We start from the raw sequence: 288358 nt of genomic DNA on the forward strand, positions 1-288358 counted from the left end.
CTATTGTGCCATGTTCTTTCCATTTGGTTATGATAGATTTGACGATGCTCCTAGGGATCATCAAAGATTTGTTTTGTTTTTTAACTTAACCCTGACTTGTACTTCTCAACAACATTGTCCCTTACTTGTTTGGAGAGTTCCTTGGTCTTCATGGCAGTGTTTGGTTAGTAGTGCCTCTTGCTTAGGTGTTGCAGCCTCTGGGGCCTTTCAAAAAGGTGTGCATATGTAATGATAGATCATGTGACACTTAGATTGCACACAGGTGGACATCATTTCACTAATTATATGACTTCTGAAGATAATTGGTTGCACCAGAGGTTTTTATGGGCTTCATAAGAAAGGGGGTGAATACATACACACATGACAATTATCAGTTTTTTATTTCAGAAAAATAGTTTTATGTATATATTTTTCCTAATTTTACTTCACCAACTTAGACTATTGTGTTCTGATCCATCACATATAATTCAGATTAACAAAACATTGAACTAAAGGCTGTAATGTAACACAATAGGTAAAAAGCCAAGGGGGGTGAGTACTTTTGCAAGGCATTGTATATAGTCATGTGTGAACAATGTAATCAGGGTCAGACTCAATACGCATCCCTGATGTACCCCTGTATGCAGAATAACAGTATTAGACACCTGAACTCCTATTCTCATGATTTTTGGTCTGTTTGTTAGCAAATCCTTAATCCATGACCACAGTAGTGGATATACAACCAAAGTATTTAACTCTTTCACTAATTTGTTAGGAACTACCGTGTTAAATGCTGAGATAAAATCAATGCATAACATAGACATTGCATCAACTGTGGATCTGTTTGCACAATAGGCCAATGGATATGTATCCTGGACAACAAGAATGCTTCTAAAAAAAAACAGAAAAGGAACACTAAGAGCTTATCCAATTTAATCTAGATCGGATGGAAATAGTCAGCAGCTTAGAGAAAAAGTTTGCATATGCTTATCCTTTATAACGATCTGTTTTCACCGTCCTCCAGGGGGTTAAATACAGTTATAGCAGCTCCCCTGGGATAGCGTTCCTCTGAATACACAGCCATATAAGAAAAAAACAGGAAAAGGATTCCCAAAAGGCATTCTTCAAAAAGGAACAACCGGATCAAATTAACTTTCTTTATTGAATATCCACATATAACCAATGAAAAAATTATTGAGTAAACACCCACCTCCAACACATTTAATTCAAATTAAGATACCGGTCTTGATGGGACACAGGTAGCCACCACAACCAATTATACCACACACTCATCCATCCTACAAAAATACATATAAAGCCGCGTACACACGGGCGGACTGTCTGTCCAACTTAGTCAGTCGAAACACATTTCAGCGGACAGTCCGCTCGTGTGTGGGCTTCAGCGGACTTTTTCAGCGTGCAGTCTGGCGGACTAAGTATTTCGGAATTTCCGTAATATTGTCCGTCCAACTTTGGTTTCAGCGGACAGTCCGCTCGTGAGTAGGCTAGTTGGACGGACTAAGTATGGCGCATGCTCAGAAAGGATTTACACGGCGAAAGGTTGCATTGCTGTGTATTGGACGTCCTATTTCTAGTCCCGTCGTACGTGCTGTACACGTCATCGCGCAAGCTTTCGACGGACTGTTTGTTCATCGTGTGTGGTCAAGTCCGTTCATTCGAAAGTAGGACGGACTGTCCGTCGGATTGTCTGACGGACTAAGTTGGTCATACAGTCCGCCCGTGTGTACGCGGCTTTACTCAAAAATATATTTCAAAACCACCCATGGCCAGTATACGTTAGAAAGATATATAAATAATAAAATATTTCATGAGAGTTCGTATTTTGTCTCTGCTTCAATTAAGGTGCACTTGCATGGAACTAAAAGCTTCCCACCTGAAGTTCAATATAGTATGCCACAGTTCATTGTTAACATTATTTGCATGGAAGTAAATAAAGTGGAATACGTCTGTGATCACAGGCGATTATAGTGGTGACAGTATTAAGGAAACAAAACTTATTTCTGAATAAGCATCCCCTTCAAATATATGGGTTGATACAGCTCACCGTTTGTCAGTGCTCTTTCATTGAAGTCCATGTGTATATATAACGCCCAATTATATCCACAGTAAGGCATAGACACAGGTCATATGTATCAAATGCTCGTGATCCACACCAAAATTATTCTGGTCTGCTCCACTTATCTCATGAAGGTGTATAACACAGTCTACAGACCATGCAGGCTGGGCAGCGTAATTTGCCTTAGTTCACTAGTGTACGCTTATAGCGGAGATCTTTGGATGCATTAAAGCAGTCCGTTGTGTGGGTGGAACATCTGTGCCCCCACCACGAAAGATGGGATGAGGTATAGCTTACGCGTTTCACTCATCACCAAGCATGCTCTGAGGAAGCAGCCCTGTACTGTCGGTGGCAGCGTGTCACGGAGACATCGCTTGTCACCGAGGGGGTGTGAACAGCCATTGGACATGGCTGTTTACCACGTCACATTATAAAGAACAGCCTACATACACAGGAGCCATCCACCTGACCTCCGTTAAATCCCAATAACTATTAATTTTTTTATTATTATGATCCCTTTGATTAATAAAAGACCGGTGCAATAACAGGTACTAAAACAATCGGTCATGAACCAAATCTAAAGGGGCTAATCCAGGAACATCCAGCCATGAGGCCCATAACTTGTCAAACTTGCCTCTTTTACCTCTGTGCTGGTATATACATTTTTCTAATCGAAGGGGGGACTCACCACAGCTTGTCTTGGCATGTCTTCCAATGGGAGTGCATTAAGTATACCTAATATACAGTGTTTAGGATCAACCGGGATCTTAGTCTGGAAGACTCTGTTAATAGTAGTCAGGACCTGAGCCCAATATAAATGGAGCTTCGGACATCTCCAGAGGAGATGTATCAAATCTCCATGATCTCTACTACATCTAGTGCATTCAGCACCCGATCTCACCCCCATACAAGCTAATCTAGCTGGTGTATAGTGAACCCTTAAAAGGATATATAGTTGTGACACATGCTGAGCTACAATCAGTGAACACTGGGGGACAGCCTGTAGGACTTCTTCCCACTGCTCCTCCTCAACACCGCCTTAAGGGGGGCGCCACCATGCAAGAGGCCGATGAGCATGGCATAGCTACAGGATATAAATCCTTTGTATGTGGTAGCCTCAAACAGGTAATTAAAGATAGAAGTGGCATCCAAAGACCATTGCGTCTCATCTCCTGAGCCCTAATCGCATGTTGAAGCTGTATGTAATAAAAGTGCATTGTATCAGAAAGTCTAAATACCTCTCTGAGCTCCAGGAATGATCTCAACGTTCCCTCCCGAAAGATATGGGTCAAATGAGATATTCCACATTTTAACCACTTTACGCCATAGGGTATTTTCGCTATTTCCGGAAAATAATTGTTATTCCATATAGGGCTGTATTTAGTGAAACCCTGTACCCCTTGCATAGTTCTTACCTTATTCCAGATTTTCTACATGAGTGCATATGTAGAATAGAGTTTATTAGATTTACTGAATTTTAGGGCCTCAAGACCATCTGCCACCCTCGATCCCATCGTAAAGCTGAGTATTTTAGGAGAGGAATCTAGCAGATTCCTGGTGGAGGCTTACTGCCCTCGCTATGTGTTGTAGCTGTGAACCTAAATAGTATAGCCAAGGATTAGGCAACGCCAATCCTCCTGCTTCTTTTGGGTGGTGTAATTGTTCTAGTTTTATCCTGGCAGGTTTGGACTGCCAGAGCAATGACCTAAAAATGTAGTTTATTATTCTAAATTTGATCAAGGGAATGACCATTGGGGTGTTATGTAGCACATAGAGCAGCTGTGGCATCATAATCATTTTGATAAGATTTACGAGTCCCGCTAGGGATACCATAAGCCTGCTCCATACTTTGACTTTATCTCGACAATGATTGAGTAGGGGGGTTAGATTAAGTCCAATGTAGTCCATGGGTTGGGGGTTACTTGTATGCCCAGGTATCTAAAAGAATCCGAGATTGGAATGTCCTGTATGGTTGACACAGATGGGTTGGGCGTCTTGTCTAGTAACATAAGAGAGGACTTAGTCCAATTTACGACCAGGCCAGAGTATTCCCCAAACTCTCTTATCTCCACCATGACCTCTCTTATGGTTTCAGACATATCACCAAGGACCAGCATCGTGTCATCCGCGTACATTATTATTTTTTCCTGAAGTTCCCTGTACCTAAATCCCTGTATGGAAGTATTGGATCACACCAAAGTGCACTCCAGGACCTTGAGATGCCTCTTATGGAGCCACTCCTTAGTTTCGTTGGCTGTCTGTTTTCGGGTCATTGTCATGCTGGAAGACCAAGCCACGACCCATCTTCAATGCTCTTACTGAGGGAAGGAGGTTGTTGGCCAAGATCTCGCAATACATGGCCCCATCCATCCTCCCCTCAATATGGTGCAGTCACCCTGTCCCCTTTGCAGAAAAGCATCCTCAAAGGATGATGTTTCTACCTTCATGCTTCACGGTTGGGATGGTGTTCTTAGGGTTGTACTCATCCTTCTTCTTCCTCCAAACACAGAGAGTAGCGTTTAGACCAAAAAGCTCTATTTTTGTCTCATCAGACCACATGACCTTCTCCCATTCTTCCTCTGGATCATCCAGATGGTCATTGGCAAACTTCAGATGGGCCTGGACATGCGCTGGCTTGAGCAGGGGGACCTTGCGCATGCTGCAGAATTTTAATCCATGACAGCGTAGTTTGTTACTAATGGTTTTCTTTGAGACTGTGGTCCCAGCTCTCTTCAGGTCATTGACCAGGTCCTGCCATGTAGTTCTGGGCTGATCCCTCACCTTCCTCATGATCATTGATGCCCCACAAGGTGAGATCTTGCATAGAGCCAAAGACCGAGGGAGATTGAACGTCATCTTGAACTTCTTCCATTTTCTAATAATTGCGCCAACAATTGTTGTCTTCTTACCAAGCTGCTTGCCTATTGTCCTGTAGCCCATCCCAGCCTTGTGCAGGTCTACAATTTTATCCCTGATGTCCTGAATATCGCAGCTGAAATCAAGACTCATCAGACCAGGCAATGTTTTTTCAATCTTCTATTGTCCTTCTAGTGTATTCTCTCAGTCCTCCCTTCTCAGTGCTCAGCTGTCAGTTAATTGCCAGCACTCATTGTTCAACAGCGGCTAGTAATCATTTCCTGCTCGTCAGTCCAGCCTACAGCCAGCCCCTTCTAGCTATTTAAACTGCCTGGTTCATTTCTTTCATGCCTTTGCCTTGGTCAAACATATCTGGAAACTCTCTGCTGTTTTCCTGTTGAAGACTTGCCTGTTTGACATCCCTTCTGATTCCTGATCCTGTCTGCTGCCTCCGACTACACTGATCTTTCGCTTCCTGATTTACTGGCTTGTTCTGACTACCTGCTTTGGCTACTGTATTTATTTACTAGTAATGGCGGCGATCAATGACTTATAGCAGGACTTTGTACTATTTTTACTATTTTATTTTTAAAAGGTGTGATTTTTACTGCATTTTCTGTCTCCGTTTGATTCATGGTTCTTGACACCATGCCACATTCAAAGTCACTTAAATTCCCTTTTTTCCCCATTCTGGTGCTCGGTTTGAACTTCAGCAAGCCGTCTTCACCACGTGGCTGATTAGCAATTTGTGTTACCAAGCATTTGAACAGTAAATTGGACAATAAAGTGGCTGATGAGTGTAAATAAATTAACCATTACTATTTACTTACTGAATTCAACCACTTGCCGACCGCCGCACGACGATATACGTCGACAGAATGGCACGGGCAGGCATATGGGCGTATATATACGTCCCTGCCTTCCCGCGGGTGGGGGGCCAGATCGGGCCCCCCCCCCCCCGGTGCCAGCGGCGGTCAGTATCCGTTCAGGAGCGATCCGGGATGAGGGGGCGGCCATTCGTTCATGGCCACCCCCTCACGATCGCTCCTGACGAATGGAAGTGAGGCGTGACATCACTTCCTCTCCTGTAACGTAAACACAGGCAGAGGAAGTGATGTAATCTCTCCTCCGTGTCGGTATTTTTCGTTCCGGCACCGAGGAGAGAGGATCGGTGAGTTGCACCAACACGACACTACACAGTAGAACATGCCAGGCACACTCTCACCCCCCGATTACCCCCCCAATCACCCCTGCCCCCCCAGTCACAGTGACACCAATTGCATTTTTTTTTTTTTTTTGCATTGGTGTCATTTGTGACTGTAATAACTGTTAGGGCAGTTAGGGTTAGCCCCCTTTAGTTCTAAGGTACCCCCCTAACCCCCCCAATAAAGGTTTAACCCCGTGATCACCCCCCGTCGCCAGTGTCACTAAGGCTGGGTTCACATTGCAGCGGTTTATGAGAACAGATGTGATTCGCACCGCACTGCAGTACAAATCACATCCGATCTCTGTGCGATTCGAGTTCAGCCATACAGATAGTATGGCTGAATTCGCGTTGCACCCGCCGCAAACTCGCACGGGACCCTTTTCTTGGTCCGCAGCAGAATCGGATCGCATGGGTGTTCACACCATGCGATCCGAGTTTGCAGATCGCACTGCGATATGCAAACTGATCTGGGGGTGTCATTAACATTTCACTGACACTCCCAGCAGTTCGCATAGGGCAGTGTGAACTGCCGCTGGGAGGCATGCGATGCGGGAACCCGCCGCGGATTCGCTCCAGTGTGAACCCAGCCTAATAAGCGATCGTTTTTCTGATCGCTGTATTAGTGTCACAGGTGACGCTAGTTAGGCAGGTAGGTATTTAGGTTCGCCGCAGCTTTTTATAGCGCCAGGGACCCCCATATACTACCGCATAAAGCCCCCTGATTGCCCCCTAGTTAACCCTTTCACCAGTGATCACCATATAACTGTTACAGGTGACGCTGGTTGGTTAGTTATTTTTTTATAGTTTCAGGGCACCCGCCATTTATTACCTAATAAAGGTTTAACCCCCTGATCACCCGGCGGGTGATATAAGTTTGAGGGTCAGATAAGGTCTGCGTCGCCCCAGGCAGCGTCAGGTTAGTGCCAGTACCGCTAACACCCACGCACAAAGCATACACCTCCCTTAGTAATATAGTATCTGATCAGATCTATATTAGCGCCCAGACCAGCCCACCCAAGTGCAGTATCGATCGATCACTGTCACTTACATTCGCAGAGTCAGGCCTGATCCCTGCGATCGCTAACAGTTTTTCTTGTAGCGTTTTGATACAGTCGCTGACAGCCTAGGTGCTTTTTTACCTGTGAGTCTCACTAGTGTACCCCTAAATTTAGGGGTGTCTACTTTCCAAAATAGGGTCATTTGGGGGGGGGGGGGTTTGTGCCATCTTGGCATTTTATGGCCTTCAAAACTGTAATAGGTAGTGAGGAGTGAAGTCAAGTGTGAGCAATATATCATTTAGTGACAACTTTGTGAAAAAAAAATTAAAAAAAATTAAAGTTTGTAATATTCCCGCAACTTGTGGCAAAATATAAAATATTCCATGGACTCAACATGCCTCTCAGCAAATAGCTTGGGGTGTCTACTTTCTAAAATGGGGTCATTTGTGGGGGTTTTGTGCCATCTTGGCATTTTATGGCCTTCAAAACTGTAATAGGTAGTGAGAAGTGAAATCAAAAATTTACGCCCTTAGAAAGCCTGAAGGCGGTGCTTAGTTTTCGGGGCCCCGTACGCGGCTAGGCTCCCAAAAAGTCCCACATATGTGGTATCCCCGTACTCAGGAGAAGCAGCAGAATTTATTTTGGGGTGTCATTTCACATATGCCCATAGCATGTGTGAGCAATATATAATTTAGTGACAACTTTGTGAAAAAATAAAAATAAAAGTAAAAGTTTGTAATTTTCCCGCAACTTGTGGCAAAATATAAAATATTCCATGGACTCAACATGCCTCTCAGCAAATAGCTTGGGGTGTCTACTTTCTAAAATGGGGTCATTTGTGGGGGTTTTGTGCCATCTTGGCATTTTATGGCCTTCAAAACTGTAATAGGTAGTGAGAAGTGAAATCAAAAATTTACGCCCTTAGAAAGCCTGAAGGCGGTGCTTGGTTTTCGGGGCCCCGTACACGGCTAGGCTCCCAAAAAGTCCCACATATGTGGTATCCCCGTACTCAGGAGAAGCAGCAGAATTTATTTTGGGGTGTCATTTCACATATGCCCATAGCATGTGTGAGCAATATATCATTTAGTGACAACTTTGTGTAAAAAAAAAAAAAAAATTTAGTTTTTTTGTCATTATTCAATCGCTTGAGGCAAAAAAATAAAATATTCAATGGGCTCAACATGCCTCTTATCAATTTCCTTAGGGGGTCTACTTTCCAAAATGGGGTCATTTGGGGGGGTTTTGTACTGCCCTGCCATTTTAGCACCTCAAGAAATGAGATAGGCAGTCGTAAACTAAAAGCTGCGTAAATTCCAGAAAACGTACCTTAGTTTGTAGATGTGACAACTTTTGCGCAAACCAATAAATATACAGTTATTGACTTTTTTTTTACCAAAGACATGTGGCTGAATACATTTTGGCCTAAATGTATGACTAAAATTGAGTTTATTGGATTTTTCTAATAACAAAAAGTAGAAAATATCATTTTTTTCCAAAATTTTCGGTCTTTTTACGTTTATATCGCAAAAAATAAAAATCGCAGAGGCAATCAAATACCATCAAAAGAAAGCTCTATTTGTGGGAAGAAAAGGACGCAAATTTTGTTTGGGTACAACATTGCATGACCGCGCAATTACCAGTTAAAGCAGCGCAGTGCCAAATTGTAAAAAGACCTCTGGTCATTGACCAGCAAAATGGTCCGGTCTGAAAGTGGTTAAGGAATTTGAAAATAAAAGAATAATGTAGCTGGTGCAAAAGTGTAGTTAGCATGTGAGTTTTTACATTCCCTCCAAATCTTCCTTGTAGCCAGCTTTGGCCAAGGTTTCTAAAAGTATCTGAATGACCCTGCAGCAGTTTTTCATGTTGTTCTACCCAAATGCTGGTCCATTCTAGGGAAAGCTTCATCACTTCTCAGTAGTGCCAAAGCTCGCTCCCTCCAAATATTTCTATTGGCCAATTCCTATGAGGCTGCCTCACTGGCCAAGCGGAATGTGCGGGAGGAGGCAAGATAGCTTTGACCAGAAACTGTAGCTTTGGGTAGAGTAGGACCGACAAAACCTGCTGAAGCTATTAAAGCTTTTGAAGCTATTAAAGAACTCTATGGAAGCTCTCTTGCTGCTCAAGCTTTGCCTGGTGAGGACAGGTCTGCTGTTCTTCATGACCTCCCAGGCCTGCTGCCTGGACAGGACATGTGCTTTGAGAAAAAACTGGGCCTGGGTTTAGGCACCTATGAGCTTGCACTGCCTTACGGGTCTGTCCAGCTGGGGTCTGAATTGGAGCACTAGGAAGGAACTTTGCCAGAAAGTGTTTTGAAGAAAAGGTAAATGCTTGAACACTGCAGGAAGGTTGATATATAGTTACAGCACTAAGGAATTATCTCAATAACCAATAATTGGCCTAAATGATTGTGTGGGAGGCAGCAGGCAAGTTTTGACCAAGAATTGTGATGTTTGGGCAGTGTGGCCGCTAAGATATTAAAACGCCAACAGGATTCTAGCATATTACAGAAAATTGTAAGGCCGCGTACACACGCGGGGACTGTTCGGCCAACTTTGTCCGCTGAACAGTGTTTCGGCGGACAGTCCGCCCGTGTGTGGGCTTTCAGCGGACAGTTTCAGCGAACAGTCCGCTGAACAAGGTTTTTTCGGAAATTCCGAAAAACTGTCCGCTGAAACTTTGTTTCAGCGAACAGTCCCCTCGTGTGTAGGCTTGTTCGTCAAACTAAGTTCCGCGCATGCTCACAAAGGATTTACACGCCGAACGTTATAATGCAGTGTATAGGACGTCGTATTTTTCGTCCCGTCGTACGTGCCGTTCACGTCATCGCGCACGGTTTCAGCAAACTGTTCGTTCGTCGTGTGTGGCCATGTCCGTCCATGCTAATTTTGAGCGGACTGTTTGCTGAAACTGTTTGACGGACAAAGTTGGGCGAACAGTCCCCGCGTGTGTACGCGGCCTAAGGAAACCAAAGCTTTGGGACATGCCGTATTTTCTGTTAAATATAGCAGAAATGTGTCATGTCTTGATGGCTTGATGGCTTTTGGCCGGGGGTTACCAGGCAATCTGGATGATTCCTAGATCTCCAGCTGCCAGGCTCCAATCTCCAGCTGCCTGCTGACTGACAGGATTGATGCCAGTATCACTGCTGTGAGGCAGAGTAGGGGCCAAGATATATTTGCTAAAGGAAGGGTTGTTTGTCTTCTCTCCCTTTTAAGTGCAGTTTATTGCGCCAGAAGACAGCAAGGAAAGGATCTACGTTATCAGAACAGACCTCCTTTTGGCACATACTAACATGACCAGAGATGCAAAAAAGGGTGCATCGATACTGAAAAAGACCTCTGCTGCAATGTAAGTGCATATAGAGTGGGGTAGCACCTCAGCCACAGAGCCCCCTCTCTCCCTCTAGCCCTCTTTCCTCCTTTAGAACCCCTGCACCCCTGAACCCTTTAGCTCCCTGTCCCCTTCAGGGCACTCCAAAGCCTTTCAGCGCTCTGCTCCTTTTAGAGTTAACCCCAGAGTCTCTCAGCTTCCTGACCCATTGAGAGTCCTTCTAAGAGCTCTTTCCCCCTAAGAGCTCCAGTCAGAACCTCCATACCTCACCCATAGTTGCCAACTGTCCCGAATTTCGCTGGACATTCCCGCGATTAGGACATTTGTCCCGAATTAATTTTGTCCCGGGAAATGTCCCGCGAAATTCGGTTTGTCCCGGGAAATTGAATTTCCCACTCTTTTGCCGCCGGCGACAATGTCTTTGCCGGCCACCATTTTTAAGAAGACCAGAAGTTGGTCTACACCTGTGGAGCCGCCCACCCCCGCTGCTAGTGTGTGTTTGTGTCAGTGTAAAGGGCAGCGCCACAGTTAAATGTCTGCGCGCGGCAACGGCGGCCAGTCTGTCAATGTGGATGTCAGGGCGGGGGCCAGTCGGATGTCGGGGGCCAGTGACAGTCATGGTATGTGGATGACGGGGGCCAGTCTGTGAATGTGGGGGCCAGTGGTATGTCGGGGGCCAGTCTGTGGATGTGGGGGGCCAGTCTGTGGATGTGGGGGTCAGTCTGTGAATGTGGGGGGCCAGTCTGTGAATTTGGGGGCCAGTCTGTGCATGTGGGGGCCAGTCTGTGGATGTGGGGGCCAGTCTGTGGATGTGGGGGACCAGTCTGTGGATGTGGGGGCCAGTCAGCAGATGTGGGGGCCAGTCTGCGGATGTGGGGGGCCAGTCTGCGGATGTGGGGGGCCAGTCTGCGGATGTAGGGGCCAGTCTGCGGATGTGGGGGGCCAGTCTGCGGATGTCGGGGGCCAGTCTGCGGATGTCGGGGGCCAGTCTGTGGATGTGGGGGGCCAGTTGTATGTCGGGGGCCAGTCTGTGGATGTTGGGGGCCAGTGGTATGTCGGGGGCCAGTCTGAAGATGTGGGGGCCGGTCTGTGGAGTATGTGGGGGCAGGTCTGTGCAGGATGTGGGGGGGCGGTCTGTGGATGTCAGAGGGGCACCAGATGTAAGGAGGGGCTCCGCTGATGGACACATATGTGAGGAAGGTACCTCTGATGGGGCACCTGATGTAAGGACAGACTCCGCTTGGGACACCTGATGGCAGGCAACGTGGCTAGTGACGCACGCATGGCTACCACTGATTCTGCATTATGGTGAGTTGAATGATTTCATTTCATATTACAATGTAATAATAGAAATAATGCGCTTCAATCATCCTGACACCATAACAATCATGGCGCCGGGATGATTGAAGCGCTAACACCAGGTATTTGGAGTATCTTTATCTGCTGATTGTCAAACTCTGGAAAACACATATTGCTATTGTGTTGTAGGATCGGGCAGCTGCTGTCCCTCCTTCCCCTCTCCCCCCTCCCTCCCTCTCTCCATCCCCCTCCCTCCCTCTCTCCATCCCCCTCCCTCCCTCTCTCCATCCCCTTCCCTCCCTCTCTCCATCCCCCTCCCTCCCTCTCTCTATCCCCCTCCTTTCCCTCTCCATCCCCCTCCTTTCCCTCTCCACCCCCCTCCTTTCCCTCTCCATCCCCCTCCTTTCCCTCTCCATCCCGCATTCATCTCAGACTCTAACCACACCCATTTGAGCCACGCCCCATGCAAGCCACACCCACTATTTTCCGTAAACCACGCCCGTTTTTCACGCCACATTTTTTTTTCTTTTTCTTTGCCACTCCTACAAATGCATGCCCCGCCCCCTAATTATACCACGACTCCGCCCACTGCCAAAAAAGTGTCCCGAATTTTGTTTTTACAATGTTGGGAACTATGCCTTACCCACCCATGCTGGGGCAGTCTTTCTCCCTCTGCCACCAGAGATGCTACACATTTTGTCTTCTTGTTGATTTTGGGGCATTTTTCCTCTGCCAATGTTAGCCCCATGCTTCATTGCAGCTTACTGCTTTTGAACCCTTCAATTTGAAGGCACTAAGCATGCTGCAACCATGGCCTCCATTTTATCATATTAGCCTGTTCCTTTCCTTGACCCCAGTTTATTTCCTGAAATGATTTGTATTAACACACGTTTGCAATAAAACATGATACAAAGTTGGATTTTATTGTGGAAGTGACTAACAGGAATTCCAGTGTCGCAGCTGAAGAGTTGTACAGTCAGTTAAGCGTTCACATTGTAAGTGAGAGTAGTGAGTGATGCAAGCAAAACCAATGAGTGCGTCCTCTAAAAAAAAGGCATTGTTGTGGTTTCTAAAAACCCAGCATTGCTCCATCTCCAACTTCCAGGTCCTGAAAAGGTTTGTGTGTCCAGGATAAGGGAGGAAGTTTACGTAAGGTATATGTTATGCAGATGATTTTCACTCACCTGTAGCTGATGTAACTGAGAATCCTCAAGTAATACAAGATTGCCCAGTAATGCACAGGTAGCCTACCCGTAATATTTTATAGATCACCTCAGATGTGAAAAATTGTGATAATCAATAGCAATTAACAGAGTGATTTTGGTGAAATTTACCTGAACCGCAAACAAATTTCACTCAATTAACTGCTCAGTCGAAAAAGATCAACTTTTTATGGCTTTTCTTTATGTAGAGTATGTGTTTTTATTTCATTTCATTTTTCATTTTCATTTAGTATTTTTTTTCCATTCAGTGTACTATTGCTTTAAATAATTAATGTTAGTTTTTTTTCTTTCTGTGCAAAAACTAAACTAAATTAATAAGGGGTAATGTCTTGTCGGGTCCAGGATAGGTGAACGGAGATTGTAACCTTCAGGAGACATTTAAAGCCCATTGCCCTGTTACAAACCACCTTCATTTCCAACTTTCTCATTGAATCCAATACAATTTTGCACGCATAGCAACGCTTTTCCCCAATATACAAATTTTTATCAAAATTATGGAGAAATGTCACCTTTCAATTAGTCATGCAGCTCACATGGCTTAACATCACTTGCAGAGTTTAGGCCTAATATACAGTGCATCCGGAAAGTATTCACAGCGCTTAACTTTTTCCACATTTTGTTATCTTACAGCCTTATTCCAAAACTGATTAAATTCGTTATTTTCCTCAAAATTCTACAAACAATACCCCATAATGACAACGTGAAAGAAGTTTGTTTGAAATCTTTGCAAATTTATTAAAAAATAAATAACAAAATGAATGACATGTACATAAGTATTTACAGGCTTTGCTCAATACTTTGTTGAAGCACCTTTGGCACCAATTACAGCCTCGGGTCTTTTTAAATATGATGCTAGAATCTTGGCACACCTATTTTTGGGCAGTTTCTTCTTTTTGGCTATCTTTGTTGCAGGACCTCTCAAGCTCCATCATGTTTGATGAGGAGTGATAGCACACAGCCATTTTAGATCTCTCCAGAGATGTTCAATCAGGTTCAAGTCTGGGCTCAAGGACACTCACAGAGTTGTCCCGTAGCCACTCCTTTGTTATCTTGGCTGTGTGCTTGGGGTCGTTGTCCTTTTGGAATATGAACTTCCACCCCAGAGGTCCAGAGCGCCCCCCGGAGCAGGTTTTCATCAAGGATGTGTGTACATCGCTGCATTCATCTTTCCTTCGATCCTGACTAGTCTTCGAGTTCCTGCCGCTGAAAAACATCCCCACAGTATGATGCTGCCACCACCATGCTTCACTGTAGGTATGGTATTGGCAAGGGGATGAGCGGTGCCTGGTTTCCTTCAGACATGATGTTTGCCATTCAGGCCAAAGCATTACATCTTTGTTACATCAGACCAGATAATTTAATTTCTCATGGTCTGAGAGTCCTTCAGGTGCCTTTTGGCAAACAGGCAGGCTGTCATGTGCATTTTACTGAGCAGTGACTTCCGTCTGGTCACTCTACCATACAGGCCTGATTGGTGGAGTGCTGCAGATATGGTTGTTCTTCTGGTAGGTTCTTCTCTCTCCACAGAGAAATACTGGAGCTCTGTCAGAGTGACCATTGCGTACTTGGTCGCCTCCTTGACTAAGGCTTTTTTCCCCCGATTGCTTAGTTTGGCTGGGTGGCCTGCTCTAGGAAGAGTCCTGGTGGTTCCAAACATCTTCCATTTACAGATGACGGAGGCTGCTGTGCTCATTGGGACCTTTATTGCTGAAATTTTCTGTACCCTTCCCCAGGTCTGTGCCTGTCTCGGAAGTCTACAGACAATTCTTCAGACTTCATGGCTTGTTTGTGCTCTGACATGCACTGTTAACTATGGGACCTTATATCGACCAGTGTGTGCCTTTCCAAATCCTGTCCTAGCAACTTAATTTGCCACAGGTGGACTCCAATCAACTTGTAGAAAATCTCAAGGATGATAAGTGGGAACAGGATGCACCTGAGCTCAATTTTGAGTGTCATGGCAAAGGCTGTGAATACTTATGTACATGTGATTTTTTTTGTTTTTTATTTTTAATAAATTTGCAAAGAATTCAAAGAAACTTTTTTCACATTGTCATTATGGGGTATTTTTTGTTGAATTTTGAGGAAAATAATGAATTGAATCCATTTTGCACTAAGGTTGTCACATAACAAAATGTGGAAAAAGTGAAGTGCTATGAATACTTTCCAGATGCACTGTAAATCCTCCAGCGGTATATGCATCTATATGGAGCCTGTCCCTATTCTAAATTTAGTACTGCTTGGCTGTAGTCCACCTCAGCTTCTGCTTTCTACAGTTTTTCTAACTTGTTAACGTCATTGTTTGCTTCTGCCTGTTGTTGGGAAATCCCTGGCAATAGTGGGTGAGGATGCAATAGCCTGAAGCCTAGTACACAATGGTATTATCGGACGAATGATAGTCCATTTTTTTTTTCATGCTAATCTCCATATCGAAAATGAATAGGTTACTAAAATACAAAAATTCTGAAGTGATGCAATGTGTTTGTATTGTATTTTCAGATGAAAACTGTACTAATAAACAAAAATCGTACGATCTGGAATCGTATGAGAAATATTATTGTGTTTGGCCCTTTCGATTAGATTATCGTACGTTCGCTTCAAAAGTTTTATTTTTTGTACGAAATTCTGATTGGGTGTACGGGGCTTGAGTGAGGCCCTATTTACACCTCAGTGTTTTGTAGCTTGAAACAACTCCACTACAAGTCGCAGACTAGTGTGATCTCAGACATCGCATGTGATTCACACCCGCAAAGCAGGTGCCGATCACATGCGATGTCTGAGCAATGCGAGTTCAGCCATACAGTTGTATGGCTGAACTTGCATTGGTTTCGCACAGAAAAAGATGCAGGGACTGTACGAATCCACAGTTCACACTGCGATCTGTGAACCGTTCTGTGGGTGTCATTAACAATGCATTGACACCCGCAACGGTTTGCAGAGGGCAGTGTGAACTGCCTGCAGGAGAGAAGCAATGCAGGAACCGCATCGCACTAGTCTGAACCTAGGCTCAAGCTCAAAAAAGTTTTGAAACTTTTTTGTAGCTTGAATTGGGCAGATTGGTGTGTTTTCAAAGAGTTTTTTGTTCCATAGAAATGCATAGAAATGCTTGATTTACACGTTTGTGAGGATTTTAGTGCATTTTGTTGCACGTTTCCGAGCATTTTTCTGCTCAAATACAATGATTAAATAAAACTAAATAATAATTAATAAATAAAATACATAAATAAATAATAATAATCAAAATTAATATAAAAATAATGAAATAATGATAAAAATAAAATTACCCTAACCCTAAATTAACCCTTAGTAATAACCCCTAACTTTAATATTAACCCCTAATCCTAACTCCTAACCTTAATATTAACTCCTAATATAACAAAATAAAAAAATAAAAAATTTTATTAACCCCTAACCAAAACCTTTAAACTCTAACCCCTTACAAAAAAAGTAAAAACATTTATAAATAAATAATAATAATAATAAATAAAATAAAAGTGGATGAAAAGCATCTGAATAGCAAAGTAAATGCTTGAACACTGTGGGATGTCTACATATAGCTATGGTGCTAAGCAAATACATCAATAACAATATAAATAGGTAATACTATCTAAAAAAAATATATTAAATTGTGAATAGTTAATACAATCTGAATTAATACAGTAAAATAATTAAAGCCATCCACAATAAAAACATCCCACATGTGCTACATGTGAAGAACTTCCAAGTCCAGTGTAATAAAGGGATAATAAATCGGCAAAATCCAGGATATGCTTCAATGCCAACCACACTGAATTCCGATTACCTTTTTTGAAATATGAAAATCAAACTGGTATAATTTTCTCCTTACTTGCTCAAAAATGTCCCCATTATGGAAAGCACACAGAACAGGAGAGACTCATAGCGTAAAATTGAGGTGACAACCCAGATGTCTTCGGGCAGCATGCAACCTAAACACCTTTGACAGGTCCATAGTGCATTTTGATCCTGTGCTACTGACAAAAGTGTACATAGCACAGGGCCAGGTACTTGATATCTAATTCGAACTACAAATTTCCTGCAAGGAACTGGCCACTGAGGTCAAATGCTGGCTACTGGACCATTTCCTGCTTGTTTGGAATTTCCTATATTGCACAATGTGACTCCCATCCATCATTGCCCCCTGGGAGTTAAACATGTAGTGTATGGCTCTCCTGGACAAAGCAAGCTGATTAGGAGAATCATAAATCTATTTACTTTCCTGAATTGCTTTACTTTGTTGTTGAATTTTTCTTGTAATTGTTGGTAGGGCAGAGATATGGCAAAGATTTATGTTTCCTGTGTACCAAACATAAACAAGAATTGATTTATTAGACATTGATGTTAGAAGGATTACATTTATTTCTGACTTCCAATTTACTTTCAGTTTTTTTTTTTTTTGTGCTTACACAGTACATTGAACCACTGCGCCTGCTTCCACCCTAATAGTGGCCACACAGGCTTCGATCCATATATCCAATCCATGTGTGATTTAAACAAAACAATATAATCCACAAACAATCGAACAGCCGTAACTTAGTCACGACCGCCTTAGCTCCTACCTAACTGAAAACAACCTTCTTGACCACTTACAGTCTGGCTTTTGCTCACAGTACTCCACAGAAACTTTCTTACGTAAACTCACTTTACTAACTGCTAAAACCCATGACCACTACTCCATACTCTTACTACTAGGCCTCTATGCAGCCCTTGATACTGTTGACCACCTGCTCTTTCTCAATAAACTCCACTCACTTTGCCTCCAAGATTCTGCTCTATTGTGGTTCTCCTCCTGCCTATAACAGTGTTCCTTTGGTGTTAAATACAACTCTGCCTCCTCCTCTCCACTTCTTCTTTCTGTAAGGGTCCCCTAAGGCTCTGTTCTTGGACCGCTTCTCTTCTCTATTTACACGTCCTCCCTTGGACACTTGATAACCTCCCATGGCTTCCAATACTATCTCTACGCCGATGACACCCAAATCTATCTCTCAACTCCTCAACTCACGCCTTCAGCCTCCTCTCGCATTATTGATGCATTCAGCATGGATATCACACCACTTTCTTAAACTAAATCTCTCTAAAACCAAGCTGATGATAATTCCCCCCCACACATGACTTTTCCATCAAAATCAATAATGCAACCATCAATCCCTCCCCTCACGACCACTGTACTAGGTGTAATCCTAGATTCTGACCAGTTGAGAATGAGGATCATACTTTATTGCTCACCTCATTGGGATATGCTTTGGAAAAGCAGATCCTGACTTGGTGGCATATTTGTACTTTTGAACACTACTTAAAGGGCGAAATTATCATAAGGAGCCTCAGGTGGGAGGTTACCCCACTGGATGGACTACCGTATATACTCGAGTATAAGCCGAGATTTTCAGCCTCTTTTTTGAGGCTGAAAGTGCCCCCCTCGGCTTATACTCGAGTCATCGCTGTCTGCCTGCTCGATCAGCGTGTCGAGCAGACAGACAGCGGCCATTCTATAATTCAAAAGCCGCGCCTCCGGCTCCGCCTTCGCCTGTGATAGGCGGAACACTGAATTTCCCAGCAGCCTGTGTTCCGCCTATCACGGACATCGTCTCATCCTCGTACTACGGACACAGGCTGCTGGGAAATTCAGTGTTCCGCCTATCACAGGCGAAGGCGGAGGCGCGGCTTTTGAATTTTACAATGGCCGCCGAGGCGCCGACGAAGAGCGGCGATCCTGGCAAGGCACGGGACGGAGGCAAGGCAAGGCACGGCACGGCACGGGACGGGACGGAGGCAAGGCACGACACGGGACGGAGGCAAGGCACGGCACGGGACGGAGGCAAGGAGGCAAGGCACGGGACGGAGGCTCGGGACGGAGGCTCGGGACACAGGTAGGCTGGACACACACACACACACACACACACACACACACACACACACACACACACACATGGACACACACACACAGGGATGGATGGATGGAGACACACACACACAGGGATGGATGGATACACACACACACAGGGATGGATGGATGGATGGAGACACACACACACAGGGATGGATGGATGGATGGAGACACACACACACAGGGATGGATGGATGGATGGAGACACACACACACACAGGGATGGATGGATGGATGGACACACACACACACAGGGATGGATGGATGGATGGACACACACACACACAGGGATGGATGGATGGATGGACACACACACACACAGGGATGGATGGACGGACACACAGGGATGGACGGACACACAGGGATGGACGGACACACAGGGATGGACGGACACACACACAGGGATGGACAGGCATGTCTCACCCTCGGCTTATACACGAGTCAATAAGTTTGCCAGTTTTTTTGGGGGTAAATTGGGGGCCTCGGCTTATATTCGGGTCGGCCTATACTCGAGTATATACGGTAAATGATGAGGCTTCTATGACTGAGTGGTGTGATTTTTTTAATGCTGTTGGTTTAAACTTCAGGAACTGGTATTTATAAGGAAAAAACAAAAAGCAAAGTTAAGATTATAGAATTACAAATCAAATTCGATCCCATTAAAGATACATAGCAGGCAATTCATTTGAAATAAAAAAAATAGCTGGAAAAAGTTGAGACACGCAGAAAAAGAACGTTTCACAGAGATATGGGAGATTTTAAAAATAAGTCAATTTATCTTTGGCAAAACACTAACGCAGTATTATTAGATGCAGGTGTAAAGCTAGAATTAGCTCCCCCACCATCTAGAAATATATCCAATAAGGTTACGGAAACAATGAAAACACAGGAGAAGGCGCCAGGATGGGGCAATATACCCCAACCTCTAGCACAAAGAGGCAGAGGAGGTCAGAGGGGGAGGAGAGGCAGAAAAAAATGAAAATTACAATGCATATCCTAACCAATGGCAACAGCAGAATACAGCCTAGGAAACCACCTAGAAATCAGTATTAAAGATGTGATGATGACAACCAATATAGCTCATAACCCATTAACCCTTTGGAAGAATGTTATTTTAAACCACCAGTCAATCAATACCCTTTGAAAAAGTCACAAGAGCTGTGACGCAACGTGTCAGAGAGGAGCCAGGTGTCACGATCGTTACCTCCGGTCGTGGCCTAGACCGGAAGAACTGTTGTTTACGAACGCACTGAATACTGCCTAACTAAGTGTTTTTATACAATACTATTAAAGTTTATTATACATACTACACATCTGAGCCCCCTTTCTTCTCTCCCCCAGGTATTATATGAATATGGATATGGATGATCTATATTGGTGTATGACGGGCTGAACTCGGAGTGGTGGATAAGAAATTAATAGCCAGCATCCTACCTAGCGATATTGGAGGAGTGGATCTTACCCAATTTTGATTATACAGTGGTGTATGGCCCCTAGTGGCCTTCCCTGGAGGTGAGAGGCTGGGGGAAACAAGGGACGCACCCCGGATCACCTGTGAACACAAACATCGGGTGTTTTTTTGCACTGGTTTGAAGTGGATTGCACTTTTAATAGAACTTTGGGACTGTATACTATTATTAATTATTTTTACTCACATTATGAATTCGTAAATGATTAATTTGTGAATTATAGGTTGAATAATTAGTGGACACACAAACTTTTTGCATATCATTGAATATATTTCTAGTATATTTGCACTTTACTGCTTACTGTGTGTGTGTACATCTATTTGAGCTGCTTTTGCACGTATTTGCACTTTATTTCACCATTTGCACTTTATTATAGAAGTTAAGGATTATTGAATAATTTTATTGTTTTTTTATTGTATTTTTTATTATTACAAGTAAGGTAGCACCACATAACATTATCTAATACTAGTCATATAACTGTGTTGAGATCACATAGTTATGTTGGCAGCTTCCTGACAACTTGCGATATTGATTGCTTGGGGAATTAGGATTTTGGTTGTGCGTGTTAGTACTCATATTTTTTATTTTCACATACCCTATCCCTACCTCTAATCGTTAGGAAACATTATATGATTATAATGCTGATAACACTCCAAAACAAGCAGGGTCTTTTTTAGGAAAAAGGGAGAGGTGGTCAGAGAGTCTGAGGAGAAAATCCTTGGAGAGGAAGTCCTCCAAAAACTGTCTAACATTCCAGGGATCAGTAATGGTGGAATCCACCTCAATGGGGAAGGCCTTGCAGCCCTTTAGAAACAACAAGCATAAAGGACACAGAGGCTGCAGAAGTGGACGGAGAATCCAACAAAAAAAGGAGACAGATTAGCGGAGATATACAGTATAACCTAGCTAAAGTAGAACTTACCTATAAGGAAATAAATATCTTAAATGCGGGATTAAAGTGTGCAGTTAACAAACCGATCAATATGTTTAATGTCTATATTGATGTGTAGAAATATATAAGGAAAATTAATATGAAAATATATTTTTTAGGAATCAAACCAGGCCCTACTAATAGAATTAACACCACATCAATCGGAATTGCTGGGGTTTAAAAATAGATCCTTATTTAATCTCCCACAACCTTCCAATATTCATGTGGAAGTGTTTAAACACATGGTTTTGAAAGGTCTAAATAAATGAACACCTTAAATCTTTAGAGAATAGGAAGGTGATAATTAGACCAGCTGATAAGGGGGGAGGGGTGGTGATTTTAGAGAAAGGCTTTTATCACTCTCAACTAGTCGGTATGTTGGCAAATGTTGACACCTATGCAGAATTATATTGTGATCCCACTATGAGTTAAATGAGTGATCTGAATAATCTGGTAGATTATGGTTATGGCATGAGGATGCTAAATAAAAAAGAATAGAGATATTTTGCTCCCAGTTTCAGTAGAGTACCAACGATATATACATTACCTAAAGTCCACGAGGACCCCTAAAATCCTCCGGCTAGACCTATAGTCAATAGTATTAGCTCAGTAACCTCTAGATTGGGGCAATATCTGGATAATTTCCTTCAAATGAGTGATGTACAGGTAAGGTAAGGTAAGGGTAGGTAATGAATTATCCCTGAATGAATTCATTGTGGGACTCAATTTAAATAATAATAACATCAAATTAGAATGTAATTGGAGTAGGGAACATTGATGTCACAGTTATGATAGTCAACAAAGAATGAATTACCAAAGTTTATTTTAAACCAACGTATCAAAATATCTATTTGCCTATTCACAGTAGCCACCATCCGATATGGCTGAGGAATATACCAAAGGGTCAGTTTACGAGGATTAGAAGGAACTGTTCTTGTGATGAGGATTTTTTGTCACAGGCCCAATTAATTAAGAAACGCGTTGCAGAGAAAGGCTATAAACCTATATATTTGGATAATGCCATACAAGAGGCAAGTCAAAATACACAGGAGATGTGCCTAGTTAATAAGGAAAGACAGAAGACTAGTAAGCATGAATAGGGCTTCATCAGCAATTACCATACCCACTATAGAGCGGTCAAAAAGTTTTTTAGGAAGTATTGGCAAAACCTGGGTATGGATAAAATGCTGAGGAGGGCAATTTCAAATGACCCGTTCTTTGTTTACAGAAAAGGACTTTCGTTGGGTGATAAGGTGGTGAAAAAAATTCTAGATCCACCTACAAAGCCCTTTTTGGAGATGTTTATCATGCCAACAGGTGCACACACATATCAGAGGACTAACAAAGTTTGAATCTACAGCCAATAGGAAATCCTTTGAGGTAAAGGATTTTATCTCATGCAATTCAACCCATGTGATGTATGCACAATGTCCGTGCAACTTCATGTATAATGGCCGCACTAAACAAACTGTGGGGAAGAGGGTATCAGAACATATTAACAACATAAAGTGGATTTATTAAACTGACACTTTATATCCCAAAGGGATAAATGTAGAATTGAATCTTAACTGCTATATTTTTTTTATATATTCTTTATTTTTCTTTTTAATACATTATTCAAACATGTTTATACAAATCTTGAGAGTGGAGTCATACAGTATATCACAGAGACAAAGACTCCTTACACCTCTCATCTTACAAAATGCATTTAAAAACCCCAGTCCTCCCTCCCCCCCTTGGGCAAAAAAAAAAAAAAAAAGGCGGAGATATGCCCCCCATTCTCCACCCGTGTCCTTCGTCCTCCTCCCTGCTACCTTCCCCAACTGATCAGACATGACAGTTCCCACTCTCTAAGAATGTCAGCCATTTTTGCCATTTCCCTTGGACTTCACTTTCTATCTCCTGGGTTTTATTGATCGAATCTTCAATCAGCCTACTCTGCTCCACCCTCTTCACCCACTCAAGAATTGTCGGCCCCTGAGGGTCTCCCCAATGGTTTGGTATTAAGGCTTTGGCTGCATTCAAAAGATAAGGGATGAGGGTGGCTTTGTACTGCCTTACTCCCATGTCTGTATCGTGGAACAGGCAGGCCCATGGGCATTTCCTAATCCTCTTTCCGGTTATCAAGGATATATTTTCAATTATCTTATCCCAAAAAGGTCTTATTTTTGGGCAATCCCACCATATATGTTTAAACGAGCCTTGTTCCTTGCATTCCCTCCAACACATCAATTCCTCTCCCCCTCTTAGCTTCTGCATTCTTGTGGGTGTCATGTACCACCTCGCTATTAATTTGTATGCCATTTCATATGTTCGTGAATCTTTCGCTAGTGCATATGTCATTATTAATAGTTTCCTTCTGTGTTCGTCATTTCTAAGTGTCCCCAATTCCCCTTCCCATTTCCCTAGATATACGGGTAATTCTCCCTCTCCCTCACCTCTTAATATTTTATATAATTTAGAGACCCTTTTCACTATACTATGTGCATCCTTAAATAATTTTTCTAGTGGCCTTAACTCATTCATTCCTCGTAGGGGATGTGGAAGCCCTTGTGTAAAGTGTAATAATTGATTATATCTCCATTTGTCTAAAGGTCTGTGTCCCCATTCTTGAGTGATTTCCCTATACGTTAAGATCTTATCCCCTTTCATCACCTCTCCTAGTGTTACTTCTGCTTTCTGTGCCCATCTGCTATAATACATCCGCTCTTCCATTCCTGGCAAAAAATATTTAGTGTCTAGTAGTGACATTAGGGGGGAATTACATGTCCAATTGTGTAGCTTATTTATTTTATCCCATGTTCTCAGTGTGTGTCTTGTGATTATACTAGTGCCTGTTCCTAGGTTCCGTACTTGGGCCGGTATCCATATCATTTTTGCTAAGTCCGTCCCACTTAATCTAGTTTCCAGCTCCGCCCAACTCTTCCCCTCTAAGTTGTGTATCCAATCTGCTATCCTGGATAATATTATGGCTTCATAGTATTTTTTGAAGTCTGGGAGACCCACTCCTCCTTTTTCCTTTTCCTTTACAAGGACCTTATGCGCAATGCGCGTTTTTTTTGGGTGCCATATAAATGCAAGGACTAGAGATTTTAATTTTCTGAAGAAACTTCCCGGGAGGGAGATGGGGACCATTTGGAAAGTATATAATACCATCGGCAGTATGAACATTTTTATTACGTTCACTCTGCCCATCCAAGATATTCCTTTGTGTTTCATATTTTCCATTTGTGATTTTATTTTATTAAGCAGAGGTATATAATTGGCTTCATACAAATTCACCCTTTTTGCCGTTAGTTTTATCCCCAGGTAGCTCAATTCCCCTCCACTCCATCTAAAAGGTAGGCTGGCGGTTAAGTCTCTCTGATCTTCTTCAGACAGATTCAGATTTAATATTTCTGTTTTGGATAGATTAATTTTAAAGTTTGATAATCGACCATACTGTTCCATTTCCTTCACTGCCGCCGGGATTGATATTCTGGGGTGTGTAATATATAGTAGCAGATCATCCGCAAATGCAGAGACCTTGTACTCTCTACCTCCCACTACGATTCCTCGCAGGTCCTGGTTACCCCGGATCGCTGCCAATAACGGCCCCAAGGCAATCACGAAGAGGATCGGCGACAAGGGGCATCCCTGTCTCATCCCGTTGCACAATTCAAGGAGGTGAGACAGGGAGCCGTTCACCCTGATCCTAGCTGTCGGCTTATTATATAGCGCTTTTACCCACTTCATCATTCTCCCGCCCAAGCCCATATATTCTAAAGTCTCATTTATAAACTCCCAGTCTGCTCTGTCAAATGCCTTCTCGGCATCCACCGACAAGAGCAGCGTGGGAGTCTCTCTTCTAGATGCTTCCTGTATCAGCATAATTGACTTCAAAGAGTTATCTCTCCCCTCTCGTCCCCGAACGAATCCCACCTGATCGGTATGGATCCACTCGGGGAGGAGTGTTTTCAATCGCTCGGCCAGGATTTTCGCATAGATCTTCACGTCCGTATTCAACAATGAAATCGGCCTATAACTCTCCATTGCTGCCGGGTCCTTACCTTCCTTTAAGATCAATGTGATGTGAGCGAGCAGGGCCTCTTCACGAAAGGCCCCCCCGTCCCCCACCTCATTGAAATATTCACAGAGCTTGGGTGCCAGAAAATGTTGAAATTTTTTATAATATAAAATAGAATAGCCATCCGGGCCAGGGCTTCCCCCAAGAGCTGTTTCTTTAATTGCCCTTTCCACTTCCATAACTGAGATAGGGGTCTCTAATTCCTGCATCTCGTCACGTATCGCTTTTAAACAGTCGGGCTTCTCTAAATATTCCCTGATAGCTTCTTTCCTTTTCCCCCCTTCCTCCCTTCTCGTGCCTATGTTATATAGAGCGCTGTAATATAGCTGGAAGTTCTCTGCAATATCCGGTGTTGCAAACTTCATCTCCCCCTCTTTATCTCTGATCTTCGGTATGTAGGTCCTGTTTTTCTGTTCTTTTACTCTTCTAGCTAACCACTTACTTGACTTGTTACCCCACAGGTGTCTCTCCCTATTTATTTTATGGAAAGCTGTCCTCCTCTCCTGTTCTAAAAATTCTTCTAACTCTCTTTTTTTTTTGTAATTCCTGGGTTTCCTGGAGCCCTCTGGGTCTGGTCATTTGTTCTAATTCCTCAATCTCCTTGTATAGCTGTACCTTCGCCTTCTCCCTGTCTTTCTTTTTCCCTGCGCCAATTCCAATCAAGATCCCTCTAATAACCACCTATGTGTCTCCCAGATAATAGCCTTTGAACATTCTCCTGTATCATTCGCCTCATAGAAATCGCTTAATTCCTGCAGGATTTTTGTGCTTACATCTTGTTCTTGAATAAGTGAGTCATTCAGTTTCCAGGCACTTCCTGTCCCCATATGGCCCTGTATTTCTAGTTGAATTTTTACCGGGGCATGGTCGGACAAGGTGATTGGTTTAATTTCTGATTTTTTTAAATTGGCCACTAATTGTTGTCCTACAAATATATAGTCTAGTCTTGTAAAGGTTTTATGTACTGAGGAGAAATGGGTATAGTCCCGTTCTTTCTGGTGGTTAATCCTCCAACCGTCATGTAGCTGGGCGTTGGTAAATGCTTTATTTATTTTTCTGTACCGATGTTCTGCCCCCCGTATACCACCCCCTGAGGAGTCCAACTTAGGGTCTAAACACCAATTTAAATCACCTGCTAAAATTACCATGCCCATTCTAAATTCCTCCAATTTACTTAATACTCTCAATAAGAATTTCTCTTGGTTACTATTTGGTGCGTACACATTAACAATGGTGCATTGCATAATTCCCAATTTACCCTTTAAAAATAAATATCTCCCCTCTGGGTCAGTCAATCGTTCCTCGATTTCAAATCTTACTGATTTATCAAAGCCAATTGCTACTCCTCTGGAGTGCGCGGAGGGGGAGTCTCCATAAAACCACATTGGGAATTGAGGTGATGACAGTTTTATCCCTGAACTACTGGTAATGTATGTTTCTTGGAGACATATAACTTTTCCCCCCATAAATTGGAGTTCTTTATTAATTTTATACCTTTTTTCCTTTGTGTTTAGTCCCCTCACATTGTATGTTATCACATTAATAAGAACCATTGACCTCTATTGTATTATTCTATCGTTTCCCGAGTGCTGACCCAGAGGGGGCTTTCCTATTCCGGGGGACCGGGGGGACGCGAAGGACACCATACCCAAAAAAGAAAAAAACAACAACACCCCCCCACCTCCCTCCCTCCCCCCCAACTCTGCAACTGCAGCCGTTGGTCGGGGTCTCTCCCCCCTTTTGTGTGTATATGAACCCGACCCTATCTCTCTGATAACATCTGTACTTCATATTTACCCGGGGGTTCGTACCTGGTAGCGCCTACCCAGCGACGACAACTCCCTCCCCCCCACTACCCTCCCCCTCCTCCTTCCCCGGACCTGCCTGACCCTCAACATTGCTGCCCCCTATTTCTATTGTCCCCCTCCCCATCACTCATCTCTCTATTTCTCCTTCTCTGCCATCTTAGCTTTCTTTGGGGGGGTGCGTATCTAATTCTTCCTGCCAACCTGGTAGCGCAGGGGGGGTGATCTCTAAGCTCTCACAGAACCCTCTTAAATCCTCCGGGAAGCGGAGCACCGCGGAGCGGCCATCTCTTCGCCCCCTCAAACATGCTGGGAAGCCCCACTGATATGGGACTCCCGCAGCGTTCATGGCTTCCGTTAAAGGTTTTAGCAATCTTCTTCTCCTCAGCGTTTCTGGGGCTAAGTCTGAGAACACTTGCAGCTCTGCACCCTCAAAGGAAATCTCTGACACTGCCCTTAGTTTCTCCATTATTTGCCCCTTCTCCTCTACGTAGTGAAACCTGACTATCACGTCCCGTATGGCTTCCCTACTTACTACCCCCCTAGCTGCGATCCTGTGAACCCTATCTAACTTTATACTTTCGGTTGGCTCCCTTTGTAATAGCGGATTAAAGACCTGCTGCACTATTTTACCCAGCTCTGCGGCACCATATTTTTCAGGGATACCTTTGATACGTACATTCTTCCTCCTACTCCTATTCTCCTGATCTTCTAATTTATAAAGGAGGGACCTATTTGTTCTCTGGAGGTTCTGTACCTGTTCTGCTATCTCCTCTATCCTAAGCTCCTGGTTGTCCATTCTATCTTCGATCTCCTCTACCCTCTCCAGTACCCTACCTATATCTGCACGCACTCCAGCTATTTCTGTCTTTAGGGCCACCTCCATTTTTGCGAACATTTCCCCCAGCATCTCTTTTATCAGAGTAGATTCCACTTGGGGACCTGATCGCAAGGTCCCTTCCTCGGGGATAGGTTCTCCCATTGCTCTCTCCTCCTCTTTATCCCTTTGGCCTCTGGCAAAGCTTTGAATTGTGGGGCTTGCCTCTTTCGTCCCCCCCACTTCTAGCCCCATTTACTTTCGCTCCTTTACCTTCCTCTCCTAACTCCTGTCTACTCGGACCTGACCTCCTTCCCACTCCTTGTTTTGGACTTTCCTGCCCCTCCTCCAGCGTACTGGTATTTGTAGTGTTACATGCCATGTATCTCTGGATCCCTCCAGGGCTGGATACCGGAGGGGCGATTTTACCTGATTTGGCCTTCCCCCTCATTTTTTCTCCCTACTTTTCTTTCCTGAGCTGTTACTACGGCTGTCCCACCTTTCTATAGCCTAGACGTCCCCTCCGAGGGATACGTATAGACCCCTGAGGGATTAATCCTTTCTGGGATCTGCCTGTACCCCCCTTACATACACAGAAATATACAGAAATGCCAATATAAACCTTCAGTGTACCCAGAGGAAGAATACAGAAATGGGAGGATGGTGCCCTCCTAAGCAAACTGGACTGAAGAAAATGTCTCCTGGAGGGGTCAGAGGGCTAAGGCAAATAGTCTATTCTAAGGTATATTGGGACAACATGATCTTCCAAAATTTCTCCAGTTGCCAATCATACACTCTCCTATCCCTTTCACGATTCCCTCCTCCTAGGCTGGGAGTTGATCAATGTCTCTGTCTTCTGTGCCTCTATCTTCGGCTCGATGGATGAGGTCGAGCTTTAGGTCCTGCTACTTCCTGGAACAGGCATTAATCCTCGCATACTCTTCTGAAGCGGGATTAGGGAGGCAGCCACAAAAAAGAAAAAAAGAGGTGAGAATATCTAAGTCGAGGCCTGTCCATTTGCTGGGAGAGAGGCCCTCTAATCCACAAAGAGCCTTTCGGACGAGGGGGGTACCTTTACTCTTGGGGATAGGTCTGGTCAGGATATAACTTGGAGCCTTCTAGGTGTATACACAAAGGTCGGTGTACGCCCATGTACTCCCGGGACAGCCTATATATTTTCTAAGCTAGCCACAGTCTTTGTCTTTATTGCTTCTTGCGTAATATACCTGGGCCGCATAGGCATATAGGGGATAGCCATATACTGAATGTAATATTGCCCTTTAAGCAATCTGTAGGGGAAATGGCACCTTTTCCCTTCTTGTTGGCATACCGTACTCAGCCAATTTGACTCTTGACTATTGACATCCCCAAAGGCCATCCCTGTGACAGTCCTCCATTTATTGAGCCCTTTTCAAACAGTCTATTCACATCCTGTTCCTGGTCATTCTCCCCCTCCCCGTCCAGTACCTTTCCTCTGCAGTGCCGTCCTCTGCCGCTTCCATCCACAGGCTCTTTGCTCAGCGCTTCCGCCGGTTGTGGGCTGCCGTTCAGGTGCCGTGGTCACTCCATTCTCCGGGCGGCTGGCTCCTATGCCTCTTACTCCTTCCCCCGTCTGCCGGGCTGTTCCGCACTCTCCACCCCTCTCCACCAGCCAGTGGATCGGGGGACGCTGTTGCTGGATCGGGCTCTGTTGAACTTTTTTTTTCGCCGCAGAGTGCGCAGCTGCTGGGTCCTTCCGAGCGTCTCAGCCTCGTTCTCGGACTCAGCGTCGGCTACGCTCACCTCACTCGCCGGCGCTCGTCATAGGCTACGACATGACGCGGGGATCCTGGAGGTCAGACGGAGAAGGGAGGAGGGAGTCGTCCTCACCACGCGTCTACGTCATGGTGCTCCACCCCCCCCCCCAGCTCTTAACTGCTATTTTAATGATTATTAAATAATGTGGAGTTTTATGATGTTTTCATGTTGTATTAATTGAGTTTATGTTGGACTAATTAATTTATGCATTTAGCATGATCGATCTTTTAAACATGTTTTAAACATGTTGTATGTATTGTAATGATTAAGGTTTTTTTTATTGCAATATATTTGAAGTATGAACATGGTAGGATGAAATATGCTTACAAATCATGTTAATTCTGTTATACTCAATGATATGTGGCCATATATGATGCGATTTGATAACATAGTTCGAGATTCAAATAATCAATTAGAGCTGCTTAAGCTGATCTTGGCTTTGTAGCGATATTGAGATAATAAGCTCATGTGTTATGATGACCTAAGAATACCTGACTGATGTTTTTTGCAATTTAATAGAGAGGTGGTGTGAAAATATGGGCCCCTGCAGGATTGTGGCCAAATAGATTGAGTTAGTAAGAGTCAGTGAGCCTTAGCGTGGTAATACCCGGTGCTCGCAGTGTATATATCGAAAGTAGCTGGACTGTATGGCCACGCCCTCTGACAAAGTGATGACAAAACATGCAGCTACCATGCACACTGTCTGTTAGCGGTCGTCTCAACATGGGAACAACGCTCTACGAGTGATCCGCAGAGTGGTGAGAGACAGGCATGCAAGTGAGACAGGGATACAGGATTTGAATTGCTACATGCTTTTTTGTATTGGAATTTTGTAAGTGTACATCTATAAGGGGGGATTTTAACCATTAAATCTTTAAGGAATTACGCTATGTGTACACATTTTTGTTCTTGTGAGTGTTATATAGATGGAAGGACGCATCTTCTGTTATAATGAAATGATTAAAACAGGCGCAGATTCTTGGTTCATCTGGTGAGTTGATTACCATAGGGGATTTTTCAAACGCGGTGTGGTGACGGGATCTAAAGATTGGATCTATACCCTATATGAGCCTCATGAATGGATGTTTAATTTGATGATTCTTGGGACATTTATCACGCACTATTGTAACAAATGCAAATGTTTTAAGCGCTGCTATACAGGGGGTTCGCCCTGGGACTTTGAATGAGGTGAAATTTGGTTGGTCAAAAAACATGTCATGTAAGTAAAAAAATGCAGATTTATTACAATTGTTGCGCATCTGAAACACAACAGCAATAAATACAGGCCAATAAAATATGCATACAATGTGAACATGAGACAATCCACATACATGGTAAAACAGTGTATACCAATATACAAACATCAGAGAAATGTGCAAGCATGAGTAGTAGCCGACGACGTTTCGCGAGACTGTGCTTGCTCTTTAGGGGTAAATGCTTTGCCAAATCTGTACTACAAGTAAATCAAATGAATGAGTATATGTTGCATCAAATAGGCAGGAAGATGAGTAATCATCGGGGTCAGGCTGTGGGACCCCATACTCACCAATAGGCTGGGCCAGGCCATCATTCGCTGATTCCACCAGCGGCGGCAGGTACAAACATACAGCATGGGAGCTGAGGAGGCGGAGCAAAAGGTAACCCCAACAGGGGAACAACCGGAGCACCGACATGGCTTTGGTAGATACAAGTGCAAGTGTCCCTAGAGGTCTCCCCTTGTCCATGATCATGAACTGTAAAGATGCTAAAAAAAAGTATATGTACAGTATATATCAGAAAGACCCTGCGGATATAGGTGAACTTCCTGTAGTGTTGGGTATGCATATTGCAAAAATAGTAAAAGAGTATATATGTAAGTATCAGAAGGACCCTGCAAATACAGGTGAGCTTCCTGCAATGTTTCATATACGGTACATATAAATGTATAGGGACCAGCATGTAGTAAGTGCTGGTATATGTTGGGAGACTAAAAGGGCATGGATAAAGGACTTTACAGAGTAAGAAAATGTTGGGCCAGTAGGTGCGCAAATGCACATTGGATGGAATAGATAGGGGGTTGAAGGAAAAAGCAAACAAATGTGCTAAAATGTCAACTAAGCTAAAAGTCCAGCTGGTGTGTGTACTGTGATGATGTGAGTGAGGAAAGCTGCCATGTCAGGCTCCAATTATACCCCAGAAGGGGGGAGGGACCAAATGCTCCACCCCCAACATCATGTGCGAACACGGCAGCGTACAAGCGCTGAAGACACTCGTCGTCGCTGGGGCTGCAGATGCGCAGTGTCCCCCATTGTTCGAGATTGTTAAAAATAGCCCAAGGGTGATGATGCCAGGATTGGCGCCCTCAGATGGACGTGGAAAACATGACGTTGATATGTGGGTGGCCCCCCAAAAGCCACAAGTGCGGGAGGGGACAGCGGGAGGTCTAGGAAGACCCTCTTTGACACATATCGCATCTCCCGAACTGGACAAAGTAAACCGCCACAAAAGCTCACCTTTACACCCCGTGCCCCTTTTTCACCAATGTTCACCTCTGAACCCTCCCCTGTTCCCCTCTTTCACCAATGCTCACCTCTACACCCCCATGCCTTTTTTTTTTTACCAATGCTTCCCTTTACACCCAATGCCCCTTTTTCATCAATGCTCACTTCTGCACCCCTTTCACCAGTGCTTACTAAACTGCACCCCACCTGCTCTGCTTACTTCTTGTTGCAAGTGTTAGGGCAGGTTCCTGCCAGTGGGAGTACATGTGATTGTTGTGCTGGAGTCAAGTGATGCAGCTAGCATCTAAACATTCCTAGAGGTGGAAAGCTCTTAACAACCTCCATGTTGCCCTGCACCCCAAGAGGGCTGGTGAAGTGCAGGAATCCACAGAATGGATCACCTTTGAAATGCAATGAAGACGCAGCTGCAGCTCAAAGCAGGACATCACCACTGCAAACAAGTACAGTAAGCCCCTTCCCCATTGGAGCCACATTAAGTATATGCCACGCATGCTGGATTCACATTTGCCAAACGGGAGCAGAGAGATTACCTCAAGAGACTGTTGCTGCTCCTTCAGTGTCCAATCACCAGGTTGGAGCAGCAAGGTTGCTTAACTGCAGCAGAGGAAAAGTGGCAGTGCAATCAGATCTGTGTTAATTTCAGGACTGGAAGAGAAATCATTTGGCAGGTAAGATAACTAAAAGTATTTCAAGCATGCGTTTTGTGGTTTGCCTGAAGTTCAGCCTTAAATGACTGAACCCAGGAAACCAGTGTTTCCAGGCAAGGGTGCTAAGCACATACTCATGCTGCTGTTATTAATTTATGATAGCATAAAGTATGCACTAAATCAGACACAGAATGTTTAGAGGTTTCCATTATCCTAAAGAGTTTTCCATTGTCAACGATTACTAGGAGAATCCCTTTCAGAACCATGCCAGTCAGCAGAGCACTCAATCAATCACTCCCCAAAAGCTTTTCAGCTGTCTTTGGTTGCAACAGTCCTCTATTCTGAAAGCCATTATTTTCCAATTTGGGCTGCAGGCACATTCTTGCCTTGGACTCCAAATGAAGAGCAATTGGCTGTCAGATTGCTATGGACAACAAAAAAATTCCTTCAGATATTTGTAGTTGAGGTCTAGTGTTGGTGCAAGAACCTTGAGAAATAAATCTCTCATTCCTGAAGGTGAAGCTGAAGGAAGAAATGTTTTTCGTGGCCAAGGCAGATTCTTCCATGCTAACCTAGTTAGAGATACTAGAGTGGATGTGGGGGAAAAAAAATTGCAAGTAGCCTATGGATGCTAATCAGAGAGAGGTGGAATTTACCTGCTTACATTATACCTAGTTTAAGCTCGGTTAAGGCAATATGGTCAACCCTTTCTTGAGATATTTGAAAACTCATAACAACCAGGTTATAGTTTAGCTGTAGTGAAATGAGGAAAAAGCAGACATTTAATTGGTATGGAGTACAGAATTACGCAATTCCTTTTGAAGTAAGCTCATAACAAAGTCTCTCTGTGAAAAGCACGTGAGGCTTGGCATTACGATTGTTTGAGCTGGTAATTAATTCTCCGATACACAGATTTAACAACATAGGGAAAGTACCAGATATTAAACTACATTAGCGCCCTTCTTGGGTTGCAAAATATAATAGAGGAAACAATCCTCAATGTCCTTTTTCCTGATGATGTGGTTTTTGCGGTTTCAAGAAACAAAGAATTCAATGAAACAGATATTCCCTTGTACATAGTGCCTTATTTTAAAACCAAATTTATTTTAAGCCATGACATCTGCTACAAGTCCAAAGAATAGAGAGTTTAGTACTTAAAACAATGGGTGGGGCCACGCAAATGTTTCCTTAGTGGCCAGGTCTGTTGGTTGGTAGTACAGATGAAGCTGGTTAGCAATAAATTAGAGTTGCCCCCTCATCCCTTTAAACCCGACCAACTTTGAATTACACAGGTTCTGAGGCTAATTAAATGTAGATAAGGCACCAAGTGAGTTTAATTACCACCTTAATCAGCCACAGAACCTGTGTAATTAATATCTGTTTGGGTTTAGAGGGATGAGGTGGCAACCTTACAATAGATGGGTACATCTTCCTGGGATTAGTAGGCAGAGCCTATGGTTGCCACCTTTGAGCCTGCTTGCACAATGCACAGAAGTTCTGGAGAGACTCTGGAGTTGACTCAGGTGGTAGTAACTGGCAGCTTCAATTAAAGTCTCCTACTGATGCTGCAAATGCTGAGGCTGACAGTGGGAGCCGCTTGTAGATACCTTGTGCAATGAAAGTTGCACATTGAAAAACTAGAAGCTCAGAAGGGAGGCTGTCAGGGTCACCAAATTAAAAAACTTTATTAATGAAAATTATCTGCAAGTAGCTTCTGCCGTCACCCTCAGCACATGTTGAGGATCTGCTAGGATAGATAGTAAGGACTGTCCAGAAAATAGATACTATTTGTTCCTGCTTCCTGTGGAACCCCCCAGGATCTCAATAGACATGTGTTCCCACAACAGATAGCATGCCTGGCATTTCCCAGTTTTCAATACTTTTAGCAGCTCAGCTTGTTAAAATACATGACTGGTTATTCCCAACACCAGATAATGCGTGTTCTGCCATAAAGTCCGCTATTGTCTCCTGTTTTAAATTCCAACACAATGTCATAGCCCTTGTACACACGATTTGTCGGAGTTATTCCGACGGATTAATTCCGGACGAGGCTCCGCTTCTCCTCCTCTGACACTTTGATGAACAAAATCTCGAATGCATAGGGACACTATGGGCTCTCTCTTACTCTACCCCCCTTACCCATATCCCTTCCCCTTCCCCCCTTTCCCTCTTCTCTCCTCTCTTCTTGCAATTCAGCTCTCCCCTCTACCACTTTGTTCCTCTTTATTTTGCTCTTCTCTTTCCTCTTCTATCTCTCTGTCTTCTTTATGCTAGTGATTAAACATTGCCTCATATAGTAACCCATGAGTATTTCTCACTAATATGGCCTCGTGGACCAGAGAATAGGCCATCTTCCCTATTCTCCAAGCTTCCCGACAGGGACTGGCTGTGGCCGATAGTCATTAGCCGCCCCCCCGTAAATGTACTCCTAATACTGTTCTTTGCTTGCATTTACCTCGTGATGGTTACTGTTTTATTGTTTTCTTTTGAAATGTACCAATAAAAATATTTTCAACACTAATTCCGGACGAGGTCCGGAAGTGATGTTGCATACACACGGTCGGACCAAGTTGTCGGAATTTCCGGTTGCCAAGAACGCGGTGACGTAAGCCGCGTACGGTGGGACTAGAAAAGGGAAGTTCAGCACCACGTCCGGCACCCTTTGGGCTCCTTCTGCTGATCTCGTGTGCATCACATGTTAGTAGAAGTTTGGTGAGAGACGATTCGGGCTTTTCAGATTAGTGATTCAGATCGCTACTGCTCTTCAGTTTCTGCTTGTCTTTGCGTATCTGATAATCAGTGCGTGCAGTCAGTAAGTATTTGTTTCTCATTGTGGACTATATCTTGGTATAGTACACTTTGATTTGCATTTCTTATTGTCTGCTTGCTTCTGCTATTCAGTTCGTTCTTTCAGGCATTGCTGTTTATCGGTGCTTTCTGTTGTCTGTTCTGACCAGCCGACCGTTTTGAAACCATGTTTCGTCTACGTACTCGTCGTAGAGTTTGTGCTGTGCAGGGGCTTCGTTTTGGGGTTCTTACTTTGACACAAGCCCGGTCCATGAACTGGGAGGGGAGGCGTTTGTGGACCAAGAATTGGTTGCGCCAGCGTGATCAGTTCTCGCACTTGCCTTTGCTCCGTGAGATCCGGGAGAATAATCCTGATGATTTCAGGAATTATCTCCGGATGATGGACCCCGTTTTTCACCATCTGCTGGCTTTGCTGACCCCTTATATCACCAGGCAGGATACCTGCATGCGGCAAGCCATCACTCCGGAGCAGAGGCTCATCGCCACAATGCGCTACTTGGCGACAGGGAGAAGCCTTCAGGACCTCAAGTTTTCTACAGGAATCTCCCCCCAGGCTCTGGGGATCATTATTCCAGAGACCTGTTCTGCCATCATTCAGGTCCTGCAGAAGGACTATATGAAGGTAAGTTTTATCCTTTAACATCACATTCTATGTATTTCATGATTGCTAATGTCTTGCATTTCTTTCCTCATTCCCTAATTACCATCATTGCAATATGCTCTAATTCATATGCTCTGCCCCTTTGTCCTCAGGCATATTTGCCTCACTAACTTCCCCACCATGCTCTTCTTGGCCCATAAAACTATAGTCTAGTCACTTACCAATGTCTTTTGTCAGCTCCATAGTATTGCTTTCCCCTAAACACCCCCTAAAATGTCTACAAATGTGATGTGTGTGCTTCAATTCATGCAGAGTGACATTTTTTTTTTTTTTGGTTGTGCCAAACTCATTAGGAACCCCCCTCCCCCCAACTGCTAGCTCAGCTGATAGCAATCCTCTATCTGCTGACTTTACCAAACCCAATGCACACTATACCTACCTTTTTGATGGTCACATTTATGGATGAATTCACCAAAGCATGTAGTGCAAGGGCCTGCCTCAATACTTTCAAATGCTATATTTTTTCCCCCCCTATTATTATCTTGATATGTAATAGCAGAATGTCAAAATGTGCTTCCATTTTGTTTTCCTTTTGGTATTATGACACTTATTACCTGTCCGGTGGGCTGCCAATAGTGTAAGTAAGGAGGGGCTTCCCAAAGTATCACACATTATTAAGGCATTCAGCTCTCAAGCAAGTGGAGAGGGTTACCTGTCCAAAACACCCCCCCCCCCCCTCATTTTTTAGCAAGGGTCCATCAGATGGGGGGGATGGGGGGAGTGATGACTCTCATAAGGGGACCTTATACTTTAGGCTTTAAATACTCAGTTCCCAAAATGTTATACAAATCTTGGCCAAAAATGTTTGTATCTAATCTGCTTGCAATGTTGATTTTTAAAATTACAAATTTTTGGTCTTGTTTCACTCCACAGTGTCCTTCAACGCCAAAGCAATGGCAGACTGTAGCCTCCCACTTTGCCAGCCGTTGGGACTTTCCCAATTGTGGAGGAGCAATTGATGGGAAGCACATCCACATCGTCCCACCACCCAACTTGGGGTCGTACTATTATAATTATAAGGGGTTTCATAGTATCATGATGTTGGCGGTGGTGTCTGCAACCTATGAGTTTTTGTATGTGGACGTGGGGCAAAATGGACAGATGTCGGATGGTGGAGTGTTCTCCCGGACGGAGTTCTACTGGCGTCTCCAGAGTGGCAGTCTGGGCTTGCCACCCCCAGAGGAGAATCAGGAAGGACTCCCGTTCGTCTTCGTTGCGGATGAGGCGTTTGTCCTGGCGGCCTTTCCCGATGAGGACTCTCACCCCAGACCAGAGGATTTTTAATTTCCGCCTGTCCAGAGCCTGAAGAGTGGTGGAGAACACCTTTGGAATACTGGCCAGCCAGTTCCGCCTTTTTTTAACGCCTATCCACATGGCGGAATACAAACAAAATCACATAGTGTTGGCCTGCTGTGTTCTTCACAATTTTCTAAAAAGACATTCTGCGAACTATGCAGTCTCAGTTGTCCAACAAGAAGCAGATTTGCTGGAAAATGATAACCTCACAGGCCTTGAACCTGCTCATCCTGGCTTGCCCCCCCAAAGCGCCCGTGAGGTTAGAACCCAATACATGGACTACTTTGTGGGTAGGGGGCCATTGATATGCCAGACAATGTCTGAGCGGCATTTTCAGAATACATTTTTCTTTGGAACTCCTTCATTTACTACTTGGCTTGCTTTTAGGTGTCTCCTATGTAAATGTATGTTTTTTCTTGTTGTGCCTTTTTCACCAACAGTGCAAACCCAAGTTCTGAGCGAGATGAGGGGACAGTCTCTTCTTCAGATAAGCTTATTATGTTGTGTGTCTGCTACACACACACTTTGCTTTTGGTAACTAATGTATGTAGTGCATTACTGACCAAAATCATGCTCATTTTCAGCACCATGGCAGGAAAATGGCATGATTGTCAAAATTAACACATCACTGTGGGTGTTTTTTTACTAAAGGCACTTCCACTATGCACTACAAGTGCACTGCAAATGTACACCTGAAACTGCACTTGGAGTGCAAAGTGGAGTTACCTTTAGTAAATAACACCCATTCTCACCGCAAACAAAAATTTTACTCCAAATACATCTTTTGCGCAATGAAAAAGGAAGCCACACATTGTTGATAATGTAACTTTTTAATACAAGCACATTCACATGTGCGTTTAGAAAAGGGTTTTACAACAAACCAACAAATTGTGTGTATCAAAAACAGTCTTTCAGGTAATTTTTTTTACACTTTGTGTTTTTGTGTAAACAGGCATGTATCAAAGCGTAACATACAGAACACAGGAACTTACAAAGTTCAACTTTGAAAAGTGAAGACAATATCAGACATAAGTATGTACAAACTGGGCTGATATTGCCTTCATCACATGGGGTGTCACCCCTGGAAAATCCAAATTTGGAAGATGCACACAGTGTGTCAACATGTGCTATCTCCCATCATGGGGGATCAATGTACATGTTTTGGGGCTGCAACCCCTTCATCTCCGCCACTTTCCACAAAACACGTACATTGATCCCCCATGATGGGAGATAGCGCATGTTTACACACTCTGTGCATCTTCCAAATTTGGATTTTCAAAAAATACAAAAGTGGTTTAAAATCCAAAAAATAAAACCTTAGCTAGTTTGGGGTGTTTCACACTCTCCCCAAAACATCAATGATGTTCTTCATTTCATTGTTAACATCATTGATGTTTTGCTGTATATTTTCTAAATCCCGATTGCACCTCATTATATCCCCAATCAGGATCTGGGCACTTTCACTGGTAAAATGGGATTCTTCTTCCACATTACCTACAAAACAAAGCAAAAAAACACACCATGTATTAAAAATATGGTGATATACATTGATGAGCTTACTGGAAGCTGTGTTCTCCGAAACTCACCTGTTGTGGTGACAATTTGTCCAACTTCAACGATCTCTCCTTCCTCCTCCTCCTGCTCCTCTGCTTCTGGTTTTTGAATTTCGCCTTCTTTTGGAGGGGTGTGGTCCCTGGTGTCCTCATACTTTCCGAGTCTTCTCTCCCCTATCAGAATGTAAAAAATGAATAATTAGCACACAGAGGGCAGAATTAGGAATATGAAACATTGCTTGGAAGTGTTGTACAATTGTTTTTTTTGGCCGAGCTCCAAGGTGAGAACATTATTGTGGACACTTTGTTAAGCTGGAATACTTACCTGCAGAACGATGTTTCTTACGAACGAACGAAACCATGAACTTGAAAGTGGCCATTTTAAAATGCACAACATGAAATCAAAGCACATGGAGCAGTATGCAAGCAAGAATAATCATATGAACACACGACAACTACTTACTTTTTTGAAGAACACGCTTGATCCTTCTGTACTGATCGTGCTCCCTCAGTTTCAGGTCTGACCAGCGTTTTCTCAGTTGATCCTTGGATCGGCGTACCCCAAAATTCTTATGAAGACTCTTCACATCTTTAGTCATGATCTTGACCTTTCTGATATTTGGGTTTGGGTAAGGTCCATACTTCCCATCATAGTCGGTCCTGTCCACCATCTCCAACATCTCTCCAAAAGACATATTTGAGGCCTTAAATCTTCTCTTACTGGATCGGGACGTTTCAGGCTCCGGGCTTTCCTCACCCTCCTCCTCGTTAGTGGAACTGTGATTTTGCACCTGCGTTCTCTCCGCCATGTGCTCTCCCCACTGCGCCGAAAGCGAAGGGGCGGGGAATAGTCTAGAAAGAACGTCAGGGGCGGGCGGAGTTTCACGCATGCGCACTGTATATAAAACGCAACGCGCGTGTATCGTCCGTACGATCTGGGAACAGAGTGAGGAGCTGATGCGACGATCGTGCAAACGAAGGTAAAATTTTGAACTTGGTACATCACTAGACTAGACTGCTTCTATCTAGGCCGATGTTGGGACAAGATTAGGAGGGTTTTTCATGGCATTATTAGTATTTTAGGGTTTGTCTTGTGTTGTGTCTTGCAGAGAAGATGGAACCATTTAAAAACCCCAATTTTATGGGTCTATTCCTGGAACTGTACAGGGAGATGCCCTGCCTGTGGCAGATCAGCAACCAGTTTTATTACGACAGAAGAAAGAGGAACGCAGTGCTGGAGAAACTTCTTTCTTTGGTGCGGATCATGGTCCCCATAGCAGACATGGCCTATGTGACTGTGAAAATTGGTGTAATGAAGAGTACATATCTCGGGGAGAGAAAGAAGCACCTGGAGTCCTTGAGATCAGGAGATCCAGATGCCGTTTATTACCCCAGGATGCTTTACTTCCTGAGGCTGCATTTTCTTGTAGACCAGGGGGTACCCAGGCCACCACTCTCCAGTCTTCCTTCAAGGCTTCCTTCACCCCCAGCTGAGGCTTCCAACGCCCAACCTGGGCCTTCCAGGCAGCAACATGTGGTGGGGCCCAGCTTGAGACAGGTATTGCATTGTTGAACATATTTCTTGTGTTACATTTAATGATGTCAACTAGATGTTGATCAGTAAGTTGTGATTTAACAAAGTGGTTTACATATCAATAGACAGTAGTGACCAAAAATGATTGGGACGAGAATGAAAAATGCTGGTCTCAGAATGATAGTCTGTCCTATTTGGTAACATTCAATTTGCAACAGTCATGAGCTAAAAATGGTGTGATTGATGAGCAAAAAACTAAAACTATGTCCCATTTTTCATACACAGGAAGACCTCAGTCGGGGGGAGGCTGTGGCAAGTGGCAGCCAGGAGGTTAACCAACGCCCTCCTTCTCCTCCTCCTGCCACAACTACAGGAGCCCAGCCACAGCCTCAAAGGATGCCTGGTGGGAAGTGCCTAAGGAAGACGAGAGAGTGATGGCCTGGGTTCAGTCTGTCAAAAAAGGAGATGTTTTGGAAAAAAAAAATGCAGCCAAAAAAGAATAAACAAAATATAAAATTGTGTAGATGTGACAAATTCAAAAATTGTATTGCCGAAATGAGAAAAAGAGTCAGAAAATACGTTCGGGAGAAGTGTGTGTGACTATGAGCATCTAAAGAAGTTCCTTCTTGCAGCATTGTAAAGAACAAGAGAATGCGCTTCATGAAAGAATTTTTAACATTGCAGCGTGGCGAATGTGCTATATCGATTACGAGCAGTAGTTTTACCTGAGCGAGCGCTTCCGTGTCGGAATTTGATTGTGAGCATGCGTGGCACCTTGTCTGTCGGAGTAGGCTACACATGATCGGAGTATGTCCGGCAAGTTGGAAAAGTTGGTCAGATGGATATTCCGACGGAAACGGTCCGATGCAGACCACACACAGTCGGAATATCCGACAAAACGCTCCGATCGGACACATTCCGACGGAATCTCCGACCATGTGTACAAGGGCATAGAGATGCTCCATCCTCACCATCCAGGATGCTGCTCTCACTCGCAATCTTTATGTAGCACTGGAAGGAGCTGCTGGTTTTATTTGGGCTTACCGTTACCTCACCTGCTTGCTTCTCCGTCACAAGTGTCCCGTTGGAAAGTAGCCCAAATGATGTTGAATCCGACACTTAGTCCTTTTTTTAACATTTATTCAGGATAAGCAGAAAGTCCTTCAATAGAGGGTCAAAGAATAAAGGGGGAGTTCAGGCACTTGGTAATTGTGGGTTAAAGGTATTGTTCAGATCCAGAGGACAAAAAGCGCCACAGACTGGATCTAGCAACTAGGGATGAGCCGAACACCCCCCCCAGAACTTTCTAACGGACCCCGTTTGAACTTTAGAACCCCATTGAAGTCTATAGGACTCGAACGTTCGAAATTAAAAGTGCTAATTTTAAAGGCTAATATGCAAGATACTGTCCTGAAAAGGGTTTGGGGACCTGGCTCCTGCCCCAGGGGACATGGGTCAATGCCTAAAATGTTTTTAAAAATGGCCGTTTTGGCGGGAGCACTGATTTTAATGACGATTAAAGTGAAAAAAAAAAGTGAAATATTCCTTTAAATATGGTGCCTGGGGGGTGTCTGTAGTATGCCTGTGAAGTGCCACGTGTTTCCTGTGTTTAGAACATTCCCTGCACAAAATGACATTAAATGGAAATAACATCATTTAAAACTGCTTGCGGTTTTAATGTTATATCTGGTTCCTGCAATATGGTTGAAAATCATTGAGAAAAATGGCATGGGTAGCCCTCCCTGCCCATTACCAGCCCCTTTGGGTCTTGTACGCATATTAAGGGGAACCCCGTACCCATATTAAAAAAAAAGGAAATGCGTGTGGCCCCCAGGCCCTATATACTCAGAACAGCAGTATACAGGCGGTGCAAACAAGACAGGGACTGTGTAGGTTTGTTGTGTTAAGTTGAATCTGTTTGTAATTTTCAACTGGTACATTTTTAAAGTGTAGCTCCATTAAAAAAAACTATTTTTAAGCTTTTTGGAAAACATAGGGAAGGGTTATCACCCCTGTATAATTTGTTTTCTTCTCACTTGCTGTTGTCTCCTTCCGTTTGCAAGTAGGAGATGTTTGTAAGTTGGATGTTTGAAAGTAGGGGCCTGCCCTATATGCTCTGCAGAAATGGCGGAACAAGGTGTTGGTTTTGTCACAACATTGTAAGCCCTCAAAGTGACTCTTGGTGGGCGCTGGAGCGCCCTGCTGTGAACAATTATATCAAGAATTGTAATTACATGCCATTGTTGAACAGTGGTAGAAAAATTGACCTTTGGTGGTTGTGGTGCTGGTGCCACAACACTATAAGTCCTCACCGTTACTCTGGGTGGGCACAGGAAGGGGCCCTCCTGTGAAATATTATATCAAGAATTGTAATTACATGTCCCTGTTAAACAGGGGCAGAAAAATTTGGCCTTAGGCACTGGTGCTGGTGCCACCACACTGCAACCTCTGCCATATACTCTTGTTTTATTGCAGGAATTAGCCCTGCTGCAAAGCATTGCATCAAAAATTGAACTTAAACGCCCCTGTTAAACAGGGGCAGAAAAATTGGGCCTTAGGCACTGGTGCTGGTGCCACGACACTGCAACCTCTCCCATATTCTCTAGTTTGATTGCAGGAATTAGCCCTGCTGCAAAGCATTGCATCAAAAATTGTACTTAAACACCCCTGTTAAACAGGGGCAGAAAAATTGGGCTGATGGCATCACCCAGAACCAGAAATGTTCTTCCAACATACCATCGGAGGAGGAAGAGGATAGACAATCAACATAACAGGACAGTCACTCAGCATCAGCAAAGGCAGTCTTGAAGGGATGTGATATTTAAAAAAAAATTATTCTGTTACATCAGCTTCAGGTGCTTGGTAGCTGTGGGTGATCCAAGACTGATTCATCTTGATGAAGGTCAGTCGATCAACTGATTCGGTGGACAGGCGCAAGCAGCACTGAAGGTGCGTTCCGAAAGAACGCTGGATGCAGGACAGGCCAGTAGCTCAATTGCATACTGTGCAAGCTCTGGCCAGTGATCCATCCTCAAGACCCAGTAAGCCAGAGGATTTTCGGTGGGAAAGGTGTCCAAGTCTGACCTTGCCCCTAGGTCAGGGGTGTCCAAACTTTTTTCAAAGTGGGCCGGATTTGATGAAGTGAACATGCCTGAGGGCCGACCATTTTGCCTGACATTCTTTGAACCATTGAAAATTCGGTCTAAGTGTGTCCATCCGAGCACTAATACACAGCCCAACAAGAATTCTCTTGCCTTTGTCGCACTCGTTCCCAACACACAGACGAATGCTCTGCACTTTAGGGGGCACCGTTAATTCTTAATGGTACCCCACACTTTGGAAAATGTAGGGTGCTTTTGGTGCAGTGCAATAAAAAAAAAACACACACAGACACATGTGCGCACACGCGCACACACACATACAGACACATGTGCACACACACACACATACAGACACATGTGCACACACACACATGTGCACACACACACATGTGCACACACACACACACACACACACACACATACAGACACATGTGCACACACACACACACACACATACAGACACATGTGCACACACACACATACAGACACATGTGCACACACACATACAGACACATGTGCACACACACACATACAGACACATGTGCACACACACACACACACACATACAGACACATGTGCACACACACACATACAGACACATGTGCACACACACACATACAGACACATGTGCACACACACATACAGACACATGTGCACACACACATACAGACACGTGCACACACACAGACACATGTGCACACACACACATACAGACACATGTGCACACACACACATACAGATACATGTGCACACACACACATACAGACACATGTGCGCACACACATACAGACACATGTGCGCACACACACACATACAGACACGTGCACACATACAGACACATGTGCACATACAGACACATGTGCACACACACATACAGACACATGTGCACACACACAGACACATGTGCACACACACACACATACAGACACATGTGCACACACACACATACAGACACATTTGCACACACACACATACAGACACATGTGCGCACACACATACAGACACATGTGCACACACACACACATACAGACACATGTGCACACACACATACAGACACATGTGCACACACACATGTGCGCACACACACACAGACACATGTGTGCACACACACACACAGACACATGTGCGCACACACACACACACACAGACACATGTGCGCACACACATACAGACACATGTGCACACACACATACAGACACATGTGCACACACACAGACACATGTGCACTCACACAGACACATGTGCACTCACACAGACACATGTGCACTCACACACATACAGACACATGTGCACATACACACACACATACACACACAAATACAGACACATGCACACAAATACAGACACATGCATACACATACATACATACACACACATGAATAAAAGCCTTTTTAACACGAATCTAGCTTGTAGTACAGTACCTTTGCAGCTTCCTCTTTTAGCCGGGTACTGCACTGTAGGGGGAAGCAGAGAGCACAGCACAATCCTCTGCACTTTACTTTCACTTTTGAAGCTCACGGAGCTTCTCACAGTGCCGGAGATCGGCTGATCTGACAGCCCTGCTCCCATGGCACAATAAATTGAGAAAGAGCAGGCGGGCCGTTCAAAACCGGACCGCGGGCCGCAACTGGCCCGCGGGCCGGACTTTGGACATGCCTGCCCTAGGTATTCCTGCACCATGTAAATCAGATGCTGACGATGGGTGCTGGAACCGATCATACCTTGGGGCTGCGGAATTAAACAATTGTCTGAAAGCATCAGTCAGACGGCCACCTTCTCCACCGCTCCTTCTGACCGATGCCTCAGCAACACGTTGTCCAGGACCAGGAGTTTGTAACCTCCCAGTCTCTGGGAACGCGTTGCACAGACCTTTCTGCAAGGCCTCCCGGAGATGTCTCATCCTCTGCTCCCTCTGCGATGGCAAGATAAGGTCGGCAACCTTACCCTTGTACCGTGGATCAAGGAGAGTGGCCAGCCAGTAATGGTCCCACTCCTTGATCCGAAGAATACGAGGATCCTTCCGCAGGCTTTGCAGGATCAGGGAGGCCATGCAGCGTAGGTTAGCTGAGGCATTCGGTCCGGAGTCCTCTGGGTCACTAAGGAAAACATGATCCGCAGCTACCTCCTCCCAGCCACGTACAAGTCCACGTGTTTCTTGGGACTGTAAATCATCCCTACAAGACTGCTGCTGCTGCTGAGTGCCAGCCTCCACCTCCATACTGACACAATCATCCTCCTCCTCCTCATCCTCTTCCTGTGTGATGGGTGGCACAGCAGGAACACTGTCTGGATAAAGGGGGCCTTGAGAGGCAAGGAAGTCCTCCTCTTCCTGCCTCTGTTCTGCCTCAAGTGCCCTGTCCATTATTCCACGCAGCGTATGCTCCAAGAGGTGGACAAGAGGTACAGTGTCACTGATGCATGCACTGTCACTGCTCACCATCCTTGTGGCCTCCTCAAACGGTGACAGGACAGTGCATGCATCCCTGATCATGCCCCACTGGCGTGGTGAGAAAAAACCGAGCTCCCCTGACCCTGTCCTGGTGCCATAGTCGCACAGATACTCATTGATGGCCCTCTGCGGTTCTTGGGCAGGTTCAACTCCTTTTGGAGCTCAGCCAGCCGAGCACAGGCATTAAATGATCGGCGGAAATGCACACAGACTTTCCTGGCCTGCTTCAGGGCATCCTGTAAGCCGGGGTACCTGCCCAAGAACCGCTGCACCACCAGGTTAAGGACGTGAGCTACACATGGCACATGGGTCAGTTGTCCCTGTCGGAGGGCGGAGAGGAGGTTGGTGCCATTGTCGCAAACCACCATTCCTGGCTTAAGCTGGTGTGGCGTCAACCACCTCTCGACCTGCCCCTGCAGAGCTGACAAAACATCCGCCCCAGTGTGGCTCCTGTCCCCCAAACCAGCGCAAGCACGGCATGGCATCGTTTTGCCTGCGTACTTGCGTAGCCCCTGGAACGCCTACGGAGCACTGCTGGTTCTGAGGACAGAGCACTGGAAGAGGCCATGGAGGAAGAAGAAGAGGAGGGGGGTGGAGGAGAGAGGTGTGTCACAACCAATAGTAGCATTTTGGAGGCGTGGTGGCAGAACAACCTCCAACACTACTGCACCTTGTCCTGCATCCTTCCCAGCTGCCAGAAGAGTGACCCAATGGGCCGTGAAAGACAGGTAACATCCCTGTCCATGCCTGCTGGACCATGAGTCAGCGGTAATATGCACCTTACCGCTGACCGCCCTGTCCAGCGAGGCAAGGACATTGCCTTCCACATGCCGGTAGAGAGCCGGAATCGCCTTCCATGAGAAAAAGTGGCGTTTGGGGGCCTGCCACTGAGGAACCGCACATTGTACAAACTCACGGAAGGGGGCCGAGTCTACCAACTGAAAAGGCAGCAGTTGAAGTGCTAGCAATTTAGCCAAGCTAGCATTCAACCGCTGGGCATGTGGATGGCTGGGAGTGAACTTCTTTCGCCGGTCCAGCAGCTGGGGCGGGGACATTTGCCTGCTATAATCGGACGTGGGTGTACTGCTAGCAGAGTTCCCGGAAGCACTTGGCTGTGACACACCTAATTCTACACCTTCATTCCTCTCAGAGCAGGTTTCAGAGAGGACTGAAGGTCTAGTGGGGTTGGAGATGCCAGCTGATGAGGAGGAAGGAGAGGTCCGCTTTGTTCTTTGGTGTGGGTCTTTGAGGTACGCTTGCCAACGAGCTGCATGGCAGGTCAACATATGTCTGGTCAAGCATGTGGTGCCCAAGCGGCTGATGTTTTGGCCACGCGAGATACGCTTGAGACATATGTTGCAAATAGCAGCGGTGCGATCTGATGCACTCGTCTCAAAAAAGGCCCACACCAAAGAACTTTTAGAATAACGCACAGAGGCAGCGCCCTGCACAGGCGGAGCTCTGTGGTGCGATTCAGTCGGTGTGCTGCCCCTAAGCTGGCACCCTGAGTGCATCCTGCCTCGTTGGACATGTGCCTCCTCCTCCTCTCTCCTATCAGGCACCCACGTGGAGTCAGTGCCCTCATCATCCCCTCCCTCTTCATCGCTGTAGCAAACCTGGCAATATGCTGCAGCTTGTGGAACATGACTGCCAGATTGCTGTCCTTCTTGAGCATTCCCTCTCTCTGCATTCATGCTAATGCCTTTCTCTAGCTGAGTGTCATCATCAGAGGCTACAAAACACTGGGCATCCTCCTGGAGCATGTACCCAACACTGTGCTCAAAGAGTTCAGGAGACTCCTCAGGAGGACGTGGTGGGTCTAGGGAAGGAGTCACTGATGATGACATTGAGACGAGGGAAGACGATGCGTTGGCAGCTGCTTTGCTAGTACCCTGAGACTGGGTGAGAGAGGATGAGGAGGATGAAGAGGGCTTGGTCATCCACTCTACCAAGTCATTGGCATGTTGCGGTTCAACATGTCCAGCTGCCGAAAAGAAGGACAAGCGTGTCCCATGACCACGTGCTGATGACAATGCACCGCGTCCACGACCAGCACTGTTGTCTCTAGACACAGAGCCTGTTTGCCCTCTTTTATCGGCTTGTGCCTGTCTTGCTGGCCTTCCAGACATGGTAATGGCCTGAAGGGAGTTGGGTAAAACAGCAGTTTGGTAGTGTATATTGTGCTGGAGGCACACAACACCCACTAACTCCTGCATATGCCTTTATTATAGAACACCAGAGATAAAGGGGTATACTGTAATGGAGTCACACAACACCCACTAAGCCCTGCAGATGGCTCTATTAGAGAACAGCAATAAAGGGTAAATACAGGTGTATATTGTGCTGGAGGCACAAAACACCCACTAACTCCTGCAGATGCTTTTTTTATAGAACACCAGAGATAAAGGGGTATATACAGATGCATACTGTGCTGTGCTGGAGGCACACACAACTTCCAATAACTCCTGCAGATGGCAAGTGGGCTCAAATAGAGAAGAGCTATGTAGGTGGATATAGCGGTGTGTACTGGGTACAGAGCACGCAGACAGCACGCACAAGCTCCTAACACTACTGACTGCAAGCTCTATTATAAAAGATAGATCACTAGCTATATAGGTGAGCTGAATATAGCGGTATATACTGCGGTCAGGGCAAGCAGATAACAACCACTACAGAAGAGCAAGATCGAAAATCGTCCGATAACGATCGGTGTGTATTGTGTTGAAGGTACACAAAACACCCACTAATTGCTTCAGACGCCAACACACTACACAAGGCCGCCGCGCTGGCGGCCTTATATAGTGTGGGGCGTGTACTACACAGCCTGAGCTATGATTGGCCACAGGCATCCTGCCTGTGGCCAATCATGGCTCTCCTCGCTGCTGGCGCTGTGATTGGCCAAGCATGCGGGGTCACAGTGCATGCTTGGCCAATCATGAGCCAGCAATGCACTGCGATGACGCAGTGCATTGTGGGCCGAGAGCGCCACACGAATTTGGCGCAAACTGCCCATAATGTTCGGAATTCGCCAAACGGGCGAACAGCCGATGTTCGAGTCAAACGTATGTTCGACTCGAACACGAAGCTCATCCCTACTAGCAACCATCGGATAGACCCCTCTCACTTGACCTAGCAGCCGATGAGATGCTCAACAAAGTCTCTGCCACAGGCTTGTCAATTAAACTAAAGCATTCTTGAGAAATCTTGAGAGTTTTAAAGAACTACCAGTTTCTTTCAGCAGACTCGCCGATACTGTATGGGTGTTGATCCGGGTTGCATCCTCTAACTGAGTTTCCAGGCTCCTACAGAGATACCAGCATTGCGCTCGGTCCTCTACTAAAAAAGTCCTCCCGTGGATCCTCCAGTTTTCTTGGCCTCGCCCCGCAGGCGAGACAGCACAGGACCACCCCTGGATCAGTAGGCCCCAAGACTTTTGTGGACCTACCCTCTCAGTTGCAGAGCCTCGTACCAGCCGGCCTCGAGGTGCAGGACCATGCGACACAGACCCCAGGCCAGGAAGGCCATGAGGTCAGGATAGCGAACCCTGGAAAAAGACCACCAAAAATGACATCAGTACCTTAAATACCCTCTCCCAGAATGCACAGCAGGGAAACCACTCCCACTGAGCCACTTCCGAGCAAGAGGTGGTATTCAATACATCCAGCCTGCTGCATTTCCACACATACCGGTGATGACAGCGACACCTACGGTCAAGTGGGAACCAGTGCAACCCAGCTGGACTGGCACAGAAACCAGAACTTTTAGGAAAAATTAGCCTGAGCCCAACTGCAGCTTCAGACAACTAAATTTGAAAAATAATAGCGTCTGCCCATTAGGAGCAGGGCGCTACATTTATATACATAGTGAAAAAAATATAAAAATATTGGACTAGATCCAAAAATTTGGTCTAATCACGCACTCCTGAAATTCCTTACTATTACAAGTACACAATCTTGGTTTACTCGGGGTACAAAATATATTACTAAAGTTTACTCTGCAGGTGAGCGCAAGTCATTTCAACATATCCAAAAGAATTTGGGATTCCATCCAAACTTGTATTTACTCATAGAAAAAAGAGAAAAACTGCGCAATCCCTAATATTTCATATTAGGATATAAATATCCCACCCAAATAAAGTGAAAACTAAAAGTGCTCAGTATTACATGAAAATACCATAGGCACCAAACCTAATGCATGAAAAATACTTAACTGCATATAGTGATGTGTGTATGAATAGTGTCACTAATTTACATAAACATATCACTAATTACATAGACAATGAATATCAGTGATACTAGTGCCCAAAAAGTGAGCGTACAAAAATGTGCAAAAAATAAATAAATCACATAAATAATTAATAAATCATCATTAAACAGTCCTTGTGAATAGATATGAATGGAAAACACCACGTGTCCAAAATGGCTGCCAAGTCTCTGAATCATATATCGACGTGAAGCAAATTGGAGTACACCACCACCAAACGAATAAAAATGGCTCCTTACCAGATGCCCCAGTAAGGTGCGCTTTTTAAAAGATCAGGTCAGAGTATGCATCAATCTTGAATCGTCCAAAGCAGGATCCACTTAGAGCAAGACTCAGATGTATTCCAACAAAGAGGCAAATGGTCCACCATAGGAAGAAAAAACACTCCAGATAGTGTAAAACCATTTATTAAAAATAAAAGTAAAAGGAGAAAATGCACTTACAGAATTATTGTGAAAAAAGGCATATCATCAATGGAAAGCGTCGGCCGATCGCAACTCCAAATAATATCCTGGTTCTGCTGTTGTTCTATTGAGGCAATAACGTAGAGTGTCACACCGCCCTACGCGTTTCGTGAAAAATTCACGTCGTCCTGGGGTACGGGTGACACGCCATAATGCCTCGATTTTATAATGAATTGTGGTCCAAGTCACCTCCTCCATTGGACAACCCAGCCCCACTTCCGGGTGCATACCGGAAGTGACGCGTATACGTCATTAGTTTTTATTGGTAAAATATATCTTAAAACATCCCAAAACGGGGAACAAAAAAAGGGACCCATATTAAATAGATGAACTATTAAACAGAGACCCAAAAGATCTAGAATTACACTGTGAAATTGGACCGTTCGGCTCCATATCTAAAAACGGAACCAAGCCTCCATATCAGCGCCAATAGGATGTGAGATCAGTGGTCAGAGCGACGGAAGTGACACGCATCAACGTGATCACCCGTCCCTCTGTGATAAACCACGCCGTGCCACGCCCCGTCCTCTCGCGCAAGTGCAGGTCACGTACGTAAGGCAGGCCCGCTACGTCACCGCCCACCACGGAAGTACGTGCGCTCCACCTAAACCAGGCCTCGTTTCTAATGTGTAAATAAAACAGCGGTGGGCGTGCGAAACTCCTCCCCTAGATGTACGGAGAAATCGGCAACCGACCTCCGACCTCTCCCCACATCATGGAGAGATGGAGCCACAGACGCCGATCACCGCGCCATATGTCCATAAACCCTAGATGAAACCAAAGGAGGAGGGGACCTGTCCCAGCGCTGGGTACAATCTACAAATAAACTGAGTACAAATACAATCTCCAAAATTAAATAGACTGTAAGTGTAAAATCGTATAATAAGTTAGTGTACAAATCACACTTACTCTACAATTTCATATTAAATGATTGAATACAGATCAGAAAAAATCTCCCATGGCCACATAGTGGATGGGACACTATTAAATACAAAAATTATTTCATTAATACACAGCAAACTCCAACATGAATATTGTGCTATTAAGACCTAATGGAGCTGCCCAATCCTAAATATACATATTTTTTGTGTAAAAACAAATAAGCCAGAACAGAAGATAAATGTTCATTACAAAACATTAAAAAAAATTTAAAAACTTAAAAACTTAAGGCAGACCTATCACTTCAATTCTAGGTTAAGTGTTATTTATAAAGGCATTCACATCAGTATCTGTGTTCATACCAAAGGGGGCATAAGTTTTCAACTTGTAGATCCATGACATTTCTAAACGTGAGATCTCTCTCACTAATGCCCCACCCCTCCAGTGCGGTTTGTACTTATCTATCCCCATGTACAGTGTGTTGGACGGGTCTCTACCATGTTTCTCATCGTAATGTCTTGATAGGGGATGCTTGTCGAAACCCCGTTTGATATTAGCGATATGCTCATTCAATCTAACTTTTAGGGCCCTCTTAGTCCTCCCTACGTACTGGAGTCCGCAAGGACATTGTATAAGATATACAACTGCTTCCGAAGAGCAAGTAATAAACGGCTCAACCGTATATCTTCTTTGGGTACTTGTAGAGACAAAATCGACGATCTTAGAGTTTTTGTTCACATTACAAGAGCAAACTTGACAGTTCTTACATCTAAAAAACCCTTTAAGATTTTGAAAAAAACACCTATTTTTTTCGGGGGGATTTTGCACACTGGGAGCAACCTTACTACCTAACGTGGAGGCCCCTTTAAAAATGACCCTGGGGACTTCAGGTAAAATAGTTCCTAAAATCTGATCGCTGCTCAGGACATGCCAATGTCTACGAATCAATTGCTTGACCTTCTAATGTTGCATTGAGAAGGTAGTGACAAAGGGCAATGTCATCTGATCCTCATTTCTATTAGTCCCCCTTTCTGTCAGCAAACTTGACCTATCTCTATTCCGTGCATTGTGAAACGCCTCGGTTAGCAGATCGACTGCATATCCCTTTTCCCAAAACCGCTGGGACAAAATCTTGGCTTGTTCATCGAACATGGTGATATCTGTACAGTTCCTCGTTAGGCGCAAATATTGCCCCAGGGGAACTGACTTTGCTCTTTGGAAGCAGTTGTATATCTTATACAATGTCCTTGCGGACTCCAGTACGTAGGGAGGACTAAGAGGGCCCTAAAAGTTAGATTGAATGAGCATATAGCTAATATCAAACGGGGTTTCGACAAGCATCCCCTATCAAGACATTACGATGAGAAACATGGTAGAGACCCGTCCAACACACTGTACATGGGGATAGATAAGTACAAACCGCACTGGAGGGGTGGGGCATTAGTGAGAGAGATCTCACGTTTAGAAATGTCATGGATCTACAAGTTGAAAACTTATGCCCCCTTTGGTATGAACACAGCTACTGATGTGAATGCCTTTATAAATAACGCTTAACCTAGAATTGAAGTGATAGGTCTGCCTTAAGTTTTTAAGTTTTTTAATGTTTTGTAATGAACATTTATCTTCTGTTCTGGCTTATTTGTTTTTACATAAAAAATATGTATATTTAGGATTGGGCAGCTCCATTAGGTCTTAATAGCACAATATTCATGTTGGAGTTTGCTGTGTACTAATGAAATAATTTTTGTATTTAATAGTGTCCCATCCACTATGTGGCCGTGGGAGATTTTTTCTGATCTGTATTCAATCATTTAATATGAAATTGTAGAGTAAGTGTGATTTGTACACTAACTTATTATACGATGTTACACTTACAGTCTATTTAATTTTGGAGATTGTATTTGTACTCAGTTTATTTGTAGATTGTACCCAGCGCTGGGACAGGTCCCCTCCTCCTTTGGTTTCATCTAGGGTTTATGGACATATGGCGCGGTGATCGGCGTCTGTGGCTCCATCTCTCCATGATGTGGGGAGAGGTCGGAGGTCGGTTGCCGATTTCTCCGTACATCTAGGGGAGGAGTTTCACACGCCCACCGCTGTTTTATTTACACATTAGAAACGAGGCCTGGTTTAGGTGGAGCGCACGTACTTCCGTGGTGGGCGGTGACGTAGCGGGCCTGCCTTACGTACGTGACCCGCACTTGCGCGAGAGGACGGGGCGTGGCCACGGCATTGTTTATCACAGAGGGACGGGTGATCACGTTGATGCGTGTCACTTCCGTCGCTCTGACCACTGACCTCACATCCTATTGTCGCTGATATGGAGGCTTGGTTCCGTTTTATAGATATGGAGCCGAACGGTCCAATTTCACAGTGTAATTCTAGATCTTTTGGGTCTCTGTTTAATAGTTCATCTATTTAATATGGGTCCCTTTTTTTGTTCCCCGTTTTGGGATGTTTTAAGATATATTTTACCAATAAAAACTAATGACGTATACGCGTCACTTCCGGTATGCACCCGGAAGTGGGGCTGGGTTGTCCAATGGAGGAGGTGACTTGGACCACAATTCATTATAAAATCGAGGCATTATGGCGTGTCACCCGTACCCCAGGACGACGTGAATTTTTCACGAAACGCGTAGGGCGGTGTGACACGCTACGTTATTGCCTCAATAGAACAACAGCAGAACCAGGATATTATTTGGAGTTGCGATCGGCCGACGCTTTCCATTGATGATATGCCTTTTTTCACAATAATTCTGTAAGTGCATTTTCTCCTTTTACTTTTATTTTTAATAAATGGTTTTACACTATCTGGAGTGTTTTTTCTTCCTATGGTGGACCATTTGCCTCTTTGTTGGAATACATCTGAGTCTTGCTCTAAGTGGATCCTGCTTTGGACGATTCAAGATTGATGCATACTCTGACCTGATCTTTTAAAAAGCGCACCTTACTGGGGCATCTGGTAAGGAGCCATTTTTATTCGTTTGGTGGTGGTGTACTCCAATTTGCTTCACGTCGATATATGATTCAGAGACTTGGCAGCCATTTTGGACACGTGGTGTTTTCCATTCATATCTATTCACAAGGACTGTTTAATGATGATTTATTAATTATTTATGTGATTTATTTATTTTTTGCACATTTTTGTACGCTCACTTTTTGGGCACTAGTATCACTGATATTCATTGTCTATGTAATTAGTGATATGTTTATGTAAATTAGTGACACTATTCATACACACATCACTATATGCAGTTAAGTATTTTTCATGCATTAGGTTTGGTGCCTATGGTATTTTCATGTAATACTGAGCACTTTTAGTTTTCACTTTATTTGGGTGAGATATTTATATCCTAATATGAAATATTAGGGATTGCGCAGTTTTTCTCTTTTTTCTATTTACATACATATATAATATTTTGGTATATATTTGAACTGCAGCATCATATAAAATTTTTTTGGTGGTTTTGTTTATACTGTAGCGCAGATTTTCCTTCCTTTTTTTCCCGTTGTTTTTCCAAAAATAATTTTTGCTGCTTCAGAAGTCAGGTTCAGTCTTGCATTATGGATATTTTTGAATTTAGAACCAATAGGGTGATAGATACTGTTGGAGTTTTTGACTCCTCACCCGGTCCTGTAGGTACAGACATTAAAGGTCTATTTACCAGATTAAAAAATCTTACTACCTCTGAGATCCACGCCCAGTGGGACATTGCTTTTTTCGAGACTTATCTCAGAGAAAGCATGGTTCCTAGGAGCCTTAGGTGGGAGTTGAGCCCACACAGGGAGGAACCTAATTTGGAGGGCTGGTTCACATTTTTCAATGATTCAGGGCTCTGTTTATTGCGATTTTTGGCCCAGAGAAAGAGTGAGAAAGTAGCCCGCCTTGATGAAGAAATCAAGTTGATCAAGGAATCATTGTTACCTCTGAGCACAAGTGAAGAATATAAGGAGTGTTCCAAGAACCTCCTTAAGACTCTTGAGAAAGAGGAGAAAGATCAAAAACTAAAAAAAGAAGAAGAAGTTTATTAGGGATAAGGAAGACTATCAGTCTGGCATGGTCTTTTTGTGGCAGAAGAAATTGGCCATGGAGAAAGAGCAGATGGATACTCTTCCTTATAATGTCCCTAATAACTAGTGATGGCCGAACGGTTCGCCCGGCGGTCGTTTCGCGGCGAATTTCCGACTTTCGCCGTCCGCGGGTTCGAACGCCTTTTTCCGTCGTTCGCCCCGGCGGACTTACGTGTTTAATGTATACAAGAACTTTAACCTTTCGTGACACGTTTATCATGTGTTACAGGACAACCAATTGAGACATGACAGCTCATGGACACTTGGACATTCCCCCTAACCTATAAATACACCCGATCCGGTGGCCATTTTACATTCTTTCTTCTGTCACTGTAGGGAAAGGATCCTGTGTGGAGTAGGGACAGAGAAAACGCTAGCTATTTGGTACACAAAAGTTCTTTTCAGGACTGGTATAGGTGTTAGGTCAGCAGCCTGAGTTTCTTTTGTCAGTTTAGATAAAGGGACAGAGCGCTGTATGCTGCTATTTTAGGGACAGCTCAGCCAGATTAGTCTTTCTTCATCATCATCATCATCATCATCATTAGCTGTTACTATCAGGTCCACAAAAGAGCTGTTCCAGCTAATCGTTCCAGCCTACTCTTTTTTGCCAATTTGTATAGGGACAGGCAGGAAGCAGTGTGTCAGGCAGTGAGGATAATTTTAAAGACTTGCTGTTACTATTAGTTCCACAAAGGTTCTTTTCAGGACTGGTATCAGTGGTACGGTAATAGGCTTGTACACGTATAATATTCTTTCTTCCAAATATAGAAAGAATATTATACTTGACTGCTGCCCTTCTGCTGCAGTCTGCTAATCATTCACAACTCACTTGTTCCACAAAGCTCTTTATCAGGACTGGTAACTTGGTCTGTCTAGGGTGCTACGGTACATAGGCTTGGGTGCGGTACAGTCTGCTGTTCTGTAAGGACCGCTATCGGTCCACAATACATAGGGTTGCCGTGCACTACTGCTGACCGCTGCCCTATACTGCAGCAGTCCTTCATTGGTATAGGGACTGACGTACAGTCTGCTAATCACTAACACACAACCTGCTTGGTCCACAAAAGTTCTTATAAGGACTGGTAACTTGGTATAGGGTGCTACGGTACATAGGCCTGAGTGCGTTACAGTCTGCTGTTCTGTAAGGACCGCTATCGGTCCACAATACATAGGGTTGCCGTGCACTACTGCTGACCGCTGCCCTATACTGCAGCAGTCCTTCAGCGGTATAGGGACTGACGCACAGTCTGCTAAACACTAACACACAACCTGCTTGGTCCACAAAAGTTTTTATAAGGACTGGTAACTTGGTATAGGGTGCTACGGTACATAGGCCTGAGTGCAGTACAGTCTGCTGTTCTGTAAGGACCGCTATCGGTCCACAATACATAGGGTTGCCGTGCACTACTGCTGACCGCTGCCCTATACTGCAGCAGTCCTTCATTGGTATAGGGACTGACGTACAGTCTGCTAATCACTAACACACAACCTGCTTGGTCCACAAAAGTTCTTATAAGGACTGGTAACTTGGTATAGGGTGCTACGGTACATAGGCCTGAGTGCGTTACAGTCTGCTGTTCTGTAAGGACCGCTATCGGTCCACAATACATAGGGTTGACGTGCACCACTGCTGACCGCTGCCCTATACTGCAGCAGTCCTTCAGCGGTATAGGGACTGACGTACAGTCTGCTAAACACTAATACACAACCTGCTTGGTCCACAAAAGTTCTTATAAGGACTGGTAACTTGGTATAGGGTGCTACGGTACATAGGCTTGAGTGCGGTACAGTCTGCTGTTCTGTAAGGACCGCTATCGGTCCACAATAGATAGGGTTGACGTGCACCACTGCTGACCGCTGCCCTATACTGCAGCAGTCCTTCAGCGGTATAGGGACTGACGCACAGTCTGCTAAACACTAACACACAACCTGCTTGGTCCACAAAAGTTTTTATAAGGACTGGTAACTTGGTATAGGGTGCTACGGTACATAGGCCTGAGTGCGTTACAGTCTGCTGTTCTGTAAGGACCGCTATCGGTCCACAATACATAGGGTTGCCGTGCACTACTGCTGACCGCTGCCCTATACTGCAGCAGTCCTTCATTGGTATAGGGACTGACGTACAGTCTGCTAATCACTAACACACAACCTGCTTGGTCCACAAAAGTTCTTATAAGGACTGGTAACTTGGTATAGGGTGCTACGGTACATAGGCCTGAGTGCGTTACAGTCTGCTGTTCTGTAAGGACCGCTATCGGTCCACAATACATAGGGTTGACGTGCACCACTGCTGACCGCTGCCCTATACTGCAGCAGTCCTTCAGCGGTATAGGGACTGACGTACAGTCTGCTAAACACTAATACACAACCTGCTTGGTCCACAAAAGTTCTTATAAGGACTGGTAACTTGGTATAGGGTGCTACGGTACATAGGCTTGAGTGCGGTACAGTCTGCTGTTCTGTAAGGACCGCTATCGGTCCACAATACATAGGGTTGCCGTGCACTACTGCTGACCGCTGCCCTATACTGCAGCAGTCCTTCATTGGTATAGGGACTGACGTACAGTCTGCTAATCACTAACACACAACCTGCTTGTTCCACAAAAGTTCTTATAAGGACTGGTAACTTGGTATAGGGTGCTACGGTACATAGGCTTGAGTGCGGTACAGTCTGCTGTTCTGTAAGGACCGCTATCGGTCCACAATAGATAGGGTTGACGTGCACCACTGCTGACCGCTGCCCTATACTGCAGCAGTCCTTCAGCGGTATAGGGACTGACGTACAGTCTGCTAAACACTAATACACAACCTGCTTGGTCCACAAAAGTTCTTATAAGGACTGGTAACTTGGTATAGGGTGCTACGGTACATAGGCTTGAGTGCGGTACAGTCTGCTGTTCTGTAAGGACCGCTATCGGTCCACAATAGATAGGGTTGACGTGCACCACTGCTGACCGCTGCCCTATACTGCAGCAGTCCTTCAGCGGTATAGGGACTGACGTACAGTCTGCTAAACACTAATACACAACCTGCTTGGTCCACAAAAGTTCTTATAAGGACTGGTAACTTGGTATAGGGTGCTACGGTACATAGGCTTGAGTGCGGTACAGTCTGCTGTTCTGTAAGGACCGCTATAGGTCCACAATAGATAGGGTTGACGTGCACCACTGCTGACCGCTCACCTATACTGCAGCAGTCCTTCAGCGGTATAGGGACTAAGAGTTTTGTCACAGGGTCATTTAAAAAATGACATGCAGAGGAAGAGGCAGGCCCTTCCGCAGGGGTGGTAGGGGTAGGGCAGGAGCAACAGGCTTGAGCCAAAGTGGGAAGTTGCAGAAGGTGCGTTCAATTACTTTAAAGGATGCACCAGACTTGGTTGAGTGGCTCGCTCAGCCTTACTCTTCTGCACCCTCCTCATCCTCTCGATCTGCACCCTCTTCTTCACTCTCTGCTATGTGCACCCCCAAAGACACTACCACCAACAACACGACCACCACCACCACCACCACATACCTTCCGCTTGAGTCACTGGAATTATTTTCCGATCCATATCAAGAGGACATTTCTGATGCGCAGCCACTCTTGGTATTGGATCAGGAAGAGGAGGTAGCAACAAGCGCTACTCAGCAGTCTGACGCCAGTACCCAGATCAGCCCAAGGAGGAGGTTGGTCCCCGGTGTTGCTGCCTACTCTACTTATAGCGGTGGGGAAGGTGACGTTGATGATGACGTGTCTAGTGATGTCACGTGGGTGCCCACAAGAGAGGAAGAGGAGGGGAGTTCAGAGGGAGATATGGACCAGCAGATAGGGAGGAGAAGCAGCAATGACTTACATTGCACAGCAGGGACAAAGCAGACTGCAAATGTATCAGGAGCGAGTCATCGACCATGTACGGTCACATCTGGCGCTCCCAGGACACCGGCACATGGCTCCGCAGTGTGGGCTTTTTTTAACGTGTCCGCTGCTGACAATAGCGTTGCCATCTGCAATCTTTGCAGTCAACGCGTTAGTCGCGGTAAGCCCAATACTCACCTAGGGACGACCGCCTTAAGAAGGCACATGAGCAGCCATCACCGAGCCCAGTGGGAGCAACGGAACACACAAAGCCACACTGCAGGCTCTCACCGTCCAGCCTCGTCTTCTACTTCTCCTTCTCCTCTCTCCTCACAATTGTCCTCCACTCCACCTTCCATCACGCCAAGCTCACATTTTTCTGCAAAAAGGCAGGCTTCCGTGGGCCTAATGTTTGAGCGTAAAAAAATGATGACGCCGGATAACCCTCTTGCCCAACGGTTGGCGGCTGGCTTGTCAGAACTCATAGCCCGCCAACTACTGCCATATAAACTGGTGGACTCGGAGGCCTTTCGCAAATTTGTGGCCATTGGAACACCACAATGGAAGGTCCCAGGAAGGAAGTATTTCTCAGAGAAGGGCATCCCAGAGCTATATGGCCATGTTCAGCGGCAAGTGAATGTATCTCTGGCACACAGTGTCGGTGCCAAGATACATCTGACCACAGACACGTGGTCTAGCAAACACGGGCAGGGAAGGTATATCAGTTTTACTGCCCACTGGGTGAACCTTCTGACGGCCGTCAAGCATGTAACCCGTGGCACCCGTGTAGATTTGGTTTTACCGCCACGGATTGCATGCAGGCCTGACTCTTCTTCTCCTCCTCCTACTCCATCCTCCTCCCTCTCCTCCTCAGCTGCCTCCTCCTTTTCCGCTGCTAGCGTCTCTTCCACTGCACCGCCCAAGCTCCCCAGAACCTATTCCACATGCCAGGTGAGACGTTGCCATGCCGTGCTGCGTCTGTTGTGCCTGGAAGCAAAGAGCCACACTGGCCCGGCACTCCTTTCAGCTTTGCGTTCACAGGCAGATGAGTGGCTAACACCGCTCAATTTGACAGTTGGTAAAGTGGTGTGTGACAACGGTGCCAATCTGCTTAGCGCATTGAAACAGGGCAAAATCACGCACGTGCCGTGCATGGCACACGTCTTAAACTTGGTCGTGCAGCGATTCCTTGTCAAATACCCTGGGGTCCAGGACATCTTGCGGCAGGCAAGGAAAATCTCGGCCCATTTCAGAAGATCTTACACGGCCATGGCTCGCCTTGCTGACATTCAGCGGCGACACCATCTGCCGGTCAGACGTCTTATTTGCGATTGCCCGACGCGATGGAACTCAACCTTCTATATGCTTGATAGGCTGCTCCAGCAGAAACGTGCAGTTAACGTCTACCTGTATGAACTCTGCGAAAGAAACGGTTCTGGGGAGCTGGGTTTTTTTTCACCGCGCCAGTGGCTGCTCATGCGCGACACATGCAGACTTCTGCGGCCATTTGAGGAGATCACCAAACTGGTCAGTCGCAGCCATGGCGCCATCAGTGACATGGTACCTTATGCCTTCTTTCTGGAGCGTGCATTGCGTCGTGTCATTGATCAGGCTGTGGAGGAGCAGGAGCGGGAAGATGAGGAAGTCGCAATGCTGGATGAATTCCCAGGGGGGGCTACTCTATCTGAGACAAGTCAACAACAGGAGTCTGATGAGGAGTCAGAGGAGGATGGTGCCGGGGCGGATGAGCAGGAGCAAGAAGAGCATGCTTTAAACCTTTCTGGGATCCCTGTTGTGCGAGGATGGGGAGAGGAGAATGAAGAGGACGACATTATCCTGGATGATGAGCAGGAGCCAGGCCACCACACCGCTTCCACTTTAGTGCAAATGGGGGCCTTCATGCTCCAGTGTTTTAATAGGGACCCCCGTATAAAAAGCATGAGGGTCAAGGACCAGTACTGGGTGGCAACGTACTTAGACCCCCGGTACAAACACAAAATGGCGGAAATGTTACCGCCGTCGCAGAGGGCTGTCAGAATGCAGCACTTCCAGGCCTTGCTTCGAGAAATGCTGCATTCTGCTTTTGCGTGCGCTGGCAGAGGAGCAATTCCCACTCCCAGAGAAGGATTTGCGGGTACCAATCCAACAGCGCCTGCAAGAAGAGGCCGGTTTGAAGATGTGTTGGTGACTTCGGATATGAGGTCATTCTTTCAGCCGACCCATCGACAGGTGTCATCCGGATCCAGCATCAGGGAACGCCTAGACCGTCAGGTGTCCGACTACATTGGGTTAACGGCCGATGTGGACGCTCTGAGGAGTGATGAACCCCTAGACTACTGGGTGGGCAGGCTTGACCTCTGGCCAGAGCTTGCCCAATTTGCAATCGAACTGTTGGCTTGCCCCTCATCCAGTGTCCTGTCCGAAAGGACGTTCAGCGCAGCAGGGGGGATTGTGACCGATAAGCGTACTCGCCTAGCTCACCACAGTGTTAACTACCTCACATTTCTAAAAATGAATGAGGCATGGATCTCGGAGGAATTCAACACATGTGATCAGTAGACCATGTATATGTCTATAAACAATTTTTGGAATCAAGCACACAGACCTTCTTAATTCATTTGGCTCACTTCCCTGACCCAAAAAAGCACACCGTACTATATGCCCCTACCCTCCTCTTTGAAGAGGTTGAGCGGTGTCATATTTCTACTGGGGCTGCTTATTATGAGGGGTTCCCACCATCCCTGTGCTGTGCTGACTTCCTCCTGGGTGTTCTTATTATGAGGGGCTCCCACCATCCCTGTGCTGTGCTGACTTCCTCCTGGGGGTTCTTATTATGAGGGGATCACACCATCCCTGTGCTGTGCTGACTTCCTCCTGGGGCTGCTTACGGTGCTGCTGTCAGCGCTGTATGTCACGGAGCTGCTGTCAGCGCTGTATGTCACGGAGCTGCTGTCAGCGCTGTATGTCACGGAGCTGCTGTCAGCGCTGTATGTCACGGAGCTGCTGTCAGCGCTGTATGTCACGGAGCTGCTGTCAGCGCTGTATGTCACGGAGCTGCTGTCAGCGCTGTATGTCACGGAGCTGCTGTCAGCGCTGTATGTCACGGAGCTGCTGTCAGCGCTGTATGTCACGGAGCTGCTGTCAGCGCTGTATGTCACGGAGCTGCTGTCAGCGCTGTATGTCACGGAGCTGCTGTCAGCGCTGTATGTCACGGAGCTGCTGTCAGCGCTGTATGTCACGGAGCTGCTGTCAGCGCTGTATGTCACGGAGGTGCTGTCAGCGCTGTATGTCACGGAGCTGCTGTCAGCGCTGTATGTCACGGTGCTGCTGTCAGCGCTGTATGTCACGGAGCTGCTGTCAGCGCTGTATGTCACGGAGCTGCTGTCAGTGCTGTATGTCACGGAGCTGCTGTCAGCGCTGTATGTCACGGAGCTGCTGTCAGCGCTGTATGTCACGGAGCTGCTGTCAGCGCTGTATGTCACGGTGCTGCTGTCAGCGCTGTATGTCACGGAGCTGCTGTCAGCGCTGTATGTCACGGAGCTGCTGTCAGCGCTGTATGTCACGGAGCTGCTGTCAGCGCTGTATGTCACGGAGCTGCTGTCAGCGCTGTATGTCACGGAGCTGCTGTCAGCGCTGTATGTCACGGTGCTGATGTCAGCGCTGTATGTCACGGAGCTGCTGTCAGCGCTGTATGTCACGGAGCTGCTGTCAGCGCTGTATGTCACGGAGCTGCTGTCAGCGCTGTATGTCACGGAGCTGCTGTCAGCGCTGTATGTCACGGAGCTGCTGTCAGCGCTGTATGTCACGGAGCTGCTGTCAGCGCTGTATGTCACGGAGCTGCTGTCAGCGCTGTATGTCACGGAGCTGCTGTCAGCGCTGTATGTCACGGAGCTGCTGTCAGCGCTGTATGTCACGGAGCTGCTGTCAGCGCTGTATGTCACGGAGCTGCTGTCAGCGCTGTATGTCACGGAGCTGCTGTCAGCGCTGTATGTCACGGTGCTGCTGTCAGCGCTGTATGTCACGGAGCTGCTGTCAGCGCTGTATGTCACGGAGCTGCTGTCAGTGCTGTATGTCACGGAGCTGCTGTCAGCGCTGTATGTCACGGAGCTGCTGTCAGCGCTGTATGTCACGGAGCTGCTGTCAGCGCTGTATGTCACGGTGCTGCTGTCAGCGCTGTATGTCACGGAGCTGCTGTCAGCGCTGTATGTCACGGAGCTGCTGTCAGCGCTGTATGTCACGGAGCTGCTGTCAGCGCTGTATGTCACGGAGCTGCTGTCAGCGCTGTATGTCACGGAGCTGCTGTCAGCGCTGTATGTCACGGTGCTGATGTCAGCGCTGTATGTCACGGAGCTGCTGTCAGCGCTGTATGTCACGGAGCTGCTGTCAGCGCTGTATGTCACGGAGCTGCTGTCAGCGCTGTATGTCACGGAGCTGCTGTCAGCGCTGTATGTCACGGAGCTGCTGTCAGCGCTGTATGTCACGGAGCTGCTGTCAGCGCTGTATGTCACGGAGCTGCTGTCAGCGCTGTATGTCACGGTGCTGCTGTCAGCGCTGTATGTCACGGAGCTGCTGTCAGCGCTGTATGTCACGGAGCTGCTGTCAGCGCTGTATGTCACGGAGCTGCTGTCAGCGCTGTATGTCACGGAGCTGCTGTCAGCGCTGTATGTCACGGAGCTGCTGTCAGCGCTGTATGTCACGGAGCTGCTGTCAGCGCTGTATGTCACGGAGCTGCTGTCAGCGCTGTATGTCACGGTGCTGCTGTCAGCGCTGTATGTCACGGAGCTGCTGTCAGCGCTGTATGTCACGGAGCTGCTGTCAGTGCTGTATGTCACGGAGCTGCTGTCAGCGCTGTATGTCACGGAGCTGCTGTCAGCGCTGTATGTCACGGAGCTGCTGTCAGCGCTGTATGTCACGGTGCTGCTGTCAGCGCTGTATGTCACGGAGCTGCTGTCAGCGCTGTATGTCACGGAGCTGCTGTCAGCGCTGTATGTCACGGAGCTGCTGTCAGCGCTGTATGTCACGGAGCTGCTGTCAGCGCTGTATGTCACGGAGCTGCTGTCAGCGCTGTATGTCACGGTGCTGCTGTCAGCGCTGTATGTCACGGAGCTGCTGTCAGCGCTGTATGTCACGGAGCTGCTGTCAGTGCTGTATGTCACGGAGCTGCTGTCAGCGCTGTATGTCACGGAGCTGCTGTCAGCGCTGTATGTCACGGAGCTGCTGTCAGCGCTGTATGTCACGGTGCTGCTGTCAGCGCTGTATGTCACGGAGCTGCTGTCAGCGCTGTATGTCACGGAGCTGCTGTCAGCGCTGTATGTCACGGAGCTGCTGTCAGCGCTGTATGTCACGGAGCTGCTGTCAGCGCTGTATGTCACGGAGCTGCTGTCAGCGCTGTATGTCACGGTGCTGATGTCAGTGCTCTGTATTACGGTGCTGCTGTCAGTGCTCTGTATCTCCTGCACCCTCTTGTTTGCCTACCCTGGTCCCTGACCTTCCCTCTCCTCCATTGCCTTCATTAGCTCCATAGTCCTGAATTGTCAGAACAATTTCCCAAATAAAAAAAAAATGCTTGTAGTTATCGATCCCAAATTCACCTCATACATGTATTATGCTATTGTCCAGGTGGTGGGACTACGTGCTACCCCCTAATAATTACCCCGTGGCCGCAAATTCGACCTAAAGGTTTGCGAAATTCGCCTCCCATTGAAGTCAATGGAGCCCGCGGCGAACGGTCGTTTTCGCGAACGTTTGTGTCCGTTCGCGTTTCGCGTTCGCGAAACGTCCCGTCGGAAGTTCGTCCATCACTACTAATAACGTCTCGAGAGGCCCTTCCGAGGATGTCTCAAGGGAGAATATAGCCCATTACCCCATGAGAGGGGCGCAGGGAGTAAGGGATATGTCTGACAATCGAGTTAATCCTGGCAGGTTCCCACGGCAACCATCAGGGGGAACTCCTTTTTGGCCATCCCAACGACCCGTAGGAGGAACCTCGGGGAGGGGACCTAATAACAGCAAAAACAAAAATAGAAATAAGAACAATAAGAGTTTCTATCAGAACAACAATCAGAGACCAGCTTCCAGTCAAGGACCAGGGAATTATGGACCATGGGGTTCCATCCAGGGCTTTGACCAAGAGAGATCGGTCTATTTTAATAGAAGGAACCAGGTCTATGACATTCCGACTCAGAATCGGTTCTTTCCATTGTCCGATTTTGAAGCTCCCAATTTTGGGAGACAGAATGAGGACAATTTCCAGCGAGTACCCTATTCAAATAGACCCCATGAGGTGGGCTATGGCTCAGGACCTACACCCTCCCAGCCAAATTATGACCCCAGGGACAACCGTAGGTGGGATTTTCCCATGGACAACAGAGGCCTAAAAAGGCCTATAGAACCAAGAGAGGAGTCAGAGGGGGGAGGCGCGTACAATCAGTTAAAACAAAAAAGGCCCTAGGCAAGGGAATTTTTAATCTTAGCACACAGGAACTCACCGATTCCGAAAAACGACTTTTGGATAAGGGTCTGAAATTTGCTCCACCTAGGAGTTTGAGCAAGTTCCAGACCTACATGGATGTGCATAAGTTTGTACGCAGGCTTAGCATCAAGAGGTACATGTTAGGTAACCCCATTCGAGAGAGCAACGGATTGAGATCAGGATTTCAACACTCTGGCCTCGCCAATGCATCACTTTTCAATCCCCCAGGGACATTGGCACCCAATATTAAAGTCTTTAGGGACATGGTGTTAAAAGATCTAGAAAAGATGGAGGTTAAAAAAGCAAAATTACAGGGCGATTTACAAAAGGGTTTGGATACCCTCTGTAATAACAAGTCCCTTGTTATTAGACCTGCTGACAAAAGGGGGGGGGATCGCTGTCCTTGATAGGAGTGATTACCTGAAAGAGTTACATCGAATCAGTGATGACAGGGAGACCTATACTGTACTTAACAGGGACCCAGTTGTCAAATACAAAAAGGAGCTAATTGGGATAGTAGAAGAGGGCCTTCATAAAGGGATCCTTACAGAGAAAGAAAAGCTTTTTCTAGTACCTATTGCCCCGCGAACACCAGTTATTTATTACCTCCCTAAATTGCATAAGAGTGTCACCTGCCCCCCTGGACGTCCAATAGTCAGCGGTATTGACTCGGTAACGTCCAGGGTTGGCAAATATATAGATTATTTCCTCCAACCGCTGGTGCAGAAAATTCCATCATATGTGAAAGACACCAAGCAAATTCTGAATATGTTGGGTAATATCAAACCAAAACAGGGCCTGTGGCTCGTGACGGCTGATGTCACATCATTATACACTATCATCCCCCACAGTTTGGGTTTTGAAGCTGTCAGATTCTATTTGGAGCGAGACTCTAATCTGACTCTGATTCAGATAGATTTTATTTTAGAGCTTTTGGAATTTGCCGCAGGGCACAATTATTTTTGGTTCGATAACCAATTTTTCCATCAGGATAAAGGGGTAGCCATGGGGGCTAAATATGCCCCCAGCCTGGCCAACTTGTTTATGGCCAAATGGGAGGAGGACGTGGTCGACTCTCCTAGAAGATCTGAGATAGTGCTTTGGGCACGCTATATCGACGACGTCCTCCTCCTTTGGGATGGCGAAGAACATGAGCTCCGTGGATATATGGAAAGGCTAAATAACAACAATAGAGGCATCAAATTTAGTTATGAAGCCAGTAAGGAAGGGGTAAATTTCTTGGATTTAAATATTAGAGTGAGTGGAGAGAGCTTCATTACCTCCACCTTTTTCAAGTCCACGGACAGGAATTCCTACATCCCCCTGGGAAGTTGTCACCAAGATTCTTGGCTGAAGTCAGTTCCCCTGGGGCAATATTTGCGCCTAAGGAGGAACTGTACAGATATCACCATGTTCGATGAACAAGCCAAGATTTTGTCCCAGCGGTTTCGGGAAAAGGGATATGCAGTCGATCTGCTAACCAAGGCGTTTCACAATGCACGGAATAGAGATAGGTCAAGTTTGCTGACAGAAAGGGGGACTAATAGAAATGAGGATCAGATGACATTGCCCTTTGTCACTACCTTCTCAATGCAACATCAGAAGGTCAAGCAATTGATTCGTAGACATTGGCATGTCCTGACCAGCGATCAGATTTTAGGAACTATTTTACCTGAAGTCCCCAGGGTCATTTTTAAAGGGGCCTCCACGTTAGGTAGTAAGGTTGCTCCCAGTGTGCAAAATCCCCCTGAAAAAAATAGGTGTTTTTTTCAAAATCTTAAAGGGTTTTTTAGATGTAAGAACTGTCAAGTTTGCTCTTGTAATGTGAACAAAAACTCTAAGATCGTCGATTTTGTCTCTACAAGTACCCAAAGAATATATACGGTTGAGCCGTTTATTACTTGCTCTTCGGAAGCAGTTGTATATCTTATACAATGTCCTTGCGGACTCCAGTACGTAGGGAGGACTAAGAGGGCCCTAAAAGTTAGATTGAATGAGCATATCGCTAATATCAAACGGGGTTTCGACAAGCATCCCCTATCAAGACATTACGATGAGAAACATGGTAGAGACCCGTCCAACACACTGTACATGGGGATAGATAAGTACAAACCGCACTGGAGGGGTGGGGCATTAGTGAGAGAGATCTCACGTTTAGAAATGTCATGGATCTACAAGTTGAAAACTTATGCCCCCTTTGGTATGAACACAGATACTGATGTGAATGCCTTTATAAATAACGCTTAACCTAGAATTTAAGTGATAGGTCTGCCTTAAGTTTTTAAATTTTTTTTAATGTTTTGTAATGAACATTTATCTTCTGTTCTGGCTTATTTGTTTTTACACAAAAAATATGTATATTTAGGATTGGGCAGCTCCATTAGGTCTTAATAGCACAATATTCATGTTGGAGTTTGCTGTGTACTAATGAAATAATTTTTGTATTTAATAGTGTCCCATCCACTATGTGGCCATGGGAGATTTTTTCTGATCTGTATTCAATCATTTAATATGAAATTGTAGAGTAAGTGTGATTTGTACACTAACTTATTATACGATGTTACACTTACAGTCTATTTAATTTTGGAGATTGTATTTGTACTCAGTTTATTTGTAGATTGTACCCAGCGCTGGGACAGGTCCCCTCCTCCTTTGGTTTCATCTAGGGTTTATGGACATATGGCGCGGTGATCGGCGTCTGTGGCTCCATCTCTCCATGATGTGGGGAGAGGTCGGAGGTCGGTTGCTGATTTCTCCGTACATCTAGGGGAGGAGTTTCACACGCCCACCGCTGTTTTATTTACACATTAGAAACGAGGCCTGGTTTAGGTGGAGCGCACGTACTTCCGTGCTGGGCCGTGATGTAGCGGGCCTGCCTTACATACGTGACCCGCACTTGCGCGAGAGGACGGGGCGTGGCCACGGCGTTGTTTATCACAGAGGGACGGGTGATCACGTTGATGCGTGTCACTTCCGTCGCTCTGACCACTGACCTCACATCCTATTGGCGCTGATATGGAGGCTTAGTTCCGTTTTTAGATATGGAGCCGAACGGTCCAATTTCACAGTGTAATTCTAGATCTTTTGGGTCTCTGTTTAATAGTTCATCTATTTAATATGGGTCCCTTTTTTTGTTCCCCGTTTTGGGATGTTTTAAGATATATTTTACCAATAAAAACGAATGACGTATACGCGTCACTTCCGCTATGTACCCGGAAGCGGGGCTGGGTTGTCCAATGGAGGAGGTGACTTGGACCACAATTCGTTATAAAATCGAGGCATTATGGCGTGTCACCCGTACCTCAGGACGACGTGAATTTTTCACGAAACGCGTAGGGCGGTGTGACACGCTACGTTATTGCCTCAATAGAACAACAGCAGAACCAGGATATTATTTGGAGTTGCGATCGGCCGACGCTTTCCATTGATGATATGCCTTTTTTCACAATAATTCTGTAAGTGCATTTTCTTCTTTTACTTTTATTTTTAATAAATGGTTTTACACTATCTGGAGTGTTTTTTCTTCCTATGGTGGACCATTTGCCTCTTTGTTGGAATACATCTGAGTCTTGCTCTAAGTGGATCCTGCTTTGGACGATTCAAGATTGATGCATACTCTGACCTGATCTTTTAAAAAGCGCACTTTACTGGGGCATCTGGTAAGGAGCCATTTTTATTCGTTTGGTGGTGGTGTACTCCAATTTGCTTCACGTCGATATATGATTCAGAGACTTGGCAGCCATTTTGGACACGTGGTGTTTTCCATTCATATCTATTCACAAGGACTGTTTAATGATGATTTATTAATTATTTATGTGATTTATTTATTTTTTGCACATTTTTGTACGCTCACTTTTTGGGCACTAGTATCACTGATATTCATTGTCTATGTAATTAGTGATATGTTTATGTAAATTAGTGACACTATTCATACACACATCACTATATGCAGTTAAGTATTTTTCATGCATTAGGTTTGGTGCCTATGGTATTTTCATGTAATACTGAGCACTTTTAGTTTTCACTTTATTTGGGTGAGAAATTTATATCCTAATATGAAATATTAGGGATTGCGCAGTTTTTCTCTTTTTTCTATTTACATACATATATAATATTTTGGTATATATTTGAACTGCAGCATCATATCAAAAAATTTTGGTGGTTTTGTTTATACTGTAGCGCAGATTTGCCTTCTTTTTTTTCCCGTTGTATTTACTCATGACTACATCATGCTGCTCAAACCTACTTTGGTACACATTAGGGATGAGCCGAACACCCCCCGGTTTGGTTCTCACCAGAACTTCCGAACGGATTGAAAATTCGTATGAAATTTAGAACCCCATTGAAGTCTATGGGACTCAAACGTTCGAAATTAAAAGTCCTAATTTTAATGGATAATATGCAAGATATTGACCTAAAAAGGGGTTGGGGACCCGGCTCCTCCCCCAGGGGACATGGATCAATGACAATTTTTTTGAAAGTGAAGAAAAAAGTGAAATATTCCTTTAAATATCGTGCCTGAGGAGTGTCTATAGTATGCCTGTGAAGTGGCACGTGTATCCTATGTTTAGAACAGTCCCTGCACAAAATTACATTTAACGGAAAAAAAGTAATTTAAAACTGGTTCCGGCAATACGGATGAAAATCATTGAGAAAAAAATGGCATGGGTAGCCCCCCCTGCCCATTACCAGCCCCTTTGGGTCTTGTATGGATATTAAGGGGAACCCCGTACCCAAATTAAAAAAAGGAAAGCCGTGGGGCCCCCAGGTACTATTTACTCAGAACAGCAGTATATAGGCGGTGCAAACAAGACAGGGACTGTGTAGGTTTGTTGTGTAAGTAGAATTTTGAACTGGTACATTTTTAAAGTGTAGCTCCAGTCAAAAAATCTATTTTTAAGCTTTTTGGAAAACATAGGGAAGGGTTATCACCCCTGTATAATTTTTTGGGCCATCAGTCTTTTTTCATCTCACTTCCTGTTGTCTCCTTCCGTTTGCAAGTAGGAGACACTTGTAAGCTGGATGTTTGAAAGAAGGGGCCTGCCCTATATGCTCTGCAGAAATGTGGGCCTAAGGTGTTGGTGTTGCCACAACACTGTAAGCCCTCAAAGTTACTCTTGGTGGGCGCTGGAGCGCCCTGCTGTGAACGATTATATAAAGAATTGTAATTACATGGCATTGTTGAACAGTGGTAGAAAAACTGGGCCTTTGGTGGTTGTGGTGGTGGTGCTGGTGCCACAACACTATAAGTCCTCATAGTTACTCTCGGTGGGTGCAGGACCGTTCCTGCACCCACCGAGAGTAACTATGAGGACTTATAGTGTTGTGGCACCAGCACCACCACCACAACCACCAAAGGCCCAGTTTTTCTACCACTGTTCAACAATGCCATGTAATTACAATTCTTTATATAATCGTTCACAGCAGGGCGCTCCAGCGCCCACCAAGAGTAACTTTGAGGGCTTACAGTGTTGTGGCAACACCAACACCTTAGGCCCACATTTCTGCAGAGCATATAGGGCAGGCCCGTGCCCTGCTGTGAAATATTATATCAAGAATTGTAATTACACGCCCCTGTTAAATAGGGGCTGAAAAATTGGGCCTTAGCCACTGGTGGCGTCACCCAGAACCAAAAATGTTCTTCAAAGCTATCAGCAGGATCATTGAGGAGGAAGAGGATAGTCAGTCAACATAACAGGATAGTCACTCAGCATCAGCATAGGCAGTCTTGAAGGGATGTGACATTTAAAAAAAAACTATTCGGTTACATCAGCTTCAGGTGCTTGGTAGCTGGTGGTGATCCAAGACTGATTCATCTTTATGAAGGTCAGTCGATCAACCGAGTTGGTGGACAGGCGCACCCTGTGATCGGTTACAAAGCCTCCAGCAGCACTGAAGGTGCGCTCCAACACTGGATGCAGGGCAGGCCAGTAGCTCAATTGCATACTGTGCAAGCTCTGGACAGTGATACATCCTCGAGACCCAGTAAGCCAGAGGATTTTCGGTGGGAAAGGTGTCCAAGTCTGACCTTGCGCTTAGGTATTCCTGCACCATGTAAATCAGACGCTGGCAATGGTTGCTGGAACCGATCATACCTTGGGGCTGCGGACTAAAAAATTGTCTGAACGCATCGGTCAGACGGCCACCTTCTCCACCGTTCCTACTGTGACTGACCGAAGCCTCAGCAACACGTTGTCCAGGACCAGGAATTTGTAACCTCCCAGTCTCTGGGAACGCGTTGCACAGACCTTTCTGTGAGGCCTCCTGTCTCATCCTCTGCTCCCTCTGAGACGGCAAGATAAGGTCCGCAACCTTACCCTTGTACCGTGGATCAAGGAGAGTGGCCAGCCAGTAATGGTCCCTCTCCTTGATCAAAAGAATATGAGGATCCTTCTGCAGGCTTTGCAGGATCAGGGAGGCCATGCAGCATAGGTTAGCTAAAGCATTCAGTCCGGAGTCCTCTGGGTCACTAAGGACAACATGATCCGCAGCCACCTCCTCCCAGCCACGTACAAGTCCACGGGTTTCTTGGGACTGTAAATCATCCCTAAAAGACTGCTGCTGATGATGCTGAGTGCCAGGCTCCACCTCCATGCTGACACAAGCCTCCTCCTCCTCGTCCTCCTCTTGTGTGATGGGTGGGACAGCAGGAACACTGTCTGGATAAAGGGGGCCTTGAGAGGCAAGGAAGTCCTCCTCTTCCTGCCACTGTTCTGCCTCAAGTGCCCTGTCCATTATTTCACGTAGCGTATGCTCCAACAGGTGGACAAGAGGTGCAGTGTCACTGATGCATGCACTGTCACTGCTCACCATCCTCGTGGCCTCCTCAAATGGTGACAGGACAGTGCATGCATCCCTGATCATGCCCCACTGGCCTGGTGAAAAAAAAAAAACTCCCTTGACACTGTCCTGGTGCCGTAGTCGCACAGGTACTCATTGATGGCCCTCTGTAGCTTCTGCAGCATGGCCAACGTTGAGTTCCATCTGGTGGGCATGTCACATATAAGGCGGTTCTTGGGCAGGTTCAACTTCTTTTGGAGCTCAGGCAGCTGAGCACTGGCATTAAATGATCGGCGGAAATGCACACAGGCTTTCCTGGCCTGCCTCAGGACATCCTGTAAGCCCGGGTACCTGCCCAAGAACCGCTGCACCACCGGGTTAAGGACGTGAGCCACACACGGCACATGGGTCAGTTGTCCCTGTCAGAGGGCAGAGAGGAGGTTGGTGCCATTGTCGCAAATCACCATTCCTGGCTTAAGCTGGCATGGCGTGTGTACAGTATATGGACATGTGAGATAATGATCCACAGGTGGAACTTTGGTGTACAATCAACAGGGTCCCCCCACTCACAGTCTGGGTTTCTCTCCTTTGGATACTCCCTGTTTGAGGCGTACGTCCTGGCCTTCTACTGCTACTTCCACTCATTATGAGTGGATTCAGTAAGCCCCTCCAGTGTCTGGGTCCTTCTCTCTTGCCCTTGCGTGTTTCCCGCAGCCTCCCTTTTTTAAATGTCTTCTTGCTCATTTTTCCTTTTCTTTTCTTATTCTTCCTAACTTGTCTTTCTATTTCCATTGTCTGGGCAGGTCCCATTTTGGCGCCTATAGGCTTGGGTTTAGAATTATGCCCCTCTCCCGTTGCTAGTGGCGCTTTGGTGCCTGCAACCAATGTGGCTTTAGGCTGTGCACCATACACTGGCTCCCTGGGGTAATTTACTTCCATATTTCACTCCATTGATCTATTGGATGTTCATCTACAGGTAGCTTTTTCTGTCCTTGTATATTAAATATTGTGGAACCTGCCTTACTCTTCCTTTAGGGATCTCCCCATAGTGGGTCGTTTCTCTTGATCAATGTTTTGACATCATTTTGTATGTCTCTGCTCAATATTTTCAAAAAAATGTTTATGGAAGAAAAAAATGTGTAAACCGCCATAAGCTTTGCTGCATTTGTTGCAAATTTGGCAGCCCGTTGTAGTCAATGGACTGTCCTATGCGTGTCACGGGAAGAAAAACACAAAAAAAAAAAAAATTTACACAACACAGTGTAAATGAGACCTGAAAGTGAAATTGGATGTGTTGACATCATCCCTCTCCCTGAGCTGGACCTAGATTACAAGAACATTGACAGTTGAATGGTGAATAGTGTCTGAATACACTATGCAATCTGATTGTACAATTTCCTTAAAATTTACCAAAACTATGAATCTGAGGACCCACCTGAACAATCCATGTATCAAATCAGGCAAGCTCTTGCATGACAGTTTATTGTACAGTGGATGGCCACCTTAAAGGAAAAGTAAGGAAAGTAGGTGGTATAGTAATGAGAGAGGTGCGGTCCACAGAAGTAATACATGCCCTATTATATGATGCAGTAAGGGTGGGTTCACACCTATGCGAATCACACCGCATCAAATTCACATGACATTTAAAATATGTTCATTTGAATGATGCTGGTTCATATATGTGCGTTGCATTCGCACTACGCATTGCCCAAAAAACGTGTACATTTTCTGGGCATTACGGTGAAAACTGCAAGCACATTATCTTCTATGGGAACGCATCTGATGCGCAGATGCATTCCGTTGTGAACAGGATAAAATCCTGACCTGATACTGATGAAATCAGGAAGGCCAAATTAGAGTTTGCCAAACAACATCTAAAAAAGCCTTCACAGTTCTGGAACAACATCCTATGAACAGATGAGACCAAGATCAACTTGTACCAGAGTGATGAGAAGAGTATGGAGAAGGAAAGGAACTGCTCATGATCCAAAGCATACCACCTCATCAGTGAAGCATGGTGGTGGTAGTGTCATGGCATGGGCATGTATGGCTGCCAATGGAACTGGTTCTCTTGTATTTATTGATGATGTGACTGCTGACAAAAGCAGCAGGATGAATTCTGAAGTGTTTCGGGCAATATTATCTGATCATATTCAGCAAAATGCTTAAGAACTCATTGGACGGCTCTTCGCAGTGCAGTTGGACAATGACCCGAAGCATACTGCGAAAGCAACCAAAGAGTTTTTTTAAGAGAAAGAAGTGGAATGTTATGCAAAAGCCAAGTCAATCACCAGGGCCGGACTGGCCTACCGGGATACCGGGACATTTCCCGGTAGGCCGCCTGCCCTGGGGCCATTTTCGGCTGCACTGCTCCTCTCTCCTTCTGTGTATCACAGAGCTGGCTGGCTGTGTTCGGCGGCCGTGCTATAACACTGCCCCGCCCCCCTAGACCTGCTTGTGTAATAGGCGGAGTATTGATTCTATCTACTATCACACAAGCAGGTCTAGGGGGGCGGGGCCGTGTTATAGCACGGCCACCGAACACAGCCAGCCAGCTCTATGATACACAGTAAGAGATGCCGCCCTGTGTGCCTGGATAGGAGAAGCAGGACATATAGAGGAGATGAGCTCTCTATATTCCTCCATGCAGCCACTGCTTCTCCTGCTATCCAATCCAACTTCTTTTACTGCCCCCTCCAGTTATCCTTGTGCTCCCTGCCCCCCCCTCCCCCACCACACTCTAGCCCTCCCCCCACAGTGCTCTCCACCCCCCACAGTGCTCTCTAGCCCATCCCACAGCGCTGTCCACCCCCCCCCCACAGTGCTCTCTAGCCCTCCCCCCACAGTGCTCTCTAGCCCTCCCCCCACAGTGCTGTCCACCCCCCACAGTGCTCTCCAGCCACCCCCCACAGTGCTGTCCATCCCCCACAGTACTTTCCAGCCCTCCACAGTGCTCTCCAGCCACCCCCCACAGTACTCTCCAGCCCCCCACAGTGCTCTCCAGCCACCCCCCACAGTGCTGTCCACCCCCCACAGTACTCTCCAGCCCCCCCCCCCCCCAAAGTGCTGTCCACCCCCCACAGTACTCTCCAGCCATCCCCCACAGTGCTGTCCATCCCCCACAGTACTTTCCAGCCCCGCACAGTGCTCTCCAGCCACCCCCCACAGTACTCTCCAGCCCCCCACAGTGCTCTCCAGCCACCCCCCACAGTGCTGTCCACCCCCCACAGTACTCTCCAGCCACCCCCCCCACAGTGCTCTCCAGCCCCCCCCACAGTACTCTCCAGCCCCCCACAGTGCTCTAAAGCCACCCCCCACAGTGCTCTAAAGCCACCCCCCACAGTGCTCTCCAACCCCCCCCCCACAGTGCTGTCCACCCCCACAGTACTCTCCAGCCCCCCACAGTACTCTCCATCCCCCCCCACAGTGCTGTCCACCCCCCACAGTACTCTCCAGCCACCCCCCACAGTGCTGTCCACCCCCCACAGTGCTCTCCAGCCCCCCCCCACAGTATTCTCCACCCCCCACAGTGCTCTCCAGCCACCCCCCACAGTGCTGTCCATCCCCCACAGTACTTTCCAGCCCTCCACAGTGCTCTCCAGCCACCCCCCACAGTACTCTCCAGCCCCCCACAGTGCTCTCCAGCCACCCCCCACAGTACTCTCCAGCCACCCCCCACAGTACTCTCCAGCCCCCCCCCCCCAAAGTGCTGTCCACCCCCCACAGTACTCTCCAGCCATCCCCCACAGTGCTGTCCATCCCCCACAGTACTTTCCAGCCCCGCACAGTGCTCTCCAGCCACCCCCCACAGTACTCTCCAGCCACCCCCCACAGTACTCTCCAGCCCCCCCCCCCCCAAAGTGCTGTCCACCCCCCACAGTACTCTCCAGCCATCCCCCACAGTGCTGTCCATCCCCCACAGTACTTTCCAGCCCCGCACAGTGCTCTCCAGCCACCCCCCACAGTACTCTCCAGCCCCCCACAGTGCTCTCCAGCCACCCCCCACAGTGCTGTCCACCCCCCACAGTACTCTCCAGCCACCCCCCCCACAGTGCTCTCCAGCCACCCCCCCCCCTCAGTGCTCTCCAGCCCCCCCCACAGTACTCTAAAGCCACCCCCCACAGTGCTCTAAAGCCACCCCCCACAGTGCTCTCCAACCCCCCCCACAGTGCTGTCCACCCCCACAGTACTCTCCAGCCCCGCACAGTACTCTCCATCCCCCCCCCACAGTGCTGTCCACCCCCCACAGTACTCTCCAGCCACCCCCCACAGTGCTGTCCACCCCCATAGTACTCTCCAGCTACCCCCCCCACAGTGCTCTCCAGCCCCCCCCCACAGTACTCTCCAGCCCCCCACAGTGCTCTAAAGCCACCCCCCACAGTGCTCTACAGCCCCCCCCCCCACAGTACTCTCCAGCCCCCCCCCCACAGTGCTGTCCACCCCCCACAGTACTCTCCAGCCCCCCACAGTACTCTCCAGCCACCCCCCACAGTGCTGTCCACCCCCCACAGTACTCTACAGCCCCCCACAGTGCTCTCCAGCTCCACCACAGTGCTCTCCAGCCCCCCCCCCCCCCACAGTGCTCTCCAACCCTCACACTTCTGTCCAGCCTCCCACAGTGCTCTCTACCCCCCTCAGTGCTCTCAACCCCCCCACAGTGCTCTCTAGCCCCCACAGTGGTCTCAATCCTCCCCCCCACAGTGGTCTCCACCCCCCACAGTGCTCTCTAGCCCCCACAGTGGTCTCCACCTCCCCCCACAGTGCTCTCTAGCCCCCACAGTGGACTCCACCTCCCCCCCACAGTGGTCTCCAGCCCCCACAGTGCTCTCCACCCCCCCCACAGTGGTCTCCAGCCCCCACAGTGCTCTCCAGCCCCCCCACAGTGGTCTCCAGCTCCAACAGTGCTCTCCAGCCCCCCATGCTCCCCACCCCTGTTCTTTCTGCCCCCAGCACGCTCTGCCCCCGTGCTCTCCAACCCTGTTCTTTTTGGCTCCCCCTCCAGTGCTCTCTCAAGCTCCCCCCCTGTGCTCTCCACTCCCCCCTGCATTTTGCCCCCACCCATGTGCTCTCCAACTCTGCTAGTCCTCTCCGCCCCCCATAGCGCTCTCAAGTCCCCTGTGCTTTCCACTCCTGTTCTTTCTGGCCCCCACTGGTGCTCTCAAGCTCCCCCAATTGCTTTTCACTCCACCCTGCTCTTTGTACCCCCCCAGTGCTCTCCAGCCCTGTTTTTTGGCCCCCCAGTACTCTCAAGCTCCCCCCCAGTGCTCTTCGCTACCCCACACTCTTAGCCCCCCAGTACTCTCAGCCTTCCGTGCTCTCTACCCCTGTTCTTTTTGGCCCCTACCATTGCTCTCAAGTCCCCCCCAGCACTCCCCACCCCGTGATCTCCACTCGCCCCTGCTCTTTGCCCCCACCCATGTGCTCTCCAACCCCACCAGTACTCTCTGCTCCCCCTTCTCTCCAGCTCCCACCCAGTGCTCTCCACTTCCCCAGGACCAGGGGACAGGCTGACTGGGGCCGAAAAAATAGGACGGCTGAAGGTGCAGGTGGCCAAGGACCACTCCATCTCACAGCAAACAGATCCTCTGGAAGGAGCACCGTCCCCATCCAAAACGAGAACAGGCTCTGGCTGCTGCTGGCCGTCATGGATATTCTGCTGACATGCAAGGTACTGTACGAGCATCAACAGCACACCTTCCCACAGACAGGGACTGCAGACTGAGACATGCGGCACAGGAGAGGCTGACATGATGGGCACAGCGAGACTGCAATGATGGGCACAGTGAGGCTGCATTTGATGGGCACAGTGAGGCTGCATTTGATGGGCACAGTGAGACTGCATTTGATGAGCACAGTGAGGCTGCATTTGGGCACAGTGAGGCTGCAATGGTGGGCACAGTGAGGCCCGCCTTCATGGGCACAGTGAGACTGCATTTGAAAAGCACAGTGAGGCTGCATTTGATGAGAACAGTGAGGCAGCATTGATGGGCACAGTGGGGCTGCATTGAGCTCTTGTATCATGTCTGCAGTCTCTGACCATCTCCTGTATCATGACTGTAGTCTCTGAGGGAGTCTGGAGAGGAGTCAGGATGGGGGTCATGGGAGAAGTCAGACTTGTGTGGACTGTGAAGAGGAGACTATAGGATAAAACCAGAGCCAACCAAGCTGGAGCTGACTGACTGAGCCTTGCATGGTGCACCTGAGAGGTCGTCAGTGACAGCACCACCAGGCCAGTCTAAAGAGGGATCACTGATGTAAGGGGGGAGTGAATATACGATAATGGCACTGATATAAAGGGTTTCCCCCTTATATCAGTAACCCACGCCCCCTTACCTTAGTGTATTCTTTCTGCAGAAGGTGGTCTCCCCCCCCCCCCCCATGTTCTGAGTTTGATGATTGACCACTTTTAACTGGAATTTGCTTTTATATATATATATATATATATATACACACACATATAAATCCCTATGTGATTTCATATCTGTCTTATCTAAATATAATACACTCTTCAAATGTGCTTTAAAATGTGTGGTTTTCCCTTTTATGAACATAAAATAATGACGTTATGCTGTTGCGCTGGTATAATAATGCTGTGGGGCTGGTATGAAATTTTTTCCAGGGCTGGATTTTATTCCCAGTCCGGCCCTGTCAATCACCTGACCTGAATCTGATTGAGCATGCATTTCACTTGCTGAAGACAAAACTGAAGGGAAAATGCCCCAAGAACAAGCAGGAACTGAAGACAGCAGTAGAGGCCTGGCAGAGCATCACCAGGGATGAAACCCAGTGTCTGGTGATGTCTATGCGTTCCAGACTTCAGGCTGTAATTGACTGCAAAGAATTTGCAACAAGTATTAAAAAGTGAAAGTTTGAAGGATGATTGTTAATCTGTCCCATTACTTTTGGTCCCTTAAAGAGTGGGAGGCACATATACAAACTGTTGTAAATACTACACGGTTCACCTGATTTGGATGTAAATACCCTCAAATTAAAGCTGAAAGTCTGCAGTTAAAGCACATCGTGTTTGTTTCATTTCAAATCCATTGTGGTGGCGTATAGAGCCAAAAAGATTAGAATTGTGTCAATGTCCCAATATTTATGGACCTGCCTGTAAAAGATTCTATTTATTGTGAAAAGGGAAATTTTGCCTGAAAAGGTGAACTTAGCCTTTAAAAAGTGTTTGATTCCAATCAACTTTAGCCGCTTCAGCCCCTGAAGATTTTACCCCCTTCATGACCAGAGTACTTTTTACAATTCAGCACTGTGTCGCTTTAACTGACAATTGCACGGTCATGCGATACACACACCCCCCCCCCCCCCCCCAAAAAGAGCTTTCTTTTGGTAGTATTTGATCACCTCTGTGATCTTTATTTTTTGCAGTATAAACAAAAAAGAGGCAACAGTTTAAAAAAAACTATTTTTTGTTTTACATTTTGCTATAATAAACATCCCCAAAAATGTTTTTAAAAAACACATTTCTTCATCAGTTTAGGCCAATATATATTGTACATATTTTTGGTAAAAAAAAAATAATAAAAAAAAAAAAATCGCAATAAACGTATATTGATTGGTGTGAGCAAAAGTTAAGGCATATACAAACTATGGGAAAGATTTATGGCATTTTTATTATTTATTTTTTACTAGCAACGGTGGCAATCTGCGATTTTTGGCAGGACTGCAACATTGCGGCGGACAGATCGGACACTTTTGACACATTTTTGGGGCCACTGACATTTATATAGCGATCAGAGCTATAAAAAAAAATGCACTGATTACTGTGTAAATGTCACTGGTAGGGAAGGGGTTAACACTAGGAGCGATCAAGGGGTTAAATGTGTTCCCTAGATAGTGTTTCTACTTGTATGGGGATAGGACTGACTGGGGGAGGAGACATATCGTTGTTCCTACTTAGTAGGAAAAAACAATGTCTCTCCTCTCCTCTGTCTCTCCTCTCCCCTGACAGAACAGGGATTTGTGTGTTTACACACACACACACACACACACACACACACACACAAATTCCCCATGCTGGCTCTCACACACGCAATCGTGGGTGACCGGCAGCCACTAGCAGCGGGTCCCCTGCCGTGCCACGGGCACGCACCTGTGGTGGCTCTTAAATGGAATATACCCATACATTTTGCGCAGCCATGGAATTCTGCCGACGTATATCAGCGTTAGCCGGTCGGCAAGTGGTTAGAGGCTGATAAGTAATAAATAAAAAAGAGGGGATGCAAGTATGTTATTTGTTTTCCATTAACCACTAGCCGACATTATACTGCGGCAGGTTGGCTCTCCTGGGAAAACCGCTGCAGCTGTACATCAGCCCTTTAAATAGACTTAGTCTGCACCACTCCATCTTCGTGCATGCCCGCCGCATGACGAAGGAGCTGATGCACGCGTCCAGAGGCTGCGATGTCTGCTGGGCACCCGCTATCTCCCCTGTGAGAGAACGGAGGATCTGTCAATGTAAACAGACAGACCGTTCTGTCAAGGAGAAGAGAGACATCTGCTGTTTCTAGTGATTAGAAACAGTGCTCTCTCTCTCTACTCCCAGTCAATACACTGCCCCCACAGTTAGAAACACCTTCCTAGGAAACACTTAACCCCCTCATAGCCCCCTAGTGTTAACCCCTTCTCTGCCAATGACATTTATACAGTAATCAGTGGCTATTTTTAGCTCTGTAATCACTGTATAAATGTCACTGGTCCCAAAAAAGTGTCAAAAGTGTCCGATCTGTCCAATGTCTCAGTCCCGCTAAAAATTGTAGATTGCCACCATTAGTAAAAAAAAAATTTTTTTTATAAAAATGCCATAAACCTATCCCCTATTTGTAGACACTAACTTTTGCGCAAATATACAATATACAATTAGAATTGTTTTTTTTTACCAAAAATATGTAGAATACATATTGGCCTAAACTGATGAAAACATTTTTTTAGTTTTTTTAATTTGGGATATTATAGCAAAAAGTATATTTTTTTTCAAAGTTGTCGCTCTTTTTGTTTATAGCGCAACATCCGTGACCGCCGGGCATCACAGTAAAAGGGCGCTATCCGCTATCAAATGATGGAACGATCACTAGCAAACAAACCAGCTTCACATTCGGTTCCTCTCTCCTCTCCCTGTACCTATTGGTACAATGAGAGGGGAAAGATCGGTGGCAGCAACGCTGGATGTGTACTGCCCACAGCGCTGATCTGTGCCCATTGCAGTCTCATCCAGCCAGCAATCCATGCTCAGTATACCCATCCATTCTCACCATACTCATCCATCCCATCTATACCCAGCCATACTCATTCATGTTCAGCCATCCCCATCTCATCCATGCCACTACAGTGCCTCACAAAAGTGTAATAGGTAGTCAAATTATATTTGAAACTTATGCCCCTAGAACACCTGACGGTGCTCCCTGCATGTTGGTCCTCTCTATGTGGCCACACTGTGGAAAAGTCTTGGTATTGCCGTACTCAGGAGTAGGAGAATCTATTTTGGGGGTGTATTTTTGGTATGTACATGTTATGTGTTAGAAACATTGTGTAAATGGACAACGTAACAGTGTAAAAAAAAAAAAAAGCGTTTTTATTTTCTTTACACATTTTTCAAAAACTTGTAGAAAAAAAAAATGTTTTTTTTCAAAAGACTCATTATGGCTCAGATTATATATTGGGTTGTTTTCTTTCCAACATGGGGTAATTTGTGGGTGTTTCCATTGTTCTGGTACTCCAGGGCCTTCAAAAGTGTAAGAGGTAGTCAAGAAATGATATGTGTAAAACACCTGATGGTGCTCCCTGCATGTTGGGCCTCTGTATGTGGCCAGGCTGTGTAAAAGTCTCACACATGTGGTATCGCCATACTCAGAAGGAGTAGCAGAATGTGTTTTGGGGTGTAATTTGTGTTATGCATATGCTGTGTGTGAGAAATAACCTGATAATATGACAATTTTGTGAAAAAAAGAAAAAAAATCTTGATTTTGCAAAGAATTGTGGGAAAAATTACAACTTCAAAAAACTCGCCATGCCTCCAAGTACCTTGGAAGGTCTACTACTAAAAAGGGGTCATTTGGGGGATATTTGTACTTTCCTGGCTTGTTAGGGTCTCAAGAAATGAGACAGTCAGTACTTCAGGTGTGATCAATTTTCAGAGATTGGCACCATAGCTTGTGGACTCTATAACTTTCACAAAGACCAAATAATATACACCGATTTGGGTTATTTTTTACCAAAGATATGTAGCGGTATAAATTTTGGCCAAAATATATGAAGAAAAATTACTAATTTGCAAAAGTTTATAACAAACAAGGAAAAATGCATTATTTTTTTTTTTTTTTTTACAGAATTTTCTGTCTTTTTTCTTTTATAGCACAAAAAATAAAAAACCCAGCGGTGATTAAATACCACCAAAAGAAAGCTCTATTTGTGTGAAAAAAAAGGACAAAAATTTCATATAGGTACAGTGTTGCATGACTGAGTAATTGTCATTCAAAATGTGAGAGCGCCAAAAGCTGAAAATTGGCCTGGTTAGGAAGGGGGTTTAAGTGCCCAGTGGTCAAGTGGAAAAGGGGGCAAATCCTTCTAGGGCTCAAGTGGTTAAAAAGAGTCACCTGGTCACAGGTTCTCTTTACCAGTTAATTAGAACATTTAGTAATGCAAATAACTATACCAGAGCTAATAAAGGGACATTTGATGAATAAGAAGAGGTATTTAGTACAGTAAAAGGAAATATCCCTCCTAACGATAAACAGTTGTGGCTACATAGGAATTAATGGGATTTCCACTTGAAAGGCATTTCCAGGCAGTAAAATGTAAGTGTTTTATTGCAGGAAAACAAAGTATATGGGTTGTAACAGTACTATACAAACAAAAAAAAATCCCCCATCACATTACTAAAAGACAAATAAACTACGTATCTGCAGTAAGTAAATCCTACAGCAGATGATGGACATTTGAGGTTATTTGGAAGCTTTCCCAGGAACATGTAACCAAAGTGGAATAAACATGGAAATTATTTATCTATACAGCATACATACCGTACACTGCCAGTACTGCCATACTTTTCTATAGATTTAGGGTAAAATCTTGTGGATTCCTGTTAATGTAATGACATCCAGACAGGTCGTCTTTTTTTGGGGGGATAAAGAAAGGATGTTTAGAATTGTACTGTTGGTGCATTGTCTCCTTTTACATTGTAAATTGCTGCGCAAACTGTTGCCGCTAAATAAATGTTGCAGTATAATAATAATCTAAAAAAATAAAAAAAATTGCCAATGCAAAAAAATATACAGAAACGATAAAAAAAAAAAAAAAAAAAAAAAAGACGATGAGATCAGAAAGTGCTTATTCTGTCTACACTTCTGATGTTCCTGGGGTTTATCATAATGCTGAACATACATTACAATCTCTGTCATCTGCTCTTTATTTTCACCCGGTGATCCTGCCAGTAAAACACTTTCTGTCCTATTACGACAACCATCACTTCCTGTACTGTATCTATTGGGGAGCAGCACGGTCTCTCCCTAGGTCATTGTCAAAGCGGAGTTCCATCCTAATTTACACGTACGGCCAAATTTGTTGATCCCTTCGTCATGTTTGTTTCCTAAATTTTTTTATTTTTTTTGGTAATGTAGTACCTTTTGTTTGTGAAAATCTTTCCACTTCCGTCCATCCTCAATGCGGCAAGGTATGTCATTTCCTGTTTCCCATGGATTCTGGGATTACCACTGTAATCAATCCCAGGAGTCAATGGGCAGCCTCCGCTTCTAGCATTGTGTCATTTCCAAACCGAAAATGATGCAATGCTAGGCAGAGATGAGCCCCATTTTTGAAAAGGGGAAAGATAGGAAATGTTTTCTGCACAGTAAACGCCTCAGCTCCGGAAGATTTACCCCCCCCCCCCCCCCCCGACCAGGCAATTTTTTGCAATACAGCACTGCATTGCTTTAACTGACAATTGCGCGGTCATGTCTACTGTCCCCAAATAAAACGTATGTCGTTTTTTTCCCACAAATAGAATTTTCTTTTGGTACCATTTGATCACCTCTGCGATTGTTTTTTTTTTTTTTTGCGCTATAAACAAAAAAAGACCGACAATTTTGATTTTTTTTTTAACTTTCTGCTATAAGAAAATACCCAGTAAAAAAATAAAAACATCTAATTTCTTCGTCAATTTAGGGCAATATGTATTCTGCTAAATATTTCAGGTAAAAAAAAAATCCCAATAAGCGTATTGATTGGTCTGCGCAAAATGAATAGCGTCTACAAACGATGGCATATCTATTGGAATTTTTACTTATTTTGTACTAGTAATGTCGGCGATCAGTCACTTATAGCAAAGACTGCGATATTGCGGCAGATAAATCGGACATCTGATGCTTTTAACACTTTTTGGGGACCAGTGACACTAATACATTGATCAGTGCTAAAATAAAAAGCACTGTCATTACTGCAGTAATGACAGTGGCGGGGAAGGGGTTAACAGGGGCGATCAAAGGGTTGAATGTGTTCCTAGGGAGTGCTTGGTTACTGTGTGGGGGGCGCATTTACTGTGGGAAGACAGAGAGACACACAAGATCACTGCCTTCCCTTGTCACAGAACGGCAGTCTGCCTCAAATGATCAGCAGGTCCAATCAGAGGGAGCATGTCGCCGGTGGCCATTGGAATACAAGTAGTTTAAAAAAAAAAAAAAAAAAGAGAGTAAAAAATAAATAAATGGATTTAAATCGTCATACAAAATTATATATCTGAAATCAAATCTTTATTATTTTGCGGAAAGAACACGGTGTGGGCAGATTTAAGGCAATCTCAGGCTGTGTCACGCCCCTCCAGCCTGTGTCTTAAAAAAAAAGGGAGGTGAAGCCTTCATCGATCTAAATGTGATAACCCACCCCATTGTGTTTAGATGGTTAGTGGCTGTCATTTACCACTGTGTATATTCCGACATGTGTGACTCTATAGCCACATGAGCTGCTCAGATGTGATCGGAAGGAAACGTTCAACGTAGAAACTCACTGAAAATTGAGCATGTGCAGAGCTGCCACTACAGCTCCAAAAACCCTAGCTGAATTGGGGGACATGAACAGAAGGTGGAGATGGAGAGCAACAGGATCAACCAAGTTTTTTGCAGAATACAGAAAACTAATCTCATAGTGACTATAGAGTGAGTATGAACAGCATATACCGTATTTTCCGGCGTATAAGACGACCTTTTACACTTAAAAAAACTGAGCAAAAAGGAGGGGTCGTGACACGCTTACTTGCCTCATGTGAACCGGTACTAGAAGGGATATCGATTGGTGTTCGCGATCGGCCGACGCTTGCCCAGTTTGATGATATGCCCGATGTTCTTTCATGTTTGTAAGTGCATCTCTTGTTTTTTATATTCGTTTTAATAAATGATTTTACACTATTTGGAGCGCTCTTTTTCCTCCCTATGGTGAACCCTCCTTGACTCTACAATGCCATACATCTGAGTCCCGCTTCAAACAGCGTCTTCCCATGCTTGACGGTTTATGACTGGTGTATCTCCTAAACCTGCCTTACGGGAGTGTTCCATTTGGAGGGCTCAAGTTTGATCCATCTGCAGACCCATTTTGTGAATACGCGCTCCCTACCGGGACATCTGGTAAGGGGCTATTATTACTTGTCTGGTTGAGGTGCACCTGGTTTTGCTTCACGCTGATCGATAAGCTTTACGATTGAATAGATCCTTTCCACACAGGGTGGCTCTCCAGTTGGACTGTTTATGGACTTTATGTTATCACATATAGTTTGAGAACCGTTTGAGTTTACTTCATATGCCTTTTTTTGAATTACACATGTCTTTTTCCTTTTTGGTTCATAGCCTATGAGGGAACATATATATATTCACTGTATATAATTATAAGTAATGTTTTTGGTTTATTTAGCCATAAGTTTGGTGTGTTAGAGTTATAGATCACAAGATACACCTGTTTAAGGTAGTTTGGTTTAAATCCTAATAGAAATATTGGGGATTGCGCAGTTCTCTTCCTTTTTTTCTTTGTCTCTATATGTATATTACACTTTGGGTATATATAAGAACTGCTGCATCACACTTTTTTTCGTTAAGTACACACTGTAGCGCAGATTTCCTCTCCTTTTTTTCTTAAAAAGGAGGGGTCGTCTTATACGCCGGGTCAGCTGCTGGGATGCCTTCTAGATGTCCGGTAATACTGTATGTAGCTTCGGCTACATACAGTATATACCACTGAACCAATCCCAGTGAGCGATGTATTCAAATGAATACAGAGCCTGCTCGGATTGGAGTAGCAATCTCTGCCAATCCGAGCAGGCTACACACAGTAGCCTGCTCCGATTGGCTTTGAGAGTGAGGCGCGGGCTGATGATGTAACAGCCTCCGCCAATCCCAGCAGGCTTTGTATTCATTAATAGAATACATTGCTCGCCGTGATTAGCTCCAGCACCAGGAAGAAGGAAATGGCTCCAGCAAGAACGAAGAAGAGGGATATGAAGCGTCGGAAGCCTCGGAATGGGGGGTCGTCTTAAACGGTGAGTACGGGCAAAACATTTTAACTGTGCAGGTTTTTAGGGGGTCGTCTTATATGCCGGGTCGTCTTATACGCCGGCAAATACGGTAATACACCATTTATTAATATTTTTTTTTATGATGTGTGTTTAGTGACACTTACAATTTTGGAATTTTCGGAACATGCAAGTATTTAACCACTTTCAGACCGGACCATTTTGCTGGTCAATGACCAGAGGTCTTTTTACAATTTGGCACTGCGCTGCTTTAACTGGTAATTGCGCGGTCATGCAATGTTGTACCCAAACAAAATTTGCGTCCTTTTCTTCCCACAAATAGAGCTTTCTTTTGATGGTATTTGATTGCCTCTGCGATTTTTATTTTTTGCGATATAAACGTAAAAAGACCGCAAATTTTGAAAAAAAATGATATTTTCTACTTTTTGTTATTAGAAAAATCCAATAAACTCAATTTTAGTCATACATTTAGGCCAAAATGTATTCAGCCACATGTCTTTGGTAAAAAAAAAAAGTCAATAATTGTATATTTATTGGTTTGCGCAAAAGTTGTCACATCTACTAACTAAGGTACGTTTTCTGGAATTTACGCAGCTTTTAGTTTACGACTGCCTATCTCATTTCTTGAGGTGCTAAAATGGCAGGACAGTACAAAACCCCCCCAAATGACCCCATTTTGGAAAGTAGACCCCCTAAGGAAATTGATAAGTGGCATGTTGAGCCCATTGAATATTTAATTTTTTTGCCTCAAGCGATTGAATAATGACAAAAAAATTTATTTATTTTTTTTACACAAAGTTGTCACTAAATGATATATTGCTCACACATGCCATGGGCATATGTGAAATGACACCCCAAAATAAATTCTACTGCTTCTCCTGAGTACGGGGATACATGTGTGGGATTTTTTGGGAGTCTAGCCGCGTACGGGGCCCCGAAAGCCAAGAACCGCCTTCAGGTTTTCTAAGGGCATAAATATTTGACTTCACTCCTCACTACCTATTACAGTTTTGAAGGCCATAAAATGCCAAGATGGCACAAAACCCCCACAAATGACCCCATTTTAGAAAGTAGACACCCCAAGCTATTTGCTGAGAGGCATGTTGAGTCCATGGAATATTTTATATTTTGCCACAAGTTGCGGGAAAATTACAAACTTTTTTTTTTTTTCACAAAGTTGTCACTAAATGATATATTGCTCACGCATGCCATGGGCATATGTGAAATGACACCCCAAAATAAATTCTGCTGCTTCTCCTGAGTACGGGGATACCACATATGTGGGACTTTTTGGGAGCCTAGCCGTGTACGGGGCCCCGAAAACCAAGCACCGCCTTCAGGCTTTCTAAGGGCGTTACATTTTGAAGGCCATAAAATGCCAAGATGGCACAAACCCCCCCCAAATGACCCCATTTTGGAAAGTAGACACCCCTAAATTTAGGGGTACACTAGAGAGACTAGGTAATAAATGGCGGGTGCCCTGAAACTATAAAAAAATAACTAACCAACCAGCGTCACCTGTAACAGTTATATGGTGATCACTGGTGAAAGGGTTAACTAGGGGGCAATCAGGGGGCTTTATGCGGTAGTATATGGGGGTCCCTGGCGCTATAAAAAGCTGCGGCGAACCTAAATACCTACCTGCCTAACTAGCGTCACCTGTGACACCAATACAGCGATCAGAAAAACGATCGCTTATTAGGCTGGGTTCACACTGGAGCGATGCAGGAACGCCACAAATCCGCGGCGGGTTCCCGCATCGCATGCCTCCCGGCGGCAGTTCACACTGCCCTATGCGAACTGCTGGGAGTGTCAGTGAAATGTTAATGACACCCCCAGATCAGTTCGCATATCGCAGTGCGATCTGCAAACTCGGATCGCATGGTGTGAACACCCATGCGATCCGATTCTGCTGCGGACCAAAAAAAGGGTTCCGTGCGAATTTGCGGCGGGTGCGGAGCGAATTCAGCCATACTATCTGTATGGCTGAACTCGAATCGCACAGAGATCGGATGTGATTTGCACTGCAGTGCGGTGCGAATCACATTCGTTCTCATAAACCGCTGCAATGTGAACCCAGCCTTAGTGATACTGGCGATGGGGGGTGATCACGGGGTTAAACCTTTATTGGGGGGGTTAGGGGGGTACATTAGAACTAAAGGGGGCTAACCCTAACTGCCCTAACAGTTATTACAGTCACAAATGACACCAATGCAAAAAAAAAAAAATGCAATTGGTGTCACTGTGACTGGGGGGGGGGCAGGGGTAATTGGGGGGGTGATCGGGGGGGTGAAGGGGGGGTGTGAGTGTGCCTGGCATGTTCTACTCTGTAGTGTCGTGTTGGTGCAACTCACCGATCCTCTTTTCTCGGTGCCGGAACGAAAAATACCGACATGGAGGAGAGATTACATCACTTACTCTCCTGTGTTTACATTACAGGAGAGGAAGTGATGTCACGGAGCATTTCCATTCGTCGGGAGCGATCGCGAGGGGGTGGCCATGAATGAATGGCCGCCCCCTCATCCTGGATCGCTCCCGAACGAATACCGACCGCCGCAGGCACCGGGGGGGGGGGGGGGGGGCCCGATCGGGCCCCCCACCCGCGGGAAGGCAGGGACGTATATATACGCCCATATGCCTGCCCGTGCCATTCTGTCGACGTATATCGTCGTGCGGCGGTCAGCAAGTGGTTAAGCACCGACTTTTAAATATTTTTTCTTTCATTTTGGCCATCTGTGTCCCATTGGGGAGATTTTATGAATCTATATATATCTTTATAGATAGGTGTTTGTGTATATATGTATGTATTATATATATATATATATATATATATATATATATACATATACACACACACTCTTTCTTCAATAATGTTGTTGGATTTGCTGTTTAATAGTGTGTGGTCATCCACCTCATCTTGTCTACATTTCAAGGATGTGAACTGGACCAACACCTGTTTATGGGAAAGTGGGGCTAGAATTTGGTGGACCAACCTGGAGCGGTGTCTACATCGCTCTGATTTGGATCTTTTAAAAAACAATAAGTTGTCGGTGAAGAACATACAAAAAAAAGACAGCCACATCAAACAAGTGTTTTCCGTTTATCCAAAACAATAAAAAATCCCAGGAATCCTGGATAGATTACATACTGTACCCTTCTATTTTTTTTACAATTACCATCAATGAACATTGGGGCATAGTTTTTACAATCAGAAACCCATAGCAACATTAAATAAACATATAAAAAATGTCTGACAAGTCTGGTGGTTGAGCCTGGATTAGGCAATCCTCAGAACAGAGAAAATGTCCATTAGACAGAAGTGTCATAGAGCGGTGAGAGCTTTGGCAGCAATTCTTCTTCCAAGAGGGAGTGTCAGATCTGTGATCGCCAACACAATTTTAGGGCTTGATAAGGTGGAGACTTTAACCAACTCCGATACCTTTAAAGACAGAAGATAAACCAAACATGAAATCAAATAACCTTGTCATTTAATAATACATTTGTTTTCTAGTTTTGTACAGAGGGGGAGGGTTAGATTCTCCGTTAGGTGTGTGTGTATATATACACACATATACACATACATATACACACACACACACTGCCTTTAAAAAGTATTCATACCCCTTGAAATTTTCCACATTTTGTCATGTTACAACCAAAAATGTAAATATATTTTATCAGGATTTTATGTGATAGACCAACACAAAGTGCCACATAATTCTGAAGTGGAAAGAAAATGAAGGAAAATGATAAATGGTTTTCAAATTTTTTTCACAAGAAAATATCTGAAAAGTGTGGTGTGCATTTATATTCAGCCCCCTTTACTCTGATACTCCTAACTAAAATCTAGTCTGACCAATTGCCTTCAGAAGTCACCTAATTCTTAAATATAGTCCACCTGTGTGTAACTTAATCTCAGTATAAATATAACTGTTCTGTGAAGCCCTCAGAGGTTTGTTAAAGAACCTCAGTGAACAAACAGCATCATAAAGGCCAAGGAACACGCCAGACAGGTCAGGGGTAAAGTTGTAAAGTTTAAAGCAGGGTTAGGTTATAAAAAAAAATATCCCAAGCTTTAAACATCTCACGGAGCACTGTTCAATCCATCATTGGAAAATGGAAAGAGTATGACACAACTGCAAACCTGCCAAGACATGGCCGTGCACCTAAACTGACAGGCCGGGCAAGGAGAGCATTAATCAGAGAAGCATCCAAGAGGCCCATTGTAACTCTGGAGGAGCTGCAGAGATCCACAGCTCAGGTGGGAGAATCCGTCCACAGGACAACGATTAGTCGTGCCCTCCACAAATCTGGCCTTTATAGAAGACTGGCATGAAGAAAGCAATTGTTGAAAGAAAGGCATAAGTCCATTTTGCCGTTTGTGAGAAGCCATGTGGGGGACACAGCAAACATGCGGAAGAAGGTGCTCTGGTCAGATGAGACCAAAATTTAACTTTTTGGCCTAGAAGCAAAATGTTATTGTGTGGCAGGAAAACGAACACTGCACATCACCCTGAACACACCATCCACACTGTGAAACATGGTAGGGGCTGCATTGTGTTGTGGGGATGCTTTTCTTTAGCGGGGACAGAGAAGCTGATCAGATTTGATGGGAAGATGGATGGAGCCAAATACAGGGCAATCTTAGAAGAAAACCTGTTAGAGTCTGCAAAAAACTTGACTGGGGCAGAGGTTCATCTTCCAGCAGGACAACAACCCTAAAAATACAGCCAGAGCTATAATGGAATGGTTTAGATCAAAGCATATTCGTGTATAGAATGGCCCAGTCAAAGTCCAGACCTAAATCCAATTGAAAATCTCTCCATCCAATCTGACAGAGTTTGAGCTATTTTGCAAAGAATGGGCAAAAGTCACTCTCTAGATGTGCAAAGCTGGTAGAGACATCCCCAAAAAGACTTGCAGCGAAAGGTGGTTCTACCAAGTATTGACTCAGGGGACTGAATACAAATGCACGCAATACTTTTCATATACTTATTTGGAAAAAAATGTGAAAACCATTATATCGTTTTTCTTCCACTTGAAAATTATGTGCCACTTTGTGTTGGTCTATCACATAAAATACATTTATGTTTTTGGTTGCAAGATGACAAAATGTGGAAAATTTCAAGGGATATGATAACTTCTTCAAGGCAGAGAGTGTGTGTGTAAATAAAAGCTTATTGGGTCACAACACAACAATATATACAAATATGAAAAATTATATTCATATACGTATCAAAATTCTATTTCTGCCACTGTTTTGCCTTCAACATAGAATTTGTCTTTAAATCTTTTTTTAATTGGTTCTATGTTTTAGTTTATACTTAGATTTTATCAGTAAACAACGCATCTCACACTGGTTGTGGAAAGTAGAGGAGGTGAGGAAAATGGAGGATTTATTCCTCACGGCACAAAATAGGCAAGAGACCTATAAGAAGACCTGGGACAAATGGCTTGTCTTTCTCTATTCTGCTGAGGGACGATGACTTCTACAGACACAGAACACCTTGCCAACTGTACCAAACCCATAACCTGGAGTCTCCCTCATGCTCCCCCCATCCCTACTTTAGCACTCCTCTTATATCGTTATGGGGAAAAAATGGAGGAACTAGGGGTAGGGGGCCCTGACCCCTGCTATCTATAAGGGAATGTAAGATGGAGGGCATAGTTCCAAATAAGAACTGATACCTGGTTTGCTATCTCATGTGAATATGTATAGCGCAGTATGATTTAGCGGTAATTGCCATAAATGTTATATTTGGATTTTATAACCATGATATTGGACCCTCCCTTAACTGTATTGTGGGGACCCTCCCCCTTGGAATTGAATAAAGTTTATATTTGAAAAAAAAAAAAATTAAATTGAATTCTTTCCAATGGATTTAGGATTAAACAAATGTGTATTTTCTCTACCAATGTTGGATGCGCAGTGTATTTAACCCAGACTATAAGAAGCCTGGAAGCTAGCAGTACACCTTAGGGGAAAGACATTTTTAAAAGAATGGTTACCCTGGTGCTTAACAAGCAGAGGCAGAATGTGGAAAGGACAGCAGGATCTGGGAATAGGTGCCCATTTTTATCATCCACCCCTACTCTGTGTTCCTCCTTCCACTCCTACTATTTCCCAAGCACTCATTAGGCAGCCCATAGACTAGTTCATTTTTTTGTTCACCCAGTTGGGTAGAAAAAAATAAAAAATAAATGACTCCTCCATTTTCTCATCCACACATTCAATGTGGATGGGGGAATCCTCCCCACGGAGCTACTGTATTCCAGCCATCATGCTGATCAGCGCTGTTGGATAAACCCAGCAGTGCTGAACGAGCAGGGAAAATGCTGACAGAGGGGTTGCACAAAAGTCAATCGGTAGGTCGACTTTTGTACAACCTCCCTGTCCATACATGGATCAAAATTCAGCTGGTCCCTGCTGAACCAGACTAATTTTGATTCCTCTATGGCCGGTTTAATACACAAAGTCACATCATCAGACTTGCAACATGGTTCAACACTGAGAATTGCAGGCCAGTTAGGACAGCACATTGCACTTACAGCTTTTATCTTTTTACCAGTAAATAATTGTAGAAGGGTCCCAATCACTCACCATGCTGAAAGGCATAAACTGTAGGATCCCGCCTTTCCCTCCTGGCTCAAGGCTCTCCACACACTCCTCCATAAACCACTGAACAAACTGGGTGTGGGAGCCAGCTGTCCGCGCTCCCAGAATGGACGAGATCAATAGGAAAAGGTTGGCTGCAGGCAAGAAGAAGTATTTTCAGAAAGGAGTGGTTGACCATGAGTTATTTAGTAATGGAACAGAGAACATTTAACACGTAAAACTAATGAAATATAAGCAGGTACTGTTTAAACAAAAAAGCAGGATCCTGTTTTAAAAAGATAATTTCCAGATTTATTATACTTTTTTTTTTTTTTTTTTTTTTAGGAAAGACTAGTTAAAAAGTAAATAGGCAGCTCTTCCGTAGCCAACCTATTCAAAACTTCTGTGCCTGTGCCTATCCCTTCCGCTACATAATTGCCAGCACAACCCATGTGAGCACAGGGTAGAGAATATTCCCTTTGAATCCTAGCAACTGTGCTTTTTCTCCTGATTCACGTGTGCTCAGCTATGAAATACTAATGTGAGAACATAAATAATAGGCAAAATTTCAATGTCTGCATATATATTAGGTTGTAGTTGTCAAAATACTATCATGTTTATAATCTGCAGAAAGGGTTGTAGTTTTATCTACAAATTACAAAATGCCAATAATTTAAATGAAAAAATAAATAAAACAATGTTTAGTAGAAATCTTTAATCACTTGCCTACTTGGCACCTTCACCCCCTTCCTGCCCAGGCCAATTTTCAGTGCAGTTGCACTTTGACAATTGCGCAGTTATGCGACACTGGAGGGCACAGACAAGCGACACTGGAGGGCACAGACAAGCGACACTGGAGGGCACAGACAAGCGACACTGGAGGGCACAGGCAAGCGACACTGGAGGGCACAGGCAAGCGACACTGGAGGGCACAGGCAAGCGACACTGGAGGGCACAGGCAAGCGACACTGGAGGGCACAGGCAAGCGACACTGGAGGGGCTGCACTGGTGGGGCACTGATAAACAGGACACTGATGATCAGAGCCCTGATTGTCATTGCAGATGTCCCAGCTGAAGAATGCTGGTTACCGGTTCTCCTTTCCTCACGCGCTGTCAGCGTGAGGTGAGGAATACCGATAACCGGCATTTCCGGTCTACACTGTGACTGGACACAGCTGATCACATGGTAAAGAGCCTACATTATCTTTACTGTGGTAGATGATGCGCTGTGTCCCAGTGACACCATGCACCATCAATTGCCAGGCGTACGTTGCGAGAATGGGGGGGGGGGCATCACATGATGTCCTCCTAGAACAAGAGTGCTCCCATCATTTTACTATACCATATGCAGGAAGCAGTTAAAGTAATACTGCCTCAATGGCAAGCAAACCGTGGGCAGTCTGGCAAAGAAAGCAGATTATTACTAACTTTCCTAAAGTGACCCTGTCGCCTCAAGGCTGCCTTTGGCCAAGAGGTCACCTGTAAAAGGAAGCATTTGACTTAATTTTCTTAAGATTAAAACGCCAAAAGCAAACTCACAGAAATCTAAAATCGAAGAGCTTATCTGCAGCCATGCCACGCCACATTGGATGGAAGGCGCTCCTTGGAAAACAGCATGTGAGTGAGGAAACAAAGTTCAATGTTCCAGAAAGAGCCACTATGGGACACAGGGCATCATGTGATGTCACACAAACCATGACTGGTTTCAGAAAAGAGACAATTGGAGTTCAGAAATGTGTTACCATAGCAACCATCCTCCCCTAGGTGTGACGTCACATCCTGCCCTGTGTCTCACAGTGGCTCTCCTCACTTCCTGGAACATTGGATTTGGTTTTTCACATGCTGTATTCTGTCACAAACAGCTTTTCCAGGAGATGGCTTCCATCCAATGATGCATGGGTGCAGAGAAGCTCTTTGAGTGAGTTTGAATTTGGCTTTTTATTCATAATAAACCCATAGATGCTGCACTTAGCTGGCGTCTCCTTGTATTTCTTTGTATTGTAATTTCATAGATTTATTCCTGTCTCAGGTAGTGCTGCATACTGAAGTACAACACCTTTCCTATGGGATTTTTTATGAACTCCTTGTTAACATTTTATGAACTACCTATGCTACACAAGTACATCTTCACATTTATCTAGGAATTTATGTGGATGATGCAGCCTTTGTTTGCACCACAATTTCATTTGTTGTTTGTGCAAAGGTCTGACACATACATACTAACATTGGTCCAAGCTATTTGTGCTGCATATGAAACAAGATCAGTATAAGCTTTGGGTGAACCCGTTTCACTGGCCTGCATCTTGATTTGATAGTAAATTATAAAAATCACGGTGTAACCAACTATAGCACTACAGCCATGGCTAAAAGTTTTGAGAATGACATATTAATTTTCAAAAAGTCTGCTGTGTTTTAAGATCTTTTTGTCAGATGTTACTGTGGTATACATATAAGTGTTAAAGGCTTTCATTGACAATTACATTAAGTTTATGCAAAAAAATCATTATTTCTAGCGTTGACCCTTCTTTTCAAGACCTTTCTTTTCAATTCGCCCTGACATGCTGTCAATCAACTTCTGGGCCACATCCTGACTGATGGCAGCCCATTCTTGCAAAATCAATGTTTGGAGTGTGTCAGAATGTGTAAGGTTTTTTTTTTAACCGCCTCTTGAGGTTTGAACACAAGTTCTCAATGGGATCAAGGTCTGGGGAGTTTCCTGGCCATGGACCCAAAATGTCAACGTTTTGTTCCCCAAACCACTTAGTTATCACTTTTGCCTTATAGCATTGTGCCCCATCATGCTGGAAAAGGCATTGTTCCTCACTAAACTGTTCTTGGAGGGTTGGGAAAAATTGCTCTTGAAGGATGTATTTTTGCACCATTCTTTTGTTCATGGCTGTGTTCTTAGGCAAAATTGTGAGTGAGCTCACTCCCTTGGTCTCAGGATACTTTACTTCTGGAATCATGACACAGGACTGATGGTAGAGCGCTCCAGACAAGGTTTTTTGGCAGATGCCTCAAACAATCGGAAAGAGGATTCATCAAAGAAAATTACTTTACCCCAGTCCTCAGCAGTCCAATTCCTGTACCTTTTTCAGAATATCAGTCTGTCCCTAATGTCTTTCCTGGAGAGAAGTGGCTTTTTTGTTCGACACCAGGCCATCCTCCAAAAGTCTTCTACTCACTGTGTGTGCAGATGCACTCAAACTTGCCTGCTGCCATTCCTGAGCAAGCTCTGCACTGTTGGTGCCTTGATCCCACAGCTAAATCAACTGTAGGAGATGGTCCTGGCACTTGCTGGACTTTCTTGGGTGCCCTGAAGCCTTCTTCACAACAATCGAACCGCTCTCCTTGAAATTCTTTATGATTCGATAAATGTTTTATTTAGGTGCAACCTTAGTAGCAGCAATATCCTTGCCTGTGAACCCCCTTTTGTGCAATGTAATGATGACTGCACGTTTCCTCGGAGAACAATGATTTCAAGCACCACCTTCCTTTGAAAGCTTCTAGTCTGTTATTCTAACTCAATCAGCATTAGAGTGATTTCCAGCCTTGTCAACATTGACACCTGTGTTAATGAAAGAATCACTGACATGATGTCAGCTGGTCCTTATGTTCCAGTGCTGAAATGCAATTGAAATGTTTGTTTTTTGGGGATTAAATACATTTTCATGGCAAATAGGGACTTTTTGCAATTCATCTGATCACTCTTCATAACATTCTGGAATATATTCAAATTGCCAACATAAAAACTGAGGCAGCAGACTTTGTGAAAATTAATATTTGTGTCATTCTCAAAACTTTTGGCCACGGCTGTACAATGGTCTATAGAAAGGAGATGTCCAAAGGTGTGATCTTACCAAGCACTCTGTTCAATGGTTCTTTAGAACTGATGTTGTGGATCTGCGAGGCGGAGAGAGAGTTGTTCATAGGACGCTCAGCTGTGAATGAAAAACAGACATTTTATGTGACTTTACAAAAATAACACATTTAGTAAATGCAGTCATGGGCCAATGGAGCAGGTTTACAAGCAAAATAAAACCAAAAAATGTACTAGCTATGACTTCTTGCTTCTTTAGATTATATTATACAGTGCCTTGCAAAAGTATTAACCCCCCTTGGCTTTTTACCTATTTTGCTACATTACAGCCTCTAGTTCAATGTTTTTTTTAATCCGAATTATATGTGATGGATCAGAACACAATAGTTTAAGTTGGTGAAGTTAGAAAAATATATACATAAAACTATTTTAAAAAACTGATAATCGGCACGTGCGTATGTATTCACCCCTTTGTTATGAAGCCCATAAAAAGGCTGGTGCAACCAATTACCTTGAGAAGTCACATAATTAGTGAAATGATAAAAAAGGCCCCAGAGGCTGCAACACCTAAACAAGAGGCACCACTAACCAAACACTGCCATGAAGACCAAGGAACTCTCGGAAACAAGTAAGGGACAATGTTGTTGAGAAGTACAAGTCAGGGTTAGGTTATAAAAAAATATCCAAATCTTTGATGATCCCTAGGAGCACCATAAAATCTATTATAACCAAATGGAAAGAACATGGCACAACAGCAAACCTGCCAAGAGACGTCCTCACACCAAAGTTCATAGACCGGGCAAGGAGGGCATTAATCAGAGAGGCAACACAGAGACCTAAGGTAACCCTGGAGGAGCTGCAGAGTTCCACAGCAGAGACTGGAGTATCTGTACATAGGACGACAATAAACCGTACGCTCCATAGAGTTAGGGTTTATGGCAGAGTGGCCAGAAGAAAGACATTACTTTCAGCAAAAAACAAAATGGAACGTTTTGAGTTTGTGGAAAGCTCTGGTCTGATGAGCAGAAATTGACACATCACATCACCCAAAGAACACCATCCCCACAGTGAAACATGGTGGTGGCAGCATCATGCTGTGGGGATGTTTTCAGCAGTTGGGACTGGGAAACTGGTCAGAGTTGAGGGAAAGATGGATGGTGCTAAATACAGGGATATTCTTGAGCAAAACCTGTACCACTCTGTGTGTGATTTGAAGCTAGGACGGAGTTTCACCTGCCAGCAGGACAATGACCGCAAACACACTGCTAAAGCAACACTTGAGTAGTTTAAGGGGAAACATGTAAATGTGTTGGAATGGCCTAGTCAAAGTCTCAATCCAATAGAAAATCTGTGGTCAGACAAACATTGCTGTTCACAAGCGCAAACCATCTAACTTGAAGGAGCTGGAGAAGTTTTGCAAGGAGGAATGGGCAAAAATCCCAGTGGTAAGATGTGGCAAGCTCAGACTTATCCAAAGCGACTTGTAGCTGTGATAGGTGCAAAAGATGGCTCTACAAAGTATTGACTTTGGGGGGTGAATAGTTAGGCACATTGACTTTTTCTGTTATTTTGTCCTATTTGTTGTTTGCTTCACAATAAAAAAAAACAAAAAAAAAAAAACACATCTTCAAAGTTGTGGGCATGTTCTGTAAATTAAATGATGCAAATCCTCAAACAATCCATGTTAATTCCAGGTTGTGAGGCAACAAAACATGAAAAATGCCAAGGGGGGTGAATACATTTGCAAGGCACTGTCATGCATATCTAGAAATCATTTATCATCATTATGACTGTTTTTTCCTTATTCTTGTAGCCCTGATGAACCTAAAACACTTTGGTTTTATGACTTTTTTTTTTTTAATAGCAACAAATTAAATTATTTTGTACTCTTTTATCCCGGTTTAGTCTTGTGCTACTGTCTATATTTCTACAGGAACACTATAAGTACCGTATTTATTGGTGTATAACACGCACCTTATGCCGATCCCTTGCCGATTGTCAGCTCCTCTGCCTTTTCAGCTGTTCTCTGCACCTTTTGGAAGCTGCCAAAAGCCGCAGAGAACGGCCGAAAATAGCCAAAAACAGCTGAGAGCTACCAAGCGACGCTGAGATACACAGGACATTCACTCTGTATCTCGGCGGTACCATTTTTAAACGGAAGGCCTGCAAAAGAAACTGGCAAGGCTGCAAATGACATGCAAGGCTGCAATGGAAGGCTGCAAATGACATGCAAGGCTGCAATGGAAGGCTGCAAATGACATGCAAGGCTGCAATGGAAGGCTGCAAATGACATGCAAGGCTAAATGCAAGGCTGCAAATGACATGCAAGGCTGCAAATGACATGCAAGGCTAAATGCAAGGCTGCAAATGACATGCAAGGCTAAATGCAAGGCTGCAAATGACTGACAAGGCTAAATGCAAGGCTGCAAATGACTGACAAGGCTAAATGCAAGGCTGCAAATGACTGACAAGGCTAAATGCAAGGCTGCAAATGACTGACAAGGCTAAATGCAAGGCTGAAAATGACTGACAAGGCTAAATGCAAGGCTAAAAATGACATGCAAGGCTGCAATGGAAGGCTGCAAATGACACTGACAAGGCTGCATTGATGGGCATTTAAACATACGTTTTTTTCCTTAAACTTCCCTCCTAAAAGTTTTTTTCTTTAAAATTCCTTCTTAAACTGGTGGTGCATGTTATACGCCGATAAATACGGTCATTTTAAAATACAATATAACAGCACAAAATAGTTTGGATGTGCAAAGCGCAGTAACCTTTAGCAGCTACCAGTAAAAAAAGCCTCTTGAAGCAGAACTCTCAGACGAATAGAAATTCAGATTTTTACCAATTTGCCCTGAATTTCAGTTTATATGCTCACAACGTTTAATGAATCATGCTGAGTGACAACATAGCTTACACAGGGCAAACAGAGGCAGCTATGATTTTATCCCTAAAATCAAGCTTTTTTTTAAGTTCATATTTGCTCAGAGCAGAAATAAGAAAATGTAGAATTAAAAAAACAGTAGCTGCTCAATCATTTTTAAAACTAGAAAAGGAGGCACAAGATGGAAGGGGTAAATTCGTCAACTCCATACCATATCAATCTTTCAATACAATATTCGTTGACCTGCTGGTCAGCAAAAAAGGACTTGTAGGCTGCTGGACTGTAGCTCCTACATATAAAGTGGTGTGGAATTCACACAAGCTCTGTAGAGACAAACTAAAGCCCCATACACACTATCAGATTGTCTGCTGAGTTTTTCCTTCAGATTTACCAAAACCATATAATATGAGGTAAAACCTTAGGAGTTTCAATGTGTATGTAATCAGACAGGCCCTTCTACTACATGGTTTTGGTAAATCTGAAGGAAAAACTCAGCAAACAATCTGATAGTGTGTATGGGGCTTAAGTGTTACTAAAACCAGAACCTGCATTTACTAAATCTGGTCTCCCATAGTACACAGAACATGGAAATTCAATAACAATTTATATAAACTGCTAAATACCTTTTTTCATCAGCAGTTTTGTGACTTCAATCAGTGTCTGGTTAAAGCTTGTAGGAGGCATTTTCATTCTATGACTGTACAATGAGGCTGCAGGACCCCGACCCTCTGTCTGGACTGTGCTGATCACAATCTCCCAAAAAAAAAAAACACTCTCTAGCAATACACAACAAACTGAGAATTTGAAGTTTGGCCCTTAGACTCTGTTCTATCGGGAGATGAATTGAGGACAGTGGAAGAAGGTGAGGAACAAGACCGGATCAAACAGCCTTCCACAGTGAGTATAATAAGCATGCTTTACTGCATATACAGATTGATTTTACTTTGTGGGTTTAGTGATACTTTAAGCGGCCATTTTATAACGGACGGTGAACATCTATTTTCAATTATATTCTGCAGTATTACTCCATAATATGGCTTGCATTTTACAGACCATTCATAAAATGCAGTCCATGGCGTTGATATCTTACAGAGTTCTCTCTGCCTAATGAATAGAGACTAGGGGAGAGCTGGTCAAATTGCCAAATCACATGGCCAACTGTCCTTTACTCCTCCATCACTTACCCCTCATTGCCTCCTCCCTTCCTCCACTGGCATCCACTGCCTCCTCCCCCTTCTTACTGATCTATCATTGATTCCCATTGTCACCTCCCATTACTTTCTATCCCTTGTCATTGATTCCCATTGTCACCTCCCATCACTTTCCATCCCTCACCACTGATCTATCACTGACTCCCACGGTCAACTACCAACCCTTATTCCACCATTACTGATCACATTACCTCCTCTCCTCCTCCACTGACATCCACTGCCTCCTCTCCTTCCCAACCATCTGTCACCGATTCCCACTGCTACCTCTTTACTCTTACTCCTCCATCACTGACCCCCATTACCTTCTCTCCCTTACCACTGAACCATTATCTTGTCTCCTCCTCCACTGACATCCACAACCAGATCTATCACGGATTCCCACTGCCGCCTTTCCACACTTACTCATCCATTACTGCCAGGGTTGTCAACTTTCAATACATTTCCAAACAGTTTGTAAAAATTCATCATTTTTGCAACTGTCCGTAAACAGAAACCGGCCAACATTCGGCCCTTGTGTATGGCAGCTGGTCTGACAAACGACCAGCTTCTGTCGAAGGCTCATGACCGAAAAAGGTCTGCCGACTGGTTCCCACTCAGTCGGATTGATCTGGCGGGGGGGCCGTCCCCTTGTCAGAACACAATATCTCAGCAGGGGGGTACAGCGGCTCTGATCTGAGCTGTCAGGTTTTTTTCATTCAACCCACTGGGTTGGATGAAAATAAAACTAGTGGTGTGTACGAGGCTGTAAAGTATGCCTGTCACACAAAAGGCAAGATCATGGTGTTGTAGAAACTGTTCAGGAGTTCCTTTCCTATTTCTTTTGGTCTATGTCATGTCAGCACATGTTAGTACAGCACATATTTTTTAAAGCTGAAATTTTAAGGTTAGGTATGGAAAGGTTTACACAGTTACACTGGTTCAGCCTTGCCCAATGTAAGTATGTACAGTAAAAAAGTCTACACACCCCTGTTAAAAAGTCAGGTTTCTGTGATGTAAAAAATGAGACAAAGATAAATCAATTCAGAACTTTTTCTACCTCTAATGTGACCTATAAACTGTAGAACTCAATTGAACAACAAACTGAAATCTTTTAGGTGGAGGGTAGTTTTACCCCCCTGCTGGCAGCTGAGAAAGTTAAAGAGAGAGAGAGTTAGAGGAGTGCCGCTCTAAGAGTAGTATACTACTCTTAGAGCGGCGCTGTTCTACCTCTCTCTCTCTCCTACACTACAGAGTCCCTTCTGCTCTGAGGAGCCGGTTGCCGTTTGCAACATATACCAGAACTTATAAGTCTGGACTGACAAACCTGTCTTCAGCTTTATCATTGCCCCATCATTTTTCACTAACAGCTCTCACCAGCGCTCCATTCCCCCCTTTCTTTGAGAAAGAGTTAAAGCCACCTCAAAGCGCTGCTGCAGCGGCACTTTGCCGCGCTGCCCCATTCATGTCAATAAGCAGGAGCGGTATACACACCGCTCCTTCACCGCTCCAAAGATACTGCTAGAAGGACTTTTTTTTACCATCCTACCACCGCACCGCTCCAGTGTGAAAGCCCTCTGGCTTTCACACTGGGGTGTGAGGAGCAGCTCTTTCAGGGCGGTTTGCAGGCGCTATTTTTAACACTGTAGCGCCTGCAAAGCACCCCAGTGTGATAGGGGTCTCAGTCTTTTTGGGTATGAGTCTATCAGCATGGCACACCTTGACTTGGCAATACTGGCCCACTCTTCTTTGAAATCTGTCAGATTGCGAGGGCATCTCCTGTGCAAAGCCCTCTTCAGATTGGGTCCTTGTCATGCTGAAAGATGAAGTTCCTCTTCATGTTCAGCTCTCTAGCAGAAGCCTGAAGGTTTTGTATCAATACTGACTGGTATTTGGACCTGTTTATAATTCCCTCTACCTTGACTAAGGCCCCCTGTTCCAGCTGAAGAAAAACAGTCCGAAAGCATGATTCTGCCACCACCATGCTTCACTGTGGGTATGGTGTTCTTTTGGTGAGGTGCAGTGTTGTCTTTGCGCCAAAACTTATCTTTTGGAATAATGGCCAAAAAGTTCAACCTTGATTTCATAAGACTATAACTCATTTTCCCACATGCTTTTGGGAGACTTCAGATGTGTTTTTCCTAAATTTAATCGGGCTTGGATGTTTTTCTCCGTAAGAAAAGGCTTCCATCTTGTCACCCTACCCCATAGCCCAGACATACAAAGAATACGGGAGATTGTGGTCACATGTACCACGCAGCCAGATATTCCTGCAGCTCCTTTAATGTTGCTGTAGGCCTCTTGGCAGCCTCCCTGACCAGTTTTCTTCTTGTCTTTTCATCAATTTTGGAGGGACATCCAGTTCTTGGTAATGTCACTGTAGTGCAATATTTTCTCCACTTGATGACTGTCTTCCCTGTGTTCCATGGTACATCTAATGCCTTGGAAATTCTTTTGTACCCTCCTCCTGACTAATACCTGTTAACAATGAGATGCCTCTGATGCTTTGGTAGCTCTCTGCGGACCATGGCTTTTGCTGTAGGATGCGACTAAGAAAATGTCAAGAAAAACCTACTAGAACAGCTGAACTTTATTTGGAGTAAAGCACTTTAAATGATGGCAGGTGTCCTGTGTACTGACTCCTATTTCACATGAATGAGATTGCTTAATTCTGAACACAGCTATATCACCAGTTAAAAGGGGGTGTGTACACCTCTACAATCACATTATTTTAGTTTATTTTTACCCCCCCCCCCCCCCCTAAAGATTTCAGTTTGTTGTTCAACTGAGTTGTACAGTTTATAGGTCACATAACAAAGGTGAAAAAAGTTCTGAAATTATTTGTGTCTCATTTTAACAGGGGTGCGTAGACTTTTTATATCCACTGTATGCGTCATACCTTTTCACAAACAGCAAATGAAATTGTGGGGCAAACAAATGCTAATGCATCAGCCACATGAGCTAGCCTCTACCCACCTACATAAATGTGAAGATACACTTGCGTAGCATAGGTAGTTCATAAAATGTTCAAAGAGAGTTTAAAAAAAATCCCATAGGATGGGTTTTGTACTTTAGTAGGCAGCTCCACCTGACCTCCACTAACTCCTCTCCCTTCCCACTGATCAATCACTCATCGCCCACTGCCAACTCTCCATTGGCGACCCCCATTACCTACTCTCCCTTCCCACTGATCCATCACTCATCCCCCACTGCCAACTCTCCACTTATACTCCTCCATCGGCGACCCCCATTACCTACACTCCCTTCCCACTGATCACTCATCCTCCACTGCCAACTCTCCATTCATACTCCTCCATCGGCGACCCCCATTACCTACTCTCCCTTCCCCCTGATCCATCACTCACCCCCCACTGCCAACTCTCCATTTATACTCCTCCATCGGCGACCCCCATTACCTACTCTCCCTTCCCACTGATCCATCACTCATCCCCCATTGCCAACTCTCCATTCATACTCCTCCATCGGCGACCCCCATTACCTACTCTCCCTTCCCACTGATCCATCACTCATCCCCCATTGCCAACTCTCCATTCATACTCCTCCATCGGCGACCCCCATTACCTACTCTCCCTTCCCACTGATCCGTCACTCATCCCCCACTGCCAACTCTCCACTTATACTGCTTCATCGGCAACCCCCATTACCTACTCTCCCTTCCCACTGATCCATCACTCACCCCCCACTGCCAACTCTCCATTCATACTCCTCCATCTGCGACCCCCATTACCTACACTCCCTTCCCACTGATCCATCACTCATCCCCCACTGCCAACTCTCCACTTATACTGCTTCATCGGCGACCCCCATTACCTACTCTCCCTTCCCACTGATCCATCACTCATCCCCCACTGCCAACTCTCCATTCATACTCCTCCATCTGCGACCCCCATTACTTACTCTCCCTTCCCACTGATCCATCACTCATCCCCCACTGCCAACTCTCCCCTTATACTCTTCCATCGGCGACCCCCATTACCTACTCCCCCTTCCTAAGGATCCATCACTGACCCCCGCAATTCTACTGCTCCATTGCCTCTCCCCCCCCCCCCCCTCCACTGACTCCATTTCCTCCTCTTTTAAACACTTCCTTACTGACTCCCAATACAGTTTAAAAGATTCCCACTTCGTCAACCCTTGAACCGCTTGACAGGCACACTTCTGCTATTATTAAAATCAGCAAATAGTCACTGCATATTGAAACGTATCTTTGTTTAAATGGGTTTCCCGAAAAAGCCGTGCACACTTAACTCTCTCAAAAAGAAAAACGGTATTTGATCAGAAATGTTCAAATGTTTGCATAAGACTGGCGTTTCAAAAGCATACATCTGTGATCTTGAGTTTTTTAAATTAGGAACAGATTTTTTTTCTTCTTCTACTTGGTAATGTTGAGTGCTAGGGAATTGTATAATTTAAAGTGATGACTCACTGAACATGTCTTAGGTTTTGTTTTACACGTGTGTGTGGCTAATTGCTGTACTTCCTGGCCTACTATAATACCTTAACATGAAGACCCCAAGCCACACAGGAAATCTGCATCACTATAAATTTCCAGGATTGCAGTGCTATTCAATGACAGCTACAATGAATAGCAGTGCTGAAATCATATGTTTTAGTGCCTTTGAACTAGCTAGCTGTATTGAAGGTAGCAACAGAATGACGAATAAATGTAATCCATGAACATTGTCAGATTATGAAACAAAATGGTCAGTCACAAAAAAAAAAAGGAGAACTGGAACATCATAGTCTCCTTCTAAGAAAGAATGCTCAAAAGGAAGTTGACAAATAGTTTTTAGAACTCTATTAGCAGTTTTCCTTTTTTTTTTTTTTTTAAAGGCATATAAGTTTCTCAAGCTTTAGGGCCGGTTCACACAGCGAGCCGCGGCGAGGCGTCTCCGACTTACCTCGCCGCGACTTGCGGGGAGCTCAGCGGCGACTTGCAGAGGACTTCTGCATAGAAGTCAATGCAAGTCGCCCCCGAAGTCGCCCTGAAGTAGTACAGGAACCTTTTTTCTGAGTCGGAGCGACTCGAGTCGCTCCTCTCAGAACGGTTCCATAGTACTGAATGGGGGCGACTTGCGGGAGCGAGGCGAGGCGAGCCGTGTCGCCTCGCGTCGCAGTGTGAACCGGCCCTTAGGTATAAATGAGCCAGCATTTTCAGAAAGATTACAAAATTACCCAGCGTAAATCATTCCATTCACCGTTAAAGGAAATGGAATTTTGAAGTACTTTCAAACTACATTTGGCAAGTCTCTGATGGCACTATCGAAACTACTAAGATTTTTCACACACCACCAGTGAGCACTCACTACAAAAAGCAGCCTGCTACTCTAATCCTGACAATACTAACATACTTCTACTCTTGGACCTTTCTTGCTGCCTTCGACACAGTTGACCACCTGCTCCTCTTGAGCAAACTCCACTCCCCTGGCTTCCGTGATTCTGCTCTTTCAAGGTTCTCCTCCTACATATCTCACCATACTTTCAGTGTCATATACAACATTTCCTCCACTCTGCTGCCTCTTTCTATTGGGGTACCCCAAGGCTCCGCCCTTAGGCACCTCCTTTTTTCTCTCTACACCTCTTCCCTGTGTCAGTTGATGACCTCCCATGGCTTCCAATACCATCTCTATGCTGACAATACCAGATATTTCTCTCCACTCCTCAACTTATCGCCCGTATCACAAACGTACTGAGCAACATATCAGTATGGATGTCACACCACTTCCTCTAACTCAAACTTTCTAAAACAGCTTGTAATATTTTCTTCTCCCCAATCTCCACCCCATGACTTTACCATCAAGATCAACAGCACAACCATTGGTCCCGTAACACATGCCGGGGTGCTGTGTGTAATCCTAGACTCTGACCTCTCCTTCAGCCCCCACAGGCAATCACTGGCTACATCTTACCTCCTTAACCTCCGCTACATTTCCAGAATTCACCCATTAAAGTGATAGTAAGGTTTAACCCCTTGACGCCGACTTAACACAAATATGCCGCCCTGCTGGACTGAGCTTTGTTCCGTGGGGCCGCATATCTCTCTTTGTGCTGTGAATGTGCCGCACGAGGGTCTCAGAGCTCCGTTCTAACGATCGGGAACATCTGATTCCAGGTCACCCAATCTCTGTGATAGCCTGATTGGTTATCAAAGTGATCAGTCACTGTGAAGCCCTCCTCCGGTGTTTTCTGATCTGTGAATGGACGAAAGAAATACATTGCATCTTTCTCTATCTTTGCAGAAATCGAAAAAAAGCGTGTTTAGAAAAAAATAAAAATAAGAACTAAAAAAATTAAATAATATGTTTTTAAACCTAGATCAGGGCTTGTCTAGGCCAGTACCCGAGTTAGTGTTTGGGACAGGATTTTTTTATTTTTTTTAATTAGTATCGGTGTATTTTAGGTAGGATATATATAAAAAAATAAATAAAAAAAATAAAGGAAAATGCGCATTATAGTTTCTGGTCTATACTATGGGTATGACAATAATGACAACTAACATATGTTGTATCGCTGCAATCATCAGGAGCATGAGAATTGGTTTTGGGTTGTTCTTTGGTGGTAGGTTATGGTAGTAGCAAGAAATATAAGGCTAAATTAAAAAATAAAATCAGGAGATATCCATTACCATGTACCACAAAAAGAAACACCAATTTGTCCTTAAAAAAAAATGTGGAATAATATACCTGGATGCACAAATTAGTTGTGATGATATGTATGGTTTTTTTAACACAAGTCAAAGTTGCAAAATTGTGCTTAGGCATTGAGATTTGTTTTGCCCTTTGGGAGCGATGTATACAATGCTCCTGCACCGCCCCAAAGATGCTGCTTACATTACTTTTTTTTTCCAGTCCCGCATGCGCACCGCCCCAGTGTGTAAGCACTTAGGCTTTCACACAGGGGTGGCTTAAGAGGTGCTTTACAGACGCTATACTTGGCGCTAAAACACCTGAAAAGCACCCCTGTACAGAATACAATGGTAGCTGCCTACCTGACCAGGCCATTTTTATTCAAGTGTTGCTCTGGTCTACCAGCCCGCCTCAGGTTTAAAATTTACCATAGGCATGACATTATGCTTTTACAACCTTTAGATTCACTAAAATTGCGTAGTGTAAGGGTATACCTGAACAATCTCCTCAATTTATATCCAGTCTGACTGGTCCTCACACTGCACAGCTTTTGAAATATTACATAATCAGAGTGTGATGGTAAAAGAAAAATTCTGATCACTTTCCCAGAGTAGTACAATGTTACTATGGTAGCATTATATAGCTCTGGACAAAGTGTGTTAATAATAAAAATAAATAATAATTTTTTTTTTTTCGCATTGTCACCAATCAGTGTTTCTGATCACTGCCACACCAGTTATATAATGATGCTGTACTACACTGGTCACAGTACGTACAAATGAAAAAAAAAAAATTGTGAAAAAAATTACACCTTCAAAAAAATCTCCATGCCGCTAAATACCTCAGACTGTCTACTTTCCAAAGACGGGTCATTTGGGGGGATATTTGTACTGTCCTGATATTTTTTGGGCCTCAAGAAATGAGATAGGCCATCAGTACAGCAGGACTGATCAATTTTCAGATATAAACCATAGTTAGTGGACTGTATAACTTTCCTACAAACTAAATAATATACACTGATTTGGGTTATTTTCACCAAAGAAATGTAGCATTTGGCCTACATTTATGAAGAAAGGCTATTCCGTTTGCAAAATTATTATAGCAGAAACAAAGAAAGTTTTTTTTTTGTTTTGCTTTTTCCCTGAAATTATTCAGCCTTTTTTCATTTAATTTAGCAAAAAAATTAAAAACCCAGTGGTGATTAAATACAACCAAAAGAAAGCTCTGGTTGTGTGAACAAAAGTATAAAAATTTAGTTTGGGTGCAGTGTTGCATGACCGCGCAATTGTCACTTGTCAATTGTCACAAGTGTGAAAGCATGGAAAACTGAAAATTGGCCTGGGCAGGAAGGGGGTGAAAGTGCCCAGTATTGAAGTGGTTAAAGGAAAACTGTTTTGGATAGATTTTAGAGAAGACTTTGAAATTATAATCAGTCAGGTTTTCAATGATTAAGACCATACTGAACCACACAATTATAATAAATGATCTCACTTCAGCTTTCATGATAGTTTACACTGTACAATTTTTTACATTTTACCAATGGACCTATAGATTCAGGAATCATTTTATCATTACCTATCATATAGCAAAGTGATACAAAAAGGGCTTTCTTTCGGTGGTATTGTCTTCTAAAACTCATTTTAATTTCTATGTATTTAAATGGCAAAAAAGAAAAAAAGACCAGCGATCGTTTTAAAAAAACTATCATTACTCATAATAATTTCATGTATTTTTATTAATTTGTTTATTTAATTATTTGTTTTATTTTTTTAAGTCATTTTTTTTTTTTATTCCCCCCACTTCCAGCCCTAGTTTCTGTGGCGATGTATGTCATATCTTGACTCCCATTGACTCCTGGGATATCTGTGTCATCAATCCCAGGAGTCAACAGGCATCCTCTGCCATCACGTATTTCTGCAATTAACGCAATGCACTGTGTCTTGACTGCGCAGGCGAGAGATCGGGAGGTGCATGCTGGGTAGCCAGCTGTACCAAATCCCAGAAACAAGTGCAAGCGGCTTCAGATGCCCACAGTAACAATGGCCGCTGTCTGCATACTGGGGACACTAAGCTAGTGAAAATTCACATCAATGATCACACTAATAACTTTTGATTGTACTAGCAAAGAAAAGCATGGGCGTGCTCTTCTTTAAGAAATTGACAAGGAAAAAATTGGTATGCATGTTAAAAAAATAAATAAATAAAAAGTCAAGCAGAAACATGGCAATTAGTGCTAGTGAGGTTATCAAGGGTTTAAAAAGAGAGTTGTATAGGAAAGACCTTCATTTAAAAAACAAAAAAAAATTTACTTTCAGGTTTGCTGACACAAATTACAATGTAAACCTTTTTTTTTAAACTATTAGTGATTACAGTGATATTACTAAACAGTGATCAGTGGAGAAGTTGGTGACTGGGATCTCAGCTGTTAACTTACAGTGGGACCTGGCAGGTACACTGACAGGCATGCAACCCAGTGGCACAGAAACTGGAACACTAGGTTGCCCCCCATAGATTAAAGGATAAGTTCACTTTTGGAACACATTACAGGCATTACCAGCTACCCCCCCCCCTCCCCAGTGGTCTGGGGATCTTCTTCTTACATCCGCTGTCATTATTTGAAAAGTCTCCTTGTGAATGAATGCCTACAATTACCGTCTGCCATTGCGGCAGATGGCTTGTAGTTTTGTCAATGAGCTGCGAGGGTGCTGCTAAGCTGCTTCATTCATTGATTCTTCCTGCTCTCAGGTAACTGTCTGCCCCATATGAGGTATGGGCAAACAGCTATGTTGAGAGTCTACAGGATCTGCCCAATTGTGGGTGCAATGCTCTGCAGTTTTCTTTAACCTCCTGGCATCCGCGCTATGGCCGAATGACGGCCACAGCGTGGATGTGAATTTCCAGGAGCGCACTGTGATCACCAAGTCACTGAGACTTGCATGATCACCGATCCGAGTAAGGGGCCGGTTCCGGCCCCTTACCATGTGATCAGCTGTCAGCCAATGACAGCTGATCACATGATGTAAACAAAAGCTTGGTGGTCGTTTTTTTTTTTCTCCTCACGCTGACAGCGGAGGAGAAAAAAAAAGCTGATTACCGACTTATCTTAAAGGGACATCGGCCCCGAAAAGTAAGAGGCAATTATGCCTCATTTATAGAGTAACAGTGCCCACAAGTGCCACCCATCAATGCCCACTAGTGGAGTCAATCAGTGCCCCCTAGAAGTGCTGCCTATCAGTGTAACCGATCAGTGCCCATCACAAAATAAACTATTTAAAAAAATTTGGTCTTTTTACATAAAAAAAAAAAAAAAAAAACGAACAGGTGATCAAAAAAAATTTATAAAAATTTCATTTGGGTACAGTGTTGTATGACCGCGCAATTATCATTCAAAATGCGACAGCGCTGAAAGCTGAAAACTGGTCTGGATAGGAGGGGAGTTTAAGTGCCCAGTAAGCAAGTGGTTAAATAAAAATAATAAAAGCACTTTTTTACCAGCAAAAAAGGTGCATTTAATATTTTTTTTTAAAGGTGAACCTGTCCTGTGGTAGTAAAGCCACTATGTTTATTTTTACCTATAGGAAAGCCTATAATAAGGCCTACCTAAATATCTCCTAAAACATGCACCGTTCAGAGGTTTACTTTAGCAGCAGCCGGTGACGTCACCGGCACATGCGCTCTGAAGGAGCAGCATACCCGTGCTGTCCTTTCAGAGCTCAGTACCGTGGGAATGACATCATCACGGCATGGCCACTCACGCGGCCGAAGCCCACGAACCCAGAAGAAAAATCAACTGAAGCTGGAAGTGCCGAGACCCACTACAGTGCGCTGCTGGCTTTGTTTCCAGACAAGTCTGTCAAAATCTGCTATTATGCTGTGCACACTACCAGAATTATGGCTAAAACCACCCGGGGGCCCGTTTTTTTTCCCCTTTTTTTGGTGCAGCTTCACTTTACCTGAAGACCAGCAGCTCTTATGTAGTATGCCCAGGGCTTCAAATGTTTAAACATGAAATTTCACATTCTTGCATAAGTCTATTTGTCATCAGTTCTTTCTAACCATACAGATGATCACACGTGAATTTAATTCAAGCTTTTTTCCCTTTCTTCGCAAGGACGTAGAGAGGAAAATGAGTAAGCAGCAGTCAAAAGTACAAAACTATATACAAACTACCGTGCCTGGATAATAACAGCATCACGATTTGATGTCTCATGCTTGGCGGTCTTTCCTGGTTTTGATGCCAAAGTATAGCATTTCCCAAGGGGAATTCTCCGCATGCTGAAGCTGGGTGTGCCAAACTATCAACAGGATATTGTGCAAAATTTCACAAAATCACAGGTAAAAGGATTAAAATAAAACATACCACTCCCTATGCCAGCAGAACAGATTGTGAACTGTGTTTACATAATTCCTTCCTAATAACGAAGACATTATTACTGAAACTAAATCTACAGCCAAAAACGTTTATGGATACAATGAGGAAGCCATGCCAGGATTTTATTGCCGTTTATATCCCGCTGGGCACATTCACCTTCTAGTTCCCAATGACTGGGGCAGAAAGTGATATCCAATTCAAAATTTGACAGCTGTCCCCAGAACAGGTGAGGTTAAACCTTCTAATGGGGACACCGGTTCCAGTGACTCCTGTCTAAGGCTTCATGTATACATAGTAGGGGTGCACCGAATGGGTTTTTTGGTGCCGAAACCGATACCGAAAATGAAAAATACACTAGGCCAAAAACCAAAACAGCACCGATACCGAAACATATTTAAAAAAAATATTTTTATACAGGAGATGGTCAGAGACTGGAGACATGGTACAGGAGATGGTCAGAGACTGGGGACATGGTACAGGAGATGGTCAGAGACTGGGGACATGGTACAGGAGATGGTCAGAGACTGGGGACATGGTACAGGAGATGGTCAGAGACTGGGGACATGGTACAGGAGGTGGTCAGAGACTGGAGACATGGTACAGGAGATGGTCAGAGACTGGGGACATGGTACAGGAGATGGTCAGAGACTGGGGACATGGTACAGGAGATGGTCAGAGACAGGGGACACGGTACAGGAGATGGTCAGAGACAGGGGACACGGTACAGGAGATGGTCAGAGACAGGGGACACGGTACAGGAGATGGTCAGAGACAGGAGAAACGGTACTGGAGATGGTCAGAGACAGAGGACACGGTACAGGAGATGGTCAGAGACAGGGGACACCGTACAGGAGATGGTCAGAGACAGGGGACACGGTACAGGAGATGGTCAGAGACAGAGGACACGGTACAGGAGATGGTCAGAGACAGAGGACACGGTACAGGAGATGGTCAGAGACAGAGGACACGGTACAGGAGATGGTCAGAGACAGAGGACACGGTACAGGAGATGATCAGAGACTGGGGATATGGTACAGAAGATGGTCAGACTGGGGACATGGTACAGGAGATGGTCAGAGACAGAGGACGTAGTACAGGTGGTGTCCCCCATTGCAGCCAGCATCCCCCATTGCAGCCAGCATCCCCCATTGCAGCCAGTGTCCCCCATTTTGCAGCCAGTGTCCCCGATTTCAGCCAGTGTCTCCGATTTCAGCCAGTGTGCCTGTGTCCCATTTTGCAGCCAGAGTGTCCCATTGCAACCAGCCTGTGCAGGTAAGAGAGGAGAGCCGCCTCCGCCGCCTGTTTGATCACAGCGCCGGAAACATAACAGCTTTAATTTCAATAGCTGTGTGTTCCCGGCCGCGCCATCACACACAGCCCCTCCCCCTTGTCCGGGCACTTTGATAGACAGATCATCCGTCCAATCCTGCGGATGATCTGTCTATCTAAGTGCCCGGACAAGGGGGAGGGGCTGTGTGTGACGGCGCTATACATCCCCAATGATGGGTGGCACCAGGGGCGGGGGCGGAGCCATGCCCCCACCCAGGCCACACCCCATTTTCGGCTCCATTATCGGACGTTTTTCTCTTTCGGCAAATTGCCGAAAAGGGCATTTTCGGCCGATATGTTTCAGCGGCCGAAATTTCGGTGCATCCCTAATACATAGCCTACTATGCCTGCGGGGAAAACGCATATTTCGGCTAAATCGCGCTGCAATTTTACAGTGTTTTGCAGCAATTGTTCCGCGTTCAGGAGAGGGAGGTTGAGGAAATTTGAACCTCCCCTAACTGCAGCAGTTTCTAAATGATCCTAAAAGCCAATGTGTACATTGACAGACTTTAGTTTAGGAGCCGATAACCGTTTTTAAACTTTCCAATAAAAAGTTCCACTGTTTTGTGCGTTTATTAAAAGTCAGCAGCTACAAAAAGTGTAGCTGCTGACTTTTAATAAACAGACACTCACCTGCCCCATAGTCCAGCGAGGCGGCTGCCGGAAGCCTTGCTCATCTCCCCCTTCTCTACGCGGCGACGTCATTATTACTGTGGGCACCCAGCTGTGAAAGCTTTGCTGCTTCACAGCCGGGCACGCACTGCACGAGTCGCGCTGTGCTCTCGTAGCGACCAGGCTCACTTCTGGGACCTGTGACATGCCCCAGAAGATTGCAGAGAGGGATGGGCCACCTAGGGGGAGAGGAGGATTTGCCTGGACAGACAAGCGCCAGGAGGAGGAAATGAGACAGGAAGTACCTTATAAAAAAAAATACATGGCAAATATGGCATGTAAGGGGGCAAAGAGTGCTTAACCACTTGCTGACCAGCCGCCGCAGAATGGGCGAAAGACGTTATGTTATGTCACTTCGCCCTGTGGCCACTAGGAGCACGATCCGAGTGCCCGGTGGGCGCGACGACTGCTGGGCTCCTGCGATTGCTCGTGACACAGCAATCGTGAGAACCAGAAACTGTGTGTGTGTAAAAACACAGTTTCTGGTTCTCTGAGGGAAGAGGAGACAGATTGTGTGTTCATACAATGATAGACAGCGATCTGTCATCTCCCCTATACAGTCTCATCCTCCCTTCAGTTAGAACACACACTAGGGAACACATTTAATCCCTTGATCACCCCCTAGTGTTAACTCCTTCCCTGCCAGTGACACTTTTACAGTAATCAGTGCATTTTTATAGCACTGATCACTGCATAAACGTCACTGGTCCCAAAAATGTGTCAAAAGTGTCCGATATGTCTGCCATGTCGCAGTCCCAACAAAAAATGCATATCGCCGCCATTACTAGTAAAATAAAAATAATAAAAATACCATAAAACTATCCCCTATTTTGTAGACGCTATAACTTTTGCGCAAACCAATCAATATACACTTATTGTAATTTTTTTTAACCAAAAATACGTAGAAGAATACATATCGGCCTAAACTGAGAGGATATTATAGCAAAAATGACAAAATACTTTTTTTTTTTCAAAATTGTCACTATATTTTTTTTTATAGAGCAAAAAATAAAAACCACAGAGATGATCAAATATCACCAAAAGAAGGCTTTGTGGGGAAAAAAGGACGTAAATTTTGTTTGGGTACAGCGTCGCACAGCTGCGCAATTGTCAGTTAAATCGGCGAAGTGCCGAATCGCAAAAAAACGGCCTGGTCATTCAGCAGCCAAATCTTCCGGTCCTGAAGTGGTTAAAGCAGAAGTGTCACTTTTGGGTGGAACTCCGCTTTAATGTGACACTTCATTTCTGTACACCATTGCATAGAAATGCATAACGAAAAAAGCAGATGTTGCAGATCTCTGCACTACAGCTCACGTGAAGGCTGCGTTTAAGGCCTCATTCACACAGGCGTACTATTCCATGGCTGGTCTGCAAAAATCAACATCACAGCAGTTGAAATGCAACTTGCTCACCCACAAACCTAGGTACAGCCAAGACAAGCATATTTTAGCTGGCCTTTTTCCTATCACAGGCCACAAAATCAGAGTATTATACGGTTACACAATCAGATTTTTTCAAGTTTCAGTATACATCGCCTTGAAAAAGTATTTATACCCCATGACATTTTCCACATTTTGTTACATTACAAGCAAAAACGTAAAGGTATTTTATTGGGATTTTATGTTAAAGACCAACATAATTGTGAAGTGGAAGGAAAACGATAAATGCTTTTCAAACTTTTTTTACAAATAAATATCTGCAAAAGTGTGGCGGGCATTTGTATTCATCCCCCTTTTACTCTGATACCCCTAACTAAAATCTAGCGGAACCAAATGCCTTCAGAAGTCACCCAATTAGTAAACAAAGTCCATCTGTGTCTAATTCAATATCAGGATAATTACAGCTGTTCTGTGAAGCCCTGAGAGGTTTGTTAGAGAACCTTAGTGAGCAAACAGCATCATGAAGGCCAAAGAACACACCAGACAGGTCACGAATAAAGTTGTGAAGAAGTTGAAAGCAGGGTTAGGTGATAAAATGTTGTATGTGTATGTCAATGTTGTAAGTGTGTCGGGACTCTACAGGTTAAAGGACCGCATAAATAGCTGCAGATGGACACCGGTGGCAAGAAAAAAAAGTGCCCTGAGGCGATTCAGTTCGTATAGGTAGCGCTATACAAGTCATTCATTCATTCATTCATTCATAAAAAAATATCCCAAGCTTTGAACATCTCACAGAGCACTGTTCAATCCATCATCCAAAAATGGAAAGAGTATGGCACAACTGCAAACCTACCAAGACATGACCGCCCACCTAAACCAGGGATATGCAATTAGCGGCCCTCCAGCTGCTGCAGAACTACAAGTCCCATGAGGCACTGCAAGACTGACAGCCACAAGCATGACACCCAGAGGCAAAGGCATGATGGGACTTGTAGTTTTGCAACAGCTGGAGGTCCACTAATTGCATATCCCTGCCCTAAACCGACAGGCCAGGCAAGGGGAGCATTAATCAGTGGTAACCATGGTAACTCTTGAGGCACTGTAAATTAAACCAAAAGCATTTACATGGTACTTACCAGGGTTGGCTGGTACCACTGGTTCCTCATCAGTGGAGCTCAGTAGTCGCATCAGTTTGGATTGCTGGGTGTCATCCAGAGGAAACAGACTACTGTAGTCCTACAAACAAATAAATGCATATAAGAGAAGCACAGCTCTTTGGGGCAGGCACTTTAGCCGTACAGCTCAGAAGTACAGAAATTTGATTACCATGAAGGATACTATATTTTCTCCCATTATTTGGGGTGAATTCTCTAATCTTCTCCCACCATTCCAAGCACCCCTGTAGGCTTACATGCTTTTGCTGCACACAGGCCTTTGTGTGTTGGTGGAAGAGCCTGGAGTTCCACAAGTGTTAAAAATGTATGTAAACCTTAAATCTTTTGTTCATGTGGTTTGGCTAACACTCCAGGCAAAGCAAATTGTGTGAACCTCTACCCTAGTTTGTAACCTGGAGATTCTTCCAGTAACAACAGTTCCTGTTGCAGGTAGACAACATTAAGTTACCACCTTACAATTAGCAGCAATTTTGTCAGCCTCCCTTGTGTGCTTTCCGTTGGCAAACAGCTGCTCAGCCGAAATCTCAAACCTCATAGGTAGACTAAAAGTGAGTTGAAGTAGCACACATGGAAGGCTGACAGCGCTGCTGCTATTTTCATGAGGGGCTTAAAGAAGCTGTAAGGCTGGGTTCACACCGCTGCGGGTGGGAGACCCGGATGTGATTCGCACCGCACTGCAGTGCAAATCACATCCGATCTGTCTGTGCGATGCGAGTTCAGCCATACAGATAGTATGGCTGAATTCGCATCGCACCCGCCGCAATCTCGCACAGGACCCTTTTTTTGGTCCGCAGCAGAATCGGATCGCATGGGTGTTCACACCATGCGATCCAATTCCTGTCCGAGTTTGCAGATCGCACTGCGATATGCCGACTGGTCTGGGGGTGTCATTAAGATTTCATTGACACTCCCAGCAGTCCGCATAGGGCAGTGTGAACTGCCAGCGGGAGGCATGCGATGCGGGAAAACTCCGCGGATTCGCTGCGTTCCCGCATCGCTATGGTGTGAACCTAGCCTAGAGGCAGAAGTTTTTTTTATCTTAATTCATTCTATGCATTAACCACCTCAATACACCCCCTTCCTGCCCAAGCCAATTCCAAATTGGCCAAATTTCAATCCATCTATGCCCCCAACTATATCACCTGCAGATATCGCCCAAATTGTCCCCTCCGCTCCTTCCAGGACCTCCTGCTCTCTAGCTCCCTTGTTAGCTCCTCCCATGCTTGCCTTCAAGACTTCTCCAGAGCCTCTCCCATCCTCTGGATCTCCCTGCCCCAGTCTGTCCGATCAGCCCCTACCCTGTCCACCCTTAGGAGTTCCCTGAAAACTCATTTATTCAGGGAAGCCTATCCCACATCCAACTAACTGTCCTTGAGCCACCCCCATCAAATCATTCTCTACAGCTATTACCTTTTGTACCACCACACCCTCCCTTTAGAATGTAAGTTCTACGAGCAGGGCCCTCCTGTACCTTTTGTATTGTACTGTAATTATGTTGCGCCCCCCCCCCCCCCCCATACATTGTAAGGCGCTGCATAAACTGTTGGCGCTATATACATAGTGTATAATAATAATAATCTATGGGCAGGCTGGTTGCACTGAAGTTCATCCATCGATAGACTTCAGTACAACCAGCCTATCGGGTTTTTTTTTTCACCCAGCTATAGACATTGTATTCTGCTGGTGGGGAAAGTTCACTCTGCTCCCCACTAGCAGAACACATAAGCGTTGCAGGAGGGATTCCCCTATCAACACTGACTGTGTTGATAGGGGAATCAAGCACATTTCTTCCTTTTAAGAAAAATTGCATAATGCATGGCCTGTCTCAGCTTGCAGCAGGGAGTCTTGTTACTAGTAGAATCTTTAGGTAAGAAATAAAAAAAAAAAAAGAAGAAATCTGCCTAAGAAAATAAAATATACAGCAAGGCCTGACACTAAAAATACAGATTTTATTTTTTTCCCCATAAAATATATTATATATATATATACTTTTTTTTTTTAACGGTTGTTCAATTGAGTTGTACATTTTATAGGTCACATTAACCATTTCACGCAAATCGCCGTACCTATACGTCAGTACTTTGACGGTAAATACCGAGGTTATGGCAGCAGCTAGCTGCCATAACCCCAGTATTTTCAGAAACGGCGTCCATATTTCTTTATCAATAAAGTGGTCTCTGCAGCGGATTCACTTTTATCGGGGGCGGGACCCCCCTTTCCCGGCATGCTCCGGTCGTCTTCGCTGCTTCCTGGAGACGTTGGTAGCGGCGGAGATGAAAGCGTCCTTTCCCCTCTGAGTTTGGATGCTGAGTGAGGGAAAGATGGCCCCCACTCGGCTCAATAACATTTGATCATTAGATGGTGGAAGCAACGTCAAACGTCACTTCTGCCCAATGGTCTTAGAAGGGGACTTTTTTTTTTTTTGCAAAAAAAAAATAAAAGAAAGAAGACATTACTTTTTTTTTTATTGCATTTAAGTCTAAATGTTAGATCTGAGATCTTTTTGACCCCAGATCTCACATTTAAGAGGTCCTGTCATGCTTTTTTTTTCTATTACAATGTTTACATTGTTTACATTCCTTGTAATAGGAATAAACGTGACACAATTTTTTTTTTTTAAAAGGACAGTGTAAAAATAAAGAATAAAAAGTAAAAAAAAAAAAAAAAAAAAAAAAGTAAAGCGCCCCGTCCCACCAAGCTCGCACTCAGAAGCGAACGCATACGCAAGTCGCGCCCACATAAAACGGTGTTAAAACCACACATGAGATGGCCGCGATCGTTAGAGCGAAAGCAATAATCCTAGTCCAAGACCTCCTCTGTAACTCAAAACTGGTAACCTGAAGACATTTTTAAACCTCGCCACTGGAGATTTTTGAGGGCCAAAGTCTGTCGCTATTTCACGAGCGGGCACAATTTTGAAGTATGACATGTTGTGTATCAATTTACTCGGCGTAACATTATAATTCACAATATAGAAAACAACTTTACTGTTGTCTTATTTTTTTAATTAAAAAAAGTTTATTTTTTCAAGGGGTGTGTAGACTTTTTATAATATATATTAAAATATGGGAAATTGATCAAAACTGGAGCAGCTGTACAGGGTACAGGGTTCAAAAAAGCGGAGGTTCACACAAAAATGTAACCTCCGCTTTTCGGATAACACATAACTACTTGTGCTTTTGACTTTCCTAAAATGTGCTTTAGTGAGTATTTTATCCAAATGCTGGTGATGGATATATTTATCGTTCACTTCAAGAGTATCTAAGCTTTGGGGAATGATGTTTATGTACAGTATATCAGAAGCTATAAAACTGTTGATTGTAACCCAAATTCTACATTCAATCACCTCCCAACTGCATGGAAGTACATAGTGTGGGGGTCAGACTAGCTTGCCAAGCACTTTTCTTAAGCAGAAACTTCAGTCCGCCTCTCTGGCGCCACCATTCTATGCATAGATGTGCCGAAACGTTGGCAACAAGGTGAAGCTAAAAATAAGGTATTTTTCTGGACTGAAACATTAGCGTGGGTCGTGCTATGGAACATTTTACTCCTTGGTATTAATCACTTAGCAGCTTTAAGGAGTATAGGTGGCACATGCGCACCTGCCGCATGATGTAGGAGCCAATGCGCATGGCCGGCAGCCGCGATGGCCGCCGGCTACATGTGATTGCTTCCGAGAAGGACAGAACAAAGATCTGTCAGTGTAAACAGACAGATCTCCGTTCTGTCTGGGGTGAGGAGACTGATCTGTTGTTCCTACTGCTTAGGAACAACGATCAGTCCCCTCCCCTAGGCATCCCCATCCCAGTATAGGGGACGCACATGCAACCGCCGCATGATGTAGGAGCCAATGCGCGTGGCCGGCAGCCGCGATGGCTGCCGGCTACGTGATTGCTTCCGAGGAGGACAGAACAAAGATCTGTCAGTGTAAACAAGACAGATCTCCGTTCTGTCTGGGGTGAGGAGACTGATCTGTTGTTCATACTGCTTAGGAACAACTATCAGTCTCCTCCCCCAGGTATTCCCCCCCCCCCCCAGTTAGAAACACTCCTTAGGACAAATATTTAACCCCTTGATCACCCGCCTAGTGTTAACTCCTACCCTGCCAGTGACATTTATACAGTAATTAGTGGCTATTTTTAGCTCTGATTGCTGTATAAATGTCAATGGTCCCAAAATAGTGTCAAATGTGTCCGATCTGTCCGCTGCAATGTCGCAGTCTCAATAAAAATCACAGATCACCGTCATTACTAGTGAAAAAAAAAAAAAATTATAATAAAAATAACAAATCTATCCCCTATTTTGTAGACAATATAACTTTTGTGCAAAGCAATATATGCTTATTGCAATTTTTTTTAACCAAAAATATGCAGAAGAATACATATTGGCCTAAACCGAGGAAGAAATTTTAATTTTTTTTATATATTTTTTGGGGATATTTATTATAGCAAAAAGTAAAATAAATATTGCTTTTTTTTCAAAATTGTCCTTTTTTTTGCTTTTGTTTATAGCGCAAAAAATAAATACCGCAGAGGTGATCAAATACCACCAACAGAAAGCTCTATTTGTGGGGAAAAAAGGACGTCAATTTTGTTTGGGCATAGCATCACATGACTGTGCAATTGTCAGTTAAAGTGACGCAGTGCCGTATCGCAAAAAATGGCCTGGTCAGGAAGTAGGTAAATCCTTCTGGGGCTGAAGTGGTAAAGATTTGATTTTTTTTAACCTTCACCTTGTTGCCGATGCTTTGTGAAATAGGTGTCTACTTGAAAGCAGATGGAAACTGCTAGTCTGGCACGTTGATGCACAAAGTCTTAGCCTGATGGTGGTATATGCAGGTTGCAGCACCTTATCTTCGTGGAACGGTGACTTTGGGCCCTGGCAAGGGCTGTCAGCACATCTGCACAGGTGCAGGTTGATTGTCTGACAAAGAGGTTTGGGACTTCCCTGAAAACCCATGCGTGTGCAGATGGTCAGGAAATCCAGCGCATGCTCAGATTTGTCACAGGGCTCTCCTAGGACCTTAAGCCCTGTGGCACATCTGCAAGCCCTCAAGGTATAGGGTGTAAAGGACATATTCTCACTTGGCAAAAAAAAAAATAATTCAGTTAAAATAAATAATGTCCATTTGTAAAAGAGGGAGTTGGGAGGAGGAAGGGAAGCATAATATGATCTTTAGGGTAAAGGTCCATTTGAAAACACTCTTGTGAATGCAGCCTTGGTTCGCCCAAGCATATCTTCGTTTTAGTAACCATTGGTCTTATATCCTCCTTTATCCATAAAGGAGATCTAGAACTCTGCTCTATCCACTGTAACTATTACAATCCCAATGGGTGAGTGTTTTACTTGTTATGCCTTTGGATATTTAATTCAGCAGTGAGACTGTTTTCTAAAGCAAAGCTAATGAGCTCAACTACAGGAATAGAATCCTAAATATTAGGAATAATCTTGTGAGTGACTTAGCTCACACACATCCTCCAAAAAAATAAAAAATAAAATTAGGATTTTTGTATAGACTTAGCCTTTAATACCCTAGTCTCTGCACGTTACACCACTTGTATATAAAATATAATTGAACTGAGCACACCTCAATGTCTTCTCGATGTCTTTTCCTTTGCCTTGGGGACGGCTGACCTTTGTTTTGGGTGGAGTAAGAAGTCATGGCGCACCAAACAGATAACCTGGAAGAAAGTCCATATGTTATATAGTACTCATAGCCATCATTCGTATTGTATACATTGCAAAGAAAAAAGAAAAGGTCGGACTGTACAGGCCAGAAGGAAAGGAAGATGGCCATACAACATGACAAGCATAAAAACAGCATGGAGCCTGTGAATTAAATGTCAATTAAGTTTGCTAAAAGTATACTCACTTAGCCAAAGCCCGGCCTGGCGGATCCATTAATGTGTGCCATTTGGCAGAGTCGGTGAGAAGGGAGGGCAGCACATGTCCTAAGAGGGTGAGCGTTAGCTGATGCATGTCCAGAGAGAAGATAGCATAGAGTAGTTCTACAGCTCGAAGCACAAATTCAAGGCGGGTTTCTTTCAGAAGTTCCTAGACAGAAGAATATCAATTGAACAACCCACTATACTAGATTTTTATATTATAAATAAAGCCATAGAAGATATACAATGTCAAGACTTCTGTATTATAGTCAAGGCAACTAAATAAAGATTAAAGGGGTTGTAAAGGTAATTTTTTTATTTTCTACATAGGTTCCTTTGAGCTAGTGCATTGTTGGTTCACTTACCTTTTCCTTTGATTTCCCTTCTAAATGTTTTTTTGCTTTGTCTGAATATCTCACTTCCTGTTTCTCCTCAGTAAACTTCTCACCATCATTCGAGCTGGTGGTTAGTCAGCCAGAAGAGCTTACTGAACAGCTTACTGAGGAGGAACAGGAAGTGAGAAATTCAGACAAAGAAAACAAAGAAAAAAAAACATTTAGAAGGGAAATCGAAGGAAAAGATAAGTGAACCAACAATGCACTAGCTTAAAGGAAGCTATGTAGAAAATAAAAAATTTACCTTTACAACCCCTTTAACCACTTTTTTCTTTTGTCAGGGAAAACTGAATGTTTTGTATTTAATATGCTGCCGGTAAAGCTCAAGCATCCTTTGTGTGTTTTCTCATGTCTTTATCTGCTGTAAAAAAGCTTGGTTACGTAGCTCAATAGCACAAAATCAAAGTTGCAGACACAAGTGAATGAATCAGAGCAATGACTCACCCACCTCGCTCTCCCAGTATCTGTTCTACACTCACCCGCCACTTTATTTAGGTACACCTGTTCAATTGCTTGGTAACACAAATTGCTAATCAACCAATCATGCCAGCAACTCAATGTATTTAGACATCTAAACGTGGTGAATATGACTGGCTGAGGTTCAAATCAAGCATCAGAATGTGGAATTAAGTGACTTTGAATGTGACATGGTTGTCTGGTCTAAGTATTTCAGAAACTGCTGATCTACTGTGATTTTCAAGCACAATCTCCAAGGTTTACAGAGAATGGTCCAAAAAAGAGAAAATATCCAGTGAGCGGCAGTTGTGTGGATGAAAATGCCTTGGTGATGTCAGATGAGAATGGGCAGACTGGTTCCAGATGACAGACAGGCCACTTGTTACAACCAAAGTATGCAGAATACCATCTCTGAATGCACAACACATCCAAACCTGAAGCAGGTGGTCTACAGCAGAAGAAGACCACACCATGTGCTACCCCTCTCAGCTAAGAACAGGAAACTGTGGCTACAATTCGCACACGCTCACCAAAATTGGACAATAGAAGATTGGAAAAACGTTGCCTGGTCTGATGAGTCTTGATTTCAGCTGAGGCATTCAAATGATAGGGTCAGAATTTGGCGTAAACAACATGAAAGCATGGATCCATCCTGCCTTGTATTAACGGTTTAGGATGCTGGTGGTGGTGTAATGGTGTGGGGGATATTTTCTTGGCACACTTTGGGCCCCTTAGTACCAGTTGAGCATCATTTAAACGCCACAGCCTACCTGAGTATTGTTGCTGACCATATCCACCCCTTTATGACTACAGTGTACCCATCTTCTGATGGCTCCTTCCAGCAGGATAATGCACCATGTCACAAAGATCAAATCATCTCACCACACTGATTTCTTGACCATGACAATGAGATCACTGTACTCCAATGACCTCCACCGTCACCGGACCTCAATCCAATAGAGCACCTTTGTGATGTGGTGGAATGGGAGATTTGCATCATGGATGTGCAGCCGAAAAAATCTGCAACAACTGCGTGACGCTATCATGTCAACATGGACCAAAATCTCTGAGGAATGTTTCCAACACTTTGTTGAATCTATGCCACAAAGAATTAAGGCAGTTCTCAAGGCAAAAGGGGGTCCAACCCGGTTCTAGCAAGGTGTACCTAATAAAGTGGCCAACGAGCGTAGATTTCAGTAAAAGAAAGGTGCCTGTTTTACTACAACTTCTGATGTTCTCTTCCTTTAAAAAAAAAAAAAAAACAAGTCCTCTGGGAATCCTTTGTCATGTCAACACAGGAAGTCTTTCACCTTTGGGTTTTATTGCCATAGTTTGTGGTTTAATCTGGAAACTAGGAGATCCACATCTGCTGTCCCCCACCTGCGCCACAGGTCTTGGAACACCGTCAGGCACAGGGACCACTCCCCTAGGTCCTGTAACTGCCAGCTGAAGAAGTCTGCCTGCCAAATGCAGAAACGTAAAGTTCTACGCAGGATAGGATCTGATATACAAGAACAACTGCAGGGTTGTCTGACTGAATCCAGAGTAAATGACCCTTCAAGCAGGAAGGTCCAGCTTTTTAGTGACAGACAAAATATCCAGGGTACCTCCCTAGCTTGACAGGCTAGCATCTATCAAGAAGATCTTCCACAAGATGCTAAGGGCATCCTTGATCTCAGAGCCAGATTCCCAAGCCACCAGCACAGGGACAACCTGCTCCTTGGTGCCAAACAAACTAGTCTGTCCACTGTCCAGACTTGACATGTCCCATGGTGACAGAATGTTGCATTGTAAAGGTCTGGAGTGAAATTCGGGAAAAGGGACTGCCTCAAAGGAGGCTACCATCAGGCCCAAGCCTCTCATGCAAAAGTGAAGCGTTGGACAAATCCTGGACTACAGAGCTTGAATCTGAGAGCTTGAAGTTTCTCCTGTGGAAGAACACTCTGGTCTGGGCTGTGTGCAAAAAATGGGGACATGTAGGTGCATGCCCTAATGTCTACAGAAGCTCTGTTGAAGGGAGACAAGATAACACCTGGTAGATTCCATGTAGAATTTCACAGCTCAATTGGAAACAAATCCCCCCCCCACCCCAATTCTAGCAAGTGGGGGTGGATTCAAATGCAGAGGAAGGCTTGTCCGAAAATTTGGCACACTTTGAAGTCCATATCTTGCAGGCCGATTGGGAGCCAAGGTTGGGGAATGTCGACATGGCGTAAGCTGGAGGAGGAGGAATGAAAGGGACATTTCCTAACATATTAAAAAGTGAACAAAATCTGTGATCAGATTTCTTCCACTGAGAAAGATGAGTGCCCTTGCCTCCAGTAGTGTCCTTCAGAATGGTATCAAGGGCAGATCCAAAGAGACATTTCCCACGCAGATCAGATACATCTTAGACATGAATACCACAGTTAAGCATGCAAAAGATAAGCCAGGAAGACTACAGCAAACCATGGCAATTGAAGTTTAAAGCTACGGCCATTTGCTCCATGTATCCTATGAGCAAGGGTTCAACCACAGCAGTGGTAGGATCTCATTTAGAGAATTTTGCCTTTTCAACCATGGATTGGCACTGCCAGGATGGGATGAAGAGCAGGGCCAGCAAGCAAGAACATAGCTCTAGTCAGTAAATAACTGGGTTATTTGGGCCATAAAGTTTTGCCTGACCGTAGTAAAAAACCAAATCAAAAAAGCAGGGGAAATAGCCACACCCAATGGAGGCAAAGAGGACTCTGATGTTATGAAGGAATTGCAATAACCCAAGCGCAAACTTAGTACTTGTGGCTGTGGCTCTGAGGTATTGGGCAACAGAAGAGAAAGAAAACAGAAACCAGAAGATGGTGAAAAGAACAGTGTAGTTGGTAGTCCTATGAGAACTACAACTCTGGTCAGAGAAGAACCTCCTGCATTGAGGTGGAAGAGGCTGCCAAATTTAAATAGGTACAGGCTATAATAACCTGACCTATAAGGCTGAATAAAGAGACAATAATGGCTAGGTAAAAAAAAAAAAAACACACTTAAAAGTGTAGATTACCCCCATAACTGTGCCTTCAAAATCGCTGCGGTGTATGATGTAGGATAAAATGATACAACGTAGTGTGTAATACAGATCCAAGTAGTGATCCAACAAGAAATGTATAGCTAGAAGCTGGTATGTAAAAGGTACAGGGAAACTCTGTTTTACCCTGTCCTTGTTGATGGTCAAATCGAGGATTCAGGCTTCAACCATCAGTGTGGGAATACCATACCTCCAAAAGGGGTCTTCAGGGCCTGGATATCATGGGAATCGACAATATCCATGAATCTGTATAGCATCCTGTGGCTAACTCATTCTTTGCACCACATGCCAAGGTGAGTGCCGAATGCAGGATCCAGTGCCCGCAGCAAACATTACAGTCTGGGTACAGTTCTCACAGTATACACCAAAGGTAATTAATCTGGAAACTGCTAGTGAGCCATAAGGCAATAAGTAGTCCGATATTGATAAAAGTGTCAGTCAAAGAAGAGAAAGAAAACTGGTGGAAAAAAAGAAAAAATGTACTTTAACAGAAGGGGGTCCAGCAAACCTTTTGCCAGTGTTCAATCACCTGGAGGTAGCGGCATACAACCCACGGTCTAAGATTCAATTCCTTTGTCCTGTACCATCCAATTAGGATATATACTAACCATTATACTCTCCGATCACCAATCCAGAGTTCTCTGAAAGACTTTTCAGATTAGTGACCCAGGAAGTTCCAAAACCGGAGACAACTAGGGAACTTTTTTTTTTTTTTTAAGAAAGAAGGTAAAAATAGCAACCTCATGTTTGAGTACAGGTTCTGTTGAGCTGAGTGCTCACATGAGAAATTGGTGGTAATATCTGTAAGCCTTAAGTGACTTGAGCATCCAATGCACAGGCTAATTATTATGAAATTAGATCTGGACCTAACCTTCCAGCTTTTTGAAATGTGCTGCGCAGAACTTTTTAAAGTGCAAAGGGAAAGCACCAAAAGGACACAATAAGTTGTGTTGCAGTGTTGGCAAGGGGCGTGTTAATAGAAGAGAGAAGAGAGAAGAGTGACAGCGAGATGACCTCATCAGCCTGCTGCTTCTCTTTTCACTGTTCAACCACAAGCTGGGGGACAGACAAGACCGCTATATGTTACCCAACTGCTGCAGAGAATAATCAGGTCTTCTGCACTGTGCAGAGGTGTGTAGTAAATGTGAGGGCTGGATGGGCAGAAATACAAATCCTTTGACAAACAGCTCCCTGACAGTATATGCATTTTATGGAGTTCAGCTTTTATTTTAAGCACGTCTATATACACATAGATGAAGAACCTGCAGTTATTCTTCATCTAAACTGCACTGTCCTTCTTAGATATTGTAATAGCAGGTGTTTACAATAAGTACACTGGTGCCACAATGCAATCCTCCACACACAAAAAAAATAAAATAAATCAAGGACAGGCATTAAAAGGCTGTTAAGTAAATGCAAACTTTTCTGCTATAAAAAAAAAAACACAGTAATAAGTACATACTTACATTTATTCCTACACATATTTATTTTTGTACCATGTTTGTGGTGCACCCGAGTACTCTCCATTCTATAATGGTTGTATCAAACCTTGAAAGGTTCATGGTTTTGTGCGTGAATAAATCAAATCTTAGCAGAAACTCCCCAATACAATACAAAATGAATGGGCGCAAATCACACTGCAAATAATTGCATACGATTTGAACAGGAATGTGGCAATTCCTGACTGAATCACGTGATTTCCCCCACCGTGTGTGTGTCCCAAGGGAAGCACCATCTAGTGGATAGTTTACTAGATGTTAGAACTTGCCGTACATACCTGATCACATGTAAAATAATCTACATATGTGTCCCGGTCTGCCGATGATTGCAAATCAGGGCCGCTAAAGGTGCTCACAGGGCTGGAAGATATGTAGAGGCTAACATCTCTTCTGCCATATGCCCTTAGAGTTCCAGGACTTCTCCTCCAGCCCTTTGAGCACCTCCAGTGGCCCTGATTTGCTGTCATCAGCGGACTGGGACACCTATGTAGATAGTTTGAACATTTTTTAATCTGTCCACTAAATGCCGCTTTCCCATTTCTATACACACACATAGGAGCAGTGGGGGAAATTGCATGAGATTTAGACAGACATCACACTGAATTCCTGTTCAAATCGCATGCAATACTTTGCAGTGCGATTTGCACCAATTGTTTTTGTATTGACGCAAATTGCACAGCAAAGTATCGGTACTTGGTATTGGCGAGTACTTGACCAATAGTACCGGTACTCATACTCGCCGATAAAAAAAAAAACGGTATAGATGCAAGCCTACTTTAAAATCCTGATATATACAAATTGGATATTTCATTCCAATTTAGTTTTGGTTGCATTATAGATGCATTTTTTTTTTATTTTGCTCATGCTTCCACTTTAGGAATTAGAACTCATCACTTTGTAAAACCAACAGTTACTCAAACTCAAAGAGTAAAGCTAAATTAGGTGGCACATTCACATTTTTAAAGTAAGCCCACATGGTTAAATGCATTGTTGAATATTCAGATTCTTGCATATGCACTATGTTTTGCATTAATACAGACACCAATATATGACATAAAATGAGTGCCTGTCAACCAACAAACTCTCCATACCTTAACTAAGTTGTTGCAGAACCAGTATACGCCTCCCATTTGAAGCAGGGTGTCAAAGATGTGCAAAGATCGGATGTCCACCCAGCCCTTTTCTAAAGTGTTGTTGAAGGCTCCATGTAATACTTCTTTAATTGGCTTCTTTGGAGGCAGCCGGTGAACATATGGCACAGGCTCACTACCTGTTACTGCAAATTTGATCTGTGTGGCTGTCTGCTGTAGGACTTCGGAGCACATGTTCTCCAAGATGGAACTCATTATGATCACTCTAAGCAACAGAGAAGATGATCAGTACATTGCAAATATGCTAAGAATAAAGCAAATTATATAATAAAATAACATACCTCTCGTTATAAAACTGTAGAATGTTGTCTCCATACATGGGTGTTCCCAGCTGCCGGATCATCTGCAGAGATTTGTCTCGCTCATCTAGGCCCAACATCCGGACATGAGCCACCAGCCAGGCTACAGCACACACTGCCAGGCTGCATACCTTCCCTTTTATATTATCTGTGATTTTCTGCCATGAAAATACACAATTAGAGAAGACATAAGAAGAGGATAAAGTTATGTGCCCCAATCTCTGTCTACTAGGAGGAGGTAAGAAGTATGTATCCTTATATATTTGGAGGAAGTGAGTGGTATATATTCTAATCTCTGGGTATTAAGATGTGAGAGTTAAGTGTCTTGATCCCCGTGTTGTAGAAGTGATAAAAATGTGTCCTGGGATCTTTGTATTACCAGGCGGGAAGAGGTACATGTCTTGATATCTGTGTATCAGCAGACGCTAGAAGCAGAAGTATGCATTCTAAGATCTTTGTATTAGTAAGAGAGAGGTTCATTTCCTGAAATCTCAGTATTAGCTGCAGGGTATAGGTGCATGTCCCAAGGTTTTTGTATTCGCAAAAGGAGAGAAATCAATTTTCTAAGATTGTTATATTCGCAGGAAGGGAGAGGTATGTGTCCTAAGCTCTTTGTATTAGCAGGAGGGTAGAAATATATATCCTGAGATTATGGTATTAGCAGTAGTAAAAAGGTACATGTTTGGAGATCTGTGTATTAGCAGGGAGGTAGAGGTACGTGCTTTGAGATCTTTGTATTAGGAGGGGAGAAGTATGTGCCCAGAGCTATGTGTATTAGCAGCAGGGGAGAAGTATATGCCCCGAGATCTTTGTATTAACTGGAGGTGAAAGATACGTGTCCAAAAATCTGTGTATTAGCATGTGTTCCCAGATCTTTGTATTAGCAGGAGGTGAGAGGTACATGTCCTGAGACAGGTACTCAGAAATTTGTATTATCAGGAGGGGGCAGGTACGTGTCCAGAGATCTTTGAAATCACAAGAGGAGAGCTATACATGTCCAGAAATCTTTGAAGTCACAAGAGGGGACAGATATATGTCCATGGACCTTTGTATTGACAAGAAGGGAGAGCTACATGTCCATGGTTCTATGTATTGACCAGAAGGGAGGGGTAAAAGTCCAGAGATTTTTGTATTAGTGGGGGAAGAGGTTTAAGCCCTGAGATCTGTATTAACAGGAGGGGAAAGTACATGTTCTATTAGAAGAAAGGGAGTGGTGTAAGTCTTGTGGTCAGGGCATTATGAAAGGTACTTTAAGAGCACCTTAAGACAGGCCATAAATTAGGAAGAAAAGTTGAAGAAAAGAAAAGTGGTCAATTCCCTCATCGACACAGTCAGTGTTGGTGGAGAAATCCCTCCTGCCATGCTATTGTGTTCAGAATACAATAATCGCGGCAGGTGAAAAAACCCCAAGAAGTTGGTTGTATTGAATTCAATTGATAGATCAACTTCAGTACAACCAACCTGCCCACAGATGAAGCGCAATTTGTCTGGTTCCTGCTTAACCAGCTGAATTTCGACCAGTCTGTTTCCAGCTTAAAGTGGTAGTAAACCTTAATTTTAATACTTATACCTACAGATAAACTTACGAAGGCTTACCTGTAGGTACTGTGAATATCTTCTAAACTTGCACTGTTATGGAGATATTCAGACTGCATGCAGCCGGTGATGTCACCGGCGTATGCGTTCTGAAGATCCAGCATACAGTGTTGCAACTTCAGAGCCCGCGCTGTAAACGGCCGCTCCCACGCACAGTGACATCATCGTGCGGGAGTGACATCATCGTGCCCCTGGCCACTCATGAAGCCGAAGACCACGAATACAGAAGAAAGACTGGAGGAAAATGGAAGCCCTCTCAGTGGTGACAGAGCGACACTGTAGGACTTAGTTTTAAGGGAAGCCTCTTATAATGTGCTAATATGCGATACATAGTAGCACATTGGCATTGCCTTGCAGGGGAATTTTTTTCCATCAACTGTGGTTTACTGACACTTTAAGTCTTTTATCCAAACCTTTTTCCACATGTGGTACCCCCTGCTGCTCCAACCTGACATACTCTTATCAAATACTCGCCAACTACAATTTAGGAGGCAAGGGTAGCTTGGAATATGTTAAAAATGTGTGGGTAAAGACTCTTGGTCTATGTTATAGGCATGCACAAGATCAAGGAAATTCTAAAGACACATTTATACCTGAATGGCTTCAAACGACAGGACGCCATTCTCCCAGGCATTATGCACCTCCAGGATTGCAGCAGGAATGCTGAGACAAACCTCGTGCCACTTTGTCTGACTGTGAATAGTAATAGACAGAAAAAGACTAAGCAAAAGCTCACCATCTACCTTGATTGCAAAACACTTATATACAACATAGCTTAAAGAGGAAGTAAACCCATCATCTCTTTGATTCCCTGCAAAGGTAAAGCATAATGGACTACTATGCATCGCATAGTAGTCCATTATGTGTCACTTACCTGACACAGGAGCCAGCAAAGTCACCGCTGTCCCCTGTAGTTCTGAGCGTCCATCTTCTTGTGGGGCGAATCACAGCGCCGGAGCAGCGATGACGTCACTCCCGCGCATGCGCACGGGAGCCGACACTCGTGGCATATCGCCGCGATCTGCGGCTTACCCAGTGCGCCGATGTCTACAGCGCATGTGGATGTCTTCAGGTAAATATCTCCTAAACCGTATAGGTTTAGGAGATATTTCTTGGACCTACAGGTAAGCCTTAATCTAGGCTTACCTGTAGGTCAAAGTGGTTTGTAAGGGTTTACAACCACTTTAAAGCAAAGACTAACAACTGTGAAGTACATGAAAACCTCTGCTGCAGTTTAGAAATATGTTTAATAAATCCAGTATGTGGAAAGTCATACAATCAATATATACTTACATTAGCTTCATCTCTGTGGATGTGTTAAGAAGTGCCACTAAGGCTTCTACTTTGGGGATATCAGGATGGCGGAAGCAGGGGTGCTCTGGATTCAAGACTTTGCCCTCTCCCGGCATACAAGTCTGCATCCAACTTTCAAAGAAAGGAGTCTCTGAACCAGTACTTCCATCCGACAGGATCATCTAACATATAAAAAGACATATGTCAATATGCTGGATGTTTAAATGTCTGTGGATTGCTTAAAAATGTCACTAGATTGCACTTGGCTTAAAAAATAAATAACTAAAACCCTGGCATTTTACTCATGTGACTTCAAATTTGAAATCACAGGCCCTATAAGTGCTTACATCTAGGAATTCATATAGAGGCATATACACTTTAATGTGCTTGAGGAAAGGAACTAAACAACTTCAAGAAGTAAAGCATTCTGCTATACACTGATAGAGTAAAAATATCTTGAAGGGATGACCAAACACCTTGTGCCCTCCACCACAGGTAACAATGGCATCTTACCAGATAAAATTGATCCCCATACTGGAGATCAGTAACACAATTGGGTATAAAGAGAGCACCTTAGAGAGTTAGAGTGTCTCAGAAGTAAAGATGGGCAGAGGTTTACCAATCAGTGAAAAGCTGTCTCGAAAAAATTGACAAATATCAGAAAAAGGTCCCTCAATGTAAAATTGCAAAGACTTTAAAGTGGTTGTAAACCCATTACAACCACTTTGACCTACAGGTAAGCCTAGATTAAGGCTTACCTGTAGGTGCAAGAAATATCTCCTAAACATAAAAGGTTTAGGAGATATTTGCAGAAATAGCGGCACCGATATCTACGCCACATGCGCCGTAGACATCAGTTGCACTGAGAATGCAATTTCTAATGGCGATCATGCCGGAGTGACGTCATCTCAGCTCTGGCCAGTCACAGCACCAGAGCCGCGATACCAGGAAGTCACTCCGAGATAGATGATGGCGTCGGAGGAGGCGGACGAGGGCCGATGCGGGGGCTTCGATCTCAGGTAATTCATAATGAGCTAGTATGCTATGCATAAAATTTTTTTTTTTGTAGAAGCTATATTTTTTGTGCAAACCAATCAGTATACGCTTATTGGGCTTTTGTTTTTTACCATACATATGTAGCTGAATACATACTGGCCTAAATTTATGAAGAAATTCGATTTTTGACATTTTTTTTATTGGGAAGGTTTTATAGCAGAAAGTAAATCTTTTTTCCCCCCCAAAATTCTCATGCTTTTTCTGTTTATAGCGTGAAAAATAAAAACCACAGAGGTGATTAAATATCACCAAAATAAAGCTCTATTTGTGGGGGAAAAAAAACAACAAAAATGTTATTTAGGTACAGCGTCGCATGACAGTGCAAATTGTCAGTTAAAGCAATGCAGTGCCGTATAGCAAAAAAAATGGCTTGGTCAGGAAGTGGGCAAATCCTTCCGGGGCTAAAGTGGATAATTCCTTGTTCATTTTAAGGAAGAGATAAGCACTCTGCAGTGCATACTAGCTCATTATGAAATACTTACCTTAGAACGAAGTGCCCGCACCAACTCCTATTCAGTGCTGAGGGAGCTGACATGTTCCCTCTGGTGCTTCTTCCAGGTTTGCTGCCTGGTGCTGTGAGTGGCCAGAGCCGCGATGACATCACTCACGGGCATGCATGGGGGAGTCCACATTCAGGCATGGTCCGGCAACATCCGCCGGACCTTCGGAGCTAATGCTCCACTGACGTCAGCGGCTGAATGCAAGGTGAATATCTCCTAAAGCGAGTAGGTTTAGGAGATATTCATTTTACCTACAGGTAAGCCTTATTATAGGCTTACCTGTAGGTAAAAAAAATGTGCAAGTGGGGTATTCAAACGCTTTAAGCAATAAAAGCTTGGGCACCTCAGTGACTATAATTGAACAATGAAGGAACAGCAGAACTTCACCTATTTTGCTCATACTGCACCGATACTATTGCCTGGTACACACAGTGATGTGTTTTTTTTTTAATTCAACCCAGTGGGCAGAATTAAAAAACTGAGGCGCTCGGGGAGGAAATCCTGTACTAACTATGCTATATTAGTACAGCAATCTCCTCATTGAGCTATCATGTTCTGACAGGGGGGCAGCCCCCCTGCCCACCAGAACAAACTGGTCAGTGTTTGCAGCCATTGGTTGCGAGCGCCGATTGGATGCCTGTCGGCTGCTGGCTTTCCAGAATGCCGGTTCAACAGAAGCCAGACGTTAGGCCAGCCTCTGTTGGACAAGCTGCTGAAGGTTTCTGTTCGACCAACCTATTTTCGGCCAGTGTGTACCAGCCTTCAGTCAAACTCAGATACTTATACTCGCGCCATTCAAAATAATTATTATATGCCTTAATTTGTTTTTCCTTTTAAATGCCTGGAGTTCCACTTTAAGTTAAATAGCCATGGCACATGTTTTCCCATTAACAATACGCTTAAGACAGCGGTCATAAAGCACAAATAAAGTAATTTCTTCTAAAGAAAATGGAGAGAATTCATTATGATCAATGACACTTCAAGAGCACAAACAAACCCATATAATGATGGCATCAAATCTTTCAGTATCCCTGGACAAGGAAACACATTCTAATAAATTTTTATTATTTAAGAGCAATTTTAACTAAATGAATCAGCCTTAGTGTGCATTAGCGTACACTCTAGAAAGAATTGTTCATTTAACTTTACCCAAATAAAGGCCATTTAATACGACTCACAAGTAAAGAGCTCCCTCTTGTGTATATGAATGACCTTTACTATAGTAATCATGTCTTAAATTGGTTGTAAAGGCTAAAAAAACTTTTTTAGTATAAGAAACATTTTTGCCTGCTGTGTGCAATGATAATGCACAAAGTGGCCCAAAACCTCCTATTCTGGGTCCCCCGCTGGCGCTCTTGGCTCCTCCTACTCCTCTGTGTGCACCATTTCAAGCAGCTTGCTAGGGGGGCACACCTGCGGGCTCGCTTCCAAGCTGGTCTGTGTGCGTCCCTAGATGCACACAGAGAGGCTCAGCTCTACCCCCCGCTCACTCCTGACAAGATTTCATTTGCAGCAGCGGGAATCAATGGCTGCTGCTGCTGCCTGTGTGTCCTAGAAAGGAGAGGAACACAGATGAGAGCGGTTACAGATGCACACAGTGCTGGATCAAGATAGGACTCAGGTAAGTATCTAGTGGGATGAGGGAGCAATAGCACTACAGGGACATTTTTTTATCTTAATGCAGGGAATGCATTAAGGTAAAAATGTCTTGCCTTAACAAACACTTTAAAGCAAACCTATGCTTTGACCATGCAGAAATTTCGGAGTATGGAGTAGTGTGTGGGTAAATTTTAATGAAAGAATCTCTGAGATTACAGGTCCTTTCCTAACTCCCAGCAGCTGAACAGAGTGATCAGGAAGCAAAGGAGAATCTGCGCCACTGGGGACTGAGGCTTTATAGCAGAACTCCAGGCAAACATCTAAATACAAAAATGCAGTGCATATAAGGGAATGGCTATATCTGACAATTTGTATTTCTATCGAATCATTCCTGAGATGTACCCAGCTCTGTAACTTAGCACAGCAAGAATGACACCACTTTCTATATTTTAGTAATGAATACACTGTTAGCACCATCCTGCCGACTGGACAAGGAAGAGAGAAGCAGATGACTGATTAAGTCATCCATCTGCTCACTCTGCTCTCCTCTCATCTTGCATTTTTTAGCATATTTTCGTAAGCAGTTCACCTGACTGGTGCTTAGTAATACCCCTCCCTCTCCCAGACTTGAATAAAAATATGACCATGAATAAAAGATCTACCTCTGAGCCATAGGTCTGTGCTACATGACACAGCATCAAGAAAGAGATGTCAAATAATAAGGCACGGGTGGATGCAGCTTTTGCTGTAGAAAAAAAAAATGTAATATTAGTTTCAATCTGATTTTCAATAAAATCTACTAAGCTTGGTTACTAATTACATGACATATTGAATAGTACTGTGAATATGATCCACCAAAGACACATTATAAGACAGGCTGGTAGGACACAACTTGCTTCTCACAAGTAGAAACAATGTATGACACATTTAAATATACAAAAATAAATGGAACTTACAGCTTTCGGTACCAATGTGTCGCGTAAACTCATTTAGTCTGAAAAAGAAAAAATTATTTTATTAAAATGCAATATGTGCCATTACATTTGTCAGCTTCTCCCTATAAGCATATAATTTCTTTGCGCTTAAAAGTACAAAAACAGCTCTCTCATATAATGCCGGGAAATCACGCTTTGTATTTCTCCAAGTAATACAGACAGATGCTGGTATCACCTTGAGCTTAGCAGAATCCTGCCTTGAATGCTTTACGCCTTTTATTTATACTGTCAACATGAACAAAGGAATTTAATGGATTCAGAATCAGCCAATTAGACACTTGTATTCTTTCAAAAGAACCAATCACACACACGTATATATATTCAAATAGAAATACAGTAGAGACTTGTGCAGACGCTCATGTTCAGGGCCATGCGGCAAGTCCTTTGTGAAATACAAAGGACTCACAATTTGAACATTACTTACGTGGCTCTGAACACAATCGTGTGCACATTCCCACTGGTGCCAATGACGCAAGCCATACACCATCATGGCTCAGTGGGCCATGATTTTGTATGGTTATGCTATGGTTCCCATGTACGCAGATCGGCTTGCTTAGGAGTTTAGATGCGGTCGCCATGGAGGGGCCAGTCCCTTGGTGAAGCATAAGCAAACATCCTCAAAAGAGCAAACAGATCTGTCGTGTCCACGGGAAGGTTTCCGCAGTCAATGGTCTTCCCCCAACGTCTGTATGTGCGAATACCCTCACATGATGGTATTAAGGCAAAACTGACACTGCGGGACATCTGACAACGTACATTAATAACATTTTCCACAACACATCTATCTTATGAAATATTTCATATAATTACTTCTCCCTTTAACATTTTCCAAGCTGATTTTTGATTTTTTTCAGGTATTTACCAAAACATATTCAAGCTATAGTTATATAATGGATATGAACTGAAACACTGCACACTCTAAGGTTTAATTTTAGGGTATGTACATCCAAATAGGAGGAAGGCTTTAGGAATTACAGCTCTTAATAGCTAACCCCCCTTTTTTCAAGGGACCAAAAGTAATTGGACAATTAAATCAAAAGCTGTTTCATGGCCAGGTGTGAGCTACTCCTTTGTTTTTTCTTCATGAATTAGGCAGGTAAAAATGTCTGGAGTTGATCCTAAGTGTGGTATTTGCATTTGGAATCTATTGATGTGAACCAACATCATGTGTTCAAAGGAGCTGCCCATGCAAGTGAAACAGGCCATTGTAAGACTTCAAAAACAAAAAAAATCCATCAGAGAGATAGCAGCAACATTAGTTGTGGCCAAATCAACAGTTTGGTACATTGAATAGAACAATTGTTGAAAGTAATGGACTTTATAGGCATAAGACACACATTTCTTTAAAATAATTTTTAACAAAATTTATTTACAAAGGTAAAAATAAAAATTACACACATTTGCATGAAACACTAATTGCCTCAGGGCATAACGATTACACTGTCAATGTGGTCTATTTAAATCACAATTGGATAGAAGACTCATACATTTCCATTTTGCTATGACAAATATTAATATAACATAGGCAGAGCAAATAAAAAAACAGTAATATGGACAGTGCATCATAGATGACTCAGCTCGAAATTGCCTTACATGTTACGCGTTATACAAACACTTCATCAGGAGCTTTTGGCATTTTTTATTCCTTAATATAGGTGAAAGAATCGTGTATACGTGAGCGGGGAGTGGTAGTATAGACCTGGGCATACAAGGACAAAGAATACTTCTTAAAAAAAGAGGGGTAATTTTAACTTTAAGATTTACCCGGGAATCCTCCAGCTGCAGTCAGTCCCAGGATACCCGAGAAAATAGTAAATCATATAGAATTAAATGGTTATTAAAAACCACCATAATCTTATAACCAAGTGATTGGAAGTCTTTCCCCGTTCTATGACAGCACCACATACCCACAGGGGCTGCTGTGGGTATTTGGTGTTGTCATAGAGCGGGGAAAGACTTCCAATCACTTGGTTATAAGATTATGATGTTTTTTTTTATAACCATTCAATTCTATACGATTTCCCATTTTCTGGGGTATCCTGGGACTGACTGCAGCTGGAGGATTTTACCCCTGGAGGATTCCCGGGTAAATCTTACAGTTGAAATGACCCCTTTTCTTTACGAAGTATTCTTTGTCCTTGGCTGTATGCACAGGTCTATACTACCACTCACCGCTCACGTATACATGCTTCTTTCACCTATATTAGGGAATAAATATGCCAAAAGCTCCTGATGAAGCGTTTGTATAACACGTAACATGTCGCTTGACATAACAAAATGGAAATGTATGAGTCTTCTATCCAATTGTGATTTAAATAGACCACATTGACAGTGTAATCGTTATGCTCTGAGGCAATTAGTGTTTCATGCAAATGTATGTATGTTTTGCACTAATTTTTATTTTTACTTTTGTAAATAAATTTTGTTAAAAATTCTTTTAAAGAAATCTGTGTCTTATGCCTATAAAGTCCATTACTTTCAACAATTGTTCTATTCAATAATTCCAAATATCGGGACGTGTCACGATTTACTATGTCTTGTTATCCACAGTACCACCCTGTGTTTGATACGCTATTAATTTAAAGTAACAGTTTGGTACATTCACTCTATGGTAAAGAAAAACCCATTCACATCATCCAGACAAGTGGAGGACACTCTCCAGGAGGTGGGCGCATTATTGTCAAAGTCTACACTCAAGAGAAGATCTCACAAGAGCAAATACAGGAGGATTGACCACAAGGTGCAAACCATTCATAAGCCTGAAGAATAGAAAAGCCAGATTAGTCTTTGCCAAAAAAACATCTAAAAATGCCAGACAAGTTCTGGAAAAGCATTCTTTTGACGGATGAAACTAAGATAAATCTGTACCAGAATGATGGGAATAAAAAGTGTGGCGAAGGCTTGGAACAGCTCATGATCCAAAGCACACAACGTCATCTGTAAAACATGGTGGAGGCAGTGTGATGGCATGGGCATGCAGTGGCACTGGGTCATTGATGTTTATTGATGTGACAAAAGCAGCCAGATGAATTCTGCAGTGTTTAGAGATATACCGTCAGCCCAATGCAGCAAAGTTGATTGGATGCCGTTTCACAGTACAGATGGACAATGATCCAAAACACAATGCAAAAGCAACACAGGAGCTTTTGAAGGAAAAGAAGTGGAATTATCTACAATCGTCGAGTCAATCACCTGATCTCAACCCAATTGAGCATGCATTTCACTTGCTGAAGGCAAAACTAAAGGCAGAAAGACCCACAAATAAAGAACAACTGAAGACAGCCTGGCAAAGCATTAGAAAGGAGGAAACCCAGTCTTTGGTAATGTCCATGGGTTACAGACTTCAGGCAGTCATTGCCAGGAAAGAATTCTCAACAAAATATTAAAAAATAATAATTATATAATAATATAATTAATTTTATTTATTTGTCCAATTACATTTGAGCCCAAAATGGATACTGTGTAAAAAAAAAAAATGGTTGCAGTTCCTAAAATGTTTTACTTGATATTTATGTTCAACCCCTTGAATTAAAGCTGAAAGTCTGCACTTCAAATTCATTTGGATTGTTTCGTTTTCATTTTATTCTGTTTGGCATACAGAGCCAAAAGTATTAAAATTGTGCCTGGGTCCAAATATATATGGATCTAACTGTATATTTGGACACAGGCACAATTTTCATACATTTGGCTCTGTATGTCACAATAAAATTAAAATGAAACAATCCAAATGAATGTGAAATGCAGACTTTCAGCTTTATTTCAAGGGGTTGAACGTAAATATCAAGTACAAATTTTAGGAACTGCAACCATTTTGTTACACAGCCCCCCCCCCCCCCCCCCCCATTTTCAGGGGCTCAAATGTAATTGGACAAATGAATAAAATCATAAATAAAATTAATTATATTATATAATTATTATTTTTTAATATTTTGTTGAGAATCATTTACTGGCAATGACTGCTTTAAGTCTTGAACCCATGGACATTTCCAAAGACTGGGTTTCCTCCTTTCTGATGCTTTGCCAGGCTCTAACTGCAGCTGTCTTCAGTTCTTTGTGTGTTTTTCTGCCTTTAGTTTTGCCTTCAGTAAGTGAAATGCATGCACAATTGGGTTGAGATCAGGTGACTGACTCGGTCATTGCAGAATATTCCACTTCTTTTTCTTTAAAATATCCTGGGTTACATTTGCAGTATGTTTGGATCATTGTCCATCTGTACTGTGAAGCACCGTCCAATCAACTGCTGCATTTGGCTGAATCTGGGCTCACAGTATATCGCTAAACAATGTTCATCTGGCTGCTTCTGTCACATGATCAATATACACCAATGACCCAGTGCCACTGAAAGCCATGCATGCCCATGCCATTGCACTGCAAGCTCCACCATGTTTTACAGATGTTGTGTGCTTTGGATTATGAGCTGTCCCCAGCCTTCGCCACACGTTTTTCTTCCCGTCATTCTGGCACAGATTAAACTTGGTACCACACCACTGCTAAGAGGTCCAGATACAGCTTTATTCCATTAGCAGTCCGGGGTGAAAACGAAAAAAGTATCCAATGCGTTTAAGGGGTCCAAGCACCCCCTTCATCAGGGCTTGACTGGCAACAATGTCAACAAGCCAGAAGTGAACTGGACCTAAAATTCAATTTTTTCCAGTGTGAAATACAAGCACAGGCCTCATCGGCAAATTGTTTGACAGCTCAAATCTAAAACCAGGACACCATCTACACAGATTTTGCATGTTCTCCGTGTGATTGTATGGGTTTCCTCTGGGTTTTCCGATTTCCTTCAACACTTCAAAGTTAAGGAGGTGAATTGGCTCCTATCTACATTGACCCCAATATGTGTACACATAAAATAGGGACCTTGGACTGTAAGCTCCCTGAGAGCAGGGACTGGAGTGAAAGTGCAATATTTAAAGCAATGTATAAAATTGTTGGCACTATATAAATACCTGTATTAAATAAGATTTAGAGGAGAGACTCATCCCTACTCCCTGCCTTTTGAGACAGTCCTACTTTCAACTTGAAAGGAAATAAACGACTTTTGTTGTGCTCTCTAGTTTTAGAAAGCCCATAATGGTCTGTCGCACCATTGTCATGGGCACACACTGTATGACATGTTTATTAGTACAATTAAGATTTTATATACTTTATTTAAAAAAATATAAAACATTAAATGAGGATGTATAATTTTAAAAAACAATTGAACAAAAATCATTACAGCATTCCCTTTAAAGTAGAGACGTATGTCCTTTCTCGGATCACTTACTGAATGAATTTACAGGCAAAAGACTTCAATTTTCCAGTAGCAGCTGCAGCGGCTAGCAGGAGGTCCAGACTCTTTCCAGTTAACATATGGCCTAGAACCCCCAGAAGACCCTCTGGAGACTTGGAATGATCTGCATCCATTGTCTGCAAGAAATAGAAAGCTTATTGCCACGCTTAAAACATTCATAAATTATATATAATTGCTACACACCCAATATGCCTTACTTTAGGGTCAATAATAAAAAAATAAAAAAATCACAATTCTAGTTCAAGCAGCAGTCCACTATGATTTACCAAAACCACAAAGAATGTAAACTCTTTTGTATAGAGGTATGGAGATACCAGAACAATTCTGATTGGGCAGCGCCATCACCTTAATGACGCTGACCAATCAGAATGATCTGATTGTGCTTAATAAAGAACAGATCTGTGCATACAGGTCTGAAACAGACACCAACAAAAGCCAGAGTGAAAGGAACCTTGTGACCATAGATATTCAAGTACTACTAGCAAGAAGTAAATAAGCTTTATTAAAGCTTGCACTGCCCTCTGTAGCAGCAGGCACTGTAGAGCATTTCATATTGTAAATTTTTGTGGCAGGAGTGCTGAAGTCATTCAAGTTATTTTCCCAGTGGTTTAGCTTCACTCTGTTATCAACTATACAGTGACTGCCTTCTAATATCCAATGTAAGCACAATGTAGAACCTCTGGGAGGGAAGCACTGAGCTGCTTAGAGATAACAATTTGAATGACTTCAATGATTCGGCAGTGAACTTTAAGGACAAATTGCTCCAAAGTACTTGCAGATAAAAAGGTTAGTTAAGGCTTGTTTTGAAATTTACTGCTAAAAAATATGTATAATGTTGAATGGCCATAGCCTGTTAACAGGTTCACTTTATAGCGAAGCGCCACCCAAAAGCCGAAGTTCCACTTTAAAGTGGTTATAACCCTAAAAAAACAAAAACATGTCCCTGTCCCTTTAAGGCACAAGATATTGTGCAGTGCTTTTGCCATGCCTATTGTCCCTTTCTAGGTTCTACAATACCTGGTTGATCCTGCCTGTTCCCGTTTTCCCCTGTGTGTACTGACTACGCTTATCATGGCGGCTGATATTGTAGTCAGATTACATGCCTCAGTCATCCTGCTCTCTCCTCAGCATCTCCCCCTCTCCCTGTCATTTCCGTAGTCTGTGTATGAACTGTGAAGCCGATCTCCTCCCTGTGCATCCCCTCTCCTCCTGCCTTGATTGGGTATTCTGCTGCAGCTGCTCCTCTCCGTTGGTAAAGTGGTTGTAAAGTAACATCTATTACATACTTTTACCCTCTCTGTCTCAGGAACATATTAAGTACAGTATGTGTATTTTTTTTTTAATTATAAAGCTTAATACCTTCTTTTCTCAGCTCTGCTGTGTGGTCATATGCCCTCCCTCTGCTAGCTTGCATACGTCAGAGGAGAATCTCAGCCCTCCCACTGCACTCCTTAGATTAAGGAGAGTAAAGGGAGGACATGTGACCACACAGCAGAGCTGGGCAAAGAAGGTATTTAGCTATATATTAATAAAAAATGCACAGCTCGGCACCCCACGTGTGCAGTGGGCACCCGGCTGTGAAGCCACAAGCTGTCACAGCTGGGTGCCCACAGTTGAGCTGCCAGTACTGGGGACAGAAGAAGGAAAGGAACAGCTACAGTGAGCACATGGCTGGATCCTAGGGCAGGCGAGTGTGTGTTAATTAAAAGTCAGCAGCTAAAATTTTTTAGCCGCTGGCTTTTAATAACCGCAAAAATGACTGGAGCTCTTCTTTAAGGACAGTGTGTTTGCCTTTCCTCTTCTGCATTTTCCCAGGAGACCCATTCATGCATAGAGTGCTACTGTTTTTCTGTGCCTGTCCCAACTTACAGGTTGCCTTTCACCCATACAAATCATAGTCGTTAAAAGGAGTGTTCCTTGCAGGTTCTTCCATCAGTTTTATACTATATATCTTATAGCCTATGTTGACGCTCACTCACTCACCTTTAGGATGTTGGTGACAGTGGGCTCTGCTCTGAGGATTAATCCGGGATTGGGCTGGATGGTATTGCTCTCTGTAGGGCGTGGGGCATGCTCTCGGTCTGCCGCTCTAACAATAGTGACAGAAGGAATAAGATCAAATATCTTTGCTGAAAACATGTTTTGTAAAGTCCTTATTACCTAACAAAATAAAAGCTAGGATCCCGCAAAACCAGTAGAGACCTTTATAAATGTGCTATTTTATTTCTCTGGGTTACATACAATGGTGAATGTACTGATTTCTTGTGTTTTTTTCTGAAAGCTGTAGTGCTGGACTCTACTACTAAATTTCAAAAGAGTGGCTTTGTGCTTGAATGATCAGACTGTTAGTCTAAGTTACTGATTTGATCTTTAACCACTTAAGCCGCGGACCATTTTGCAGGCCAAAGACCAGAGCACTTTTTGCGATTCGGCACTGAGTCGCTTTAACTCACAAATTTGCGGTCGTGTGACGTGGCTCCCAAACAAAACTGGCATCCTTTTTTCCCCACAAATAGAGCTTTTGGTGGTATTTGATCACCCCTGTGGTTTTTATTTTTTGCGCTATAAACAAAAAAAAGAGCTAAAATTTTGAAAAAAAAAAGGCATTATTTTTTACATTTTGCTATAATGAATATCCCCCAAAAATATATAAAAAAAACTATTTTTTTCCTCAGTTTAGGCCAATACATATTCTTCTACATATTTGGTAAAAAAAAAAAAAAAAAAGAAAAATTGCAATAAGCGTGTATTGATTGGTTTGCACAAAAGTTATAGCAAAATAGGGGATCGTTTTTTGTCATTTTAATTAATACATTTTTTTTTTTACTAGTAATGGCGATCTGCGATTTTTATCATGACTGCGATATTATTGTGGACACATTGGACATTTTTGACACATTTTTGGGACCATTGTCATTTATATAGCAATCAGTGCTACACAAATGCGCGGATTCCTGTGTAAATGACACTGGCAGTGAAGGGGTTAACACTAGGTGGCAGTGTAGGGGTTAAGTGAGCCCTGGGGAGTGTTTCTAACTGAGGGGAGGAGTGGCTGTGTGTGACATGTCACTGATCTCTGCTCCGATCACAGGGAGCAGAGATCAGCGACACTGTCACTAGGCAGAATGGGGAGATGCTTGTTTACATTGGCATCTCCTCGTTCTTCCTCCACGTGAGGCAATCGCGGGTATCCTCGTGGTGATCGAGCCCGCAGGACCCGCAATCGGTCTCACGAAGGTCCCAACCGTCGTGCAAATTTAAAGGGAAGTACCTGTACAGCCATTTGCCTGTCCATGCCATTCTGCCGACGTTGCACCGGTCGGCAAGTGGTTAAGTGCATTGCATAAAAAATAGGATATGAGAAGGAAAGAAAGCTTATAAAATATTACCTTTTAGTGACAAGGTTTTCCAAATGATGATTAGACAGTAAAGTCAACTTGTGACATTCCTGAAGCAGCAGGCTAACACAATCACAGCTGAGGAACAAAATAAAACAAGTTTTTGCATTAGAACATTAAAGTAATGCTTTAAAATAACAAATGTGTCATGCGTACCTGCTTTGTGCAATAGTTTTACACAGAGCAGCCCCAATCCTCCTTTTCTCAGGTCCCCCACTGGTGCTTCTTGCTCCACCCTCCGCTGCGTTCCCCCCATAGCAAGCCGCTTGCTATGGGGGCACCTGTGCGTGGTCTCTCCCAAACCCTGCTCTGTGTGCCTCCATAAGAACCCCCCTCACTGACTCTGGTTGACAGCAGCGGGAGTGTCTGAGCCAATGAGAAGCTAGAGACCCAAGAGAGCCTAGGCTCTTGTGAACATCGCTGGATGGATATCAGACACAGGTATGTATTTATTTGGGGGGGGGGGGGGGTAGAATGCAATAAGGTAGAGAAAAAAAAAAAAACTTCTCCCTTTAGAGCTACTTTAAGTTTCAATGCTTCAGTATAAATCATATTTTTTTAGACTGGATGATATAAAACATAGTTGATGTAGGAAAAACGTTGGCAAAGTAAAAGACTATCTTCTCTTGTTTAGCACAGATAACCATTCTAATGTCCAATAAAACTGACAAACAAAACCAAAGAAAATTCCCAGCTCAACTCACCAGCCAGCCTCCTACCAAATTAATTCCCAGTTCAACTCACCAGGCAGCCTGCTACTAACTGAATTCTCCTAACAGTTTGTGTTAAAAACAGGGGTTTAGTTAGCACACATTTGCAAAAATACATGCGTAAGCTGCAGAGCCACTCCGTGGCGTTCCAGTATTATCTGCAGTCCTAATTCTACAAATGTACGAGAGCCTCTATAGTAGAAGCACATGCATAATAATGGATAGATAGAAGGCAGGTGAGCCTGGAGGAAGACCACTCCTCAAAGGCACAGGGACAAAGAGCACATAGAACAATGGCAGGAAAGGTGCACCCTGTGGTCCCCCCACCAATATTACATCAGTATAAACAACTGACCACTGCCACCACCTGTAACTGGCCTTCGCAGCAAGGAGCACATGGAAAGGCGACGCATGTCAAACAAAACAAAGTTTACTAAAGCTGGCCATAGACAAAGCATTTTTCTTCCCTGCAACCACGTGTTGCAGAAAAAAAATCGATCGATTTCCCCATCAACACAGTCAGTGTTGATGAGGGAATCCCTCTTGCAGAGATAATGGATTCTCACAGTGATTATAGATACAATAGCCGCTAGTAATAATTGCATGTAAAATTCGACATGCTGTTGGTACCCAAGTTGATCAATCGGTCAACTTGGGTACATTCAGCCTGCCCGTACATAGTTCGAATCTCGGCCCGTCCTCGCTGAAATGGATGAGTTTAGAGCCGCCTATGGCTAGCTTAAATCTAGCAAATGCATTCATATGTAGCCACAGACTATAGCAGCAGATGACTTACTTGCATCTCTGATCAGCTTTATCCAAGAGTGGGGTCAGCTTGAGTAAATACTCAAATGCCGTGTTCAAATCCTCATTGAAGTCCTACAGGACACAAAAAAGTGACAGTGGTGTGACAAGGGTAACAACCTGAAATTCTATGCAATGTGTGCAATACATAGTACATGATGTGATTACGTACCTGATCTGCCAGCCAGAATTTCTTCAGCTTAGACAACACTTGTGGGATCTGAAGAAGATTTTAAAAAAAGTTATAAAAAAAAAACACCACAACATTAGCCTAACACAAAGAAACTGTGAATTTGTACCACCTGCTGTCACAATAAAGTACTGCAAGCTAGCTAGAAAATACACATTTTCAGCAAGAATCATTGTATCAGACTGACCAGATTTTATTGTTGGTGGCACCTCATAGAGCAGCCTCTCTCAACCTTTTCAACACAGAGGAACCCTTGAAATAGGTCTCCAGTCTCTGGGGAACCCCTGCTAAAAATGAAAAATCTACAACTAATAGTGTGATGGTCAGTGGGAAGAATGGTCCTTACACCTATGGTCATTGGGAAGAATTACCTCCTTACAGATAGCTAAAAAGATCAATGGTATCAGTGGGAACTTATCTGAGAGGCAGAAATTGCCCAATCCTGAAGGAACCCCTAACAACCTTTGGAGGAACCCTGGTTGAGAATCACTGTCATAGACCTTTGGTATGCGGTTCCCACTGATTATGAGGCTATGGGGCAGTGGGACAAGGATTATTTTTTGCCATGAATTTTCACGAAGCACAGTTCTGTACACAAAGCCTTTGGCGAATTGAGCTAGGCAAGTACACGGGTGATGCAACTTTAGGCATCAAAGTCGCATGACAAGCCATTACCCGTATTTTCTAATGAAAACCATTCATATATGGTCATGCACTACTTTGGGCCGCCTTTCATGCAACTTTAGGGCCACAGACTTCAATGTTAACTCTCAAATGTGGCATGAAAGTCGTACCTGAACGTTACCCAATGCAACAGTTGTCCGTTATCACTGGTCAAAGCCAAACTCGTATCTAAGTCGCACCCATCCAAAGTTTCACTCTAAAATCGGCGCAACTTTGGAGTCCTACAAGTGGGAATGGAGCCTTAAAGCTGAGCATCACAAACCAAAAACACAATTTAATACATTTTTTTTTTTAATTTTTAATATTCAAAGCAATCATCCCCATCCATCCATGACTCCATGCTTTATTTTGTTGAGAAATCACTTTGAAAAACACCCTCTAGCATTTCTGGCTGTGGCCATCTTGGTTAAGGGCATATGATTCATGTAGTATTTGCTTCCTGGAATCCACCTGCCTTTAGCTCAGGCATGAGAATGTGCTTAGCTGAGAAAACCCCTCCTCCCCTCCTGAAGACTCCTGGGATGTATGACATCATTTGCCTAGGCAAGAAACCAGGAAGTAACGGAATGTACAAAAAAAAGTTTAACACATATAAATATGATCTATTTGCTAATATGCTAGCAGCACGAGGATTAAAAATAATGTTGACCGGAAGAGTAAAGTTCCACTTTAAGTGGTTAGAACTAGTTTTAGGGCTTTGACTCGCACCTTTCAGTGGGGAAAAACATTTTTTATGTCTGGTAAACCAGATTTCCAAGTTTTTATGGTTTATAATTCTTGTTCTAGCCAGGAGGTTCTCTGAGCAAGAAATACTGACTCTGATAGTTCCAAAACATTAAATGGTAGTTTAAGTGATAGTTCCGAGACTAGCATGCCACTAATTGCAGCACTGTAGGGACAGCTTTTAAGGCTCATTCACACCAGGAGGTGCTTCCAATCGCTCAGCGTTTTTTGCCTGTTCCTGCGCATCACATTTTAAAGCTGCCTATTCAATATCAGATTGGTGCAGCTGAATGAATAAATAAAATAAACCAAAAAAAAAAAAAACTGCTACAAATGTAGGTGTGCCATCATATGCTGTAAATATCATACGTCAATATAAAGTGCTATACAAACATCATCCAACAGTGCTATATGTGCAAATATGTAGAAACAATTCCACTGGACTTTAAATAAAAGTGAGATGCTCAGAACTTCACATTCTTCTATAATCAGCTTGTGCAATTCACCCAGTGCTCCCTCTTTTTCCACCACACTCACCAGAAGTATAGTGACCATAGGAGCAGTCTGCTCCTGATGACGTTAGTGTGACGAAACGCATTGGGGCGGGTCTTGTGTCACATCTGCCTTTGTATTTCCGGTTGGTGGAACGTAGGTGGTTAAAGTAAGTAACACATGCGATGCTGCTTGTACTCATAAGGTTTTTAACATTGTAAGTGTATTTTAATTGGTTTCATATTCTAAATAAAATGGAATTACACTATTGGAGGCTGCCTCTGGGTTCTTTTCTTCCTTACATGCATGCATGACCGAGAGAAACAGCGAGACATCCTTCCTATAGAGTGGGGACAAAGGATCCAGTGGAGAGGAGAGAGTACCCATTAAAAAAGCACCATACTTCTAGTGAGTGTGGTGGCAAAGGAGGGTGGCATGTAGTGAATTGCACAAATTAGCAAATTCTAGCAGACATACAATAAGGGAATTTAAACTTGAAAGCTTGTTGAGAGGATACAACGAGCCACTGGGGAAATGCATGAAACTGGCATGTGATTTATGAGCAACTGGATGCTCTAGAACGTGGTACATGAGCCATCATGTACCAAGTTCCATCATCCGGTGGCAAACATCATTTTTTGGAGGGTCCAGGTAAACTGTAGTATCTCCTAAGCAAAACACTAAACAACCTGAAGGATTATAGCCCTAAGGAGTTATGGGCTTTTTTTTCTGTTGTAAATGCCCTGTCTTCTAGATGCGGTACTTGTGTGCAAAGGTCTTTGAAATCTCTTCCATGCTGAAAAGGAAATAACACTTTCCAATATGTTTCCCCAGGACATACTTTGAGAAAAGTAAATGCAGTCCATTTCAGCTCATCGGTTCCTGCAGGTGATTCGATTAACCCTACAATGCATGCCTTCCAGACCTCCAGGAGGAAGAGATGAGATGGAATTTTCTGTGGGAACAGGAATATGGACATCATTAGTCACAATAATACAAAAGCAGCAATTAAACAAAAAGTAAAATTGATTCATTACCAGCCAAGCACAATATAACTGAGGTTTGTGTTTAACAAGGTAAAAAAACACAAAGGTTTACAACCTCTTTAACCACTTAAAAGGGGTTGTAAAGCTTTGTTTTTATTTTTCTAAATAGGTTCCTTTAAGCTAGTGCATTGTTTGTTCACTTACCTTTTCCTTCGATTTCCCTTCTAACTGTTTTTTTCCTTTGTCTGAATGTCTCGCTTCCCGTTTCTCCTCAGTAAACTTCACACCGTCATCTGAGCGGTGTTTAGTCAGCCTGAACAGCTTACTGAGGAGGAACAGGAAGTGAGAAATTCAGACAAAGAAAAAAAAACATTTAGAAGGGAAATCGAAGGAAACGGTAAGTGAACCAACAATGCACTAGCTTAAAGGAACCTATTTAGAAAATAAAAGACAAACCTTTACAACCCCTTTAAGCCCCGGACCAATTTGCAGCCAAAGGACCAAGCCCCTTTTTGCGATTCGGCACTGCGTCGCTTTAACTGACAATTGCGCAGTCGTGCGACGTGGCTCCCAAACAAAATTGGCGTCCTTTTTTCCCACAAATAGAGCTTTCTTTTGGTGGTAATTGATCACCTCTGCGGTTTTTATTTTTTGCGCTATAAACAAAAGAATAGCGACAATTTTGAAAAAAAAACACAATAGCTTACTTTTTGTAATTTTTTTTACTTTTTGCTATAATAAATATCCCCAAAAAAATATATAAAAAAAGTTTTTTTCCTCAGTTTAGGCCGATACGTATTCTGCTACATATTTTTAGTAAAAAAAACAAAATGCAATTAGACATTATTGATTGGTTTGCGCAAAAGTTATAGCGTTTACAAAATAGGGGATAGCTTTATAGCATTTTTATAAAAAAAATTTTTTACTAGTAATGGCGGCGATCAGCGATCTTTATTGTGACTGCGACATTATGACGGACACATCGGACATTTTTGGGACCATTGTCATTTATACAGCAATCAGTGCTATTTAACCACTTTCAGACCGGACCAATTTGCTGGTCAAAGACCAGACCACTTTTTGCGATTCGGCACTGCGTCGCTTTAACTGACAATTGCGCGGTCGTGCGACGTGGCTCCCAAACAAAATTGACGTCCTTTTTTTCCCACAAATAGAGCTTTCTTTTGGTGGTATTTGATCACCCCTGCGGTTTTTATTTTTTGCGCTATAAACAAAAATAGAGCGACAATTTTGAAAAAAACGCATTATTTTTTACTTTTTGTTATAATAAATATCCCCCAAAAATATATAAAAAAACTTTTTTCCCCTCAGTTTAGGCTGATACGTATTCTTCTACATATTTTTGGTATAAAAAAAAAATCGCAATAAGCGATTATTGATTGGTTTGCGCAAAAGTTATAGCGTTTACAAAATAGGGATAGTTTTATAGCATTTTTATTTTTATTTTTTATAATTTTTTTTTTACTAGTAATGGCAGCGATCAGTTTACAACGGCATTTCTTCATTTGGCTGCTCCGTGAGACGATCGCGGGTATGCCCTCGGCGATCGAGTCGGACTCACGGGGGTCCCGACCAGCGCGGGAGCGTGCCGCCGCCGGCGCGCTCCCGATGGCAGGGCGGCAAATTTAAAGGGACGTAAATGTACGCCCATTTGCCTGCCCGTGCCATTCTGTCGACGTACATCGTCGTGCGCTGGTCGGCAAGTGGTTAAATGCACAGATACCTTTGTAAATGACACTGGCAGTGGAGGAGTTAACCACTAGGGGGCAGTGTAGGTGTTATGTATAACGTTATGTTTTTTTTTTATTGTAGGGGGGGAGTGGCCTGGCATGTGACGTCATTGATCGTCTTTCCCTATATCAGGGAACAGACGATTGGTGACAGCCACAGTAGGAAGCACGGGGAGAGGTTTGTTTACACAGACCTCTCCTCGTTCTTCAGCTCTGTGACCTGATCGTGGGACACCAGCGGCAATCGGGTCCGCTGGTCCCGCGGTCACAGAGCTCAGGACCCGGTCAGGAGCGCGCCCCGCCGGCGGCGCGCTCCTAACCCACGGCTGGGCACTTAAAAAGCAACATACAGGTACGTGCTTGTGCCCAGCCATATCATTCTAAGAACAGGTCTTTTCTGGCACTTTGTTTACATGTAACAATCAGTATTTTTTTACTAGAAAAATACTTAGAACCCCCAAACATTATATATTTTTTAAAGCAGAGACCCTCGAGAATAGATTGGTGGGTTTTGTAATTTTTTTTTATGTCACACGGTATTTGTGCAACAGTTTTTCAAATGCAATTTTTCTGGAAAAAAGACACTTTTTAAAAAAAAAATTTGATGCAGAAAAAAAATACAATACATAACAAATTTTTTTGGTATAAAATGAAATATGTTAGCCGAGCAAATAGCAAACATGTCACGCCTACTGTATACATTATCCTTCCATTACACTGTTTTAATCTACTTGTCATATATGATCCTTTGACTGTAAGACATAATATGGAAAGTCTTTTACATCTATGCAGTTATATATGTACAAATACCCTGGTAAAAAAAAAAAAAAAAAAAAAAAAATTATTTAAACATGCCACTCTTACAAAATGTGTACGCCCGTGCAACAGCGACAAACGACATACATTTTACTATCCATAGGCGATGCTTTAAAAGCCTTTAAAGGTTACCACTTTAGATTTATACAGAAGGTCTGGTGCTAGAATTGTATTAATAATTCAATAAAGATCTAACGAGTAACGACTGGTGTTAGAATTACTGCCCATGATCTGACGTTCGCGGTGATTCCTCACATGTATGGGACGATCGCTGTTTGCATGCGTTCGCCTGTGAGTGCGAGCATGGGGACACTGTTTTTTTTATTTTCTAAACTGTCGCTTTCATTCTTTTTTTTTTATCACTTTTATTGCTGTCACAAGGAATGTAAACACCCTTTGTTACAGCAATGGGCTTGTGACAGGTACTCTTTATGGAGAGATATACACCAAGATCGGTGTGATCAAATTCACCGTTTACATTTGGGAAAACCGGAAGCGAGGTAAGGTTATCGCTTTCAGTTCCCTATATCATGGAGACGAACAGAGCACTTTTGTTTGTCTCTACCATCAGCCGCTGGGCGTGTCAGCTGGTTGATCAGGTGTCCCGGTGGGACTGGACAGCCTGATGAAACCGCAAAGAGCAACTGGAGGGGACATCCCCTCCCGGTGATTGTAAAAGCAATCCAGCGGCTACTTAGCTGCTAGGATTGCTTCTGCAAGAGAGTTGACCGTCACCTCAAAAAAAAACTAAAAAAAAAAAACGGTACCGGGATGATGCCTACAGCGGTAGGCTTCATCTGGATATAACCACTTGTAGTCCAGTGATGTACTGGTTCATCCCTGGTCGTCAAGTGGTTAAACAGGAGCTCCAAACAAGAGGAGCTCCGCTTGTTCGCACCCTCCCCTGCCATATTTGGCACTTTTTGTGGGGGGAACCGGTTACCCACTTTCACTTCAGGGTAAAATCGCTGTGGCGATCTCTGAGCATTTCTGGTCCCTTCCTCCGTCTCACTCACCCCCCGCCCCCCACTGCTGCCATCTGGGACACACACAAGTGGGATGGCGGGACCATTTAGAAAGCGCAGCAGAGTAGGAAACTGGCAGTGCTGGTTTTCCTTACAATGCCGACGACTGCACCTCGAGCCGATTGACGAATCGGCTTGGGGTGCCAACATCGCAGGATGCCTGGACAGGTAAGAGTCCTTATATTAAAAGTCAGTATTTTTTGTTCCCAGACTCGAGCTCCTCTTTAAAAGTGGATGTAAACCCTCATATATACACAGTGAAGTGAACAGCCCCAGATGATACACAGGGATGAAACAAATCCTCCTATATAAGTTTCACTTGTATATCTGCTGTCTTCAGCTGTATATAGTCTTTAGAAAGTTCAGATCTTGTTGGATTTTCTCTTCCTGGTTAGCACTGCAGTGAAGCCTGGGCATACAGCCCAAACAGTTGATTGGAGGAAAGGCACACACCCCCTCACCTCATAGGTAGAGACTTTCAGATCTGTTCGTTGAATCTTTCTATGCTCTGTGCTAATATATTTATAGCATCCTCTCCAATACAAAACTCAGGTTGGTTTTATCTCATGTGTTGGAGAACTTGTTAGACATTCTCGGGCTGATAACACAAGACCAGGGCAGCTATGGGGGAGGGAGAGAGAGAGAGAGAGAGAGAGAGAGAGAGAGAGAGAGAGAGAGAGAGGGAGAGAGGGAGAGAGGGAGAGAGGGAGAGAGGGAGAGAGAGAGAGAGAGAGAGAGAATATAAAAAAAAACACTGCAGGTGCCTAGCTCAAATTTCATGAATCGGGTTTACATCCACTTTAATCACTTCCCCACCGTATGCCATCACAGACTGAGTGGAGATATCTGAATGATGCCTGCAGTTACAGGCATCATTCAGATATCTTCTTTTACAGCCGGTGATTCTCTGCACCATGAGAACAATCGTAGATATTGATCGTTCTTACAGGCGGTGGAAGGGACTGCCCCCCCGCCCTCTGGCTCACCCGTGCAATCGGCGAGCCGGAGAGAAAAAAAAATGCCCGGGAGCCGGAAGTTGACAACATAGAATCCGGCGGGCCCGATGGTCTCCAGAAGTCTCTATGAGCTTTTGTAGGCCATGCGCAATGTCATGTCATCATGCCCCAGTGTCTGCCTTTGAAAAAATACAGCAGAGCAGAAATTTTTTTTCATTAAATTTTTTTTTATTTCAGGCTTCCCAGCCTAGAGGAGAGATGTGGGGACTTATAAACCCCAGATCTCGCTGTAAAGAGAACCTTTCAGCACTGTCACATTTTGAATGACAGTTGAATGGTCATGCAACACCGTACCCAAACTAAATTTTTATAATTTTCTTCCCACAAATAGAGCTTTCTTTTGGTGGTATTTGATCACCTCTGTGGTTTTACATTTTTGCGCTATAAATAAAAAAATACAGACAATTAAAAAAAAACTAAACTAATGGGCACTGATAGGCGACACTGGCTAGGTAGCACCGATGAGGAGCTACTGACAGGCATTACTGAGTGGCACTTCGATGGGGCACTGACAGGCATTACTGAGTGGCACTTCGATGGGGCACTGACAGGCATTACTGAGTGGCACTTTGATGGGGCACTGACAGGCATTACTGAGTGGCACTTCGATGGGGCACTGACAGGCATTACTGCTGGGGCACTGATTGGCAGCTGATGGGCACCTTTTGATGGGGGCTGTGCTGATAATCAATGTGCTTATTATCAGCACAGACCCCCCCCCCCCCTGACATGGAGAGCCGCCGATCAGCTCTGCCTGTCAGCGTGAGCTGAGAAAAGCCGTTTACCGGCACTTCCTGGTTCACGCGATGATCAGCTGTGTTTGGTCACAGCTGATCATGTGGTAAGAAGCCTCTGTCAGAGGCTTCATACCGTGATCGCAGGTGTGACAGACTGACACACTGCACCTCCGATCGTCGCGCTGGGTGTGCGTCGGCCGTTATCCTGGGCACGTCATGGCGGCCGGTCAAAGCGTGACAGGTTACGTATCCATGTGTAACAGCTATTGGTAACATTGTTCACATTATTAAACAAAACTGGGATAACTTTTCTTTTTTTTTTGCATGAAACCCCCCCCCCCCCCAAAAAAAAAAGACACATTTCAAAATTGCTGCGCAAATACCGTGCAAAATAAAAAATTGCAACGACCACCATTTTATTCCCTATGGTCTCTGCTAAAAAAATATATATATATATAAAATATGTTTGGGGGTTCTGAGTAATTTGCTAGCAAAAAGATTATCATGTAGGAGTGAAGTCTCAGAATTGGTCTGGTAGGCAAGTAGTTAAGGAATTATTCCCACTCCACACCAGCAATAGTCGATCCTCTCCTCACTAGGTAAAGGCATGGTCTCACCTGCATTCTCTTCACCGTGTTCAGTTGTTCCACAAATGGCCGTGCCTCCCCTGTAAGGTTCATTGTGCCTTCTAACATCACAATAGCATGAACGGTGGGGAAACCTGTGCAGTGTAGCTGCTCAGAGTGTGAAGAGAGCATGGATGGAATGCTATATTGGGATAAGAAAAAAAAAAAACAGTCATTTCTAGTAACCATACCATCATTTTGTTTTCTTTAAGTGCGCAATTCAGTTTTCAGAGTAACTAAATATAAAAAAGGTGGTTTATACAAAACAGTAAAGACATAACACAGGTAGACATGTTACAGGTATATCAAAAATCTATATATTCAATATAAAAGTGGTATACCATAGGGCAATGTTTTCACAGGATTTTTGTACCCATTGTAAAATACTTTTCTTTGAGTCTATTGAGGGACCAGGTAAAGCATTTACGTGGAAGAGCAACAAATTATGGTACTTAAATATCTCCATAGGTCAATGGTTAGAAATCTTTTACAGGTTACCTGTGTAGTGTTACAGAGGAGGCACTAGAATTATTGCTCTCACTCTAATGATCGCGACGATACCTCACATGTGTGGTTTGAACACCGTTTACATAGGCGAGCGCGACATGCATATGCGTTTGTTTCTGCACGCAAACTCAGAGGGACAGGGCGCTTTACTTTTTTTTTTTTCCTTATTTATTTTAATGTATCATTTTTTATTACAAGGAAAGTAAACATTCAGGACAAATGCAACTGCAAGACCACTTTTGTCCGACGAAGATGTGTCAACAATAAACAGTAATGAGGTATTTTTACTATGTGCCAGACATGTAGTATAATACATTTTTGTTCAAATTTTATGAAGAAATTATATTTTTCTATTGGACATATTTTATAGCAGAAAGTAGAAAATATTGGGGTTTCCCCCACCCACTTTATTCTCTAGGGTTTCAGCTAAAAAAAAAAAAAAAAAAATTATATAATATATGACAGCTGCAAGCTTTAGTGTTAGTTTTTCTATGTCTCGCTCAGGGCTACCCGCTCTATTATTATTTCTTGACATGTACTTTGCATCTTATTGGCTCAGATTTCGTGAAGATTTTGTATTTCTATGATGTTTGTGCATTGCAACACATACGTGATGGTTTCATTGCCCCCCCAGAGGAAGTATTTGAGAGAGTTGAGCGCGGTTTTATTTTTTAGTGCTCAGGTTTTCATGTGATTTATGAATGTGTTCCCAAGCTGGTGATTCTGAATCAGACTATCATTTTAATGCTCTAAGCTATAACAATCGTTTTTTTATTACAATGTTTTTTTTTTTGTTTTTTTTTTGTGGTAAAAGTTGAAAATATAGCTGGAAATAATGAATCTTATGGGAAATAAAATACGTAGAACAGCTTAGCAAATGGAGACTCTAATCACTTGGTCTAATCAGTTATCCAGAACCTAGTTAAAGCCCACTGCGGTACTTTAACCACTTTCAGACCGGACCAATTTGCTGGTCAAAGACCAGACCACTTTTTGCGATTCGGCACTGCGTCGCTTTAACTGACAATTGCGCGGTCGTGCGACGTGGCTCCCAAACAAAATTAACGTCCTTTTTTTCCCACAAATAGAGCTTTCTTTTGGTGGTATTTGATCACCCCTGCGGTTTTTATTTTTTGCGCTATAAACAAAAATAGAGCGATAATTTTGAAAAAAACGCATTATTTTTTACTTTTTGTAATAATAAATATCCCCCAAAAATATATAAAAAAACATTTTTTTCCCTCAGTTTAGGCCGATACGTATTCTTCTACATATTTTTGGTAAAAAAAAAAATCGCAATAAGCGATTATTGATTGGTTTGCGCAAAAGTTATAGCGTTTACAAAATAGGGATAGTTTTATAGCATTTTTATTAATAATTTTTTATTATTTATTTTTTTAGTAGTAATGGCGGCGATCTGCGATTTTTATTGTGACTGCGACATTGTGGGGGACCCATCGGACATTTGTGACACATTTTTGCGACCATTGTCATTTATACAGTAATCACTGCTATATAAATGCAGTGATTCCTGTGTAAATGACACTGGCAGTGAAAGGGTTAACCAGTGGGTGGCAGTGTAGGGGTTAAGTGTTCCTAGGGGTGTGTTACTAACTGTGGGGGGGTTGGGCTTTCATTTAGTGTACACTGATCTCTGCTCCAATCACATGGAGCAGAGATCAGCGTCACTAGTTGCTAGGCAGAATGGAAAAATGTTGTTTATACAGCATTTCCTCCATTCGGCCGCTCCGTGAGACGATCGCGGGGATGCCCGCGGCGAACGAGTCCGCGGGTCCCGCGACCGGACTCACGGGGGTCCCGACCAGCGCGGGAGCGCACCGCCGGCGGCGCGCTCCCGATGGCACGGCGGCAACGAATATTGGACGTACATGTACGCCAATATGCCTGCCCGTGCCATTCTGTCGACGTACATCGTCGTGCGCTGGTCTGGAAGTGGTTAACTGACAATTGTGCGGTCGTAGGTCACTACTTGAACAAAATGTATATATATATATTTTTTTTTTTACCATAAATAGAGCTTTCTTTTGATGGTATTTGATCACCACTGCGTTTTTTTATTTTTGCGCTATAAACAAAAAGAAAAAGACCGCCACTTTAAAAAACAAAACAAAAAAAAAACCAATAATATTTTTTACTTTCTGCTTTAAAACACATCCAATAAAAAAATAAATAAATGTAAAAAAAAATCTAATTTCATCAATTTAGGCCAATATGTATTCTGCTACATATTTTTGGTCAAAAAATTCCCAATAAGCGTATATTCATTGGTTTACGCAAAAGTTATAGTGTCTACAAACTATGGGATATTTTTCTTTTTTTTACTAGTAAAGGCAGTGATGAGAGACTTGTAGTGAGATTGCGATATTGTGGTTGACAGTCAGGACACTAATTGACAATGACACTGGCTGGAAGGGGTTAAACATCAGGTGCGATCAAAAGGTTACTGTGTGCCTAACCAGTATATACTTAGTGTGGGGGATGTGCTTTTACTAGGGGAAGACATTGATCTATGTTCCTGCTTTGCATCATTGCCTTCCCTACTGACAGAACGGCAATCTGCCTTGTTTACCGAATGATCAGCGAGTGCAGGCGGATAACCGGGCCGCGAAACCCGCTGATCAGCTCCGGCTGTGTAGAACCACAGCAGGAGCGAGCTACCAGCCAGGCTGCTCCCCATGCCTGGATCACATACATACATATATTACAGAGATTATATATATATATATATATATATACATATATATATATATATATACATATATATATATATATATATATATACACACATACACATACACATACATACACACACACACACACAGCCCTGGTCACAAAGATGCCCCATGAAAAGGCACTGCTACTAGTGCCCCAGGGGAATCTTGCTCTAAACAGCAAGATCTCGTAGTGCTGTTCTATTGCACATGCACTAGATCAGGGGTCTTCAAACTTTCTAAACCAAGGGCCAGTTTACCGTCCTTCAAACTTTAGGGGGGCCCCAACTGTGGCCAGTGTGAATAGAAAATGTCCTGGCATCAGTGGGAGTAAACTGTGTCCCCTCTTTTGTATTATGAGGAATAGTGCTCCCATCATTGGTGTCAGTGGAAGGAATAGTGCCCCATTGTTGATGTCAATGGGAGAAAGAGTGACCCATTGTTGGTATCAGTGGGAGGAATAGTGCCCCATCATTGGTGTCAGTGGAAGGAATAGTGCCCCCTCATTGGTGTCAGTGGGAGTAAACAGCGCCCCCTCTTTGGTATTAGGAGGAATAATGCCACATCATTGGTATCGTTGGGAGGAATCGTGCCCCATCATTGGTATCAGTGGGAGGAATAGTGCCCTATCATTGGTATCAGTGGGAGGAATAGTGCCCTATCATTGGTATCAGTGGGAGGAATAGTGCCCCATCATTGGTATCAGTGGGAGGAATAGTGCCCCATCATTGGTATCAGTGGGAGGAATAGTGCCCCATCATTGGTATCAGTGGGAGGAATAGTGCCCCATCATTGGTATCAGTGGGAGGAATCGTGCCCCATCATTGGTACCAGTGGGAGGAATAGTGCCCCATCATTGGTATCAGTGGGAGGAATAGTGCCTCATCATTGGTATCAGTGGGAGGAATAGTGCCCCATCATTGGTATCAGTGGGAGGAATAGTGCCCCATCATTGGTATCAGTGGGAGGAATAGTGCCCCATCATTGGTATCAGTGGGAGGAATCGTGCCCCATCATTGGTACCAGTGGGAGGAATAGTGCCCCATCATTGGTATCAGTGGGAGGAATAGTGCCTCATCATTGGTATCAGTGGGAGGAATAGTGCCCCATTATTGGTATCAGTGGGTGGAATAGTGTCCATTGTCGGTGTCAGTGGCAGGAACTATACCCCTATTGAAGTCAACAGTGGAGGGAATAATGCCCCAAGGTCCAGATAAAGGCAAGCAAAGGGCCACATCTGGCCCCCGGGCCACAGTTTGGAGACCACTGTACTAGATGAACGCGCCATACATTATGCTCATTTGTCAGTTTTCAAATAGATTAATGTAATGTCGTAGGATGCATGCGCAGCATTTTTCTTACTTCATCTAGCTCATATGCAGCAGACCTGAGGCAAACAAGTCATTGGTGGGCTGGCATAGGGGGCAAGAAAGGACACCAGATTCCCAACATTTCACTGTGAAAGCATGATCTGTTATTAGAATATACTGTATGTATGGGCTTATTTGCCCAATTTACTACAAATCTGGAAAAAAAATTGATCAATAGGTATATAAGATATACAGAGGCTTCTGGTTATTTTTTTTTTTTTTTTTTTTTTTTTAGGATGACTGGATTCTTGGTTGAAAGTTAGGAAAAATTGAAAAGGCACTTTACAGACAATTAGTAAAGTGTCAGCACTAAGACGATGCTTGAATGAAACTCCACCTACTAACATGGCATACAAATATTAAAGGGAAATTGGAAGTAGTGTCACTGTGGAGAAGCTGGTCCTTTCAGGTCTTCGTGCCCTGCCCTCCATAGGTGGGGCACCAGAACAACTCCGTGTCCTCAGTTTATGTAAATGCACGTTAACTTCGACGCTAAATGAGTCAAAGCGATGGGTCTTCTTTTATTAGGTTTGTGTCAAACAGACTCCAGCTATAAAAATATGAAACGCTTTTGGACTAACAGTCACAACAATATATAGAAAGACCCTCAAATAAAAGCACACATGCTGCGGGTAAGTAAAGCAGACAGGACCGTACCTCCTGATTAGCGACACACAATCTTCTGCCTGGCTTTGTAGCTGAATGCTGGGAAGGAGACTTATACAATCGGCCAGTTGCAGCAATGACTGCTCCACGGATGCCCAGGAGACTACAAGGAGAAAAGACAAAAATAACAAGGTCTGACATAACTGCCAGCTAGAGAGTATCACCCAATGCAAGTGCCACAATCAGGACGACATGGCTCATCCGATACAGAAACAAGGGATCCATTAGGCCCGATTCCTACAGGCTACTTAACTTGAGCGGGAGAAGCTATCAAAGAAATGAATGCTGCAGACCTCATATAACCACAGGGGACCTGAAGGAAGCCAGGCTGAAAATAACCTTTAACCGTGAGTAGGCTCTTATTCTATAGCCTGGGCTGGCACATTTACAAAGATAAAAGCCTATTTACAAACCTATCAATTCTAAAGGCCTAAGTCTCGGTTCACACTGGGGCGACTTGTCAGGCGACTTAGCCGCCTGAAAAGTCATGTCCCACTCTGTGCAATGGAACCGTTCTAATAGGAGTGACTCAAGTCGCTCCGACTTAGAAAAAGGTTCCTGTACTACTTTGGGGGCGACTTGCATTGACTTCAATACAGAAGTTGTTTTGCAAGTCACCGCTGAAGTCGTGTCCAGGTCGCCCGAGTCAGTCGCGCTGCAAGTCATGCTGCCTCAGTGTGAACCGGCTCTCAGAGTCCATTCACACAGGGGCAACTTTGGATCCGACTTGAAGTGGTCCCAAGTTGCCTCAAGTCGCACAACATGATAAAATCAATGTAAGTGAATGAGAGCTGCCTTAACCACTTTCAGACCGGACCAATTTGCTGGTCAAAGACCAGACCCCTTTTTGCGATTCGGCACTGCGTCGCTTTAACTGACAATTGCGCGGTCATGCGACGTGGCTCCCAAACAAAATTGACGTCCTTTTTTTTCCCACAAATAGAGCTTTCTTTTGGTGGTATTTGATCACCCCTACGGTTTTTATTTTTTGCAATTTTGAAAAAAATGCATTATTTTTTACTTTTTGTTATAATAAATATCCCCCAAAAATATATAAAAAAACTTTTTTTTCCCTCAGTTTAGGCCGATACGTATTCTTCTACATATTTTTGGTAAAAAAAAAATCGCAATAAGCGATTATTGATTGGTTTGCACAAAAGTTATAGCGTTTACAAAATAGGGATAGTTTTATAGCATTTTTATTAATAATTTTTTATTATTATTTTTTTTACTAGTAATGGCGGCGATCAGCGATTTTTATTGTGACTGTGACATTGTGGGGAACCCATCGGACATTTTTGACACATTTTTGGGACCATTGTCATTTATACAGTAATCACTGCTATATAAATGCAGTGATTCCTGTGTAAATGACACTGGCAGTGAAGGGGTTAAGTGTTCCTAGGGGTGTGTTACTAACTGTGGGGGGGTTGGGCTTTCATTTAGTGAACACTGATCTCTGCTCCAATCACATGGAGCAGAGATAAGCGTCACTAGTTGCTAGGCAGAATGGAGAAATGCTGTTTACAACGGCATTTCTTCACTCCGCGAGACGATCGCGGGTATGCCCACGGCAATCGAGTCCGCGGGTCCCGCGACCGGACTCATGGGGGTCCCGACCAGCGCGGGAGGCAGGGCGGCAAATTTAAAGGGACGTACATGTACTCCCATTTGCCTGCCCGTGCCATTCTGTCGACGTACATCGTCGTGCGCTGGTCGGCAAGTGGTTAAAGAGGAAGTAAACCCTAATGGGTTTACTTCCTCTTTGATTCCCTGCAAAGGTAAAGCATAATGGACTACTATGCATCGCATAGTAGTCCATTATGTGTCACTTACCTGACACAGCAGCCAGCGATGTCACCGCTGTCCCTTGTAGTCCGGAGCCTCCATCTTCTTGGTGGGTCTCACTGCTCCGGCGCTGTCGTCACTCCCGCGCATGCGGCACATCGCCGTTAAGTGCTGTGCGCTCAGTGCGCCTGCGTGCCGCTTTCGACGGCGCATACGCCATCGACAGCGGTGCCTGTCTTTCGGCAAATATATCCTAAACCGTGTAGGTTTGGGAGATATTTCTTGGACCTACAGGTAAGCCTTAATCTAGGCTTACCTGTAGGTCAAAGTGGTTTGTAAGGGTTTACAACCACTTTAATGTACACTACTGAAGTCGCTCTGACTTCAGAAAAGGTTCCTGTACGACTTCAATCCGACTTCTAAGTAACTTGTACACATTGATTTCAATGTAAGTTGCCTCCAAGTCGGATTCCCTGTCTTAACTGAAGCAACTTTCCAGGAAGTAAACATAGTTTTCTAGGCAAACCCCTCCCTCCCACAGAGCTCATTATTATGTGATTGGCCACTGGCAAAGTTCCCTGTCCTGGAGGCAACTTTAAGTTGCCTTGTAAGTTGCCTCAAGTCGCGCTGTGATTCATACTCAAGTCGTGTCCAAGTTGCCTCCCAAAGTCTCGCTGGAAGTCGTGTTGCCCCTGTGTGAATGAACTCTAAGGCTACATGTACACTGGCCACCCCAAACGCAACTCTCCTGGAAGCAAAAACACGGTACAGCTTTTTTGCCTAAACGACCTGCTCCTTAATGCGATTCTTCTGCATTCAGGAGAGGGACGTTTAACTGCCCCTAAACTCTGATAAAAGCCTACCTGTGCATGGATATAGACTTATATTGAGGTAAGTTCAGGGACTTTGACAAAAAAAAAAAAAAAAGTCAAAAGCTCCTAAACGCATGTTTAAGCTAAGGAAAGAAAAAACATGGAGGTTTGGCAGTTGCAAACAATTCTACTGCAGCTGTTTTTTCTACTTCAGGTAAGCAAGAGAACACAACTTAGATTACAAGACGGTTTTAAGGTAGGCTGTGGTCTGTAGCAGTGCTTAAACTGAAAGCATATCTATTGCAAATTTTATTTTTATTTTATTTTTAAAGTAGGGGAGAGATCAAACTTTTTTTTTTTGCTGGCTCTGTCTGTAACTTCCTGTCTTGTAGACATAACAGGAAACAGGAGGAAATCTTTCCAAAGTATGGGAAATCCTCTTTTAGACGGCAGTCATCGCAACAAATGTCCACATTAGAACACAAAGGAGAGTCATCTTATTCTATTTGTCCTAGTAACAAGTGTCACCTAGACTGAAGTGAAGAAAGAACCATAATGCGGAGTTGTCATCAGAGCAGAGCCCGTTTCACGTGGCCTTCAGCGTGTATAAGAGCAGTGTGAAGAGCAAGCTTTGACAAAGCATTTGCAGAGCTTTCAGTAAGCTTTGTTGAAGCTTTTGAAGAACCATTAACCTCCAGTTTGTAAATGTTGAACACAGATCCTAATAGGAGTGCCAATTGCCACTTTAAACAAGCTGCTAGCAGGCTTCAGCGCTTCTTGAAACTTGTTAACAGTCCGCTAAAAGCTGCTAGCAGCTTGCTTAAAGTGATTGTAAAGTCTCTTTTTTTTTTTTTTTTTTAGTTAAAAATAACAAATATGTTATACTTACTTGCTCTGTGTGGTGGTTTTGCACAGAGCAGCCCCAAGCCTCCTCTTCTTCAGTCTCTATCTCCTGTTGAGTGCCCCGACAGCAGTTTGCTATGGGGGCACCCAAGCTGAGCAACAGCTCCTTGTGTCCATTCAGACACACAAAACCGCAGTTCGACCCATTCCTCTCCTCATTGGATGACTGACCTTGATTGTCTCAGCCAATGAGGAGGGAGGTCCCCAGCAAGCAGAGTGTCTTGTGCAACATCACTGGATCTAGAGGGACCTCAGGTATTAGAGGGGCTGCTGCACAGGGGCTGGATTTTTATCTTAATGCATACAATGCATTAAGATAAAAAAAAAGAAACCTTCTGCCTTTACAAACACTTTAAAATGACAATCAACACACCCATTAGGATCTGTGTTCAACATTTACAAATTGGAGCTGAATGGTATTTCAAAAGCCTCAAAGCTTGCTGAAAGCTCTGCAAATGCTTTGTCAAAGATTGCTCTTCACACTGCTCTGAGACCCCATTCACACCTGAGCGTTTTGTAGCTTGAAGCCTGAAGCTACAAAACGCTAGAGGGGAAAAAAATCTATTCATCTCAATGTAGAGGGTTCACATCTCCACTCCATGTCGAATGAAGCCGAACGCCTGAAGCTCAAACAAGTTCCGGACCCTTTTTTGTCGCTCGAATCGAGCAGATTTGGGCATTTTTCTTCTTTTAACATTGGTGACCTTTTGCCCTGCGCAAAAAAACACTGCAAAATCGTGGTAAATTCACACGATTTTCTGCTTGAAAACGCTACACTCAGGTGTGAATGCAGCCTTATATACAAGCTGAAGCCCCTGAGAAACAGGCCTGTCTATACCTACTCAGATGACAACTCAAAACTAAAAGGATCTTCACTTCAATCTCAGTGACAATTGTTACTAGGACAAATAGAACAGAATGAATCCCCCCCCCCCCCAAGCAAAAAAACAGACCGCAGTGAAAATGTTACATGGTTGCTAACCCTTCCCCACTCTATTTAAGACTCAGGCTGCATTTACACCTGAGCGTAGCGTTTTCAAGCGTTTTTTGCGGCGTTTTTTACCGCGACTCGTGGCGTTTTTACAGTGATTCGCTGCGTTTTTTACCGCGATTTGGAGCGAATTTGTGCAGGGCAAAAGGTTAAAAGAAGAAAAACGCCCAAATCAGCCCGATTTGCGCGACAAAAAAGGGTCCGGAACTTGTTTGAGCTTCAGGCGTAGGGCTTCAGGCGACTTGGAGTGGAGATGTGAACCATCTCCATTGAGAATAATGGATTTTTTCCCCTCCAGCGTTTTGTAGCTTCAGGCGTCAAGCTACAAAACGCTCAGGTGTGAATGGGGTCTAAAGAAAAAGTTTACTTGAAATACACTTGAAGGCTCCACACAACTGTCTTCTGTCTGGTCACACAAATGTTAACCATGGTGGTGTTGGTTAAGAGCCAGTTTTGGATTCAACAGGGATGGTAGTATATGGGTACCAAGTTACAGTCCTAGACTGCTCAACTACTGATGAAGCCAATGGGAAAAAAGGTTTAAAAAGCTGGACAAAGAACTAATACCAGTACCAAGAAGGCACAAAAATTAAGCAAAGTTATCTTTCTTAAAGCCCTAGTGTGTTGCCCCTCGTGTTAGCATGCCCCTTGCAATGTAGAACACCTGATTGATCGGTTTCTTCAAAAATAGCAGATTTAGAATATCAGTGCTTTTCAAAAATGGTAGTTTTGTACTTACCGTAAAATCTATTTTTTGGAGGCCATTGAGAAACAAAGAAATTCAGGTACAGTTGATACTGCCTTCTACAGGAAAACTGGATACTGGCAAGCAAATCCTAAACCAACCTCTTCTGTAAACCCCTCTAATCAGCATGACTCTGTTTTGTAGTAGTAACAGTACTAAGGGCATGAAGAAAAACACAGAGGGGTGGGACCTATTATCCCTCAATGGACTCCAAGAAATGTATATTACAGTAGGTACAAAAATGCCATTTCTTTTTCATCCATTGAAAGACGCAGGAGTTCAGATACAGCCCCGGTGTACAAAGCAGTCCACCCAAATCTCTAAGTCATTGGTGGGCTGGCATAAGTCACTCTAGGAATTCTGGGTACCATCTGCAGCTCAGGACTTACCTAAAGGGCTAGTACCTGAATAGATGAGGTGAAAATAGGGGAACCTACCATCATGACCAAAAAAGGAGAGCAAGGTGGATCAACCTGATGTTTCAGACTAAGATGGAGAAGGTCTCTATCAGAGAGGAATGACTTGACAAAGAAGTGAAACCGTACCCGAGTCAGCAAGAAGCTGATCAACCAGAGCCCATCAACCAGATCCTCTGAACATACTCTGTTCCTAGCAGAGAGTGCCTGCACCAGGACACTAAGGTGTTCCATCTGCTGACAATCCCAGTAGACACATGTCCCTAATGCGTAGGATCCAAGGCACACCCAAGTGCACAAACCTCTCTTCTTGGTGCAAATAATGGTGGTTAAGGTAAAGCCTTTTTTTTCTTCTTTTCAATGCTGGTTAAGGAAAGCCAAATTTCAAGGCAATGTCCTTCAGAAGCACTGTTCAATTAAGGCTAAAACCCTCAGTACCACCCAACGCAGGGGTCAAGTAACACTTGTTTACAAGGAGAACTCCCACTCCCTTCTGGAGGCAAAGGCACTGCAACATCTAGATCAGTGATGGCGAACTTTGACACCCCAGATGTTTTGGAACTACATTTGCCATTATACTCATGCACTCTGCAGTGTAGGTGAGCATCACGGGAAATGTAGTTCTAAAACATCTGGGGTGCCAAGGTTTGCCATCACTGATCTAGATGTAGTGAAGTAGGAAACATCAAACATAACCCCTTGTAATTTTGGTGGGACTCCCATGGACCAGTGGCCCTGCCTGATTTAAGGGCCCAGGAGGGTCCTAGATAGACTGTACAGGGGATGAAATTGAGACTCTCTGCGGTCAAGGTGCTCAAAGAGCAGAGCAGTGCAAACAGTTGAGTACATGTTGATGAAAAGTTCAGAGTGGACACAGAGCAGTGGGCACTCTCATACAAGCAGGAGTGTCCATGTACAGAAATATTGTACTGCTTAGCAGTGACGCAACTAGACCCAAAATCTCAGTTTCTCACAAACCCAGTCAGCTGGTGCTGATGAGAGTTGGGAGGCTGGAAGAAACCAGGTCACTGTAGGCGAGCAATGGTAACAGGCCAGAGACTCAACTCCTACTAGATTCTTGCAAGCTGAAACAGCAGTGGGGTGGTGCTTCCTCTATGCTAAATGGCAGGAAAGAGCACAGAGAACACAGTAGTTACCCTCACTGATTTGATGCCAATTCTGAATGGCCCTACCCACAAAGTGAGTCCTCACAGGCAAAGTCACATTCGGGTCTGTGCCACAGCTCTGGATCTGGAGAGCACTCCTTAGCTAAATTTCACAGTACACTAAAGGTCTGGAAAGTGCCTCAATACAGAGAACAGTGTGCCTGAAGGTCACCTTCCATGCTAATACGGTGTGCGCAGCGGTTATATAGATTAGTTCAAGCAGTACTATGGTAAGGAATCATGACTGAAGTCAATGGAGGAAGAAAACCTTTGACTTTTTTTTGCAGAGCTGAGGTCTGCTAGCAAAAAAGCAAATCATTCAGGGTAGATAGGGAGCTTTACTAGGGGCTGGCTTTGGATTTCTTTGTTTGTAAGTGCTATTATAAGAAGATTATATCTGAATTCCTGTATCCCTCAATGGACAAGAATGAAATACAGAATCCAGCTAAAAACTTGGTTTCTAAAGTAAACATCTGAACTATGCCCTTCCTCAATGTGAAAGGAGAAAAAGACACATGTACAAGACTGTAAACGGTCAGTGTAGTGAAGAACCGCTTGACAGTTACTAGAACGGTCCCTCTCAAGCATACCTGGTTCCTCCAGTTTGGCGATATGGATGAGCGCACGGTTCTTAGTGCTGCCAAGGATGGACTCCAATCTCTTCAGGCACATGGACAGCTGACATTCCCCCGTCACTGGATCTAGGATTTCCTTCAATTTTTCCACGTAGTATAAAGAACATCTTAGAAGCCAGTTCAAAGCGTTCATCAGGGCCCGACACAGGCTGATGCACTCTTCTGCTTTACCATGGCAGCTAGAAGCAAAGGTAAATAGGCAAAACTAATGCGGAGTTGTCATCAATTTAAGCAACAGGAAAACATCTATAAAACTAATGCACAGCCATAATCATTAGCAATTATATGAGATTTATTTTCCTGAGTGGAAACAAAATTAAGTCACTTAAGGTTCCATCACTGTTCTTTGCTTTTCTTGTGTTTACTTTAAAAAGAATATTAACAGCAGTCTAGGACTGGACCAATCTCAGCAGACTAATGTGCCCAATATTCAGAAATTGTTGTGGTTCCTAAAAGCTACAAAACCTTACATGACTAACCTCCGTCTTAAAAAGTGGATGTAAACCCTCGCATATACCGAGTGAAGCGAACAGCCTCAGGGATGAAACAAACCCTCCTACATAAGTTTTACATGTATATCTGCTGTCTTCATCTTTATATACCGTTTAGAAAGTGCACATGGTGTTAGGAGATTTTCTATTCCTGGTTAGCACTGCAATGAAGCCTGGGCATACAGCCAAGGCAGCTGATTGGAGAAAAGGCACACACCCCCTCTCCTCATAGGTAGAGACTTTCAGCTCTGTTTGTTGAATGGTTCCGGGCTCTGCTAATCTATAGCATCCTTCCCAACACCAAACTCAGGCTGCTTTCATCATATGTGAGGGAGAACTTGTCAGAAGCTATCAGGCTGATAACAGGAGAATGGAGCAGGAGACAGCTAGGGGACATAGTGCCTCGAACAGAGATAACAAAACACTGCAGATACAGTATCTCACAAAAGTGAGTACACCCCTCACATTTTTGTAAATATTTTATTCTATCTTTTCATGTGACAACACTAAAGAAATGACACTTTGCTACAATGTAAAGTAGTGAGTGTACAGCTTGTATAACAGTGTAAATTTGCTGTCCCCTCAAAATAACTCAACACACAGCCATTATGTCTAAGCCACTGGCAACAAAAGTAAGTACACCCCTATGTGAAAATGTCCAAATAGGGCCCAAAGTGTCTATATTCTGTGTGGCCACCATTATTTTCTAGCACTGCCTTAACCCTCTTGGGCATGGAGTTCACCAGAGCTTCACAGGTTGCCACTGGAGTCCTCTTCCACTCCTCCATGACGTCATCATGGAGCTGGTGTATGTTAGAGACCTTGCGCTCCTCCACCTTCCGTTTGAGGATGCCCAATAGGGTTTAGGTGATTGGCCCTTTAGCCCGATCTGTTATCAGCTAAGTCAAAATGACATCTAGAGACACCCTCCTGGCAAAGTAAGCCAATGCTGTAGCCATCATTCGGCTATAGCATGGACGGGAAGGGGTGAAATGTGCTGGCTGCATTAGTTTTCTGGGTTTTTTTTGTCTCTTTCCCTTTAATTTTCACCTAGTGAAGCTGTCAGCAACACACTTCCTGTCGTAATGTAACAACGTCCCATCATTGTACTGTATATTTGGAGGATCAGCATTGCCACCCTATGAAGGGAAGTGTTTTCGGACTACTGGGGGAGTATCACAGAAAAAACAGAGCAGTGCTGACAACAATAATCAGAGGATGTCATCAGTTCACTAGATTTTTGGCAGGATCTTTAAGTGAATATATGTTTGCCCTGCATGAGCAAATTATACTTCATTAGTATCGTGAGCAAGAGAGATGTACACTTTAAACCACTCTTTTTTGTAAGCTTATCTAAACCCAAACACAATCATTTATATTACATGTTATTAGTCCTCTGATTGGGTGGCCCCATCCATTTTTTGCAGGATTTTCCCCCTTAATTGCTCACCAGGTATCATGAGAACAACACTTCCTGTCCTAGGGCGACAATAACTTCTCCACTGTATCTATGGAGTGTTGTCACTAGTCCTCTCTCCTGATTTAGACCACAAACATCCTCCTCTTATCATCTGCATTACATGGGGGGGGGGGGGGGGGTATGTTTCACAGGAGAAAGCTTGATATAAAGTTAACATTGTTGGATATATCAGTTCATCTCACTGAAGTTAATAGAACACTTAATTTCTGGCAAGATCAATAGGTTTATTCTGTACTTGCTGAAAATGTTCTTGGTCGAAATAAAAAATGAACGCAGCCACCATATCAAACGAATAGTAAGCTGCAATATGTTACACTCATGTTCTGGGGTTGAAAATATACTTTAATGTAGAATTGAAGGTTAAACTTTTTATTTTATTTTTACATTTTGGATAGAGTGGAGATGGATTAAAAAACCTGTTATTTTTATTTTTTGCTGTCTGCATCCCCATAGGTAGATTCACCCTTTTAATTTGTCCTGTTTTAACAACTTCAGCCCCGGAAGATTTGGCTGCTCAATGACCAGGTCATTTTTTGCCATACAGCACTGTGTCGCTTTCACTGATAATTGTGCGGTCGTGCAACGTTGCAACCAAATAAAATTTATGTATTTTTTTCCCCACAAATAGAGCTTTCTTTTGGTGGTATTTGATCACCTCTGCGTTTTTTGTTTTTTTTTGCGCTATAAACAAAAGAATAGCGACAATTTTGAAAAAAAACAATATCTTACTTTTTGCTATAATAAATACCCCAAACTTAAAAAAAAATAAAAATGTTTTCCTCAGTTTAGGGCAATATGTATTTTTCTACTTTTTTTTACCAAAAATATCACAATAAGTGTAAACTGATTGGTTTGCGCATGCTATGAGAAAGGTTTATGGCATTTTTATTATTATTTTTTTATAACTAGTAATGGCGCTGATCTGCATTTTTTATCAGGACTGTGATATTGCGGCGGATAAATTGGACAGTTTTGACCATTGACAATTACACAGCAATCAGTTTTATAAAAATGCACCGATTATTGTATAAATGTTACAGGCAGGCAAGGGGTTAACACTAGGGGCGATCAAGGGGTTAACTGTGTTCCCTAGGTGTGTTCTAACTGTGGGGGGGAGGGGACTGACTAGGGGAGGAGAGAAATCTGTGTTCATACTTGGTATGAACACACGATTGATCTCCTCTCTACTGAGAGAACCAGGATCTGTGCATTTACACACAGATCCCGATTCTCGCTCTGTTACAAGCAATCATGGGTGCCCGGCGGTCATTGCACCCGCCAGGCACTTGCATCGGCTCCAGCGTGTGCTCCCTGGTGGTCAAAAGGCCACCTACAGTTACGTCGTTTCACCCAGGGGAGCCAACCTGCCACAGTACAACTGCGGCGGCCGGTTGGGAAGGGGTGAAAGCAAAAGAAAAAGCCAAAATTTTGGGTTGTCCCTAGAAAAGTGATAGAGGGGAAATCTTTCAATAGGGACACTAGTTCCCAAAGGTATTCCTTTAATTAGCAGGGATTTTCTCTCACTTCCCGTTTTGGCTATGGGATAGGAAGTGAAGGAAAAGCTCCCCAATGGGACACAGATGGCAACAAAAAAAAATCTAACCCTCCCTTACTTTATCCAAAATGTAAAAACATGTTTTGCCTATAATTCAAGTTTCATAATTACTACAAAATATAACAGAAATATTACCTGAGATTGTCACAGAACATGTCCATGATTTCCAGTAAGGCCTGGACGCAAAGGTCTCTGGAGAAGTCATCAAACTGTAGAGAAAACAGAGCTGTCAGCATACAAACACACATCTACTCTGGTATTGGTACCTCTATGAGGGCTTTCACACATGCGCTGCCCACAGCGTCGGCGGTAAAACCGTCGGATTTGCGGCGCATTTTGGCCGCTAGCGGGGCGCTTTTACCCCGTTAGCGGCCAAGAAAGGGTTAAAACCGCCCACAATAGCGGCATTTTGCCGGTGGTATTGCAGCACTGCCCCATTGATTTCAATGGGGAGCAGCAGTGGAGGAGCGGTAAACACACCGCTCCTTCACCGCTTCAAAGAAGCTGCTGGCAGGAATTTACCTGACGTCCTGCCAACGCACCGCTCCAATGTGAAAGCCCAAGGGCTTTCACACTGGAAACAATGGTGCAGCAGTTTGAGGGCGGATTGCAGGCGCTATTTCTAAAGCTATAGCGCCTGCAAAATATCCTTGGTGTGAAAGGGGTCTTTGGGCAGATTGCAGGCACTATTTCTAACGATATAGCGCCTGCAAAACGCCCTCGGTGTGATAGGGGGTCTAAATTACAAGTTGTTTTTTTTAGGTAAGAAAGTGTAAAAGGTGGGCACACACTATACAATCCCCTTTAGATCAAAGATCACCTATGCAGTGCAGGGGTCTGACTGATCGGATACAGACTCAATGGATTGTTCAGCCATGTCCTCACATTGCAATCTAAAGGAGATTTACGGGGGGTTGCACATACAGACAGGGTCTCTAGGGTGGCCCTCAAAATTTCCACTCGCCTGCTCACATTTGAGGAGTCGAAATAAGCCTAGGGCGAGTATGGAGCTGCATCGGAAGGGGAGGGGTGGGCCTGCTGGCAGGCGGGGGTTGAAAGGGAGCCGATTCTCCTCCCAGTGAAGCCAGGAAACTGTGGGGAAGGGAGAGGAGAGCCAGCCGAACCACACAGAGGGGGAACTTCTCCCACTAAAGTTGTATCTGAAATGCTGGTGCGGGCAAACAAAGTCCCACCTTCCTATGATAGAGAGAACACTGCTCCAATGCTGGGAAATTGTAGTGTGATGTCTATCATAGGAAGCGGGACTTTGACAATGGCCGGCCTTTTAGATACAAGCCCCTCCTCTGTGATCCGACCGGCTCTCCTCCCTGTGATTCCCATGCAGACATAGGCTGCATTAATGGGCACTGATAAACACTAATAAGCTGCGCTGACGGGCACGGATATGCCACACTGATGGGCTGCATTTATAGGCACCAATGAGGCTGCACTGATAAAGTGGTTGTTAATATTTATATTTGTAGAGAAAACACAGTAGAAGTCACCTTGTGAATTGCTCCCGATATCAAAACCTTGGGTATAGAAAGGGAAAGTCAGTTTATTAGAAAAGTTATAACTTACATTAGTTACATATCTGTCCTCGTCCTGCCGATGATTGGAAATTATGGGCGATGGAGGTGCTCACAGGGCTGCAGGAGATGTAGAGGTGGTCCACCCACAAGCTGACATCACTGCTGCCCTATACCCACAGGGGTCCCGGAAATTCTCCTCCAGCGGCCATGATTTTCAATCATCCATGGGACACTATACAGATTTTGCATTTGGTCAGATATGTACGTTCTAACATTTTTAATAAACTGCCCACTAGATGGCGCTTTCTCCTTTCTATACACACAGGAGCAGTGGGGGAAATCACATGCGGTTAGGACAGGAATTGCGGCGCATTCCTGTTCAAATCGCATGCGTTTCTTTGCAGTTCGATTTGCACGCATTTATTTTGTATTGGCGCAAATGACGCAACAAAGTATTAGTACTCAGTATTGGCGAGTACTTGACAAAAGGTGTCAGTACTCTGATATAAAAAAAATAAAAAATAAAAATAAAACAGGGGATGGCATCGGTGCAACCCTAAATAAAATTCTAACAAACCCCTATTCTTTTAATAAAAACTTATTCAAACATATTCTACAGCAAAACTGTGGTCTCAGAGCACAAGGTGACCAGAAACAAGGTGACTTGTAGATGCGGCACTCCCTGTGCTTCTTTGGGTTTCCTCGGGTACTCTGGTTTCTGGATCCTAAATTGGCCCTACTATGTGTATGTATGAACGTGAGTCAAGCTGGGTACACACTATTCGTTTTTCGAGGTGTACGTTAAAAAAATATAAAAATAACTGTATAACTGCTGTACTAACTATGCAAGATTAGGTCAGTGATCTCCCCCCATTGAGCTGTTGTGTTCTGGCAGGGGCACGGCTTACCACCGGCACACATCGATCATGCTCTCTGCCATTGGCTGAGAGAGCTGACCGGGAGTCAGGCCAAATGTTGGCCATTTTAATATTTTAACTGCCAAATGTCTCCCGACATTCTGCCCGTGTGTAAAGGGCTTTAGGGACCTTAGATTGTAAGCTCCTTGAGGGCAGGAACTTATGTGAATGTACAATATACACTAGATTAACAAAAGTATTGGGACACCTGCCTTTACACGCACATGAACTTTAATGGTGTACCAGTCTTAGTCCATAGGGTTCAATATTGAGTTGGTCAGTGCCTGACCTCACAAATACACTTCTGGAAGAATGGTCAAACATTTCCCATAGACACACTCCTAAACCTTGTGGACAGCCTTCCTAGAAGAGTTGAAGCTGTTATAGCTGCAAAGGGTGGGCCAACTCAATATTGAACCCTACGGACTAAGACTGGGATGCCATTAACCACTTGCCGACCAGCCGCTGTCATTATATTGCGGTAGGTTGGCACAGCTTCACGAATCGCCGTAGGTGTTTGTCGGCCGCTTTAAGAGCGATAGGGGGCGCGCCCGATGCTGGAGCCGATGCTTGTGGCCGTGATGTCCGCTGGCCACCCACGATCCCTCCTCAGAGAGCCAGAACGGGGATCTGTTAATATAAACAGACAAATCCCCGTACTGACAGGGGAGTAGAGAGAGATCGACTGTTCCTAGTGATTAGGAACAGCGATCTCTCTCCTCCTCTAGTCAGTACACTGCCCCCACAGTTAGAAACACCTCCCCCCTAGGGAACACTTAACCCCTTGATAGCCTCTAGTGTTAACCCCTTTCCTGCCAGTGACATTTATACAGTAATCAGTGGCTATTTTTAGCTCTGATCACTGTATAAATATCACTGGTCCCAAAAAAAAAAAAAAGTAAAAAAAGGTGTCCGATCTGTCCACTGCAATGTCGCAGTCCCGCTAAAAATTGCATATCGCCATTACTAGTAAAAAATAAATAAAAATGGCATAAATCTATCCCCTATTTTGTAGATGCTATAACGTTTGTGCAAACCAATCAATATAAGCTTATTGCATTTTTTTTTTTTAACAAAAATATGTATTTTTATTTGGCTATTTCTTCTAGCAAAAGGTAAAAAAATGTTTTATTTTTTTTCAAAATTGTCACACTATTTTTGTCTATAAAAACTGCAGAGGTGATTAAATACTGCCAAAAGAAAGCTCTATTTATGGGGAAAAAAAGGATATAGTATAAATTTTGTTTGGGTACAACTTTGCACGACCGCGCAATTGTCTGCAAGGGCCGGTTCCCACTGCTGTGATACAGGAACGCTGCAAATCTACTGCGAGTTCCCGCATCGCATGTCCCCCAGCGGCAGTTCACACTGCCCTATGCAAACTGCTGGGAGTGTCAGTTAAAAGTTAATGACAACCCCAAATCAGTTTGCGTATCGCAGCGCGATCTGCAAACTTGGACAAGAATTCTGCTATGGACCAAAAAAAAAAAAGTCCTATGCGAGTTTGGTCCAGATGCGATGCAAATTCAGCCATACTATCTGTATGGATGAAATCGCATCGCACAGAGATCGCATGTGATTTGCACTGCAGTGCCATTTTCCTAACAACAGCATGCCAGGTATCTGTGTTCAATTGAGAATGACACAGCTAGGAAGGCTTGTGATACTTCTCCTTCCTCCTCAGCGTCCTGGTTCTCCTGCGATTGTGCAAGATTTCGGCGGGGGAACAGAGGAAGAGCATAAATTACATCCACAGAAAAGACTAAAGATGGGGCAGGCAAATCCCGGAAGATCTTTTCTTATAAAACAAAAAAAAAAAAAAAGTAGTTCGGAAACTTTTTTTTTTTTAAATATTACAGTGTTGAATGACGGCTGATACTTTGTTTTATGACAATATTCCAAAAATGAGCAAAGTAAAGCAGAGTTTACTTCCTCTTTGAAGGGGCAAATCCTTCCTGTCCTTAAAGGAGTTGTAAACTTTTGTGTTTTTTCACCTGCATTAGGGTGAAAAAACACCTGGCAGTGACCGGCCCTCGATTGGATATTGATAGCAGCAGAGCTATTGTCTCCCGCTGCAGTCAATCAAATCCAATGATGCGGGCGCCGGGGGCCGAGTAATAAATTGACACAGAATGCTGGACTCGGGAGAGCGCCCACAAGGTAACCCCCTCGGGAGATCGCTTCTCCTAGGGAATTATGTGATGTGGGGAGGAGATGCGAGAGCCGCGAGAGACCCCGGAAGACGATGATCGGGGCCAGGGCAGAATCATAAATTGACGCAGAATGCTGTACTCGGGAGAGGCCCACAAGGTATCCCCCTCGGGAGAGCGCTTCTCTTAGGGGATTATGTGATGTGGGGAGGAGACGCGAGAGCCGCCGAGGGACCCCAGATGATGATGATGATCGGGGCCGAGTCATCAATTGACGCTGAATGCTGGACTCGGGAGAGCGCCCATAAGGTAACCCCCTCGGGAGAGCGCATCTCCTAGGGGATTATGTGATGGGGGGAGGAGAAGCGAGAGCCACCGAGGGACCCCAGATGATGATGATTGGGGCCGGGGCCGAGTCATAAATTGACGCAGAATGCTGGACTCGGGAGAGCGCCCACAAGGTAACCCCCTCGGGAGAGCGCTTTTCCTAGGGGATTATGTGATGTGGGGAGGAAACGCATCGCAAGGGACCCCAGAAAACGATGATCGGGGCCACTCTGCGCAAAACGAGCTGCACGGTGGAGGGAAGTATGATATGTTCGGTATTTTAAAAAAACCCTTACAATCACTTTGTGGTTAATGTTCATGTGTGTATAAAGGCAGGCATCCCAATACTTTTGGCAATAAAGTGTCTATGTTAAAGAGCTGTGTAATATGACGGTACTATGCAAGTACCTGTAATAAATAAATATGGGCTGGCCCGATGCACTATAGCCACACAGCAGGTGGGCGGTATTTTAATGGAAAAGATCTGCGTTCGTCTTAACATGTGCTATTCCTCAAAATGCCTTTATGACATTTCCTTACAATGCCTGACCCATGTCCCTTGTGCACATCACAATAAACAATCCGCTTCTGCAAATAGCTTGTCTCTCCGCCAAACCCCGCATAACCTTCCCATGATGCAGCAAGCTAAATTCCACTTCCATACATCTTCTTCTTTAACCAGAATTCTCTCCCTAATGTAAATATTTGCACTTCTCAGCTAGGATCCTGACTTTTTTTTTTTCCGCTCCGGGGGCGATGTGACCAGAACGCGATATTATGTACACATGAATGTATACATAAAAATGTAAACACACAGTCCTCATATGCCTCCGACAATCCAATGTGTCTTTATGAAAAGGGAAAAACAGGCTGGCTCTGTAATTCCTGCTAAATGACATCTATACTTAATTTCATCTTCAATCCCGTCTGGTTTACATGAAATGGAAAAACAGTCCAAACACAAACCAGTTATGATATTTATTCCACTGAAACAGTCCTGAGACTATTTTTAGTTAACACAGAGCGCAGCATACTGTACAGAGGTTACACAGATCCGAAGGCGTCTGATGGAGAAGGGCCAGCCGTCTATGCCTTCATCCTCACGTTACCCGGTCATTTTGATTATATGGCCATCTGCTTGTTTATTCACCCCCCCCAATGTGTCCATCATTGCAAAGAAAAAGCATGCAAACACTCAGGACTAAAGCCAGCCATAGACAGTTCAAATCTCGGGCAGTTCAGTAGGAACTAACCAAGGTTCGAACCATGTATGAGCAGAATGAATGTACTCAATTTGATTAGTCGATCAACTTGGCTAAAACCAACCTGTCAGGAGGAATTGAAGATGGGTATGTATTTCTCACATGAAGAATTTTAGAGGAATAGGGTCCTTCCTTAAACATGATGGATGGGGGGGGGGTTTAGACACAATCTGTCTCCTGCCCACACCCTCTTTTCCATGAGAGGTGTAGGATCTAAGGCTGGGGGTGTTTTCTCGTTTAAAGCGGAGTTCCGTTTTTTAGTTTATTAAAAGTCAGCAGCTACAAAAAATAGGGCTTTTTGTACTCACCGTAAAATCCTTTTCTCTGAAGTTCATTGACAGACACAGCTCCATTAATCTTGACTGTAAGGTTATTACGCCACCTTCAGGAGAGGACTAGGCAGAACATGTAATACATGTGAAAAACAACAGAACTTTACAGTTCCGCCCAGGGGGTGGCCCCTCTGGCAAAAACCCATCAGCCTGCTTCCTGCAGCTCAGTATGTCAACAAGCAGTATAAAGTAAAGTAATAGGAGGGGCGTGTGCTGTGTCTGTCAGTGAACTTCAGAGAAAAGGATTTTACGGTGAGTACAAAAATCCTATTTTCTCTTTCGTTCATTGACGGACACAGCTCCATTAATCTTGACCATAGGGACGTCCCCAAGCAGTGTCATAACTTCACCCACAATCAGAGGTGCTCCCCAACTGAGGAGTCACCACCTGAACCAACCGCATCACAACTTGCGGCCAAAATATGCATCAGAATGCATTGACAATCAAAATGAAATTTTCTCTAACAAGAAGAAAGAGTATAAATTGCAACAATTACACGGCCTCCTGCAAAACTTTGCAGCCAAGGCAGGCATCAGAAGATACGCTTACATCAACTTTGTAGAACTTTGTGAAAGTGTGAACGGTCGACCAAGTCGCCGCCTTACACACCTGGGAGACTGACGCTTGATGTCGGAAAGCCCAAGAGGTTCCAATTGCCCTGGTGGAATGGGCCGTGACAGGAAAGGGGGGCACCTGCCCCTTCAAGGTGTAAGCCTGGACCATGACCTGACTGATCCACCTAGAAATGGTGGTCGACGAGACCAGCTAGCGAAATAAACAGAGAATCTGACTTCCGGAAGGGAGCCATGGCAGACAGATATACCCTTAGAGCCCGAACCATGTCCAGGGAATAGAGGGCCACCTCCTTGGGATGTGTCGGTTTAGGACACAGAGATGGTAACACAAGGTCTTCATTGAGATGGAAGGCCAAAACCATCTTCGGCAGAAAAGAAGGTTGCGGACGCAACACCACCTTATCCCTGTGGATAACCAGATAGGGCGACTTGCAGGACAAGGCCGCCAGCTCCGAAACCCCCCTGGCAGATGTAATAACCACTAGAAAGTCCACTTTCTGAGAAAGAGTCAACAAGGGAATTTCCCTGACGTTCTCAAATGGCGATTTCTGAAGCACCGATAGTACCAGGTTCAGATCCCATGGAGGTAGGGGTGGATGCACCGGAGGGACTACATGCTGGACCACTTGCACAAAGGTGCTCACCAATGAGTGAGACGCCAGGGGTCTTTGGAAAAAAACAGACAAGGCTGATATCTGTCCCTTGATGGTGCTCAAGGCCAAACTTCTGGTCTACTCTACGCTGTAAGAACAGCAGGATCCTGGAAACAGAATAGGTGCATGGACGCCACCCCATCTCCTAACACATGGAGATATAAGATTTCCACGTACGATGGTATATCTTCCGAGAAGATTTTCATGCCCTCAGCATAGTGGAAATTACTGAGTCCAGACCTCGGTCCCTTTGCACCTGGCTTTCAACAGCCATGCTATTAGAACCAGCGACGGTAAAGCAGGATGGAGTACCGGACCTTGTGACAGAAGGTCTTCTCGCATCGGCAACCACCAAGGAGCATCCGCCACCAGGGGTACTAGGTCGGCGTACCAAGGACACCGAGGCCAATCTGGGGCAATCAGTATTACTGGAATCCCCTCGGCCTCCACTCTGCGGAGCAGATGTGGTAACAGTTTGAACAGAGGGAAAGCGTAAATTGGCCAGTACTGCTCCCATGGAGCCACCAACGCGTCTGCCCAAGGATCTCTTGTCCTGGACACGAACCTCCGCACCTTTTGATTGAAGCCTGAATGCCTCCTGCTGCAGTGACCATTCTCCTGGGTCCAGCATCTGGCGACAGATAGTCCGCCTGCCAGTTTTCTACTCCCGGGATGTATATGGCCGGTACGTGCCCACCGAAGGATGTGAGCGACCTCCCGTGCTGCAGACGAGCTTCTGGTCCCCCCTTTGATGGTTGGCATATGTCACTGCCGTGGTGTTGTCTGACTGGATTCTGATCGGACGTCCTCGTAGTCTCGACCATGTGGAGAGGCATAGCCTGATCGCTCGAAGTTTGAGCACATTGATCAGAAACTGGGATTCCTCCCTCGACCAGAGACCCTGGGTCGATTGTACTCCCAGTACTCCACCCCAGCCGGTCAAGCTGGCATCCGTTGTGATCACCATCCAATGAAGAAGTAGGAATGATTTCCTGGACCGAAGGGCCGGAGATCTCAGCCACCAGAGAAGAGAGTCCCTGACTAACTGGCTCACTTGTATCTGTCGATCCAGGGACAATGGAGATTTGTCCCGTTTGGACAATACATCCTTCTGCAAGACTCTGGTGTGAAATTGAGAGTACGGTACTGCCTCGAAGGAAAGTAAGCCTAGGTACTCCAGGCGCTGAGCCGGCACTAGTATCGACTTTTTGAGGTTCAACACCCACCCAAATTCCTGTAGAGTTTGCATGGTGATCCCCTTAATTCTGAGGCGAAGCTGCTTTCAGAAGGAGATCGTCTAGGTAACCAACGATTGCGATCCCACGTTGTCGCAACAACACCAAAATTGGAGCCAATACCTTGGTAAAGACTCGCAGGTGCTGAAGCCAGGCCTAAGGGGAGAGCCACAAACTGGTAGTGGTCTTCCCCTGCTGCAAATCTCAGAAACCTCTGATGCCCGAGGCATATGGGTATGTGCAGGTATGCGTCCTGGATATCCACAGACGCCAGGGAGTCCCCCTGATGAAGTGCAGCGACTATGGAGCGAACTGATTCCATTCTGAACCTCTGTACTTTCAGAAAGCAATTGAGGGCTTTTAGGTCCAGGATTGGATGTACCCATTCCTTTTTGGGGACTACAAACAGATTGGAATAGAATCCCTGAAACCCTTCCATTTCTGGAAGAGGCACTATCACCCCGCGGCTGAGCAGGTCCCTTACTGCCCCAAACAGGGTCTCCCGGCGAGCCGGGAGTAAGGGTATGCTGGAGGGAAAGAATCTGTTTGGTGGCCAAGAGAAGAACTCTATCTTGTAGTCCGATGAAATGAGCTCGCAGACCATTGTTTGGACAGCCGAAAGGCCCACCGAACTGCGAACTCCTGAAGGCGACCTGCCACCCGAGTGTTGGGTGGGGACAAACCTTCATGTGGTAGCACTTTTGCTCGCTGGCTTGCGAGTCCAGGGACACTTTTGCCCCTCAGTAGTCACCCTATCAGACTGGGAGCATTTACCTGAGGCCCCGGGCGGAAGTAGAAGCCTCTTGAGCGGAAAAGGAGGGCCCTTGCCTGCGGCGTGGCTCCTTACCCTTCCTGGACTGTGGGAGCAACATGCTCTTTCCACCCGTGAAATTCTTAATAATGTTATCCAGTGAGGCTCCAAATAGCCGCTCACCAAGGAAGGGCAAATCCATCAAGGCTTCTTTAGGTGCCTGGTCCGCAGATCAGCATTTCAGCCAGTTCAGGGGCCGCAGCACCGGTTACTCTGTTTAACCTGAATACTGGGGGGTCCACGACCGGGGGAGCCAACCATTTTTTACGAAGGCTCTCCTCAAATGAGTAACGCACCACCATTGTTTTTGGGACCGAAAAGGCCCATTGCGGGCTTCCCCATTCCTTGTATATGAACTTATCAAAGTAAGTCAGATACAGGAACACCTTAGGTGTACGGGCTGGCTTACGGGACCCAAAAGGGACCGCCACCTCGGCAGAGGATCCTGTCGCATCCTGTATTTTCAGGGTATCACGCACAGCGGTGATAAGTGCTCCAACTAGCGCTTTTTCCTGCGTGGACCCAGAATCATCCTCACTGTCCAATCGGTCCTGGTCAGCGTCCTCTGATACATCAGAGCAGGGGCCGCCAGTCACTGTGGGGGCCCAAGTCTGAATCAGAGCTCTCCCCGGAGGATGGGGGGGTGGGGCGTTTTTTACCCCCTTTGTACCCGCACACCGCCTCCACCCTGGTAACAAACGTTTCAGCCGGTTGCAATAGCAGGCAGGTCTGGGGAAGAAACGCCAGCTTCTGACGCCATGCTGACCCATCCCGTCTGCCACCCTTGTGGACTTAGGAGAAGATGCTTAATCCCACCCTACTAGCTGCAACAGACTGAGGGGCCCCCACCACAGATGGCTGTGTCCTGTGTCAGCTCACAAGTGTCCAAGAAAAAAAACTGTGCTGTTCTGAGGCACAGGAACCAGCACTGTGGAGAAAAAAAGTACAGGGGCTACAAGAAAATAGCCACCAGGCGCCCTTGTATAGAACAATAAAATAAAAATCATATGGAAAATGGCCGCAGAATTCCGAGAAAATGGCCGCTGACCATGCTTCTCACAGAGGCTAACAGAAACTGGCGGATGATCAAAACTGTACACAGAGAATGCACAGACAATGGCGGCGGTCAGCGTTATGGCGGCAGCACATGCAGAGCCCACAGACACCAGCAGAGAGACAGATGACAGCTCAGGGACACAGACAGACACAGCCAGCCAGCAGCGCAGCCCCCAATCAAGGATCAGACCCCCCCCCCGGGGGGACCCCTGGCCCAGGTACACACGCCGTACTTCAGCCCAGTCATGTAGCATCCCCCACGGGGGGGGGGGGGGGGGGGGAGGCAGGGAGAGAAGAAAGTGAGAAGAGGCACCCCCTAATCGACCTCCCATGGAATGCCCAGCTGCTCTGTCCTGCCGAGACAGAGAGAGCTGTACTTACCAGACTGGAGGCATCCCATCACAGACCCACACTCAAGCAGTACGGGGTGGCTGCAGGCCACGGCACACTGTGACAAAGACATCCGTAGTCCAGTCATATGTGTGCCCCGTAGCATTGCGCTCACCGGCCTCCCCTGGAGCCTGAGGGGCACGTTGTGGCCGACCCAGCGCGTAGCTAGGGCCTGCACACGCTCGATGGCCAGGCTGGGAAGACTACAAGGATCTATATTATCCAGCCTGTCACCCAGCCGGCTGTTGATAGAAGATTACAGGATCTTCTAATCTTGTGCAAAAGGCAAAAATCCAGAAAAAAATCTCCAGGACCGATAGTCCCGGCAGGGAGCCTAGGTCCTTCTTCACTAGGCAGAAAAAAACTGAGCTGCAGGAAGCAGGCTGAGGGGTTATTGCCAGAGGGACCGCCCCCTGGGCGGAACTGTACAGTTCTCTTGTTTTTCACATGCATTACATGTTCTGCCTAATCCTCTCCTGAAGGTGGCATAATAGCCCTACGGTCAAGATTAATAGAGCTGTGTCAGTCAATGAATGAACGAGAAAGCATAGCTGCTGACTTTTAATAATCCGACATCTACCTGCCCCACTGTCCAGCCGCCCGGAGGCTAGCTCCTCTCACCCTCCTCTACTCAGCACCATCATGGTAACTGTGAGCGAGTCATGCTGCGCTCTCCTATAGGCCAGCCGATCTTCTGGGACCTGAGTTGTGTCCCAGAAGATTGCTGGCAGGGAGGGACCGCCTAGGGCAAGAGGAGGAGTTGCCTAGGTGGCCGAAGACAGGAAGCAGGACAGGAAGTCCCCCAAAGAAAAGGGTACACACCCCCCCAAAAAAAATTACATACCAAATGTGGCGTGTCAGGGGGCGAGGAGTGCTTAAAGCAAAAGTTCCCCTTTTGGGTGGAACTCCGCTTTAAAAGGGAAAGGAAAGGAGGAGGAAAATCTTCTCCTCTTTGCTGTTATTTTATGGGTGTTTTTTGGAAATTAGAATAAAAGAGATATGATAAAACATGAAAACTGTATTATGTAGACGCAATAAGGCATATTGGTTAATACATGTCAATGTGCTCCTAAATGGAGAGGTTTGTTTTGATACTGTGTCTCAATAAAATAAGGAAAATATTTAAAAAAAGCAAAAAAAAAACAACCTGCCAGATTTTACACGTGTTTATTGCTAGCGGGGGGGGGGGGGGGGGGGGACCAATAGCTCTATGGGGGGGGGGGGGATGTCCAGTGAATGATTGGCATATCATGCTGGATCGGAGGACTCCTGCACGCATGCATGATGTCATTGCAGCTCCAGCCACTCACAGCATCGGAGCCCGCGACCCCGGAAGAAACGGCAAGGCAACATGTCAACCCCCTCAGCGCTGACCGGGTTGGGCCGTGGGAACTTCGTTCTAAGGTAAGTGTCCGATGCTGCATCTGTCACCCCGCCAGCTTTAACACAGGGAACCGAGCGATCAAACACCGCTGATCACCCAGTTCTCAGAGCCCCCTCACTGGAGCTCTGTGCTGTATAGGGGGCGGGAGCGACCGGGTCAGGCTCTCAGTGGCTCAGTGAGAGGCTGAGCTGGGTGCCGGCCCAGGCATGTTGGTAGATCCTGACCATATGGTCACAATCTTTCCAGACCCTGGACAGGGTCTCTGTGACTTCAGCCTGCTGTCTGCTGAAAACGGGTCACAGGAGTACAGAACAGACTGAAAGGGGTCCAATACACAGAAATTCATAATTGAACTACAAATCATTTTCAAGAGTTGACCTGAAAACATGATAAACACCATATACCAAATGAGAATCTTACCTTGCTGATGGCAGTCAGGACAGTAGCATAAGATACCATCTGCAAAAGAAATAGCTCATCTTAGTCTCTACAGATTAACAAGAATCAAAAAGGCATACAAGTACTCAAAGTGAATCCAGGCCATAGTACCAGGAAGATATTCATTCTCGAAGTTCACAACAAGAGCTGAAGTCATCCAAGTCTCTGCAGCTCAGCACACTCTGCTGAGACTTGGATGACTTCGTACCCCCTCTCAGCAGTGATTCATGGTAGCCTCCCATTCCAGCTTTCTACTCTCGAATTCCCTGGTGGCCAACCCACGAACCTTCGGTATACGATGTGCCATACTCAGACCTCAGCAGCCTGTAGCGAAAACACTGATTAGGCCAGGGGTAGGCAACCTTAGAGAGACGGAGATCTACTTGAACAATAATGATGAAGTCAAAGATCACTGGGCACAGTGTGCTTTTGTTAGGGCTGGTTAACAACAGAATGTTATGCCAGAAAGGCATGTTCCATGTGTGTTTCCTGCATAGTGTTTAAAACGCACTGCCTTTGTGATCTACTGTGGGCGACGATACATGGTTAACCCCAAAATAGAGCCCAAACGCAGTGGACACAAAAAAAAGTATTACAAGTGCAGGGACCGGGAGTGCGCTACGCACAGAACGCAGGGACCGGGAGTGCGCTACGCACAGAACGCAGGGACCGGGAGAGGGCTACGCACAGAACGCAGGGACCGGGAGAGGGCTACGCACAGAACGCAGGGACCGGGAGAGGGCTACGCACAGAACGCAGGGACCGGGAGAGGGCTACGCACAGAACGCAGGGACCGGGAGAGGGCTACGCACAGAACGCAGGGACCGGGAGAGGGCTACGCACAGAACGCAGGGACCGGGAGAGGGCTACGCACAGAACGCAGGGACCGGGAGAGGGCTACGCACAGAACGCAGGGATCGGGAGAGGGCTACGCACAGAACGCAGGGACCGGGAGAGCGCTACGCACAGAACGCAGGGATCGGGAGAGCGCTACGCACAGAACGCAGGGATCGGGAGAGCGCTACGCACAGAACGCATGGATCGGGAGAGCGCTACGCACAGAACGCAGGGATCGGGAGAGCGCTACGCACAGAACGCAGGGATCGGGAGAGCGCTACGCACAGAACGCAGGGACCGGGAGAGCGCTACGCACAGAACGCAGGGACCCGGAGAGCGCTACGCACAGAACGCAGGGACCCGGAGAGCGCTACGCACAGAACGCAGGGACCCGGAGAGCGCTACGCACAGAACGCAGGGACCCGGAGAGCGCTACGCACAGAACGCAGGGACCCGGAGAGCGCTACGCACAGAACGCAGGGACCGGGAGAGCGCTACGCACAGAACGCAGGGACCGGGAGAGCGCTACGCACAGAACGCAGGGACCGGGAGAGCGCTACGCACAGAACGCAGGGACCGGGAGAGCGCTACGCACAGAATGCAGGGACCGGGAGAGCGCTACGCACAGAATGCAGGGACCGGGAGAGCGCTACGCACAGAATGCAGGGATAGGGGTGGCCCATCACATCACCCCCCTCCCCATAGCATCCTACCTGTGCACACAGGAGACCAAGGAGCAGCACTGTTCTGTACAGGGGGCAGGAGCTGGTTAAATTACTCTAAATATTAACAAGCTGGTGATTGGTTACTTAGGGCCTAACAACCAACACCTGTGGGTCAACTTGAAAAGTTAACTTGGCCAGCTCCTCCCCTGCCCTCTGTCCTGGGCTGTGCTGGCTCTCACCCTCCGCTATTCACAGGCTGGGGGGAGGGAGATAGAATAACCAAAAGGCACGGCGGAGGAGGCTGAGGGTGGAAAGAGAAGTACTGGCAGTAGTGGGGGCGGCGGCACAGACCCATTCCGGGTCTATCTGTCATCTACCCGTTGTGGACAGGTAGCCCACGATCGATGGGTTGCCGACCCCTGGATTAGGGTAATAGGCCTATTGCAGTCACCCCCAGCCAATAATGTAGCATGTCCACACTCTGATCCTCATCTCCTTTATTAGGTCTGCAGTTTTTGACCGCTCCTCTCAAGCATTACATATATTGAACATTATGTGTGGCCCTTTGGTAATGCCAGGGGCCACATTTGAGGCTCCCTTTTAGCTCATGAGTTGACAACCGCTTCTCTATGGTAAACCCATCGCAGGAGCTCAGGAACGGGGTGAGATGTGATGCCAAGGGAACAACTTGGACGGCTTCAATGCTTTTGCTGTGAGAAATAAAGTGAGCAGAGTGCCAGCAGCTACAGAGAACAAACAAAGGCTTGTTTTGATAAAGTCATCCCACTTTGTACTTTTTTGCATTCCAAGTCAGACAGCATACTTTGCTTGTTATCCTATGCTTCTGAGTGTAATGAAAGTGGAGATCTCGAGGGTAAGAGCGCACCCTTCTCCCCTATTCCCGACAACACTCTACTAAGGAGGCAGACCTTTTGATTGACAGCACTGGTCTAACTCTGCTTTCCTGAGACAATTGCAGCCACATGTATGAACACAAGCATGCTCACACCAGTGCTCTGTCTCTGCTACTGTTTAGACATATCTGGTCTGTACATATGCATTATTGAGGGACATACACAAGAAGTTATTTTTATTCAACCCAGCGGGCTGAATGAAGAAAAACTGACAGTTCACTGTACTAACACAAAAGGTGTTAGTGCGGCAATCTCCCATGATGTGCTATTGTATTCTGACACACTGATCAGCGCTGATCGGATGCTAGTTTTGCAGAACTTCCCTGTTCAACAGAGACCTGAACACATGGAGTGAAAGTTAGCCGTCCTTGTCAAACCAACAGTTTTCAGCCTGTGTACCCAGCTTAAGAGAGGCTGGGCTAGCAGAAAGAGCTCACTATACCTGGGGGCAATGGAAACTTTGAAAGGCAGTGTACAAAAACATCCATCATGAATGGTCAGGGATCCTTGGTTCTGAATATGAATCTGTATAGTTTTGCATTGAACCTGGACGCCAGAAGATCCACATCCTGTGTTCCCAACTCTCTGTAGAGTTCTTCACCTAGAAGTGTTTTGAAGAGCCCACTCCCCTGGAGTCAGTAGCTAGATAGCTGAGAAAATTGGCCTGACAATTTTCCATGCTAGGCAAGACAGGACAGGGACATGAAGTTCCTCATAAGACAGGATTACTCCTGAGTGGCCCAACTTTTGGTGCCTCCCTGATGATTTATGTACATCACTGCTATGACATTGTCCAATTGAACCCTTACAGGGAGACCACCCAGCTTCTCCAACCAATTCCAGGATATTGAGGGGCAACAACCTCCCCTGTGGTGACCAAGTCTCCTGGACCGAGAAATTGTCCAGAACTCCACCTTAGCCCACAGGCTGGTTTCTGACATTAGGACCCTCCAAAGACAGAGGGAGGGACAATTTTCCCATCACCAGCATTTGCAAAGAGATCCACCACTTCAGAGAGTCTTGTTCTGGGGTGTAACTGCATTGGGAAGTCCAATTACAGTGCCCCCCATCCCATGTCAGCAAGACATTCAGTTGGAGAGACCTGAAATGAAGCTGGGCAAAAGGGACTACCTTGAAGAAAGATGCCAGCTTTTCCAGAACCCTTATGCAAAGCCTAATAGAGGATTTTGCCAGAGTTTGAAGCAACTCCCCCTGAGATCTCAGAGCAAGGCATTTGTCCTAGGGTAGGATCACTCTCATGTCCAGCATCAGATCTAAAGACTCTGGTTTGGGACTAAAGCAGCATTTTTGTATGTTCAGCACCTTTCAATTTAAATTGAACCCCATATATGGAGCAGACTGAATATACGGAGTACGAATAAGCATCAAGACAGATGCTATTACCTCAATGAATACTTTGGGAGTAATGAACAGGCTGAACTAGAGAGCCACAAACAAAGTGGCAGTCTTCCACCACAAACTGTAGGAACCTTTAGTGAAGTAGGAAAATTGAAGTGCGTAGATAGGCATCCTAGATATCCACCAATGGCAGAAAATGTCCTTGTTGGAGCCAGGCTATCGCTGACTGCACCAAAATCTTGGAAAACTAGCTAAAGTAGTTATATCTGTGTAAAGACTACACAGATTTGACCATTACTTAAGAAACTAGCAAAAAAATGATGCTATGTCTAACTGAGAGGGATCTTTTTTGCCAGTGTCCAATTACATGAAGGTGGCAGCATAACCCTATCATATTGGACATGGAGATACCCTGTTGTCCTGGGATGTAGGATAAAGAAATATTCTTTTTTTTATCCCACAAAATGATTGTGGTTTGCAGAGAAAAATGATTATATTTAATTTGTAAAGTGTTATGAGAGTAAAGCTTATTTACTGCTTAAGAACTTTCAATGTCCATAGCCACAGGAAATTTTTATGTATAGGAAAATGATAATTTTACATCAGCTTTATTTAAAATATATTACATAACCTGAAACATTTTCATATATAAAAACATTGTGTTTGTTCGCACCTGGTGATCCCGCTAGTAACAAACTTCCTGCCCTAGAGTGACCATGTTCACCCATTGTACTGTATCTATGGAGGAGCAGTGTTGTCACCCTATGAAAGCAAATGTACTAGGACTACAGACTACACTACACTCCTCCCCATTGACTCCTCTCCATAACACATGATGGATGTATTCTGTTTACAGAGTTGAACTGGGTAAATGCCACTACATAGTGTATGGGACCTTGTAAGCACTCTGGATTTCTGGCAGAATCAGGTACTTTTTTTGCACTTCTAGAATATAATAAAATGTTATATTCAAAATAGTATACTTAAAGTAAACCTGTCATGAGAGGTACAGGATCTGCCACTGTTGACCTTCTAAAAATGCTTGCTGCTTGGTTGTGTCTGGCATCAATACTTTTTGTGCCACTGATTTGGAACATACATACAGTAACTGACTATCACAATTCCTTATCTTGATACAAGAATGCAGGAAGAAAAATGTAACCCAATGCATTATAGGAGAGCTATTGTCACCGCATACACTTTCAATTTCTAACATCAGCACTGTAATATATTGGGTTGCACCGATAGCAATTTTTTAAGACCGAGTACAAGTATCGATACTATCCCCCCACCCCAAGTACTCGCTGATACCGATTACTGATACTTTTTTAAATGTCAAGTGACAATTTTCAAAAGCACAATACAGACCAACGATATCTTCTTTATAATTATGCAGAACTGTAACTGCCAGTGGCACTGATGAGGAGGCCCTAATATGCAGCAGCGCTGATGAGCAATGATAGGTGGCAAAGACTGATGGGCACTGATTTGCAGCACTAATGACTGGCACTGATATGCAGGACTAATAGATGGCACTGACTGATGGGCACTGATGGCTGGAACCAATATGTGGCACTGACTGGTGGCACTGTTTGGTAGGTAGTGGCACTGATAATAATGCAGCACTAAAATAAAATCGATAAGAGTGAGCTGTACACTGCAACGCCCATCTTGATACACCCTGCACTTGGCCTCAGTAAGCCTAGTCAGAATGCAGCAGCGGACATATTGTTACACCCATTCTGCATTCTGACTAGGCTTACTGAGGCCAAGTGCAGGGTGTATCAAGATGGGCGTTGCAGTGTACAGCTCACTCTTATCGATTTTATTTTAGTGCTGCATATGGGCTATTGTTACACCCAGCCCATATAGTATATGGGCTGGGTGTAACAAGATGTCCGCTGCCGCCCTGTGACTGCAGGGTACTGAGGCCGAGTGCAGGGTGTACCAAGATGGGCATTGCAGTGTACATCCTCTGTCGGAAACTCGGGCCGTCACTTCTGTTAATGATTCTGATGGCCCGGGTTTTACCAATGTTGATGGATGGCTGCGACCCACACCCCTGCACCATAAGCTTACCTTCCTCCACTGCAGCCTGCAAGGACTCTCACTGTGTCAGGACCCACGCTCCACCTTCTCCCACCCACTCTGCCTGCCCACTGACTTCTGGTATGCAGGTATTGGGTGAAGCATGAGGAGCATTTGCCCGAGTACAAGTATTCGGGCAAATACTCGGAATCGGCACCGCTACCAATATTAGTATCGGTGCAACCCTAACCAATACAAAACAATTATTACTGACAATCCAGTATAAATTTACTTGAAAAGTTGTCCTCTATGTTGTAAGTTCTGCCTGTCTACTGATCATCTCTTTCCACAACTTCTTGGATTGCCTGCATGCTTTGCAGCCTCTCCTCTGCTGTTTATTTTGAATTTCTAAGGACTACATATCCCATGGTACCATGTATCTGCATACCCAGTGATTAGGGACAGATGATTGGTCCTGGAAGCAATCTGTCTATGTCCAGGGCAAATCATCTGTTCTTAACCGCAGGTACAGAAACAGTGCGAACAGCAGGGGGGTCCAATAAGATTGTCATTGCTTTGTACTGGTTTCCTGACCACAGCAGTTTGCAACCAACTGTGAGTCAAGCTGCAGGAATCTGCTAATGGCCCTAGCAGCAAGCATGAATGAGGCCTATGACTAATCTCCAAGGTAACAGCATTCAGTTGTGCTGAATATATTCAGCTAATTATTACAGTTTCCACTCAAGTGGATTCCCTTGCTATCTCCCCTGTGCTCCCATGGTTTGTTAGCATCTGTCTGATGGCTGGATCACATCCAAACAGCCGCCTACCCTCCAGTGTGTAATTACCACCTTTAAAGCGGGAGTCCGCGTTTTTTTTTTTAAAGCCAGCAGCTACAAATACTGCAGCTGCTGACTTTTAAAATAGTGACATTTACCTGTCCAGTGCGCCCGCGATGTCGGCACCCGAAGCCGATCTCTCGATCGTCTCTCGGGTGCTGCCGCCGCCATCTTGGGTATGGGAATCAGGAAGTGGAGCCTTTCGGCTTCATTTCCCGGTTCCCTACTGCGCATGCGCGAGTCGTGCTGCGCAATAAGGATGGACGCGCTGCCTCTGGGATCTGTGTGTTTCCCAGCAGGCAGCGGGGGACTTTCGGAAAGGGGTGTAATCTACGCCCCTTTCCGCAGAGAGCTATCCCGGAAGTGGGTGCAGATACCTGTACTGTACAGGTACCTGCACCCCCCTCCCCCCTGAAAGGTGCCAATTGTGGCGCCGGAGGGGGGGAGGATTCCAATGAGCGGAAGGTCCACTTTAGGGTGGACCTCCGCTTTAAGACCTGTGCTGAAAGACGTGTTAGCATCAGATGTTGGCATTACCATACAAGTCTATAGGAATGCAAAACCTGCTTGAAGAAGGTCAAATGCTGGGCAGAAAGAAAGTCACCTGCAGGTCCAATGGACCTATCAATGAATTCTGAAAGATCTTAGAAATGTCTCAAACTAATGTCTAAGGCCCCTTTCACATGGGGTGGAACCCATCCAAGTGGAACCGCCTGCTGATCCCCACAGAGCAGGCGGATGACAGGTCCTTGTCTGCTCCACTTTGCAGAGTGGACACAGCCCACTGTTCTCTATAGGGCGGTCGGATGGAAATTCACAGCATGTCGGTTTCAATCGGATTATCATCAGATCTGATGCGCCCAACGGAAGCGAATCTCCATACGTCCATTTTTATTGGACCAGATTGGATGATGGCGGGTGACAATGGGTGGTCGAGACTGTCTGAAAATTGGACAGGCAGACCCGATCGGTACACTGGTGTGAAAAGGGCCTAAGTGATGCCAAAGACCAATAACATGAGCCTGTTAAAACATTCAACAGGAATGATCTAATACGCTTTAGAAGAAAAACTTGGTTACATCGACATGTAAACGAATTATTCTTAAACTAGTCAATGCAAAGATAAGACGATTACGTAACATACCTGAGAGTTGATAGCATACTTGAGGTAAGACAATATCAGAGGGTTGGGTGCTGGTCCAATCATGGCCTGGTCCAAAAGTGCTTCTGCAAAAGAACAACATTTAAATAAGAAATGACAGAACCTTGAAAATGTTCTACCATTGAGCAGGAATGTCCAACAGTTTATAAAATGTAATTTTTTTGAATCATACTTACCTCAGTGGATGAAGCATCGATACGATGCTGCACCTGTCCCCTGGTGCCTCTACACTGAGAACCGAGCGATCGAACACTGCCAATCGATGGGTTTTCAGAAGTTCCCAAGCAGAAAGCTGTTGGCTGTTAGTCACAGCTTTCTGTTCAGCCTCCTCCTCCGCTCATTGGAGCGATGGGATATGGAGGGGGCAGCCGCTCAGGCTCCCAGTCCAAGCACCTGGTGGATCCAGACTTTATTGTCAGGATAACACGGTGCCTGGACTGACTTCTGTGAGGTCAGCAGAGAGCGGACTTCAGCCCACTCTATGCTGAAAATGGGTCACAGGAGTTCAACACGAACTACGTGCCTGCGATCCATAGGAGATGTTTGGCTGGACTTCTTTAATGCACAGTGGCTAAATGGTTAGCAATTCCGCCTAGCAGCACTAGGGTCATCAGTTCAAATACCAACCATGGCACTACCTGCACAGCGTTTGCATATTCTCCCTGTGCCTGCGTGGGTTTCTCCGGGTACTCCGATTTCCACACTCCAAAAGACATGCTGGTAGTCTAATTGGCCCTAGTATGTATGAATGTGGGATAGGCATCTTAGATTGTAAGCTCCTTGAGGGCAGGGACTAATGTGAATATATACTATACTGTAAAGTGCTGTGTAAATTGACAGTGCTACAGTATATAAGTACGTGTAATAAATAAATAATGCAAATTTCTCAGATTGTTTACTGAGGAGTGCAGTTGACCTCCGAGACATCTTTGTTATAAGAGGATGTCCATTATAAAACTGCTTTACCTATATAATATGCCTCCCTATTAGGGACTTAGTCTGTTTTTAGGAATTAGCACAGTGATCTCCAAACTGAAGCTCTTTGCTTTTATCTGGCCCTTGGGGCATTATTTCATTGACTAACACCAATAATGGGGCACTATTCCAACCAATGACATCAACAATGGTGCCCAATAACAACAAATGATGGGCCACAATTCCTCTCCCTGACACCGAAGGTGGGGTATTGTTTGCTCTGATGCGACATTTTCTACTCCTGATGGCCACAGTCCAGCCCCCCCTAAAGCCTGAAGGACAGTACACTGGCTCTTCGCGTGGACAGTTTGGAGACCCCTGCTCTAACAGAAAGAAAAAGCTCAAGGCCTTTCCTTGGGCTATAAATCACCACTGTATTATAAATGCAGTTTAACAAGAAAGAGGGAGCATGTGGGCTATAACGGTACAGGTAAAATACGTAGACAAAAATATATATGCAACAAATTTAGAAAAAATGACAAAAATGTATTTGTACACAAACATTGATATCTAAAATTACAGATGGTATAGTATTTCAAGTAGTTTCGCTGTAAACAGCTTCGTCAGGAAATACAGTAGATACATCTGAAAAGATATAAATATTACATAAGACAAAAACTATTTTTTATATTTAGAAAACAATATAGATGGGGAAACAAAGGTAACAAAATGTTTACCGCAGTGGGCTGCTTACCCCCAATCCAGTGCCATCAGGGCCCAAGGGCCAGCCGGCAGAACCTCCCACGACGGCTGGGGGAGGCGAAAGGGTCCATCTCTTGATAATGACCTGGTCTTTTTCCACAATTTCTTGTCCATTTAGCATACTCTATTTATTCCACCCAGACACCAGCCTTCTGTTCTTTGTGCGTTTGTCTCCCCCATTCGCCACGGGAGGCTCTGCAGGCTGGCCCTTGGGCCCTGATGGAGCTGGATTGGGGGTAAGCAGCCCACTGCGGTAAATATTTTGTTACCTTTGTTTCCCCATCTATATTCTAAATATGAAAAATTGTTTGTCTCATGTAATATTTATATTGTTTCAGATGTAGCTACTTTATTTTCTGACGAAGCTGTTTACAGCGAAACTAGTTGAAATACTATATCATCTGTAATTTGAAATACCAATGTTGTTTGTGTACGAATACATTTTTGTCATGTTTGTTGCATATATATTTATTTGTTTGTCTACATTTTACCTGTACCGTGATAGTCCACATGCTCCCTCTTTATTGTTGGTTTCTGGTTGGGGACCAGACTCACAAATTGCTATTCCATTTAACGTGGATGGTGGTACATTAGGTATAATAAATTTTGTTTACTTAAATTTTTTGTTGTGAGGCCACACAATTATCTAATAAACACAGCTTACACAGATCAGAGCTCAAAGCCGAGTCCACTTAGTCAGCAAGCACAAGCTGCAACAGTGATGGTCAACTTAAATATAATACAGGGCCACACAATAGCAGTGGTTCTTGTGCTTAGAAATGCATTATTTGAGTTAGGTGATAATGCACCACAATGTGTGAAAATTTTAGTCCTGCTGCATTTTTTTTCAATCTATGCTGAAGAGAAAATTGGAGTGATCATTGGTGTCAGTAATCACAATAATTACCCCTCGTGCACGGTTAGTGAAATTTAATACCCCCCCTACTGGTGGTCAATGCAATTGCAGCGAAATTTAACTACACCTACAGTACAGTTTATTTCAGTGATGAGTGCTGCAATGCAAAAAGTATTTTAGCACACGGCACCCCGCTGTCACTCTGTAAAGGGGTGCCTAATAACTGGTGCCCCAGGTCATGCTGGCTGCACACAGAGGGCTGATGGGCTGCTCGCTGGGAGCCACTGAACCAGAACTTCAATTGTGTAGACATTTGTTTTGCAGTCAAAGCCTTATTGAAGTTCATGTCAGATGCCAATAACCAAAGGGTAAGTGCATTAACTGCATGCCATGTAAACACTGGCAGGTGAGCCAAGAGAGCAAGATTCTCTGACTTGTCTACATTTGATGTGTGTAATTTATTGCTTAAAGCATAACTTGTGACAGATATAAAAGGCACATGTAATTCAGCTTTATATTAGTCTCAGTAAGTCAGTTTTTCAAAAGAACAAGATCTCCTTTAAATGCAGTAGTTTAGAGGGTTGAGACAAACCATTTACAACTGACGGATGCTTACAATTATCAGTTTTTATGTATTCATGTAAAACCTTTATTCCAAAAGAAAAAAAAAATAGGATTTGTATAACAGCTTACCTGTAAAATCCTTTTCTTTGAAGTACATCAGAGGACACACAGCCATAGTAGTTACTATGTGGGTTATAGGCCACCTTCAGGTGATGGACACTGGCACGCCCTAAAGACAAAAAGTGCACTCCCTATATAACCCCTCCCAGTACTGGGAGTACCTCAGTTTTGTAGCAAAGCAATACACATGTATACCAAAGAAGGGAGGGACCTCTTTGTCCCATGATGTACTTCAAAGAAAAGGATTTTACAGGTAAGCTGTTATCATACATCATGGGACACAGAGCCATAGTAGTTACTGTGTGGAATGTCCCATAGCATTGCCAAAAGAAAGGAGGGAGACACAACAAAAGTAGGGCACCAAGAGACAAGAGGACTTATACTGCAGTAGATTGCGCCCAAAGGCGATATCCTCATGACCTTTTACATCTACTTGATAGAATCTGGTAAATGTATGGACTTGAAGACCAAGTTGCAGCATTGCAGATCTGAGCCATGGAGGCCTGGTGATGCACTGCCCAAGAAGCACTAACAACCCTGGTGGAGTGTGCTTTAACCACTTGAGATCCGCGCTATAGCCAAATGACGGCTACAGCGCGGATCTCCTTTGCCGGGACTACGTCTATTGCCAGTGCCCACCTGCCCCCTGCAGTGCCAAATGTTTAAAAAGTGCCCCCCGTCAGTGCCACCCAGCAGTGCCCACAATCTGCCTCAAAGGTGCTGCACCCCAGTTCCACTTATCCGTGCCCATCAGTGTCATCTACCAGTGCCCAGCAGAGCCACCCATCAGTGCCCAGCAGTGCCACCTATCAGAGCCACCTATCAGTGCCACCTATCAGTGCCCATCAGTCCCATCTATCAGTGGTACCTATCAGTGCCCATCCGTGCCACCCATACGTGCCCATCTTTGCCCATCAGTGCCGCCTTATCTGTGCCTATTAGTGCCGCCTTAACTATGCCTATCAGTGCCCACCAGTGCAGCCTATCAGTGCCCACCAATGCAGCCCATCAGTGCCCACCAGTGCAGCCTATCAGTGCCGCCTAATCAGCGCACTTCAATGAAGGAGAAAAATGACCCGTTTGCAAAATTTTATAACAAACTATTAAACATGAATTTTTTTTTTCATCTTTTTTTGTTTGTTTAGCAAAAAATAAAACTCCGAGCTGTAACTAAATACCACCAAAAGAAAGCTCTATTTGTGGGAAAAAAATGATAAAAATTTCATTTGGGTACGGTGTTGTATGCCCGCGCAATTGTCATTCAAAGTGCATCAGCGCTGAAAGCTCAAAATTGGTCTAGGACTGAGGGGGGTTTAAGTGCCTAGTAAGCAAGTGGTTAAAGAGGAAGTAAACCCTGATGAGTTTACTTCCTCTTTCATTCCCTGCAAAGGCAAAGCATAATGGACTACTATGCATCGCATAGTAGCCCATTATGTGTCACTTACCTGACACAGGAGCCAGCGATGTCACCGCTGTCCCCTGTAGTCCGGCGCATCGATCTTCTAGGTGGGGCCTCGCTGCTCTGCCGCTGTCATTCGGCGAAGCCGCAATGACGTCACTCCCGCGCATGCGCACAGGAGCCGACACGCGCGGCATCTTCATCACTGACGGTGCCGCGCTCAGTGCGCCTGCGCGCCGTAGACAACGGTGCCTGTCTTTCACCAAATATCTCCTAAACCGTGTAGGTTTAGGACATTTCTTGGACCTACAGGTAAGCCTTAATCTAGGCTTACCTGTAGGTCAAAGTGTGTTGTAAGGGTTTACAACCACTTTAATATGAAGAGGAATTTTCCTCTTTAAACCATAAGCTTGACACTTGACGAATCCATTTAGAAACAGTAGATCTCGATGCTGCCTGTCCTCTTTTAGGACTGCCTAGCAACACAAAAAAAAAAAAAAAAAATCGGTTTTACGAATCTGAGCGGTCACTGTCAAATAGACCTTGACCGCTCTCACCACATCAAGAGAATGTAGTAACCTCTCTTCCACAGAACGAAGTTCTGGAAAAAGAACAATATCCTGGTTTAAATGAAAACCTGATACTACCTTCTGTACTAATTTAGGATGAGGCTGCAATAAAACCTTATCCTTATGAATAATCAAATATGGCTCTTTACAAGAAAGAACAGCCAACTCTGATACTCTTCTTGTAGAAGATAGGGCAACCAAGCAAATTATTTTCCTCGTCAAGAGGACTAAGGGAATATCTTGTATTAGCTAAAAAGACTGTTTTTGTAATGCTGACAGGACTAAATTTAAGTCCCAAGGGCTCAGGTGGGGCCTAACTGGAGGATTAATCCGTGTTGCCCCCTGAATAAAGCTACGAACCAGAGAGTGTGAAGCAAGTGGTGGTTGAAAAAACACTGATAGGGCTGACACCTGGCCTTTGATAGTATTCAGGGTGAGCTTCATTTCTAATCCCATCTGTAGGAATTCAAGGATCCTACCTATGACATATTTCCTGGGGTGCCAACCCCTGGATTCACACCAGGAGACATATGCCTTCCAGACTATAATATATGACTCTGGAGGCCGGCTTCCTAGCATTAACCAAAGTAGAAACTACTGAAGCTGACAGCCCAGTCTTTCAGAATGTGGGTCTTAATATCCAAACCATTCAATTTAGTGTTTGTAAGGATGGATGGAATACCAGACCTTGCGAGAGAAGGTCTTGGCCACAGAGGTAGGGTCCAAGGGTCCCCTACCACCATCTTTATGATCTCAGGCAAACCAAGATCTCCTGGGCCACAAGAATCACCTCCTTCCCTTCTTGCTTGATCCTGCAAAGAAGGCGCGGAAGCAGAACAGAACAGGAGGGAATGCATAGATTAGTGAAAACTGATCCCATGGAAAAACCAAGGCATCTGTTCTATATGCCAACGGATCCCTTGTCCTTGACACAAAGTTGTCAATCTTGTTGTTGAACCTGCACGCAAACAGATCCACGTCTGGAACTCCCCATCTTTAACGTATTGACAGAAAGATGTCGGGGTGAAGGGACCATTCTCCCAGGAACAATTGTTGGCGACTCAAGTAGTCTGCCTGCCAACTCTCTATTCATGGAATGAAAATTGCCGATAGGCAAGGAATGTTTTCTGCCCAAGATAGAATATGATTCACCTCTTTCTGGGCTGCAAGACTTCTCATGCCCCCTTGGTGATTGATCTAGGCCACTGCTGTGGCATTGTCAGATTGTATCCAGACAGGACAATTCCGTAGTCTGAGCGTCCAGGCGTACTGCCTGAATCTTTAGAATATTGATGGGCAAGGTGCTCTCTGATTTGGACCATTTTCTTTGGACAGACGCTTCTTCCAGGACTGCTTCCCAGCCCAGAAGGCTGGCATCGGTTGTTACCACCTTCCAGGTGACTGGTAGAAAAGATTTTTCCTTTTTGAAGATTCCTGGATATCAACAACGAATTGAGGCTCTGACGCACTTCGGGGGGTAGACGCATTGGGAAGTCCAGAGCGTGGACCTTGGATCTCGTTCCAAGTTGACAGAATACGGTTTTGCAGCAGTCTTGAATGAAACTGCACATAAGGAACGGCCTCGAAAGAAGCCACCATCTTTCCCAATAACTTCATGCAAAGTCGAATAGAAGGACTCTTCTTTGTTTTGACCAACTAAACCAGTTCCTTTATAGAACCGATCCTTTCCTGGGGCAAAAACACCTTCTTCTGAACTGTATCTATGATCAGCCCCAAGTACTGCAATCTCCTTGATGGTTTTAAAGAGGATTTCTCTAGGTTGAGAATCAAACCTAGGTATTCTAGGTAGCTGACTGCAGCAACAAACTTTGGTTTAAGAGTTTTACCGACTGATCTATCAAGAGTAGATCATCTAAGTAGGCTAGTATCGTTATACCTTGAGCCCTTAACCTAGCTAAAGGAGGAGCCAGGACCTTTGGAAACACTTGAGGTGCAGTAGCTAGACTGAAAGGCAGAGCTACAAACTGAAAATTACGATTTTCTACCTCGAAGCGTAGAAATTTCTGGTGAGCGGGGAAAATGGGCATCCTTGATGTCGATTTATGCCAGAAATTCTCCCCCTTGTAGGATGGAGACTACTGATTGGATTGCTCCATGTGAAAGGAACGGATATTCAAAAACTGGTTTAGATCTTTGAGATCTAAAATGGGTCTGACATCCCCGTTTGGTTTTGGAACCGTGAAAAGGTTTGAATTAACCCTAATCCTTGCTCTTCCAAGGGGACCACCAATATCACTCTTTGAGATAAGAGATGGTCCAAAGCTAGAAAGAGAGACTTTTTTTTCACTGGATCTCTGGGAATGTTTGATCTGAGAAAACGAGACGGGAATTCTCTGAACTCTAGTTTGTAACCTGGAGAAATTGAGGAAGCAGCCTATCTGTCTTGACATTGTTCCTGCCAGACCCTTGAAAAGTGTAGAAGCCTTCCCCCACTCGAGTGAGCGGAGGCACCCCTTCAAAAGGAGGCTTTAGTATTTTGTTTTGTGGGTTTCCTCCCCCAGGTCCTCTCCAAATAACCGTTCAACATGAAATGGGAAACTAGCCAACAGCTTTTTGCATGGCGCTTCGCCTGCACAATTTTTCAACCATAGGAATCTATGCACATGTACCAGCTCTAGAATGAGCTGTGAGGCATGGAGAATAGAATCTTTCATAGCGTCTCCTGTAAAACACAGGGCTTCTGCTATACCAGCCAAATCCTGGGCCTGCTGATCAGGAATAACATTGAGTACCTCTATAAACTGGTCCTTTAAGGACTGAGATACTCCGATCTCTGCCAGCACAGGCTGAATGACAACCTGCGAGCGAAATATCATTTTTAAAAAGGAATTCCAACTTATCTGTTGGATCCTTTAGCATATGAGCATCTTTACTCGTGACCAACACCTTAGACATTGGGGAAAAAAAAAACGGAGGTACTCCAAGTAGTGAGAGGGGTTATATAGGGAATGCACTTTTTGTCTTAGGGCGTGCCAGTGTCCATCACCCGAAGGTGGTCTATAACCCACATAGTATCTACTATGGCCCGTCATGTATGATAAGAAAAAGCTATTGCTGTAACTACAGTGCGAGTTGAAAGTTTGTAGTTGTAACTAAATCCAACACTCCCCTTCCCCCAGATTAACAATGTTAATGTCCAAATGTGCACCCTGTGCTCATTCATCCAGAGTGGGGGTATGTCACTGACCAGATCACTAGGTGAAAAAAAAAGCCTAAAGAAAACGAATGCAGCCACCACAGCTAATGATTGGAAAGCTGTAATATATTGATACATTTTTGATTTTGGGTTTAATACCACTTTATTAATCACTCAGGGACTTGGAAGCTCCTAGGGCATTCTGAGATATTTGCGTCACTCTAAAGTGGAACATCTTGCCCGACCCCTAAAGCTCAACTTCAGCCACTGGCCAGAAACATTTTGTTCATTTTTTAATACAACATGTAAGTGTAAAAACCTTTATTGGGGTTTTATATTGCTATGTAGGAATCCATTTGTAGAGGTATCCCCTCATCTCCTGTGCCTGTGACACCAGGACGAGAAATAAGGGAACATAAAATCACCAGGACATGAAGATACCAACAATAAAAATCCAACAGAATTTCTCAATTTAACCCATTCTTCTTAAAGCTGAACTCAGATATAAAAGACACACATTAAAGTGGTTCTAAAAGGTCCAAGGTTTTTTTTACCTTCATGCATTCGATGCATAAAAGGTAAAAAACCTTGTGTGCAGCCCCCCCAATACTTACCTGAGCCCCATCTCAATCCAGCGATGTGCGTGAGAGCAGTGTCTCTCTCGGGTTTCATCCCTCTCATAGGCTGAGATAGCAGCTGGAGCATTGACTCCCGCTACTGTCAATCACAGCCTGTGAGCCAATGAGGAGAGTGCAAGTGCAGGGCCAAGCTGTACAGTCGTGCTGGGAGTGTAAAAGTGAGAAGAAGCACAAGGAAGCCTATCAACTCGTGTGCTGGCAAGAAGAATGCTCACAGGAGTAGGCAGGGAGAAGAGCTCCCCACTGTGCTGCTTCTCCTTTCGCTGTCCCCATCATAGGCTGTGGTGGGTCCAGGACAACCTGGGCTCAGAGGAAACTGGTTGAAAAACGCTGGCCCTCAGATACCTAGTGGCAGAAAAAAAACAGTGCTTCAGGGGAAATTTCTGCATTGAAGGTGAATATTGCAGCATAACCTGGTTCTTATTTTGACTTTCAATTTTTTTTATTACTTATTTTGGCTGGAGTTCTGCTTTAATTGTTTCTGTTGATGTGGAAGAGAAGAGATTTCCCATACAGCTTATCCCTCTCCTGTCCCAATGAGGATACAGACCCCCAAAACAAATGTATTACTTTGCGAGAAAAAAAAAAAAGTTTTAAGCACAAGCCTGACATGATATTTTATATGTATATTTGCCAGTTAAACATAATAACAATCCTTTTCCCACATTTCCTGGCTGCCACAATCTGACCATTAATTACTGCCAAACATGCACTTAGTTTAGTTTTTAGTTTTTTTTTAATCGGCACCAGGGACGGTAATTACATTAAAGGGAAGTTTAACTTTAGTAGCATGTTACACCCATATTCAGAATGTAAGGCTGGCCATACATTATACAATCTTCCTTTAGATTTGCCAAAACCATAAAAATACAAAAAGGTCAAACACTTTCATTTTGCATGCAAACAGGCAGACCCCTGCACTACATAATTGAAGGTAAATCTAAAGGGAATTGAATAAGAACATTGTATAATGCAAGGATCGACAAATTCCAGGTGCCGGGTCCTGGCGCCTGCTTAGACCCCCCGCTATTTATGCTATGTGGGCTTGGGACCGGCATAGTTGTGCCGCCAGGAAGAGGAGAGGGAGAAGAGCGGACGCATGTCTGCTCTCCTCCCCTTCTTGTTGCTGACCGGAAAATGACGTGTGTGTGTGTGTGTGTGTGTGACGTCACTTCCGGGTCCCCACTGACAGTTTCCCCTCCCATTAAGACAAGGAAAGAATGTAATTTAGTGCGATGTGCATTGGATTACATTCAAGGGAGACATCCAGAGTCTTTTGGACCTTGGATGTCTTATTAACCACTTGCCTACTGGGACTTTTACCCCCCTTTCCTGCCCAGGGCAGTTTTCAGCGCTCTCATACTTTGAATGACAATTGCCTGGTCATGCAACACTGTACCCAAGTGAAATATTTAGAATTTTTTTCATACAAATAGAGCTTTCTTCTTTTTGAAAAAAAGACCAAAAATTTTGAAAAAACAAAAACTTCATAGTTTGTTATAACATTTTGCAAACAGGAAATTTTTCTCCTTCAGCAAAAGGGTTAAAGAATAAGTTCACCTTTGGGAACATGTTACACTCATAAGTTTTTTTTAGTAAAAAAAAATAAAAAATAATAAAAAATGTCACTCTCGAGATGTGTAAAGCTGGTAGAGACATCCCCAAAAAGACTTGCAGCTGTAATTGCAGAGAAAGGAGGTTCTACAAAGTATTGACTCAGGGGGCTGAATACAAATACACACCACACTTTTCACATATTTGTAAAAAATGTGAAAAACATTTATCATTTTCCTTCCACTTCACAATTATGTGTCACTTTGTGTTCGTCTATCACATAAAATCCCAATAAAATACATTTAAGTTTTTGGATGTAACATGACAAAATGTGGAAAATTTTAAGGAGTATAAATATTTTTCAAGGCACTGTACCTGTAGCAATATCCAAGTCCCAATCATTACACTCAAATACTAAGCTGCTGTGATGGGCAAAGCCCCACATCTTCCTGTTAGCGTTGGAGGTGCTTCACAGACCTCCAAAACATTCCTATTGGTCCATCATTATGACGGGATGCTTCAAAGACTGTGGCTTCATGCAAATGGCCGTACAGAGGTCTTACAGCATGCAGAGCCTGCATACTGATATTCCCAGGACCTGCTGCAGAGTACAGCCACCTGTTAAGATGCAATAGAAGAGGCCGCTGTATGTGGGTGTGAGCCAGGGCTGGTAAAACACTTCCATGTGCATTGGCATGTGATCTGTGAGCACACTATTCAGAGCATACATTAGTACATATGGGGGTGCTTTAGGCAATACTTTTTTACCACATACTTTCCTATTGCATCTCAATAAGCATCTGTACACGGTGATGCGGGTCAATGAAACCCCAGTATGCAGGTCCTGCACAAACCTGTGCATAAGGCCTAACAGTAATATGCCCATGGCAGGAGGAGTGGGCAGGCAACCATACTACATGAAAGTAACATTTTATACGTCACAACTGCCCAGCATTCAAGTATAAGGTCAGAAGCCAGAGTCTTCTGCAGATATATGTACTTCAAAGCACATGTTGCTATACTAATAGAGGTCAGTGAGTGGCACCTTGTAAAAGAGAATGCAAAGTACTTATCTGTCCAATGAGCGACAATGGAAATCTTCATTCACTATAGAGCTCTGAGACGTGTTAACATGTCCACACGCTCTTAAACAGCGGCAAAAGCTTGTTTGCTGCCTGCCGCACAGGTAAGTTATTTACCTATTCTCTTACAGGGTTTTAACGCTTCTGGATTGACCAAAAGGTGAATTATCAGTTCTGGATAGATTCAACTGAAGTGCAATATTGAACCTGAGCGGTCGGGTGACTTTCAGTTTAACTGACCTGCTAGGTTCAAGATATCCCATGTTACTCCTTTGGGAAAGAATCTCTTCATATTGATAGCCCATTGGTAGTCGCTCCATCTCTCCTTCCAGGCCTGCAGGATGGCCTGCTTCAGATTCATTAACTTCATGGTTCAGACCTGTTTAAAGGAAAAAATATCTAATGTTACATCCATAAGTTTAGACAATCTTAAGTCATGATTTAACCTGTTTTTTTTATTTTTTTTAAACCCGTGGTGGTGCGTAAACACCTAACCACCTCACAATCAGCCGAAGCGGATCACCGAGTACTAGGTGAGGGGCTCTCCCAAAGAGAGACCCACTCAGTTAAGGGCAGAAGGAAACCTAATGACCGCACATCCTCCCCTTAGACTTCAGGGTAGGCCCAAGGAGCCATACCTTCCATCCTAGTGAGAAAGAAAGACAAAATTGCAAGTGATAAAACAGTGAGAAAAAATAAATAGTGTAGGTGCACTGGCTAGGCCTTGCGACCTGGTAGCAAAAATTGCCCTGGACTTAGCCAAAAGGCCTACCCCATGGAGGTCCAGTGCAGAAAAACTCATTGTAATGTGACCTTTTTCCTGTTCACACAGTGAATTTTCCAAGGTCCACATGTTACTAAGAGCACCCATAGGCAACTAACTCCCAGGGGCACAGACACCATGGGTTCTCTGCTTTCCCAGCCAATGGGCAGGCCATGTAGTCTCCTTCAATCTGGAGGAACTGGGCCCCTCCAGTCTTCCTCGGAGAATTACCACTGTGCCCCACATCCCATGGGCACCCCAATTTTTGTTCCAGCCAGTTCTACCCTTCAGAGCCCGAATAATACCAGCAGGCACCCTTACTAGACACTTCTTTTCTTAAGACATTTACACTCTGGATAGAGGAGCAATACAGCTACCTTTGTAAAGCAGTCATGTCAATCTGGGGAGAAGGTACTACTAGATTAGCAGGACTCAACTAACAAATTAAAAATTGAACTCCAGCTAATACCTTTTAAGCTGTTACAGCAACAGCTTTCTTTTTACATACATGAATAAAAGCTGGTCAATTACATTTCTCGCATGATTCTCCCATCATTAATTAGAAAATAGTTTGTTTTTCAAAAAATTTCCAACGTGTCAGATTACTCAAATTTGATTGCCGTATGAAAATCGGCTGCTGCTGAACTCCGAACTAAAATTCTTTGATAGAATTTTCTTTCGAAAATCTTTTCTAAATTCGACCCATGTATGGCCTGCCTAAGTTCCACCCAAAAGTGGAACTTCCACTAATCTGTCTTCGCCCCCCCCCCCTCCTCCTCCTCCCCTCCGAGGATACCTCTTTGACAGGTATCCTGTCCCCACTTGCGTGAGTCTGGCGCATTAACGCAGCAGCTCAGCTCCCTCCTCCTCCTTGCCCCCCCCCCCCCCCCACTGGGCCAGTAGGAGAGTGCAGCGGTGCGGCATGAGCAGTAGGGACCCAGTGTGAAGCCGTAATGCTACACTGCCAAGTTCCGTTACCCGCAATGGTGGTGGTAAAATCAGCTGCAGTGCTGACAACGCTGGACTCCAGCACAGGTAAGTGTCCTATTATTAAAAATTAGCAGCTGCAGTATATGTAGCTGCTGGCTTTTAATTTTTACAGGGGTGGGCAGACCTCCTCTAAGTTGAGAGCACAAGCAACTGTCACAGTTAGCATTCATGCCTTAAATGTTACTTTTTTTCTGAAACAGTTAAAGTGGAAGTAAACCCTCCTATTGTTTTCAGCCAAGGAAGCTGCCATCTTGACCTCCCTTTAATCTTTAACTGCAATGAAGCTGCACATGTGATCAGTTATGACTTCAGCCATTGGATGGTTTGACAGTTTGATTGAGAGCACAACCAATGTGACAGTTAACATTTCCAGCATGCCGGGAACGTAACTGTTTTTTCAAACTGTTAGATCGATGGGTTTACTTCCGCTTTAATCAATGGGTTTAGTTCTGCTTTAAATATGTCTCAAACTGCCAACTGCCACCTTGGTCTGTTAAAAGGAAGTTGAAAAATGTGATTTATGGGTGGGATCACCAGGTGAATATAAAGGGAAAAAAAAAAAACAATGCAGCCACTACATCTAGCATTGGTAAGCTGCAATATAATAAGCTAATTACTGCTTTAATAATAATGATAGGATGAACGCACCAGAGGAGATGAAAAGTGTCCGACAGAAGGCATTCAGGGAATTTACCACCACTGGAGCGGGCAGAATCTGGAGCAGCTGTGCATAGCAACCAATCAGCTTCTGTTTTTCATTTTTAAAGTCTAAAAAGCGGAACTAAACCCTCCTATCCTTTACAGACAAGGAAGTTACCATCTTGGCCTCTGCTAGATTTGCAGCTGCCATGATGCTCCACATTTTATGAAACCAGCCATTTGATGGATTGACAGCTCAGTTGGGAAGCAAGCAACTGTTGACAGCCATCATTCACAGCATGCCTTGAATTTAAGTGGTTTGAGAAACAGTTAAATTATATTTACTTCTGTTTTAACAAGCTGGAAACAGAAGCTGACTGGTAACGATGCACAGCAGCTCCAGTTTTCTTAAATTTCCCCGATTGTGTTTGTCATGTCTTCATCTATGGCTGAAAAAAGTTCATTGGGAGGAAACAAAAAAGCAAAAAAAAAAAAAAAAAAAGATTTGACGGAGGTGCAGCTTTTTTATACTTGGACATGGCAAAGGACTACAGATGGGTGGGATGATGTCACCCACAGGATTAAAGGGTAACGTGACCCGTACTCTTTCCAGATCTGAACCCCTCTTCTGGGTCAGTGCCCGGGAATGTAATGGAGCCATGGGGTCAGTATAACAGCCAAGTAGAGATGGGCTCGGGCATGTTCAGGATCCTAGTCCCAACCCACCTGCCGATTCCGCCAGGAGTCTGACAATGCACACCGCTAATCACATGCAATGGGACATTTACTGGTCTGACCGGGAAATGTCTCACTGCCTGTGATTAGCGCTGTACAGTGTCAGACTCCTGACAGGATCGGGCATGTGGGCGGGGACTAGGATCCTGAACAAGCCCCAGCCCATCTCTATAGCCAAGCAGCTGGATAAAGTGTAAGTACAGGAAAACCCCTTTGTTTCTTCATTTTTTTTTTCAGTGTAGGGAAGGTTTGTAACCCCATATTGAGTCTTCAAAGCTGTCAGTGTCCGAGCTGGGAAAAACCACTAGACAGAAAGTGATGGAAAATCAAACATGTTTGCATTGTCACAGAACAGGTATAGAGGGAGAATCATCCAATGAAATTGAGGGAAGGGCGGAAGGAGGTCTGTCTGAATTCCCCCCACTAGATATCCTCTCACTTCCTGTTACATATCTAAAACAAGAAGTAGAAAGATATGCCCCCATGGGGACACAACAATAGGAAAGAGCTCAGGAGTGTTTGGATTCTAGTGCAAACCCACCAGGAATCTGTCACCTGTACTGGGCCAATGATAAGTGGCGGGGTTGCATGTATAGTATTGTATACGTGTGGCCACAGGGAGGGGAATTCCTCAGCCACCTATGATTAGCCCAGTGCAGGTGAGAGCAGATTGGAAGCCTTGCTTTAGGATCTGAACACACACACACAAGCTCATTCCTACACAGCAAGCTCAAAACGAACTGACAGCAGGTTTAACCCTTCACTACCCCATCCAAAACTAAAAAAGTGTTGGCTTTACATTCATTTGAAAGCGCATCTTCACTGTAAAGTAAACCCCCCTATCGTTTTCAGCCAAGGAAGCTGCCATCTTTGCCTCTGTTTAATATAAAACTACCATGATGCTGCACATGTGATCAGTCATGACACCAGCCATTGGATGGTTTAACAGTTTGAGTGAGAGCACAACCAATGGGAGCGTAACATTTCCGGCATGCCCCGGAAATTAAACTGTTTTATGGATGGGTTTACTTCCGCTTTAAAGAGGAACCGCAGTCTGTTGACATCATTTGTACTAGAAACATCTTTGCAATTTTGAACTACTTATAATATATACACACACACACAAAAGTGAGTACACCCCTCACGTTTATGTAAATATTTTATTATATCTTTTCATGTGACAACACTGAAGAAATTACACTTTGCTACAATGTAAATTTGCTGTCCCCTCAAAATAACACACAGCCATAAGAGCCCTTTCACACTGACAGCGCGGGGGCGTCGGCAGTAAAACGCTGCTAAAACTAGTGGCGCTTAACAGTCGTTTTAGAGTCCCTTTTCAGACAGTAGTGGGGCGCTTGACCCCCGCTAGCGACCGAATAAAAGTATTAAAAAAGAGCCAGCAAAGGGCCGCTGCCCATTGATCTCCATGAGCAGGGGCGCTTTATGTACTGTGACATACTGAAGCAGAGCATGATCCCCTCCCTATATAATAAAATATTTACAAAAATGTGAGGGGTGTACTCACTTTTGTGAGATGCTGTATATACTGTAATTCTGTACTTGCCAAATATGCTGCAGAAATCTCCCTCCATTCAGTCTAGCTGCAACCATTTTAACTGTGGGAAGCTGAACTGCTGCCCGTTCACTTCCTGGATTTGCGCGCGCGCGCGCACACACACACACACACACACACACACCTGTAGCTCTCATTGGCCCTATTATGACTCATGCCCCCCTTCTTTCCAGGCAAACTCTCACGAGAGTGAGAGAGAGAGCTGTACATGATGTCATAAGCCTAGGCACCATGACCAGACAATTAACAGGAATTGGGCTGTATAAGGTATTCACTGGCAGAAAAAAAATGTTTTACTATCCAAAGTTAAAACAACAAGGGCAGAAGATTTAAAAGAGAAGTATGTTTTTTTTTTTATTATTTTAGTTTCATACTTCCCTATGGGGATGTAGCATCAGACCGATGCTGTATCTGTCCCCCGCCGTCTCTGCAATGAGAACCGAGTCATCGAACATAGCCGATGGCTCGGTTTTCACAGATCTCCAAGAGGAAAGCTGCTGACTGTCAGTGTCTCTCCTCTCTGCTTCTCCACGCTCATCGGAGAGCTGAGCTGTGGAGGGGAGCGGCTGTCTAAGCAAGACTGCCATCAATCAAGGCAGCTGGGCACACATCGGCAGCACTGATAATCAATATGCATGTCTCTTTTACACAAGCCGGTTATCAGCTTTTTTTTTTCTTCTCTTCTCATGCGGTCAGCGTGAGGAAAGGAGTGCTGATAACTGGCTTCCATTTACATCCGTGATCAGCTGTGATTGGACACAGGTGATTACATGGTAAAGAGCCGCTGATTGACTCCTTATCTCAATCTGTGATCGGCAGTGCGCTGACCTCGATACCAGGAGGCCATCATAGACAGCCTCTCAGAACTAGCCCTCCACACTGTAGCTGTCATTCGACTGTAGCACGGTTGGCAAGTGGTTAATTTTTAATAGCCAAAGCAAACTCCACCATCCATCTCTCCATGCTGTTTGTTGCAGGATCACTTTGAAAAACACCCCCTAGCAAAAAATTGCATTTGAAAGGCCGCTGGGCAAATCCAGTGCGACATAAAATATTGCAGCAATTGACATTTTATTCCCTAGGATCTCTGTTAAAATATATGTAATGTTTGGGGGGTTCCAAATCATTTTCTAGCAAAAAAAATGTAACTTAAGAAACAAGTGTCGGAAAAATATTTAGACTTTAAGTGGTTAAACTTCCTGCATTTACAGGTTGTTAAAAGCTTGGCAGTCTGCCTGGATTTCTTCTTTACACACAAAAGTTTCTCCATTTGATTTAAGAAGCGTTACAATGTTTCATGTTAAAAACTTGGCAGAATGCCCGGATGTTTTCTTTTGACAGCTGAGTGAGCAGATAAGTCTCTCCACTTGTTATATGAAAGAACCAGCAAATTCTGCAATAGAGATGTCAGGTGGGGTTAAATCGAGATCACGATTTTTTTTAACGATTAACTGTGCAGCTCTAGGACACAAACAGCTATAACACCTGGCAAGTGTGACACTCCATCTTCACTTAAAAACTAAAAAAGTTTTGCCTTTAGTTTTACTTTGATATACACACTACAACCCAATGTATGAGAATACAGCCCCTTCCGTACCCCCCCACGTATGAGAATACAGCCCCTTCCGTACCGCCTCTCAATGTATGAGAATACACCCCCCCCCCAATGTATGAGAATACAGCCCATTTCGTACCCCCTCCCCAATGTATGAGAATAAAGCCCCCCCCCCAAAGTATGAGAATACAGCCCATTCCGTACCTCCGCTCAATGTATGAGAAACCAGCACCCCAATGTATGAGAAACCAGCACCCCACGTATGAGAATACAGCCCCCCCCCCCCACGTATGAGAATACAGCCCGTTCCGTACCCCCCCAATGTATGAGAATACAGCCCTCCCCCCCCACGTATGAGAATACAGCCCGTTCCATACCCCCCAATGTATGAGAATACAGCCCCCCCCCCCACGTATGAAAATGCAGCCCGTTCCGTACCCCCCCAATGTATGAGAATACAGCCCCCCCCCACACGTATGAGAATACAGCCTGTTCCGTACCCCCCCCCCCCCATGTATGAGAATACAGCCCCTCCCGTACCCCCCCCACGTATGAGAATACAGCCCCCCCACACGTATGAGAATACAGCAAGTTCCGTAACCCCCCCCCCCCCATGTATGAGAATACAGCCCCTCCCGTACCCCCCCCCACGTATGAGAATACAGCCCATTCCGTACCCCCCCAATGTATGAGAATACAGCCCGTACCCCCCCACACGTATGAGAATACAGCCCGTTCCGTACCCCCCCCCCCCCCAATGTATGAGAATACAGCCCGTTCCGTACCCCCCCCCCAATGTATGAGAATACAGCCCTCCCCCCCACGTATGAGAATACAGCCCTCCCCCACGTATGAGAATACAGCCCCTCCCGTACCCCCCCCCCCACGTATGAGAATACAGCCCCCCCCCACACGTATGAGAATACAGCAAGTTCCGTAACCCCCCCCCCATGTATGAGAATACAGCCCCTCCCGTACCCCCCCCCCCCCACGTATGAGAATACAGCTCCTCCCCCCCACGTATGAGAATACAGCCCGTTCCGTACCCCCCCAATGTATGAGAATACAGCCCGTACCCCCCCACACATATGAGAATACAGCCCGTTCCGTACCCCCCCAATGTATGAGAATACAGCCCGTTCCGTACCCCCCCCAATGTATGAGAATACAGCCCGTTCCGTACCCCCCCCCCCAATGTATGAGAATACAGCCCTCCCCCCCACGTATGAGAATACAGCCCTCCCCCCACGTATGAGAATACAGCCCGTTCCGTACCCCCCAATGTATGGGAATACAGCCCGTTCCATACCCCCCCAATGTAGGAGAATACAGCCCTCCCCCCCACGTATGAGAATACAGACGTTCCGTACCCCCCCCCCCCCCCCAATGTATGAGAATACACCCCCCCCACGTATGAGAATACAGCCCGTTCCGTACCCCCCCCCCCCAATGTATGAGAATACAGCACTCCCCCCCAATGTATGAGAATACAGCCCGTTCCGTACCCCCCCAATGTATGAGAATACAGCCCGTTCCGTACCCCCCCAATGTATGAGAATACAGCACCCCAAAGTATCAGAATACAGCCAGCCCCCCAATGTATGAGAATACAGCCCCCCTATATATAGGCGCAGTATGCACACACTAGTTATAGGTGAGTATTATATGTACAGGACGTATACACAGCACATCCAACACACAGTCAGCTGCCTAGGAAGGAGACCTTCCAGCGAGCTCCACACGTACACCATTCATCGTCCCGCTGATCTACAGGCAGACTGAGAGATGCCAGCCATTACATTATATCCCCCCATCCTCCCCTCTCACCTCCGATCACTACACTCTCACTCTTCTGAATAGGGAACCGCCATGACAGCTCCGCCCACCCGCTTACTCTGTGTCGCCTGCCGATGACGTCCTGAGGGGGGGGGGGGCGGCGACGGATCATGGGAGTTGTAGTTCAGATCAATGGACTGGGCGCCGCTCTGTTCTGGCGGGGAGTGTTGGGTCACGTAAGCTATTCTATCATATTGTGTCCCCCATCAATAGTGTCCGCTGTGTACTCCTCACCTCAGAGGGAGCTGTGCGGGTACATTGTGGTTGTGAAACACCACACAACATGCAATGGCCTTATTACATTTTATATCTTATAATATTGTGTGAGAAATGCAAGGTTTATTTTCAGTGTGTCATTTATCACACATGGGACTATTGCTGTTTGTTTTTGTTTTTTTGTACAGCAGCTTGTATTGGAAATTCCTGTTGTGAAGGATATTTGTTTTGAAATTAAAGTGGAGGGCCACCCATTAAAAATTAGAAAAAAATCTTTTAAAAAAAAATGGAAATTTTTTTTATTTTTTTTTTTACTTACCAGAAATGCCTGTTGCTAGGCACATCATCCTAATCTGCCTCTTCCTCCTCCGCGGAGATCTTCTTTCTTCTCTCCTCGTCGCGTTGTCTTCTGGGTAATGGGTCGCGCTGTGTTCTGGGAACTGTGTGTCCCAGAACACAGCGCGTCCCATTCACAAAGCGCTGCGCGACTCGCGCATGCGCAGTAGGAAACGGGCAGTGAAGCCGCAAGGCTCTACTGCCTGTTTCCCTTAGAAAGAATGGCGGCGCCGGGACCCGAGAGCCAAGGGACTTGTCGGCCTCGGGCGGCTGACATCGTGGGTGCCCTGGACAGGTAAGTCGGCTTATTAAGTCAGCAGCTGCAGTGTTTGCAGCTGCTGACTTTTAATTATTATTTTTTTTAACAGGCCCTCCTCTTTAAAACGTGTAAATATGTTTAATAGAAAATATAAGATATGTGAGTAGAAGGATCTTCCTGAGGTCAGGTCAGCAACTAATCATACCAGGCAGGATCCTTGGGGGTGGGATCTATACAGAGCACCAATCCAAGGTGGTCCGCTTCTGTAAACAAGAACCATGTGCACTCCGGGTACCGCTCCTACAACTCATACCATGATACTTTACTGACTCACAGACAAGGTGTTGGCATCGATAGAGTCTGTCCCCACTCCTTATACACACTGGGGGGAGGGGGGACAGCAGGATCGGTCGCCCTGACGCCATCTTCACTCTTCCTTACCTCCTGGCTGTTTTCTTCAGAGTGCAGCGCTCCATCCTTCCTTCTTCTATATCCTTCTCCCACCAACTACCTATTTAAGGATGGGGGCTCTATACTGACCGCCAATCTAAGGGCAGCATTCTCCTACTGACCACCAGTATAAGGTGGCCCTTCTCCCAATAAATGTCATACTAAAGTGGCCCTTCCCCTACTGACCACCACAATAAGATGAGGGGGGTCCAATCTAAGGTGACTCTTCTCCCACTAACATCAGTCTAAAGGGGCCCTTCTCCCACTGACCACCAGTATAAGGTGGCCCTTCTCCCACTGACTGTCAATCTAAAGGGGCCCTTCTCCCACTGACCACCAGTGTAAGGTGGCCCTCTTCCCATTAACTGTAATCTAAAGGGGCCCATCCACCACAATAAGATGGGGAGGTCTACACAGACCACCAATCTATGGTGACCCTTCTCCCACTAACCATCATTGTAAAGGGGCCCTTCTCCCACTGACCACCAGTATTAGGTGGCCCTTCTCCCACTGACTGTCAATCTAAAGGTGCCCTTTCCCCACTGCCCACCAATATAAAGGGAAGGTGGGGTCTATACAGACCACCAATCTAAGGTGACCCTTCTCCCACTAAACATTATTCTAAAGGCGCCCTTCTCCCACTGATCACCAGTATAAGGTAGCCCTTCTCCCACTAACCATCAATATGAAGAAACCTGTATCCCACTAACCACCAATATGAAGAAACCCGTATCCCACTAACCACCAATATAAAGGAAAGGGGGTCTATACAGACCACCAATCTAAGGTGACCCTTCTCCCACTAACCATCATTCTAAAAGGGCCCTTCTCCCACTGACCACCAGTGTAAGGGGGCCTTTCTCCCACTGATTATCAATTTAACCCCCACTGACCACCACAATAAGATAGGAGGGGGGTCTATACAGACCACCAATCTAAGGTGACTCTCACTAGCCATCATTCCAAAGGGGCACTTCTCCCACTGACCAACAGTGTAAGGTGGCCCTCTTCTCATTAACTGTAATCTAAAGGTGAAGAAGATCTGGACAGCCACACTCAAAAAAGTTTTATTCAAAAATTCTCATGAACAAAAATACAAGCCACAGCAGGAACAGACAGGAACTAACGCGTTTCACACTTCAATGTAGTGCTTAGTCATAGCTCAGTCATAGCTCAGTCATAACTGTGACTAAGCACTACATTGTCACATGTCCCTGACTGTGTTTGGATTATTGCTCTATGGCCTTTCCCTTATCTGACTCCCTGCTTGTCGAGCCTCCCCAAATAGATAATCCCTTGGAAAACCACTTTTGATTTCCATGTGTGTTCTGTTCCAGCCACACCTCCATCACAAGGGGCTTCTATACTGACCTCCAATCTAAGGAGGCCCTTCTGCCACTAACCACCAATCTAAGGGGGGATTTCTATACTGACCACCAATCCAATGGGGAAATGGGCCTTTCTTCAACTGACCACTGGTATAAGAGGGCTATTTTCCCACTAACCACCAATCTAAGGGAGGATTTTTATACTGACCACTAATCTAAGGGGGTGTGTCTATACTGACCACTAATCTAATGGGGGATTTCTATACTGACCACTAATCTAAGGGGGGATGTCTATACTGACCACTAATCTAAGGGGGATTTCTATACTGACCACTAATCTAAGGGGGATGTCTATACTGACCACTAATCTAAGGGGGGGTGTCTATACTGTCCACCAATCTAAGGGGTGATTTCTATACTGACCACTAATCTAAGGGGGGATGTCTATACTGACCACTAATCTAAGGGGGATTTCTATACTGGCCACTAATCTAAGGGAGGATGTCCATACTGACCACTAATCTAAGGGGGATTTCTATACTGACCACTCATCTAAGGGAGGATGTCTATACTGACCACTAATCTAAGGGGGATTTCTATACTGACCACTAATATAAGGGGGGATGTCTATACTGACTACTAATCTAAGGGGGATTTCTATACTGACCACTAATCTAAGGGGGATTTCTATACTGACCACTAATCTAAGGGGGGATGTCTATACTGACCACTAATCTAAACAGGGATTTCTATACTAACCACTAATCTGAGGGGGGGGGGGGGGGGTGTCTATACTGACCACTAATCTAAGGGGGGATGTCCATACTGACCACTAATCTAAGGGGGATTTCTATACTGATCACCAATCTAATGGGGAAATTGGCCTTTCTTCAACTGACCACTGGTATAAGAGGGCTATTTTCCCACTATCCACCAATCTAAGGGGGGATTTCTATACTGACCACTAATCTAAGGGGGGTGTCTATACTGACCACTAATCTAAGGGGGGATTTCTATACTGACCAATAATCTAAAGGGGATGTCTATACTGACCACTAATCTAAGGGGGATTTCTATACTGACCCCTAATCTAAGGGGGAGTGTCTATACTGTCCACCAATCTAAGGGGTGATTTCTATACTGACCACTAATCTAAGGGGGGATGTCTATACTGATCACTAATCTAAGGGGGATTTCTATACTGGCCACTAATCTAAGGGAGGATGTCCATACTGACCACTAATCTAAGGGGGATTTCTATACTGACCACTCATCTAAGGGAGGATGTCTATACTGACCACTAATCTAAGGGGGATTTCTATACTGACCACTAATATAAGGGGGGATGTCTATACTGACTACTAATCTAAGGGGGATTTCTATACTGACCACTAATCTAAGGGGGATTTCTATACTGACCACTAATATAAGGGGGATTTCTATACTGACCACTAATATAAGGGGGATGTCTATACTGACTACTAATCTAAGGGGGATTTCTATACTGACCACTAATCTAAGGGGGATTTCTATACTGACCACTAATATAAGGGGGATGTCTATACTGACTACTAATCTAAGGGGGATTTCTATACTGACCTCCAAGCTAAGGGGGGATTTCAATACTGACAACCAATCTAAGTGGGCTTTTCTCCCACTGATGACCAGTATATGCAGATGTGATAGAATGCAACAATTATCGCAGTCTGCCTATCGTTCTGGCTTAGGCCCCTTTCACACGGGGCGGATCAGTAATGATCCGCCCGTGATGATCCGCTCGCTCAGAGGGGATCGCTCCGTTGTCCCCGCTGAGCCGGCGGCGGACAGGGTGGTCTCCGCACACTGTGCAGGGACCGCCCTGTCAGCTCTCCGCTCTCCTCTATGGGGGATCGGATGAGCACGGACCGTCTGTCCGTGTTCATCCGATCCGCTCTGCAGACGGATAGAAAAATAGGATTTTTCTCCGTCTGCAGAATTGGACTGTTGCAGAGGCGGACAATAGTGGGTGTCTGCGGATGCTCATCCGCAGACACACGCTGTCCCATAGGGATGCATGTATGTCCGTATTTCATCCACAAATGGATGAATGAAATACGGACATAATGTCCGCATGTGTGAAAGGGGCCTAATATTGTTTCTTTCATTATTATTACAAATCACTTTGTTCTATAGAGCAGCCCTAGGTGACGAATGTGCAAAAGATGCCACATTCCTTATACTAACTTTTCCTTATTCTTGTGTCTCAACTCACTAATCAAGCTAATGCACTGTGGGGTTGATTTACTAAAACTGGAGAGTGCAAAATCTGGTGCAACTGTGCATGGTAGCCAATCCGCCTCTAACTTCAACTTGTTCAATTAAGTTTTGACAAAACCTGGAAGCTGGTTTTTGTGCAGAGCTGCACCCGATTTTGCACTCTCCAGTTGTAGTAAATCAACCCATGTGAGCTGTAGCTACAGTAAATATTTGAGAAGTATTACAAAGGGGGATGTCACATATGGATGGGTCTGTGGACCCCCAGTGCAGCGTGCACATTGGATGAGTGGTGAGCTCAGAGAGCGAATCTGTGCAGGCTACAGCTGACCTGGTACAGAGAAGTACTGAGACAAGGATCTGGCAATGCACAGAAAACTGAACTCATAGGAATTGAAGAAGTGTATTAGGATTGTAGTGCGCAAAGACACACAGAAGTTAGTAACAATGCAGAGACAAACAGGAATCACTATGAGGTAGAAATGCAAAAGGCACTGATCAGGAAACATACAGAAGTGTCGCTGGGGGCAGGCTGGGAACTAGGGGGCTGTAAAACACACTGGGAGATCCTGTAATGTTCAAACAGTCACTAGGAACAAGGGGGATCTGACACAGGAGCACTAGGAAATCGCGGGGTCACCATAAGTCTCTCAGAAAGTAGAACACTATGGCTCTTGATATCACTTGGACAATCTTCTCAGAATGTCAAGGACACTAGGAAGCATTGGGGTCACTAATATTTCTCCATTAGGAAACATGGGAGATACTGGGAATATTTTCTACTGGGGAACCCTAGATATATTCCCTGTGGGGAAACACTAGGATCTTCTCTGCTAAGAAATGCCAGGAACAATAGCAATCTACTTGGAAATACAAAGTCACTAGGGGACTTGACGCTAGGGTTTCCACGTCATCCCTTTAATCCAGGACACACATTAATTACACAGGTTCTGCGACTGATTAAGGTGGTAATTAAACTCAATTGGTGCCTTATCTGCATTAAATCAGCCTCAGAACCTGTGCAATTAATATGTGTACTGGATTAAAGGGATAATGTGGCACCCTACTTGGCGCTAGCTAGTAACAATAGCTGTTGCTCAGGCAATGCCTGAACCCAGCTTAAATCGGAGGACCGCCAAATTTTTCTTTTAAAAGTCAGCAGCTACAAATACTGCAGCTGCTGATTTTTAAAATAAGGACACTTGCCTGGCCAGGGCGCCAGTGATGTCGGCACCCGACACCGAACCGTCCCTCAGTCCTCGGATGCTGCCATCTTCGGTCAGGGAATCAGGAAGTGAAGCCTTGCAGCTTCACTTCCTGGTTCCCTACCGCACATGCATGAGTCGCACTGTGCAATCCGAATGATCCCTGCTGTCTCACCACGATCTCAGCGGTGATCTGTGCCCGGATGTGGGTGCAAATATTATATAGGTATCTGCACCCCCTCCCCCCTGAAAGGTGCTAAATGTGACACCGGGGGGGGGGGGGGGGGGGGGGGCTCCGAAAAGCTGAAGTTCCATTTTTGTGTGGACCTCCGCTTTAAAGGCATTGCAAACCTTCCTATCTGCACCTTGTGCTATTCACCTGCACAAGATGTGCATTGATCATGTAGTTTCATGGTGTCACAGTAGAGAAGCCTTTCTCAACCCTTTCAAAATAGAGGAAAACTTGAAATAACTTTCTGGTCTCAGGGAACCTCTACTAAAAATTTCCATCTTTTACAGCTTAAAATATTGTGAAACAATGCCTTTTCATTTCATCAATCAAACCTTCTTACATCATGTGGACATGATCTGGAGAAGGCACATGATATTGGCATTGTGACAGAAGTAGTTGCACGTAGGGCTAAGAAAGGACCAAACTGACATAATGCATGTCATAAGGTTGGAAACTCCTCCAGAAAACACAGGCTGATGTGGACACCATCACATCATATGATATCAGATGGACGTCTTCTAGATATTGAGATGGGGGTCCATATTGAAAGGTGAATGTATTTTTCTGTGAAGTTGTTCCAACTGTCTTCTCAATTTACAGAAGCCTGGATTTGAACTAATGATCTTTCAGGCTGCACTTTTGGAAGAAACAAGGACGAGGGAGGAACATGACAAAAGATGCTTGCTCACCATATGACACAGATGGTTTCAGCTAGGCAACATGAGCAGGAAGACCTTGTGTGTGTTGAGGAGACAAATGTGTCCCTCTTTTGCACCTGAGAAAGTTTGGAAGTATAGGTTTTTCTTTCCGGAAGGTGTACCTTATGACATCCTCCTCCATGCAGAAACAACCTGGATTTTCGAGAAGGATGACAACAGCTAGATGCAGGTGGTTACAGCTGGATCTAATAAATGAGCAAGAAGACCTTGGGGGTTATTTACTAAAGGTAAATCCACTTTGCACTACAAGTGCACTGTAAGTGCATGTCGCCGTTGACAGCGGCGCGCTGTCTTTTGGCAAATATCTCCTAAACCGTGTAGGTTTAGGAGATATTTCTTGGACCTACAGGTAAGCCTTAATCTAGGCTTACCTGTAGGTCAAAGTGGTTTGTAAGGGTTTACAACCACTTTAAATGTCATGCACTGGCTGAGCTGTATATTAGATAGATACACACAGGCAAACAACCAGACAAGTATAGGGTGAATCACACACAGGATTTAGGAGGAGGCCCGCTACAAAAGCTTGTTTGAATTTGTATCATTTAGAGTAGAATTCCCTTAACGTTTGGGGAATTTCCACTCACTCCCTTTTTTCATCTCCTTGATGGGAAGTAAAATACAATTTCTCCAACAGGGCACAATTAACAAAACTCAATATGACAGGGGTTCTATCCTTCCCTACACTATCCAAAACTAAAACAAGGAGTTTACATTATACTGTACATACACTATAAATTATCTTTAATAGATCAATTCTTTTATTTTATCTAACTCCACTTTCGGAAATAAATAAAAAAAATAAGATAGCATATACAATTTCTACAGGAGCCATATAGTAATTGAATGTTGTAAAAAAATTACCTTTCCGTTTCAATCGGTAATTGTCTGTAAAATTCAACTCAATATGGCAAACTGGAGGCGTTCCGTCCACCATTGGTGTATGGAACACACCCCCAGAAATGTACTTTTGTGATTGGCTCAATGATTTTCCCAGAACTCTGCACTAACATAAATGTCAAAATGTAAGGCCTCCTCTGCAACAAAACTAACATTTTTACTGAGATACTCCCAAACAGTCAATCACAGACTGTCAATCACAGAAATTGCAGGCAGGCACTGCATTTTCTTCATTAGAACCATTCAAATGCATCAGCTGATTAACCCTTTAAAGCCAACTGCCTCCTGGTGTTATAAAGCCGGGAGGCAGGCATTCAGGTCATGTGACGGTTCTGATTGGCTGTCACAGCAATCACATGATCGGAAAGCTCCTGTCATGTATCAGCTGTGACCAAAACTGCTTGGACAGCAACAGAGGAAACCAAACGTGTATTAAGTGAAAATATTGTGATCTATTTAAGATAAGTGAAAATATAAACAGAACCACCTCCAAATATAACACACAACACAAGTTCACAACAAGCCAATTCACAGACAGAGACCCACAAATAACAATAATTAGACAGGTATATATATATATATATTAATGGGGCGTACCGGAATCATAAACATAGCCAGGTCAGGGTCACCACCAGGAGATCAGCAGATGGGGACAGAAAACAAACAGGACAGGGAGAGGATGGATGGATAAGGCTGCAGGGCAAAGGTAAAGGTAATGAGATCACAGGAGGGACAGGTTCAAGTACAGGGTGTAGGGTTCAGGTACAGAGACAGGATCAGGTACTGAGCTCTCAGGTTCAGGTCAGGGCGCAAGGAAGATACCAAGGCAACTATGTGTGTGTGTTGCCGGGTATTTATACACATCTCCTGCAATCAAGCTCAGGTGACACCTGATCGCAGGAGATAATGTCGGCTCCACACTGCCAGGAACCACCCGCTGGTGGGCGTCAGTACTGTGGTCCAAGGATCAAAAAGGTACCACCAGCAGGTGAAAGCTCCTCTGACAGTTCCAGACTGCCCAGAGACACCCGCTGGTGGACATCAGTACTGCATGCCAAATGTCTGACAGAGCCACTAGCAGGTGGAACCTTTCCTGACAGCTCCCGATTGCAATTATGCATCAGAAGCTTACTGATCCCTGATGGATACTGTGCTGGAAGCGTGGAGGGAGCTCCCTCTCAGCGCTATAAGTTGCTTTAATAGGGCTGCCTATATAATAGCGCCACCACTACAACACCAAACAAATGACCTATACCAGCATATAGTAATGGATCCCAAGTCTTCCCGGGAGATTTTAAGGTATTCCCAGAATATCTTTGACAGTGAATGTATTATGAAGATGCATACATTGCATGTGAGCTAGCAAGTATTGGCTTAGCACCATCACTACAACGGCAAAAAAATTACCTATAATATAATGACCTATAAATCTTATTTTCAATCATTTAAAACACCATTCAATTTCATTACCTCCATCTTGTTGCACATTTTTTAAGGACAATTTTTTCTATCTTGATGAACTATATTAGCATCACAAGGGAGATTAATTAAGGTGGATTTGGGTATTTTTAAAAGTTCAGTCGACTTTAAATTGCCCCATAGAACTGAGTAAGCTCATTTCAATCACTCTGGACCGGTCCTTGTGCCAAAAAGTCCCCTCATTAGCTGAACACAAGACATTAGATATTTTGACAAACATATCATGTATTCTGACAAATGCCCCTTTTTTTTGCCTCTTTATTGTTAGGATTGACTGTTTTTTGCCAGCGTATTGTCACTATTGCCAATTTTTGCTCATGCATTGTGACAATTGCCCATTTGTTGCTCACATATTTTAATGATTGTTCATTTGTTTCCTTTGTATTGAAAAAAATGCCTGCTTGTTACCTTTGTATTGTTATGATTGCCAGCACTATATCACCATTGCCTGTTTGCGGCTTATATGTCAATACTACTCATTTGTAGCCTGCATATTTTAACAACTGCACGTTTGTTTCCCCACGTATTGTAAGGGCCGGTTCACACTGCAGGCGAGGCGAGGCGACTCCGACTTGCCTCGCCGCGACCTGCCGCGACCTCGGCGGCAACTTGCAGATGACTTCTGTATAGAAGTCAATGCAAGTCGCCCCGAGGTCGCCCAAAAGTAGTACAGGAACCTTTTTTCTGAGTCGGAGCGACTCGAGTCGCTCCTCTCAGAACGGTTCCATTGTACAGAACGGGGGCGACTTGCGAGAGCGAGGCGAGGCGAGTCGTGTCGCCTCGCATCGCCCGCTGTGTGAACCGGCTCTTAGGGTTTCTGTTTTTTTTCCCTACATACTTTCAAGTCAGCGCTATTTGTTTAAATGAATATGTTACTATAAATGAATCCCCTGCAAGCCTGCCACAATCAAACCATGTTATTATGCCTATGACTTACAGTGCTGAAGTATTGACGCCTTGGGGGAGATTTACTAAAACTGGAGCATTCAGAATCTGGTGTAGCTGTACATGGTAGCCAATCAGCTTCTAACTTCAGCTTGTAAAATTAAGCTTTGACAATAAGCCCACGTTCACATAGGTCATTTGTCATGTCAAATTGCATGCTAAATTGCAGCCTATTGCAGGCTACAGCACTGTCCTAATCAGTGCGACGCCAACTTTGCAGTGCTGCACCAATTTCCAAAAGTGGTTTCTGCACTACTTTTGGCAACTTCTGGGGGGTGATTTCAATAGACATCTGTGCATGAACCCACATGAACTGTGCATGAAATCACCACCAAACTCGCGCAATTTCAAAACCATCCTCAGTGTGAATGAGGGCTAAAACCTGGAAGCTGATTGGTTTCTGTGCAGAGCTGCACAAGATTTTGTACTCGGCAGTTTTAGTAAATTTCTCTCCTTGTGTCTGCAAGTACCTGCCCCCTCCCCTCTTGCCCCAACACCATGTAATGCATCTACCTGCCTCTCTTCTGTCTACAAATTTAGTGCACAGCTGAATCCTCAGTCTCTGCACATTGAGGAAAGGCTTGTGAGCCGTAGTTAGAAGACTCCTGGTCTATATTACTCCCCTTCTCTCCTCTCCCAGCTGCTACATAAAACATTTTGTAGAGAAGTGAAGGTGGGGCAGAGGAGCTGGGCCAGCACAAAGAGTAATCAGACACTTGCAGAAGAGTAGGGGGTTATGACACGCAAGAAAAAAAAAGGGGGCTGTGTTTAAAAGGCACTTTGTAAGTGAATAAACATTTGTTTACGGAAAGGAAACCACAAGCATTTAAAATACTTAAAGCGGAGGTCCACCATAAAGTGGACATTCCGCTCATTGGAATCCTCCCCCCCTCCGGCGCCACAATTGGCACCTTTCAGGGGGGAGGGGGGTGCAGGTACCTGTACAGTACAGGTATCTGCACCCACTTCCGGCGTAGATTCTGCAGAAGGTACGCCCCTTTCCACAGAATCTACGCCCCTTTCCGAAAGTCCCCCGCTGCCTGCTGGGAAACACACGGATCCCAGAGACAGCGGGGACCATCCTTATTGCGCAGCGCGACTCGCGCATGCGCAGTAGGGAACCGGGAAATGAAGCCGAAAGGCTCCACTTCCTGATTCCCATACCCAAGATGGCGGCGGCAGCACACGAGAGACGATCGAGAGATCGGCTTCGGGTGCCGACATCGCGGGCACGCTGGGCAGGTAAGTGTCATTATTTTAAAAGTCAGCAGCTGCAGTATTTGTAGCTGCTGGCTTTAAAAAAAAAAAAAACGGCGGAACTCCCGGCGGACTCCCGCTTTAAAGCGGAAGTAAACCCATCCATAAAACAGTTTCATTTCTGGCACATGCCAGAAATGTAACACTCCCATTGGTTGTGCTCTCAACCAAACTGTCAAACCATCCAATGGCTGGTATCATAACTGGTCACATGTGCAGCATCATGGCAGTTGTAGATTAAACAGAGGCAAATATGGCAACTTCCTTGGCTGCAAACGATAGGGAGGTTTACTTACACTTTAACCACTTGCCGCCCGCCCTATAGGCAAATGACGGCTGCAAAGTGGTTTCAAAATCCTGACCGGACGTCATAGGACGTCGTCAGGATTTTGAGCCGCTGCGCGCCCCCAGGGGTGCACATCGCGGCGATCATTGTTGCGGGGTGTCAGTCTGACACCCCGCAACTACGATCTCGGTAAAGAGTCTCCGATGGAGACTCTTTACCACGTGATCAGCCGTGTCCAATCATGGTTGATCACAGTGTAAATAGGAAGAGCCGGTGATCGGCTTTTCCTCACTCGCATCTGTCAGACACGAGTAGAGGAGAGCCGATCGGCTGCTCCTCTGACAGGGGGGTCTCTGCTGATCGATTATCAGCACAGCCCCCCCGAGGATGCCCACACTGGACCACCAGGGATGCCACCAGACCACCAGGGATGCCCAGCACCAGGTATGCCACCCTAGACCACCAGGGATGCTAGTCAGTGCCCACAATGGATGCCAATCAGTGCCCACAATGCATGCCAATCAGTGCCCACAATGGGCATCACTGATTGGCATGCATTATTGTTTGGCACTGATTGGCATCCATCAGTACAAAACAATACAATACAATGTTGCCTATCAGTGCCCATCCATGCCACCTATCAGTGCCCATCCATGCCAACTATCAGTGCCCATCCATGCCCATCTGTGCCACCTATCCATGCCCATCTGTGCTGCCTACCCACGCCCATTCATGCCGCCTATCCATGCCCATTCATGCCACCTATCCATGCCAATCCGTGCCAGCTATCAGTGCCAATTTGTGCCGCCTATCAGTGTCCATCCGTGTCGCTCATCAGTGCCACCTATCAGTGCCCATCAGTGCCGCCTATCAGTGCCACATATCAGTGCCCATCAATGCCACCTCATCAGTGCCACTTCATTGGTGCCACCTCATCAGTGCCCATCAGTGCCGCCTTATCAGTGCCTGTCAGTGCAGCCCCATCAGTGCCAATCAGTGAAGGAGAAAACATACTTATTTACAAAGTTTTGAAACTGAAACAAAAAAAAACATATTTTTTAGCAAAAAATAAAAACCGTGATGATCAAATACCACCAAAAGAAATCTATATTTGTGGGAAAAAAATGATAAAAATTTCATTTGGGTACAGTGTAGCATGACCGCGCAATTGTCGCTCAAAGTGCGACAGCGCTGAAAGCTCAAAATTGGTCTGGGCAGGGAGGTGTTTAAGTGCCCGGTATTGAGGTGGTTAATGTTTCTGCACTTTTATGTGCAATTTTATACAGTTGGTGACAGGGCGACGCTGTTTTGAATTGTATTGAAGAAGTTTTTAAGGAACCCGGAATATGTATTTACTGCATGGCCACCGTGTATTATTTTAACAGCATTTGCCCAAACCATCATATGCTCCTTTATCATTGTTCAGAGGATGGGGATGTAGCCGGGTGCTCGCATAGTCTAACCATCCATCATTAGCAATGTATGCAGTTGAAAGTACATCGCTCTAAGTAATGACTCCTTCCACCTCCCCAACATTATCTCTTAATACCCCTATCACATTCTTTACCAATTACACACAGCGCAGCCCAACAGCTTCACTACTAATGTGTATGTCACGCTTCATTCCCCCTGCTTTCATTCATTTACAATAACTCCTTGCTGTTGGCATCTGGGGATTACTAATGCAAGGTTTCAGGGTACAGCACAGCTGGCTTAATTATTTGATCAGAATTTAAAAAAAATTTCTTATACATTTCTCATTAATCTTCACTTTTATTTTTATCCTGTAGGAACTAGAAAAAGTTACCAGGCAGCAGCTATTGCAGGTGGTACTTATAGAACATTGTTTTATCTCTTCCAGCAGGGGGAGCTGCAGAATTGGGCCATGGCCGACCATCTCCAGCCATCCCAAAAGTGGAGGTGGGGTCCCAAGCTTCATAAAATATATATAATATATATTTGACTGTGGAAATTTCCACTGAATTGCAATAGCTATATGTTTATAAAACACTTACTTGTCAGATCTTTTCCCTTTGCAAAGTCTTTACATTTAATACAGTGTGTAGTGCACTTATATAAAGTAGACAGAGATTGAACAGCATTACAAAGAATCTGAAAACAAGCTTGGTGTTATGAAAGAAAGGGGACATAAGGGTACAGTTCAGTATGAAAACATCACATAGTCTAGGCTACCAGATGTAAAGCTTCACTTACAGATTCATGGGATTTGTCCAACCCTGCTTATAATACTGTACTTAGGCATTAACTCTTGGTGTTTCATGCTCCCGCTTTGAATCATGGTGATTCATGATTGTACTTAAAGGCAATCTAACCATAGGAAAAGATCACTTGGACATGCAAATATATATATATGCAAAAATGTATACTAGCTAAAGCAGGGGTAGGGAACCTTTTTGGCTGAGAGAGCCATGAACGCCACATATTTTAAAATGTAATTCCGCGAGAGCCGTACAATATGTTTAAAACAATTTTTTTTTTTTAATCGATTAATCAACTAATTTCAATTATAACTAATATCCACATCATCTCCCCCACTGTAATATCCACATTTCCCCTACAATTGTCTGCTTGCTTACCACTACACAGGCAGGCAGATCCACGAGCAGTTGAGGCAGGTGATGATAACGTCAGCACGCCGCTCACCTAGGCCGCCGCAGGGTGTACCAAGATGGCCACAGCTCCAGAGCTAGGCTGAAGCTGCAGCTTTTCCTATGGGCTCAATCCACGGATCGGCATAGCACGCAATCCGTGAATTGAGAGGTGAGAGCCAGATGCAGCCATCAAAAGAGCCACATCTGGCTCGAGAGCCATGGGTTCCCTACCCCTTAACTAAAGGGTCAGTCCACCCACCAATTACATTTTATTTAAAGCTTGAGCCTGGTGGGCTGATTCGGTCCCTTGCAAACAGCAGGACATTAACATAGTAGAGTTGCCACCTCATCCCTTTAAACCCGAACACCTTTGAATTACACAGGTTCTGAGGCTAATTAAATGCAGATAAGGCACCAAGTGAGTTTAATTACCACCTTAATCAGCCACAGAACCTGTGTAATTCATGTGCGTTTGGGTTTAAAGGGATGAGGTGGCTACCATATAACATAGTCCATCAACAACAGAGCATATCATACAGATGAAAACAACTTAAATGTCCTATTCTCTTTTCAAACCCCGCACTGCGTTTTTTTTTACACCCTCCACCTCACCATTGGGCAAACAAAGATTGGCGTTATGTGACTCCAGTTTCAGAACACATATCCTGCTTGAGGCATGGCCTGCATTCTCAATATGGTGGCGAGATCATCAGCCTAGCATACTACACCCTCACCGCCTGCATCTATTGGAGACCCTAATCTCTCCTCAATCAACAAGAGGAGCTCTGCTTCTCCACCCACCCTCACCAGAAGATGCAGAACTCTTGGACAAATTTAAATCTACACTGCAGAAAGACTTAGAAGCAGCCACTTATAAACTCACCATTCATCTCCCAAGGGAGTCACACTGACACCTTAGAAGGCAAGATGAACAAATTCATCACATTCATCGTCAGAGACTTGGAGGTCCTAAGAAATTAGACCACAAGAAATTAGAAACTTGACCACGTTCTCCTGCAGTTTGAAGATTACAAAAAAAACTCCATAAAGAGGCAGTCTCATACTTCACAGCCTTCCATTATACATTTTAATCCACCACCACTGCCTTGTTCCAGCAAGTAGCTCCATTCATCCCCACAGAGCAACTTGAACTCGATCAGATCCACAGGCCCTGGGCCCAAGAAAAGCACAGGGCCCTTTATGCAATACTGTCATTAAATTTGCATTATTTTTTTTACAAAAGAAGCATTACTTTAAGCTTCCAGTGACAAACCAGCTCTCCAATTTCACAATTACTGTCAATGTGAATATGGCATTAACCACAATCCAGAAATGCAGACAGATGAAACCCTTCACCATGATACACTTCTTCAACGAGATAACCAGAGTAGTGTTGTAAGCCCCCCTTCCAATGACTTAGAACTCTACCCTTCCTCTCCACCAACACCACCTACTGTAAAAGGGAGTGTCACGTAGTTTTGACATCTCACTCTGCCCACTATTTCTAAGGAGACCTATAACTCTTAACACTAACATCACAGGCCAATGTACTCACAGCCATCAAATCTCTCAAGGTGTCTAAAGCACTACAATTTACTACAAAAAATATTCACATCTTCGAGTCCCCCACTATGCAACATTTCACAAATTGGGAACTCAATAGAACCAGACTTTTGCCAAGCACACATTACGAAGATTCACAAAAGGACCAAGGAAACCCTGAACTGCCAAGCATTAACTACTTTACTCTATAGCAAGCTAGTAACAGTATTAGGAAAGGTATACATTCAATTCTTCTACTACACAAACAAAATCACTTGATATGTATAAATAACTAATTATCCTGGGGTTGCCTGCAAAATAGATTTCAAAAGGGGGGCTTTTACATTCTATACTGAGTTTCGCCCATTTATATTCCAAATCTGCAGTCTCAGTGCAAAACATGGGCTTCCACTCCTAGACTTTCAATATACCGTACACCAAGGTTTGAAACAAGGATTTCCACTTTTGATGATTTTATTCAACCCCTGGTGACAATCAGAACATCCCAGGAATCAGAATTGCAGGTCAGCACTACAAAATGAGCCATAACAGGGACCCCCATATATCCTTCCCAAACTGCTGCTAAATTCTAGATCAATTTTGCAGGGATGCATTAGTGCCCCCAATATAGAAATATACCGCTGGGTCCCAGCACAAATTGCAAAAGCCATTCATCATACAATGATAGATGTTTAAAGGGTTGTAGTCATAAACATGATAACCTCATATGTGGTGGTCTTATTTAACCACTTCAATATATATATATATATATATATATATAGGTATTTGATCACCTCTACGGTTTTTATTTTTTGCTAAACAAATAAAAAAATACCAAAAATTTTGAAAAAAATATATGTTTTTTTTGTTTCAGTTTCAAAGTTTTCTCCTTCACTGATGGGCACTGATGGGGCTACACTGATGGGCACTGATAAGGCGGCACTGATGGGCACCGATGAGGTGGCACCAAAGAAGTGGCACTGATGAGGTGGCATTGATGGACACTGATATGTGGCACTTATAGGCGGCACTGATGGGCTATATGGATGGGCACTGATAGGTAGCACAAATTGGCACTGATAGCTGGCATGGATAGGCAGCACGGATGGGCATGGATAGGCGGTACAGATGGGCATGGATAGGCGGCACAGATGGGCATGGATAGGCGGCACGGATGGGCATTGATAGGCGGCACGGATGGGCACTGATAGGCGGCACGGATAGGCACTGATAGGCGGCATTGTATTGTTTTATACTGTACTAATGGATGCCAATCAGTGCCAAACAATAATGCATGCCAATCAGTGATGCCCATTGTGGGCACTGATTGGCATCCATTGTGGGCACTGATTGGCATCCATTGTGGGCACTGACTGGAATCCCTGGTGGTATAGGGTGGCATACCTTATGCTGGGCATCCCTGGTGGTCTGGTGGCGTCCCTGGTGGTCCAGTGTGGGCAACCTCGGGGGGGGGGGGCTGCACTGATAATCGATCAGCACAGACCCCCCCTGTCAGAGGAGCAGCCGATCGGCTCTCCTCTACTCGCGTCTGACAGACGCGAGTGAGGAAAAGCCGATCACCGGCTCTTCCTTTTTACAATGTGATCAGCCGTGATTGGACACGGCTGATCACGTGGTAAAGAGTCTCCGTCTGATCCTATGCATTAAGATAAAAAAAACCTTCTGTGTGCAGCAGCCCCCCCAACACTTACGTGAGCTCCCTCTCTATCCAGCAATGTCCACGAGTGTCTCAGCCATTCGAGATTCTTCCTCCCTGATTGGCTGAGGCGCAATTGATTGCAGCTGTTGTCATTTAAAGTCAGCTAGTCATTCAGGAGAGAGAGAGGGTGGGGCTGGGTCAGTACTCCATGTCTAAATGGATACAGGGAGCTGTGACATGGCTCGGGTGCCCCCATAGCAATCTGCTTGCTGTGGGGGCACTGAACAGGAGGGAGGGGCCAGGAGCACAGAAGAGGGATCCAAGAAGAGGAGGATCCGGACTGTTCTGTGCAAATTCACTGCAACAGAGCAGTTAAGTATAACATGCTTGTTATTTTTCTTTTTCATACATCAAGGGACACAGAGCCACAGTATTTACTGATGGTTATATATGCACCCCTAGGCGATGGACACTGGCACACCCTAGACAGGAAGTTTAGCCCCCTATATAACCTCTCCCCTTACTGGGAGTACCTCAGTTTTTTTGCCAGTGTCTTAGGTGTTGGTCTTAGGTGCATTCAAAGTGTCTTTCAGACCAAATTGAATGGTACCCAGGCCTCGTGTCTGAAGAAACAATGTTTTACCTGTAATGCTTCTCTTTTTAGAGAGCTGGATCCCGGGACCCAGTATTTGTTTTTTTCAGCCATATTCCTGGTCGGGTGCTTTACAGGCCCAGAGCTGCGGATCCCCCGAAAAAAGGGGGCCCCAGTCTCTGAAGGTTTTTCTAAACGGAGCCCACCGTGAGAGGTGAAGATTGGGTCTGTTACCACAGAATCCTGCATCTGGATAAGCTAAGGGAGATTCCTAAGGAATTTTTCGAATTCTTGTGGGTTTTCTCCTTTAAGTAAATGTATGCTATGCCTAAAGTCGCCACTGGGGGCTGTCAAGAGCATGTACCTTTCCATGCTGGGCAGTCTCATCTCTGTGTCCAAGCTGCACGCTCCTCCGAGCCCACACCCCAGGTAGGATGTGAGAAGGTTTTTTTTTCTCTTTGGGAATGCCCCCCCACAGCTTCCTTCAGGCTAAGAAGCCATGTGTTAGTTGGCGGTATGCTGCACCGCCTCCCGCCGCTGCCGCCATTACAGCGGCTCTGCATCCTCCGCCCCAGCCTCCCCTCCATGTGCGATCCGATCAGGATCGGAGCCCTCGCCTCGCGTGGCAAAAAGCAGTGTTTTTTGAAAAAAGAAAAGGGGTGGTTGGAGGAGGGGGGGGAGCTTTAGAGCAACGTCTGCGTTGGTTTAACACCCACAACGCACGCTACAGGAGCGATAAAGTGCACTCTTTTGCAGGTGCACACAGCTCAAGAGCAGACGGGGCATGTGAGTGTAGGTGACACAAGCATTCCCAGGCAAACATTTACTTAGCATCAGACTGAGCCTTGATAGCAGCGGCAATTGCTGGACTATATTGCTCAGCAGTGGGTAAATTTTTGGTAGTACCTCTGCATTTTGTGCTTGGCACTATGGGCAGAAGGGGAGGTACAAATACCCCGAAAAATAGGGGCTCAAAGGGATCTCCCTCAGGCTCTGAGGACCCCCCCTCCTCTGCAGCACCACGCCCCCGAAAGACCTGGGGCCAGGGTGAGCCATCGGGGTCAGGGGCTGCAACTGCTTCTGGCATTTCAGCCCCTGTATATTTTACTCAGGAGGTTTTTTCCTCAACCATAAGTGGATTAGAGGAAAGATTAATGGCCTAATCGCATCTTCACAGTGGAAGAAAGCGCATTAGGGCTCCGTCTACCACCCAGGACCCTCAAACAGAGGAACTCTGGGAAAGGGGAGACGAATCCCCCTTAGAGGACCGGGATGAGACTGATGACTCCTCTTCTGAGGAATCAAGTGGGGAAGGACCCTCTTAAGCTTCACAGGATGAGAAATTGCTGGTTCCGCTCCACATTTAAGTTACCCGTAATTGAGTCGGTTGAAAAACCCAAGTCTTGTTTGAGTTCACTGAAGCCTCCTCAAACTGCGCATGCCATTCCTGTTCATTTTTTGCTGGAAAAGCTTATTTATTCTGAGTGGGATCACCCAGATAAACATTTTTCCCTCCTAAAAAGTTTGCAACACTTTATCCTATGGAGGAAAAATTCACAAAGATGTGGGGTATACCAGCAATTGACGCAGCTGACTTGTCCTGTTGACAACGCTCAAATGCTTAGGGATCCAACCGATAAAAAATTGGAATTCCTGTTAAAAAACATTTTTTCCTTGGCAGGTTCAGTAGCCCAACCTGCAGTGGCGGCAATTGGGGTATGTCAATCCTTGAGAGACCATTTGAAACAGGTGCTCAAGGTTTTCCCTGAACAACAGACCCGGGATGTAGCCAACCTGCCAGGGGCTTTGTGTTTTGCAATTAATGCAATCAGGGATTCTATCCTCGAGACCTCTCACCTTATGATTGGGTTGGTGCATATGCGTAGAATCTTATGGTTGAAAAATGAGTCAGCCAAATCGTCATGTAAAACGCTCCTTGCTGGTTTTCCCTTCCGTGATGCAAAACTGTTTGGGGAGGATTTGGACAATTACTCTATATCCAAAAAATGGGAAAAGTGCCCTAGTGGGAAAAGGAGTAAACGTCCCTCATTTAAATGGGCTCTTTCTCCAGTGCCAGGGGGCATCAGCCTCCAAGCAGTCACGACGGCCTCTACCGTCAGGCTCAAGAGGTAATACTCAGAGTCAACCCCATTGACAAAAGAAGTCCTGGGAGAGGAAATCTACAAGACAGAACGCTAAGGCCTCTTTATGAAGGGGCACCCCCGCTCGTTTGAGTGGGGGTAAGACTGCTACAGTTTTCAAGGGTCTGGCAGGAGGATTTTCAGGACAGATGGGTGGTCTCCACAATAACTCTAGGTTACAAACAAGAGTTCCGAGAATTCCTGTCTCCTTGTTTCCTCAGAGTAAATGTTCCCAAAGACCCAGAGAAAAAGAATTTTCTCTTTCAAACGTTGGATCGACTTTTGTCGCAAAAAGTAATTGTGGTAGTTCCCATGCAATAGCAGGGATTGGGGTTTTATTCAAACCTTTTCACGGTGCCAAAGCCAAATGGAGATGTCAATGGATAAATGGGGAGTGGGTTGCGCTATGGGGCCTTAAGAGTGGATATGTATAAGTAGAAAGAAAGGTAAGAGCAGCCTCTATTGATTTCCACCCAAGGGTGGAAAGATACGCAAACAAAGAGAGATAATAGATATGGCGCTATACCGATATGTGAGGGCTACCAATATGTTGGCGTGTAAAATGTGAACATAAATGTGCTATGTTTGTTAGTCAATTTCACATGTGTGAGAATATGTGTAATTTCCAGCGTGCTGGTTGATTTTAGGCAAAAATACGTATAATATATATATTTTCCAGCGTGCTGGTTCAAAAACCCAAAATTATAAAAACCACACAAAAAAAATAATAAAATACAAAATACAAAAGATCACGGTATGGCAAGTGCCGTGACACTCTTATACAATACTTATCTCTATAACAATAAGTAATTACTAAGGTGCAAGTGCAAATAAATTCATATAAAGCTGAAAATTAGGTGTGATACCTGGTGAAATGACCGTGAAAATTATACTAAGGTGCCCAGATATAAAATAAATTATCACAGTAATAGCAAATCTGATATTTAGACTAATAGTGATGCTATATGGAAGTTAATATAAAACCTAAATACCATAAACATAAAACATAGATGCAATGAAATGATATGTTACAAAAGATTAAAATGCCATAAAAATAAGAATATGCAAGAAATGTGCAAAAATTGTGCAAAAGATGTGCAAAAAATGCAGGCAAAATGTAAACATTGGACGTGATGGAGCAAGTCTCTATTGGGTGACGGAAAGATCCGTAAGTGCAAAAAGGAGGGAAGTGGTGATTTCCAACTGTGTTCTCCACATTCGGTGGCTCAATAGTGTGTTCAATTATTATGCTCTCACCGGAAGGAGGACCCCATCCGGGGTGGATCAACTTTCACAATATTAGCTATTGTGCGGCTCTCTGGCTTCCTCCAGCTGCAAAAGTTAGGGATCCCTCGTTCCTCCGTGAGTGCAATATGCCACGTTTATATGGAGTAGAGAAGAGGCACAACCATAGTGTGATACCGTTTTAAAATGTTTATTGCAGAAAATAAGTAAAAAGTACTCACAAACAAGTAGTTTTAAAAGTGCGGTAGTGTGTACAGCTTTAAAATTCCCGCTCTGTTATCTCCGTCTGAGCTCGAGGTGTACGCTGCCTGGCCACGCCCTACGCGTTTCGTCACACGGACGTCATCTGGAGCCAGATGACGTCCGTGTGACGAAACGCGTAGGGCGTGGCCAGGCAGCGTACACCTCGAGCTCAGACGGAGATAACAGAGCGGGAATTTTAAAGCTGTACACACTACCGCACTTTTAAAACTACTTGTTTGTGAGTACTTTTTACTTATTTTCTGCAATAAACATTTTAAAACGGTATCACACTATGGTTGTGCCTCTTCTCTACTCCATATAAACGTGGCATATTGCACTCACGGAGGAACGAGGGATCCCTAACTTTTGCAGCTGGAGGAAGCCAGAGAGCCGCACAATAGCTAATATTGTGAAAGTTGATCCACCCCGGATGGGGTCCTCCTTCCGGTGAGAGCATAATAATTTAACACACTATTGAGCCACCGAATGTGGAGAACACAGTTGGAAATCACCACTTCCCTCCTTTTTGCACTTACAGATCTTTCCGTCACCCAATAGAGACTTGCTCCATCACGTCCAATGTTTACAACTTGCCTGCATTTTTTGCACATCTTTTGCACAATTTTTGCACATTTCTTGCATATTCTTATTTTTATGGCATTTTAATCTTTTGTAACATATCATTTCATTGCATCTATGTTTTATGTTTATGGTATTTAGGTTTTATATTAACTTCCATATAGCATCACTATTAGTCTAAATATCAGATTTGCTATTACTGTGATAATTTATTTTATATCTGGGCACCTTAGTATAATTTTCACGGTCATTTCACCAGGTATCACACCTAATTTTCAGCTTTATATGAATTTATTTGCACTTGCACCTTAGTAATTACTTATTGTTATAGAGATAAGTATTGTATAAGAGTGTCACGGCACTTGCCATACCGTGATCTTTTGCATTTTGTATTTTATTATTTTTTTTGTGTGGTTTTTATAATTTTGGGTTTTTGAACCAGCACGCTGGAAAATATATATATTATACGTATTTTTGCCTAAAATCAACCAGCACGCTGGAAATTACACATATTCTCACACATGTGAAATTGACTAACAAACATAGCACATTTATGTTCACATTTTACACACCAACATATTGGTAGCCCTCAAATGGAGATGTCAGACCCATTCTAGATCTCAAAGATCTAAACCGGTTCCTAAAAATTTGATCTTTTCACATGGAATCAATCCGATCAGTAGTCTCCATCCTACAAGGAGGAGAACTTATGGCATCAATAGACATCAAGGATGCATACCTGCATTTACCTATTTTCCCCCCTCATCAGAAATATCTGCCTTTCAAAGTGTAAAAACATAATTTTCAGTTTGTAGCTCAGCCTTTTCGGTCTAGATACTGCACCTCGGGTGTTCATAAAGGTCCTGGCTCCTCATCTGGCCAGATTAAGGGCCCAGGGGATAATGGTTATAGCGTACCTAGACGACCTGCTCTTAATAGACCGGTCAGTAGCCCGCTTAGACCAAAGCTTGGTCCCCATAGTCAACTACCTGGAATACCTAGGTTGGGTCCTCAACTTAGAGAAGTCTTCTTTAAAACCAGTAAGAAGACTAGAGTACTTGGGTCTGGTCATAGATACAATCCAGAAGAGGGTGTTTTTACCCCAGCCAAATATCAGTGCCATAAAGGAGCTGGTTCAGGTAGTCAGGTCAAAGAAGGGCCCTTCTATTCGCCTTTGTATGAGGTTGTTATGAAAGATGGTGGCTTCTTTTGAAGTGGTTCCCTATCCTCAATTGATGGTTGATACCTGAGAATCTGCATGAAGGGAAATCCTTTTTACCAGTTACTTGGAAGGTGGTAACAACAGATGCCAGCCTTTCGGATTGGGGAGCAGTTCTGGAAGAGATGACTGCCAAGGAAGATGGTCCAAAACCGAGAGGACGTTACTCATAAACATTCTAGAGATTTGGGTGGCGTACCTAGCCCTACAGGCCTGGACATTCAGGTTGTAGTTTTGTCCTGTCAGGATCTAATCCGACAATGTCACCAAGAGGGAACCAGGAGTCGTGCAGCCAGGGGGAGGTAAACCAGATCCTAATCTGGGCAGAAAAGCATGTGCCGTGCATATCGGCAATCTTCATTCCAGGAGAACTGGCAACTAACTACTTAAATTGCCAGCAGTTGTTCCCAGGGGAATGGTCTCTTCACCCTGACTTCCTGGCCATATGCCAAAGATGAGGGATCCCGGATGTAGATCTGTTTGCATCCAGGTTCCACAACAAGATTGACAACTTTGTGTCAAGAACAAGGGATCCACTTGCAGATGCATTGGTGACTCCATGGCATCAGTTCTCACTGATTTATGCATTCCCTCCTATTCTGCTGCTACCACAACTTCTTCGCAGGATCAAGCAGGAAAATAAGTTGGTGCTTCTAGTGGCCCCAGCGTGGCCCAGAAGTTCTTGGTATGCAGAAATAGTGAAGATAGTGGTAGGGTCCCCGTGGACCCTACCACCACGTCCAGACCTGCTATCGTAGGGACCAGTGTTCCATCCTACCTTACAAATGCTAAATTTAACGGTTTGGCTATTGAAACCCACATTCTGAAGAGTCAGGGGCCTTCGGGCCCAGTACTTTCTACCTTGATTAATGCAAGGAAGCAAGCTTCCAGTCATTTATTATAGAGTCTGGAAGGCATATGTCTCCTGATGTGGCATCCCAGAAGGTATGTCATAGGGAGAATCCTTGCTTTTCTGAAAATGGGGTTAGAGATGAAGCTGGCCTTGAGTACTATCAAGAGCCGGGTCTCGGCATTGTTTCAATGTCTGCTTGCTTCACATTCTTTGGTCTGAAGCTTTATACAGGGGGTAACACGGCTTAATCCACCGGTTAGAGCGCCCCTGAACCCCTGGGACTTGAATTTAGTTCTGTGAGCATTACAGAAGCAGACTTTTGAGCCGATACAACATATTCCCTTGTGTTTTTTTGACAAGGAAGCTAATTTTTTTGGTAGCCATTTCTTCTGCAAGAAGGGTATCAGAATTGGCGGCTCTTTCTTGTAAAGAGCCATATTTAATAATGCACATATTTTATAATTTTGTTATAAAATGTTGTTGTTTTTTTCCCAAGAATTGTGGGAAAAAATTACAACTTAAAAAAACTCACCATGCCTTTTGCTAAAGTGGTTGTATAGTCTTTTTTTTTACTTTTACCTACAGGTAAGCCTATAATAAGTCTGTATGGTTTAGGAGATATTCCCCTCGCAATGAGCCGTTGACTGCAGTGGCGCATGTGCACAGGGGATTCTCGGCCAAAAGCCCGGCAGACGCCGGACCCTGCCGGAAAGAAATCTCCCGCGCGCATTCGGCCACTCACAGCACCAGAGCCGCGATACCCGAAAGACAGGCCGAGGGAACATGTCAGCTCCCTCGGCGTGGATCGGGCGAGATGTCGGGGCCTCGTTCTAAGGTAAATATTTCATAATGAGCTAGTATGCCTACTAGCTCATTATGCCTTTTCCCTTGCAGGTCTGAAATTAAAAAAACGTCAGCGGGTTTACTCCCACTTTAAATACCTTTGACTGTCTACTTTTCAAAAAGGGGTCATTTGGGGGGTATTTGTACATTCCTGACATTTCAGGGCCTCAAGAAATCAGATAGGCCGTCAGTGAATCAGGTGTGATCAATATTCAATGATTTGCACCATAGCTTGTAGACTCTATAACTTTCACAGAGACTAAATAATATCCACTAATTTGGGTTATTTTTACCAAAGAGATGTAGCCGTATACATTTTGGCCCAAATTTATGAACAAAAATTACTTATTTGCAAAATTTTATCATAGAAACAAAAAAAAGTGTTTTTTTTTTTCAAAATTTTCGCTCTTTTTTCACTTATGTCGCAAAAAATAAAAATCCCTGTGGTGATTAAATACCACCAAAAAAAAGCTCTATTTGTATGAAAAAAATGATAAAAATTTTGTTTGGGTACAGTGTTGCATGACTGAGTAATTGGCATTCAAAGTGTGAGAGCACTGAAAGCTAAAAATTGGTCTGGGAAGGAAGGGTGTATAAATGTCCTGTATTGAAGTGGTTAACCATCTGTGAAAAAAAATCCCTCGTTCCATTCCTTCCGTACTTGGGGGTAACCACTCTTCAAAACATACTTCCATGTCTCCCTTTTCTGGAACCCATCCTTCCACCCACCCGCCATCTTTCATCTATATTTTTCACTTCACATTTACTTTTCAACAGAAGTGGAAGGCCCCTGATGGCCATGAAAATGTGCAACATCTTCTACCATGTTAAAATTTAAAATGTTACTGTCTGTTACTTTTCCAGTCTTTCATGAACTATACTGTAAGATTTCTGCTGACACATGGCTCTTGTGTGGGCATTACCTGGAAAAAATGTATTGAAACAGAAAACCTGTTTCTATTCAGTACCATTATTCATTGTGTAGTGCACCTATTATACCCCAAGGTCATCATTTGTAATGGTTTGTCCTGCATATAATCTCAGATATTCACTCAATGGCACTAAAATTATTAACAATGCACCAACATGACTCACAGAAAATGTGTACAATGCAGGCACCTTGGCACTGTGTGAAAATAGATTCATTACAACAGGGATGGACAAGTCCCAAGCATCAGTTAGTGTATCTAAAAAAGAAAAAATGGCAACTTTTTCTCTTTTTTTTTAACGTATTTTCTGATAGAAATGTTTCCTTGGTCCTCCAATGGACCTACTGGTTTATAAATATCACCAGAATTCATCCACTAGTGCCTTCGAACAGATGCACATTTGTTATTTATTCTCTTTGAAGCAAGCCTAGTGTCTTCTGTCAAAGGGTGACATATAGGCAGTGCAAGCAAATCAGTGAGTTCAGGAACCCCTGAATCCTAAGCTGTTCAAACATTAATTTACCCAAGTTCCTTGGTCCTGTTCCTGGCCCTGTTCCTTCCTGCATCTTAAGCCTTACTATTGATCCACTGCTGTGCTGTACTGGTAACCTTACTGACTTTCAGAGAACAGCCTGTAGAATAACTGGCACATTTGCTAATGCCCAACAGAATTATAGATTGGCACATAGAAATTCGCCATTGGTGCATAAAAATTTGCCAATGCAAATACTTTGCACAAAGACACGAAAGGTCACAAAGATTCATGTGCCGGACACACGCAATGCGTGACAGATTATGGCTCCCGATGGCCTATTTAAAACCAGCAACATCAGCTACTAGTTGCTAGATGATCTTCAGATCCCCCATGTGTTCCTGAGTTTTGTTCCTTTTTGTTATCGGATTTCCTGTTACCGACCCGGCTTGCCTTTGACCTGTCTTGTCTTCATTCCTGGCTTTGACCTTCAACTTGTTCCACTGACCCACTTCTGCCTGCTGATCTGTGTATGACCACGGCTTGCTCTTTGGACTCCGCTCCTGCCTGTTTACCAGTGTATGACCCCGGCTTCCTCCTGCTTGCTGCTTTACTTCTGACTGATATTACGTGTATGACTACTGGCCTGGCTCTTGACCCTGCTTCTGGCTCTCCCTTCTTCCCAGTCTTATCTGGGACACCTGAGGGACTCCTGCCCAGCAGTGCATCCTGCTCGTCCAGCCGCAATCCAGCAGACATCTCATCACTTCAGCCTGTCACAGCTGGCAACCCTAGCTTCTTTAGGCATAACACTCCCTGTTACCACCTCTCGGGGGTGCCCTGCACTCAGCTGCAGGGGAAGCCCTCTCAGAACTTCAGCCTCAACCAGGAACGTGACAATGAACATAAGTGAAGCTTAACGCAAACATGTGCTTTGCCCATTCATTAAAAAATAGAGTATATTGTGACAGCGCTTGGACCTGCCACTGGTTGAGTATATGGAAAAGTGGCACAGAGTTTGCACTAATGCGCTACTCTGGAGTGATGTGTCTGAGCAAAGAAGACTGGTGTTTCAGTTTTCTCCGGGTTATGTAATCCTGGATCAGAGTCTGGAGTCTAAAGGCTTCAAACATTCTTGGGTGGGCTGAATAGGGTCTTATTAGAGGCATACTCTCTTTAGGAGAGGTACTCTACTCAGGAGACAGCTTTCCATGTTGCAGGAGAGGTTCTTACGGACAGGACTGACAGAGTTGGGACAGCTAAGCTAGTCTGGAGGATTGGGAGAGTTTAGGTGATTAGACAAGTCCAGGGGACTGAGGAAGTCTGTAGGTCTTTGAGGAGTAAGAGAACCTGGGGTGCCAGGAGATCCCCTATGGAGAAGTCAGGAGATGGGCCTGTGCACCAGAGTGCTGCCATGGCAAAAGCTGAGAGAGTCAGAAGAGCTGGGAAAGCTCAACAAACACATGGTTTGGGGGACCAGCCTGAAGCCACGGCTTAGATCTAAGCAGCGGCACTGCTGAAGAGCCAGGTGACTCATTTTTTTGTTACATGTTTTGATGGTAAAAAATCCCCTGCATGGGCAACTGTTTTTCTTTAACATTCCTTTTGTTTAATGAAAGTGGACTGGCAAGCCCTAAACTACAATTCGGACTGGCATGAACACAGCCACTGATCAGCTAAAAAAAGTTCTGACTTGATTCTTCAAAATGATATTTAATTGTACATGTACCATTTAAAACATCCTCCCTATCTATTAACCCTTTAGCTGTCAAAGCCATTTTTGCATTTGTTGCACACAATAAAAAAAAAAATTTTAGGACCTGAATATTACATATAATCCACAAAACTTTATATATTTTCTGAAAGCAGACACCCTAGAGAATATAATAATGGTATCTCCAATTTTGGTGGTTTATGAAGCACAAAATTTCAGTAAAAAATACACTAAAGTTAGTTTTAAGTTATATAAACACACTACATTACTAATTTTTTGGCAAAAAAAATAAGGCAAGGTTATGTTGAGTAAATAGATACCCATATAAAATTATGTGCACCCATGAAACAGTGACAAAGGTCTGTAGGCAACGTTTTAAAAGCTCCTGCAGAACATAAGTTTAGAGTTAAATGTGAATAATGGGAGTAGAATTATTGCTCTCATCCCGATGTGTGTGGCAATATGTAGCGCAATCAATGTTTTCATGCGTATACACCCCTGATGTATGTATTTACACACTTTTTTTTACTAAACATTTCTTCATCACTTACCTTGGTTGTGTGGTAGCGGTATCTTCCAATCCTTAGCAGATTTTCAAAACACGTATGGATTTCCCTGTACTGCATATTTGCAGATCAGGCATGCAGCTGCAGCACAACTGAGTCTGATCAACATATCCTTCTCTTTCGCCAATTTAAAACATTTGCTAGACCAACCACAGTACACCAAATTCATTTCCCTATACTATTCCACTTTTATACATATTAAGACGAAAAGACTTATGTTAACTAAACAGCAATGGCAAGAGGATGCATCTGATCTTCCTGAAGATGTAGAAAATTGAAGAAAACAGCTGAACGGCTGCACTCCAAATAACACCTTTTATTTGTGGCAAAACAGTGTAGAAGATCCAAAATCTCTTACATCATGGTGATGAAAGGTACAGACAGGCTAACGCGTTTCACATCAATATAGATGCTTAATCATAGCTGGTGATCATATTCAGACTGAAAATATTTATAGTGAAATAAAACCAATTAGGGGATAGACAACCACCAGAAGCTCCTCCCATATTTAATCAGACTAAAGTGGAAATCAAATGGGCAGCATGAAAAAACAGAGAGCCAAAGGGATTAAGATCTCTGAAAGAATGACACAGTATTAATATATACTTAGTAAAGTCAAAATAGAACTGGTTCACTGTGTTGGCGTTCTGTTCCATAGCAAATAATATTGCTAACAGAGTTCTAATATAGATACAATATACAGTATAAAAACATGACAAGGCCCTGCACGGCTGAGCACAATCAAACATACCACGGATAATAGTAGAGAGAGAAGATCCCTGAAGATGCATGGGGGAATTTTTTATACCAATATATTACAACAGTCATCTGCTCCAGAGACAAATTGATTCAACTAAAATAGTTACACCATATCTATTATACACCATATAAATTGTTTAGAATGGGGAAAGTTCCTACACCTACTTGTCACAGATGTGGCTCTGATGATGAAAGAACCTCTTTCCATATGGTATGGCAATGTACCATAATACAAATTATTTTGGTCAGAAATAACAGATTTTACTGCCGCTCTTCTTATAATACCTAATATAGGTAACCCAGCTAGATGTTTCCTTGGATATCTGGACAATTCTCATAAGACTGCCTGTACCAAACTACTCCTTTGCCTATTATTTCTTGTGAAGAAGGTTATACAACAACTGGAAATTCTATAATCCTTCCTCTATCAGTTGTTGGCCGAGGCTCATTACTCAGGTTCTGCTGAAAAAAATGATGGGCCCCCTGGATGGAGACAAGGCTGTTGATGCCTTGACACAGAAATAATATGTTGGAAAATGTTGTTTAACCTTTAAAACACATACAGTATGTACCCTTTGTGAATGAGAGTCTAAAGGAGACAATGCAATCATGCAGTATAGGTATGCAGAATCCAGCTATGGCACGTGTCCACACTGGCCCCTCAGGATGCCCTCCTGTTCACTTCCTATTCCCAGGGGGGCAGCAGTTTGGCATGATGATGAGCTTCTGGAAAGCCTGGCAGCTGCCTCTCTGTACACCTGAAACCTCCAGCCAATGGTGGTGCCATGCTCTCCCTCCCAGCCTAAAGCAGTCATGCAGGGATTTAACTCTTGGCAAGCTGACGTTGCTGTGTTCTAGGAGTCTCCTCTCTTGCACATAATGCCCACCATTGTACCTTCTGCCCTCCTGTACTGCATACGCTGCCCACCATCATACCTGCTGCCCTGCTGGGCTGCACACACTGCCCACTGTCCTACCCTCTGCGCTCCTCTCCTGCAATACTATCTAATAGAAAACGTTTTTTTAGCATTATTTGTAATCCCCAAATGTATTCGTTCTTGAAGGGTAAACTTTTGCTGGTTTAGAATAAGCTATAAAGAAAGAATTGGGAGCACATCCTTTCTGAAAAAAAAAAAAACATTATTGTGATAAAGAAGTCCTGAACTCCATAAGCCACCTTATTGGTGTAATTCCTCCCCTGTCTGTAATTGGACAAATTATAATGTATCTGCCTTGGATTATAACTTTTCCCATAAAGGTAGAAATTTCCTGCTGTGGGTAAAAAATTATTTAAGTAATAACTTTATAATTATTTTTAGATGTAATGCTGTGAATGTGATAGATAAAGCAGAAGTCTGCTTAGGAAGAAAAAAACACAATGGATTCTTCGAGTCAGTCCTGTGTACCTACAGTATGTAAAGGTATGAAAGGAGCGGTAAATCATTAACGTATCTCAGAGGGAAAGGATTGTTCAAAAGGGATTATTATCTGAAAAAAACTCTTCAGTGTGACCATTAGAGATTGGCATAGCTCACAGTAAACCCCACCCTTGACATATTTCAGCTGGAACTGAATGTATTTACAGCTTACTGAAAACTCAATAAGGTCCAGAACAGATTTGGACTGGGTGGGACCAGTATCTCCATTTCTTAATAAAAATATTGGATGTTCTGAAAACCATACCAATATAATATACTATCCACCCTTTTGTACAGCTGTGGCCAAACGTTTTCAGAATGATACAAATATTAATTTTCACAAAGTCTGCTGTCTCAGTTTTTATAATGGCAATTTGCATATACTCCAGAATGTTATGAAGAGTTATTTGCAAAGTCTCCCTTTGCCATGAAAATTAACTTAATCCCATATAAAACATTTCCACTGCATTTGTGAAGAAGGCTTCAGGGTGCCCAAGAAAGCCCAGCAAGCAACATGACCGTCTCCTACAGTTGATTCAACTGCGGGATCGGGGCACCACCAGTGCAGAGCTTGCTCAGGAATGGCAGTAGACAGGTGTGAGTGCATTTGCACGCACAGTAAGGTGAAGAATTTTGGAGGATAGGCTGGTGTCAAGAAGGGCAGCAAAGAAGCCACTTCTCTTCAGGAAAAACTTTGGGGACAGACATTTCTGCAGAAGGTACAGGGATTGGACTGCTGAAGACTGGGGTAATGTCATTTTCTCTGATGAATGCCCTTTCTGATTGTTTGGGGCATCCGGCAAAACCTTGTCAGGAGAAGAAAAGGTGAGCGCTACCATCAGTCCTGTGTCATGCCAATAGTAAAGCATCCTGAGACCATAAATGTGTGGGGTTGCTTCTCATCCAAGGGAGTGGGCTCACTCACAACTTTGCCTAAGAATACAGCCATGAATAAAGAATGGTCCAAAAACATCCTGTTGTTCAATATTTTTATTTATTTTAGGTAGATAAATAATTAACATGGCATGAGAGACAATGACAACGTAGAACAATGAGCCGGTGTCTTCCTACATGTTAACCAGATGATAACATTAATAAAGGAAGCATAGGGGAGAATAAACTCCCATCCGACACACATGGCACAGACAGTTATAGTACAAATATTTACAAAGGAGAGTAATGATTGTGGAAGGGGTCTCAGAGGAGTACCTGGGGAGGCCCTGACCACATATCCTCAGGTAACATCAAAGGAGAGAGATGAAAGACATCTAGGAGGAAAAGATAAAAAGAGAGAAGGAAGAGCAAGAGAAAGAAGAGTGTAAGGGAAACAGCAAAGAGGGAGGGGGGGAGAGGCCGTCTGTTCCCTTACAGGATAAGGGACTAACTAAAGTGGAAGATTGGGCTCGCCACCTTAAGGTTTCAGGAGCTTGGGGTCAAATTGTGGAGGGAGGAAATAATCCGCCCACGGTTGCCATATTTTCAATTGTTGTGGGATCTTATCTAGGATGGTCACCTCGATCGTAGCTTGGGTGACCCTATTTTTAGTCTCTAGCGAGCAGAGAGATGGGGATTTCCAGGCCCTTGAGATTGTCTGCTTAGAAGCTGTAATGATGTATATTGCTAGTTTCAATTGGGCCATTTTAAGATCAGGTGGACAGTGGTTCAGCAAGGCAAAAGCTGGGTCAGGGGTGGCTGGCCTCTTTAGTAGAGTGGACAATATTCTAAAGATTTCCCAAAATCGTTGCACGATCAGGCACGTCCACCAGATATGTACATACGTACCCCGTTCTCCGCAACCTCGAAAACTAGTGGGAGGGTAGGTCAAAAGGTATTTAGCAATTCTTGCCGGGACCAGATACCAGCGCAAAAGCACTTTGTACTTGTGGTCAAATCTCAAGAGGCGGGTGAACCAAAACACCCACAAACTCTGACAAACTTCAAGCATTGTTTATCCAAGAATGGGCTGTCATCAGTCAGGTTGTGGCCCAGAAATTGATTGACAGCATGCCAGGAAGAATTGCAGAGGTCTTGAAAAAGAAAGGTCAACACTGCAAATATTGACTCTTTGCATAAATGTAATTGTCCGTAAAAGCCTTTGACACTTATGAAATGCTTGTAATTATACCTCAGTATACCATACCGTGGTAGCATCTCACAAAAAGATCTATAAAACACAGAGACAGCGGACTTGTGTGAAAATGAATATTTGTGTCATTCTCAAAACTTTTGGCCAGGGCTGTATATTGAAAAAGTCAAAATGTGGAGGGAGACCCTGATACCAGACAAGCATTGCTCTAAGCCCTTGTACACACGGTCGGAGATTCCGACGGAATGTGACCTATCGGACTGTTTTGTCGGATATTCCGACTGTGTGTGGTCTCCATCGGACTGTTTCCATCGGAATATCCGACGGACCAACTTTTCCAACTTGCCGGTAAAATTTTCCGACAAAATGCTCCGATCGGACATACTCCGATCATGTGTAGCCTACTCCGACGGACAAAGTGCCACGCATGCTCACATTCAAATTCCTAGACCAAAGCTATTGGCTACTAGCCTGAACGTAGTCCGTCGTAACGAAATAACGTCATCACGTTATGTACAATCGGATTTTCCGTCAACTTAGTCCGACCGTATGTATGCAACATCACTTCCGGACCTCTTCCGGAATTAATTCGTCGGAATTACTCCGACGGATTTGGTTGTCGGAATCTCCGACCGTGTGTACAAGGGCTAAGGCTTGTAAAATCACTGTAACCCAAGATGTTATTAGTCAAGTTGTCAGTCTTCCCTAAGTTGCATCTACATGGAGAACTGCGTTTTTTATTTTTTATTTTGTGGTCGAAGTGAAGGAGTGGTGGAAATGCTGAAAAAAAAAAGAAGCTTTTTATCCTTCTTTATTACTCTTTTCTTTTTAGCTAACACTACTAATAAATAACATTATCTGAAATATACTGGTAGAACCATTGGCTAAAGCCACATAAGAGGTTTTATTGGATAACAGCCCATAGTTTTCAGAAAAGTAGTCTTTCACATTTAGTCATGCAATTCTATCTCCCTTCTCATCTGTTTTATTAAGATGTTGCCATTTTTAAAAGGATTTTAAGACCACCCATTAATCCCTCAATAAACCCTTCCTGATTTTTTGTCATCCTTGCATAGTTTACAAAATCCTATTGGCTGATGAGGTGTGCAAACTGTATTGTGGAATGCCCAGAGGACACATGAGAGCTCTGACTCAGAGCTCACATTGAAGTTTGCATACAGAATGAGCCCAGATCTAGGAGTGCCACAGGAGCACAAAATATATTTTTTCACACAACTAAAACAAACACTAACACCTTGACGTAATAACCATATGGCCTAATGCACACTGGACGTTATAATAACTTTATAAAAATGGCAGTAGCTTTGCAGTGAGTTTTATTAATGTTTTTCAGCATTTTTGCAATAGTGTTTTTTAGCGTTGGTGTTTTTATGCATTTTTTTTTTTAATGGGATCAAAAACGTTTAAAAAAACACTTGTGAGCTGCATTTGTGAGCGTTTAGCTGCGTTTTTAGGCGTTTTTTGACATTGGAACGTTTTTACAGCTCAAAAACTCCTCTCAGGGCCAACTAGTTTTGGGGGTTTTTTTCCAGCCAAAAAATGCCTCGGCCAAAAACAGTTGATAAAAGCCTATGTGTGCATGGACACATAGAATAACATACTGGAGAATTTATTGACTGTAGAAAAAAAACATCTGAAGCCAAAAACAGCCGCTGTAAAAACGTCCAGTGTGCATGAGGCCTAAATGTTTAAAAATATTAGTTTACGGCATGTTCACGTCAACATAAATTGTACATGAATTGAAGTTTAACCACTTCAATACCAGGGTACTTCCCCCCTTTCTGCCCAGTCCAAAAAAGTCTTTCTTCGTTTCTGTTACCAAACTTTGTAAATACAGTGGAACCTTGGATTACGAGTATAATCCGTTCCAGGAGAATGCTTGTAATCCAAAGCACTTGCTTATCAAAGCGAGTTTCCCCATAGAATTCAATGGAAACAAGGATAATTTGTTCCATGTTGTCTTCTATTGCATGCAATATCGCATGTGGCCAGAGGTGGGGGGGCGCTGGAGAGATTCGGAAATACTCGGAGACCACTCGGATGTACTAGGGAACGCAGTATTTCCGAGTGATTCCAAGTATTTCCATACGGCTCCGGGTGTGATTTGGCTGAAATGCTGGTCTGTAGACCAGGCATCTAAAAAAGCACTGGCGGATTTGCCCTTCCAAGATGAGAGGCTATTTGGAGCCTCGCTGGATGACATTATTAAAAATATTACTGGTGGGAAGAGCATGTTGCTCCCACAGTCCAGGAAGGGTAAGGAGCCACGCCGTAGGCAAGGGCCCTCTCTTTACGCTCAGAAACGGCTTTTTCGCCGTTTGACAGGTAAGAGCTCCCAGTCCAACAAGGTGCCAGCTGAAGGACAAAACGTCCCTGGTTTCGCAAGCCAAACAAGTCTGCGAGAAAAAATGTTCTGCCTGAAGGTTTGCCCCTGCCTGACTCTCGGGTGGGGGGTCGCCTTCGGGAGTTTGCAGCTCGTTGGACATACCTATTGTCTGACCAATGGGTCTGCAAACTGGTTTCATCGTGATACAAGATAGAGTTTCTTTCTTGTCCACCAAACAGATTAATCTGCTTCCGGCTCGTCGGGAGGCCCTGTTTGTGGCAGTACAGGACCTGCTACTGCGCGCGGTGATAGTACCTGTACCGAAAGGTTTCAGGGTTTCTACTCCAATCTGTTTGTTGTCCCAAAGAAGGAAGGGGTCCGTCCAATTCTGGACCTCAAGGCCCTCAACAGCTTTGTGAAAGTGCAAAGGTTCAGGATGGGATCAGTTCGCTCTGTTTTCGCTGCACTCCATCAGGGGGACTTACTGGCATCCTTGGACATCAAGGACACATACTTACATGTACCCATATGCCTCAGGCATCAGAGTTTTCTGCGATTTGCAGTCGGGGAAGAGCACAACCAATTTGTGGCTCTCCCTTTTGACCTGGGGTCAGCACCCCGGGGAGTTCACCAAGGTGTTAGCCCCAATTCTGGTGCTGTTAAGGCAATGTGGGGTCACAATCATTGGTTATCTAGACAACCTCCTTCTGAGAGCAGCTTCTGCCTCAGAATTAAGGGAGGATGTAGCGATCACCATGCAAACTCTCCAGGAGTTTGGTTGGGTACTGAACCTAAAAAAGTCAGTGTTGGTGCCAACTCAATACCTGGAGTACCTGGGCTTACTGCTGGACTCCTCAGAAGCGAGAGTTTTTCTCCCTTCCGACAAGCTGCAGACTCTTCAAGCTGTGGGGGAAGTTGTTAGTGAACCACAGGTGGTCATCGCTGCATTTCTGCATGGGAGTCCTGGGTCACAAGGTAGCCACTTTCGAGGCAGTACCGTACACTCAATTTCACACTCAAGTCTTGCAAAAAGAGATTTTTGAGCCAGTTAGTCAGGGATTCCCTGCTCTGGTGGCTGAGGTCTCCGGCCCATCGGTCTGGGAGATCGTTCCTTGCTCTCCTTTGGACGGTGATCACAACAGGTGCCAGCCTGACCTATTGGGGGGAAGTTTTGGGCGTACAGTCGGCCCAGGGCCGTTGGACTTTGGAAGAATCTCACCTGCCGATCAATATGCTTGAGCTTCAGACGATTAGGTGGTGCGTCTCCACGTGGTCAAAAAGGCTGCAGGGGTGTCCGGTCAGGATCCAGTCGGACAACGCCACGGTGGTGTATGTCAACCATCAAGGAGAAACAAGGAGCTCGGCTGCAGCACGGGAGGTCGCTCACATCCTACAGTGGGCAGAGCGGCAAGGGCCGGCCCTGTCGGCCGTATACATTCCGGGCATAGAAAACTGGCAGGCGGACTACCTAAGTAGTCAGATGCTGGACCAAGGGGAATGGTCGTTGCATCCGGATGTATTCCGGCTCATTTGCCTAAAGTGGGGCACACCAGATGTGGATCTCTTGGCCTCTCGGCTTAATCGGAAGGTGCAGAGGTTTGTGTCCTGGAGAAGAGACCCCTGGGCGGACGCGTCAGATGTGTTGGTGGCTCTATGGGGGCATTATCGGCTGATTTATGCCTTCCCCCCACTAAAGCTCCTGCCACGTCTGCCACGCAGAATGGAGGCAGAGGGGATTCCGGTGATTCTGATTGCTCCAGATTGTCCTTGTCATCCTTGGTACGCCGACCTAGTATGACTGGTGGCGGATGTTCCTTGGCAGCTGCCGATGCGAGAGGACCTTCTATCGCAAGGTCCAATACTTTATCCTGCTTTACAGTCACTGGTTTTAAGGGCATGGCTGTTGAAAGCCAGGTGCTAAAGGACGAGGTCTGTCAGACTCTGTAATTTCCACTATGCTGAGGGCACGGAAGCCATCTTCTCTGAAGATTTATCATTGCACGTGGAAGGCTTACATCTCCATGTGTGAGGAGATGGGGTGGCGTCCACACACATACACAGTTTCCAGGATCCTGCTGTTTTTGCTGCGAAGGAGTGAATCAGAAACTTGCCTTAAGCACCATCAGGGGGCAGATATCAGCCTTGGCTGTCTTTTTCCAACGTCCCTTGGCGACTCACTCATTGGTGAGTACATTTGTGCAAGGGGTTCGGCACGTGCCCGTCAATGAACTTCAGAGAAAAGGATTTTACGGTGAGTAAAAAATCCTATTTTTGCAGTGTATTTGCAGTAGCGTTTTTTAGCTTTTTTTTTGCAAAACTGTACTTCCACAAAAGCTTATAGCTGAAAAACGCTGATAAATGCAAAATACACACATTTTTCTTTTTTGTTTTTGCATTTTTACAGCTAAAAAAAAACTCCTCTTATAACCCACTGGTTCTGTGTTTTTTCCAGGCAGAAAATACCACTGCCAAAAAAACGCTGATAGCAGCCTGTGTGCATGAACACATAGGATAACATGCTGGGGAGATTACTGGCTGCAGAAAAAGTCTACAAAACATTGCTATCAGGCAGGTTTTTATTGCAGAAGATACTCTCTATGTCTCATCACCAGAAAGTCTTACCCGCTTGCCAGCAATGCTTTTTGAGAATGTACACTGAGCCACACATGCACAGCTCTGTGTACAATCCTGGCACCTATGGGGTGCTGGATTGATTTGACTCCCATGCGCATTTTCGGGAACCACACTACCATCATGATTACCAATGATGGCGAATTCAGAAGACAGGGCGAAGATGGTAGCAGCGGATCAACAAGGTACAGTGCGAACATCACAGCCCTGAAGTGGGGCAAGGCACTTTGGCAGGTAAGGCAGGCCATAGAGAATTTGAAAAACCGAAAAATGGTGCATATGATTGTGCCATCATTTCTTTTGTTTTTCAATACATGTTGGATCTGGCACTTTCAATTGCGTCACGATGTGAAAAACGAATGACCAAAAATGTTTGTTCCGGTTTCAACTAGTCTATGGCCTGCTTAACTCTGCCAGATATTGGCATTTTCAGGCGGTGATTCCCTGCACCATAAGAATGATCATAGCAGCTGTTCCGCTGCTTGATTGTTCTTACGGGCGGTGGGAGGGGACAACCCCCCCCCCTCCCGCCACCCTGCGGTGATCTACCGACTCACGGCTTCCATCGTTGAGTCGGACACAGGATCCACCGGCCCCTGGATAATGATCATAGAGATTTCTGGCGGACCAGATGGTCGCCGGAGTCTCTATGATCGTTCAGAGGCCGGGCGCGATGTTATGACGTCACGCCTGGCCTCTGCATTCAAGGGATATTTACATTCCTTGTAATAGGAATAAAAGTAATACTTTTTTTTTTTAAAGTGTCAAACTAAAAAAATAAAAGTAAAATTAACAATAACATTTTTTTAAAGTGCCCCTGTCCCCGTGAGCTCGTACGCAGAAGCGAATGCATACGTAAGTTCCGTCCACATATGAAAACGGTGTGCAAACCACACATGTGAGGTATCACCGCGAATGTTAGAGCGAGAGCAATAATTCTAGCCCTAGACCTCCTCTGTAGCACAAAACATGTAACCAGTAAACATTTTTAAAGCTTTGCCTATGGGGATTTTTAAATACCAAAGTTTGGCGCCATTCCACGAGCGCATGCAATTTTGAAGCGTGACATGTTAGGTATCTATTTACTCCGCGTATCTTCATCTTTCACATTATGCAAAAAAATTGGGCTAACTTAACTGTTTTTTTTTTTTAAAGCATGAAACTGTTTTTTTTCTGAAAAAAACGTGTTCGAAAAATTGCTGCACAAATACCGTGCGAGATAAAAAGTTTCAACAACCGCCATTGTATTCTCTAGGGTCTTTGCTAAAAAAAAAACATATATAATGTTTGGGGGTTCTATGTAATTTTCTAGCAAAAAAATTATGAATTTTACATGTAGGAGAGAAATAGAATTGGCCTGCGCGCAAAGTGGTTACATTTTGCACTGGTGGTAGGAGGTTAGATTGTTTTTTTTACTGCTGCCTCTTTCCCCACTGGGGCGATACAACCTTGGTCCTATGACCACTTCCATCAGAACTTAAAGAATCAGGAAACCCCCAAAAAATTGGCACCAGCACAGTGAGGAATGTAGCTATGTATTTATGTAGCTATGATATAATTCTTGACTCCCATATAGTTATGATAGTGTCGTTTTGCAGGTCAGGGATAGCTGTGTTTGCTGTTATCCTCTCCATGTCACAGCATGCCCCAACCATGTGTAAGCCCTTGTACACACGGTCGGACATTTCGACAACCAAATCCGTCGGATTTTGTCCGACGGATTTTGTCCGAAACTGTTGCATACACACAGTCGGACAAAGTTGTCAGAAAATCCGATCATACTTAACGTGATGACGTTATTTTTCGTTACAATGGGACTACGTTCAGGCTAGTAGCCAATAGCTTTGGTCTAGGAATTTGATCTGAGCATGCGTGGCACTTTGTCCGATCGGAATTCTCTACACATGATCGGACAAAACAAGTCCGATCATTAAAGACAAGTTGGAAAACTTGGTCCGGTCGGATACTCCGATGGAAACAGTCCGATGGAGCCCACACCCTGTCGGATTATCCGACAACACGGTCCTATTGGACATTGTCCATCGGAATATCCGACCGTGTGTACAAGGGTTTAGGCTGTAAGCCCCCATGTAGGCTTAATACACAGTCCAGCCTGCTGGAGAAGGATAAAACTTTATATATAGCTTTAGGGCCGGTTCACACAGCGAGGCGTGGCGAGGCAAGTCGGAGACGCCTGTGGGGATCTCAGCGGCGACTTGCAGAGGACTTCTGTATAGAAGTCAATGCAAGTCGCCCAGAAGTAGTACAGGAACCTTTTTTCTGAGTCGGAGCGACTCGAGTCGCTCCTCTCAGAACGGTTCCATAGTACTGAACGGGGGCGACTTGCGGGAACGAGGCGAGGCGAGCCGTGTCGCCTCGCCTCGCAACCGGCCCTTAGCATAACAATATTTGCTTTTAGAAACAAAATAGATTTTGCAAACATCTACACACACAGCTAAATTGTGCATATGAATGGTGTTTTGGCCGCACAGATTTGTAGTTCTGTGCAGTTAGTCTCATGATTTATGCATTCCTTCCAGAAAGAACCAGTAAGTTCATGAACTGCAGTACAGTAAAGCATGCAACAAAGCAGTATAGCTTGGCCAAGTAGCCACCATTCCAGGTTTTTGATTAGACACTGAAGGTGAAGCATTAATAAGGTCAACCCTGTTTTGAAATGACATTAACACGTTAAAGCTTATGCGGATTTAGTGTTTGGTATTACATATACTTGAATGACTGCAAGACTGGATTAAATTGTTCTTTGTTTTATATCTGTCTAAGCTCAGCTTAAAGGAAGGAATAAGATAGCTGCCCAAAAGCAGGATTTTAGTTTGACAAGCCTGTGTTAGTAAAATAAATGATTAATGTTCCAGCTTTTCTGCTTTTATCAATGGTTAACATGGTCAATCCTTCACTGCTTTGAAGGCCACTGTAATTTAGACGTTAATTTAGGGACTGGATATAATGTATTTACCTTACAGAGCTGCATATAATATTTTGTTTTTCGGTTTCTATGGACAACCGGCTCTGACTCATGTCCCCTCCATTGCGTCTTCCCCTGTTCAGCATTCATGGCCCCACACCAGAACTGGGCACCAGGGAAGTGAGAGCCAGGGATAGAGAACACGCAGCCCCTCCTCCTGTCATTTAAAGTTATGAGACGGGATCCAAGATGATATTAAATGTACACATAGGAATCTTATTTAGGAATATGTACGGAAAAAAAAATGTCTGCAATTTCTAGAATTAGCCATTTAAAGGGACCGTAAATTACATGACTTAGTTGTACAATATCAGTCACATACAGCTTTGTGCAGTGAATAAAGGAAATATAAACTAAAAAGGGACCACAAATAGTTTTACGCAGCTTATAAATAATGATAGCATGTGTTTAATGAATGTACAGTATATGTCCTCATATTTCATTAAATCAACTTCTGTCAAATGGGAATGTTAGAAAACATTTGCTGATCAGCAGTTGCAGCCAAATGGCCACAACTGCTTATCACAATGTATACTCCCAATGTCAGAATGCAATGAGGTTGATTTACTAAATGCACATAGACTGTGCACTTTGCAAAGTGCAATTGCACTCTGCAAGTACAGTTGTTCCAGAGCTTAGTAAATGAGCAGAAGCTCTGGTGACTTCGTTCAGGCAAATCACGTGCAAACAAAAATGCTGTTTTTTTTTTCCTAGCATGTGATTTTGTATTTTTTGCAAAGCTTTACCATTTACTAAGCTCTGGAGCAACTGCGCATGCAGAGTGCAAAGTGTACAGTCTAATTGGCTTTAGTAAATCAACACCAATGTCTCAGCGGTGGAGATTCCTTCATCCAGCTCATTTGTTTGGATCCAAGGGAATTAAGCTTATCAGTGTTCTAGCTAATTGAATGTCTGGAGCTTTTCTGTGCAAGGACAATATCCGTTTGGAAAGATCATGCCCATAAAGCCTCATAGGTACATGTTTAGTAGCATGCCTTGAGCAACCTCCTATATGCAAGTCCTTCGTTACTGTTCTGCCTTAAAGAGGAAGTAAACTCTCCCACTCTGATGCTTCTTTTAATTTAGTCCATTATAATAAGTCATTATTAGACTATAGCCACTGTAATCCAGCCCAAATCACATATTACTTACTGTTTAACTGGTTCCCGACCCGCACACGACAATGTACGTCGTCAGAATGGCATGGGCAGGCATATTGGCGTACAGGTACGTCCAATCTTCAATGCCGCCCTGCCATCGGGAGCGCGCCGCCTTAAGTATTGTTTTCTGAGTCCACAGTGGAGTGTATTTCCGCCCTTACATTGAGCACTTCCTGTACTGTTAACCAAGCCTCCTTCTCAATCCAACATTTCTATGGCAACCCTGCTTCCCTGTTCATAGCTTACTTGTTTATTTCATAGTATTTACTTGTGCCGATGTCTAATGTTTGCCTTTGTCAGACTTATCAGCTTCAGCTGATAAGACTGCAGTAATGGCCAAGTTTAGACCGTATGTGTGGTCACATGGTCACATGGTGTGTAGGAGGAAGCTCTGAATGATTAGCAGAGTTCAGTGTTGTGCCGTAGGAAGTCCTGATAACAAATAGATAAGACATAGAGAGTGTGCTGTAAATCATGGGAGATCTGGGCATGCTCAGTGACTTCATTCTACAGAACAACAAGGATTACAACAATACTAAGCAAGTAAGGAGATATCTACAAGCAGTGTTCATTAGGGTTTCTTATGCTGATTTACATGGGACAAAGTTGTGGGGGAGGGTTTACAACCACTTTAAGAGTGATATACAATACATGACCTGCCTTGGTATATAGAACTGAACTTTGGAGGAAGGATACTGCATTGTTGTAATTACTCCATAAATATGCTTAAAGGAGAAGCAGTGTTTCCTGTTTTCTTTAAAGCACTGCCTCATGGTTAGCCCCCACTTACATGCTGAACCTGGACAAAGACCGGGCCAAGACATAAGTGGTGGCAAGTGGGCTTGGAGACGTCAAATTGTTTGAGTGGAGGTAAGTACTGTGGACATTAGTTCTGCTTTAAAGGCAAATTGTATTTTGCTCAGTCAACACAAAGTAACAGGTTAGGTCAGCCTTTCTCAACCTTTTCAACACAGAGGAACCCTTGAAATAGTTCTCTGGTCTCGTGGGATCCCCTGCTAAAATGTAGAAATCTACAACTCATGATACATTAGTGTGATGGTCAGTTGGAAGAATGGGCCTTACACTTGTGGTCATTGGGAAGAATTACCTCCTTACAGAAGCTAAAAAGATCAATGGTGTGAGTGGGAACTTATCTGAGAGGCAGAAATTCCCCAATGCTGAAGGAACCCCTAGCAACCTCTGGAGGAACCCTGGTTGAGAATCGTTGGGTTAGGTGGATAGCCCATCCTCTTCTCTAGTGATGCATACCTGTATTATTTATAAACACAATTAAATAGGACACATTTTTCTACTTTCAGCATAGCTTTCTCCATTTATAAAATTAGACTCACTGTCATGCTCTATAATATTACGGGCAAGCATGTAATAAAGTAGTATGGATTACTACATTGTTTTTTTTTGGAAACACAACATGTATCACAGCCTCATAACATACAAAATGCAAATATAACACATTAGACTCAAGAAACTTTCTCACACACCCCCATGTGTGCCTGCAGGGAATAAATGACAAGGTCATTATGTGTCAGTCTCTCGGAGCCAGCTCCCTTTTGGCACCATTAATGTCCAAGTGGTGATATCATTAACATAGTATAAATGTGCAGTGACCCATAACAATAGCCAATTAGCTTTCATGAATGTTTTGTGAAATTTTCTAGCTGTGCATCCACTATAGCTTGTCACTTATTCCTAGCAGTTCCGGAGTGGACTAATGCATGTTAAGGTTGGCCTTGAAGGTATATTTACACCTAAACAAAAGATGATCATAGATAATATAACAGCTCACAAAAATGCTATCAATTGCTATTTGAAAAGATTCTTAAGATTCTTCTGGAAGTTGGCATTGCTAACTGTATGCACTCTGCAAGCAGATTGTATAGAAATAGTCACCACTTTGCAATCTGTGATTGTTAACAATAGTCGACATAGAAATCATTTTTATCATGTTGGAAACTATGTTTGTTCAATATGTGTCCCAGATTATCAGTTGTTTGCAATTCACTTTGTACATGAGGGAACCTTGGTTGAATCAGACAAAACTAATTTCAATCTAAATCCAGCTTAAAGCGGAGTTCCACCCAAAAATGGAACTTCCACTTTAAGTGTTGGTGACCCCCTGACATGCCACATTTGGCATGTCATTTTTTTTGGGGGGGGGGGGGGGGGGGCGGGTAACCTGTTTTTACAGGCACCCAGCTCCCACTTTCTCCCCTGGCTCCAGAAGGAAGATCACCTCTCCCCCCTTCCTCTCTGCAATCTTCTGGGACATGTCACAGGTCCCAGAAGATAGCCTGGCCATTCACAGCGTGCAGCACGGCTCGCGCATGCTCAGTGTGCGCCCGGTTGTGACAGTTAGAATGCCAGCGCCACGGAGTGGAGCGGGGCTTCGTGCGCCACAATGCTGGACCGTGGGACAGGTGAGTTTCTGATTATTAAGTCATCAGCCACACTTTTTGTAGCTGCTGACTTTTAAATGGGTGGAACGCCACTTTAAAGACAAGTGGAGCTTCCGCTCATTGGAACCCTCCCCCCCTCCGGTGCCACAATTGGCACCTTTCAGGGGGGAGGGGGATGCAGGTACCTTTACAGTACAGGTATCTGCACCCACTTCCGGCATAGATATCTGCAGAAGCTACGCCCCTTTCCGCAGAATCTACGCCCCTTTCCGAAGGTCCCCCGCTGTCTGCTGGGAAACACACGGATCCCAGAGACAGCGGGGACCATCCTTATTGCGCAGCGCGTCTCGCGCATGCGCAGTAGGGAACCGGGAAATGAAGCCGCAAGGCTCCACTTCCTGATTCCCATACCCAAGATGGCGGCGGCAGCACCTGAGAGACGATCGAGAGATTCGGGTGCCGACATCGCGGGCGCGCTGGGCGGGTAAGTGTCATTATTTTAAAAGTCAGCAGCTGCAGTATTTGTAGCTGCTGGCTTTTAAAAAAAAAAAACGGCAGACTCCCACTTTAACTACCATGTATAGTCCAATCAAAAGTGTACTTTACCTTAAGCCTAAACTTTTTTTATTTATTTTTTACTTTGGGTACCATGGGGAAGAGTTAAGTAAGCGATGCACATATCAAAATTCATCCGGTTCTGCAGAAACTGGCCAAAATGTGATTTGTGTGTGTACAGCCGTGGCCATAAGGTGGCCATGAGGTTTGAGAATGACACAAATATTAATTTTCACAAAGCCTGCTGCTTCCATTTTTAATGATGGCAATTTGCATATACTCCACAATGTTATAAAGAGTGATCAGATGGATTTCAATTAATTTTAAAGTTCCTCTTTGCCATGAAAATGAACTTAAAGTGGTGTTTCATAGAAAAAAAAATCATTAACATTCCTAGAAAATATAAAATAAAAACATTTGAAAAAAAATGTAACATGCGCAGTGAGTGCCTGGCTGTGGCTTCACAGTGCCCACAGTTGCACTGCCGGCGCCACCGAGCGGAGGGGGGGACCAGCGGGGCTTCGATCCCCCCGCATCGCTGGACCCTGGAACAGGTAAGTGTCCGATTATTAAAAGTCAGCAGCTGAAAATAGCTAAACAATACAAAAACTACTCAGGCACATTCTTACGGCGACAAGGTGCTTAATAGCCCTCCACTGGAAGAACCCTGTGCCCCCATCTCAAGAGGCTCTTTATGCTAGGGTCAAAGATGTGGAGCTAATGGAGAAGATGACGACCAGGTTGCGGGACAAACTGGACGACCACAATGGTATCTGGGAGCGGTGGCATTCCCGGGAGGACCCGTTCTGACCTGGCGGTTGAAAAACAGAGGTATCTTAGTACTTTTTTTACCTATTCTTATATATTCTCTACCATGATCTGCCTGTTCTCTTCTTTCTCCCTTTCATATCTCTGTTTATTTAGACTAATGTATACAGTTAAGCAAGACTTTGGACTCAAGGTACTATGCACTACACAGGCAACCCAAGGCAGGGGTATTACTGTTGAACTATGTGATGCCAAACTCTGCATGGAGATTCTCCAAACCACAACTCTAGTGTCTGTCTAGGCATGTTCGGAAATGTACTCCTGCATATGTATGTGTACAACATGCTTACCATATATGTACCTATGTTTTGCTGTCTTATTCCTTTTGAAATAAAACGTTATTTGGAAAAAAAAAAGTCAGCAGCTGCAGTATTTAAATTTTTTTTTTTTTTGTGGAAACTCCTTTTAATCCCATAAAAAAAACATTTCCACTGCATTTGTGAAGAAGGCTTCAGAGTGCCCAAGAAAGCTCATCAAGTGACAGGACCATCTCCTACAGTTGATTCAGCTGCGGGATCGGGGCACCAACAGTGCAGAGCTTGCTCAGGATTGGCAGTAGGCAGGTATGAGTGCATCTGCACGCACGATGAGGCAAAGACTTTTGGAGGATGGCCTGGTGTCAAGATGGGCAACAAAGAAGCCACTTCTCTCCAGGAAAAACATCAGGGACAGACTGATCTTCTGCAAAAGGTACAGGGATTGGACTGCTGAGGACTGGGGTAAAGTAATTTTCTCTGATGAATCCCCTTTCTGATTGTTTGGGGCATCCGGAAAAACCTTGTCCAGAGAAAAGAAAAGGTGAGCACTACCATCAGTCCTGTGTCATGCCAACAGTAAAGCATATTGAGACAATTCATGTGTGAGGTTGCTTCTCAGTCAAGGGAGTGGGCTCACTCACAATTTTGCTCAAGAACACAACCATGACTAAAGAATGGTCCAAAAACATCCTCCGAGAGCAACTTCTCCCAACCATCTAAGAACAGTTTGGTGACGAACAATGCCTTTTCTGGCATGATGGAGTACCTTGCCATAAGACAAAAGTTATAAAAAAAAAAGTGATAACTAAGTGGCTTGGGGAACAAAACATCTACATTTTGGGTCCATGGCCAGGAAACTCCCCAGACCTTAATAAAATTGAGAACTTGTGGTCAATCCTCAAGAGGCAGGTGAACAAATTCTGACAAACTCCAAGCATTGCTTATGCAAGAATGGGCTGCCACCAGTCAGGATGTGGCCCAGAAGTTGATTGACAGCATGCCAGGAAGAATTGCTGAGGTCTTGAAAGAAAAGGGTCAACACTGCAAATATTGACTCTTTGCATAAACTTCATGAATTGTCAACAAAAGCCTTTGACACTTATGAAATTCTTGTAATTATAAGATCTAAAAACACTAAAGCAGCAGACTTTGTAAAAATGTATATTCGTGTCATTCTCAAAACTTTTGGCCAAGGCTGTATATCCATTTCTGTTCAATAGAGGCCTGTCATTAGACTGGCTTCTGTCGAACGACGGTGCTATAAAAACAACATTCAATTAACGCATGCAGTTAATGCACAGCACTTATCTGTGCATTCTGAAATGGGGAAGTCCCCTCTGTCAGAATACAATAGCACAGTAAGGGAAATTCCAATAGCCACATTGCTTGTTTTTATAGAAATCAATACAAAAAGCAATATTTTTGACCTTCCAGACATTAACCCCTTCATGACAAAGGTAAAACAAATCCAAACACCTTAACACAGTTCTGAAACTTTAACATTATATCTCCAAATTTTTTTATTACAAAAGAAAACCTGTCACAAATTAGTAAAATATATATTTTTTTAATTTAGCTATAAATTTCATGCTATATAATATAACCTATCACCAAAGAACAACCCAAAATCGTATATGTTGTTCCTGACAATCGCAGGCATACCACATACAGTATGTGTATGCTATTTGTGATTTGTACTCATAGTAGGGCCCAGAAACAATAGTGCGCATTTGCCTTTTATTAATCTTACCTAAGGCACATTGGGGTTGATTTATTAAATGCATTTGGTTACGCCGGAGCAATTTTATTTTTATGCTTTTTTAAAAGTTTTCTTGCATGTGATTCGGTATTGGTTGCACAGTTAAGCTTCACTTCATTTACTAAGCTCTAGAGCAAATGCTTTTGCAGAGTGCAAATGTACTTTCAAAGTGCACAGGGTCTGATTTACTAAAACTGGAGAGTGGAAAATTTGGTGCTCCTGCTGGGGGTTCCGTTTCATGTGCATGGTAGCCAATCATCTCCTAGCTTCAGCTAGCTCAGAAGCTGACTGGTTTCTATGCAGAGCTGCACCAGATTTTGCACTCTCCTGTCACTGACAGCTGTCACTGACAACTCGGTCTCTGTACCTGACTGTACTGTATGTGACCCCATAGATAAAGACCCACTTCCATACGGCTGCATATATGTGCATGCTCATCGGGGAGGGGTTAATAAAACTTATGCCGTGTACACATGTAGCGGACTATCCGCTGGACTTTCCGAACGGGCTACTTGCCCACACACGGCACTTTTTCAGCGGACTAATACGGCGTACTAAGTCCGCCGGACTATCCGTCGTACTTTTGAAATGAAAGGACTAGCCCACACACGCGGAGGAAAGTCCACTCATTCTGAGCACGTCTCCAGGTAGGCGGGGCCCGCGAAGGATGCGTCGCTGGCCCCACCACCTGGTATGGACTTAAAGGGGAACCCCAATGCCGAAAAAATCGGCGTGGGGGTCCCTCCCAGGTCCACATCAGACCCTTGTCCGAGCACGCTACCCGGCCGGCCAGGAAAGGGGGGGATGAGCCGCGCGGCCCCCCCACCCCAAAGCACCTTGTCCCCATGTTGATGAGGACAAGGGCCTCTTAACGACAACCCTGGCCGTTGGTTGTCGGGGTCTGCGGGCGGGGGGGTTTATCTGAATCCGGGAGCCCCCTTTAATAAGGGGGCCCCCGGATCCCAGCCCCCCACCCTATGTGAATGAGTATGGGGTGCAATGTACCCCTACCCATTCACCTGTAAAATAAAGTACAAAAAAAACACAACACACAAGGGTTAAAATAGTTTATTGCACAGCTCCGGGGGTCTTCCGTCTTCGGGGGTCTTCTCGCCGGACTCCTCCGCTATCTTCTTCTAGCTCTTTTACTAGCGGAGGAGCCCGGCTTTCTTCCTCGCCGCCGCCCTCTTCTTCCGACTTCGGGGGTCTTGTCCCCCTCTTCGGTTCTTCTGCCGGGCCACCGTGCCTTCTTCTAGGTCTTTTACAGGCGGTGGCCCGGTCTTCTGTCGCCGCTGTTGCCGCCTTCTGTTCTTCTCTTCTTCTCTGGGCACTGTTACTCTTATGCACACGATCGGATTATCCAGCGGACTTAGTCCAGTGGACAAACCGCCGGACTTTGTAGCGGAGGTCCGCTGGACTTTCCGAACGAGCGGACCTGCCCACACACGACTGGACTTTTCCGACGCACTAGGTCCCAGAGGATGCTGGGACTGTGACATCATAAGGGGGAGGGGTCACCATGTGACATCACCTGGTGACCCCGCCCCTTGTCCCTATATAAGTCGCCGCACAATGCATCCCTGTCATTGCGGCCAGAGAGAGCATCGAGTCAACATCTCAAGGAGGAAGAAGAGAAGAAGAGAAGGCGGCGGCAACAGAAGACCGGGCCAACGCTAGTAAAAGAGCTGGAAGAAGAAAGCAGAGGCCCGGCAAGAAGAACCAAAAAGGGGGACAAGACCCCTGAAGTCGGAAGAAGAGAAGAAGAGAAGGCGGCGACAGAAGACCGGCCACCGCTAGTAAAATAGCGGAGGCCTGGCAAGAATAACCGAAGAGGGGGACAAGACAAGACCCCCAAAGAGCAGAACAAGACCCCCGAAGTCAGAAGACGACCCCCGGACGGCGGCGATGAAGAAGAAAGCCGGGCTCCTCCGCTAGTAAAAGAGCTAGCAGAAGAGCAGAAGATAGCGGAGGAGTCTGGCGAGAAACCCCCCAAGATGGAAGACCACCGGAGATGTCCAATAAATTATTTTAAAAACATGTGTTGTGTTTTTTTATTTACACTTTTTTTCACCAGGTGAATGGGTAGGGGTACATGGTTCCCCAATACTCATTCACATAGGGTGGAGGGCCGGTAAGCCTCCCGCCCGCAGACCCCGACAACCAACGGCCAGGGTTGTCAGGAAGAGGCCCTTGTCCTCATCAACATGGCAACAAGGTGCTTTGGGGTGGGGGGCCTCAGGGCCCCCCCTTCCCCAAAGCACCCCCCATGTTGAGGGCACCCGGCCTGGTACTGCTCAGGAGGGGGGCGCTCGCTCGTCCCCACCCCTTTTCCTGACTGGCCAGGCTACATGCTCGGATAAGGGTCTGATATGGTCTTGGGGGGGACCTCCACACCGTTTTTTCGGCGTAGGGCTTTCCCTTTAAGTCCATACCAGGTGAGGTGTCAATCTCGCCGATGAAGGCGGCGACATTGACTTCCTTCGCTAGTCCCGGCTACCTGGAGTCAAGTTCAAAATGGACAGACTTTTCTCCATGTGTGGGCAAGTCCGTTCATTTCAAAAGTCCAGCGGACTAGCGCAAAGATGGGCGGATTGTCCACCAGACTGCCAAGTCCGACGGACAATTTTGAGTCAAAACTTCTTTCTAAGTCCGCCGGACTTTTGGAAACAAAAAGTCCGCCGGAGCCCACACACGGTCGGATTGATAGTCCGATCGTGTGCACAGGGCATTAATGATAATATTTACATTAATGATGAGGCACCATTCCCTCCACTGACACTAACAATGGGGCACCATTCCTCCCACTGATACCTACAGCGGGGAAACCTGCTAATATCAAGATAGAGGCACTATTGCTTCCACTATTACCAGCGATGGGGCACTGACCATGGGAATTATGTCTTTTTTTTTTAATCCCACTGACCACCAAACCTGAGGCATTGTGTACTCTCACTGACTCGGGTATTTTCTACTCTCACTACCACAGATTGCTCCCTCGAAGACTGAAGGACAGTCTACTGGCCATTTATTTAAAAAGTTTGAAGACCCCTGCTTCAGAACAATAATATCTAGATATTGAAAAAAAATCCATTATCCATGCCATCTTGTAATTCTGTTTTGGGTTTTCATGAATTGATGCTGTAAAAAGAAGGCATTGTTTGTCCTGATAAAGCCGAGGATTCCATGAAACATGTCAACTGTGGGATGTCTTTTATGAACTGAGTAACACCATATCTTATGATGCGGGCTATACAATATGACAGAAATACAAACCTGATAGACAATTTAAAGCAAAACTACTCTGTCAACATTAAAAGAGAAGTATGGCTTTTGTTTTTGTTTTTCTTTTTTAAGAATCATACTTACCTAGGTGGATGCAGCAACGTTCTAATGCTGCATCTGTCCCCCGCCGACTCTAACACTGAGAACCGAGCGATCTAATATCGCCGATCACTTGGTTCTCAGGGCTCCCTGAGCAAAGAGCTAATGACTGTCAGTCATCGGCTCTCTGCTCTCCCCCCCCCCCCCCCCCTGGTCACTGGAGCACTGGGTTGTGGAGGAGGTGGGAGCGTCACGCTGAAAGGCTGAGCAGGGAGCCTTTTCAAGCATATGGGCGGATCCTGACTTCATTGTCGTGATCTTCCCCGAGCCTGGACTGGCTCTGCGACATCAGCTGACAGCAGGCTTCAGCCCGCTGTCTGCTGAAAACAGGTCACTGGAGTGTAGAAACGAACTGTCCTCCTGTGATTCATAGAATCTCCTTTAGCATTTTTTAATACGTATACTTCTGGGCTTGATAAATACATAGGAAGGTATATTTTATTTGCTCGTTTTAAACTTTTTTCTTTCACATTTCTTCAGTTGCTTCCTGGTTTCTGGCCTAGGCCAGAATGATGTCATACATCCCAGGAAACTTTCTTTCATATGGAAGAAAGACTTTCTCCGTTAAGCACACCCTCCTGCCTGCACACCTGACCTTGCAAAGGTATGTCAGCAGTCCGCGTGCATTGTACTGCACATTCGTGATATTCTCTAGAGCATCATCACAGTAAGGGAAAATAGATTCCAGAGAGTTCCAGAAATTTTGTCTGGAGCTATACCTTAATTAAATTGCTACTGCTATGCTATGCTTTTAATAGTGTGTATGCAGACAAAGGTACTTGTTGCGGTAGATTAAACAACCTACTAAAATTCTCAGTGAGTGGGCTAATCTTGTTCTCTCCTGTGCAGTATGAAGGACCCTCCTAATTAATTATCTGTGCTTTACTGTCTGCGGTGAGCAAGGATCATGAGGGTGCTCAACTCTCCGTCATGATCATTGGTAGATATCTCCCTACCTATTTATCTTGGGGAAATTGCTTTCTTGGTCAAGGACTCCATTAGACATTATTTGCATCCTGATGTTTTAACAATGCTCCCTTCTTTTATCAGACTGGAGTTTTCCTTTTATAATTCCAGCGCTGCACATGGTGCTGGCTCTGACCTTCCAGTGTTCCGTGTAACATTTCTACATCTCATAATGCTCCATGAATCTTCTCCTTCTGCTGCATATGGGTATCTCCCTAAAAATAATATCACAGCATCCTTTCTGGGTTACAGATTCCTTCAGGGTGGGTATGAGACAATCCCAGACATGTGAAGGAAATGGAGCATAATAAGAGAGGCGGGCAGGCTGGCACACTCTGGGTATCATATCTCTCTCTAGGTCTGATATCGCTTTGCTTCATAATGTGGAGTGAAAATATCCAGAAGGCTCAACAAGAGCACACTTTTTTTTTTTAATGTAGCTCAGTGAAGCTGTTTGTCATGCAATGTTTGTTAATTTTACTAAATGATGTGGAGACGAACCGGAGAGATTTTTATGAATGAAAATCAGCCAGTTTAAAATGTCTTTATCAAATAAAGAGATTATCCAACATCCAGCTGTATAGTATTTCTGTGTAGTAACAGAAAGGGGATCCGCCTTCTCCCCCCCAAAGCTATTTTGTATATAATCCAGGGGATTGAAGTGCAATGCTTAATTGCATTCTGCAGGTAAACATAACTTTTTTCAGCTAGTCTTATGCCATGTACACACGGTCGGACATTGCGACGGAAAATGTCCGATCGGACCATGTTGTCAGATAATCCGACCGTGTGTGGGCTCCATCGGACTGTTTCCGTCGGAATAGCCGACCGACAATGTTTAAGAGCTAGGTTATAAAATTTTCCGACAACATGATCCGATCGGGCTTTGTCCGATCATTTGTAGAGAATTCCGATCGGACAAAGTGCCACGCATGCTCAGATCAAATTCCTAGACCAAAGCTATTGGCTACTAGCCTGAACGTAGTCCCGTCGTAACGAAATAACGCCATCATGTTACGAACGAACTTTGTCCAACCATGTGTATGCAACACAAATTTCGGACAAAATCCGACGGATTTTGTTTCGGAATGTCCGACCGTGTGTACAAGGGCTTAGAGGCACTAAATGCTGTTGTGAAATAGGGCATTATATTGCATGTTAACAAACCACTCTGCCTGCCATGTTAAGGTAAAGGTGGGCGGTTAGAGAGGCTGAAAATTGCAGTTCATCCACCTATTTTTACCATCCTGTTGCTGCCTGTGTAGAAGAGGCATTACTGTGACATACATTCTGGGTACATGTGGTACCTATTATACCCATACTTTTTTTGTCCATGTTCTGCCTATTCTTGCTAGGTTTACTCCAGGTACTCCGGTTTCCTCCCACACTCCAAAGACAGGCCTCTTATTGCTGGCATTGGGATTTTCTACTGATGCCTTACACAGCCCTCGGATACGAAGTTTTGTAACCCTCCACTGGCCGCTGTTGCTGAATTACAGTAACTTGTATGTAATTCTACGTTCATGTGTTTATGTCTTTCTGCTAGCTTGGATCAGCCCAGATCTTTTTGAAGGTAGCTGCAGGACTCATTAGCTGCTGATACAGACCCTTCCACGTCTTGGTTGGGATAGACCGATGTTCCTACACCTGTAAATTGAGGTTGTGAGCTGATGTCTGACTGTATGCTAAAGTGGTCGTTTCTCATCTGGCAGGTTAAAATAAGTCTTAGTATGATTCTACTGTGCCCGAGAAGGCTGCCTCACTGTATGGCCCTAGTTGAGGCTCCTAATTGAACCCGTATGGCTGGTCTGGTCTGATTTTTGAGCAAGTAAACATCTTTCGTCATTATATGCATGCTTGTATCTTCTAGGTTCTTGTGAGCATTCCATGACTCATATATTTTTCTGGGCGTTCTCCAGCTTCACACACTGGGCTTATATTTTTAATTCTATTTGGCTGATAAGTATCTAGTCTTCTTGCGTTATTTATGAGCCCCTGATGAAGACTTGCTTGAAATGTGTTGGGAACTCCTTTTCCTGGACATTATCATACTAGACAAGATATATATACTATTGTAATATGGAGACTTCTTGTTTGAGTGATATCAGCCAGTATATTTAAGGATTTTGTTTATATTTTAATAATAAAATATTGAATATATATATATATATATATATATATATATATATATATATATATATAAAATCAAAACTATATATTTATACTGTATATACGGGCAGTCCCCGGGTTACAAACAAGAGCTTCTCTGGGCTTGTTCTTCACCACTTCCCTACCACGCATAGTCATATGGCGTCTTTTAATTCCGGAGCCTCTAGGGACGCGCCCGCCACGCCACTAGGCACCCAATGCATGTGCCCATGAACACAGCAGGACCTTGGATCTGTGTGTATGAACACACAGATCCACGTCCTGTCAGAGGAGAGGAGACCGATGATGTGTTCCCAGTACAGTGGAACACCGATCGGTCTCCTCTCCTTGTGAGTCCCCTCCCCCTACAGTTAGAATCACTCCCTAGAATACACATTTAACCCCTTTCTCGCCCTCTAGTGTTAAGCTCTTCCCTGGCAGTCACATTTACACAGTAATCAGTGCATTTTTATAGCTTTGATCGCTGTATAAATGTGAATGGTCCCAAAATAGTGTCCTAAGTTCCCGCTACAATATTGCAGTCACGATAAAAATCGCAGGTCGCTGCCATTACTAGTAAAAAAACAAAATAACAATAAAAATGCCATAAATTTATCCCCTATTTTGTAGATGCTATTACTTTTGTGCAAACCAATCAATATACGTTTATTGCGATTTTTTTTACCCAAAATATGTAGAAGAATACATATTGACCTAAACTGAAGAAAACTATTTTTTTTTAATGGGATAGTTATAGCAAAAAGTAAAAAATATTGTGTTTTTTTTCAAAATTGTCGCTCTTTTTTTTATTTATGTTTTTGTTTATAGCGCAAAAAATAAAAACCACAGAGGTGATCAAATACCACCAAAAGAAAGCTCAATTTTTGGGGAAAAAAATTATCAAAATTTGGGTACACATGGGTACAGTGTTGCATGACAGCACAATTGTCATTTAAGTGTAACAGAGCTGAAAGCTGAAAATTGGTCTTGGCAGGAAGGGAGTGAAAATGCCCTGTATTGAAGTGGTTAAAGGAGAAGTCCACTCCAGCTCATTTGGCTAGGCTTCTCCTGTGGGTCACAGGAGTGCAATTCATTTTGCACTCCTGTGACCCGTTTTCAGTAGAGAGTGGGCTGAAGTCACAGGAATCAGTCCAGGCACCACATCATCATGACAATAAAGTCTGCATCCCCCAGGTGCCTGGACTGATGGCCATCATGGCCTCTCAGCGAGCCACTGAGCCTGAGACGGCCTCTCCCCTCCTCAGCTCAGCACTCCAGTGAGTGTGGGGGTTGGGGGCAGAGCAGAGAGCTGCTGACTGACAGGCAACAGCTCTCTGCTCGGGGAGCTGTGAGAACCGAGCCATCAGCAGTGTTCGATCGCTCAGTTCTCAGTGCAGAGGCGCCGGGGGACAGATGCAGCATCGGTCCCATGCTGCATTCACCTAGGTAAGTATAATGGGGGTTAAAAAAAACTCTCTTTTAAGTTGAATTTGTATGTAAGTTGGAACAGGTAGATTTTTTATGTGCAACTCCAGCCAAAAAAATAGCATAGGGAAGGGTTAACAACCCGGTAACATTTGTTTTTCTGTCTGTGCTCCTGTTCATTAGATTTCACCTCACTTGCTGTTCCTGTGACAATAGTATTTTGAAAATTTTGGGTTGTTGTGCAAACAAGGATTGGTGATAAAGTTTGTATGTATATACTGTATATATATATTTGTGCCTTAAAAGTTCCAGATACCCAAATGAACACATGGTATTCTACTGCGCCCAAGATGGCTGATAAATAACTTTGAGTCCCTGAGTCCCCAGGCATAAAAACTTATTTTAATACTGTATTATTGTTGATATTATTATTATACATTATAATACAATAAACAAATAAAACAGTTACTAATAATAATAATAATAATAATAATGCCTATGAAGCCTCAAAAAGCCTGTAAATATGACTAGGCTGTTATAACAAATCTTGGCTTTTCCTTCCTTTCAAAACCTGCCCACTCCTTCTGGCCTTTCAGGCATTTCTATTGACAAATGAGGCAGCCAATCATAATTATGAGCCAATAGCAGTAAGAGGGGATGGGACATAGCAGGAAGCTCCCACACTATCCAAAAGGTTTGCAGACTTTTCCATCAGAACGCCTGGCATTTGGCTTTATCTGTACAATTGTTGAAGGTGCTGCTGGAATGTACAGGAATTTCTACATGTCTGTACTTTATACCTGTGTAGCCAGGTGATGGCTATGTTTTTATGAAACCCAGGGACACTTACAGCAGTACTATGCAGTAAACCTTTCCCCCCAATATTTAGGTAATTACATCACTTTCTGTTAGCAGAGCAGAGCTGCGTTGCCTGGGACAGCAGATGATCTTGGGGCATGTAGTCCCACGGCCAATACATACTGTATTTCTAGGTGCTGACTAAACTACAGATACCAGTGGACTGATGGAGCGAGGAAGAGTCTGGCAAGCAGATATATTGAACTGAAAGCAGCAGGCTTGTTCTCTCAGTGCGGGAATTCTAGCAGAGAGGAGGGAGACTGTCACTCGCCCAGAGAATGCGGGTCTTGCGGCCTAGCCGGTGGTCGCAACTTTGGAGGCAACAGAAGTGGTTTTGCACTGCTATGGCGCAGATCACAACACTGGGAGAGCATTATCCACTATCCTCCACTCTGGGAAAGTCATCCATTCCCATGCAGTTATCGCTGTTCTACTGCACTGACAGGCAGTCAGTTGGCTACTTCAGACACCTATTCTGGGATTCAAGAGCCTGCGTGAGTATTCTCTGTTCCTTGGAGGCTGTGTTAACTTCAGGATTGGTGAGCGGGAGCGAATGCCCAATCCTTTCTATTATCTATCTAGAGACACTGCATGCAGACATCTTTACACCTCAGTTACCAGGAAATCCCTGCGGCAAACAGTATAATAGTTATCTGTTTAACCCCCAACAATCTACAAGTATTTATTACTGTCTATGGGCCCCACCATTGCTAGCAGAAGACATCTTAAACCACCATATTAGGCACTTTCTTCAACATAGGATTCCCAACCACAGTTTAATTAGTTAAGGATACATCTCCCTCTCTCAAGCCATTTCTACTGCCATAGGGGTATCCTAGTTAAACAGATACATGTATTTCTCTTGTGTGTAACCCTTTTGTGTATCTGTGGCCAGAGGAAGCTATCAGACTAGTAAGTCTCTGTCCCTCCCATTTCTGCCGGTGTTGCACTTAAGTGGTTGTATTTAACTGCACCTATGCTCTTATTAAGACAGTGTATATATAGATATATAGCTATATCTATATCTTTATGTAGATATTGAAATGGATATTTTATAGATAGGCAACTCCTATAATCATATTGATTAGTGGTTCCAAATTAATAATAACTACTGCAGTAGGGAACAGACACAAAAGATACACTCAGTATCTTTCCAAATAACTGTTCTCCTTTATTATGATGCATTTGAAGGCTTTTATACACATGATTACGTAGGTATCACATTAATATTACAATTGTACGTTTATGGTAACAAAGGGCGTTACATAGGCAGGCTAATTCTAATCAGGACTTGAAAGAATGTAAAACTGAACAACTGAAAACATTATTCGTGCCGTGTGCAGAGTGAGGGCATTGTGCAATACATATAAAATAAAATACAATTATATACAGAACCTACAAATTTCCATTACAGTCTAAAGATATATCTATATATACTGTACATTAGATATGTGCACTGCTGAAAACTTTGTTCCTTTTCGTTTCATTTGGGGGTTTTTTCAGCTCATTCGTTTTGATTGCAATTCGTAAATTTGAAAATTCGTAACTTCGAAAATCGGAAAATCCGAAAATAAAAAATAAAATCCGAAAACTCTAAAGAACGAAAATAAGAGAATTCTAAAGAATAACTAACTAATAATAACTAGCTATTAAATGATAGGATTATTGGAATTTCCTTTCAAATTTGGCTGTTAGTGAACGTAACAAATATGAATTTATCCAAAGTTACAAATTATCCAAAATAACAATGCCACAGCTAAACAAATGGAATGGAATGAATTAATAATATATAATAATAAAAAAAAATGTTTATTATTATTATTGTTATTTATTAATTCATTACATTTAATTCGTTTAGATAAGACATTCGTTATTTTGTATAATTCGTAACTTCAGATAAATTCGTATTCGTTATGTTCACTAACAGCCAAATTTAAAAAGGAAATTCCAATACTACTCTAATTCATCCCAAAGGTGTTCTATCAGACTGAGGTCAGGTCTCTGTGCAGGCCAGTCAAGTTCCTCCACCTCAAACTTGCTCAAGCATGTCTTTATGGACTTTGCTTTGTGCACTGGTCCAAATCATTAGGTGGATGGGTGATTATGGCGTGGGGTTGTTTTTCAGGGGTTGGGTTTGACCCCTTAGTTCCAGTGAAGGGAACCCATATGCCTGGTACACACAATCAGGAAATCATATAAAAAATACAGATATTGGAGCGATCGTACGATAATCTGATCGTTAGTACAAAGCTTTCGAGAGCCGATCAGGACAGTTCAACCGATATTATTTGATCGGTCATGCACAAAAAGTTTTTTTGTACGATGCCAGATCGTACAATTTTTGTTTAATCAGTACAGCTTTTGTTCGAAAATGCAATACAAATGCATTACAACACATGACATCACTTCCAAATTTTTATTCTGTCGTGCGCACATTTTTGTGATTTTAGTAAACTCATCAGATTCGATCTGAGATTAGCATTAAAAAAAAGGGGGGCCGATCATTCATCCGATAATCTCATTGTGTGTACTGGGCATTAAGGCATCAGCATACCAAGACATTTTGGACAATTTTATGCTCCCAACTTTGTGGGAGCAGTTTGGGAATGGCCTCTTCCTGTTCCAACATCACTGTGCACCAGGGTACAAAGCAAGGTCCTTAAAGACATGGATGAGCGAATTTGGAGTGGAGGAACTTGACTGGCCTGCACAGAGTCTTGACCTCTACCCAATAGAACACCTTTGGGATGAATTAGAGCAGAGACTATGAGCCATCTCTTCTTGTTAACATCAGTGCCTGCCCTCACAAATGCACTTCTGGAAGAATGGTCAAACATTCCCATAGACGCACTCCTAAACCATGTGGACAGACTTCACAGAAGAGTTGAAGCTGTTACAGCTGCAAAGGGTGGGCCATCTCAATATTGAACCCTATGGACTAAGACTGGGATGCCATTAATGTTCATGTGGCTGTAAAGGCAGGTGTCCCAATACTTTTGACAATATAGTATATGTATATATTGGTTCCATTACTCTATGATATCCTTCTTAATCAAATTGTAATACAGAGGTTGTCAGGAAAATCTCCTGGTCACCTTAGATCAATCAAGACTCCCGATCCGTAGCAAGGAAGAAGCTTTATTCATAGGTATCGATACATATGGTTGAGGTCCTTACATGCAGAGTTTCAAGTGAGGAGTCACACCCGACGACCACAGACTTAGCTTTTAATAGTAGTAAAAAGAGGAAGTTACAGGACTCATAAGTCTCTGGGCGTATGCCGGCAGTTCATTGGACTTTATTGTCTGCATCAGCAAACCTTACAATCTTAAAATATTACCATATATAGTTATAGGAAAGAAAAACAATGCTTGGGTGTGTACAGGATATAATCACCATCTTGCAATACTTCTTATGTGTCCTTAATTAAGCCTATAAGATGGAGAACAGGCACAAACAGTTCTTGATAATTCCATTTCTCTCCTCTTTGGCTGTTCTTCATCTACGGTGGTTTTCAAATACAGTGCCTGTGTTGGACACACTTTCAGCCTGGTCATCAACAATCGCAGTTTCAGCTCCAACATCATCATAAGTCTCATCTGAGGCATGGACTTTCTGATACATAGTTCTTGTCATAGGTATTGTCTATCATTTTTTGTGATAGTCAAGGAATGCAACAGCATCCACAGGTTACCAGTACGGCTAACACTATGGCGATGGAGATCAGTGCTGATGTTATCAATCCGGTCCATTTTCCGAACCATCCTTCCAACCAGGATGAAAATGGGTAATTTATTCCTGATTTCTGGGCCAGTTATTTTGATAATGTGGTGAGGCCCTTGATTGCCCATGTTATCTCTCCACCTGGAGCTGTATTATTGGGAATTAAAGTGCAGCACAGGCTCCCAAACATTTTACAAACTCCTACTCTTTCTGCTAACACCGTGTCTAGCGCCATTCTGTTTTGCCAAGCTATAAGTGATGTGGGAGATAGTTGTTCAGCTATACCTTTAACTGCATCTCTAGTATAATTTACAAATCTCTGCTGATTGTAATGAATGTAATTTATCCAGTCAACATTCTTATTTATCGTATGCCACCAGAAGAACAGAGACTCAAACCCTGTTGCCACTTGGTTCCTGGCCTTAAACTCATTTGGCACTTCCTGCGGGATGCCTATCTTATCAATATAGACCTGGGAATCAAAAGACCCTTTTGGAGAGGCGTCTCTCCGCTCTCGTGGGTCGCTTTCCTTCCACGTGGATTCTGAAAGGAGGTGGGCATAGCTATGGGCATAGCTAGCTGGACCAAAGCGCAATTCCCTTGGGCATTGGCTGGGATCCTGGCTCTCAGCTTCCTGTCACCAGACAACCACCAAACATCAGCCTTCTGGATATCATGTTCAACCCAGCAACCTTCTTTTGTGACCACACTATTCCTATAGTAGTCATCGGGTAATTGTCCCAAGTCTATCATTTTAAGTTGTGTGATGGCTGCTTGTTTGGCTACCTCATCTGCTCCCCTATTCCCTTTTGAGATTGTGTCAGTTTTGTTTGTGTGTGCTTGATATTTGCATATGGCTAGCTGTTTTGGTAATTGAATTGCTTCTAGTAGTTGGAGAATGAAGTCCCTATGTATGATGGGCTTTCCACTAGAAGTTGTCATTCCCTTGTTTTTCCATTGCTGTGCTAATACATGTACTGTGGAAAAGGCATACTGGCTGTCTAAATAGATGGTTACTGTCTTACCTTTGGAAAGAATGCATGCTTGTCCAGTGGCGGCTAGTGAAGTTTTAGGATGGGGGGGGGGGGCGCAAGACCATGTCCTTCCTTTTTGACCACCCCGTTTGGTGAAAATGGGCGTGGTTAGGGCAAAATAGTGGGCGTGGCTCTAAGGTGGTTTGGTTAGTGTCTGAGATGAACGAGGAATGGAGGGAGAGGGAGAGAGGGATGGAGGGACAGCAGGCCCAGATCCTACACAACAATAGAAATATGTGTATTCTAGAAAGTTCTTTATCAGCAGATAGAGATAGAAGATATTCCAAACACTGTTAGCACTTCAATCATCCCGGCACCATGGTTGTTATGGTGTCAGGATGATTGAAGAGCATTATTTCTATTATTACATTGTAATATAAAATGAAATCATTCAACTCACCATAATGCAGAATCAGTGGGAGCCCTGAGCGTGCCACTAGCCACGTCACCTGCCACCAGATGCCATCAGGTGTCCCCAGCAGAGTCCACCCTTACATCAGGTGCCCCCCAGTGGAGTCCATCCTTACATCAGGTGCCCCCAGCAGAGTCTTTCCTTAAATGCAGCCTGTATCACATCAAATGCAGCCTGTGTCATATCAATTGCAGCCTTGCCTGTGTCCCACCAAATGCAGCCAGCCTATGTCCCACAAAATGCAGCCAGCCTGTGTCAAATAAAATGCAGCCTTGCCTGTATCCCACCAAATGCAGCCAGCCTGTGTCCCATCAAATGCAGCCAGGCTGTGTCACATCAAATGCAGCCAGCCTGTGTCCCTGTGTCCAGCCTGTGTCCCTGTGTCCAGCCTGTGTCACATCAAATGCAGTCAGCCAGTGTCCCTGTGTCACATGAAATGCAGCCAGCCTATGTCACATCAAATGCAGCCAGCATGTGTCCCTGTGTCCAGCCTGTGTCACATCAAATGCAGCCAGCCTGTATCCCTCTGTCCAGCCTGTGTCCCTCTGTCCAGCCTGTGTCCAGCCTGTGATCCCTCTGTCCAGCCTGTGATCCCTGTGTCCAGCCTGTGTCCCTCCAGCCTGTGTCCATGTGTCCAGCCTGTGTCCCTCCAGCCTGTGTCCCTCTGTCCAGCCTGTGTCCCTCCAGCCTGTGTACTTACCTTGCTGTGTTGGTGTGTCCTTCCAGGGGCGATTGAGGAGTCTGCTCTCATACTTCCTGCTTCCTCTCTTCCAGGCACAATGGGCGAGAGAAAACAGGAAGTGACATCAAACTGAGATTTCAATCAAACCGACCGACCGTAGTAATATATACTACAAGCGCCGGGTGGAAGCTACTCGCTGCATCACAACGCCCGCAAATAAAGCGCCACATCTGCAATCTCGTTTTTTTTGTGACTGCCTGGAGGGAGGGGCGGTGCCCATGAGCCCCCTATGGACGGGCCGCCACTGCTCTTGTCAGAGCAACGAGTTCTGCTGCTTGTGGTTGAGTCTGAAACTACAGCATATCCCCTTGCACATGTGCCATTGGGATTCTTTTTACTAGAACATCTACATACAGTACCATATCAGGGTTGGCTAATGGTGTGTCACTCAGATCCTTCCTAGGTAGCACCTTTCTGCTATTGCTGCAGTGAAATCATGTGGTTCACAGAACAGTGCACCTTTCAATTGTTAGATGTGGCTGTGTCAATAGTACAGTCATGCAAGATAAATGTCTAGCTGGACTAAAGTGGGAGATATTTTGCTGTAATAGAATTACAGACACTGCATGAGGTACTTTGAGAGTCAGAGGGTGATATAACACAATGGAAGCAGAGGCCTTTATTGCCTCTGCTGTTGCAATCACAGCTTGTACACAAGGTGGCAGTGCTCTGGCAAAATGTCTAATTTAGTAGAATAGTAGGCTATTGATCTCTGTCGCCCACCATGTTCCTGGGTCAGGACTGAAGTCATATGTCCTTCTATCGAGTCTACTGTCTGTACAAATGGTTTGTCATAGTTGGGTAGGCCTAGTACTGAGAATCCAGCAATGACCCTTTTTAACTCTGAGAACATGTCTACAGTCTGATCAGTCCATTTTATGTTGTCCTGAGGTGCCATGGGGGTTCCATGGATCAACTCTACCAAAGGTGCTGTCAGTGTGGAATAGTTAGGGACCCAGGCCCTGCAGGGTGGATGTCTAGCTCTATCTTCTCGGTCCAGAAATCTTTTACCTAGCATTTTGAGTCCTTCAGCTAGGGTATCCTGTAAAGATCTATTCATCTTAGTCAGGATCTAAGGATGGGCTCCTAATAAGACCATGCGCGCTAGGCTCCGGACTTTGGACCGACAGGTCAGTGAGAGTTCCCTGTCCACCCGCTCTCCTTGGGGTTTCGACTTGGACTGGTGAGATGAGTGGAAGGGGAGCTTGGTTTTGTTTAGGGGGAGTGTCCGGTCTAAGGGGTGTGGATGTATTTGGAGTAGGAGGGACTGCTTCTGGGGCTACATTTGGGGGGCGGCTACATAGGGACTTGGGGGGGGGGGGGGCTTTGGACAAATACGGTGTTCTCATCTTCCATGTCTAAGACGAGGAGGCACTCTTGCAACTTCCTCTTAGACACACCCTGAGCACGAATTCTAACCTGTTCCAACCAGTTCTGAGCCGCACCCAAACCATACTCTTTTTTGTTCTTTAGGTTCCAACTTGCTAATTTTTTCAACTATTTCCTCACACCCTTTAACATTAAGCTTATTATTAAACCAAAACTTTTTTTTCCACTTAGTACAGTATTTAACAGTTGCTGGGTGATTTTTTTTTTGCATAAACTTTTTGTCTCCCTCTAAGGGAATTGCGGGGATGCAGCAGCAAAGACAGGCACATCCCCTTTACAGATGTTGTTCCCCATGTCTCTTTTGAAGCTATATAACAACAAACAGAAAGTCTAAACTCCCCAAACAATAGGAAATATAAAATAAACTATTTATACCTTTACCTTTTTCACCACAGAAAGTACAGTTGGCTAAAGCAGAAACAGTAAAATGAGTCATCTGATCAGAAATCACTCACATACACACATTGCGTGCGCACACACACAAAAGAGGAAGTGCACTTAGATGTCCGGACAATTCCAGTACAGCGCTGACTCACAATATCTCTTCTCTTGTGACAGAACTGTCTCTTTTTTTTCTACCTAGGCAGAGAACTCAGTTCTAGTTACCTTGGCCCCGATCTAGATGGCTCTGTCTTCAGCACCCCAGAGATTCCCTCTACAGAATCCTACTGGGGTCACCGGTACTCTCTTAATTATGTTATTAAACCAAAAAAGAACACAAAGAAAAACAACTTGAGTAATACTATCACTATCATACATTAAAAAAAAAAATCACCACAATACAAAGATCACAAGATAACACTATTACCCCTAGAATCATAAACCAAAGAAAAGGTTCTTATCTTACTCGGAGCAGGAGGACAAGATCTGCGGGTAAGGGATCTGGACCTCGGACCAAATATCTGGTCTCCAATTGGCCCCTGTTTATGGTCAATCCGACTGGGGGTCTTTCATGGGTGACTATTTTTAGATTACTCACCAACCAACTGGAGGACCACAGACAATGGCAACTGATAGTCAGATCCCGGACGAGCCCCCATGATGTCAGGAAAATCTCCTGGTCACCTTAGATCAATCAAGACTCCTGGTCCATAGCAAGGAAGAAGCTTTATTTATAGGTCATTAGACTTAATTTTATTGTCTGCATCAGCAAACCTTACAATTTTAGAATATTACCATATATAGTTATAGGAAAGAAAAACAATGCTTGGGTGTGTACAGGATATACTCGCTATCTTGCAATACTTCTTATGTGTCCTTAACCACTTGCGGACTGTCGCATGTACATATACGTCGGCAGAATGGCACAGCTGGGCAAATGGGTGTACCTGTACGTCCCTTTGAATTTGCCGCCGCATGGTGAAGTGCGTGCCACCAGTGGCACGTTTGTGACCATGCCGCGAGCTCCGTGAGTAGGATTGCGGGTCCCGCTGACTCGATGTCCACGGGGATACCCGCGATTGTCTCACGGAGAGGAAGAATGGGGAGATGCTAATATAAACAATCATCTCCCCATTCTGCCTAGTGACACTGTCACTGATCATAGGTTCCTGTGATCGGGAGCGGTGATCAGTGACATGTCACTCGTAGCCACGCCCCCTAACAGAATCACTCCCTAGGACACACTTAACCCCTTCCTAGCCAACTAGTGGTTAACCCCTTCACTGCCAGTGTTATTTTTACAGTAATCAGCGCAATTTTATAGCACTGATCGCTGTAAAAATGACAATGGTCCCAAAAATGGGTCAAAATTGTCCAATGTGTCCATCATAATGTCGCAGTCACGATAAAAATCGCAGATCGTCGCCATTACTAGTAAAAAATGATTAATAAAAATGCCATAAAACGAACCCCTATTTTGTAGACGTTATAACTTTTGCGCAAACCAATTAACCACTTTCAGACTGGACCAATTTGCTGGTCAAGGACCAGACCACTTTTTGTGATTCGGCACTGTGTCGCTTTAACTGATAATTGCGCGGTCGTGCGACGTGGCTCCCAAACAAAATTGATGTCCTTTTTTTCCCACAAATAGAGCTTTCTTTTGGTGGTATTTGATCACCCCTGCGGTTTTTATTTTTTGCGCTATAAACAAAAATAGAGCGACAATTTTGAAAAAAACGCATTATTTATTACTTTTTGTTATAATAAATATCCCCCAAAAATATATAAAAAAACATTTTTTTCCCTCAGTTTAGGCCGATACGTATTCTTCTACATATTTTTGGTAAAAAAAATCGCAATAAGCGATTATTGATTGGTTTGCGCAAAAGTTATAGCGTTTACAAAATAGGGATAGTTTTATAGCATTTTTATTAATAATTTTTTATTATTTTTTTTTTACTAGTAATGGCGGCGATCAGCAATTTTTATTGTGACTGCGACATTGTGGGGGACCCATCGGACATTTTTGACACATTTTTGGGACCATTGTCATTTATACAGTAATCACTGCTATATAAATGCAGTGATTCCTGTGTAAATGACACTGGCAGTGAAGGGGTTAACCAGTGGGTGGCAGTGTAGGGGTTAAGTGTTCCTAGGGGTGTGTTACTAACTGTGGGGGGGTTGGGCTTTCATTTAGTGAACACTGATCTCTGCTCCAATCACATGGAGCAGAGATCAGCGTCACTAGTTGCTAGGCAGAATGGAGAAATGTTGTTTACAACGGCACTTCTCCATTCGGCCGCTCCGTGAGACGATCGCGGGGATGCCCGCGGCGATCGAGTCCGCGGGTCCCGCGACCGGACTCACGGGGTCCCGACCAGCACAGGAGTGCGCCGCCGGTGGCGCGCTCCTGATGGCAGGGCGGCAAATTTAAAGGGACGTACATGTACGCCCATTTGCCTGCCCGTGCCATTCTCTCGACGTACATCGTCGTGCGCTGGTCGGCAAGTGGTTAATATCCGCTTATTGCGTTTTTTTTTTTTTTTACCAAAAATATGTAGAAGAATATGTGTTGGCCTAAACTGAGGAAAAAAATATTTTTTTTATTTTTTGGGGGGATATTTATTATAGCAAAAAGTAAAAAAATAATGTTTTTTTTTCAAAATTGTTGATCTATTTTTGTTTATAGCACGAAAAATAAAAACCGCAAAGGTGATCAAATACCATCAAAAGAAAGCTCTATTTGTGGGAAAAAAAGGACATCAATTTTGTTTGGGAGCCACGTCGCACAACCGCGCAAATGTCAGTTAAAGCAGTGCAATGCCGAATCGCAAAAAGTGCTCTGGTCTTTGGCTAGCCAAATGGTCCAGGGCTGAAGTGGTTAATTAAGCCTATAAGATGGAGAACAGGCACAAACAGTTCTTGATAATTCCAACAGAGGTGTTACTAAAAAATTGTGTCTCTTGCATCATTAATCTCTATTGGTGAAAAATGTCTGAACCTAGAGTGTCTACTGGTCAGGAGGCTTGCAAGGTCAGAACAACAACTGGGGACAAGCATCAACATGCGGCCTTTACGGGGGTAGCACTACATCTGGAATTTTGTCTTTTTTCTGGAGATAAGGTCTCTTTAAAAATATCCCCTGTTCCCAATTCTGGAAACTTTGGAATTGTAGGTCTGACAATAATCTATGAAGTTCTAAAAGTTCGAGGCCTCAGAGAAACTCTAATATAGGCTCACTCCCTGGCTCTATGGCAGGAGAGGAAAATAAACCCAGACAAAAGCAATTTAGTTGTACCAAACGGGCTTGTCAGTGAAAATGATTACCCTCATATGTCCTCTAATCTATTATGACAGGAGGAGAAGCTCTACTGTACATTCAACTTTTGTTTAAAATATTTCACAGAAAAATGTAATCACTGGCACATATGTAATGGTCCTGTCATAGCTCTATTGTTTGCAGAATGACCCTTTAAGTGCAGGAAACACACATATGGGCCTCCGCAGTACAACCAGCAAACGTTTCGATCCAAAGTTGGCTGTGCTGAGATAGATCTGTTTAGGACATACGGTCGGTACATATGACCAGAGCTAGACAATTCACAAATATCATACAACCAACAGCTAACATCTAATGCCGCGGACACACGATCGGAATTCTCGTCGGAAAAAGCTCTGATGGTTTTCCCGACGGAATTCCGACGGAATTCGGCTCAAGCTGTATTGCCTACACACGGTCACACCAAATTCCGATTGTTTATAACGTGATGACGTACAACACGTAAGACGCGACTAGAAAAAGGAAGTTCAATAGCCAGTAGCCAATAGCTTCTGTCTTGTAGTTAAGTCTGAGCATGCGTGATTTTTGGCGTGTCGGAATTGCATACACACGATCGGAATTACCTATAGAAAGTTTTTCCATCGGGAAAATTGAGAATATGCTATAAATTTTTAGCTGGCGGGAATTCGGACAGCTAAATTCCAATGGAGCATACACACGGTCGCATTTTCCGATGACAAGCTCTCATCGGTCTTTTTCTGGCCGGAATTCCGATCGTGTGTACGCGGCATAACTTTTGTGAGTTCTTTTCCCATGTTTTCCCATGTTGCTATGTTCCCATGGTTCATGAACTGTATTAGAGCATCCCTTTTCTCTGCCCCCCCCTCCCCAAAAATTACAAAGAATACTCCTTGCAATAAATGGCATTGTATACTTACCTCTATGACATGTATTGTGTCCAAGATTTTTTATTTATTTTTCCTTAATATAGTGTATGCAGGATTTGGGAGTCTCTGTCAGGTTTTTATTCTTGTGTCCCTACATGGATGTCTTAGCCCTTGTACACACGGTCGGAGATTCCGACAACCAAATCCGTTGGAGTAATTCCGACGGATTAATTCCGGAAGAGGTCCGGAAGTGATGTTGCATACACATGGTCGGACTAAGTTGTCGGAAAATCCGATTGTACATAACGTGATGACGTTATTTCGTTAGGACGGGACTACGTTCAGGCTAGTAGCCAATAGCTTTGGTCTAGGAATTTGATCTGAGCATGCGTGGCACTTTGTCCGTTGGGGGAAGGCTACACATGATCAGGGTATGTTCGATCGGAGCATTTTGTCGGAAAATTTTACTGCCAAGTTGGAAAAGTTGGTCCGTCGGATATTCCGACAGAAACAGTCCGATGGAGACCACACACAGTCGGAATATCCGACAAAATGGTCCGATAGGACACATTCCATCAGGGCTTAGGCTGGCCATGCATGGTTCAAATGACAGGTTCAGCAGGAACTGGCTGAGATTCGTACCGTTAATGGGCAGGCTGAATGACTGATCAACTTGGGTACAACCAGCCCGCTGGATTCTCATGCAAGTATAATGATCACCATCTTCTCCCAGCAGGGCACAGCTTCCTCCACCCACCTCCGCCCCCCCACCTGGAGAAGAAAATTGCTAACTCCCCTGTCAGCAGTGTTGATGGGGGAATTGTGTGAATTTCTTTTCTGCAACCACCGAAATTTGCACCGTATATGGGCTGTTTTAGGCTCCTTTCACACGGGGTGGATCCACTCAGCGGACTCTGCCAGCTCAGCAGGAGATCACTCCGTTGATCCCCACAGAGCCGATGGATAACAGGTCCGTCTCTGCTCACTGTGCAGGGATGGAACTTTCAGAGCCCCGCTGTTCTCTATGGCAGAACTGATCCACTGGACGGATGTTAAACGTATCGCCATACATCTGTATTGAGCAGATCTTATCGGATCGGGTGGCAGGTAGGTGTCAGCGGACACATCTCCACTGACATCCACCTGCCCATACAAGTCAATGGGAGGCCTGCGAGGATCCGCCTGAAAAAGGGACAGGTGGAGCCGAGCGGGCTTATCGTGTTAAAGGGGCCTTACTTTTACAAAACCAGAACCGGCATTCACTATATCTGGTCTCCCATAGTACACAGAACATGGAAATGCAATTATTTTAGTAAATATAAATGGATAAAAACCTTTTCTCATCAGCAGTATATAGCAGCCTTGTGACTTGTATCAGTTCCTAGTAAAGCTTGTAGGAGGAGTTTTCATTCTCCCCTGATCCTCTGTCTGGACAGTGCTGATTGGCCCTGTGCTCATCACACGCACTCTCCCAAGAAAAAAGAAACAAGAAAAAAGAAACTCTCTAGAAATACACATTGAGCATGTGCAGCCCGTTCACTGGCTCTGTAAATATCAGGTTATTTTTTTAGAGACAGTGAAAGAAGAGGAGGATCAGAGAGACATAATCAAACAGCTTTTATACACAATGCAAAGGATTAACCTCTTAGGTTCCGCAGTGAGTATAACAAGCATGCTTTACTGCATATACAGACTCATTTTACTGTTGTGGGTTTAGTAACACTTCAATGTGTAGTCTACAAAACAGTAATGCCGTGTACACATGACCGGATTTTCCGGCAGACTAGGTCCGACGGTCTTCCTGACGGAGTTTTCAGCGGAGTTCCGACAGACTTTCCGAATGAACGGACTTGACCACACACTATCACACCAAAGTCTGAGGGATTTGACTGTGATGACGTATGACCGGACAAGAATAGGGAAGTTCATAGCTAGTAGCCAATAGCTGCCCTAGCGTCGGTTTTCGTCGGACGGACTAGAATACAGACAAACTGATTTTTTGACTGGACTCGAGTCAGTCGGAAAGATTTGAAACATGTTCTAAATCTAAAGTCCGTCTGTTTTTTTCGTCAGCAAAGGTCCGATGAAGCCCACACACGATTGAATTGTCCGGTGGATTCGTTCCGTCGGACCTTTGCTGTCGAAAAGTCCGGTCATGTGTAGGGGTGCAACGGATCAAAAAACTCACGGATCGGATCATTTTTCGGATCAGCAAAAAAAAAAAAAAAAAAGACAAGACAAATCTTGTTATACCCACCAGAGTTTTAGATTTCACAGTTATTTTCAACATAAAACGGAGCTTATATGCTTAACTACTTCCCACCCGGCCAATGTACATATAGGGCTGGGTGGGAACTCTCTACTCCTGAGTGGACGTTCCTGAACATCCATCAGAAGTAGCGGGATCGCACGCGCAGCGGCGCGATCCCGATGCGCCCGTGTCACCCGGACACGGCACATCTCGGATCGGCAGGAGGGCTCTGTGATTGGCCCTCCTGATCACATGACGGCCGTGTCCAATCACGGCCATCATGTGATGTAAACAAACAGCCGGTTGCTGGGCAATCGGCTCCTCTCCTCACACGAAAAGTCATCGGAGGAGAGGAGAGCAGATCGCTGCAGCCGGCTGATGATCAGTGAGTATGAGCTGTTTTTTACAGCTTTTTACTCACCGATCACCAGTCTAGTGTAAAACACACGACACACCACACAGTATAAACACAATGTCCCCGCATATGTCCCCAAAACACACATGTCCCAAAAACACACATGTCCCTAAATAATAAAAACACATGTCCCTAATAATAGAAACATGACCCCCACATATGTCCCACTAAAATCACATATCCCAATGATTATCTGTACACATATGTCAAATTTCCGCTCTTTTTTCGCTTATATCACAAAAAATTAAAAACGGAGTCGTTAATTAATAACACCAAAATAAAGCTCTATTTGTGCAAACGAAATGATAACAATTTAATCTGGGTACAGCGTAGCATGACCGCGCAATTGTCATTAAAATTGTGAGAACGCTGAAATCTGGAAATTGGGCTGGGAAGGAAGGGGGCGAAAGTGCCCTGTATTGTAGTGGTTAAATACAGTATTTGTAAATCCGACGGAATGTTTAGATGTTAAATTTTAAAAGCAGAAGCAAACCTGCTGACCTTACATGGTATCTAATGTGACAGAACACCTCTGATTTTCACATTTAACTAAATGTTAAATGTGAAAATCAGAGGTGTTCTGTCACATTAGCAACCATGTACGGTCAGTAGGTTTGCTGCTGCTCTTAAAATTTAACATCTAAACATTCCGTCGGATTTACAAATACTGTATTTAAGCATATAAGCTCCGTTTTGTGTTGAAAATAACTGTGAAATCGAAAACTCCGGTGGGTGTAACAAGATGTCCGCTTGCCCTCTCTCACTCTATCATTACTGTGAAGGAGTGTGGGGTGTAGCAAGATGGCGGCGACGAAACGTCACTTCCTGACCAGACAGGGGCCAGAGCCGGGTGTACCAAGATGGGCACCGCTCCGGAGCTAGGCAGAAGCCGCGGCCTTTGCCAAGCCACGCGATCAGCGGAGCGCTCCGCGGATCGCGTGGTGTGCCAATCCAAACAGGTTAACCCATCCGGATCATGGATCAGTGATGATCCGTTGCACCCCTAGTCGTGTGTACACGGCATGAGAGAAAGTCTTCCAGATAGGGAGAACAATAAAAATCTGACAGTGGTTGCAACCCTTCTGAACTCTGTCCAAGACAATTTTGGCTGGAGATTTACTATACAGCAGAATCTTAGAAAAATTATTTTAAACACTACACTTTAGGTAATTATAAATACAATAAATACATTTAAAGATTGTTATAATTACCCAAAATGTATTATAAAGTTCTTTTACTCTTAGGTTAAGTTTAGACTTGCCGCATTCGTATCTCTTTTCACTTGCATTAAAGAGTCCGTGAGAAAGCAATGTGACCCCCTTCTCACTGCCTGTTTTAACCCTGTATTTGCCATACCGATGCACCACAACCCCGTGCATTGCGCGCAGTTGCAGGGCTTTGCTGAGCTTCACTATTCACTTGAATAGGACTTATTCAACAGGAATGATACTTTCTCTTTCTTTCATTGATGGACACAGCTCCATTAATCTTGATCATAGGGTTATTACTCCACCTTCAGGAGAGGACTAGGTAATACATGTGAAAAACAACAGAACTGTACAGTTCTGCCCAGGGGGCGGCCCCTCTGGCAAGAGCCCCTTAGCCTGCTTCCTGCCGCTCAATTTTTTTCTGCCTAGTGAAGGAGAAGGACCTAGGCTTCCTGCCGGGACCATCGGTCCTGGAGATTTTTTCTGTCTTCTGCCTTTTGCGCAAGATTTTAAGATCCTGTGATCTTCTATCAACAGCCAGCTGGGTGACAGGCTGGATAATACAAGACTAGAGACATGTTGGTGTTGCGCTACTCTTATGTTATATAACCCTTGAAGGGTGGTGAATATAATGCTTAATCACACAAATCAATAGTGTAAAAAAATAAATAAAATATATATATATATATATATATATATATATATATATATATATATATAAATGTCTAATAAAATAATATCAAAAAAGTGCTAAAATAAGTAAAAACACCACAGAGGTGTTAAAAATCCGAATAAGTGAAAATCAAGTGAACAAAAGTAAATATCTAAAAGCAATCTGTTAAACGTTACATTTAAAAAAAAAAAAATTTTGAAAGAAAAACATTTAAAAAAAATCATATTTTGAAAAATAATAAAATAAAAAAAATTTAGAAAATTTTTTTTTTGAAATAAAAAAAATCATTTTTGTTAAAAAAAATATTTTTTGTTAAAAAAAAAAAATTTTTGTTAAAAAAAAATCATTTTTGAAAAAAAAATCATTTTTGAAAAAAAAATCATTTTTTGAAAAAAAAGTTTTTTTGACCTTTTTTTGAAAAAAATATTTGAAAAAAAATCATATTTTGAAAACGAATCATTTTTGAAAAAGAATCATTTTTGAAAAAGAATTATTTTTGAAATAAAAATAATATTTGAAAAAAAACATTTTTTCCAGCCACTCCAACCACACAACAGTTAATCAAGCCACTATACCCAGTTACTCCGCTCCCACTCGTTATAGACTATGGTCGTCCCAAAAGTCTTCCATTTAAGGATTATGGAGGCCACTGTGCTCTTAGGAACCTTAAGTGCAGCAGAATTATTTTTGTAACCTTGTCCAGATCTGTGCCTTGTCATAATTCTGTCTCTGAGCTCTTCAGGCAGTTCCTTTGACCTTTACCTCTGCTTAATCAGAATACATGTTTTTGATAATCATAACTAAATTTTTTATAAATAAGGCTGGGTTCACACCGCTGCGGGGGGAGAACCGGATGTGATTCGTACAGCAAATCACATCCGATCTCCGTAGCGCTGCGAGTTCAGCCATACAGATAGTATGGCTGAACTCGCAGCGGTCCCGCAGCAAACTCGCACGGGACCCTTTTTTGGGTCCGCAACGGAATCGGATCGCATGGGGGTTCACACCATGCGATCCGATTCCTGTGCGAGTCGGCAGATCGCACTGCGATATGCCGACGGATCTGGGGGTGTCATTAACATAACATTGACACCCCCAGCCGTCCGCATAGGGCAGTGTGAACTGCCGGCGGGAGGTATGCGATGCGGGAAAACGCCGCGGATTCGCGGCGTTCCCGCATCGCAGCAATGTGAACCCAGCCTAAATGGCGATTCCATTTACCCGCTCAACCTCATTATTCTCATTTGCTCTGACATGCACTGTGAGCTGTAAGGTCTTATATGGACAGGTGTGTGGCTTTCCTAATCAAGTCCAATCAGTATAATCAAACACAGCTGGACTCAAATGAAGGTGCAGAACCATCAATGATGATCAGAAGAAATGG

The 288358-nt window shown here is 44.3% G+C and overlaps 1 protein-coding gene across 1 annotated transcript; it reads right to left on the reverse strand.

The window, feature by feature from the left end:
- Positions 1–90674: 90674 nt before the first annotated feature.
- MED24 (mediator complex subunit 24) lies at positions 90675–213606 on the reverse strand. The gene is made up of 26 exons (XM_077459823.1): positions 213512–213606; positions 205667–205805; positions 193793–193875; positions 185989–186027; positions 173079–173152; positions 169373–169596; positions 161953–162064; positions 156678–156828; positions 150571–150684; positions 147813–147860; positions 147633–147715; positions 146118–146204; positions 144712–144817; positions 142702–142844; positions 137394–137431; positions 137100–137182; positions 133283–133464; positions 132583–132682; positions 130376–130551; positions 130035–130299; positions 123526–123707; positions 123241–123334; positions 117615–117714; positions 98049–98129; positions 94195–94343; positions 90675–91032 (listed from the first exon to the last, which is right to left on the reverse strand). The coding sequence occupies exons 2-26, from the start codon at positions 205794–205796 to the stop codon at positions 90916–90918; spliced, it is 2961 nt and encodes a 986-aa protein (XP_077315949.1). The 5' UTR covers positions 205797–205805; positions 213512–213606; the 3' UTR covers positions 90675–90915.
- Positions 213607–288358: the final 74752 nt, after the last annotated feature.

The sequence above is a fragment of the Lithobates pipiens genome, unplaced genomic scaffold (assembly GCF_037356315.1).
Source record: "Lithobates pipiens isolate NorthernLeopardFrog02 unplaced genomic scaffold, aLitPip1_a1.2 Scaffold_28, whole genome shotgun sequence".
In the NCBI taxonomy this organism is placed as follows: domain Eukaryota; kingdom Metazoa; phylum Chordata; class Amphibia; order Anura; family Ranidae; genus Lithobates; species Lithobates pipiens.

Excerpts from the sequence above, each read along its gene's own strand:
- MED24 (XM_077459823.1), bottom strand. The coding sequence starts at position 205,796 with ATGAAGTTAATGAATCTGAAGCAGGCCATCCTGCAGGCCTGGAAGGAG. Across the intron at positions 146,205-147,632 it reads AAAGCTGATCAGAGATGCAA|CTGTGATTGTGTTAGCCTGC; the intron begins GTAAGTCATCTG and ends TTTGTTCCTCAG. Across the intron at positions 137,432-142,701 it reads TTTGCCTGTAAATTCATTCA|ACTAAATGAGTTTACGCGAC; the intron begins GTAAGTGATCCG and ends TTTCTTTTTCAG.